Genomic DNA, 288,358 nt, shown 5'->3' with positions numbered 1-288,358 from the left:
TCACTGTTATGCTACTGAGTTCAGTCCAAACCACTGTGATCTTGAATTTGAATTCTGTGGTAGCCTACTCATTGGTTTTCTTTCTTCCAATTTTGTCTTCCTCTAATCCATACTTAACATAGCAGCCAGAGTGAAGTTGTGTACTTCCTCTTGGGGGATTGTGAGTATCAACTAAGAAATTGCCTATTACAGAGTCTGGCTCATTGTAGAGGCTCAAGAGATGCTCATTCTGTTGCTGCAGCCACATCTACTACAACTTATTTGTCCTATAATGACACAGGGCATCACCATGGCGTCCCATCTTCATCACCACCACCACCACCGTCATTTCCTTCCACATCTTTCATGTCTTCTTAGGATCAAATCTAAACTTTCCAAAGTCTGCATGGTCCTTTATTATCTTACCCCTGCTTATTTTTCAGGACTAATTTCTTACCACTTGTCTCCTTGCACCCAACACACCAAACAAATTAAACTTAGTTCTTCGGAAATTCCATGTTTTCTTTCAGCTTCATATCTCTGCACATGCTATTCCTTTTGCATTGAGCATTCTTATTATTCAAGGCCATGTTTACCTTCCCTGGTCCCTAAATCCTGGGTGGAGTGCTGTTCCTTTGTGTTTCCATGAGCACTCTACTTCCCTTGTCATAATGTGTGTCCTGTTGTATTGTGATCGCTACCTTTCCTGTCCATAGTCCCTTTGTCCCTTTTTACCATAAACTTGGTGAGTTCAAGGGCTGTAAGAAATTGTCTGTGTCAGTTCCACAGCTCCACAGTGTCCTTTAGTGGATGCTCAGTGAATGAATGAATGAATGAAAAATCCACAATAGGGTAAAATAAGAATTACTGTTTGTTGTGATGCTGGTATGGTATTACAGGATTCAATATAGAGAAGAATTCAACTGTATTTCTGCAAAGTAAAAAAAAAGGAAAGAAAAAATCTTGATATTAAAAACATCGAACATTGAAATAAAGAGTAATTCTTGCTGACAATCAGTTGACCAGAAAATTCAAATACGATGAACTCTCCACCCCTCACCATCCCATTCCATTCCTGAACGTGTCTACTAATCAGAGTCTGTTGGTTGGTTGGTTTATTTTCTGTAAATGAATATGGTTGGACTGCTGATGGTCACCTCTTCGTCCTCAGAGACTTTATCACTGAATGTGAATCTTTCCTGACTTTTCTTCTGTTTGTATAATGCAGCTTTCTTAGTTTGCACAAGAGGGGTGGCATGGTCAAAGCCCTTAATACAGAATCAGAGGATTTCAGATGGCATGAGACTCTTGAAAATACTGAGAAAAATAATTCTGCAAGACAGATTCATGGAGCTGGAAGGAAAATCTAGTTCTCCTACCCTTGCTTCCCACTGTTGGACACTTCTCTTCCCACATGTTGGCAGAGGTGTAATGGAAAGTGTGTGGACTCTGGAATAAAAAACTGTGGTTCAAATCCTGACTCTCCAGGGAAAATTACTTAATCCATTTGGTTTTCAGTGTCCTCACTGGTGAAAGTGAGACAATAATGTTTATTTCAAAGGGCAATTGAGGATTGACCAAGGTTACGTACTTAGTAGGCCTTGTCCAAGTAGGGCTCTCGGTTGCAAGTAACAGAAACAAATTCTGGATGATTGAAGCAATAGGGAATTTATTAGAAGGACACAGGAGTTTTCAAAATTGATAAGGGACTTGGGGATTTGGTTTGGAATGAGCAAGAACTAAAGGATATCTGGAGAACAAGAAATAGAAAGTTTATTTTTTTACCTAGAATTGACTAGGTTACAGCTACTACTATAATGAATGCTCTATAAGCATTTATTTTTCTCTTGCAAAAGTCTTTCAGGATTCAGAGTCCCAGGAGTATCTGATTTTCTGGGTTTAGGTAGCATGCCTTCATCTTGGCCAAGGAAAGAATGGGTTAGGCAGTGGGAGGCAGGCACCTGGATTTACCAAAGATACACAGAGTGGTGGTGGTGGTGTAATTCCCCATAAGGAAATTAAAGCTCTAGAAAGGGAATGAATGTGGGATAAGCACAACACAAGAAATACTAAAGGCTTGCTGTACCATTTAGGCTATTTGCTTGCTATAGCTTGGTTGTGCTATACCAATTAGGATATTTTCAGTAAAAAGTACCAGAAATCCTGACTCAAATTTATTAAACCATAAAGAGACATTCCAGGTCCCCATAATTGAAAACTACAAAAGTATACCTGCTTCAGGTGAGGCCAGATCCAGTACTTCACTGATTGTCACCAAGAATTGAGTTTCATTAGGTCTTGCTATTCTGACTTGTGTGGGTCACCTCGTCCTCAGGCTGGCTTCCTTTGCTGTCCCAAGGTGGTTTCCATCTCTGTCCAGGATTCCATGTTTTCTAATTCACATCCAGCAGCAAAGACCCACTTTTGCTGGAACCTTTCCAGCCAAGGAAGTTGATGATTGTGATAGACTTGGATCCCATTTCAAGTCATCTATACCAGTGTTATCACTTCTGCTCCAGTATGTGGTCCTCTCTTACATTTTCTATCACCATTTCCACCATCTCTGGGCCGAGACCTTTATGTGTATTTTCATATTTAATCATAACCAATATGTCTTCAGTGAGAGTTTGGTATTACACTGTCACACACCTGCTGCTGTGTTTTATGTGTCTCCATCCTCTGCGGAAATCATCAGCTAGTGGGGACAGCACTTAGTCTTGCTCATCTTGTGTCCCCGGACTTCAGTGTCTTTTTATATCCTGGAACTGTTTTCTCCTCGCTCTCATCAGGAAGCAGGACTGGATGATCTCTAAGGAAAGCATCTAACTTCAGAGGTCCGATGTCAGTTTCAGGACAGGAACTGTCACAGTATCTCTTTGGCATACTGAGAGTCTGTACTGATGGGAGTTATTTTTGTTGATGTTGTAAGACAACAACACTAGTTAGTCTGCCTTTTTCGCTGTTGTTTCAGCAGCACCCGGAACACTGCCTCGCATATGGGAAGTGCTTAATAAATATTCATGGGTTGTTAGCGTGAAGTGCTCATTACTGAGAACCTTCAGTGTTATCCTGTGTTGGCGCTTTACGTGTATTATCTCATTTAATCTTCACAAAAACTCCAGAAGACAGGTGTTATCATACCCACTTTAGCGATCGTGAAACCGGGACTAAGTGAAGCTCAGGAAATGGCCCAAGTTTTCACAGCTAACAACTGGCAGAACCAGGATTTAGACTCACTGTGGACTGACTCCCCAGAGTGCGCTTCTTCTGCAGTGTAGCGCTGTCTAATTTAGCATTTTCACTCCCTTACAATCTCTAAACTAAAATCTAGCTGACGTCCTCTTGGGGTTTCAAATCTGGTGCATGCATTTTTGTCTGAGAGGTGGTAGCAGGGAGACGCTTTGGGAAGGAGGGACTAGGAAGCAGTCATCGTTGTTGTAAAGTCCCATCGTAATGGGAAGAGATTTACTTAAAAAAAAGACGGACCCTAAATGAAGATAATGAAGATTTAATCTAGCTGAACAACTATCAAATCTCCTCAGTGTTGTTATCTTACAAGGAACAACTCAGATTCTCCCAGAAAAAAATGAATTCCACATTTCTTCTGCCTGTAAAAAGGGGCCGAGCATGCGACTGCTGACGTTCCTCAAGAGCATGTTTATGGCTCCGATACCCTCCCATTTCCTTTTTATCTCCTCTCCTGTTATCGGCAAGTCTGATCAGAACCAGAGCGCTTGGGATCTCCTTTTATTTCTTTTCGTTTTATGATCATGTCTTTATCACATGGTTTATGATTCTCCTTGTATCTGCCATGGAAGCTGGCGTAGTTCAGCTGCGAGACCACTCTTGCTAGTCTAACGCCTTTTGAATTCTGTTGCAAGTTCTCTAATGTTTAGTCCACAATGGAATGCTTTTGGAAGAAAAAGAAACTGATTTTTAACGTTTTACTTTTTAAAAATGTGACAACTAGAAATATGTAAATTACACACGTGGCTCACATTGTACTTCTGTTGAACGTCGCTGGTGGGGACCCTGAATCAGCAGCGTCTGTTGGACCCACCACCTGCCACAGGCCACACACTGCTTCTCAAAGGTGCCAGAGCCCCCAGCTTCCCTGCCTCTGCATCTTTGCCCATGCTGTTGCATTTCACCTGCCCCAATGGCCCCTCTTACCGGTGCATTGAAATCCTGTCCCTCTTTAAGGCTTAACTCACATACAATCCCCTTTGGGAATACTTTTTAATTCCTCTCCTCAGACCTTCCACGGCACTGTATGATAGCTCCGGTTTGGAATGTCTGTTTTTGGGCTAACAGAGCCCTGGCGTCCATGCTGACACTGGTGGACGTGGCTAATCTATCATAGCACTCTCCTGTTGAACCTGCTCTTTTTATGAGAATCCTCAGGACAGCACTCCTGACAGCACCCACCGAAGGATCCGAGTAGAGCCGTGGTTTGAAATGTTGAAGTGCACTGATAGGCCGGATGCCCCAGAGGTCTAATATTAACCATATGAAGATTTCCTTTCAAGCCGAATTCTCAGGGAGGGATCTAACATCGCTGCTATCAAGAGAGAATAGCTCTCAAGAGTGAGGGGTCATATATTTGCATAGTATCTTTCTTTTTCTTCCTTCTGATACCCTAAGTAATTGTTTTCCAATAGCTTTGCTATTTTCTCCATTTTCCCTTAGGTGTTTCCACCAGCTTGCTGATAATATAAAATTTAGGCAAACTGATTCCTTCAAAGACGATTGGTTTCTAAAGAGTCTGGCCAAGGACTATTTGGGGATGTTTTAAACAATTGACCACCTCATGATGAGAGGAGACTCATGGGTAGTGCAAACAGGAAACCTCTCTTGTTCCTTTGTGGTGAAGGTCGTCCAGGTGATGGGAAGGGTTAGAGTTGGGAGAAGATGGAGAAGAGAGAGAAGTTTCGTGGGAGTTGTTTTTCACAGTAGGTTTGGACGCTATTTATCTTTCCCTGTGGGCGAGGATGATGAGGTTAACACAATTTCCCAACTTTTTTGCGCTGACCATTCACTGTTACCCTCTGAGACTTTCAGGTGTTCTATCTATTGGGTGTTGGTACAGGTAACAGAAACCTATTTACAACTCTGTTAAAGTTCTTTTTCATGCTAACCCCTTCTACAGTATAGGAAACTCATTAGGGCAAAAACTGTATGTAGGTAATTACAGTGGGGTGTGTGTGTGTGTGTGTATTTTAGTTGAGTGACTGATAAAGGCAAAGATATGCTAGGTACTTTGGCCGAACACCACTGCCAGGACCCTCAGTGCAGATAACAACATGGTATGATTTGATTTCAGGGAATTTGAAATCTGTTGGTGCAGTGAGACAAGCACAAGACAAGTTACAAAATAATTAAAATAAGAGGGTGAGATAACAATAGAATGGAGATACCTGGAAACAGTTGTGTTGCTAAACACATGCAGATACTGAGTGCACTTGTTCATCGGAGAGAAATACCCCAGTGGGGGGATTTTAATACAAGTATGTCCTTCTTCAGGAATCCAGGATGAAGGGACATCTCGTAAGTGAAGCAATGTTGTAGTGATAAATTGGAGCCCTGAGTCAGAATTACTGAATTCCCAGTGTAGTGATGCTTTAAAACCCAGTGAGAGAGCATTGGCTGTAGACTGACAGGGCTGACGGAGAATCATGGGAAGAGAAAGAAGATCGGAGAAGTATTCTTTTGGCAGATGGAGAAGAGGAGAAGCCAGGCTAACTACAGGGATTAGATGCAAGACTGTTCCTCGTTCAACTTTTTGGCTTAGCTTTGGCCTCTCCCCTCGCTTACTTCATAGACAGTCCTGGCCAAGGAGAAGACCTTCCATTCAGGTCAGATCTGTGATGAAGAAAAGCAGAGGTGCTCCTGGAGTGAAATAAGTTCTGTGATGCCAGGGGAGGGAAGGAAGCTGGTCTCTTTGGAGGTATTATGTGCCCTTGTATGAAATGTTCCTTCAGCTGTTGCAGCTGCACTGACAGGGACGGTGACAAGACATGCGTAAGAAACCTCTAATTAATCTATGGAGACACCTATGCAACAGATCAAATTCAAGATAAGATATTTCTTGATATTTCAATACTGCTTAAAATTAGTATAAAATTAGCATCAGAAAATGCCTCTGTAATGGCAAGGAAAGTCCGTAATGCTGGCATGAGCTGGCCTCTCTTGCAAATTTGCCTTGGACTGTTTTTTTTTTTTTTCCCTTTAGTTTAATTCACTTTAATTTTTTTCAGCACTGAGCCTGAGTTGAAACATAACTGAACATGAAAGTTATGAACATTCCCAGTGATAGGTGAGGACATCCAGATACCCAGGTAAAGTTGTTCTAGGTTTCCCAAGTCATGGAGACACCACAAAATTCTGGGTGGGCTCCTGGAGAAAGAATTGCCTCTGAGTTCAGGTTCTTGTTTGCACAAACCGCTTAGCTTCCCTACTCTGCAGATTTGGCCTCCGTAAGACAATGATGGCTTTCATTTATGGAGCATTCATTAAGTGCTAAGCCCAGCATTCTGAACATTTTATGCACATTACCTTGGTCCGTCTCCAAAATAACCCATGAGCTAGGTCCCATCATCATTGCAATTTTAGAGACAAGGAGCTGAGATTTAGCAAGACTGAATATTTGCTCAAGGTGGTGAGGATCAGAGCCAGGTGGTCTGACTCCAAATCCACACTCTCCTCTGCTGTGCTATACTGCTTCTACTAAAGAATTTCTCAGCTCCTTCCCCACGATAAATGTCAATGATTCTGTGGGCACGTATTCCATTAATTAGTGATAGCAGCTACTTTCAGAGCCATGAGTTTTGAGGGAGGGTCTTGTCTAATTTGGTTCTTAACATTTTATACTCTTTTTAAGTTGTTTTAATTGGGTGCAGTGTAAGAAGACACATAGTCCTGCTAATATTAATATTTGTGTGTTTTTCAAAGTTAAAAAACGCAGATTTCTTTTTTTGTGTATATATATTTATTGAAGTATAGTCAGTTTGCAACGTGTCAATTTCAGGTGTAGAGCACAATGCTTCAGTCATACAGGAACATACATATATTCGTTTTCATGTTCTTTTTCACCATAAGTTACTACAAAATATTGAATAGTGTTCCCTGTGCTGTACAGTATGAACTTGTTGTTTATCTATTTTATATATATTAGTTAGTATCTGCAAATCTCGAACTCCCAATTTATCCATTCCCACTCCCTTCCCTCTGTGGTAACCTTTCTATGTTCGAGTCTGTTACTGTTTTGTAAGTTCATTTGTCTTTTAAAAAACAGACAAATTTCTTGCCCACCGAATTTTCCGTTTAATCTTTACTGCAGACTTTTGAGGCAGGAAATGGGCAGGGAAAATGTGAGTACCCTCATTTTCCAGGCACTTAGAGAGTTAAAACATTTAGCTAAGGTTGCTCATCTAGTTAGTGTCGGAGCCAGGACTGGAATTCTGGGTTTTCTAATCTACTACGTTATATTACCTTTGGATTGCCAGAAAAATCCATTTTGTCTTCATTGATCATGTCCTGTAGCACAAGATAAGAGCATGGACAAAGCCCCTGCCATGATTTCTTAGTGAATACTAGAAAAATCCCTCTTCTTCGGCTTCCCAAATGCATGTGGGAGCTTCCATGTATACCTCTAGGACAGAATTCTGTGAAGCTGAACCAGTGTCTGCCAGGTGGGCGGGCCCTGGACAACAGGCGTACAGCCCTTGGAAAGTGGAACAGAGAGGGAGAGCCCTGTCATAATGGGGTTCTGACACTGCTCTGCCCCGGGGAGATGCCCCAGCATGCCACAGGGCTTCTTGTCATAGAGGGGTCCTGACACTGCTCTGCCCCGGCGCGACGCCCCAGAGTGCCCCAGGGCCCCTTGTTGGGGAACACTGGCTGTCTCGCCAGGCAGCTGAGGTACGGCGCGGTCTGGGCACGGTGTGGTCACTTTCCCCTAGTCACAAGGAGAATCAAGGTCCTCAATACCAGAGCGGCTGATATCTGGACAGCAGTTCTGACTAATGGATCTGCTGGCCCTTAGGCAATCTCATTACCATTTTGTGACACCCTTTGTGCTTTCCTCCCATCACGGTGGCTGGAGGCTAACCATGCCTTTCTACCAGGCTGTAGCTCTGGAGTGTTGAAGATGGACACTTGTCCTCCCTGGATCATCTCCAAGTACTCCAGGGCCTGCCGGTGCTCGTCCTGGACCTCTCATCCCTTGGCAAGCAGTCACTTCATCCATCAAAAGCAGCGGGGACAGCAGAGCACCCCGAGGATTTGCTCTGACAGTGTCTGTGTGGGCCTTTGCCAGGCGCACGCTGTGGTTTGGCTGTGTAGGTTAGTGAGGATGATCCAAACCCAAGTCTGCTCATGCCTGAGAGGATGATAATGGATCTCTCCCATATCATATTCATCTCCGCCCCTGCCCGTGTGTCCTGGAAGCTGTGGAGTCAGAGGGTCTGATTTATTCCTGGCAGCACCTAGGAGGGTCCTTATGTAGATGCAGCTGGTGAATCTGACTTGGCCTTGAGCTCTGACAGCCCTGAGCCCCACCGTTATTCTTTTCTATCCTGGACCCAGGAGGCAGCTCTTTGTTGGCTAAATTCAGGCCAGCAACAGGGACCAGGTGACATTTCCCTTTCAGGGTGGAAAAACCTTGTGTTAACTTTGACAAAGTACCTATGTTGCCAAAACGTGAAAATGACCGCTAATTTACTCACACCAACCTTGACGGGAAGGACAGCCTCTCTCATTCAGAAAGTTTCCGTGATGCCAGTGCTTCTGTCCACCTCTCTCCATAAATACAGTCATTACTGGCATCTTATACAATCGTGATGACTACTAACAAGAGTCCCTCATTCTGACGTAATACTTTCCAAAGCACTGTGACATATAATACGGTATTGGGTTCTTAGATTTTTAAACAATTTACAGTTGTTAAATATTTTGTTCTCACCATTGAAGTCCAGAACACTTCCACACATGCAGCATATCAGTGTCTCCGAAGTCCTAAGTTTTCATCACTTTCCTCTTGCCTTTTTCATTTTCCTCTCATCTACAGGGTCTCAACCCTTTGGTTGCCTGTTTATGAATCAGACATTATCTAGAACCCCAAATGATTTAAGCATCCTAACAATTTAAAGGCATTTGAAGCAAGGTAAAAAATGTATGCAGAAAAGTCCCAAACCTTCTAAACCAGTTGAAATGAACTGGGTTGAACCTTAGATTTGGAAGGTATTTCTGTTTCAACAGAGTTGTTGCCCCATGCTTGGTAGAGAAGGAACGGGAGCAATCTAAGGAGCAAGAAAAGGAGCAAGAGAAGACTGTATTTATGGAGGGATGTGAACAGAAGCGCTGGCATCATGGAAACTTTCTGAGAGAGCTCAAATTTCTTAAAGGAATAGGGAAATAACAGGGAAGTAGAATGCCAGAGGCACATCCCACTGCTGCAAGGAAAGATGTGGCGTATGAAGATATTTCTGCTGCCATTGAAATGGTTATTCAAGGCCTAGGCATTAAAAAAACAAGTGAAGGCTAGGCTTTTGAAAAGAAAGATGGCAGAGGCTTGGTTCTCACTGAGCCCTTAGGGGAACCGGCTTCTAGACCATCTATGCCGATGTTCAGGAATCTGTTAAAGGTGATTCTCAAGCAGTAAAATAATGTGGATGTAAGGAGGCAGGTTTTATTGGGTCGATTCCAAAGCCTTTGGCGCAGGACTAAAAGAGTCTGTTGTGAAGGCTAGCTCACTTGACAGGGCTCATTCTTAATTCAGCAGTGATGTAGTTAGGACACAGGTCTCAAAGAATAAATAACCTACTGAATACAATCTGTAATGGAAATCTGGAATGGAAAATCTGGTGATTGGGATTGACTTCTTTGCAATTTCTTAAATTTTGCAAGAAGACATGAATATCTCAAATGTTATTCTCTGAGAGGAGAACACCACGACCTGTGACCTTAGAGTTATAATCAACATCCAGTGATTAACATCTTAATGAGAGTTTCTCATACTTGAGTGTAGGGTCAAACGTAGGAATCTACGTACATGATTGACTGCCTGGCATCTGCTGAGGTTGAAACCAAGAGATCATCTCTGCCTTCCCTCCTTCCCTTAGATCCCCGAGACCCTGCTCTGGTCTTAGTCAGTAGTAGCATGGGGTTAGATTGCTCCAAGTATGGGTCTGGGAATGTCGTTTTACAACTGTGGTAGGGGCTGAGATTGCCTTGTGTTCTGTTTACCGCGGGAATGCAGTTTGGACTCAGGAAAACTTGAGATGGAGGAAATTCAACTTCCAAAGTTGTCATGAAGGTACAGCGTTCCAGTGGAAGACATCTCAGGCCACATTTGCTGAAGGAGTTACAACTATATCAAGACACTTCTGGATGGGATTAAACAGAAGAAAGTTTATGGTTTAAAGCTTTTGGCCCTTGGGAATTCTGTGGACTTTCACTGACAAGAAATGGAGAATTTGAGTTTTGGACTTAAGTTTCTTCCTATGAATTCGATAATGGTCAGAGGTCATATTTTAACCTTTTGTTTTCTGATATTGCAATTTTGGAGTGTCTTTACACTGCCTTTTGATTTCTGCAGGACGCATGGGGAGTTAGCTATTTTGAATAGAGTTAACTGTGTAATTTGGGATGAGAATTTCTATCAGGCTGCAACATAGCCTTGGATTTAATTTAATTAGAATATTAGTCAGCTATTGCTGTAATAATGTGGTATAACAAACTCTTCCAAAACTTAGTGACTTATAACAACAAACATTTATTTTTCTTATCGATAGGCCTGCAGGTCAGCTGGGGTATCTCTGTCTCAGGATGCCAGTTGGCTGGTTTGGCTCCAGGTGGCATTTAGGTCTGTACCATGTGTCTCCATATTATTCTTGAATGAAGCCACTGCCATGTTCTTCTCAAGGTTGATGGCAGGTGCTTAAGAGAAAGTAGAACACCCTCTTTGCCTTGGCTCGGAGCTAGACACTTATTCTATGCACATTCCTTTGGCCAAACCCAGTTTCAGTGGAGTGGAGGAGTATGGTCCGCCCACTCGTGGGCACTGCAAGGTCTTATTCTAAGAGGCTGTGAAGAATTGAGAACAATGGCCTAACTTACCACAGTAACATATTCTTCTTTTGTCGCATGTGTCCTTTCATATTTTATCTGCTCCAAAGTATGGTGAAAAATTACCTGGCTTCCCTCAAAAATCTTCCACGGTTCCCACACACTCAGGCTCATTAACTGTTTGCATTAGGACTTACCCTTAAAATTATTGAATTAGAGTCTTCCTGGAATTCAGGAATTTGTGCTTTTTATGATCTTGATACATGATTTCCATGCACTGTTGATTTTCTTAATTGGTCCACTAAACTCAGCAGCTCTGCCCCCATTGAACAATGGGATTACTCTGCTCAATTTATCACCTACTTGTGAATTATTAACTGGCTGGGAAACATTTTTTCTTTCGTGTTTGGAAATAGCTCAAGCCGCATTAGACCTCTCACAGTTCCCTTGCAGTTTCCTGCCTTGTCCATGTTGCTCCCCATTTCCAGAATCCCTTTCACCTAAATGTTCTTTCCTAAACTCTGCTTCAGCCCAAACCATCTGTATTTTAAGGTTCATTTCAAACCCTGTTTTTTTCAATTCACATTTTCTCATGTTGTGTTCCTGAATTAACTGTCAGGTCACAACTTTTATTAAAGGTAATTAATTGTATGTAGCTCTTCACCTCCAGATTAAAAGCATCCTGATGGCAAGAACATGCCTCATTTATCTCTGTGTCCTTTTGAGCTCCTTGGAGGTCACCTTTTCTTGTTTTCAGAACTTGCCTATAGTCCCCGCTGAGTGCTGTCCCCACCGCCGGCTCCCCATCCATCCTTTCTCCCTTCTGTCCTGCTGATTTGAAGACCCTGTAGGCGGCTTCTGAGTCGTCCTTCTCCTGTTATCACTCTGTCTACACAGACTTCTCACTTGATCTTTGATTTTCACTATTCCAGCTCCAATTTTGCCATTTTTTGTCTCTTCTGGTTCTTCTTTTCACGAAGTATATTATAGCAGGGGATATAGATTTTTCTCTTTGAAGCCTCTGGCTTTAGTCTTCCCTTGAGAGTTTCCTCTGTGTTATTTTGAAAAACATGCCCTGCCGTTCTCTACCCCTTGAAAGAGGGGGAGGCCTTCTCATTCCTGTTCTGATCATTGGTTTTAATCTTATTTGAAAATCTCTTCCTAATCCAACGGGAGAACTTTCTTACTGTGTGTACACTGATGCCAGATTGTCCAGCTCTGGAGCAGTTACTTCATGCTGTTTTTTCAGTGTGATCTGACAGGGGCTTTTCTTTCACTTTACATTTGACTACTTCTTTCTTGCACACAAATCTTAGTGATGCTAAAGAGTGATATTCTTCTTTGGTAAGTACACTCAGGATTGCCGTCTCTGATTCTGGGGTGCTAGCCAAGGATTCCAAATATTTGGCTTTCCAAGATCACTTCTGGATCACTCCTAGCCCTGTCACTTTGCACTTAGGTTTAGTAATAATCTCTTCCCCAAACCACAGTTCTTGTCAGTAGGGAAGGTATTATTCCTTGACTATATCTCATTTTCTTCCCATTTTGCAGAAGAAAACTGGGGGGCAGGCACAGGCTTTCCCAGATTTTATGTAATTGGCCTTTTGAACAAGACAAATGATAATGGAACACAACTACAATTTTATTTTTTTTTTTATGATTTTTTCATCTCGCATAGTCTTTTTGAAAGTTCAGTGGGGGAAACCTCCCCCTGCCCCAGCCTCCTTATGCCCATGCCTTCTATTCCTCTTGGGTGATAGAAAGTTCTCAGATTGCATGTTGAGAGCAAGGCTCGAACACAGGAACAAGAACAGCAGCTCTAAGGTGTTAAGTGATGAAGTCTTTCTGTCCAGTTCTCTCTCTTTCTTCCTTGGGGGCTGGCAGGGCTACAGGGGGCTGGCTGGCTTCTTTTCTGTGTCTTTCTCTTCCACTCCTTTCTCCCAGCCTGCTAGCTAGTTACGGACTCCTCCCGAGTTCAGCGGTGAGAGACAAGGGTGGGAAAGGGGGAAGAAAGCTCTTCCTGAGACTAGTCTGTCTGAGGCTGCTTTCTCACTTATTGGGGTGGTGGCTACTTAAAGCTGTCTTTCTGTCTAGGATGATGGTGAAGTTTATTTCAGAGGTCCTCATCCCAGGCACCTTGTTCCATAGTTTTTTTTTGACTGAGAAGCATACATTTCCTACTCCACTGGTGGGTCATTGTGTAGTCCCCGGAAATCCAGCATTTACATTCCACTTTCTGTGGGGGTCCCACTGCCCTTTTAGGCAGCCCTAGTGGACAGGACCCTCAAGCTGGTGTTTTTCATTAGTGGCCCCATCTGGTAATGCCAGCCATCCAGTCCCCTCCTCGTATCACTGCAGGCTGCTTGGCTTTCTCAGACATGCGTCAGGCGCCAGCCCTCTGCCTCCAGCAGCAGGGAGCACCTTCACACCACTAGCTATTTGTTGGATGGTCAATTCAAGTGTGTGATAAAATTGCCCTCGCTTCGAGGGTTGTCTGGGGAAAGGGCCAAAATAGGATTCCATTAAAAAGGAGGGAGGTGCAAACAAACAAAATCAGGGCTCAGGAAATCCAAGATCCCACTTTTCTGCTTTATGTGTTGTCACTGTGAATGTTTTCTTGCTCCTGCAGGCTGTGGCCGGCTTGTTCTCACTTCTTACCGTTGGGTCTGCAAGCAGCAGGTGCAGCACCCCCTGAAAGTCCTGCCTTTGCCTCCCCCTAGTGGCCAAGCCGGTTTAGTCCCAGGGGGAATCTCCCAGTTAGAACTGAGGTTTGCCTGAAGTCTCGGAGCTACCGTGTGAAATGCGAAAATTGACACAGAAATGTTCAGTGATATGTTCTCTGAGAACAAGTCTAGACTCATGGTTCTGAGATCTTCATACCAGCCTGCTCTCTGAAACTGACCAGATGCCCACGGACACTGGCCTGGGGCTCTGGCTAATAGGACATGTGAACAGATTTATCGAGAACCTGGGAACCATCAAAACCATTTGGCATTTTCTTCCCAGCATAGCAGTGGAGCCCTTTCTTTTTGCTAGGCGGTGGCTCAATGTAAAATTTCATGTTTTTCCATTCAAAGAGCCCATTGTTGCTTCCAGCTGGCTTCCCTCTAGTCCTTTAAGGTCTTTCTAAACTCCTCCCGTTGCTTGGGCACATTCTCTCTTCGCAGGAATTGTGCTGCAGTCATACCCAGTGCACACCTGTGTGCAGCCTTCCCCATCCCGTGTGTGTATGTGTGCTTGCCCAACTTTGATCACAACAGGCAGATGTTACCCAAGGCCCCATCTTTTTGGAGACACTCTTTCCCTTACCATCTAAATGAAATCACCCCATTTCATGTGACTGCGAGAAGTCTGCGTCCTTTCACAACTGTTTTCGGAGATTCTGGGGAGGCACATTCATCTGCCCTTGCTATGTATAGCCTCTTCCTCTGGGCTCTTTCCCTGAGCCCCTCTCTGGGCACTCTGTCCATCCCACAGTGCAGCTTCCAGGCTGCTCTCTTCCCCCCAGGCTGCTGGGACACCTGTGCGTTTTGCACACTGCATAACTCCACGGGTCACTTTTCATGTCAACTGTAGTGTGAATGGTGCCCTCTAGAGGTGAACAACCTGGCACTCCCGCTTCTCCCTGCTGTGCTTTATCCCAAGTATGGGTGGCTCCTGTCCCTTTGGTCCCCAAGGAGCCCCATCACAAAGCTGGTTTGTGCAGTAACAGAACAAGAGATCTTAAAATTGGTTGTCAGGCATCACTTCACACACTGATCATTGTTTTTTTTCTCTTTCGGTGGTGTGTCTGACTGGTCATGTTTTCTGCAGGTCTCCCAGCCTGCCCCTGTGTTATAAGGCCAGTTTCTCTATTAGATCAGAATCTCCCTTTCCTTCAATTTCCTGAAGAAACAGATCAGTTAGCAACTTAACACCCTCCCAGAGATGCTAGCTGTACAAAATATAGCTTTCCTTCCCCTCCCTTCTCATCCCTCTTCCTTTCTCAAATACTTGCCTACCGACTCCTATATGTCAGACATGATTCTAGGTTCAAGAGATTCAGTGTTGAACAATCAGACAATAGCGCTGCCCCCATGCAACCTGCGTTATACTAGTAGGAGAGCAGCCCATAAATACACCCTTGCAGGTAGCTATAGTCCTTGTGAAAGCCGCTGACTAAGGGCCTATAACAATGAGTCTCAACCCCTGCTTCACATTCGCATCTCCTGGGGAGCTTCACAGAGCCCTATGCTTAGTACTGCCCCTCGAGTTTCTGCTCTGACTGTCCTAAAGTGGGGCTTAACTTGATTCTGAAGCTTCCCAGGTGTTTCTGGTGTGCAGCTGGTTTTGAGAACCACAAGATAGAGAAGATGGTGTATGTGCTGTTTTTTACCAGGTAGTTGGGGGAGGGTTTCTGAGGTGACACTTACATAAAGCAAGGAATGGGGCCAAAGGAAGATTTTTGGGATAACAGCGGAGTTCTGATTAATGTTTAGCCCCTGGCTCTCCTAGAGCAGGAGCACTGATTGGTAGGGGTTGCAGGTTTCATGATGTAAATACTCCCTCCATGGCCAGTTTTAAATTACCAACGTTGATAGCGCTGAACAGAGTTGGAGACAGATGCCAACAGATGGTTTGCATGAGCCTGTGAGCGCCGACACTAGCGTATCACTGGCCACACAGCCTAGGGAGAGAACACAGGCCACGCAGAGGCCGCGGCACTGCCGCTGTTTGCTGGGTAGTTCCGCATCGATTGAGCTCAGTCTCTCCCTTTGACCAGGCTTTGAGCGTTTCCTGGACAGAGTTAAAGCATCCACCGAGGTAGTCCTCTCTCCCTGTAAACACTACCAGTGAACAAACAGAAAAGCAAACCAGTCTTTTCCTTAAGATGGCTTCTGTGCCCCCTCCAGACGTTAGATTTCAAAGTGGCACTCCATGGTTTTTCATTTCCTTTTTGGTTCTGTCGCATCGAGCATCCTGCATATCTTATCTTCCACCTGCCAAGTCCAGGCTTGCTGTTTGTCTCTGCTCCCCAGTTCCCGCAAGCTCTTGACGCTTGGAGTAGTGAGTGTGTTAGTTCTCCCTCAATCTGCTCCGTGATGGTGAGAAGGAAAACCAAACTCAGGAGGTCCAGTAGACATACAGCCCTCCTCAAAAAGCATCCTCAGATAAGAAGTAAACAAAAACCCTTTAGATCCTCTGCTGAACCAAGCAGCTCTTCTTTTTGAACCTCTTCTTGAAACAATTTTAAATCAAACCAGCAGACACAACAGCAAATGGAGAGTCATGTACAGGACAGGACATAAGCAGAAGCGTGGGGAATTAGAGTGGTTTTCCAGTTGCAGAAGACCGGCAGATTTTACTGTCAGGAAAATTGTGCTTTTTATCCCCCCTGAAAGCAGACAGACTGTCAACGCAAGTCGTAATTGGCTGTGTGATTTCCATACAGATTAATCCATTATTAGTCTAAGTGAGAATCTTCAGCAAGATGATAGTTATCACCCAATTGCGTTGTTCACATAATCCAAGTGACTTTATAACTTTAATTGTATTGCATGTTCTGGAAATATTGCCCGTGATTACAACCTGTTCCAAATAATGAGGTGGTAATCAGCATTACACATTTCTTTTAAGATACCATCATGACAGGGATTGCTAGATGGATTATCTGGCACTGCAGACTGGACTTTCTTGGCATAAATACCTTTCTCCACAGAAGAGGCAGTGATGTTCAGAGGCATTCTTGGAGCCCAGATTAGTTTGAAGTCACCACTGGAACAGATGATCACAAATTTCTTCTCGTACAGTTTCAGTAGAACAAAAGTCTGGCAGACCTGACTGGGTGCCTGTTTAGAGACCCGAAAGGCCAAAATCAAGGTGTCAGCAGGGCTGCCTGCCTTTCTGGAGGCGCTGGGAGGTGATCCTTGCTCCTTCAGGTGGTTGGCAGAATTCAGCTCCGTTCTGCCAGAGGACCGAGCACCCGTGTGCTTCCTCGTGGGCTGTTGGCTGAGGTCCATTCCCGGCTTTTAGATGCCGCCCTGGTGCCTTGGCGCGTGCTCCTTCCATCTTCAACCCCGAGGTCGGGTGGAATTCATCTCCTCCTTCAGATCTCTCCTGCTTTTTCCTTTGTAGCATCTCTCTGACTTCAGCTGAGGCATGTTCTCCTGTTTTAAGGCTCCATGTGATTAGATTGGGCCCAGCTGCATAATCAGGCGAAGCTCTCTGGTCCCAATTCCTTAACCATAATCACATGTGCTAATCTCCTTTGCCGTATAAGGTAACACAGATGCTGGTTCCAGGGATTCGGGCACGGGCATCCCAGTGTGGGGGGCCATTACTATTATGTGTTCCAGTCAGAACATCACTTCTTCTCAGAAGTGGTAGTGGCCTCATAGTAATTTTTGTCTCTTTGGGTTATTGACTGGCTCCATCGGAAAAAGAAGGACAACAGACTGCTTGGACGTTTAGGGTATATCAAGATGACATGATAGGCAGAGAAAAGAGAATTTCTGTTAAGTAACTGGTTGGTATGTTGGGGAGGGAGTGTCTCACAGTAAGCTGTTGATTTTTAAAATATTGGCTTGTATAGTGATTGAACATTTACTTGTTGAAGGAATGTTTAATTGTATGTTGTCTGCCTCTTGCCAGTGGAATGCAAGTCCATGAAAACAAGGGCACTGCCTGTCTCCTTCACAGTTGTGTCTGTAGAAGCAGGAAGAGGGCCGCACGTGGAGTTGCTCAGTAACTGCTTGATACAAATTTGTTGAATGAAATCCTTCTCTGGCAATACTGTGAGAACACTTGGCCGGGCTGGAGAGGCCCACAGTGGAGCTGATAGATGTGGTGCCTGCCTGCCTGATCTTCTACAGGCATTAAACGCATAGCTTTACAAATGATTAATTATAAATGCGGGTAAAACAGGAAATCTTCAAAGTGGTACACATGTACCTCTTAACCATTCTGTTTTAACTTAATGGGTACAATTGTCCACCACTGTTTGGATGTAGAGTCAAGACATTTTCTTTGAGTAGGATTGACTGAATGAAGTTCTGCATCTTCTTTCTTATATAAACATACCCCGAATGCATCTTCTATGATTTGAGTTTTTGCTTCTCTTAAATGGAGTGAGGACTGCAGATCAGGGGTTGGCAGACCAGCCTGAGCTAAATCTGGCTTGCCATCTGTTTTCATACGGCCCTGAGGTAGGAATGGGTTTTACGTTTTTTAAATGGTTGGGGAAAAAAAACCTAAAAAGAAGAAAATTTTCTAATATGTAAAAATGATGTGAAATGCAAATTTCAGTGTTCATAAATCAACTTTTATTGGTCACACTCAATGTTTAGGTATTGTACCTGCTCCAGGTACTTTAGAAGTAAATTGAGTGCAGAAACCTAGTGGATTCCTCCCCGTTATTTTCTTGGTGGTGTGTGTGTACGGGGAGGGGTGACCGTGGGGGCCAGTAGGCTACTTGGTATATGACATCTTAACTCTCAGTAATTTCTTTGTGACTCCACTTAATCAAATATTTCCAAACATTCAGTTTATTTTTCACAGGAGCATTTCTCTTGTTTAATTATAATGTCATCAATTTACACTGTCCTTAATTAAAATACACAAAAATGCTAGGAGATGCAAATTGCCATAAATTGGTTTGGAGATGTGCACATTTACCAAATTACCATGACGTATACTTCACATATCTTACAGTTTTACATGCCAGTTATACCCCAGTAAAGCTGAAATAAAGAAATAAAACTGAGAATAAAAAGAAATCGGTTTGGAGATGAACACAGCTGACCCCTGGTGAGTGTTCATCTCTAAAGGTGGGTACAGCAGTGAACATTGTCCTGGGGAGGAGCCCCCTAGCCTTCAGTTACAGACATCGTAGGTCACCTGCCCCTACATTTGTGGAGTCATAGGCAGCTCTGTTTAATACAGTAAGCATGTCAAGTGGAGGTCAGTAACGATGGCTTCTGCTGCATATAAAATTTGGTCCAAACTAAACACAGATTTGCACGCTACAATTAGAACCAAACATTTGTAAATATAATGTAGGTATCTTTCACGCAAGGTAACTTGCATCAAAATTTTTGAATTTTTAGCATTATTAATGTGGGGAACTATTTCATGTTACAGAGCCCCAAATATGTATCTCAGAGACTTTGTTGCAAAAATTCTCAGGACTCTGGTCTGACTTTCACAGAACCTCTGTCTTCTGACCAGTATCACAGTGAAATACTTTACTGCCACTCTCTGTAGAATTCAGTCTCAGTGCTCTCCTCAGGGGGAATACTCCCCTTTAAATCTCTTCATTCAGTATAAAGTAGACATAAAGTCTCCTTAAATTAAAAAAAAAGTCTCAGGCATATACTTCTGTGCTCCCTTAAACCAGTATTCTTTTTCCTGACTATTAATTGCAATTTATTAAAATGAAGGTAATCATTGCAAAACGTAACAGAGAATTAAAAAGTAACATCTCAGCCTGACACAGGTGTTAAAAATAGCATTGATGTGGATTTGGTATCACTTTCAGTTTAGAAATTTTGTCTTTGCATAATTTCAATGGGTCCTTTAGCCCTGAAACGTCACCACTTCAATGAGCAACTGGCCCATTTTTATATTATAAGGCCCTGGGTTTCCAGAGGCAGAAGCCGCCTCTATCCATCTTTTCTAATTTGCTTCAGTAGATGCAATATGAAGAAAGCATAGCATTAAGGGGGGATCTTTTCTTTCTTTTTAGTTTCCCTCTCTGGAGCCGAGTTAAAATGGAATACAGTCATTAAAAGGTTATCTAGTGCAACAAGCTCCCTGCCAAAGGCAGAGCAGAAGGTTCTATTCCTCTGTGGGTTGTTTTATGAAGTAGCTCATGGCTGACAATCAGTGAACTAAATCCTTCGACAAGGAGAGATTTACAGGGCCTTGTCTACAGAGACGAAGTGTTTCTACTGACTTGAGCAGAGCTGGGACCAGGGATTAGCAGCCCTGCACATAAATACAGTTTGCAGCTTTGGGATTCCGTAGCTGGGAGCTTTCAATAGCCAGTCTGTGTAAACACACCTATGGAATTGAGTTCTAAACACCGACTGTGCTACATACAGGATTCACATGGCTTCTAGGATCTGTGGATGGGTTAAAAAGGTGTTCTCCAGACACATATTGCAACCATGGGCCTCATTTTCTTGATCTCTTTGGAAGCTACAGAATTTAAACTACAACTCTGTCACTAAGGAAGGGGCTATCCAATTTAAGTTTTCTCTCCAATCTCCTTTCTTCTGGCTCTCAACTGTGTATTTTTTTTTTTTTTTTTTTTTTTTTTTTTGGTGATAGATGTCTCCTGGCGAGTTTGTTAGCTGTTAGGAGTGGTGATAACAGTGAATGCAGTGTGCTCACGGACATTTGCTATGGTCTGACTGGGTCTCCCCCAGAATCCATATGTTGAACTCCTAGTGCCCTGTGTGATGGTCCGGGATACCCAGTCTGTGGTATGTGGGTATACCAGCCCAGGTGGACTAAGACAACATTCAATTACACAGCCTTGTGTTGACATGACTCCTAATGTTAAAAGGTTAATTTTGTTAAGTCTTAATGAAAGATTGATGATCAGAGATTAATTGTAACAGGGACCTAAATGCATGGACTAACACAGCTTGAAAGTGTTTTAAAAGACCACCTAGAACATCTCTGTCACTTTTTAGGTGATGAAACTAAGGCCTCCAGATGCTGGATCTGTGCATGGGCACAGGGATGGTCTAGGCCGGTATGGGGACTAGGACCTGCAGAGTATAATAGATGACACTGCTCATGTGCTACCTGGATTTAATAGTTAGAAACATGTGCTTTGGAGCCAGATTTCCCACCTCTGTAATTTACCAGCTGTACAACCGTGAAGAGTGCATTGAACTTCCTGTGTCTCAGGGTCCTCATCTGCAAATGCAGTAAGGGCGCTGCTTCACGAGGCTGGCTTGTTTACTGAGTTAGTAAATATGCATGAACCACTTAGAGCCATGCCCGGGAAGTTGTGAGCACTCATGAAGTGTTAGCTGGTGCTGTCATTACTACCCCTGTCACTACCACCCTGCTAATACCAGTACCCCTACCCCTGCTACTTCTACTGTGACTTGGCTGACTTCCCCAACCCAATGTGATCCGTGAGCAAATTAAAAAAAAAAAAAAAAAAAACTTAAAGAGAAGAAGCATATTCAGTTAAGCATTTGCACCTGAACAGTACATGTGAGTATGGTGTGTGTGTAAGGAATATGTAGCAGGTCTTTAAATCTATTGTTTGTATATCATTTGTGTAAAACTATGAAAGATCATCCACTTCATCCCTGAACTAAGTAGGAACCAAGTCACATTTCATCACTCTTAAGTTGCTGATTTGCGTGCATCAATAATCCATTTTGAATTTGCATGTGACCTTGTTGGGTGGACTTCATGATATATATTGTTGGGACATGTCTGGGCGATGCCACTTCCTCTTTTTTTCAGTAAGTTGAATGATAAAACAGATGGAATTTTCCTTTTGTCTATGTGTTTTGTAGGTATGAAACATACGCTTACATACTAGTTACTCTCTGAATGTTTTTTCATGGGAAGAGTTGAAACTGGTTGAGTAGATCCATTAAGTTGCTGATTCAGTGTCCCCCTGCCATAGTGAATTCAAAGATGGGATGAAATAAAGAGAAAGCCTGATGGTTTATATCGGTCTCACTTTGTTCTAAAGAACTTCAACTCATGGTCCTGCAAAAAAAATCTAGTAAGACAATGTTTGTAGTAGCTCTGTTAATAATCACAAAACCTGGGAACAACCTAATGATTATTGAGAAAAAAAAATGGAAAAACAAATTGCAGTTTATTTGCAGCAGAATGTTACACAGCAGAAAAATGAATGAACTATAGCAATATGCAGCAATTTAAATGAATGGTGGTATGTCATGATGAGTAAAACCACAAATTCTAGAAGATGATGGATAGTGTGACATTCTTACAATGTTTAAGAACGAAACTAAACAATGTATTATTTAAGAATTATATATATGATGAAACTCTCCCTATGCAAATACACATTTATATATTCATTTCTTGGTAATAAATACATAAATAAATAAAATAAAAGAAGATCATGCATTGCCCAATGACAGTATTTATTGTGATTAATCCAAGTTTATACACCTGAGGTCCAAAGCAAGAAAAAAAAACTTCCAAAACGAATGCTCTCATAGAGCCATTGTTTTGCAGGAAATAAAGACTTCAGCGTGCAGTGTGTACTGAGCAAAAACCACAGAGTGTGATTTGGGGATGGGAAACTTATTTAGAAGTCCTTAAATGTTATGGTTTGTTTGTTTGCTTTATTTGATAACATCTGTCCTCTGTAGCCTTTTTCACTCTGTGATTTCTGGCCAAGACATTGCTATTTGTATCTGAGTCCATGGGGTAAAGCTATGAGATAGCCTTTGTAGGACTTTGTTTAAAAGAGAGAAAACTCAGGCACATTTCCCCTTTCTCTCTAGTCCTGCTGAAGCCCAGAGTGGAAACATGGCAACAGATTCTGAGGGCTCATCTTGCAAATAGACGGAAAAAAGCCAATCTAATCCTTTCTTCCACCACTCGCTCCTCCTTCATCGCTGCTGTGTGCTTTGTTACCCCGGTGCGTAAGGAGGGGATGCGTCCTAGAGCAAGGCTAGGCCGAAGGGAGATGCACAGCTCAGCCTACGAGCCACCTGAGAGCAGCACGGTGTCTGCAGTGTGTCTGGGTTTCTCTTCTCCATCAGTGCCTGGCATTCCTTGACTTTCAAGTCGAATGGCTTTCAAGTAACAGGCAAACGTGCATGTCGTAAAGGGCAAGGGTGGGCTTGTAGGAGACGGCTGGAACTCAGCCTGTTTTCTCTCTTTTTCCCTTCATCTCTTCTGATGACAATAAAGACACGCTTGTGAGATTAGCTTAGAGCCAGGAGCCGTTTCTGATGTTTTGACTTGGAATTTTCTAACCTGCAAAACTTCTTCCTTCAAGTCTGATGTGGAGAAATCTGAATGCATTTCCCCCCCCACCCCTGCAATGTTGAGAGAAAGCTCCCCTCCGGAGGGCACAGGGGAAAATGAAGCCAGTGCTCCTCAGCCTTTCCTGCTGGAGCTCCCTTAGCAGCAAAGCTCAGAGCCCCCGTTCCCCCAGGGGGCTGGCAGCATGGTCCAGAGCGGCCTGCTGCCAGTTCGGTAGGTTTTGAAAGCAAAATGCAAAGTTGAGCTTCCACTCAGTAAGTAATATGTCTGTGTTCATTTTAATAGAAGGAACCTTTTTCTTGCTCAAATTGTCAAGGAAAAACAAAGCTTCTGGAAGATGTTTATCCTATGACTTCTGGAATCTGTGGAACACTTCACAACATATCCCCAGAGGTATTCATGCCTCAGTCTGAAAAGTATAGAGTTAGGCAGTATCAGAAAGTAGCAGTGGTTTTTTTATTTGCTCATTTTTATTTTCTTTTAAATTGAAGTGTAGTCAGTTTACAATGTTGTGTTAATTTCTGGTGTACAGCATAGTGATTCTGTAGGAATATATGTATACCTTTTCATATTCTTTTTCATTATAGGCTATTACAAGGTATTGAATATAGTTCCCTGTGCTGTACACTAGGGCTTTGCTGTTTATTTATTTTGTATATAGAAGTTCGTATCTGCAAATCCCAAACTGCCACTTTATCCCTCCTGACATATTTTTACCTGACATAGTCTTATGTTAAATTGTTTCAATCACAAAGTTAATTTTTAAAATTAAATTGGCTAATTCAATTTAAATTGATGAATTCCTCAATAATTATTTGACTAAGCTTAAGACCAAACCACAACTGTGTAACTATTACTAAGTGACTAATTATTACTTTGTTTTATAGATGAGATATAAAATAGGCAAAATACTGTTATAATCGGCAGAAAATTCTTAGCATGTGATAGTTTTTTCAGAATAGACTTAAATTCAGTATAAATAAATAAAAACACATAAAAGCATTAAGTAATATAGCAATTACAGTAATGGTGTATGCCTAGGATATATATGACTGAATTAATCATCTAAGAGCCTCACTAAAATTGACCTGTCTGCTTTCCTTTTCTCCACATTTTCTTCTCTTTGTCATTAAAATTATCCAAGAAGGTAGCTATACTATTTCTATTTGTATACAGTTCCCAAATTTATATAATCAGTTGTTACTTTCTCTTGAGGCCCATAGTAGCATATTTCACTTAAATAACTTTAAGATGTTTAAGAAGTGTCTTGAACTTAACATGGCAAAAGCAGAACTCTGTTCTCCATTTCAGTAAGTGATACCACAACCTACCCAGTTACCAGAGTCCCAAGTCAGATATTAGTTTCGGATTTTTCCCCTCGCCTGCGCCACATCTTAATCATCAGCAATTCTCTTAGCTTTCTCTGCAGAACGTGGACAGAATTTGTCCACATCTCTCCATCTCCATTGTTATTACTCTACCTAAGATACCCTTTTTTCTCTCCTGGATTATACCCTGTCCTGTACTTTTGCATGCCCATCCCCTCCCATTTCCCCCAGCAGCCAGAGTGAATTTTTAAGAGTGTAAATCAGATCATGTTGCTTGCTTGCTCAGAGCCCTCTGCTGATGTCCATTATGCTTGAATATAATACACTGCCTCCTTTCCTGGCTGCAAGGAAGTTTCATGCCTCCCTCTTTTATCTCTCTCCTTGCCCTTCCCCTCCTCTTCACTGGACTTCAGCCCTCATGGCTTTATCTGTTTTCTGGGAGTCTGGTTTTTGCCCTGGGGACTTTGCACTTACTGTTTGCTTTGCCTAGACTGGAAGCTTCTGAATCTTTCCGTGGCAGGTCCTTTCCATCACTCAGGTCTCAGCTCAAATATCACTTCCTCAGAGACCTTTCCTGTCCAATGTTTGAAACCAGCTCCATCCCCTAAGTCACTCTAAGAGCACTACCCAGTCTTAGTTTTCAGTTGAATTCTCTTCTTAGTATTTATCACCTCTAAAATAATCTCATATTCATTTATTTGCAGACTACAATGTGAGCTTCATCAATGCAACCTTCTCTTTGTTACTCAGTGTCGTATCTCCTGGCTGAGTAAATATTGAGTATTTGTGAATGTCTGGATAACCCTCATTGACCTCATTTGGTCCTCCTAACAACCCTCTGGGTAGACACTGTTATTGCTTCTTTCTAGACTTTGGAGTCTTAACTGTTGTGTCTTTGGGGCCTTTTAGCAGATCCATAATACATGTTTGTTGAAAGAATGCATAAATCTCATTTTACAGGTAAGGAAACCTCACAGTTCATGGAAGCTGTATGACCTTGCCCAACATTACAAAGTATATAAATGGCACAGTTGGGTCTCAAACACATGCCTTTAGTCACTTGGGCCCTAGCTATTGTCCTAACTTGTTGTTTTCTGCATGGAAGTTTCCCTAGTAAGAAACTCTGGAAGAAAAATTTGGATGGTGCAACGTCTAAGGTGGTGCCTACTGCCTTCCACAGGAACCGATGGGAAGGAGTATATTTAGTTAGGTGTTAGGAATTGAATCATTTTTTTCCCCCAGCTTGTAATCAACATACTTTTCATAGAGTTCCTTGATTTCCTGATTGTTTACACGGCTTTAGGGTGAGCTCCATTAACGTCCTAGTGGAAAATGTTGGAAAAGGTTGGATATGTCATTTTGAAACATTTACTGTTGTCTTTGCCTGGTATTCTCTTCCCTGGTTCTCTTTACCCAGCCAAATTCTGATTATCCTTTACTCAGTAGATAGCAAGCTTTGTGAGTGCAAGACCTTGTCTTGGTAGTGATATTTAATAGAGATTATCCAGCCACTCTTTGGCTTAGCATTGTTTGAATTCAAATTCAAACTTTGTTGCTTGCTAGTTTTCTGACCATGGAAAAATCATTAAGCCTCATTTTTCTCATCTGTTAAATGGGTATAATAATAGTATATATTCCCTAGGACTGGTAGAAGAATTAAACAGTGTAGTGCATGATAGGCCCCTAGTCCAGTGTGCCATACATAGTGAGTATTGAAAACAGTTAGCTATTATTTTTCATCTTTGTATTTCTAGTACATAAGCACAGAACCTAGCATTCAGTAGACATCTAAAATGTTGATTAAATTAGGCCAGGGGCCATGTTATCCTTTGGATCTCTGACAGATAGGTTTTCCCTCTCATCAGTTTCCTCAGAGTCAAGGATCCTACCTATCGTGTCCCCTAACATGAGTCATGCATTACCTAACTAAACTCAATTTCTGCCCTAGAGATATTTGACAGAATTTCCAAAAACATGAATTCTTTCAAGTTAAATTATTGTTGACACGAAAAAGTGTTAACAAGAGCCTCTGCCTTCGTCTTAGATTGTGAATTGTCAATTTTTATTTATGGGGTTGTAAGGACATTACTCCCCAAAGCTGGCCTTTTTTCTCAGGCTAAATGACCCAGGATTAGTCTCTCTCTGGAGGATCTACCTCTTAATCCTAGCATGCTCTGTTATCTTGTTGCCCTTGTTAATGGGAACATACAATTTTTCAATATTGCCTTTAAGCTGAGATGCTCAAAGGGGCACATGGATTTTAAGAATCAGGAGGGTATTTGCCATCTGCTGCCTTCTTTTGGGTTTGTTGCTGCTGAAGGGGAAGCCCAGCACGTTTTCTGTTTGCCAATTAGAACGGAAGGGACTGGGGAGTCTTTACAGAGGAATGGAGTTACCATTTCATGGGCATATGCTGTCCACACAGATAGGGGATCTATGTTTTTCAAGCCATCATTTTCAGTATTGTGTTTGAATAAAGCAGAGAAACTGAGATGGTGCTAATCTTGTCAAAACAAAGTATGACTTTTAAAAAATTATTTTATTTATCTTTTTTTTTTTTTTGAGAGGTGGAGGTAATTAGATTTATTTATTTATTATTTTTAGTGGAGGTACTGAGGATTGAACCCAGGACCTTGTACAAGCTAAGCACACACTCTACCACTGAGCTATACCCTCCCTGCAAAGTATGACTTTTCTGTTTAAGATGTTCATCTAGAAAAAACACAAAAACGTATAGAAAACAGATGAATCAACTGTGAGTTCTCTGTAGTAAAAAATCCCTCTGGTTTTCACCTTGTTCTGTGTGTCAGTCATGTCTGGTTGCTATGAGGTGTAGAGTTCTTTTCCTGGATGGTCACAGGCTATGTGGGAAGATAGTTTCTCTTTTCAGCTGGATGATAGAATGTATCATAAAAATGATGTTCGGTAATCAAGTTTTAAAAAACGTGAACAGTGGTGTCAGGTAAACTGGAACACATCCACGCTTGGTCTTCTCAGAAGGTGCTATTCATTCCTAGGTTAAAGGCCACTCTCCGGTCCCCCACAGACCTGTGCTTCCAGAAGTAGAGCGGAGGGATTACTACGACTCAGCTGTGCTTTGTTCCAAACTTGTTTATGCCGTCGTAGTTGTACTGTATTACGTAATTTAAGATCGTGTAAACCAGTAAGATACGGTTTTTTAAAAAAGGAGTTATTGTTTCTGTGAAAAACAAGCTGAGTGGCTTGAAAATCGTTGATAAAGGTGAATTGATGAAAAGAAAATTGCTGTTGAATTACACTTTAAAGATCGCTTTAAAGGATTAGAAAAAAATTAATAAAAATTAAAAAGGATTCCATGCTTTGATTTCTTTGCAAGTGTCTTCAACCTCTTGCTTTACTTTAAAGGAATCAAGTGTGCGTATTAGGTGATGCCTTATGGTTATGTGTTAGTTAAGAAAGAAGACAAAGTAATCTGTGCCTGCGTATATTCTAAAGGGCACCTTGGCCTGAAATAGAAAGATTGGAGAATGAATGGACATTTATACGTTTTAAGTTAAAATTTAATGTCAAAATTACGAATGTATATTTGGGAGAGTTCACGTTACCCTCCCTTTCCAAATAATTGACTATATTCAGGTACCCACTAAGCCAGGTTAAGAGTGCTTTTACTCTGATCACAGTCCTAATGGGATTAAAGGGGGAAACAGGACAAAGAGAGGTGTGTGTTGTTCTTCCCCAGGACTTCAGTTTCTTTTTCTTTAAAATGGAAGCTTTGGGCTGAACAAACCTCTACCTTTTTTTCTAATTCTCATTTTTTATATTTCTTCATTTCATATTGGCAAAATTAAATGTTTAAAACTGTGCCTGTGGGATGGCTCTGTCGTTCCCTGTACTTCTGTCATCTCTCTGTCTTTGAGCATTGTATTGGCCCTAGAATGTTAATTTGATTTCCATCCTGGTCTCTTGTTAAACATGCAAGAGACACCTGTCTGGAGGAGAAATCCAGGTTTCGTTTAGTTTGACTTATACCCATATCAGAGCATGTTACTGACTCCCTTGTTTAAGGTCCTTTGAGAGCTCACCTTAAATATAGGCATCACCCACATTCCTTAGTGTGCATCTAAATTCATCCGTCATCAGGCCTCCACAGAGCACCCCAGCGTGACTCTGTGCACTTCTGTTACTGAACTGGCTTGTTCCCTCCCAATCTAAAGCACTGCTTTATGCCTCTGAGACTTTGCTCACTATTGCTTCTTCTGTCTAGAATGTTCTCCATCTCTCTCTTTTCACCTCTGCCCCCAGCAGGTTAACTCCTTCATGTCCTTAAAGACTTGGTTCTGCTGCATTCTCCTTCAGGGAGCCTTACCTAATTTTCCCAGGTCAAGCAAGGTGCTCCTTCTGTGTTCTCCTTGGAGATCCAACTTTACTTCCAATTTTGTAATACTCCATCACTTACCCCCTTCACTAAACTGTCAGTTCCTGGCAGAAAAGGGTAGAACCTTATTTATGGTTGCTCCAGTACTTGCACAGTTTCCAGCATGGGGAAGCAGTTCAAAACTATTTCATCAAAAGGACTGTTGCAAGCAAAGAAATTTAGAACTGAGTATGACAGGAAACACCCAGACCGCCTAGCTCAGGGCCTTCATTTTACGTATGAAGAAACAAACAAGAGGCCCAGAGCAGTTTACAACTTTGCCAAATGTCTGTTACCAGCACTGGAAGCTACGATTTGCCCTGCTGGGTCTTGGCATTAGCCTCCCTCCCTGGGATCCCCCAAATCAAGAGCACCTGGCTTACAAATTCACAGGAAATTTTATTTATTGAAAAGAGACAAAAGCTGGCATCGTGAGAGTGGGTGTTGAAATGTTACTACCCCAGCTCAGATTTCAAAAATGAACATAGGATAAAGCCTAGTCAGTAAACCTTTTCCTCAGTTATCTTCGTGTAAGCATCCTTCTGCCCACAGTGCACAGTGACCTTCACAGGCCGTTTCTGAGAGACACTTCAGGGCCTCATCCGGTGACCATCTTCTCTCCTTATGGAGGCTTGAATCCTTGTGATATGTACCCAGTTGTCACTTGAGAGCCTTCCTCCGAATCAGTACCCTCCCGACATTGATTACCGGGTAAGCTGAAGGTTACATCAGACTCAAGGATTCTAACTCTAACTATTTGTACTTCTCCTTGGAGATCTAAATTTGCTTCCAATTTTGTAAGACAAGGAAAATTGTAAAACGTTTTCATAGAAGGGAATTCAGGATGTCATCGAGCAGAGAATTAATCATTATAAAGGCACAGCTCAAATGGAAATTAAAGGGGAAGGAGAGTGATGGGCATGGCAAGTCTGAGAAACCCCATCCTTCAGGGTAGATGTCACTTCAGCCTGGCGTCCATTAAAGTTAGAGATGATTTATCATCCGAAACTTGGCCACTTGGGAGAATGAAAAAGAGGACCATTAATAGTGACACAAGCATAAACCAGATGGCCCTAGCAAAATCAGGACATACGATTACCCAGGTAAAGCTTGCCTCCATCCTTCTGTGGTTGCGTTGCTTCAGGAATACTCTCCCCAGCCGAGCCCGGCCCAGCCGAGCCCGGCCCAGCCGTTGGGCTGAGACTGTCCGATGAGCTTCACATTTAGCTTTCACCCTCCTCCCACTCCAGCCTGGTCCTGACGCTCCCCTTCAACCCAGACTCTATACGTCTGTCTTCCTATGTGCCTCACCTTTCCTACTGGAGGGACATTTGCTTCCTTAGATGCCCACTTCTTGGCTGCACACGGCTTGCTTCTTCCACTTGTTACATGCTTTCTGACCCCAGTGATTTTCAAACTATTTTTGGTGTAATTCTAGATTTTAGGTATTTGATAAATGCTTGGTTCGTGTTTCAGTTTTTGAAAATACATCCTAAACTCTTGCTTATTTGGCTGTCACAGGGGGTGGGAAAGGGCCTGTGATTCCCTGGCTTGTTTTCTTTTCTTTTTTTTTTTTTTAACATTTTTTATTGATTTATAATCATTTTACAATGTTGTGTCAAATTCCAGTGTTTGGCACAATTTTTCAGTTACTCATGGACATATACACACTCATTGTCACATTTTTTTCTCTGTGAGTTATCATAACATTTTGTGTATATTTCCCTGTGCTATACAGTGTAGTCTATTCTACAATTTTGAAATCCCAGTCTATCCCTTCCCACCCTCCACCCCCCTGGTAACCACAAGTCTGTATTCTCTGTGAGTCTATTTCTGTCCTTTATTTACACTTTGTTTTTGTTTGTTTGTTTGTTTTTGTTTTTGTTTTTTAGATTCCACATATGAGCGATCTCATATGGTATTTTTCTTTCTCTTTCTGGCTTACTTCACTTAGAATGACATTCTCCAGGAGCATCCATGTTGCTGCAAATAGCATTATGTTGTCGGTTTTTATGGCTGAGTAGTATTCCATTGTATAAACATACCACTTCTTCTTTATCCAGTCACCTGTTGATGGACATTTAGGCTGTTTCCATGTTTTGGCTATTGTAAATAGTGCTGCTATGAACATTGGGGTGCAGGTGTCATCCTGAAGTAGATTTCCTTCTGGATACAAGCCCAGGAGTGGGATTCCTGGGTCATATGGTAAGTCTATTCCCAGTCTTTTGAGGAATCTCCACACTGTTTTCCATAGTGGCTGCACCAAACTGCATTCCCACCAGCAGTGTAGGAGGGTTCCCCTTTCTCCACAGCCTCTCCAGCATTTGTCATTTGTGGATTTTTGAATGACGGCCATTCTGACTGGTGTGAGGTGATACCTCATTGTAGTTTTGATTTGCATTTGTCTGATAATTAGTGATATTGAGCATTTTTTCATGTGCTTTTTGATCGTTTGTATGTCTTCCTTGGAGAATTGCTTGTTTAGGTCTTCTGCCCATTTTTGGATTGGGTTGTTTATTTTTTTCTTATTGAGTCGTATGAGCTGCTTATATATTCTGGAGATCAAGCCTTTGTCGGTTTCACTTGCAAAAATTTTCTCCCATTCCGTAGGTTTTCTTCTTGTTTTACTTCTGGTTTCCTTTGCTGTGCAGAAGCTTGTAAGTTTCATTAGGTCCCATTTGTTTATTCTTGCTTTTATTTCTTCTAGGAGAAAATTTTTGAAATGTATGTCAGATAATGTTTTGCCTATGTTTTCCTCTAGGAGGTTTATTGTATCTTGTCTTATGTTTAAGTCTTTAATCCATTTTGAGTTGATTTTTGTATATGGTGTAAGGGAGTGTTCTAGCTTCATTGTTTTACATGCTGCTGTCCAGTTTTCCCAACACCATTTGCTGAAGAGACTGTCTTTATTCCAATGTATATTCTTGCCTCCTTTGTCAAAGATGAGTTGACCAAAAGTTTGTGGGTTCATTTCTGGGCTCTCTATTCTATTCCATTGGTCTATATGTCTGTTTTGGTACCAATACCATGCTGTCTTGATGACTGTAGCTCTACAGTATTGTCTGAAGTCTGGGAGAGTTATTCCTCCAGCCTCTTTCTTTCTCTTCAGTAATGCTTTGGCAATTCTAGGTCTTTGATGGTTCCATATGAATTTTATTATGATTTTTTCTAGTTCTGTGAAATATGTCCTGGGTAATTGGATAGGGATTGCATTAAATCTGTAGATTGCCTTGGGCATTGTGACCATTTTAACAATATTGATTCTTCCAATCCAAGAGCATGGAATATCTTTCCATTTTTTTAAAGTCTTCTTTAATTTCCTTCATCAATGGTTTATAGTTTTCTGTGTATAATTCTTTCACCTCCTTGGTTAGATTTATTCCCAGATATTTTATTACTTTGGGTGCTATTTTAAAGGGGATTGTTTCTTTACTTTCTTCTTCTGTTGATTTATCGTTAGTGTAAAGAAATGCAACTGATTTTTGAACGTTAATTTTGTAACCTGCTACCTTGCTGAATTCTTCAATCAGCTCTAGTAGCTTTTGTGTGGACCTTTTAGGGTTTTCTATATATAGTAACATGTCATCAGCATATAATGACACTTTTACCTCTTCTCCCTGGCTTGTTTTCATCTTCAATCAGAGCAGCTGTTTGCTTCCTCTTCTGGTAGGGCTCCCCGTTAGGCAGTCGATGAACAGCCACTGCCCTGCTGCCACCCTGTTCCCCGACTCCTGAGTGTCCGGAGGAAAGGAGCCCAGCCCTGGGCCTGTGCTGCGGTTGGATCAGGGTGCGAGGATAGGTGTCCATCGTGTCCTCGGCTGTGCTCAGTGCTTGGGTGAACGTAATTCTGCTTTCACCTGTTTTAAATATTTTGTTTCAAAAGATTTCTTTCCCATTAAATGTGCTTGAAAACCATGACTCTTAAGCTGAATCTCAGCAACTGACTTCCTCTCGGTTCAGGTCCCAGGATTCCATATCCGTGTCCGTGACTGGCAGCTTCTGGAATGGCTTCTAGTGATCCCTGCCTGCTGGTATCCACAATCTTATGTATTCCCTCACCCTTGAGAGTGGACTGGGTCTAGTTACTTGCATTTAACACATAGAACAGTGTGGCAAAGGTGACAGGACGTCACTTCCAAGATTAGGTTATGAAAGACCTTTGCTTTCATCTTGCTAGCACTTTCTTTCCCTCTTGCTGGCTCTCCTGATGAAGTCAGCTCCTGTGCTGTGAGCTACCTATGTGGAGGCCAGCAACTCGAGGAATTGAAGTGCTCAGCTCACTCAAGGGACTGGTTCCTGCCAACAAGAACATAAGTGAGCGTGGAAGTGGACCCTCTCTTCCCCACTGAAGCCTTGAGATGACTGACTGCAGCTGTGTGAGAAACCCAGGGGCAGTGGAGCCACCAAGGCTGTGCCCAGATGCCTACCCTCTAGAAACTATCAGATTAAAATGGGCTTGTTTCAAGCCACTGAGCTTTGGAGTAATTTGTTACACAGCAACAGATAGCTAATACAGTGTCCCATCCACAAGGTCAGCTTCAACCAGGACCTTGCTTCCTTATCTTTCAGCCTGGGTGATGGACCAGTCACCAGGGGTTGCACAGCTTAGCTGAGAAAGATAAGACTAAAACTCAGTCTTCGTCATTCTAAATCTAGGTTTGCTTCTTTCTCCCATCATTTCCAGGCAGAACTCTGATAGTTTCATCAAACCTTCATTCAAGTATTTGAATTAATTCAAAGCTACTGGCTGGGAAAAACAAAACAAAACAAAACAAAACAAACTTTGCCCTTTTTCCTCCAGCAGTGTACTGCCTGAATGTCAGACAAGCTAAGAGTTTTAATTTCCTCAGTGAATTATGGCTAACCTGTCTATGTTTTGGAACTTCTGACACCTTTCAGTCAGCAGCACCAGTCTATTGCATGGAAGGACCTCAGTCTGAATTTGACTGTCACACTCTGCTCGGTACAAGCCCTGCTGAGAAAATCTGGATTCCAATATTAGAGACAGTTGAACCGTTTATTTTACCAGATTCTCTAGGACTTATTAGTTTCAGAGCACATCAGGAGTTAGTCACCTACTGGAATTTATTACTCTGGTTCTCTGTGGAAATGCCATGACAAAATTGCAATTTAGGATGATTCCCTAAACTTTGAAATAAAGAATGATCATGGGTAGAACTATATCTGTAAGCTTTTATAAAATCATTATCGATTACCCCATCAGTTGTTACTGTTCAATGCTCTTTCATTGTGATGAATTCTTTTCAGTTCAAAGTGAGGGAAGTGGTATATTCCCTGGGTGAATTGGGTGCATGTCCTTTTAATGAACAATAAGAAGTGTGTAACATTGCTCTGCCTGCAAGAAGACACAGCCATTTTATGATCAGTTATAGTGGCTATCCTTAGCCTGACTTTCCTGCTATATTCTTTTTGGCTCCAAATTCTGTTACTTGACACTTGTTTAATTAATTTCCTTTTAATCATTTTTGGTGGTTTTATTGTTTTGGTGCCTTCATATTTTAATCTGTGACACTTTTAGAAGTAGGTGGTGAAATGCTCTTTCTTTAGTGTTTGAAATCATATTTTATGAAATTAGAAATGCAATACTTATTTCACTTTTTTCACTTGCGTGGGGAAAGCCTAGTCGCAGAGACTGACACGTTTTCTGCTGGTAACTTTATAATTTAATAGGTAGGTTTTCCTTGTTTGTTTCCATCCATGTTGAGTTAAATGTTGCTGCCGAGGCAGGAGTGTGGGATCCCAGTTCTGCCGAGCAGAACTGCAGTTGGAAATGAGCAAAGTGAGGCTGGGGCAGCACGAGGGAATCAACCTGGCACACAGAGCAGTCCTTTCTGGTGGAAAGCGTGCTGGAGCCCCTCCTGTCCGCTGCCTCCCCCGGCTCTGTGTGCGGTTCTGAGCGCTCTTGCTGCCGCGTGGGGACCAGTGGTGTTTTCACCGCTGTGGTCCTGTGGCCGCCACCGTTCCTGCTCGAGTGCCACCTCATTCCGTTCCTCTCACCCTCTCTGCTTGTCCATGAGCTACCTGGTATCCTTTAGCAGATGCTTTCTGTTCTTTTGAAAAAATTCTTTTAACACATTTTTTCCCCCTGCTTAAACCTATCACAACAGATTTTATTTTGTTTAACTAAGAAACCTGACCAACACAGGTTTATAAACACACTTGCCCTAGGGGCTGGGCAAATAACAAGAATGCCTGATGGGGGTCAGCGTGAGCAGGGAGCAGTGCGGCAGAGGGGAGGAGGAGAGGGCAGCCCCTCCTCGGGGGCCATCTGATTCAGCTTTTCCACCATCCTCTTCACCAAAGCTAATCGTGGCATCTGCTCTCTGAATTTGGCTTGTGAGGCTACCGGTGTGTGACTTTTGACACGCAAATTTAATGGAGTTGAGTTACTTAAATTTTTTTTTGACTGGATTTATGTATTTCTTTGCTTTTTTTTTTTTAAGTTTGCATTTTCTACCTTTATATTTTGCCATCTTAGCAACATGACCTGTGGCTCTGTGGGTGCTCTGGAGTTTCTACAAGATTAGCTTGTACTGATTTTCTGTATGGTGAGGGCAGTCACGATCCCAAGAAAGAGGAAAAGATTCATCTCTGACATTGTTGGCCAACTGCAGCAGCACTTTTCTCTGCAAATCCTTGTCCCACCCCATGTCACAGAGAATGGGCTCCCAGTAAAACCCTGTTATAAGTGGATTTTAATGTCTCCCTTAGTTCCTAACTTGCAACTTCTTTTAAAACAGCCACACACCTGGAAACCTAGCTAACGTTTCCAATCCTAGGAGATGGCAGAAGCGGGATTTCTGTTGCAAGTGATGTGCCTGAAAGTTCCATCCGTAAGAGTGATGAGCCGGGGGTCTGGCAGCCAGTTTTCAGAGTGGCAGGTGTCTGGGATGGTGCTGGGAGAAGCTCCTTCTCTGTTTCATCCTTGTTCTCAAGAGCTGGTTAGCTTTAGTCCTTTAAAGATTTGAAATTCAGCACCTAATAGTCTTCTCTGTGTTCCATCAAGAGAGACACAGTGCTTTAAGCGAGCATTTTATCCGTGGTTTGAAAACTGTATTTGGATTGCATTCTTTGTCGTGATTCATTTGCACATCGCCTCGTTCCTTCTCGTAGGAAAACCACATCTCCCGGCCTCATTAGCTCTAATGGACCTTTTAGCGCTCTCAGGGTTATGTGGTTTCAAAGTATTACAGACTCCTTCGTGTCACTCTAATTTAAACACGGTGTTGTTGTTATTACTGCATCTATTTTATAAACTACGCCTCGGCTTCCCTTTCCACATACTGGGTGAATGAGAAGTGGAAGAGAGCATTCCAATCAACTTGGGAGCTAAAAAGTCTGGGTAATTGCACTTGACAAATGTTGAAACCACAGCTCCCAGACACTTGCCACACTTTCCTTCCTGACAATGGCAATAATGGAAATGTCGTGGTGCTAATGAAGGATTTCTACCGCAGGCCCTTGTATGTGGTCCAAATAGTCATCGTCGGGCATAAACTGTTCCGATTTCTTGGTATTGCTTTACCCTTCAACTCAAGTCAGGCCTCCTTTCTTTTTCAGGATGACAAAGATGTATTTGTTCTAGGCGTAAGTCATGAAATCTTTGAGAAAAGGCAAAAAAAAAAAAAGTGTGGAAATAAAATGAGATGATAACAGCTGTGTGTATAAGAAAGTCATTTTAATCTTAAGTGGTTGATTTTTTTTTTTTTTAGCTCCCACAGACACAGGGGGGACAGATGACCATCTAAGGTATCATTTTTGAACAGGGAGAGTGTTGATTTGGAGCCACAGATTAGCAGAGTTGGGAGAACGATTAGAGCTGATCTTGTCCAGTCCTCTTGATTTGCAGGCAGGGCAGTGTGAAGCCTGGTCCTGGACCTCTGGTGGGGAGGGCTGTGTCTGGAGGCCTTTGTGGCTTAGGAAGTCTGGTGATGGGTGAGGCTGTGTTCCTGCCCTGTATGTTGTTTGGCCTGAGGCTTCCCCAAGACTGTTAGGTGGGGCTAGGTCTTGGTGCTAATGATCCAATCAAGATGTCAGCCTCCAGGAAAGCTCATGTAGATTAACACTCCCAGAATGTCCACCACCAGCTTTTGTATCCCCCGAGTTAGCCGCAGCCATCCCCCACATCCACAGGAGACCCTCCAAATCCAGCAGGCAGGTCTGGCCCAGGTTCCTATGAAATCACTGCCTCTGCCCTTGGACCTGGTGCACATGAGTGTCCGTGTACTCTTCTCAAGCAAATGGAGTCTCCATTTCCCCCAGTCCCGTGAAGCTCCCAGAGCCTTCAAAACCAGATATCCTGGGGTCTCCTTCTCTTTCCAATGCTGGGACCCGAGCTGGGGAGCCTGACATGAGGCTTAGAGCTCTCACTTCTACGGGAGGGCCTCTGTGACTTACCAAATCTTCAGCTTGTGGGTTGCCCACCGGGGGGGTATGGGGCCCAATTATATCACGAGCACGCCCCTCCTACCATCCTGCTGTGGTGCCCTCTTTATATTTCCAGTTGCAGAAGATCTTTTTTACTAGGTTCCAGTCTTTTTATGATGGTTGTTTAGCATTCAGTAGTGGTTTCGTTGTAGTTGCAAGGAGAGGCAAGCTCGTGGTCCTACCGTAACTCTGCCATCTTGACTGGAACTCCAATATCAGCCCAGGGCAGTGTGGCTTAGAAAACAGTGTGACTTGTCTGGGAAGGTTGTGATTTTGAGGGGGAGGAAGTCGACAGAGAAACAGATCCTCCATGAGAACCGAGCACCTGGCTTCTTGGAAGGGAATAACAAAATAAGTGAAACTATGTCCCTTTAGTGAGGGGTCATAATCACCAGTAGCAGAAATGTAGCAGGATAATATTTTTTAAAAAATCTTTTGATTTATTTCTCCCCCCCTTCCTCCCTTCCTCCTTTCTTTTGTTACTCTTATATTTATTCCTTGCAGCTCTTTTCCCAGTAATTTTAGGTCATGGTTTTTCAACTAAAGGTAGTTCCCCCCCAGAGCATACTTGCCAATATCTGAAGACATTTCCTGTTGTCACAGCTGGGGAAATTGCTATTGGTATCTGTTGGGTACAGATCAGAGTTGCTGCAAAGCATAGGATTCCCCGAGCTCCACCCACAATGAAAGATTTTCTGATCCAAAATGTCAATAGACTCGAGATTAAGAAACTCTGTCTACACTGATGCTTATTGGAAAAGAGAAGAGGCCATGGGATACTTGGAAGGAAGGAGGAGATATAATATGGACACTTACAAATGTCTTGTATGTCATAAGACACTGTTCCTTAGACTCACATCCTCTCTGATGGAGCACACATCACTGCATAGGCAATCTAGCTACATTCCTGAACCCACCAGGATCCCAGCAGGAAACATATGCAGCTCTCAATGCTGTATGAGACAGCTTTGATAAAGGACCTGTTTACAAAGCTGTGGGCAGGGCTAACAGAAATGAACTAGAGATGGAGAAGTGTCTTGAAGACAGCAATGGTGATCTGAAGGGGGAAAAGGAAGGTGTGCTTATTGGAACGCAGTCATGTCTCTAGCTGTGGGAAGAACCTTTGGTAGAGGAAGGAGTCGCTGCCAACCTGTGGCCCAGCAGGGAGGAAACCAGGGATTACACACCCGGATCTTGATCTCCTCCTACCTTCCGGTGTCTTGCTGGCAACTCCTTTTAATCAACTTAGTTGGAAACCAGAAGGCAGAAGAGCTTCGTCGATGGAGTCCATAGAGGTCAGCCTCCTGGGGCACAGAGCAGGGTAGAGAGGGGCTCTTCAGGGATAAGTGAAGAACATCCAAAATAGCCATGTTTATGGATTATCTTTGGGTTTGATAACATGGAATTTGGGCACTGCCACACATAATACGTGTGACCTTGAGCAGGTTACTTAACTTTCCTGTAAAGTAGTTTCCTCTTCTGTACTTTAGTAATAATAGCAGTATCTATCTCATGTGGTTATTTTGAAGACTGGGGCAATGGTGCATCTAAAGCACTCATAACATTACTAGGCACAGAGTATGTTCTCGGCAAAGGTTAGTGGTTGATTTTCCTGGTCACTTGTTCTCCCACAGGATAGACAGCAGGGGCTGTGACTTCAGAATTCTGTGAAAAAGCATTTGCTCTCAGTATTTAGGAGTACGCCTTGCTAGGGGAATCCTGAATGTGAGGAGGGGAGTTGGTTAAACTCTACCCTATAGTACCATTGATTTCACACTTAGTTAACTTTGCTTATGTCGTAAATCTGCTTCCATATTTTTTAGAGGATGATTTTGAGAAACTATCTTCCAGGGAAAAAAAAATAGTCACAATTACAGCAAAACTTCTATTATCCAGGAGTAAGTTAAGCAGTTCGTTTTAGGATCTCATAGCTGCTTTAATGTTCAGTGATTGAATTGTGTGGCTTAAAAATTACAGGGCCCTTCATTTAATTCAGAAATAAAAACTGGCCTGTATTGTTGTTTGGTGTAGTGGGTGCTGTGGTGTGCCTCCCAGAACTCTCCTGCCCCTCTTTTAGGATGGAGATACCTATTTCCCCAGCTATTGAAGTGTTGGTAATTGACATCTTTTAATGACTTCCTTTTGGAATTGCCACCTCCTTCATAGCCAATAACTGATCAATATGATATTTAAAGACGTCCAAGTCTTTGTCTCAACTTGAGACAGTTTGAAGGGGTCATCCCAGCTCCTTGGCTCCCTGTGGGATCAGCTGAAGCCTTTGCTGTGGCTGCACACAGTTTGACTTTTCCCCCTGCATCATTTTGCTTCCCCCACATTCTCCAAGGTGTTGATCTCATTGGTATGTTCCAGCAGACTTCCTACATGCAGATCTCTACCCCTTAGTCTGTTTCCAAAGAAATCTTATGGGCAGCATTTGGGGTCAAATGTTACTTTTTTAATAAACCTTTCAACTGACTGTTGGGATGCTCATTAAATATTTATTGAGATGAGCAGTAGCACTTGAAAAGTGACTCAACAGGACCTGGATTTAGGGTGATATAATTTTCACAGAGGTCACTATTTTAATTTCCGGGGTAGATTTAGACAGCCAGATTGGTCATAGACATCCCCTTTCCCCCTGACTGATGCGTGTGTTCCACCAAAGCTACATTCTCCATCAGAGAGGACCACTTTCCCAGATAAAGGACAGCTGTGCTTTAGCTTCACAGTGGTCAGGTTCCCACTGAAGGACTAACATTCTAAAGACCAAGTTGACTTGGAATTTTTATTACAGATCATATAGTCTCAGTAGCCAGTGCGTAGGCAGTACAGCTCTATTTTGTATGCTGCACAGTGAGTCCTGGAGTTTGTGCCAGGTTTTATAGTGTTAATAGTCTGACTTAGTCCACTCAGGTGGTTGTAATAAAAGAGCATAGACTGGATAGCTTATAAACAACAAACATTTACTTCTCCCAGTTCTGGAGGTTGGGAAGTCCAGGATCATGGCATCAGCAGATGTGATGTTCAGTGAGGACTTCCTGAAGATGACACCTTCTCTCTGTTTCATAACATGGTGGAAGGGGGTAGGGAGCTCTGTGGGGTCTCTTTTGTAAGGGCACTAATCCCATTCTTGAAGGCCCCCCTCATAACCTCAGCATCTCACAAAGGTCCCACCTCCCAATACCATCATATTAGGCACTAGAATTTCAACATATGAATCTTAGGGGGACACGACATTCAGGCCATAGCAGGTTTCCACAGAAGAATTGTCATTCTAAAGACCAATTTGATTTGGAATTTTTATTATAGAATTAGATGTTCCAATTAACGAGCACATAGGCAGTAAAGCTCCATTTTGTACCCTGCACAGTGAATCCTTGAGTTGGTGCCAGATTTTTTAGTGTTAATGTGTGCTTAGAGCTCCTTAGGCAGAAATGCCCCCCAGAATGATGCACAAGACAGTAGTGCTGCTGCCTCAGGGCCTGATGTGACTCATTAAGGCTTTTACTCTATTTTAACACTGCTTTAGAAGAGTTATGTTTGGCATATACTGTCGTGGCTAAGAGAAAACACAGCTCTGTTAGCAAATTCTACCTGAAGAAGTATCAGTGCTTTGGTAGCTTGCAGATGTTCGGGGCATTGGGTTGACATTGCCCAGTTAGGGGACATACTTCAGTTTTGTCAGCTGGTCGCAGCAGGTGTAACAGCAGTGGCACTGGCCACACTGCGTGCTTTAGAGTGCAAGCCAGGGGCTCTCCATTTAATGGCGCTAACTTGATTGTATTTATGGCTTTGATGACGATCTGCCAGACTTTGAGGGCAGTCTCCGTTCATGGGCAAGTGACTCAGTAATGCTTTCTCATATGGCTAAAAGCTGGTCGTACTGTGATATTTCCAACATGGCACCTGTGCCCAAATTCCAGCTTCTGCATCAGATTCAATGATCAAGTTGTATCATCCAGTTTTAAAAATTTAAGGCCTACAGCTGCAACTAAATTGGGAGTCAGTGTGGGGTTTACTGTGACAAAGTCTTATTTGCAGTGGTATTTTCCTGGGGGCCCAGACCTCAAAAGGGAACACTTTGATGGACCTCTAACAGTAGAGAGTCATAGAGTCTCACTGGCTTGGCCTAAGAATTAAATGAGTGAAGAAATTGAAAGCACAAACTAAACTATAGAACTTAATGGGTGGTGTTCCAAGCCAGATGCAAATACGCTCACCTAGTGAGTGAAGACTGAACTCTGCCTGAAGTATGACACCTCTATGTGGAAGCAGATATACGACTGTGATTCTAGATTAAGCCATCCAAATAAAAAGGATCAGTGAAATATCTCTAAAACACTTAGGGCATTGTTTCCTTTCCAATTTTTCTTTAAATTGGTATGTTGCCTTTTTTACATTTTGGGGAAAGTTCACACACAGAGACACAAACATTCCCATCTTTTGAGAGGATAGATAAAATATTTGTTTTGAAATGGGTAACTGGATCTAACTGAGGTCAGATTTGAGAGATAGAGGTACAAGAGAGGTTTGTGAAGAGAAAAGAATACAATCAAATTCCAAGTACACAGGACCCAAGCAAACTTGAATCATCCCCATGGCTCTCAGAACAAGAGATGGTTTCATACCCTTGGAGGGTTTGACATGTCAGTTCAAATCTGCACACTGTGACTGATATAGACTATTAGACCCGAGCACAGATGGATGTTTCATCAATGGGAAAGGCGCATTCCCATTTAGAGTGAAAAGACTCATGAGAGTGTAGCAGTTAAAAAATGTTAAACGTTCATCTAGAAACTGAACGTAATACAAATTAAATAAAATAGTTGAAGGAATGCATCATAGGCATACCTAAAATGGAACAGATAGATCTGGTTATTCCACTTAGGAATCCATGGCCATGGCTGACCAAAGGAGACAAGGAAAGGTGTGGTCTGTTACTAGAGCTGATTCCCAGGCAGAATCAGAGCTGGAGGATCTGGACCAGTTTCAAGGGCAAACAGTAGAAGTTTTAGCTGGGAGCAAAGTGCCATGTCCAGAGGGAGCATAATAATAATAGTTTGTAATCTAGGCAAGTAGTGAACCATGGCAGGAAGAGATAGCAGGGGTCCAAGGAAATTTAATGAGGCATTAACAGGAGGGTGGGTCCTAGAGATAGTGAATTAAAGGTTGGGTGTGTGTTAGTTGAAAGGCCATTGCAGTAAGAAAGCTGTTCAGGGCTCATGTTACAAGGCAAGGCTTCACAAAATTCCAGAATATTGGAAAAGACAAATAAATGCAACTCGAAGTTCCAGTTATGGAAGAAGTCTTGGAGAACTACACACAATTTGAAAATTGAGACACTATACCGGACTATGAGGCTGGGATCCAGGTAGAAGACAAACTGTGATGGGTGTGGATATAATCACTTCTAAAATCATCAGGAGTATATTTTTTTACATACTCAAGTAGCCTTTGAGCAAAGTTGCCATAGTTATACTTGCCACTGATTGCAGCAGGCTGTCCTAGCAACCAGCAAATTCCATCAGAATAGCTCATTTAGTGGTCCTTAAGTCACCCACTCGTCAATATGAAGAGAAATAATCTGATTTTTACTTTACCACTTACTCTTTAATCTTTTCCATTGGTCTTTGGGATGCCTGGAGACTGATTTAGTTTGCATCTATTTTCATTGTTCTTGCAAGTAGCAAATCAATTTGCTCCATCAACAGCAGATTCTCTTTCAAAAGTAGTAGATCAATATATTTACTGGGTTTTCAGAACAGATACTGATGATCAATGTGCATTATTTATCACAGAATTGCCTGTTGCGTGTTTTCTTCTTGAAATGTTTTTAAAAGGCAATACTCTAGATATGCATATAGATAATATGCATAGTAATCAGAAAATTAGTAATTTATTAAATATTAAATTTGACTTGAAGAGAACCTCTTTTTCTCATTTATGATACTCTTACTGTTGTAAATGATGATGACTTAAAATAGATCAGTAATAACAGAAATGAAGACACATCTACAACTTCTTTTGTATTATTTTATGATATATGATAATTATCAGCAGAAATATATACATTTATACATGGGGAGATTATTGAAATTAAAAGAGAAGTCATAAACCATTTAAGAAAGGCTAGAGTTAATGATATTGCACATTAAATTTGTGCATGAGCTTCCTGGCTGTCCAGTCAAGAAAGGAAAGTACTGCTCTCTGTGATGGAATCATTCAGGCAGACTTACTGGCCCTGACATTGAGATTGCATAGCGTAGTGGTAAAATTGTGGGCTTTGGACTCAGTAGAAGTAGTTTTGAGTTCTCTCTCTCTCTGTTACTAGTGTGGATCCATGGGTTAATGATTTTAGCTTTCTAAGCAGCAGTGTTTTCATCAGAAAAATGAACACAGCAATACCTATTCTTTAAGATGGCTGAAAAGTTCAACTTAGAAAATGTGTATAAAGTGCGTAAGTAGTCCGTGCCACATAGTAACTGCTTATTAACTTAGTCAGAAGTCCACAACTTTTTTTCCATGTGTGTTCTCTTTAACTGAAGGATTATTTTATTAATTTTAAGTACATAATATGCACTAATTTTTAAACATGTATATATATCAGTGAAATTGCCACTCATATCAAGATATTAAGCATTTATTTTAAATATGAATGCCATGTTACTTATTACATAAAACCTCTTAAATGTTGCAACCTGTGCTGTATGTTTTATAAATATGTTATTGCTTGATCTGTATGATAAAAATGTTGATCCCTATTTCCATCCTTTAACTTAACGGTTTCCATTATCTTTAAAGTCTTTTATGCTTTGTATAATACAAATGTGAGTATCTAGGGGACCATCCAAACCAGAAAATTCTCCTGCAGGTGAGATACTAGTTGAGGGGAATATAGGAAAAGCCAGAGTATTTATTTAAAACAATGATAACTTCATAGACACAAAAAGGGTAATTCTTTTCCTTCCTGAATTTTTGTAAAGGTAAGATGAATCCAAAGTGGGTATTCAGGACTCATGATAACTGTTGCTGGTATGAAAATGAATAAAGGAAACCTCATTTAAATTGTAGTCAGGAGGCTGGAAGGGGGAGCTCTAATGGTGTACGACTCATTGCCATTTGCAGACCCTAGACAGGAAGAGACTTACCTTGCATGTCCAACAGGAAGAAGGTTATTGCTTTGCTAGTCCAGTAAGAGGGAGGGAGATTTTCTCTTTGCCCAGTAACAGCTTAGCCAATGAGAGACTGTCATAACTCAGCCAATGAAAAGCCACTATAGTTTGAACTTCCAGTTTCCTCCAATGGACTGCTTTTTATAAATCTCCCCTTTACTTCCTGTTTTCCTCTACAAAAGAATACTCCTCCCCCTTGTTTGTTTGGACTTGCATCGAGTTTTTGCTATAGCATGCTCGTCCCAGGTTGCAATTCTCTACTCCTTTGAGTAGATTCATTTTGCTGGTAAAATAACTGGCTGTTTTAGTTTTAGTGTCAACAGTAGCTTTGCTTTGTATACTTATTTCAGCACTGTACAGAAATAAAAATATTTGCTCTGTCTGAGCTATTGCCAAGTGTCATATTCTGAGGATAACACTTGGGCTTATTCATTACTAAAGAGGACTAAATTGACAAATGTTTATAGTTGAGTAGTTAAAAAAATTTTAAATATCTGTAAGCTCCAAGTTAGAAGTTGCAGGCATGCGTATTGCTTGAGAAGCTCTAAGACTTCTCCTTGCTGCAGAGGAACTGGAGAGTGAATGGTGTGCTCACTGTACACGTGGCTGTAAGTATTGTGTAGGGTTGTCTGGTGCTAATTCACCATCACCACTACCTCCTGCTACAGTCTCTGCTGCATTGTAGAGAATCCAAGAAGGACACCCCCAGGCTCCTTTCCCTTTATAATTCTGCCAGTAAAATTACAGAGTCTGCAGTGAGTGGTACCTCATGTCAGATCTGGGGGGCAGAGTAAGAGAGGCTAGCATTCTGAGGCAGTTGCAGCCATGATAGGTGGTCCTGTGTAATGTTTAAAGCAGCTTTCCCCACTTTAGTGCCCAAAGTGAGTTTCATCAGTGGTACTTCTCCTTCATTCAGGAAACTCTTCCAGTGATGGGGTAAGCTTCTAAACCCTGTACATACATCCTTTTACAGAGTGAGGGGCCTCGTTTTCCTGTCTGAGCCTTAACTGATTCACACCCACTCACACTCATTTATTGAACACCTACTACATGATTTATTCTAAGCACTTACAAAATTATTTCATGTAAGCCTACTCACGGCTCACGGTCTTACTAGTACTGCCATTTTACAAATGAGGAAGTGGAAACTCAGAGATAATCACAGCCTCATTTAGCCTTCACTAGTATCTTTCCATATTCTCTGCTCTGACACTTCTATTGTTGATCCATATTCCTTTCTAAAATAAATACTTCTATTTGTATTTCAGATCCCATTCCCTTTAGCCTACCCAAGGATATCATTACATCATCAAATGTCTCTTCTTTAGTGGGTAATTCCCATCATTGTTAAAAAAAATACTTTAATTTTTCCATCTTAATCTCATTGCCCTTTCCAGCTATCAGTTTCTTTCCAGTTTCTCAGTTTTCTTGAACTGCTCATGAGCCACCAGGAATGCCTCACCTCTGTACACAGTCCCCGCCATCCCTTCTCCCCACCCCTGGCCCAGGAGCACACTGAATGCTCTGCACGCCTCACCCACGTATCACCCCATGGCCAGTTCCCTGTGTGCATCCCCGTGGTTGGCGAGTGTGAGCTGTTCGGACGACTAGTAAGCATGTACAGAAAGCTGACATGATTCTGTGGGATTGAGAAAAAGCAACTTGAGCATTTCAAGGCATTGCTCTAGGGAAAGCAACCCAGAGGCTCTCACCACCTGGCTTGGCCTTCCCTTAGCTCAGCATACCAAGTATTATGTAGTTGATTTTATCCTTCCCTGTATCTCTGGCTTCTTTTTCTGCCACATGCTTTGCTCCAGTCACCCTGGATCTGTGTTCCCACATGCTGAGCCTTCTGCCTGAAATGCCATCCCTGCTTGTGTTGATGATTCTTGGTCATTCATCAAAACCCAGCTCGGTGTCATTTCCTCCAGCTCCACGATGCCTGACATGGTAGCCCCCGGTCACACATGATGACTGAGTGCTTGGAATGTGGCTTGTGGGATGGAGGAACGGAATTTTTAATTGCACTTAACCTTAAAAACGGAAGCACTAGAAATTTTTTAAAATGTCGATTCCATGTTGATATGATTATTTTAATATTAATATTTAATTTCACTTGTTTCCATTTATCTTTCTTAACCTGACTGTGAGAATACGTAAAATCACTTATGTGGTTATCTGTCTTTATTGGATAGCACTGGGTTTCGTGAGCCCCCTCTTTGTTCTCATCGCGTTCAGTGCCCACACATCACATCACAGGAAGTTATAGTTTATATATCAGCCTCCTCCTGTAGAAAGTCTTAAATGGTGGGTTTGTGACTCATTTTTGTACCCCTGTGTCTAGCCCCGTGCTCTGTACAGAGGAAGTGCTGAGTAAAGCTTGGTAGAAAAAGTATAGGTGGGTTGCCCTTTTCCAGCACTTCCATGGCACACCTCTAATAAAGCAACCCTTCCCCTGAATGGTGGTTGTTGATTGAGTGGTCTGCCTGATGAGACTGGGCTACAGGAGGGCAGTGAGTAGCTTTCTCTGTCCCTGTTGTCTGGGGACATAGAACATGCTCTGTGCAAATCTGGATGATATGGATTTCTGTTGGATGAGTATTGTGGCTAAATGGTTTTCCTTTGCTCTGACTTCAGTCCACCTGGCTGAAATTTAAGCTGACTATGTTTAAGGCTGGCTTCTGGTGATGAACAGCCCTTCAATAGGAACCATCTCCCCACTGATTCTCTCGGGCTAACTTTTGCCCTTTTCACTTTTGCTCCCGCGTGAATTTTGGAGCAGCACGCGGTGCTCTGGGAAGAATCCTGCTGGTGCTCACCAGCCTTGCAGTCTGTCATCTGTATAAAAGCTTCCTTTCCTGCCTCACTTTCCATCTTGGGCTGAGTAGGTGGCGGGGGTCGAGGTCCATGTGGTGATAAGGAGCCTTCTCAGCTCACCTGGTGGGAGCCAGCCACCCGTGCCTTAGTTTTACATGCCTCCTGCCAGGATGTTATACCTTACACCTAACGAGAGTGTCTCGATTTATGAGTCAGCCCAGCACTTAGGAGTGAAGACTTCCCATTCATTCAGCGAACACTTGTCATTTATGTGGCTATGGTCCGTGAATCTGGAGGCACTGGGGACTGAGTAGAGGTCACAAGGTGAATGAGCCCCATCCGTGTCCTAGGTGGGCTGAAGTCTAGTGGAGGAGATAGGTCAGCAAATCAGTGAGGCAGGTGCTGTGACAGAGGGAAGCACAGAGCACCGGGGAAGCCCACAGCGAGGGCATCCAGCCCGGGTCCAACCAACCATCAGAGTCAGCATGACCTGAGTTTGAAATTGGATTCTGTCCTTTATTAGCAATGTAATTTTTTAAAACATTTTTGAACCTCAGTTTTCTTATGCACAAGAACCAGAAGTGTGATTCCCATCTGTAAGATTGTATTGAGCATTTCACGAGGTAATTTGTCCAAAATGTTTACTATAGTGACTGCTTCCAGTGTTCAGTAGTTATTATTCCCTTAGACTGGTCACACCTGTGATCTCTGCCTTCTGAAACGATGCCCCCACCTCCTTTCCCTGCTAGCGGATATTTATACCTGTGGCCTCGGCATTCACAAGAATTGTGCTGGAGGCACAGGAATATTCAGACACCAGCCCCTTTTTGCAGCCACATTGGTTGACTTGCTCTTCCCAACTTGTTTTTTAATTATGTCAAGCATCATTGTTTACCTTACTTCCCTGGCTTGGAATTCTCTTCTCCATCTACTTAAATCCTTTGTACCTCTAAGTTTGCCTTGGGAAGCCTCTCCCTGCCGCCACAGTCCAGAGCAACCTCTCCTCCTGGGAGCTCCTGCGGCCGCATGTCCAGCTGATCCCGCACTTGGCAGCCTCTTTATCACAATCTCCCACTTCCCTCTAATCCTGTGAAAGGGCTTTGCTTTATACATGTTCTCCATTCCTACCATGCTTTGCAAAGAGTAGGTCATTAATACATAGCTGTTGCTTGAGGGAGAATCCTGCACACCTTCTGCCTTGTTTTGCCCTGTGTCAGTTGGGAACAGGTTGGGCTGCAAGTATAACATCACCAACAGTGGATTAGCCCAAAGGACACATGTTTACCAAAGAAGCAGCCTGGAGGGAGGCAGTCCTGGTGTTCCTTCCTTAGCTCCATGATGTCAGTGTGGTGAGTTTGCATCTTGCGATTCTCTTGGCTTATACTTCTCGTGCTTACAAGATTTCTTCTGCAGCCCTAGAAACCTGTTCTGTATGCAGCTGTGTCCAGAGGACAAGGCAGGAGGGTGCCTGCATGTGTGTATCTCTCAAATGCACACACATACATACATATACACACACAGGGCGGGCAGAGAGAAAGAGAATAAAGACTCATTGAGGGTCATTCTCCTTTTCTTTTTCAGAGTGGAGAAAAAGCTATGTCAGAGATCTCTTTATGTCTGTTGGCAAAAATGGGCTCCGTGGAACCTTTAGCTGCAAGAGAGGCTGGAAATACAAGTGCCTGTTCTTTTCAGTTTCTAAAGAGGGTAGAGGCAAGGAGTAAGAGTGCTGGCAGTGGCTGTTGGGGAGCTAAATGACAGTGTCCTTAGCATGGAGTTGACATAAATTAGAACTGCTGACATCATGACACCTTGGGGAAGAGCTAATGGAAAGAGGTACCTGGCAGGAGAAACCAGTGAGCTGCTGGGAGTAGAACCTGCAGCAAACTTCATCCTTTCAGGGGGAGGCTCAGGAGTGTTAAGACTAAGTGAAGGAAGATGCTGCTGAGGTGTCCAGGTTAGGGAATGCAAGATTTGAGGGGAGGGACTGGTTCTGAGAGAACTGTGAAGCCATAGGATTGGTCTGAGTTTGGGAGCTTGGATCGTGTTCAGAATCATTCAAAGCAAGATGTAGGAGCAAGATGTTGGAGTGGGAGGTGTTGGCAGATTGGAGATAGTGGGTGAAATATTCCCTTGACTATTACCTTTGTTTTATTTTCACAAAAACAGATCCTGAGACAGGGATTTGGGTGCAGATAGTTTCTTTGAGAAGTGGTATCAGGAAAACTGGAGAAGAAGTGAGAAGGATGGGGGAAAAGCTAGTAAAGGATGTATTCACTCATGTGGGCAATTGAAGCTCGGCCCCACTGTGGATCCCCTGAGAGACTGAGTTGAACACACCCCAGAATGGTTTTACCAGTGAGGTGAGGAAATTGAATATTTATCCACAAATTTCCATCTTTGATTGGTGGGGGCCAATCCTACAAGCATTATCTCCTTGGTACTTGTGGCCTGTCTTGCCATGTGGGGCTGAGCATGGTTCCATAGCCAGGGAATTCAGTCTGGCAGCGAGTCATAGCATGTCATTGGCAAGTGTGCGAACTGACCACAGGTGGGATCTGGGATGGGCTGAGAGAACATGAGCTGGACACCAACAGCTTCTGCTACAGGTAGCATCCTCTTTGGAGAAGAGTTGACAAACCCATAGGCTCAATGGGAGTTTTTGCTGATCTGAGAGGGAAAAAGAGAGGAGATGCAATAGCCTATCTGTTGGGGACAGAAAAAGCACTGCAGCACCCCCTGAGGTTGGAGGGAGGTACAACCAGCTACTGTCTGTGAGGTTTTGAATGGATGGTGCTCTCTGGAGACACCTGTGGTTGCATCTGGAACAGCTGGGTGAACGTGGAGTGGAACAAGAGTTGCAAAATTCTCTTTGAAGGTTAGGAGAATCCTTAACTTTGTCTTAAGAGTGGTGCAGGACACTTTCATGTTGCTAGCGTGCTCATAGTCTCGTTTAGTGAAACCAGCAAGCCCAGAGTATTGCTTAAGACATGATTTATGAGCCCAAGGTGGGCAAAAATCCACAGTTGGGTCAGCCACCCATGACATGAACTGGTGTGAAAAGATAAGAGGGGCGATCAGACCCTCTACTGAGAATTTAAACTTGAAACTGGGAAAACCTGCTCATTTAAGTTGGTTCTCCCAGGATTGAAGCTGAAGTGGCAGGAGAGGCCCAGTAATCCAGGTATATTCATTTTCCAATAAATGAACACCCTCCATTTTTAGGGTAAGAGTGGGTCTCTGCTGCTTATAACTAAAGTAGCAGAAGAGAAAATGTGTATGTGGATTCATTTTCTATTTGAATAGTTGATGAAGGAGATATTTTGGTTTCTTCACCTCAGTATTCTGACATTTTTTCTTTAGCCGGAAGGATAAAAAGAATCAATTGATTTGGGTTAATGGTATTATAAGGTGAAAAGAATTCACCCCTCCCCTGCACCTAAAGATATTCATGATTTGTTTGTTTCCTCCTTGAACTCTTAGAAACTGCTCCATTTGTCCACCCCCTCCTCTGCTTTTAGTCTCCATGAATCTCAAGACTGTATTTTATGCAAATTCTTTTAGGTTGATATTTCTTGACTTTTTTTAGGGCTGTCTTGTTTTCAAGTATTCTGTCCTGTTGTTTCCATATACTATCAATGTCCCAGAAATGCCAATATTTTGGCATTTAAACTGTATCTCTCAGACAGCCTAATTCCCAGAAGTGGAAAAGTCCTTTGTTAGACCTTGTGTCTTGATTTTTGGTTTGGAAAATAAGGCCTTCATGGTCTTATTCCACTCGTCTTTCAGGTCAGGTCTTAACATTTGCAAGTTGTCTCTAGCTCTCCTTGAGCAAGGACGTCCCACGCAGCCTCCAGTATTGTAGACCATATTATATGGAATAAGACATGTTAAGATTTATTATTTTCATGCTCCCTTGGGATACTTATTTCTGGGGATCAGCACGCCCTATGGAGTCTTCACTGAAGGAGAGTGTGGAACGTGGACATAAGTCCCATGGAGCCAGTTGACCTCCCAACCCCACCCCAGTGAGGACTGGTTGGGAGGCAGAAGCTGGATTTAGGAGTGTTATACCATTCTAAAGACATGAAAACATAATTTTATGTCTTAAAAGCTCTTTGTATTGCTTTCTGTGGTCCTTGGAGACAGAAGAATTATTCTTACTAACTGAATGGGCAGAGAAGAGTACTTCATTATGGCTGCTATGGCCCTATGAAATTCACTGCACCTGTTGAAATATCTTGTATTAGTTGACTCTCTTTCGCACTAGACTCCAAGCTTCATGAAGGCAATGCAGTGCTTATGAGGTTCATGGTCCACCTGCATGTCTTATCTGTGCTGGTTCATAGTGGGTGACCAGTACAGATACAAAATGCGTGCATGAGTATGTTCTTAGCACTCCCAGGAGGGCTCTCTGTGGGTAAAACTGTTGGATGGTACTTAGTAGACCCTTGGATTTTATTGGTCTCTGGTGTTTCTGAAGAGTTGCTGACAGAGGATGGCTGTTGAAACAAAATTTTTCATTAGAATCATCTTGCTGCCATAATGGTTCTCTTTTAAAATTTTCTGTGCCATTAATCTGGATAAATGTTTATTTGTGGACTGAAATTGGCAATCTAAGAGAACAGTAAGTAAATTAACTTATCAATTAGGATCATCACATTTCTACTGTGATTCGAAACAATGGTTTGTTTGGTTCTTTTCTTATCAATTAGTTTTGAATGCTTGTTAACAAATAATAATGTATATGTGGGTTCCACATTTCTTTAATTTTGTGGTTTCTGGGATCTAAGTCTTTAAGATGGGACTGTTAATGACTCCATTTCACTCAGATGGCTCGTAGAATGCTGAAATAATAAATTTGAAACTAATCATCTAGGGAGATTGAGCATTATGATGACTGTAAAAATAATAGCTATTTTGCTGAGAGATAAATATGTATGTGACACCATTATAACCTTTTTACATGTAGTAACAAATTTAGTCCTTGCATAACCATTATTATAGATGAGGAAAAGGAGGCAGAGTGGTTAATTAACTTTCCCATGGTCACATACAGAACTAGTAGGTAAAGAAATAGAGATTCAGATCCTGCAAAAATTTAAGCATATGCTATGAATGAGAAGACTTAATTGTGTTGCATTTCCGGGTAGAGGAACTAGGGATTTGGAGATGGGGAGTTATTATTTCAAAAAAACTTACTTGTTAAAAAAATGCAAGGTTCTACAAGTTGTCTGAACTTCAAGAAGACGGTCTACTTGGTTATAGGATTTTCATGATTTGTTTTCGAAATTAGAGAGAATTAAAAGCTTAGTGGCCTTGGAAGAGAAAAAAGAAAAGAATTTAGACATTCAAGCAAGCATCAAATTCAGTCCAATATAAATGTGGTGAAAACCAGGAAGCAATTGTTTTTACAATCCCTTCATTGCCTTCTCCGCTCTGCGTAGTTACTTCCTCCCTCAGTTCTGTCACTTTTCTAAAGATGCTCGGTTGGAGGTTGGAGTCTAGCTTACATAAGAAGGACAGATGGATTTGTTCACAAGGTCAAAGCTCCTAGTTAGTGCGACCTCAGTATTTGTGTGAGTGTCACATCCCTGCCTGCAATTTCACATTGTGTTTCTGTGCTTTGACTTTTGCTTCTTCCAAACTATGTCTTGGAGCATTAGTTATAAGAGATGTGAATGGGTGTTGGGTTCACAGAAGAGTTGCCTTAGTCAAATAAATTTGGGGAAATTGGGTCTAACTGAAGTAAATTCATTTTGTGACACAGTGCTCAGGGTTCCAAAGTACTTTGTGAAGGTCCATTAGGGATGTTAAAGTAGGTAGAATTTCTCAAACTTACTGATGGCTTCTTTCCCCCTAGAGAAGGTTATTAGACAGAAGCCCACAGGACAAACACGCTTTTGGAGATGTTCTTCCTCCTACATTGTAGAAATAAATCTATTTATGTAGAGAGTCACTGTCTAACCATGTATGTTGTGTAAGGGAGAAGAGAACTCAAGTAGCTCATAAGGCAATGTGGTCCACTGGAAAGAGATGGAAATTTAGAAGTTTTAGAATTTTATTCTATTTCTGCATCGAATTAGCTGTGCAATAATGGATAGAAACATAGACATTCTGTATCTTAGTTTTTCTATTTAAAAATGAAGGATGGAACAGGGCAATGGCGGGGAGGATGAGGAGAAGGGACGGGAAGGGCAGGAAAAGGTACTTGATGATAACAAAGGGAAACAATATCCAAGTCACTAATCGTCATTTTGCCCAATTTGTTCATTCACTTGTTCATTCATTCATTCAGTGATATTTGTGTGTGTGTTTATTGAGTGCTGGGGATGCAAGGATGAATAAAACAAACAAGTGTCCTGCCTTCTTGGACCTCTGACTGTGGGGGTGGGGAAATAGAAAATAAATAAGGAAACAAGCTAATAAACCAGTGACGACAAGGTGTGAAAAATGAAGAGTGAACTGAGTGAAGTGATGGAGGATTTTAGAATTGATTCTGGTTCCACAGGATATGCGGCTGTGTTCTGCAAAGACCCAGAGGGGACCGGGCTCCCCAGTGGCCTCTTTGATCTTTGTCCAGGGTGATGATTGATTTCTCCCCCCACCTCATAAAGCTTCGTGGAGCTTCTCATTGTGCCTTTAAAACAATCCCGCATTTCATTGGTGAGTCATGAAACGAAAATGAGAAACTATGACTATACTATCTTTCTGATACCTTCCTGCCCAGATGTGCCTTGAGATATTTGAAATATTTGCAATTCCAGCAAGTGTCCTAATACTCCATTCCTGTTCTCCTGGAGGTGGAGTAGAGAAAGGCCCCTGTGCTGGGTGCCAAGAAATGTGTGTCTCAGCTCTGCCACTAGCGCCTTGAGCAATCTGAACAATTCACCTCAACCTTTCAAGGCTTTATTTTTTTCTCTTTTGAAAAACAAGGGAATAAGATATATTGTCCCAAATACCTTCTAGTGCCTACAGACCCATTCCGGAGTTCTTCGCCTTATTAGTCCGGTTTTACTCCCGTCTTTGGCATTTGCGACCTGACGCTGATGCTCGTCTGACTCTCCTGAACCGTCGCTGGTGATTGAGCTCATCCCAGAAAGTTTACAAGCTTGAAGGAGAGCAGCAACTCTTGCACAAACAGAAACATTAACAAGTCATCCCCTATGCCAGCCATTTGACACTGCTGAAAGGCTAATTTAATACTGGAAAGTTTAGGTGACTTCAGAATTGGAGGTGCTCATTCACTCACTGCCATGGGTCAGGCAGCTCCAGTTAATGTCCACACTCAACGAACACATGAATCAGAGAAAAGGATGATTTGTCCCAAATACGTGTGTGCTCAAAAAAAAAAAAAAGGGAATAATGAAAAACTAACATAAGACAAATTGAGCTGCAGGAATTTTATAAGTGAAAATTTCTGCCTGGAAAAAGAGTAGGAAATATATCGAGAAGCCTTGAAGATCCCTAGCCACACTTCTCATTTTCCCCTGGTGGGGCTCGCTTTCTTTTCAGGTATCGTTCAGTATCATAAATAAAATTGTCTCTGCTGGAAAGGCTCTGAGGGCCTGGGGAGAGAGGCAGAGCTGCTGGGTATGCCCAGTCAGAATAAAAGGATGAGGCTCTCTCCTAGGATTCCTTTATTTTTAGACACTGGTGTGTGTGTGCGTGTGGGGTGAACTCACATACAAGCTGGTACACTCCCGGCAGGGCATCTGAGGCATCGAGCTCCTGGTTTCCTGGTGAGTTATTATTATTCTTTGTCTTTAGTAGGAAAGGTGTGGTGGACGTGGAGTCGCACCACCTAGATCCCCTTTGAAAGAGGGCCTTATTGCCCCAGCTGTTGGGAGTGGTGTTTTCAGCAACCTTCAGCAGTCAACACTTTGGTGCCTCACTGCAGGGGGGTATCCAAGGTCAGACCCCTCGCTCAAGGTCAGTCTCCCTACCCAGGGCGGCCCACATCCAGTGAATGAATGACACAGGGTATAATGACCTGGCTCTCTCACCTTGGGACAACTCTGAAGGGCACTCTGGCTCCTCCGCACCCGGAGGGTCAGGAATACATCGGAGGGATGGCATTGCAGCCTGACTTCTTCCTCTGCCCAGTCCAGCTTCCATCCTCCCCTTTTTACAGGTGTTGACCCCACGGGCACTCCTTACCAAACATCTGCAAGCTAATCTCCAGCTCGCAGTCCTTTCCTGGGAAACCCGACCTGCGATAGAAGACAGCAGTATAAAATGCCAATCAGATAACGTTACTTTCCTGCTTAAAGTGCCCCAGGGCTAAAGGGACTTTAGTGAGGTTTAAACGTCTTTTATGACCAGGGCCTGTCTCCAGTTCTCAGCTCCTTCTCCCATTGCTGCCACACTTGTACTCTGAACTCCACTCTGTGGTGCCTTGAAGATCCCAAGCATTCTCATGCCCAGGCTTTATACATTTTATACATGGCCCCTCTTGCCTTCCTTGTTTCCTTGACAAACTTCTGTCTTTCTGTCAAGACAGCTGTTACGTTACAACGATGACCTTTCACATTCACTGAGCCCTTCTACTGTGCTAGGGATAGTGCTGAGTCCCTTTTGTGTATTACGCACTTAATCCCCTGGCATTGGTGGAGTAGGTACTGTCATCATTCCCACTTTGCTGATGAGAAAGTAGAAGCAGAGGGTTTAAGAAGCCTTACTCAAAGTCACAAAATTGGCAAATAGTGGAGTCAGGACTCGTGGAGGTAGAGTGTGCCCTTATCCATTATGCTAACGCATCCCGTGCACGCCTTGAGGGAAGGGGCTTTCTTTTAGTGATGCACTAGGGCAGCACCTAGCAGACCATCAGTGAATGTTTGTTGAATGAATGAACAAACATTAAGTCACTCTCCTCCAGTCCTAGTCCCATAACGTTAAGTGAGGGAGGAGGAGCCTCCCGTCCTTACTCGGGGGGTGAGGAGGAGGGGTAGCGGCAGTCAGTACAGTTACCGCTCCCATGTCCATATTGGCAGTGTCCTGTTGGCCTGTTTTGGCTAAGGCTCTGCCAGTGACCTTTTCCTCCCCAGATCCCTTCCCCTCATCTGAGATCAGAACCTGCCCAGAGCCCCCTCCAGAGAGTAGCTTATCAGCATCTCTGCTGAGTCCCCTACTGGGATTCTAGAGCTGGGAGGCCTGGGTATACATTCTGCTTTGCATATTCTGATTCTATTCTTTTGAATCTCAGTTTCTTAATTGTAGGACAGAAGCAATCATAATTGTCAGGCTCTCTAGAGGCTTAACTGATAGTGTAGGCGTCAAAGTTCTAAACACCAACAAGTATTACTTACTGTCAGGATGGTTTGCTTTGTTGTCTTTCAGTTCCTTTCCAGTGTCATCCCAGGCAAAACCCTCTGTCCCACTCACTCTCTGTAGTCCCACTTACATTGTCCCAGTTTCCTTCTCTCACCAGCCATCGAAGTAATTCACCCCCAGGACACAGATTCCCTCTGATGTCAGGTCTATTCTGGACACTCGTTAGCTGGATTCTTACTTCTTCCAGAAATGACAAAATATCAGAATTTGAAAGTACAGACAACATGAAGAAACTGGAGATGTGGAGTGGCTTGCTCAAGGTCACAGAGGAAGCTGAGGGTCTAAAATCCAGGTCCAAGGCCTTTTAGTCCAGACTCTTCCCTGCTCCTTTGTGTCTTATCTTCAGACTTGCTTTGGCCTTTTAAGCATTAGAGGGCTACGGAGGAGCTTACATGCTGCTTCCTCAGGTGTCTTTTCCTGATTCTTACCTAGGCAGGTAGCCCAGGTAGCCTTTTACATGTTCCCGTGACACACTCACTTCCTCTGAACAGCACTCACCCAAGTGCAAGGATCTGTTGGATGACTGTGTTCCCCAAAAGACTTTAAGCTGCATGAGTGCAAAGATTGGGTCTGTCCTGTCCTGTTGACTCTTTATCCCTCGTTCCTAATATAGCTCGTGGCATCTGGAAAGTGGTCAGGAATGTCTCTGAGAATGTGGTAAGTAGCTGACTGACCAACTGAAGAGTATCCCCTGCGTTGAAAGTCTTCTCGCAACTTTTCTAGCCAGACCCACCAGTAAGACCAGGACGGGGGCTGAGTGTTTACGTCCTCAGACCCCAGCAGTTCTCCTCTCCCCTTCTCCTCGGGGCATGAAGGTCCAGTTTGCTCAGGGCCATTCCCAGTTGGGTCCCTGCATTGTTTCCGATGCCTCCCTCCTTGATCTTCATTATCAGAGTCAGTAAGGGAAGGAAAGGGGGTTGGTCATCAGATGGCTTTGCAGCTCCCTTCTGACCATGAGATTCTGTGATTCTCCTCATTCATTCATTCTTCATCCTTCATTCATTGAACAAATATTTATTAAAAATCTTCCACTTTCTGGGCACTACCCTAGGCACTGGGGGTACATTGGTGAACAAAACAGATATAACCCCAACCCCTTGCCTTACTTAGCTTACATTCAAATAGGGGGATGTGGACAATATGTAGTCACATAAATTGGATAGTGGCGTGTGACACGGAAGTGAAGTGTGTGGCAGGGGAGTGGGGGTTCTGGGAGAACTAGGTGTTTTAGTTCTATAGCATTAGGTGTCTGCAAGTCTTAGATGGAGAACCTTGGGTAAGTGACCCAGATTCTGTCTTAGGCACAATCCAGACCAGGGAAAGATAAAAATCCTTCTTATCACACCTTCCCTGCACCTCCTGCGTGACCTTTGCTGTTCCCTTGAAAGGCGTTCACTTCTGCTTGGGCTGCTCCTGCTTTGCGGGGACTGTCTCCAGAGCTGGAGACAACTGGGGATGAGCTACTACTTTCTAGGGAAGACACCCCCACAGGCTGATCTGGTGTCAGGGTGATTTATACTTTTCACTAACAGATAAAAGTTCAGGAGTCCCAGGGAGTTCAGGCACCTTAATGCCATTAGAGCTATAAATACCCTTTAAAGACATAGACTGTTGGTATTGAAATATCAGCCGGATGATCTATGAAGGCTGTGGAAATTTACCACATCCCTTGAGAAGTGACTCTGTTCATCGCCTGTGGAGCCTTCTGAGGCTGTTCCTCCCGTTCAAACTGTGCGTCTTCTCCCAGGATTCTCTGTAGAACCCTTGGTCATCTCGAAGGCAGGACAGCCTCTATGGAAACCATCACTTAGGAGGAGGAGGAGGAGGGAGGACTTTGTCTAAGGTATCTTCATTAATTTCCATTAATTGCTCCTGAATTCATTTTCTCCCATGAAGAAGCCATTACTGTGTTGTCAAGATCCATTTGTCTCAGCCATTTTCCTTCTTGTGTTAATTCTGCATATTATTAGGATCAATTTGTTTTAATAGTTTCAGTGGGTCTTATGACTGAACATTTTCCAGGGGAAACTTACAGAAGTAACCACATGGGCCCATGTAACACAACATGCCACCTCCTGGGCTTTTCGCGTCTGTCATTGTATGTCCTATGCTCCCCTTTGGGGATTCACAAATCTGAGATGATGCAAAACAATCCAAGAATATGCATCCTTTCAGGAGTAGCACTGCTTCGCTTTCATTTTTGAAGCCCCAGTGTCTAGACCTGTGCTCAGGGTTTGAGATGAATCATTTAAAAATAGTATACACTTGTGGAGATGCAGGGGAATCTATGCTCTACCCATCTGGGGCTTAAGCATGCCTGAGAGTCTGGGATCTGGGCTGTGTGGGTGGGGGTGAGGGAGCAGAACACGAGGGCAGCTGATGGAGGTCTATTTGCATAGGGAACATCCAGGGTGAGAACTTATCTTAAGGGGAGAAACACTTGTGTGTGATGAACTTGACTCATTTGTATGATCTTGGTCATTGGTGTGTACGGGGGGGCTGTGATGGTGGGTGGGATGTGGTGCAGTTCCCTCCAATCTATGCCCAGCTCAGTCCCATGGACTTGTAGCTGAGCTGGAGGAAGAGAGAAGAAGGACTGTAAGATGTTTCATTCATACTCTCTCCACTTTAGGTTACGTTCAACTGGGAGGTCCTGGCCATGCTGATTATCCCACCCTCCTATGCCCAGACCACTTCTCAGCTCTGGCTGTTCCAGAGAGTGACTAATGCTGTCAGCTGGGGGACTGTAGTACCTAAGAGGGGGCAGAGGCAGCAGTGGGGTGGTAGTGTGCCCAGAAAAAGCCATGTGCTACTGACTGGATTTGCATGTGTACCTATTAATGGACCCCTGGAAATGCTCATGGGGCTTGGAGGTCTTTGTTAAGAGGCTGAGGTTCTGCATGATCAGACGTCATCAAGGACAAATACAGAGAAATTTATCATTACTGTTAATGTAATGTCACTTGGACCCACAGGCTGTGGAAGTGTGTGTCTGTTCCTCAAATTCAAGGATACTCAGTTGGCACTCCAGATATCCTTGAAAGTTGGGGGCTCTTAGCTTCTCTGGTGCTTATTTGAAATATAGCTGGGGCAGCAGGTCTGGGTGACTTTCCAGTTGGTTTCCTCGAAGGAGAAAAACGATCAGAGCACTGTTAGTCCAAAGGTTTGAACGCACTAAGGGCAAGGTAATTAAGGATGTCCAGGCGAGCACAGAGAAGAAGAATCCAGAGAAGACAAGTGAAAAATAATGGAGGAAGGGAGGGAATGAAGGGTCATAACTCACAGGAAACTGGCTGGTCCTTGCTTAGATGATAGAAGAGCTGAGTTGGTACCTAGAAAGGATGGGATGAGTTGTAGCCAAAGGAAATATCATTTGAACATTTGTCAGCATGTCCAACGTGAGTGATTTATTAAACTGGAGGCACAGAAAGTGAGTCATCTAACAACTTAATTAGGGATAGACATTCTCCTGGTGGTGAGCAGAGATCAGCAGGCCGAGGGTCTGGTTAAGAAAACACCTTTCTAGTCTCTGCTGCTTCTGTTCCTGACCGAGTCAGAACACAGCTGACTTCCGGAAGGTAAAAACTGATACCACTTGTGTCCTGCTGCGCCAGGGCCACCCGAGACGTGAGCAGTTGAAAGACTGAAGGGAAGTGGAGCCTGAAGATGGATGTGCTTTGGCCAGGCTAGGGGACTGGGGAGCAGTGGTCCACGGAGGTCCTCTTTGCTAAGTGCTGGGCTTCACTTCTGCTTGTTAAGAGCAGCTTATACCTCAGGGGAGTTCGGAAGATTTCTCTTGCTCGTTCCTTCCTTCAACTTGAAGGTGTTGGCAGGCAGGAAGGAAATGCAATTTGCCAGAAATCAAAACTGCTTCTGGATGAATGACAGTCCTCTCCTAGGAAAATACCTTTCTGATACTGGACCGCTGGCTTTGAGATTTCCATGCAGTCCAAGCAGACCCTGTGTTAGGTAATAAAAATGAGTGTAAGAGAAACTGTACCATGACGTCTCCTGGTTAAAGACAGCTGTCGTGTGCTCCCTCAGCACTGTCTGGACTCCAGTGAATAGGATACCTCAGTGCCATCCCCCATCCTTTGGGGTTATACCATGGGCGTGGTGCCTACCCACCCTGGATTGCTTGAGACTGAGGGGTTTCCCAGGCTGTGGGAAATTCAGTGCTAAAACCAAGAGAGACCCTGGCAGACGGGCCATTGCTCCCAACAGCCTGGGAGAGCCTTATTAGCTGCCCTGTGCTAAGCGTTTTACCTGATTTACTTCATGCGTCTCCTCTCTCGCATCTGAGACAGACTCAATTTGCATTTGTTTCCATTTTATCAATGAGACTAGCCAGGTAAAAAGAGGTTAGCTAACTTGCCCAACAGAAGGTTCAGGTCAGTTATCCTTGGGTGGTGAGACTTTGAGTGAACTTTACTGTCTTTCTCTGCTGTCTATATTGTCTGATTTGTTAAATGAACATGCATTATGTAATAATAATGAAACCCCAATAAGCCTATTTTCCTTGTGGAAAAGTAAGTAATTTACCAAAGTCATGTGTTTAATGAGCTGTGTCTGGAACCCTGCTCTGATGAATTCCCAAGCCCATGCTCTTTACCAGGCAAGACTGGCTTACAGAAGCAACTCCCTTATCATAAGGTCCTTCTGGCTTTAGGACGTCTCCATCCTCATCCCCACTGACTTCGAACCATCTTACGCTGAATTCTCTGTAATGAAAAATGTTAGAAGGACATCATCTGTGTCTCACCTGGGCTGAGTAGTCTCTTTTACAGGGAGCAAATTTCTTTTCAGCTACAAGATGCCAGATAGGAAAATCTTATTCTTAGCATATTTAATTAGCACCCCCGGGGCAAATGCTGATAAAGTTCTTCTGTTTCTCATGAAAATGAGCGAGTATATGGAAACCCAGTGGAGGGCTTCTAAATTCCTGTTTTATCACCCGGGCTGTCCATCCCCTGCTGTCTGGAGCATCTGTCCAGGTCCAGTTGCTGCCTCAGAGAGAAAGTGCAATGAGGAGGGTTGGCCCATGGGGAGAGGGGTGAGGCGGCTTTGTGCCCAGCTGGGCTGGTGCTCTCAAATTATATCCTTAAACAACTGTCTTCTATACAGTCCAGGTCTGCCTTGAATGTTCCAAATTAATAGGACTCATGTTCATTCTAAAGAAAATCCCTTTGCCATTTCCCCTTATTTGCCTGAGACATTTAAGAGCACTGGAAACTTCCTTGCAATGCCTCCTTCACTGTCTCTCACTCATTCAAGGTTTGGTGGGAGGCACTTGGTATAGTGATTGAGAATCTGGAATCAGGCTGCCTGCGTTTGATTGACAGCTCTGCCCTGCTATGAGCTGTGTGACCTTGAGTAATTCACTTCATTCCTCTAGGTGTGAAAGATCTCATCTATAAAATGGGATAGTAATTGTCCCTACTTCATAGGATTGTAGTGAAGATTTAATAATATACTGTATGTATAATGCCTGCTACAGAGTAAATGCTCAAAACCTCCACCAGCCAGGATTTACCCAGGGCAGGCAGAGGTCAGGGGCAGGTTTGATCCCATGGGCATGGGCTAAGGAAGGAAAGATGACCAGCAGGCTGGGACTTCACAGGCATGATCTGGAACCATTGCCTACAGGCAGAATTTCTTCTCTCCCTAGAAAAAGCCTCAGTCCTGATTTTAAATCCTATCAACTGACATAGCCAGACTCCCTCTGGATACTCTCCCTTACGTAAAGTTAACTGATTAGGGACTTTAATTACACCTGCAAAATCCCTACACAGCAGCACCTGGATTCAGTCTGATTGAATAATTGAGATCTGCAGCCTAGCCAACGTGTCATATTAAAAAGCCATCACCATCTGTTAGCTGTTATTTATCTGTATTAGTTTCCCGTGGCTGTTGCCACAAATTATGACAAACCTAGTGGTTTAAAACAACAGAATTTATTCTCTCCTAGTTCTGAAGACCAGAAATCTGAAACCAGTATTCACTGTGAAGGAATCAAGATGTCAGGAGGACCATGCTCCCTCCGGAGGCTCCAGGGGAGAATCTGTTCCTTGCCTCATTCGGCTGTTGGTGATTGCTGGCGTTCCTTGGTTTGTGGCCACATCAGTCAATTTCTGTCTCTGTGGTCACATTTGCTTTTTCCTCCTCTGTGTGCATTAAATCTCCCTCTGCCTCTCTCTTGTAAGGACATTTTGGTTACATTTAGGGCCCACCTAAATAATACAGAATATATATGTATATATATATTTTCTTCTCTCTCTCTAAAAAAAGAATAGGTTTATGAGGCTGTAAAACACCACAATCTGTCATCTGCGAGCTGGAGACCCAGGAAAGCAGCATTGTAGTCCCAGTCCAAGTCCAAAGGCCTAAGAACTAGGGGGATTGATGGTATGAATCCTGGTCCAAGTCTAAGAGCAGGAGAAGACCAGTATCTCAGCAACTGGATGTTGCCCACCCACGCTGAGGAGGGCGATCTACGTTGAGTCCACTGATTCAAATACTAATCTCACTCAGACACACCCTCACAGGCACACCCAGACATAATGGTTAGCCAATATCTGGGTACCCCATGGCCCAGTCAAGCTGACACGTAAAATCAACCATCACATAGTCTCTGTCTTAAAGGAGTTGACTGGTAACAAGTGGAGAGTCTGTAGGCCCGTGATGAGTTATAATACAAAAAGGAGAGCCCCAGTGCCTCATGATGGATATCTGTAATGTGTTGCAGGATTGTAGAGGAAGGAAGAATTACTGTCAATTGTGAAGACCTTGGAAGGCTTCCTGGAGGAGGGACCACTTGAATGGATAAGATTGTCAGAGCAGTTGATCTCAAACTTGAGCATGCATTAGAAAGAATCACTTGGAAGACTTATTTAAATACAGATTGCTTATGAAAACCTTGAGTTCTATGTATAGTAGATCCTGAGTAGGGCCTGAGAATGTGCGTTTTTTAGTAAGTTCCCAGGTGAACTGGGACTGCTGGACTGGCGACTGTGCTTTGAGAGCCACTGTTCTAGACGTGCAAAGATGATGATGGTGGGAGAGTCTTCTCCCTCCCCCAGATTATTTTAGGTCACAATTCAGATGTCATTTTCTCAGACATTCCTCCTTTAAGATAGAAGAAAATTTGTCATTTATACCCTGCTGTTTTTCTTCATACTAACTTTCATGACCATCACCGGGGTAGTTGTCTAGCTCTTTGGCCAGAATGCAAGTTCAGTGAGGGCAGAAACTCTTTCTCTTTTTTCACAGCATTTAGAACAGTGCCGAGCATGTAGCAGATGCTCAATAAATAAATATTTGCTCAGTGAAAGAATGAGTGATCTCTCAGGTCCTATGGAGTTGAAAGATTTTTACCTCTCTGACTTTGTTCCTGTAGCACTAACCTACTTACTTTATCCTGAGAACAATTATTTAAATAGAATTAAATCAGTCAGGGTGGCTCTCTGAGAGGACTTTTTCACTTCAACAAGATGTTCTGGTTAACACAGCCCATTGCAGAACTGAAGATAAAGTTGGAGGTTCTTTAAGCAGTGGAGAAATGCCCATAAAGTAATTAGAATGGCTTAAATTCATATAATTCTTAATATTTCCATTTTTGAATAAATATTTCATGCACTGCTCTTCTGGGAGGCAGAGAGCCAGGAAATTTCAGCAATAATATGTGTGTAAAATTTGTTTTTTCCCTGCAGTAGCACATTTTGAAAGATATCTCAACAGGTTATGACAAGTAGAACAGGAAAATATTATTTTAATTTCCCTGGGTCAATTATTAGAATTACTGAAAAATATACTTAAATCACACATTTTCAGTGTGATCCACTCTGAGGAGGAGGGTGGATGAGAAAGAACTGGACTGGTTTATCATAATTAAGTGTGTGCCCAAAATGCCAAAACAAATCAAACACGTTGGTACATCTGTCTCGTGGCAACTGGGTACAACCATGAAACATGGGGACAGAGCCTGTCTAAATGCAGCTTGTTGCTTTATCACAGGCAGTAAAGTCTAAAGAAAATTTTAAGCAAAATGCATCTTTCGAACTACATTCCTAAATTTTCCCTTCAGAAACAGATGTCACGTGATAAGCAGTAGTGAAAGCTTTGAACGTGTGAATAACTAGAAACTCATTTTAGTCGTTGGGTCTGATTGCATACAGGGCTCCACCCTAGTTCCTCCCCTTCTAGTCAGTACTAGAGAGGAAGGAACGGGGTCCGGGCAGGGGCAACGTGCTGTAGGTGGAATGGTACAGTGCTTCAGCTGGGACTGTCCCTGTTTCAGCACTGACTGTTTGAATCCTGGAAAACCCCTCTTTTAAGCAAACCCAGATGACAAGTTGGTTCCTCTATTAGGTAATGACACCCTATTACTAGAGGCAAGAAACAAAGATTGAACGGCCAGCTTCCTGCCTTGATAACCAAGCAATCCCTGCGTGGGATGGGTCAGTCTCTAATGGGCTTTAGCGGCCAACTGGCTTTGCAAGTGTCTCATTCTATAAACAAACCAACCCTGATCTAAAGCAAAGTGACTAATTATGTTTATATAAAATAGGATTTACTTGTGTGATTCCGTTTCATTTTAACTTTAAAACAAAGATGGTTGAACTTACGAGTTCTTATCCTCTCACTGGTGACAATCTTTTTTTTTTTTAAATCATTGCTATTTGATCAATAAGTCACTCCCCTGCCAAAGATATATAGTTAATTGGTGTTTATATTTCCAAACCCAGTACCAAGGCTTCTCCTTCTGTTGGTAAAAGGATTATTCTAGTTATGTGTGTGTGTACATGGGGGAGAGAGAGAAAAAAACCCCAATACTATAGTATATTTTTTCAAAATTTTCTTTCAAATTTTATCATTTATTAGCTCTGCTTTTCATTTGAAGCAAAAGCTAAGGACTTTTTGTCCCGGAGGACAATTAAACTGTGCTCATTTGTCTGTTCTCCCTCGGGGTCATGGGTGATGTGTGGGCACAGAGGAGTCAGACTGTGGCCTCGCACCGAGAGCCCCAGGGCAGTAGGAGTGCAAGGTGTTGGGTGAAGTAAGCGGGCGGCAGCACAGGCTGGATGGAGGGTGAGGTTGACTTCTTCCCACCATCCTGGCTAATGGCAAGTAAGCAACTGAATTTTTAGATAAAATCTTGCATCCGCTCTAAGAAGGGTAAAACAGCTCCTTGGACAGTCAGTGCTTGAGACACAGCTAAAATGTCTCTCCTCTTCCCACAACGCTCGTCCCCTAGGGGCTCTTATTTCTGTACCTTTTCTATGGCTCCTATAGATTTGTTGTTGGAGTTTCTCCTCCACTGGATTGAACTCAGGTGTACCTGCAGTGCCTAACACAGCCAGGAACAGGGTAGGACGCCAGGACATATTTTTGCCGAATATTGCAATGAGCATGTATATAAGCATAAAAAGATGAATATAATGTTGATATTAAAACAAGAAGCAACAACTTCTTCTGTCTTTAGCAGATAATAAATAGATCTAATTCACTTTTACCTTATTATTAAATAAATACTTTAGCAGTTACTTTAAAAAGTATCTTACAGACTTTAGCAGGACCGTCAAGAGAACTTTATGCAATGATGGAGGTGTCTGTACTGTTCAATATAGTAGCCATTAGTCACATGTGGCTGTGGAGCACTGGAAGTGGCTAGAGTGATTGAAGAGTGGGGCATTTCACCTTATTTAGTTAAATTTTAATGAATCTAAATTTAAATTTGAATAACCAGATGTGGCTCTTGCCTGCCATATTGGACAGTGAAGCTCTATAGTACTTAGTGAGACGTTCTCCGAGTTCATGTGTAGGTTGAAAGCTTATTTTAAGGAGTCCTTTGATTCAGGAAGTAAATTGTTATCATCAACTTGTGGCCCCTGAAACACAAAACAAAATCCAACTGAAGTTACCAATCAGTCATTTTTATTTCTATGAACTGTTCACTCACTTTTAGAAATTAATCTGTTATGCTTAGTGCCATTAAATATTATCCAGTAGGGAAGCAGTGTTTGTGCTCATTCAAATAGAATTAACCTCTTTCTTTTTCTCTTCGAGACTGGTTAAAAAATGTTTGGCTTCTAAGCTTATGCTGTAGGTAATTGCCAGTGGTTCTGCAGAGAGCAACAACAAGCAGCCAAATTCTGGTACCTGAAGGCTACCCTCCAATAGTACGGAAATCCAAGGTACAATTTAATAAAGTGTAGACCTGGTGTAATCTTTTATTCCATCAGGGTACCATTTCAGCCTGTGAAGCAATAATTTCCCAAATTGTGCCCTAGTGGTCTAAATGTTAATTCAGCTTTCAGAGATTTCTAGTTCAACGCCAAGGAGTAGGTTTTACACTATGAAATCCTGGTCTACAAATTTTATTTCCTTTAAACATCTAGATTAGGCAATCGCAGCTTTCAAAATGAAACTGCAAATTAATAGATGGAGGAGGAGGGAGGGGTTGACCATGAATCGACTGACTGACTTGCATACTCTTTTTTCCCCAGATCCTAGGAGTTCCTTGACTCAGTTTCGAAGCAAAGTTTTGTGATCAGTTTTGGTGTTAACTGTCTTAGGAGGTTAGTTATAGCTAATTCTTTGTTCATTTTAATTTCGCTGGCCTACTTTAATTTTTATTGCCCTGTTTAATATAGTGTATGTGGTTTTATAAGCTGTATCTGATCTAGTAGATGTAAATTTCCTCTCTCCACACTCAGATGTGCAGAGCAAATGCATTTCTTTTCTGACTTTATTGACTAATATCCCATACAAGGCCCACATTTTGGTTGGAATAAAAGGAATTTATTTAGTCTAATCCAAAAAAGAAAAAATTAGTAGCCCCATTAAATAAAGGTAGATTTTGAGGTCCTCATTTTTTTCTTATTTTCACATCTCCTCTATTTCACTCTCCCCAGAAGCTACTTGGGTGATTAGGCTTACGTGGCCTTGAGAGAAGGTAGTGCTTGTGAAGCCGTGGGACCAAGTTATACCTGCCCCTTCCATGGGGTGATAGCTGTGGGGTGGCTGGCAGGGCTGCTCTCAGCCTGGCGAATGTGTCGATATGTGGCAGGTCCCAGCTGCTGGGGAGAATGCTCTTCTCCAGCCTTGATTTCCATGAAAAGTGATTTTTCCAAAGCTGACTTCTGTGGCTCTTTCCCTGCCCCTTCCTCTCCTCCTAGCAGAGATGGAGCGAGAGGTACCTGGTTGGAAGGCAGCAGGTTTCTGTATTGTTTGGAGAGAATCTGTCCAAGGTCTGGAGTGGGGTCCCTGTTCTCCTTCCCAGAAGCAGGGTCTCAGGCAGGTGGGTCTGCTTTGCAGACTCACGCTTCTCTCGTGTGTGCGGTCTCAAGTCTGGACAAGGTCTGGGTCGGGAGTTATCGGGCCCATTTGGCTCTCACAACAGGAGCCGTTTTTTGATGTATCTGTACTACTATGAAAGCCAATATTTATCTTTACTCTTTTGTTGTATTTTATAAACAGTAGCTCCTGGATTGGTAAGTGGAGTTAGAAAGAAGGGTGCCTCTCAAGATAATCCCAGCACACTAATGTCTGTGTCAAGAACATGAAGAAATAAAAAAACTTGAACTTTGTATTTATGGAAAGACTTTTGGGGATTCAGAAAGATGAATTCTTTGACCTTAACTTTAACACTTTAATTCTTTAATCCTTTCCTTTCCTTTCTTTTCCTCCTTATCCCCTTCCCTTACTTGTTCTCCCCTCCCTTCCTCTCCCCTTTTTCCCCTTCCCCTCCTCCTCTTTCTTCTTTTTCAGTTTAAGACCCAGTTTAGACTATTTGCCCAGGCTTTGGGCAGTGGAAGGACTGGACTCTCCCTGTTGCATTTATCAGCCAGCTCTGAGGGGCACTCGGAGGTATCTTTAGCTTCGGGATGGTAGGCATTGACCTTTGTCAGGACTCAGGGTGGGAGCAGTCTGGAAATGTGGTACTTGTCTCCCTTTTTTTTTTTTGCATTCTTTGGTCGGCTTCTCTGACGCTCTCTCCCCACCACCACATGCACATTTTGCTTGTGAATCTTAGAGAATCAGATGGCAGCTTTACAGAGATGAATGAATTTTGTTGATGAACAAAATAAAATGAAGCCCCTACTGTGTTGGCATCAACCTCAGCTTGGGTAGAGAAGCAAACTTCAAAAATTGTCACAGATCCGAAGCCCAACAAAAGAAAAAGATCATTAAAGCAAGTTTGTGAGATGTTTTATTCCTGGGAGTTAGACTGGCATTGAAACAGAGCAGGCAGCCTCAGGAATGCCCAAATTTGTCAATGCCATGAAAGTATATACTCTGTGTGTAATTCTCATCTGTTAAGTGGGGGTGTTGTAATACCTGGTTGACAAAGTTGTTTCTGACATTGAGTGAAATCATATTGTACATAAGAGTCACTTCAGCATGTGTGACTCAAACTTATACCTCCGTAACAATAGATTACCGCGTATTATTGGATTGTGAGTGCAGTGATTGAAACAATGATTGTTAAGTTCACGAATGCCGGGAATCTGATGTATTTATAGGACCCTGCAGCACATTCTTTTGTAAAGCAAGCAATTCTTCTGTAATTTTAATAGGCAATTTCTGACTTTAAAATTTTTGTGGTTTAAAAAGGTTATTGCATTTCAGTTTCCTTAAGAGGAGAAAAAAGGGCACCTGTCTTCCTTTTGCCTTTCCTGGGTGCAATTAGCATGGATGTGCCGTGTTCCATAGGAGTTGGAGGAGGCATAGGTGTTTTTAGAGAAACCCGGCTATTTCACTGAGAGAGAAAACTCAGTTTAGCAAGTCATTGTTTGTTTTGCAATAGATGAAGAAAATGGTACTGAAAAATGAACTGTCAGTTTGAAGCTGGTCCGATGTGTCTTCCCAGCTAGCTCTGCTAAGTGGTCATGAGCAGCATGCAGAAGATAATCATTCTGAGGTACAGTGTATGGTTGCTTTAGAATAGTCATCAACAGTCAGTTTCAGGCCAGTCAAACCCTTAAACTGAAACTGCATCTTGATTTTCTGAGCAGCCATAATTAATTAAAATTAAAATTAAAATTCTGCAACATGACACAATGAGAGAAACGATGAGTTACCCATTTCTCATCTGTTCCCCTGCTACCATTTCATCAAATACCTAGATGAATAATTAGCAATCATTAATTCACCTTACAGAGTATTTACTGAGCACCTATAGGTGCTTGGGACTGTCAAGGTTACAGAAGCTTTCAACAAAGTCTTTACCTCCTGGAGCGTGATTGATAGGAAATGACATTCTCACAAGAACAGTTAAGGAATGACTTAAGAGTTTAAAATTAAATTTTTAAGAAGTTGGTAGAAACAATAATTTTCAGAGTTCCAATTTTCTGTGGGTTTAGGAAATTGAAGGAAACTGGGTTGTGAAGAATGGTCAAGCGAGTAGAGGTTAGGACACAAGGATTCAGCTCAGAGCAGGGGTGAGATGTCAGAGGCAGGGAGCAGACAGAGGGCTGGTCAGCTTGGCTGGTGAAGAGTCTATGGGGCCAGTTCTGATGGGAGGTCAGACTGAGCCAGCAGGTCATAGTCAACTTAGCAAGGTTATGGACACTGAACCAAGGGGTTTGGCTTCCTTCTGTAGGCAGGTGTGAACCACTGGAGAAAGCCAGTAGCCAAGCCGATAGCCGCCATGGTGTGGGGACATGTGTAGGGGCGAGCCTGTGTGAGCAGTGCTGTGCGAGATCTCCACTAATGAACAAGCGGTGGGGTGCCCGGCTGTAGGCGACAGTTCTGGGTTAAGTTTCTGGGAAATGCTCTTGCAGGCCTAGGAGTGGGGATGGTGGAGATTGGCAAAAGAGAGCTGGGAAGGTGGTTTACCCACAAGCCAGGGTCTGCGTAAGGTAAGGAGGAACCTCCCTGAGCGACGACGTTAGTTCTTTGCCAAGGGGCAAACCCCAAAGGCTCAGTTGTGTGACGAGTGCTCTTGTGGTTGAAACCTAACTTGTGTGGCCAGTTTCTCCACTGGCTCTTTTTCCTGAATTGCAATTATTTGAGGTTGCCAACCCCATCCCAAGAGAGAGAAAAGACAGAAAGAGTAAGATGAGACTTGTTCTCAGAACTTCAGAACTTCAGATGCCAGGCCAATGAGCTTAATATACCACTTCTGTAACGTCATTTTTCTGTTAACAGACCAAAAATGACTCCTTAATTCCAACTTTGCTCTTTTTTAAGTCCCTCTAAGGATCATAACCTACTTTGTCTATCTGTCTGTTTGTCGTCATTATCATCTGTCTAACCCCCATCATCTCACTGAGTTCCTGTCATTATAGATTTACAGTCTTTATTTTAGTTAGGCTAGTCTCCATACTAACATCCATGACACCATAACCATTCCTGTTTCCCTGGACCCACTGCTGTTTCCCTAGCCTGGAAAATGCCAAGTTTTTGGCTTGGATTGAAATTCTACTTATTCTCCAAAAATCCATCTCAATCCCCAGCTGCTCCATGAATTTTCCCCTCTCCATTTGAACCTAAAATGATCTCTATATTTTCTGGACCATTAAAGAAATTGAAAAACATGGAGCATAGAATTAGAACAGACCAAACCATTAGACCATTGAAGACTCGAGAACATGCTAAGTTACAGTCTTTGTAATTGTGCTTCTAGTTCTGCTTTAAAAGGATTAGGACTACTAACCTGCAGAGGTCCAACCTCTGTTTAATATATTTCTAGTAGCAGGGAAATGTCAGCCCATTCCCTTTGGTTTCAGAATGTTTTTTCTTGTTTTCCTGTCTTCCTGTTAAACTATACAGAAGCAGGACAGAGAATGTGTATGTCTTTCTGATGCGTCACAAGTTCATGGAGCAGCAACTATCTTTCAGGCATGGTCCTAAGCACTGGAAATTCTGAGATGGAAAAACATAGTCCCTTACTTTAGGATGCTCATGTCCTGTGAAAGTGAGCCTGGCTCATAATAGGTGATCAATAAGCAGTTGTTGAAGAAGAGACAAGAAAAAGGCAATAAAACCAACTAGTATTACTAACTCTTTGGAATATGGTTTCCTGGATTTGATTGCCTGGCTTTGAACCTTGGCTCTGACATGAGCTCTTTACTGAGACACTAAACTGCGTCTCAGTTCCCTCATTATAAAAAGAATAGTAGATTTGAGTGACATCATGTATATAGCACATAGGCTCTCCATAAATGTGATGACAAGGACAGTAATGAACTGGCTTTACTGGATAGTGGCATGTGCAGAATGCTATGGGAACACTGAGGGGAACATTCCACTCAGGCCAGCGCACAGGAGGGTGAGAGGGAATGGTCAGTGAAGATGTATGTGAAGGACAATCTGAGAATTCTGAGCTATGGTGAAATTACAGAAAAATGTATGAGTGAATGAACGAAAACAGATTTGACCTTCACAAACTGGAAGATGGTACCAAGTGCTCTTAAACTCAGAGATGTCATCGATAATGTGACATCATTCTAAGAATTCCAGGGCAAATGCTACCTTTTGAGACAACAGTTGAAACCGTTTATCACACAGGAGCTCTGCATTCATCATTTTTGGTAAGAAAAGTCTGAAAATATCTATAAATGAGGCGGATGAACAATCAAGAGAGGCAGAGGGCGGTGTCTCAGCTGTCCACCAGCACCTGTGCTGCATGGTTTTAAGTTAAAGGAGCCTGGTTGCTTCTGTCTATACTGGTCTCCGAAGACAAGTGCTGGAGGGCCACATGGAGGTGATTCCATATTCTATAATCGCATGTAGGGTTTTGCTATTGATTTTACTTCCAGTTACTTGGGTAGAAGCTATTATTTCTACATATTTCTGGGCAATGTTCAATACTCATTTCTGGAGATCTCATTTGCTGGCTATGAAACAAAGTGTTTTTGAAAAGAGTGAATATTTTTATAGATTTATTTCATAGCTTTTGTTAGCCAAAAATAGACAATTGTTAATTTAGAAAAGGCATAGAGTACCATCTAGACACATACACATGTCCTATTAAAATTGATACTCAAACTCTTTAAAAGGATTTCAGAGCAATGTATATAGTGTGATCCCATTTTTGTAATGTAATATATGCATACATAAATATTTGTGATACATGTGTGTACACATATGACCACAGAAAAAGCTTCAGAAGGGGATGCAAATGTGCTAGCCATTGATCACCCCAAGAACTGTGATTAGGTCGTGGTGTTCCTGGTGTGTCTAGAAACAGCAGGTGCCAGTGTGGCTGGAGCAAAATAAGAAAGAGAGAAAGTAGTAGTGGATGAGGTCAGAGATGACAGCAGGGACAGGATTATGTGGGGCCTCATACAAGTTTTGACTTTTACCTGGAGTGGGACAAAACGTCATTGGAAGGTATTGAGATGACTGTCTGCTGAGTTAAGTCCTGAATGAAGGGGCACAGGGGCAGAGGTGGTGTGACCTGTCAGGGGACTATAGCAGTGATCCTGGCAAGAGATGATGGTGGCTTGGGCCAGGGCGATGTGGAGGAGATGGTGAGAAGTGGTGAATTCTGCATATATTTTGAAGGTTGATCCAATGATTTCTTACTGATGAAGTAGATGTGTGGTTTGAGAGAAAAGAGAGGCATGAAGAATGATCAGTCGCTTCTGGAAGGATGAAACTGGTACAGACCGACAGGAGGAATCCAGGAGCTGGTGCAGGGCTCAGGGAGGGTGTGAGGAACTCATTTAACACTGTACTGAGTTTGAGCCTGTTTCATCTGAGTCTGTTAGACTTTGAGGGGGAAGTGAGGAGAAAGCCACTGGGTATTGCACATGTGAGCTTGGATTTCAGAGTGAAGTTTGGGCTGGAGATCTTACTTAATGTGGGAAAGGTAGCTGTGTCACGAGACCCAGGTAGATGCAAAGCAGCAGAGTGCATGAGTGGAGACCATGAGGCCAGATCGCCCGGCTGGCCTCCTGGCAGATCATCTAACCTTCAGGCTCTCCGTTTCCTTGTCTGTAAAATGGAGATAATAATTATGGTGTGTAATTTACAGAGTAGCTGTGAGAATTAAGTTAGTAAATATATTTTATTACATGGATAAAGGCCTGACAACTAGAGAGTGCTAAAATATTACTTATTATTGTTGTAATTACTTTACTATGAGTTGCCTTTTGTTGGTATAGTTGTTAATGCCTTTGGTATGTCGTTGCATGTGGTCCTCACAAGAAATGGATAAGGGAGGTATTATTTTCTGTATCAGAAATGAGGAAACCAAGGCACTGAGAGCGTAAATCACTTACCCAAGGTGATCCAGGCCTGTTTGATCCCAAGATTGAGTGGTTAATCATTTTTATAAATAGTAAAGTTTAGTCTTGTGTACAGGTCAAGACCTTAGGAGATTAGAGTTGTTAGCTCACATAAATAGCCAAGCTAGAGACCCAGTGAATTTAAGCTCAAAATGATCCTGTGGAAAAAAGCAACAGGATAATTTGAAATGTCAATGTGACATTCTGTTCCACAGTAAATTAATAAGATGTGACTGGAGGCCTTTCTTGTCAGGGCTGGAACAATCAGAAGCCATCCTTTCTCTCCCCTCTAATCTCAGGCTGCAACAATAGGCAATCGGGAGGAACATCCTTCAAATACCAGCCAAGTCTTTTTCATACACAAAGGTGACATATTGGCAGTAGCCAATTTTATTCATTTCTGTTGGAAGAAGTGTTGCTTTAAATACTATTACGTGATGAAATGAGCAGAGTGAAAACAGTTTTCTGTAATTAATTTGATATTGATGGAAAACACTCTCATTATTCGCCACTCTCTTTGTTGCTAAGGTGGTGGTCAGCCAGCTGTTTTGAGTGCCTTTGAGACCTGGACCAAATGCTGTGAGCTTCCAGGTAGCATTTAAGCCATCTGGTAAAATGCACCGAATCACCCTGGCGGTTTCTCCTCCTATTTTGGAATCCTTCCGCTTTGGCCATTTCCTTCGTTACAGAGTTTTGGTTCTCAGTCTTTACTGTAGCTTTGGACACTTTCTCCATTTGATCTCAGCGCTGGATTCCATCTGCACCATCCTGATTACTCTGTCCTGTCTATGATGACCAGCTCCCTGCTTGCTCCTTTCTGGTACTTACCTCGCGACTGGTACTTTAATAATGAAAACTCCATTCCCCCAGTTGGCTGAGGAGGGGAGAGCAGCCCGATGCTGAGGCTGGTTAGACTTTCTTACCGTAACTCACATAACGGCTGCTCAGCTGAGATGACAGATTTCCAAACCTGGGAAGTGCTCCTGTGGTTTTGACAGTGTGGATCCTTCTGTACTCAAGATAAAGGTTCAGTCTTTTCTTAGGAGGTGAGATTGAGAGGGGGCATCTTTCATCCAGTACTTGTGTAGAGTCTGGTCTTCAGAACATGCAAACTTAGGAAAGACCAGATCTCATTGAGACGGTGCATGGAAGATATTCACTGTTCAGGCCAGGCATCTAGACGTCATCTACCTGTATTTCTCTCTTTGCCTTAATACCCACATTCAAGCCACCAGCCGCTTCCGCTGGCTGCTCCGCCTCCAAAATGTATCCACCATCGTCCCACTTTCTCCGCCTCCTCTCCTGCCGCCCAGTCTGAGTCTCCACACTCTTGCACCTGCAGTCCTGTGATTGCCTCATAGGCAGTGTGCCTCGTTCTACTCTTGAGCTCCCACAGGTCATGCCCTACAGAGTGGTTAAATGAACTTGTAACTCATAAACCATATCAGATGCCCCCCCTTGCTTGGAAACCAGTGGCTTCCCACAAGGCTCCATATGGCCTGATCCCAGCCTGTCTCTCTGACCTCACCTAGAAGAACATAGGATTTTGTTGTTATTGAAAGTGACAAGCTTGTTGTAACCTCAGGGCCTTTGTACTTGCTGTTTTCTCTGCCAGTTTCTTTGCTGTGATTTTCCCAGCCTGGCTCCTTTTCATAAAAATCTTAGTTGAAAGTTTCCTTCCTCTGAGAGGCCTGTTTACTCCTCCTGCCCCTCCATATGTCTGTTCATGCAACAAATATTTATGGAGTGTCTGCTCTATTTCAGTGTCCTAGGCACTAAGAATAAAGTAGTGAACTAGACAAAGAGCAGTTCCTGCTGTCATGTGTCTTACAGTCTAGTGTCCCATTCAGCTGTTTAATTTTCTTCATAGCACTTACCTCTCTCTGAATAACTAATTGGTTTGCTTTAGTACTCCTCTCTCTACCACAATCCTAAAAATGCAGGGAAGGATAAATCATTTTTGTTTTTTCAGCATCTCCAAGGTAGTCGGTTTCAGGGAAGCTGAAGTTAGAAAGATCTGAAGACATCAAAGATCAGAGAGGGCACTCCTGTGTTTAGAACATTTTTGAGCATGGACACTCCAACAGATTTCAAGAGTGATACTTTTCAAAGACAGTTCGTAGTTGTTGTTAGTAACAGCAGTGCCCACATCCCATTATCCCTTAGTGGTGTTAAGTTTTGCTTTACTGGCTAGCATCCCTAGACAGTATTTTTCTTGAGTTTTTGGGGTTTTTTTTGGTATATAGAAATTACAAAGTCATCCATATTTTGCTGAAACTGTTTGCAATAATTCAGAATTACCTAGTAATTCCATAATTATGCCTCTAGAGATTTTGATTACTAAGATAATCTGAGACCTAGGAGTCTGCACTTTAAAGAAGCACCTCAGGTTCTGCATTTTGTAGAGTACTTTGTAGGAGCATAGACTGATAGGATAAGCCCTGACTTTGACTCTTCAGGTCCTGGGTACCAGAGAATCTGCAGGTGCAGAATCTCCTGACTTTAGGTGACTCTATGTCCAGGTTTGCCTTGGGTAGTCCTGATACAGACCCATTTTCCTGTCATCATTCATAGTGACAGCTTTCACTGTCAGAAGTGTCACAGTTTGGATGATGTATTATATGGTGACTCTGTTTGGATGGTATCTCAGCCAGGAAACGGTTATGCATAGCTTTCTTCTTGCTGATAAAAGGAGAGTACTATATAAAAGGGATGCATTGGAAATCTACCACTTGGCCCAGGGCTTCTCCTGTGGAAATTCTTGAACTAGATCCAAACTGTAAAATGCAGTCCCGTATATTTCAGGGATTCTTATTCCTTCTTCCTCCTCGTTGCAGTCCTCTGAGACCTACCATGGAAATGCATGTTGTCTAGCCCTGTGCTATCCAATATTGTGGACAATGGCAGCATGTGGCTTTTTAAATTTTTAATTTAAATTAATACTCAAATCAAATAAAAATTGAGTTTTATCTGTCTCACTAGCAACATTTCTAGTATTACTAGCTCTGGGTGGCAGTTGACCATTATTTTGGACCTACGTTGGAGTTATAGAGCGTTTTATCGTTGTAGGAAGTTTCTGTTGAACAGTGCTGGTCTATATTGTGTTTCTGTGGTTTTTACCTACTTGGATTTGTATCTAGCACTTTTCCAAATTAGGATTTGAGGAGAGTCAGAAGGTTAAAAATAATGTTTTTGGAGATTTCTTTGGATATTATCTAACCCAATCTCTGTGTAATTGATGAGTGAACAGGTTCAGAGAGATTAGGTGACTGACCAAGGTCACCTGGCTAGATCTTGGACAAAGCTAGAAGAGGTATTCAGACTGGTTAAGTAATCATAACTAATTGTTTGCTGTAAAACTGTCCATCTGCAAAATGGGAACAATCACAGTAGCCCCTCCTCACAGTGACATTGAGGTAGCCTTCCGCCATATGCAGATCCCAGCTGCTGAGTAAATACCATCTCGTGTCATTAAATGTTGTACATGGACTTTGCCGGGACACTGTGAATGATTTAGTGTAATTCACTGCAGATGTGATAGGGAAGTTGATTCAAAAAAGCTAAATCAAAAAGCCGTCAGTATGATTGGGTCCAAAGATGCATTATACACCATGTTGTGTTATCAAGTTCACAGTAGGGTCCCCTAATGAGATGTTTCCCATTTCAGACAGTGATGCAAAATGGCTAGCAGTTTGGAGGCTTTGAAGAGCCTTAAAGTGATGCTGTTTGCAGCACTTCAGATCTGTTTGACATCTTCAAAGGACGTTCTTGTCTGTCCATCTGACCTAATGTGATTGACTCCTTGGCCATTTTCAAAAGAAAGGGCATCTGGTTCAACCCTGCCTACCTCTGAGGAACATCCTTTCAATTCAGTGGTGGAGTCATTGCTTTGACACATGTGTGTAGTGCATGAAAGAAGGTGTGCAAAGCCCTTATTTGATCTCTGATGTGGTTTTACTTCTTTTTGATGGATGTATGAAGAAGAGGGCTGTAGCAAATGCCTACGGGCAGGAGGAGAATAATGAGTGTGTTCTGGATGGGAACTCCGAGCTCACTTACTATTCATTAAACAAATGCAAATGGGCACTTAGGAGACTTGCTAATAAAATTGAAAGAATCTAGAATATGACAGAACTGTCATGGTATGGCCCAAAGAGCACAGGATTTAGAACCATAAGTCTTTAGTTAAATCCAGTAATGACAAATGTGTAGTGATAGGCAAGTCATTCTTCCTCTCAGTCTTGGTCTTTTATCACCAAGGGGGATAATATTTCTGCTCTTTCTTTTCGTAGGGTTATTGGAAGAATTACATGAGAAATGGATCTGAAAATATGTTAATGGCAATCCCTATGTAGAAAGAAATGACTTTTATTCTTCTTATTACTATTAATAGTTGAATATACGTTTATCATTTATACCTTAAGGGAGAGCCTAGAACCACACTTGTAACCAAGTTCTTGAGGTTGGGACGTATTCTTTTTGAGCTCAGCAAGAAAAATGAGTTCTGATACGTTGAGGACCATGCTGTCTAGGCTGTCTTTGTCTTTTCTCTCCTTTTGGCCCTAAATGTGGCTTAATTTTTGTGCCTTCACTAGAGAAGCAATGAATTCAGACCTTTAAGAAATAAGGCGTTATTTATTTTAAGGCACTCCAACAAGTTTGGTCAGGAAATGAAGGAGCTCTATAGAAGGTCAGATGAGAGCTCAAGTCTTCTTCATGGGAAATGATCAAATTGGAAGCTCACTTTTAATGCCTTTTTGGGTGACTTTTAAAAAAAGTTTCCTTTCCTTTTTTTAAGTTGAAGTATAATTGATTTACAGCACTGTGTTAGTTTCAGGTATACAATGTAGTGATTTAGTATTTTTTGAAGATTATACTCCATTATGGGTTTTTATAAGATAATGGGTATAACCCCCTTTGCTATGCAATCCTGGTTGCTTATCTTTTTTCTATGTAGTAGTTTGTATGTGTTGATCCCATGACCCTAATTTGTCCCTCCCTCCTCCCCTCTCCCCTTTGGTAACAAGTTTGTTTTGAATATCTGTGAGTCTGTTTCTGTTTTGCGTATACATTCGTTTGTATTGTTTTTAGATTCCACATATAAGTGATATCATATAATAGTTGTCTTTCTCTGTCTGGCTTATTCCACTAAGCATAATATTCTCTAGGTCCATCTACGTTACTGCAAATGGCAGTATTTCATTCTTTTTTATGGCTGACAATAATTCCACTATATTATATACCACATCTTCTTAATCCAGTTGTCTGTTGATGGGCCCTTGGGTTGCTTCCATGTCTTGGCTATTGTGAATAGTGCTGCTATAAATATTGGGGTGCATGCATCTTTTCAAATTAGTGGTTTTTTTTTTCTGTGTGTATTCCTAAACATGGAATTGGTGGATCATATAGTAGCTCTATTTTTAGTTTTTAAGGAACCTCCTTTCCATAGTGGCTGCACCAACTTACATCCCCTTGGGTGACTTTTTGATAAATTAACTAGGCTAACCCATGGGTTACTCTCTGGATGTGAGAAGCACATTATTTTTCTAATCTTTTTGAAGGTCCTGCCTGGGCTCTTTCCCTGAGATTTCATAGGGTATCACACAATGTAATGGTCACCAGAATCATTTCTTATCACTGCCTTGGTTGTCTCTTGCACAGGACCCCTGGTCGAGGTGGCTAGGGGGAGCTGAAATCTAAGCTCTTCCCCTATAGCACCAAGTCTCCCCAGAGGGGGCTGCTTTTTCAGTTTCACACAAAAGCATCTTATGGCACAGTGGTACCCCTGGGAGACTGTATCTTCACTGAAGGAGGAAACATTGTCACCCGATTTATACCAGCCATAAATGGGTAAATCGTGAAAGAAAGCTTAGAAAAAGGATGCAAAAGACTTTGGGTTAAATATGGAGGTATGAATACACATGTTTGTATCTACTTTCTCTATCTACTTTAAAATCTGCTTAAAAATTGTATTTCTATGTATATTCATGTGTTATGTACCGACTGTATACCACACAGCCTACTTGCTTACAAGAACCCTGTAAGATAATCCTTACTGTCCCCTTGTGCAGGTGAGGAGACTGAGGCTCAGAGAGATAAAGTAAACAGTCTGTAGACATCAGGATTCTCACCCAGATGGTTTGGCTCCAGAGCCCCCACTCTTGCTACTCTGTTATTCTGCTTTCTTTGTACAGTTTACAAAATGCATTTAAATCTACTTGTTCATTCAATGCTACCCACACCCTATTAGGTGGAGTGGCAGCTCTCAGTATTCTTATTACGTAGACGGATCCTCTGAGTGATGCAGTGACTTGCCCAGGGTCAAACGGCTTATGTGAATATCTGAGTATGTATGCATTTACCCAGATAGGTACTGAAACTGTCAACATAACAAAGCAGGAAATACTGCTGAGAGCTGGCAACATTCTGCCAAGAAGGCACTATTCTGCACGCCCCAGAGACCCCGGTCCAGCCAGCGCTCCTTGTGTAATGGCACATTCGTCCTGTATGTTTTGGTTCCCTCTCTGGAGCGCTGGTACTGCTGTGTCACACAATGGCATTGCATGTGATCTTTTTGCAAAAATTGATGAGTGTTCAAGTGGCAAAAGGCATCCAGTAGGGATATGAAGACCAGTGATTAAGAACATGCTGAGGCCCCTGGAAATGCTGGCTTTAGGAATTCTGGTGACCAGAATGTCAAAATTATAGCACAACTCTTTGCTGAGAGAAGTTACTTCTATCTAGCAGTGTAAATGACCATATTGGAAATGTCAGAAAAAATGAAATTCTTTTTCGGTGGAACTGGGGTGATAAAAAAGACAAGACCTACAGTTAGATTAGAAATGCATTAGTTCTGTTGGGTGAAGTCTGTGACTTTTTGGCACCAGCAAAGTCTCTTATGCCCGTGGGGTAGAGCGTTTGACGGGTCTATGATCTTCCCCCATAAAATGCTTATTGCCTCTTGATTCCTGTTCCATATATCACACAGTTCATAAATCGATTTACAAATCCCATAATATCAAATGTCTGTTCTGATCAGTCCTTCAGTCTTTTTCATATTTATATGATTTCTTTTGACAAAGCTTGGTGAAGTTTTTTCCGGGTGTTGGAGGCTGGAGGAGGGATGGGTTGGGGGAGCTCAGAGAAACTTGTGAAGAAGGACTGAGTGACAGATTTAGTGGCCACCGAGCAAAACAGCGGGGTTATACCCGACAGACCTGGAACGGAATGAAACACCCGCCGTCACTGCTTTGTTCCTGATAACTTTGGAGGAAGAGCTTTGTTCCTGACAACTTTGGAGGAAGAGACTGAGTGCTGTGCCAAAAGTATGTCTGTGGGGATATTTGGATTGCAGGGACCTGTGGACCGTGAGCTTGTGCTCATCAAGGATGAAAAAGAAATCTTTAAAAGCTGTTAGCTTGTGTCAACTCTCAGATTGCCGTGTACTTCACATCACAGTGCACAAAATCATACAAGGCATGTGTTGGAAGTCAGGCCAGAAGAAGTTCTCAGGAACATTTGATGGTGAGCCTTTGGGAGCCAAAGATGTGGAATTCTTTGTGCAGTGCATGAGCTCCATCTTTCATTTATTTATTCAGCCATTTCATGCAAAAATTTGCTGATAATTCTGTAATTAGAGGGAAACTGCATTATTAGTTTGTTAGGACAAATAAATGTCATTTGACGGGGATGCATCAATCTGCAGTATTCAGTACCCCATCTGCTCAGAGTAGCAAGAAATGCAGTCTTTTCCTCTGAGGATGCTCTTCTCGTGATGAGTCCAAGAAGTGGGATGGTAACTGATTCCAGTCCAAGCTCTGTCTTTCTCTCCAAAGGCCTGGTGCTTGGTAAAAAGGCTGCCTCCTGCAGGATCCAGTCCATAGGGATGAGGGGAAGCTGACTTGCGGCGCAGAGAAGACAATCTGTCCTGAGTCATGCTTAGATCCAGCTGCCTCATGCCAACACTGACTCAGTAGCGCAGCAGTTTCTCTAACCAGATTTTTCAATTAGCTCAGTACATTGCCTGAGGGTTAAAAGTACATACGTTGCTAGAATACATGGTTTGGGATTAGCTTTTTGGCAAAGTCAGCAACAATATCTTCCCCCTCACTTATGGTTAGTTTTATCTCAGAGCTTGCTAGAGCTTTCCTGCCAGTAGGCTTTGATCAAAGACACTCTCTATCCTCCCACAAAACATTTAGATATTTCAGTAACTTTGAACCTTGAAGACAGTTCAAAGGGTCTCGACACTGTACTTCCTAGAAGGCCTTTGGCTGTTATGCAAATTTGTATCCCCTCTACTTCAAGCTTTGTATTTCAGTTAGTATGGGGGAAGGGTAAAAGCTCTATCAACAGAGATGGATTTTGCTCTTCCTTCAAAATTAAGGAAAGAAGAATCCTGCTTCACTAGGCATCCACCTATAGCTGTTGTGTGCTGGACTTTCTGTAAGGGTTGGAGGTTGGCAAACTAAACGAAGTCTTATTGGAACACAGCCACACCCATTCATTTACTATTGCTTATGGCTCCTGTCCCCCAGCTTCTGTTCCTACATTTTCTCCATGCTAGAGCAGCTTAGCTCTACACCTTGGCAGGGGTGCTTGGCAGGGGTGCTTACACCTTGACAAGCCAGTGCCACCTGTGCTGGCTCCCAGGCGAAGCTGAGGTCCATGGTGGCAGAAGGTGTCCTATCCTGCAGTCACCTTAGTGTTTTTTCTTGTAGGAACGGCAATAGCTATAGACTTTGGGTGTGGGAGCCTTGGAGAGATAGGAAGAATGGGGGTGGGGTGGGGAGGGGGTTCCCTGCCCTCTGGGCACTTCTGAGATAAGAACGAGGCTGTGGGGATGGAGGAAGCTGTGAGGAATAACTTGCATTTCTGTTCAGTCAGCTCAATCTTTGAAAATCCATGAAATGCTCATCTACCATGGGTACCAGCTATATTCATTTTAATAAAAATGAGAGCTAATGTTTAATGGGACTTCTATGCCAGGCATCATGCATAGTGACTTATTTGAGTACTGTACTAACCCTCTAATCCCCATCTTACAGATGTGGAAACTGAGGTTATTTAAAACAAGTGTAGCATAGTCAGGATTCAAGCATGGAAGCTGAAAGGCTTACGTTTGACCAGAGGATATGCAAGTCACCAAATGGTTTCTGTGACTTAGGTGGTTGTAGAGCCACTGAATACAGAAAACATTTAGACATTGTTATAAGCACCAGCAAAAAATTTGAATGTAATTGCTATTACTTCAGCAGAAGCTAAGAGAGGATTTGGCACCATAAACAACGCGTTGCTGATGGTAAGGGAAGTTCCTAACTTATGAGTGCAATTGAGAAGAGTTAGATTGCGGTTTTTTTGTCAAATTCTGGCTAAGACAGGGACTACAGGACAGCTAGTGACAGCCTCATTCAACAAAGGGTAACGCCAGTAATTTATAATAGTGGGGGAATTACTAATCAGGTCAACAACTTTTGTTACAGTTTAAATCGCTCGGTATGCAGTTCTATAAATACACATAGTTCAGTTTATGTAAAGATAAAGTAGGAGCAGAGGTTTTCATTTTTGATTAATACATTTATTTTTCTACACAGGTTGTTAAATATTTTAAATATAATTTGATGGTATTATAGTTACATAGTGAATAAATCAAATAGGGAGACTAATGGATGTGAAAAATGCATCATGAACTGTGACACGCTCGTAAATTGTAATGGAAAGAATTAATATATTATTTTACACATGCACATATATTTTTAACAAGCAAGGATTAAAATGGTTTGGAAATATGCTGTTGATTTAGCACTGGGGCTGGGAGTCCATACGTCTGTATATAAAAAAAATGGAGTCTCTTGGGCAGCTGAATTGCGTGTAGAGATGGACTGCCATGCACGCGTTATTAGCACAGTGACAATAGCGTGTATTTTGAAGTCATGGGCAGCTTGGATTTATCTACCTTGAGCCTAACCTGTGCAAACTTGGGCACTCTGTGTAACCTTCCTGAGCCCCAGTTTTCATTCTTGTAAATGTGGTTAAAACTTTGATAATCTGGAGAGTTAGGAATACGATGCTCCTCTCAGTTACCTCGATATGTTGATAAATATTATTATTAATTTATTTTCAACATCTTCCATTTCTCCTTTACACCCTCAAGAATTTGTTTCTAGTTCGTTCGTTCGTTTGTTCTTTCTTTTCTTTGTTTCTACTTTTTTTTAAAAATTGAAGTTGTTCCTAATTTAGTTTCAATTATTACCCTAAATGCAAGGAACTTCTATTTCAAATTATAGCTTTTTTTTAAAATTACAAAAGCAATATGTAGTTATAGAGAAAACTTAGAAAGCACAGAGAAACAAAGAAGAACAAAAATAAACATTTATTTCTATCACCCAGAGAGAACCATTATTAATTTTCCTAGTCTTTTTATGCAGAAATGTAATTTAAAAAATTATGCTATGCTCTGTTTTGTAACCTGCCTTCTTCCACCAAATACATAGCGAATATTTTTTCCAGGCCATTCAGTGTTCTATAACATTTACACGGCTGTATACCATGCGAATGTAAAAAAACAGGTACTCTCTGACTCGGAAAACAAATCCTCAGTTTTCTTTTGCTTTTGTTTTCTGGGTGGGTGAGTGGGAGAAGGTCTGAGTTGTTTTTAAGTTATGTTTTGTAAGGTACATTTATTTTCCCCAGTGAGGGTTCAGTAGTTTGAAAGATGTGACTCAGTCCGTACCTGCATGACAATGGCAGGATTTAGTAGGAATACCTCTCAGGGAATTCACTGCCTGCCAAGACCTAGAACCGGAAGATTTACTGATGCTCAAGTTCACTATCAACAGGAGCCACACAAAAGGCACAGAGTTACTGTCTGTCTCTCAGTCATTCTCTGCAGGAATACCTGCCTTCCACTCTGCACCAGCCACCTCTGGTTCCCCAAAATATGCAAACCAGCAAGTGACAAATGCTTTTGAGAAAGGTACAATTGCATTCAAATTGAAAATGGAGGGAGCTGATCAAAGAAGAAAGAAAAGCATTAAAACTTAATCATCCCAGGGCCATAAAGTCAGCTGTAAACCCTTAGCAATAAAAATTAAACGATGAAGAAGTTAATGTTTTAAGCAGAGATTTAAATTTTCCAGGGGAGAACTTGATAGCGGCAGCAGATCGGGGAGCTGGCAAGATTTATGATGGAAGCCCGAGTGTCTCAGCCCACCAGAGGCTGCAGAAAGCATAAAACAGTCATCAAACATAACATCATTTATATTATTTAGTATCATTGTTCAAAACCTTGGCTCTAAAAGGAAATGGCACTTTTGACCAATTGAGAATATTGTTCTATTCAGAACAGATTAAAGTGGCAAAAAATTGGAGGAATGCTAAAAAAAAAAAACCCAAAACCACATCTCTGCTGAGAGAAGCCCAGAGGAAATATTACAGAAATATTTAAGATGAAGGAGTTGTAGGACTCCAAGTAATAACATTTGTCTACTGTCTTTGTAATTTCAGTACCAAAGCCTAAACCTGTACCTGGGATTACACATTTATTGGCAGGTCGTCTCTGGGTGGGCTTACTGGATGGTCAAGTCTTTGGACCCAAAAGGAAAGTTGAACCGAATTTACTACAGGTTCTGAGCAACGTTGGCACATATTTTAGGGTTTTCCTGACAAACCTAAAAATTAGACCTGGGACAGTGTAGGTGTTAAGACTTCTAACATGGTGGTTAAGAGAACTAGCTTTGGCAGCAAAGAGATCCCGTTTGAATCTTCGCTTTGCCACGGTGAAACTGAGACAGGAAGGGGGCAGGGCACAGCCATTCGAGGAATGCTACAGTGAATAACATCAAAACGGTGAAAGATTCAACCCCCAGTAGGCCTTGAGGCTCAAGATGGTGGGAGATTTAACTTCTAGCAGACCTTGAGCTTCATTATACACCCATTGTAACATGAGCATGGTGAATAGCACGCCCACAGGCACCATGGCAGTCCCAAGGCTGGCCACAGAAGGTCAGAGTGGGAAATGGCCAACTTCCTGGGAATCCCAGCCCCTTCCCCTTAGGCTGGTCCTTCCACTTATTAGCATATGAAGCCACCAAGCCCATAAAAACTGGCAACACGGCGCCTCCCTCCCTCCCCCTCCGCCCTCCTTCCCTCCCTCCTGTTCGGAGACAGCCCACACTCTGTCTATGGAGTGTGTACCTACTTTTAATCTGAGCACCCAACCCCCACACCTTGTGGCCTTTCTCTTGCCTTTCAATGTATCTCTCAGAATAAATCTACCTTTACTCAACTGTGGCTCGCTCTTAAATTCTTTCCCGCGCGAAGCCAAGGACCCACACTTGGCGGGGCACATCCCAGGGGCTCAACCGAAGCCTGGGACACAGCCCTTCTCATGGCCCACATCTGTTTACCTGCATCAAAACCTTGGGGAAATCTCTTCTTTTCTACGAAGGAGCCTTGGTTTTCTCAGCTCTAAAATGGGAGTGGAAATAATGTGTTCACTTCACAGAATGGTGGTTATGAGGATTAATTGTGTCGACTGAAATAAATGCACAGCCTGTAAAGAAAATGCACAGAAATGCATTTCTGAGGACTTGAACCCCTTCAAGCCCGGGATGACAGGCTCTCAGATGGCTCTGAGGGACTGCTCCGAAGAGGTAGGGGAGGAGCTAGGATATACAGGAGCTTCACAACTGAGATCAGGTAGTTGGAACATTAAAAGATTACTTGTTAACTAAAGAAAACCAGGAATCTTAAGTTAAGGAATTTAGTGCTTTTCTATGTATGAGAGGAAGCAAATATTTGGGCTCCTTGAATTCATTCCTTTGACAAGCACCTAGCTATCTAGGGCCAGTATCCTGTCCTTTCTTATTCTGAGTCCCCTAAGGGTGCACCATTGTGAGTGGCTGCAGAGGCTGGGCTGCAGGCTTGTCTTCACTGGGGGGTGGCAGCAGCCGCTGATGACTTGATGGCTTCAGCATTCTCTGTTTACTGGTAGGGTATGCAGTATTTTTCATTCACAGTTGTGATATTAGATATTAAGCATTCAGCATAGGTCTGTGTACCTATTAAACGTTCAATATGGGCAGCTTCTTACTCTGCTTTTTTTTTTTTTTTTGCTAGATAATTACACGGAGATCGGATAGATGTGTGGGAAATAGTAGGAAGATAGCCTGGATAGCTTGTCAACCCACAGCCTTGGAACTCCAGGTTAGTGCTTATGGTGGAATTGTGGTCTCTTTCTACAAATCCCCACAGATTTTAGGGCTCTTCTCATGGTCTTCTTGATTGCTTGTTGCCCAGTATACAGGGTTTCTTGGTCTGAGGTATGGTGTTCATGCCTTCTGACTTTTTTTTTAGATTCTGGCCAGTTTTAGGGGGTGAAGTATTCACTGGGATAACCTGACAAGGACCTTCTCCCGGCTCAACTTCCCTGGGTTTACTGGCAAAAATGTATTATTAATGGTTATCAACCCTAGGAGGAAATGTCCCAGCTGTTGAGAGGAATTAACGCTTATTTAGCTATTGTTTTAAGCTCATTAAAGTTTATAGAGCTCTAGATGCTGGTTCTGTGCGGCACCGTCAATCTTCAGTTAAAGGAAGCAGCTGCAATATTGAAATACTGAAAAATACTCAGATTATTAATGTGTCAAATGAGAATAACAAAAATAATCCTATGTGGTTATTATAGCCCTTTTTTCCCCAGCGTTCTTTCAAATGAACTGCATTCAGTAGCTTTTCCTCTACAAAGCTGGCTCTTTGCACAACTGAGGCTTGCGCGCTGACTACCTTCTTCCTTCAAGTCTTTCTGACTTCAGTGTCACTATCATTTATTCATTTTCCCAACTCAGAATCCCCAGCTTCATTCTGCGCTCTTTCCGCAAACAAGCGATCAGCAAATTTGATCAGCTCTAGTCCCTGAAATGTGTCTGTTTCCCGTGATCACTACCAGTGCCTTAGTTCAGGGTGTCAGCATTTCTTGATGCTCTTTAACATCTTGATTTAACATTCTTGATGACTCCCTGTCGTCAGTAATTTACCAGACATGTAGAATCTTCTTTCTAACAGGCACATAAATACGACGGTGCCACTTCTTGTCTTAAAAATCATTCAGTAAGTCCAGCTGAGACCGGATGGAAGGGGGCAGGGCACAGCCATTCAAGGAATAACACAGCAATTAGCATCAAAATGGTGAAAGATTCAACCCCTAGTAGGCCTTGAAGTTCAGGATGATGAGAGATTTAACTTCTAACAGATCTTGAGCTTCATTGTACACTCATTGTAATGTATTAACACGGTGAATAACACGCCCACAGGCACCATGGCAGTCCCAAGGCTAGCCACAGAAGGTCAGAGAGTGGGAAATGGCCAACTTCCTGGGAATCCCAGCCCCTTCCCCTTAGACTGGTCCTTTCACTTATTAGGGTCCTTCCACCAAGCCCATAAAAAAACCAGCAACATGGCACCTTGGGGCCACCCCTCTCTCTCCCTCGTTGGAGACGGCCCACATTCTGTCTGTGGAACGTGTACCTACTTTTAATCTGAGCACCCAATCCCCACACCTCATGGCCTTTCTCTTGCCTTTTAATGTATCTCTCTGAATAAATCTACCTTCACTCATCTGTGGCTCACTCTTGAATTCTTTCCTGCATGAAGCCGAGGACCCACAGGGGCTCAGATGAGACCTGGGACCTGGCCCTTCTCATGCCCCACATCTGTTTTCCTGCATCACAGCTTGGCTCCTCCTGTCTGTTTGGCATGCTGCCCTGTCCCTCCCATCTTTCTCTGAATAGGCCTGTGCTAGAACCATACAGAATTACCTGCAGGCTCTGCTTTTTCATGCCTTCATTCCACTGCCTGAAATATGCCCCTTCTGGTTTATCCTGTATTTTTATTTTTTAATTTTTTTTATTGAAGTGTAGTTGATTTACAATGTTAGTTTCAGGTGTACAGCAAAGTGATGCAGTTATACAGATATATACATATATATATTTTTTCTTTTCAGATTCTTTTCCATTACATGTTATTACAAGAAATTGAACGTAGTTCCCTGTGCTATACAGTAGGTCTTTCTTGTTTATCTATTTTATTTATAGTAATGTGTGTCTGTTCATCCCCAGCCCCTAATTTATCCCTCCCCAGCCTTTCCCCGTTGGTACACTTCTCCCGTATTGAGAACCAAGGGAGACATCTCATATGACGCTTTTCCCAGGACCCACGCAGTGACTTTATCCTTTCCCTTCCACCTTTCCCCTCGTCTTCACCCGGTCATTCTGTGTTGACAAAACACTGAATTTGCTCTGAGATTAGAGCCGTTACGCATTGCACTGTGCTGATTACCGGCTCATTACCCCACTACACCGTTGACTCCTTGCCTGTAGGAATGGTGTCTCTTTATGTCTGTTGCTTGGCACTTAGACTTTGCACGTAGTAGATGCTAAATAATATACAGTTGTAGAATTGGATGTGTGGATGGATAAATGAGTGGGGACCCCTGTTGTTTTCCTCTGGGATCCCGTTTCTCACATATTCTGACCCCATTCTGCTCTGTGCTGTCTGGAATCCTCCACTGCATTCTCAAACCCAAGCCTGCTTTCAAAGGCGGCCACCTCATCATTCATGATGACTTTTTCCTCCCTCATTAAAATCTACCTTTTCTCTGTTCTGATTTTAATAGCTGTTAGGAGCAAAACATTTGAATTTAAACGATTTCATTCTAAATTATGAGTGACTCACCACCCACACGTTCCCTATTTTTGAAAGTAATTTTTGTTTCTACTCTTGGTTTGAAAAAGAAGGCATACATTCTTAGGTGAGATTTCAACAAAGATATTAGGCCAGAGGATGTAGCTTTGCTCTTTCAAATATCTCCCTTACTTTGAGTTCACCTGAGTCCGCCTCCTTTCACAAAAGAAGAGCTTTTCTTGTATCAGATCGAGAAATAACATTATTATAATAACAATAATAACTACCCTTTCACTAGCGCTTGTAAAAGTCCACCATGCTAACTCCTTTATGTGCTTAGTCTCACTTAGTCCTCGCAGGTAGTTACCTTGAAAGATAGGTCTGATTTTTCCCATTTTGTAGTCGAGGAAGCAGAGCATAGAGAAGTCAAGTGACTTGCCCCAGGCCACACAATGAGTAAGTAGAGAAACTGGGATTTGAACCTGTGCTTTCGGATGCCACTCAGACTGTGCCTACACTCAGCCACCATGCCAGGTGAGCAGAGAAACAGTCCAGGGAAGCAGATTCAGAGAGCAAGGGTGGCAACAGGAAGTGCGGACTCAAGGAGGAGATGGGGACAATCTATCAATTCTAGACAGAATAATAATAATGATGACCAATAGTGAGTCCTGTGTCTGGAGCACCAGGTACTGTGTTCAGCACTTTCCATGCTTTATGTGCATTCAATCTTCCAAAAACAAAAAAAGAAAAAAGCTTTAAAACATGAAGAGGAAAAAATTGAACTCAAAAAAAATTAGCAAGTGACTTGCCCAAGTTGTTTAGTTAATATATACAATAAATAAAAGGGGATTTAACCAGCAGTAAACATTCTTACTTTAACAATTTGATTTTAAAAAACCCTGAAGCTCAGGGTAGTGTTTATTTTAATAAGGGCTTTGGTCCATATATGTTTTGTCTCCATTATTAGAGCCATCGCACTTAGAAACCTGCAGTTTCTAATTTAGGTGATGCCGTTTGCATTGCTTTCCCCCCCAATCTTTCAGAAGGGGCTTATATTTCTTTTCAGAAGAGAAATTCTAAGCACTAATTCAATACACTGCCTGTGAGTGAGGTCCTGGGACCTGTTGATGTGCATTGATTCCAGTTCACTAAACAGCCCCTTTATTGGTGTTGATAGACGGCTAGTTCCTCACAGGCTCCATTACTTCTCACTTGTACAAATGTCTTCTCTTTCTTCTCAGGGTTGCGATAGCTTTAAGGAATGAGGTCAGTATTTCAAAGGCATAATTAATTGAGCTTGCCTCCTTCTTCATTAGGAAGCTCATTTTCCCTTGAGCCTCTCTCTTTCTCAGTCTGTCTGCAAAGCCCTTCTTCATTCTCCCTTAATTCCTTTGGTGAGCACTGACTCACTATTTCTTTTCCTTTCCTTCCTTCCTTCCTTCCTTCTTTCCTTCCTTTCTTTCTTCTTTCTTGTTAGTTACAGTGTGTCAATTTCTGGTGCACAGCACAATGTCCCAGTCATGCATATACCTACATATATTTGTTTTCATGTTCTTTTTCATTAAAGATTATTATGAGATACTGAATTTAGTTCCCTGTGTGTTTTACCCCTACAGTTTTTATTCTATCTTCAGTGGCACTTTATTTTTCTTGCAGAGGCTTGGGGGTCACACTCACTGTCGTTCTAGCTGCCTGGCCAGGTGGGAATGCCCCCAGGGTGAGCGGTAGACCAAGCTGTACTTTGGTGGGGCAGCAGTACTTAGGTCAGCACAGGGGAAAAGTGATCAGCTGGCAAGTTCAATACATGACTTTAAAAAAAAATTAAAAATCAAATTGTGCTAAAATACACATACATGAGATTTACCACCTTAACCATTTTTAAGTGTACAGCTCAGTAGTATTAAGTACATTAACATTGTACAATCTCTGGAACTCTTTTCATCTTGCAAAACTAAAACTCCCCATTAAACAGCAAGCCCTCATTCCTTCCTCTCCTTGGTCCCTGGAAACCACTTTCTGTCTCTATGAATTTGACTATTCTAGGTACCTCATGTAAGTGAAGTCATGTAGTATTTGTCTTTTTATGACTGGCTTATTTAACTTATAATGTTCTCAAGTTTCACCCATGTTGCAGCATGTGTTGGAATTTCTTTCCTTTTAAGACCAAATAGTATTCCATTGTATGTATGTACCACATTTTAAAAACTCATGCATCCATTGATGGACGCTTGGATTGCTTCTGTCTTTTGGCTGTTGTGAATAATGCTGCTATGACCATGAGTGTACAAACATCTTTTCAAGATCTTTTAGGTATCTACTCTGAAAGGGAATCATATGATAATTCTATATTTAATTTTTTGAGGAGCCTACATAGTGTTTTCTATAGTGGCTGTACATCCTCACAGATGCTTGCTATTTTCTTCCTTTCTTTCCTCTTTCCTCTTTCTTTCTTTCTCTCTCCCTTTCTCTCTCCCTTTCCCTCTCTCTTTCTCTCTTTCTCTCTTTCTTTCTTTCTTTCTTTCTTTCTTCCTTCCTTCCTTCCTTCCTTCCTTCCTTCCTTCCTTCCTTCCTGTCTCTTTCTGTCTGTCTCTTCCTTCCTTTCTTCCTTTCACCATCATAATGGGTGTGAGTTTGAATAGCTTACTTAAGTAGGTCGGGAGAAATTCAGGTTTAGTCTGTTACAAGGATTGCCTTCCAAGGTGTTCATCTGAAGGAGGAAAGAAGGCAGTTCTTGGCAATAGGTAGGAGAACGGGTCTTGGATCAAATGATTCTGACACAATATTGAAAGAAGAGACTGAGAAAAACCTGTGAAAGTGTCGTTCCCACCCGACCCCTGGTTACAGTTCACAACTGAACCTCGTTGCCCACACCCTGGGACCCCAGCAGAAATCCAAGGAGATGGGTGGGGGCCGCAGCAGGAAGGCTGCCACCAGGTGATTCTCACAGATAGCAGGATTGCTTTCACCTTCAGCTTCAAGTTCAGTATCAAAAAACTGAGTTCAATTAAAATGTTAGTTCAATAGGAACAGAGGTGAGTGTCTCCAGCCAAGGGGAGATTTTCCCCTGGAGTGGAAAGGAGAGTTGCTGGGGTGTTGATTCCATATATGAAAACCAAAATTCAGAATTTCCCGGTTCTCCAGGTCCCCTGATCTAAAAGGTGCAGGAAAAGTAGGGTGATGAAAATCTGTTGAGAAAAAGCATATCCCAATTAGAAAAGAAAGGCCAAGAGGACTGATTGATATGATGGTATAAGAAAGATCACGGAGGGTCCAAGTAAATGGCTGGCCAATTTCTTGCTGAATCTTTCTTAAAACATGACTTGAAGTTACTCCCAATGTTCTAGCTTGTTAAGAAGGATTTGAGCAGAGAAAATAGAATATGGGGACATAATTTTTCCTGTCAAGGATGATTTGTAGAATTTTTGTAAGTCTTTTATCTTCTCCTTTTGGCACAATTAGCCCCCACAAAGAGGCAAAAAACTAATAAATGACTGTTTTTGGCCAGCCACTCATTTTCTAGGTGATTTACAAATGTTCTGTTAATTTGATCTGTGCAACAACTCCACCAGGTGTGTGCTGTTATTCCTATCTTATAGATGAGGAATCAGAGGCTCAGAAACTTTCAGTAAACCTCTCAAAGAGTTCACAGCTAAGTGGTGAGACCAGGATTCGATTCAGGGGTTATCTTATGCCAAAGCCAGGGTCCTTTTTAGCAATCTGCCACTCCTAAACTGTGCAGCTTAGAAGAGGTACTCTAAATGCACTATGGGTAATACTCTCCTCCTCACTATGACCTTGGTCTTCTTCACTCTAGAATACCTGGTTATTGCCTGCAACTCTCCTGTCCTTTCAGCTGTGCCAACATTTTAATAGAATGGTCTTCACCCATGTCATTGGAACAGCCTCTAAATTACTATTTCTTATGTTGATTGTTAAATCCCTCTCCCCCAAATGCTTGCAGAAACGGCCGCATTAAAACCAACCTAAAGAATAATAACTCATCACTCTTATCATACAGTTACCCATCTAAGTCCTCATAACAACCTCCAGGGCCAGGCACTATTATTATCCATGTTTTGTATAAAAGGCAATAGAGGCGTAGAGGTTTGGACAGAGAAATTTGCCCAAGGTTATTCCGCCAGGTGGTGGAGTCAGGAACCAAGGCAGGAATACCCCTCAGTGCCAGATGTTTTGAGCCTCACGTTTCTTTCTCTGCTCAAGAAAGGGCTTCATCCCATTTTTAAATCAAAGGACTGGTTGAGTGGGTTCTTAATCAGTAATCCGTTCAATTGATCCCCAATTTATAGAAGTTAGTTGTCCTCAAACTCCTGCAGGCAGTACCAGGCAGGGAAACCTTGAGTCTAAAGTATACCCATCCAGAGGCTCCTCAAAATACATGAATTACTTCATTCTCCCAGTTAGCAAGGGACAACTCTGGGCGGGGTCAAAATGCTGGTCTTCAGCTTGGACACTCTCCAGCTTTCCTGCATGATAACTCTTGGCTATGGAGAAGATAAAATTGTGGACAAGACTGTGCATGGATTTTATATACTGTAACCGGTGGCAATATTTAGTGGATGCGAGCAGACTCTAGAGTCATATCTGGGTTTGAATCCAGCTTTTCTAGTTCAGCCTCATCTGTCAAATGTCTGTCTCATAAGACTGCTGTGAGGATTGGATGCAAAGTGCTTAGCATGATGTCCGAAGTGAAGAAAGGGCTCAGTGCCCCACAGCTGTCATGAGAACCGCACTTCACCTGGTTTGGGCTGAGACGTGTGATTTTCCTGGAACAGGAGTCCTACACAGCAGGACTAAGTTACATTTAATTCATTGCCGTGAAGTTTGTGTTGCTCAGCCATAAGTGTTTTTAAATCCACAAGGGCTTATCTGAAATATTGTCAATTCTGCCCAAATATGCTGCTTTCCTTTGCATTTTTGTATTCTTCTCTGTCTTAGTCAGAAGAGGCACAGAGTTTTAAGTCTCAGCTTGAAAACAAAACAAAACAGAGCAAAACAAAAAACCCAGGTATAGGGAAAGGAGTGAGAGAAAAAGGCATTTAACTGTAATGCCAAACAAGTGGAAAAGAACAATAAAGAGGTATAATTGATTTTCTTCCCTGCTTTTTTGAACGTTTAAGAAATATCTCTTTATAAAATTTCAAAAACCAAAATCCAGAAATAGGCAAAAGAAACCCCATACCCCAGTCCCACCATCCTAATACCCTTTGGCCAACGACCCCTCTCCAGTCTTTTTCTCTATGCACCCCCTTTTTTGTTGAAATGTAGATAGATGTAAATGGAGGACAGACATCTTTGTACTTTTCTTCTTTTAACATGTTGCTAAATTAAAAATAGATATACTAAAGCCGTGAAAAGACATGGAGTAAACTTACATGAATGTTGCTAAGAGAAGGAAGCCAGTCTGAAGAGGCTTCTGTGTGATATCAATTATGTGATACTCTAGAAAAGGCAAAACTGTGGAGATGGTAAAGTGATCAGTAGCTGCCAGGAGTTTAGGGGCAGAGAGGGAGGGATGAATAGCTGGAACACAGGGGGTTTTTAGGGTAGGGAAATCACTCGGTACCATATTCCAGCAAGCACATGCACTGTACAATATAAAGAGTGAACCCTAAGATAAACTGTGCACTTTATTTAATAATAATGTATCAGTATTGGTTCCTCATTATGACAAATACTCAGCACTAATACAGCTGTTAATGATAAGGAAGCCGGGTGTTGGGGAAACGTGGTATATGGGAATTGTCTGTATCGTCTGCTCAGTATTTCTGCAAACCTAAAACTGTTCTAAAAGCAAAGACTATAAAAAACAGATACATTAGAATTTAAAGTTTTGAACCTCTGCTGTGCCCTTCAAAGTCGTCTCCTCAGATGTGATGTGCGTGTTGTAAAGATACTGTCTTTGCTAAAAACATGTTGTAAGTCCTCGTTGAAACACTTCTACCGAGATTAGGTGGGTGCGCAAGATGGAGATACCATTTAAAAATGACATTTGTCAAAAAAATTACATTTGTATAATCATAGAAAGATTGGAGGGAGTGGGGCATCTCACATGACTCACAAATTGGACTGAAAGGTCTTCTTTATAGAAGCAAGCATTGAGCAAGTGCATTCTGGTAGGAACCTGTGGGTAGCCTCCCAAGAGAGTTCTTTGAAAGAGAACAGTGCTTTGGATCTTGAAGTCTTGCATCAGAGAAAAAAAATGAAAACACCATACTCATGTCTCGATTTTTTTTTTCTTTCACGGGACCATGACCTTGGTGACATTTGATTACCAAGTCACAGTGGACATAGACCTTTGGTCAAATCCTAGTTACCATTTTCCAGCTATAGAATCTTGAGCGAGTCTGAGCCCTAGTTTGTTTCTCATTAAAATGGGGACTGTGATCTTGGAGAGTTTGTGTAGGATGCAAATTCTGTGTCAGGAACAAGCTATTCAATATTGGGTGAATCACGATAAAAAGTGTTACCAATAATACTGTCTTTATTAAAAGAGCATCTACTTTTAGTATTCTCTTCTGAGGCTACTATTAAAAACCTAGAGTTAAACTTATAAAAAGAGCAGTACTTTGCAGCAGAAAATGTGCATGTCTTTGAGGTATTACCTGACATGTTAATGTCTATTACTTTTTACCTATTTTCTTTTTTTGTAACAGTTAGGGTACAGATTTTATGACCTACTTTTAAAAAATTTGAGCTTATATAAGGTTACTTCTATAATAATGTCACTTTCACTTATTAGCATCCTGATATACTTTCTTGAGTGGGAGAGAAACTTGTACGCCTGTGCGTTGAGAATTGCCCGTAACCTGCAGCTTGTCTTACTTAGCAATGCTGAGATCTGTTACCTGGTCCAGCCATGGATGTGTTACGTGAGTGTGATTTGTCAGCTGTTTCATGGTGAAGGAAAAGACTGAGAATTGCTGTCTTGGCTTAGTCCACATGCTGACTTGTCATTCTTATTACCCTTCAAAGGAAGACTCAGCTGCTACTGCAATTCCTGGGGGCAGCTGTTGGAGTCCAATTTGTTTTCCAGAAAGCATAATTTTGCCTTCACATGTATATCTTTGAGCAAATGTTAATACATTGAAGAAGACTGATGAAGTATTCTGCTAATTGCAGAAGCTCTTGGTTGATGTTTTTAGGAATAAATAGAAAAAAAATACCCAAATAAAACTTAGGAGAGGATAGAAATTAATTTTAGTAACAGTATAATGCCAGTTCCAAGCCTGGCTCTCACAACTAACCATCAAGTTAATTTAATTCCTCAAACCCCATTGCTCCAACAAAATGTTGTTTAAATCAATTCATTCTTTCATTAGGCTGCCTAAGAGCACCATGGAGTGATGAGAAATTACCAAGATGGCATTCAATGTTTCAAAAATCTCTCAGTTTCACTTCATTTTCCATCCTGACATGGGACTAATGTTCTGCATTTGCATGTTGAAATAGTACTTTTAATTGTAAAAGTGGTGTTGTTAAATTACCTTCAAATGAGTTTATTTTAAACGGTTCATTAACCGTTTGATTGCATCTCCTCCCCGCTTTGATGTATCACATTGCTCACCAAAAACGCTGGCGCCAAGAGAAAAACCTTTTCTTTCCAGACTCACATCTCACAATCTGGCCGGTTTTGAAGTGAGAGCCGTAAAAGCCTCATGTGATTGCAGAGTGGCCGAGGCGTCATCTCTGGCACCTCAGCTGAGAGGCTCCGGTGAGGGGTGAAGGCAGGTGGCAGTGTTCGGCGATAATGGAAGGTCAAAGCCACAGAGCTTTCAAAAGGCTCGTGTCAACTCAGAAGATGAAAAGCGGCTCCCCCTGGAGAGCTAGTTTGGTTCTGAGATTTAAATACATCTCCCAGATTCTGTGTGTTCACTTTCATTTTAACTTTTCTCCCCCTGACACCACCTTTCCTCTTCATTATTTCTCCTCTCTTGGTGTCTTCCGGAATAGCGGCCCTCAGCCTTTTTATCTTAAGCCTCAGCAATGACTTTGCCAAAGAAAGGTTCTTTTAGAAACAAGCAGCATGGTTTTTCTGAGAATGTCATTTGTATGTTTATGAGGATTCCTTTATCATATTATTCATTTATAGTAGGTGTCAGGGAATACAAAATTGGCAATGTATTGATGGAGTAGATTTGATTGTGATTCCTTAGTTACTGTTGTGAAATCTTAATTGTCCTTCCAGGCCCACTACTTTCTCCAATGGTAGAACCACTCATCAGAAACCACTGAGCAAGAAGGCTTTACCCAGTGAGGCAGACACTGCAGAGGGGAGTGGGGACAGTCAGCTCTGTTATACACTGGCAGCCCTTTGCAGCTTATTGATCGGTGGATGGTGTTGAAAGTATCTCTTACCATCCTTGCTTGTTTAATAAAATCCAGACTCTACTTAATGACCCCGACCATTCTAATCTTGTGTAGAAGCAGCATTTTCATTTCTATTTGGACAGAATTCCAGCTTTCCCCCTCTTAACATCTATTATTGAAAATGCTGTCTATCTTACTAGTGACCTTTAAGGTACCACGTTACTATTGTACATTGACAATTTGTTTTAAAACATTTTGAGCAATGACAATAGCACAGCATGAAATGCATTTGCTGAAGTGCATGTCTAGAATAGAACTCCTGCTTCCTCAAGTTAGCCACCGATTCCTAAACCTTGCCCTTTGATCTCTGGCTAGCACGAACTTTTCCTTGAACTTGCAGCAGTCACAGTGCATCAGCATAGATTTATTCAGTCCCTACTATCTGCAAGACGCTATAACAGCAACAGTGAGGAATACAAAAAAAGTAAAAATAGAGAGGAAATGAAAGCTAATAACCATTTTCCCCATGTTAGTTACTAGTGCTGTGGATGTTCACATACATTAGCTCGTGACAGCCTTGCAGGATAAATATGACCATCCTCATCTTATAGGTAAGGAGGCTGTAGGTTCTAATTTTAGCCCTCAAGGAACTTACAATAGGGTACATGCACATAGTAAGACAGCAATATAAAGCACTACCTAAGAAATATCAAATGAGGATTTCTAACACAACTACCACCATTGTTGAAAAGAGAGGTCATTAATTTGGGATGGGCTAATTCGGAAAATCTTTGATACTGTGGTGGGGTGGAGGTGAGGATTCACTCATTCTATAAGCATTTCTGGAGTGACCACCATGATACTTTTTAAAGAATTCATAGTCTGAGGGTAGGGACTGATATATAAATGGAAGCATTAAGGAGAGAGTGACTATGTGACTTGGTATGGATTTTCAATCAAAGAGGAAATTTAATAAATACGAAGTGTTGAACACAGCACTTTGAGACTCCGTGGCTTATTTGGGCAGGAGATACATTTGTCTTCTCTTCTGGTGGTAGTTTCGTTCACATCATAGAATTCACTAAGACCTGAAAGAGCTTACATTTCTAATGTTTCTCCTACATAAGCTCTTATATTTACTCTGACATTGGATAGAAACAATCTATTTCATTTCCCAGGTTTCAGGGCAGTTGATTTTATAAATTTCAGCTTGGCTAAAAACATAGTGTATTCAGAATTTCAAATTCACTTTTGCATTAATTCTCCTACCTGTTTTTCATGTGGATGTTTCTAGCATTGATAAATAGTAAAGGCTGAAAATTGACTGATATTTGAGTTGACTTAGAATCTGAATTTCCTTGGTTATTGGAAGGTGAAAACTTGGGATATTTAGTTCAAACTAGGATAGGGAAGGGTTCCACTGCTTTATTAGAAGTGGTCTTCTTTCAAAACTGTTCATTGAAATGACACAGTAAATCAACCCCAGGTTCCAGACAATCTAATATTTTGTCTGACCAACGTGTATATTCAGGAAAGTCTTCTCTGTTTCTATGACATCAAAGGTTAGCAACATTCTCTGAGTATTTCCAAGTTCCTTAAAAACTTAATTCCAAAATGGAATTTTGACCATGTCCCTTAGGAACCTATATTTATTCACCTGTGTATACTGGAATGACACCAAAGTACTGAATTATAAGCTAGAAAAATCTAGATATTTGTTCTGAATTTACTTGCCACTTACTTACTCTGGGGCCTCGGGAAATCACAGAAAGTCTCAAGGCCTCAGTTTCTTCATTGGCAGAGTAGGGTAATGTTATCTACTTAGAGCAACTGTGAGGATCAAATTCGTATCTCTTGAAAATTCTGAAGTATTTCTTTAAATCTAAAATATTTTTATTACATATCAGTCTCCACTGACTTGAGTTGTACCTTCATCTATTCTTCCTTTGGGGCCCATCCTCAGATTTAAAAATGTCTCCCTCTCCAATAAAAAGAACCAGAGCTCCTTGGCGAAATGGCTGATTTTAGGACCAGAGAAGGAGATATACAGGATCTGCCTGGAGCATCTTGTGGTGCTAGAAAGTAAAGAAGTGCTCAAAGAAGCAAACAGAAACAATCCCACAATGATGGGAGTATGTGACAGAGACACAGGAACCCACTGGAAGAGCACCAAGGGCCAAAGCTGGAGCAATACGACCCAAGACATAAACATCTTAGTGATGGATTCCAACTCAAAGTAGTAAATGTCCTGAGTCCACAGTAAGATAAATAAAGGATTGAATAAATAAATAAATGGCGAGAGGATAGACAAATCTCCTGTATAGAAGAATTCCAAATAGTTTACATAGGTATTCTGCCATGAAGGAGGTGGAGCATGAGTCTGTATGGGCTGTGTGCATAGTGACGTTCTTCCAAACAGTGCGGTGTGCAAAGAGGGAAAGAATTAGGGTGGAGGACACTGAAAAACACTACCTTGAGCCAGGTAATAGAGAAAAAAGTCATAGGATAATATATCCCCTTAATATGATGTGATGAGAACAGCACTTGACCTCTGTGGTCTTCTTCCCCAGATGTACTAACCCAGTCTGATCATGAGAAGAACGTTAGAAAATTCCCAATTGAGACACTGTCTGTAAAATACCTGACTTGTACTTCTCAAAACTGTCAGCATCAAAAATAAGGAAAGTGAGAAATTATCACAGCAAAGAGAAGCCTAATGACATGACAACTGAATGTAATGTGATTTCCTACATGGGTCCTGGAACAGAAAAGGGAGATTAGGAAAAAGAGGTTGAAGAAATGTTAATAAAATACATACTTTATTTAATAATCATGTTATCAATATTTGTTCATTAATGGTGACAAATCTGCCATACTAATACAAGGTGTTAAAAATATGGGAAACTGGGTATGGGGTATATGGGCACTCTCTTACTAAATTCACTGTGATTTTGTAAATTTGAAACAGTTCTATATTAAAAAAAATTCCAGGACTCTTTGGAAAGTGTTTAACATGTCTTGACAGAGAAACTCCAGCACAATTAAAAGAGCGATTTCTTCCACTTTAAGCAAGTTGGTTTTCTTTCAAGCCTAGTGATTCTTTCTTATCACTGAAATACACATTCTTAAATAGTGAATTATTACTAATAAAATGTTCAATGGAGCATAATTTCAATATAAAATGAAACACTGGTTTTCATCAGGAATCACATCTATTTTAGAAAGGAAGAAGGAAAAAATTAATCATTATAAGATAAATGCCCCTTTTAGTTCAGCAGAACATTACTAACTACTCTTAACTTAGATTTCACATTATAAATAAAATAAATTTTGCCACATTAACAAAAACAATATAAAAATCCTGTGTCCCTGTATTTTATTTTTCTGGTTTTGCTGACCCCACTATCTGAGATATCCAAGATTTTTTAATATTCCTTTCTCTTTAGCCATTATCTTTTGCAGAACAAAGAATTCTAACTTTCTCAGTTCTTACCTCTGTAGAAGCCCTATCATCTCTTTATTCATTGCTCAAATTAAAATCTGCAGTAAAACCAGAGTCTGGTACCTTCAAAGCAATGGGCATAAACTGGATTTCTGGTCCTTTTTCCCTTATGCAGTCTGACTGCTTTGCATGAATCTTCGCTAACTAACAATGATGCAGAGATGCATTTGGAAACCAGGATCCTTTCTGTGCACCAAATCTGCAACTCTGGAGAGGCACCTCACGGAGAAAATTGTTGAGCAGAGTGGTTACGTGGTCTGGATTTCATGAAGACTTCCACAAAATTGTTGCTCTGAAATAAAGTATCCAGCATGAACTGATAAAATAGTCCTAGGAGATTAGGAGTGTCTGAGTCCCAAAAGAGTTCAGTTTGCCATGGAAACTCACCAATTACTTTGATGGTTTGGGAGGGGGAAGAGGGAGGAGAATTTTACATTTTTGTTATCAATGAACTCGCAGAAGAAGCAAGAGTGTTGTAAAATTGAAAGCAGACACACCATTGATGCACTTAGTCATTCAACTAAGATTAGCCAAAGTAAAATGGGTCACAAAGTCCAAGAGAATTTTTTGTCTTGAGTCCCGACTTTGGAAGGGCTCAAACTGGAAATGGCTGGATGTAGGTCTATCTTACAAAAGCGCTGCACCTGCCTAAAGAGGCTATTTTCTTACCTGACATTAACTGTTAACTTCACAAAAGAAAGTGGTGTAGGATTATGCCTTTATCTCAATGACTTGCACATGTTTGGATGGAGATCTTGTGTCTAACTCATCTGGAGAGAAATATTCAAATCCACTTGCACTCAAGCAGATTAATCCTGGGCTGAATTTATGTAGTGACAATGTATTTTAAGCCCAGTCCTCTGCAGGATGGCCTGCATTTTAAACAGAGAGAGAATCAATGACTGCAATTGCCATATAGTTCCCAGGCCACTGGAGAGAAATCATGTGTTGGTCTGAGCCAGGAAAACATTCTGTTGGGTCGTGTTATTGCAGACAAGCCAGATGCAGGCTAACTTTTCATTCTTTCGATGACCCTAACAAGAAAAAAATGTTTTATAGGTGGTTGTTTCTGGGCGACCAGTGATTATTCCTGGTTTGTACAGGCTTTTTACCTAAGCTTAGCTGCTTAGATAAATTCTCCAGAGATTTCCTAAAGATGTTTAGCTTCTGATCTCCTTGCTGGGATTGCTCCTGGTTTGGACTGGTTTTGAGGCTCTTTGGAGATGAAGATTCCACTTCTTTTTGTTACTCTTTTCCACTATTTCCTACCAAATGAGGGGAAGGTTGGTGTCTGCTGGAAGAGGAATCAAGGCCACGTCCAACATGTACCAACCAAGATCAGGGTCTGCTTTCAATCCAGAGTTTGGAACCTGGAAAATAGCTTGTGGGGAGTGGAGTCAGTGTGTTGAGTGGTGACAGAGTCACTGGGAATAGGATCTTAAGAACATGGACACAGAGAGGAAGACATTCTGTGAAATGGGAAACAAACCAGAGTAATAAAAAGCAAGGCTGGGAAAGGGTCTAGCTAAATGCCTGTTGGAGAATGGAAGCGTGGACGGGCAGATGGTTCTGCCAATTAGCAGCAACCAGGGTTAAATCTGCAAGCTCTCGACACTACTGCTTCTAATTCTAATTCTGTGGGCATTAGCTGAAACTTTAGTATCTGCCAGATGTTATCCTAAGTTCTTATATTTAGCCTTCAAAACAACCCTTTGAGTTTGTGCTTTATCATCATCCCCATTTTACAGATAGGAAGGCTGAGGCTCAGAGGATTCAAGTAACCTATCTGAAGTCATACAGCTATAAAGCGGCTGAGCCAGGGTTCAAGGAGGAGAGTGGGAGGGAGGGGAGAAATTACAATCATGAGATTGCAACTTCAAAGGACAAACCTTTGGTTCACATAAGCCCTTTCCTTGGGCATAGCTGCAGAAATCTGTTTGAGGGTGTTTCAGAGCTTTCATCACATAGCATTACAGATACTCCATGTGACTGGCAGAATTTTCGTCCAGTTGAACTCCACCCCTGAGTGTTACTTCTCTGAATGTGTTATGTTACATGGCACAGGGGACTTTGTAGCTGTAATTTAGATTACTGGTCAGCTGACCTGAAAATAACAATTGACCTTGGATTATCCTGGGGAGCCAAATGTAATCACAGGAGACTTTTGAAGCAGAGATCTTTCTCAGGATAACAGTGAAAGGGGGATTCAGAGATGTGAAATATGAGGACCCCATATGCTGCTGTTGCCTTGAATCTGACAGGGGCCCATGTGTCAGGGCTCCTCAGGGCACTGAATTCTCTTCAAAACCTGGATGAGCTTGAAAGTGGAATCTTCCTTGGAGCCTCCAGACAAGAGCCCAGCTGAGTGGACACCTTGTTTTCAGTCTTGTGAGGTCCTGCACTGGCGACCCTGCTGAACCACACTGTGTCCAGACTTCTGGCCTGTAGAACTCTGAGATAATAAGTAGAAATTATTTTAAGCCACTAATTGTGTGGTGGTTTGTTAGTGCAGGCTTAGAAAACTGATACACCCCTCAGAGCCCCAGTGGCTTCCACAATGTGGTCCTTGCCTGTCTCTCCAGGTCCGCCTCACCCCGCCCTCCGCACTGCTACACCCACTGCCTTCCAACAGCACTGATGTCATGTAGTGGTCTCCGAGAGATACGCCCATGTCCTAGCCACCAGGACCCGAGAACGGGATCTTTATTGGAAAAATGGTATTTTCAGGTGTAATTAAGTATCTCAAGGTGAGGCCATACTTGATCAACCATATAGGCCCCCAATCCAATGACAGATGTCCTTCTAAGAGACAGAAGAAGAGAAAGCCGTGTGAAGATGGGAGCAAAGACTGAAGTTACAGTCCCAAGCTAAGGAGCCTCTAGAGACAGGAAACAGGAATAAGCAAGGAAGGATTCTCCCCTCCAGCCTCCCAAGGGGACATAGCCCTGCCAACACCTTGACTTAGGACTTCTGGTTTCCAGAATTGCAAGACAATAAATTTCTGTTGTTTTCAGCCACTAGCATTGTAGCAGTTTGTTATAGCAGTCCTAGGAAACTGACTAACACCCTGACTTGTCAGTTCCTGGGAGTCACAGTCCTTCTTTCTCTCTCAGTATTTTGGTATTTGCTTTTCTCTGCCTGAAGTTCTCTCCTCAGCTCTTTCCATCCATTTGCTTGGCTGATTTCTTCTCATCCTTAAGGTCTCGGCTTAGTTGAAAGCCCCTGAGAAAGGCTCTTCCTGACCACCCTCCTTTGCTACCCTGCTAAGAGCTGCGGCTTCTTTGTTACATGTACTTTTCTGTACTTAGTTGCACAATCATTTGTTCTATGTTTTTTCCTTTCCGCCAGACTGTCTACTTTAGGACCGTCCTCATTTCTGTACTGCTCACCCCAGTGCGGCACCTGTCACAGAACAGGTTGGCTTTAAGTGTCTGTTGAATGAGTAAATGAATGTTCCTTTTGACTCCTTCTCTATTTGGAAATATCAAAGGGATCAATCCCATGTCAAGGTCAATGGAAAAAAAATTTTTAATGTTCCTCTGCCTGGCACCCAACTTTAATGCCATTTCCCCAAGTGCCAACCTTCTGGACAATGATGGGGACCTAAAATGAGAACTGTTGAAGATAAGAGAACGGCTGTGACTCAGAGCTCCTGTTTCTGTCTCTTCAAATGCTTTTCAGACTTGTATCCAAAGAGCGGCAGCGGAGAGGAGGAATGTGATGATTAGCTGATGCTCACATGATTGGTCATTTCAGAGCAGACAGCATCAGCCTCTGCTGTAAACATCAGGGTTTTTTTTCCTTTTTATTTGTTTCCCTCCTTTTGTTTAAGTAAAAGTAATTATGTTTGCATTAGATTAAGCACTGGCTTGTTTTCCTGCAAAACAATGGAGATTTTTTTTCCCCTTTCCACCTTATATTGGCTATGTCATCTTGACAGGAGAGCTGAGGAGTGAGGCCACAGTCATCTTGCAGACTTGGACCTAGGAGATATTTGCAGGAGGAACAGGGGTCAGGTAGGAAGGGAAATTAAAAGAAGAGGCGGAGTTACTTCAGTTATCTTGGACTAGCAAAATCAAAAATAGTGTAAGAATGCTTTTGGTATAGCTTTCCTGGTCACTAGTCACTTAATGCAGCAAAAAATGTAATTGAATTGTTTGTGACCCCAGTCATTCATTTCTACTTATCACGTGTTTTGTGGCCAGTGGGCCTCCAGGGTTTTCCTCAGATGCCCAAGTTCCCTCCCTCCTCACATGTTTCTTGGGTACATTCTTGGACAGGATTTTCTCACTCCCATGAGATTCTCTGCAGTAAGTAGGGGAGCCCGGGGAGCTTCTGCAGGTGGACCTGGGAGAGGTAAAGGCTGGGGAGACGGCAGGGCTCTGAATCTCCTGGTCTCCCTAAGCCTCTGCAGAGTGAACGGGATGACCTTCTGGATCAACAAGGACTCGTTAGCTCTGAAATCAGAATTCTAATGTTGGGGACATTCAAACAGAATCTTCCCTTTCACTGTGGAAGGCACACATGACATTTTCCTCCTGGGGAATCACAGTTTGAGTTACTGTCCTTGGTCAGAGTGATTAGATTTGTGAGTACAGGAAGCTTTCCTTTGGGTCAAGACTTTACTGGAAACTCTCCCCAAATTTCACTGCTACTCTTCTGTGTACCTGGGAGAATGGGTGGGGTCACGTGCAGATGGTAGAAACTCAGAGAAGGTTAGGACAGAGTTCAGGCTCTGCCATGTATTGGTTGTGGGGACCTCAGCACAACATCGTGTCAGGCTGCAGTTCCTTTACTATTCAGTGGGTGAGATGATGTAGGAAGAACGTCACCCCAGTTCCTGGTGTGTAATAATCTTTCAAAAAAGCGCGGCCAGAAACCACCCCCGTCCAAACCGTGTGTTTGGTGGATTATACCAGTAGCTAAGAGAGCACCACTGTTTCCATTTACTTAGGACTTCAAGGATTAATCCTGTGCTTCACCATATAACGTATCATTTTATCCTCAGACTTGTCCTTTAAAGTAGAAGGATTTTTTTTTTCTTTCTTGGTTAACTTAGAGTTTTGTCCCTCAAACTGTCTACCCCAATGAAACCTGCCTTATATAACTACACAGCCCCCTGTTTCCATATTTCCTCACTAACAGGGATTTTAATAAGAAGAGAAAGAACTTAGAATGAATATTTTTGAACACTTGTTCTTGGCAGACAGTCTACTGGTGAGATCTTATTTGATGCTCACGATGCCCCTGTGAGGACGGTTTTACTGAGACCCCCATATGGGACAGATGATCATAGAGGCTGGGACGTTTAAGCCGAGGTGTCTGGCATGAAAGCCCGTGCTCTTTTAATGACACCAGCTCTCTTCCTATGTTTTGAGGGATAAAAAGGTGAATCCAAAGTGGGACAATGGAGAATCTGTGTACCCTTAATGCCTGTGAGCACAAGAAAATTATCTCTTTCCATTCAGGAATAGACACTTCCTGGAATGCACAAAGAACTCACCTCTCTCCCTGAAATGACTAATTCTTACACTTTGCAGGGTGATAAAAAGGGTCCTCCAGAGGGTGACATGGGTGAGGGCTCCTGTGTTGAAGGGCTCGTCTCCACTGGCTGTGGATTCTTCACGGCAAAGCACAGAGCTGTGAGTTCTGGGTATTGTTCCTTGATCCCTGAGAAAAACGTCCAGTTTCTCTTATACAACCTCAGAAGGCCCTTTGTTTAGTAAATTGTTGTGTGTCCCTTAGCCACGTGTTAAGAGTTTGGTATGCAGAGTTTGAGTAATGGGCTGAAATGAGACCATTTCTCTTTGCTGACAGCATCCCATTAAGCACTCAAACCCATACTCAGCCATTGTTCAGGGCACATTCACAGTCCTTCCCAAGGGGTGATTACAAGACATTGAGTTATGAAGGGGATCTGGGCTCCTAAAAGCCACAGCAGATTGACATACTTGACAAGTTCGTTCTAAAATTACCTTTTGTTCAGTAGAGTTCTACATAATTAGGCTTTGTGTCTTTTTTTTTTTTCCTTTTTTCCCTCTCACTGTATAAAACTAAAACTCAGTGTTACTTCATAGCGTCCCACTATTATTCTAATAACTTTTTGGATTACTTAGAAAAACCTCCCACTAATCGCCATGCTGATTCCTCGTTGTTCTCGTGAGTGTGTTTACTCTGAATTTGGCTGGGGCATTGCAGATGAGCACCGTAGCTCCACGGAGGGTGTGTGATACTGCGGGATGGGTGTAGGGGGGTCATACAGAGCCGTATGCAACAGTGCCTCTTGCCAAACAGACATTCCTGTGAGTAAAAACCCTGATGTCACAGGAGAGAGCCTGTAAGCCACATGAGAGGTGGCACTTTGAATGCTTTATTCACTTCCTTATCCCCAGCATGGCACACAGTGTGTAGTCAATACATGGGCATTTAATGAAAGAATATATGGATGGTACAGCAGGCAAATGAGAGACACAGACAGCGTGACGGAAAAGAAAGATCACAGGCTTTAGAGCAGAGGGGAGAATTCTGGCTTCACAATTTACTGTGTGAACTTGGGCTAGTCATTGATTCTGTTTTCTCATATGTGAAAGGGATGGAATAAGCATTTCCTTTTTGGCTTGTGATGCTTTAATAAAATGTTTGAAAAGAGCCCAGAATAAGTAAATGTTTATATATGCATGTATATATGAATATATATAAGTACATATGTATGTGTTTATTTCCTTCCTTGTTCTAAAAAGGATGTGGGGTGACATACAAAAACATCCCAGTTGCTAGGATTACATATAAAAGTGGAGGAGAAAATACTAGTGAAGGGAAATTAAACATAGGGGAAACTTAAATATAATTAAGAGTGAATGTAGTGTGTACATAGCAGAGGATACACATATTTCTGCATTGTCTAGAAAAGAACCACTAGTTTGATTCAGAGCTTTCTAGTAAATAAAGCAAAGACATTAACATAAGATACATAATTCCCATTGTTAGCCAAATAAAAACAAAACACCACTTCAGGGGACTGGTCCTGAGGGAAAAAGAAGAGAGGTTTGTTGTGAGCTAGTTTCAGTGTGCTGTACCAGACCTCAGCACACTGTTTCTCACGGGGCCTGTCAACGTGAGATCCAGAAAAATTGCTTCCTCATTGGAAAGAGAGCATTGAAAACCTGCCATCTAAAACATAGATTTCTGATGGTAATACTTACTTCTAGGATGAATTTAATCTATACTTCGATTTCATTTTAGAAAGGCTATATAAAAAGAAGTCAAAGACAAAAGGAATTACCAAATTGATGGCCAATCAGAAAACCTGATCTACAGAGGTTATAAATAGGGATATTTTGGAGTAGGATTTTTGGAGAAAGACATTTGCTTACTTCATCTCAATTACAATGATTATGATTGAAAGTGATTTTTAATAACTCACTTTTTATTTGCAATTTTTCTCATATATTTTACTTCTACATAAGTTACAAATGCCACAAAATGTCATTTTTTATTGCTTTAAACAGCCAATAATCTTTTATTTAATTATTTATTTATTCACTGAAATTTTCTTTTATTAGACTTTACATACCCATGACAAAAAATAAAATAATAATCACAATATCCATTACACTGCAGAAAGGACAAAAGTAATAGGTTCATATTTTTAGTTACAGGACTTTATTTTTTAACATGGGGAAAAGAAAACACAGGAAAAATTGGGTTCCAATAAGTAAACTCTGCAAAGTTGAGAGATGATTTGTACTAAAAATAACAGCACTGAAGTAACTCAAGTTCTTTCTTCATTCTTACAATCACTGTGCTTGCTGTCAGTGTTTATTTAGAAGCTACTGTTTAAATGCAGGGCGTAAATTATCCCAGAGTTTAGAGAGACATCTGTGTCTGAAACAAACTGAAATGATTCTGAACTATTAGGAACTTGCTCTCAAAAAGACGTGTGGCTGCATCAATGTGTGTCTGAGGTTAACTGGGTAACTGAGTTTATCAAACATAACTCCTGTATGGAATATATTGCTCATTAAAGTATGAGTAACTTAAAAATGGAGTGATTTAAACCCTATGCATATATTGTGTTACAAGAGTCAATAATCTTTAATATTCCCCTGTATTTACCTTTCTGCTGCTATGTATCCTTTCTTGGACTGCTGTGATTTCATCTGTTGTTTTTTTTTTTTAGCTTGAGGAATTTCCTTTAGTTATTTCCTACAGTAAAAGTCTTTTCCAATAAATTCTCTAATATCTGTCTGAGAATATTTTTCTCTTGCCTGTATTAAATAATATTTTCCCCAAGTATAGAAATCTTTGTGTTAGTAGGTTTGTTTTGTTTTGGAGCTTTTTTTTTTTTTTTCCACTTTTAGTACTTAAAAACATTTACAAGTTCTTATGGCAGACAGTTTCTACTGAGAAGTCGGCTGTCATTTTAGTTGTTGCTTCCCAGAGGAAAATGTTTCTTTACGCCCTTCTGGCAGATTTTAAGATTTTTCTCTCCATTCTGTTTTCAGCTGTTAGCCTCTTATGTGCCCAGGTGTGATTCATCCCGCTGCAGATTTGCTGAACTTCTTCATCTCTGAGTTAATCACATGTCTTTATGGTTTTTTTCCTATTAGTTTTTTTATTCTTGTGCTTTAGTGTGGATTATTAATGCTGTCTTTCACTGTGTCTCATCTAGCCTGTGCTAACCCTGTATGTATTAGTTATGATTCTCCAGAGAAAAGAATATATATTCTTTTTCTATATAAAGTTGACCCTTGAACACCATGGAGGTTAGGGGTGCTGACCCTCCCCTAAGTCAAAAATGTGCGTGTTACTTATAGTTGACTCTCTGCATTCGTGGTTCCTCTATCTGCTATTTCTCTGTATCCACGGTTACACACCTCTGCATCCCTGGTTTCAGCTAACTGCAGATGTGTATGCTGTGGTATTTACTATGGAAAAAGTCTGTGTATAAGTGGACCTGCACAGTTCTCTCTCTAGATATATATCAATTGGGGAGCGGAGAGAGACATGAGAGAGAGAGAGGGAGGGAGGGAGAAGGGAGACAGAGAGATATGTATTTATTATAAGAAACTGGCTTACACCATTATGGAGGCTGATAAGTCCCAAGGTCTGCACTTGGCAGACTGGAGACCCAGGAAAGCTGATGGTGTAGGTCCAGTCCCAATGCTCGCAGGCGTGATATCTGCCAGTATTTCAATTTGAGTCCAAAGGCAGGGAAAAGGTGATGTCCTAGTTCAAGCAGTTTCCTCTTACCCACCTGAGTGTTAACCTTTTTGTTCTATCCAGACCTTCAACTGATTAGGTTGCTCACACTAGGGAGGGCATCTGCTTTACTTAGTCTTCTGATTCAAATGTTAATTTCATCCAGAAACACCCTCCCTGACACAACCAGAATAACATTTGACCAAATATCTGGGCACCCATGGCCTGTCAAGTTGACACTATCACATACATCTAATGGGTTTTCAATTTGAGATCCATTTTGCACAATAGAAGGGACAGTGAGGAAGATCCCAACCTACTCATCTTAGAGATGTTTTAAGAGATAAGAATTGTCCCTTATGAAACTGAGGTGCTTATTGAGGACACGCCTCCGGAAAGAAGGCCATCCTTACTCTTCAGAAGTGGCCAATAGAAAACTTCTGGCTACCTGGTTAATAGTAAGTGCTCAATAATTGTTAGTTCCCTTTAAATTTCTTAAAGAACTTGGCATATGCTTGATGTACAATAGGGAGCAAGTGCAAATACTCTTCCTTCCACGTCACTTACTAGACATGTGGCCTTGGGCCAGTTACTTCTCCGTATTTTTAAAAGCTGAAGTACACTGACATAAGAGTAGTACCTAGTGTTGGGTCGTTGTGACAATTAAATGTATTAATATAAGCAAAACGCTTAGACTAGTACCCAGAGCGGAGAAAATGCTCAGTAGATGTTGTGGGTACTGTTGCTGTTACCGCTGTTGTTGTACTCACTCCCGGCCACAGTCGGCGCACTTCCTGGAGGTTGCAGTGGGATAACTAGAACATCAGAGGCGTGGTTCTTTTTTCCTGCTGTTTTCTGCATGTCTGCTACTCCTTACACATACAATGAGGACTTTTCCTTAAATGGCCAAAGTCTCTTCCAGTATGAACAAATTCTGATTTTTTTTAAGCTCAGATGGACTTGGCATGTAGAGTCAACTGTCAAGGATTCAGGGATGGTTGAGGATTATGTAGTGTATCAGGTGTCAGGCATCCTAACAGCATTGGTGACACACCTTATCCATCCCTAGGCCTGACACAAACTCCCATTAAGAGAATATCAGAAAAAGGGGACATGAAAGGAACAATACGTACCAATTGGGACTGGATATATAATCATTTTGGGGGCACAAAAAAAAATGTTTTGTTATGTTATGGAGTAATCAGCACCAGCCTTCACTGAGGGCTTAATCAATGAACCTTTCAATAACTCTTAGAAGTAGGCAATATTATTAACACTGTTTGACAGAGGAGGAAGCCAAAAGGCTCTGACAGCTTGAATTGTACAATGATGTGACCCGACGTGGCAGGGCTGGGACCTGAATCTAGGTCCAGTTAACTCCAAAGCCCAGCTGGTAAATCAGTAGGGTGTGCTACTTCCTGAACTTTGGTTATGGTCGGATCATCCAGTTGTACCTGAAACTATTCAATGACACCTTTTTAAGTTCGAACTTTGTGTGTCCCTTCAGAGGAAACACCTGCTGATTCCATTACCTTTCTCTTATTCTCAGCCAGCTGTTATCTGCTTCTCAGACCTCAGTGAGCCTGAATGCACAGACAGAGCCACATTTAATGGAAAACCTTTCAGTGATCATTCCTCAGCCAATTTCTGCAGGAACAAATGCCAGCCCAATATTAGGTTCATTTTCAGCTTGATTAAATTTTCAACAAATTGTCACTTTACAAGAAGTATTTCATCCGGACATAACTGACTTCTCCATTTTTACCTCATTCCTTCAAATACTGTAGGTGGTGGTTTTGGGTGGGCTAATCAATTACCAGATTATGGTCAACAACAAGAGAAACACTACTTAAATATTACAGACTTGAACATGACGTGGATTGGACTATTTACATATGCTCTAAATGTCATACAATGTAGTTCTGGGTTAAAACATTTTGGGAAGGCTTCAATAATTTTAATCATTAAAAGACTTAATGCTTTTAATTATTAATTACATATTAATAACTTAAACACATAATTTTAATAATTACAGCTTTCTCTTACATGGTGGTTTGGGCTGCCAAAATGATAAATTCCTCTGTTAGAAACTAATTCTTAAACATTTTCCTTATAAGCAAGAAAGGATAATTTGACAATAGAGTCTTTGTGAAAGACTCAGAGATATATTTTATGTTCACTTGCAATTTCTTGAATGCTGTAATCTAGCTCTGTTTATAGAGGATTCATCTTACTGCATTATTGATTCCTTCATGGGGGACACAGTACTTAAGGCAGAGTCACCACTGTTTGGAAAGCTGTGTGGTGTAAATTGAAGAAGCTCTGGATTTCAACTAGACAAATCTAGGTTCTAGATACCATTTAGTCTCTGAACAGGTGGTTAAAGTTGGGTAAGCCACTTCATCTGTAAAAGGATGGAGTGGAATTGAATGATTTTCGGTCCCTTTTAGCTTGAATAGTTCTAATTATAGGCAGGCAACTCTTGTGTCCCATCCGTTTCTAAGAGATGTTCAGATTTTTCATTGATGTATAGGTGCTATTGTGAAAAAATTTTAAGTATCTGAGTCTACCACGTTGGCATTTTTCAGGAGGAAAATAAGTAATCCTCATTTCTGTGCTGAGTTCAAAAGCAGTTAAGAGATGAGCTAATTATAAAATGGGACTCCAGACCTGTGCCTAAAAAAATCTTGCTGGAACTTTCTATAGTTTACACCCCCAACCATCCTGCAGTCCCTAACCTGGGGTATCCCAAATAAGGAAAAGTTTAGGTCTACAGAGCAGGCATAATTGTCCTGGGTGGTTGCTTCATATTAGTCAAGGTTTGAGAATGAAGAAAAGAAAGAAAAGGATCTCTAAAACATGCAAACCTTTAAAAGATTGGTTCTACCTAATAGAGAAATGTGGACCATCGGCAAGCACATACCATGAAAAGTTTTTGGGCAGTGGAGTAATATGCTCAATGTGAAAATTTAAAGTAGATTGAAATGGAGGAGGTCCTAGAGCAGGGAAACCACTGCAGTCATTATTGGAAGGTAATAAGAATTTTTGCTTGGTGGTGTCAGTGTGAACAGAAAGACACTATATGAGATGACAAAAGGAGGACTGATCAGGAGGAAGTGGTACAGGACTGTACATGGAGAGAAGCGTCCGAGGCACTTGAGATTCAAAATAGGTTACTGGAAAGTGATGGTACCGTTAGGAGTCAGGTGGAAGCCATCCAAGTTTACATTGTTGGTGGGCTGTCCAGCTGGAACCATGAAGTGTGCAGGAGTTTTGAGCTGGGGATGTAGATGTTTAAGGTCATTCAGCAGAGAGGATAATTGAAGGCACGTGAGTGTGAGATCATGAAATGAAGAAGAGTGAAGAGAGGAAGGATGAAGACGTGGCCTCAGACATGTCTGCCATGAAGGGGAGAGAGAGAAGAATAGGGACAAATGGAGGAAAATATTTGAGTGTTGGGAAGTTTTAGGAGGAAAGAATTATACAAAGGAAGTGATAAACTGTGCCAAGGGCTGTAGAGAGGTGGTGAGTGAAGAGAAAGCAGGAAGGAAGCCCCGCTGGTGACTTTTGAGAGGACAACATCAATGTTAGAGAAGTTTGGAGGCCACTTTTAAAGGGCAAGAAGGGAGTGGATGATGCATGGGAAGTGGAGTTTATATTTGTCATTTGGCAACTTGGAGTCATAAAAAGAGAGGCCATTATCCTAAAAGGAAAATGCTGCTGAAGAAAAAAAAATAGTTTATGATTGGAGAGAGTTAATTAATTTTGCACTTTTTTTCTGCACTGCATAATTTTCTTTTGCAGAATCACCTGTCTTTTAGCCTCTGTCCATGTGGTGTGGCCGCAGATAATTCCCTCTTCTCTCTTTTCTTCTGGTTCAGGATCTCCATGTGACTCAGACCTAGTTCATAAGGGCATTTGATCTTTCGGCCAAGAGATCTGGTTCTGAGAGAAGCACATGACTCCACCCAGGAGATTAAGAGCTCTCCCGGGACTTTTTCTGCAGCCATTAGGGAAGAGGCGGTTTTCCCTCGGGTATTCATAGTACAAGGACAATGAGAATGTCTGAAAAGGAAAGACCCAGAGGCAATCAGAACACAAAAATCACTTATAGAGGACAGAGAGAGAGAGAGAAGGAGAGGAAGAGATGGGGAGAAGAGGAGAGGGAGAGATTGAGACACAGAAATAGAGGCAGAGAGAGAGGTTGATTGACTATTGAGACTGCATTTTTGGATCCACTTCTAACTCCGAATTTTAACCAGTAGCAGTAAAATAATATGCAAAAGAAAAATCCAGAGTGGAGGATAAAAGACTGAAATTCTGCAAAAGAGGGGCCTGTTGATGAAATGAAGCCTCAGAGGAACCTCTAGGAGGTGAAGGGGAAGGATTTACCTTCAATAAAAGTTGCATCGTTGTTTCCTCTGATGCTCAAGAAAGAGAAAAGGATAATACTGGAGAAACAGAGACATGTGGATGTGGGGAGAAGCAGAGTTGAGGAAATTGGCATTAAATGGTTAACATCACTTTCATACCATAGGAAAATGGTCACCAATAATTTGACACATAATTAATTTGTTACACTGTTTTTTTTCATGAACTGTTACGAGAAGTTGCTTTCTTAGAGATATTGTATTACTGATTGGGTTCTATATTTGAATATAAATGGTATAGGGAGATATGAAAAATATCAGAAGTTATGGAAAACCCTTGATATATGTCTCACACACACACACACACACACACCCCTATAGACCTACATGCACTGCCTTTATTCTTTCTTTGTAAATAATTACAGTGTACTAGCCACAGGGATATAATTTTGAATAAGATGTGGTCTCTGCCATCACAGTAGTGAGAAAATGATGACAGGATTAAGAAGGGGCCAAATATTTCAGGAGTTTGAAGTCCTGTATCTATTTTACCAACTGCAGAAGGTTTTATAAGAACATTATTTATTGATAAGTTGTCAAAACAGAATCAGCTGTGTTTACTTTTATTGAAATTGGAAAGTTGATTGTGTCTAACACGCTTGACAATTTATGTGGGCCAAACTTTGGAGAGGAGTCAGTCTTTTAAAATACTATGCTCAGCTAGACTGCATCTAGTTTTCTTCTGTTTAGTTGAATATCAATAAATATATTTCAGCACATACCATTTCTCTTGCTACCTTCTTTCCACCTGACGGGTGTTCATGAAGCAAAAGCCTGTGTGTGTGTGTATGTGTGTGTGTGTGTGTATTTGACAGGTAAAGGGAATTAAATTATTTGCAATAATTTCTTTATCTTTCTGAAAGGTTTTGGCACAGGGGAACTATTCAGTGTGTGCAGTGAGTTGGAAGGGACAGCAGTCCCTATTGAGGTTACACAAACTAATGCACCAAACTACACACTAGCAGTGGGGACGTAATGGAGAATTCAGGAGGAAAATATTTCATGTCCATTGGCCTGTCATGTTACAGAATCTACTGTTCCCTGTAGAGTTGAAATTTCAACCATGGCTGGTGTGACAGGTTATACAAGCATTGCCCAATATATTCAGTTTAGCCTGCTTATATAAAACCTAACACTGGTCCACTCAGAACTTTGGGGTAGTTCACGCAAGGCTCCAGCTGTCTCTTGATGACCGTTGGATCCCAACCACTGGTTGGCTGTATTGTTTACTTCCTCCCAGGGTGGTTTCTCAAGTCATGGTCACACCCAGGCCTCTACCTCTTACTCGTATTTGCTCACCATTAAATTCACCTTTTCTAGTTTTAGTCGTTGGAGAAAACACAAGTGGCGTGGAGTTACCTTCTCACTCGCTTGCCATTTTATTTCCATTACTGTCTTGAATATAGAAAACAGATAAAAATGGATAAAATATTTTGTAAATCATATCAAATCTCTTTGTAAATGCAGCAACTAATGTCTATATTCATAGGCTAATGCCTTTCCCAAATAGTCACTGGCTTTCGTCTGTCAATAGAAAGCCAGCATTGCTCAATGAAACGAATGCTTGAACTGGGGAAGAGAAACTTGCCTTTATTTCAGCTATTATAGTTGTAATATGTATAGCTTTGACTTTTTTTTGAACTTTCTGAACCTTTTCGTTTTATGAAACAGCATCAATAATGTGAACATGTTCCATATAGATTGCCTTGAGAGTCCAATGATATAAATTATGTCAAAATACTTTGTATATTTGTATAGTACTGTGAAAATGAAAATAATGACCATGGAGATAAGTTCCCATAATGTTGGTTTTGCGCTGGTTTTGTTGTTTTAGATTTTAAAGTTGATATTGCCCAGTATGGAAAAAAATAAGCATCAATATTAACTTAATAATATAGAAAGAAAAATTCTGTTTTGTCTTTCTCACCAAGTACAGCCCATTATTTTGTCCACTGCTGAAATGATTCTTTTAAGACTTACAATCCTTTAATGCATTGTACACATTCTTATTGTAGGTTTGTTATTAAACACGGGAGATCCTAAAATTCAAGTAGATATAGAGTGAGCTATTCAGCAACAGACATTTTTATTAATAGCGCTATTCTTTTCTTTAGTGTTTCAGTTAGAGTTGATATTTATCAATAGGAAAAGATCCTGACTCCATGTTTATCTGATAGTTTTTTAAAAATTTCTCTTTTCCTAGCTAATTTATTTGTACTTCTTTTGCCACACCTTGAGTTGTTTGATCAAGAGTGTTTTATGACCCTTTGATAGTACTTTAGGTTTTACTTTCTGGGATGTAAAATTTATGTGACCTAAGATCGTCAAACATACAGTCTTGAATACAAATTGTGTGAGTATTGAAAAGTAAAGCATGGTTAGAGACTCCTAAAATCTTGCTTTGATATACTAGTGTTTGAAAGAAAATAAGTTCTAAGAAAGCTAACATCAGGTTACTCCTCTAAAGCTGCTCATTATGGGATGTGAGTTGACTTGGCAACAAACTTGTAAGTAATATAGTCTATTTCCGTGGGGTTCCCCTGAGCATCACATGGCCTCAGAAATCTCAGGTTCCTTTGAGTCAGCTAGTCTCCAGTTTTACTCTCTGCTACCCCAGTTCTCTAAAATGAAAATAGATGGGGCTTAATGAAGAATGGAGGGCCATACAACTCATAAACATGCATTAAAATTCCATTTTCAAGAACCCTCACATTTTTATGCTTTTATAAGCATAAGTATGTTTTTATGTACAAATAGGCGAGAAGCTTATATGGTGGGCTTCACTTTAAGAAATCTTACCAAAAAGACTAAATTTCAAGACTCATCACACTAAAACCTGGCACTCTCGTATACTGCTGTCTGCCAGTATTTAATCAAGTTTAACATTCTGATACTCTGTAACCAAACATTTCCATTTCTAGTGATATACCTCACAGAAATGCATACATATGTACACCAAAAATATATATATATATGAATATTCATATTAACATTACCATTAATAGCGCCAGACTAGAAACCTACATGTTCATTGACAGTAGAATGGGTTCATAAATTATGATAATAATAATATGTAATATATAATGATGCATGATAATGGTGAATAATGTCACTATGTGCTACAACTTGATGACTATCACAAATGTAATATTGAGTAAAAGAAGCTAGATACAAAAAGTCACGAATGAGTTCTTTATATTTCAAAAGGAGACAAAAATACTTGACTATGATGATAGAAGCCAGAAAGTAATTACTTTTGGTGCAGAGGGAAGGGTTAGTGTTGGGGAAGGGCCACAGGGAGCTTCTAGGGGCTGGTAATGTTTTATTTCTCACTCTAGGTGGTAATGTTAACACAGGCATGTTAACTTTGTGATAATTCATTGAATTGTACAATTACTATTTGGCGACGTTTCTGTGTGTATATATTATACTTAAGAAAAATGTTAAAATAAAAATGATTTTCAATCAAGAATCAACTAAAGCACCAATCAAATGTGAGTAAAGACCCTTTGCAAAAGTCACACACAGCATTTATTCAAACTTTATTGAGATAATTGACATATAATATTGTATAATTGAAGATGTACGTGTATATATTGTGAAATGATTACCACATATGGTTAGTTAACACCTCCACCACTTCATATAATTACTATTCTTTTTCTGTGTGTGTGGTGAGAACACTTAGGATCTACTCTCTTGGTAACTTTCAAGTATATAATACAGTATTGCTAACTATAGCCCATTAGATCCCTAGAACTTACTTATAGCTGCAAGTTTACACTCTTTGACTAACATCTCCCCATTTTCCCCATCCCATAGCCCCTGGCTACCACCATTCTTTCTCTGCTTCTATCAGAGTAGAAACATAAAAAAGTGCATGTAAGTGAGAGCATACAGCACTTGTATTTCTCTGTCTGACTTATTTCACTTTCATAAAGCCCTCAGGGTTCACCTGTATTTCTGCAAATGGCAGGATCTCCTTCTTTCTCTTGGCTATTGTGAATAATGCTGCAATGAGCATAGAAATGAAGATATCTCTTTGAAATACTGATTTCATTTCCTTTGGGTATGTATCCAGAAATGGGATTGCTGGACCACACCATAGTTCTGTATTTTTTTGAGGCACCTCCATACTGTTTTCCATAGTAACTGTACCTGTTTACATTCTTATCAACACACACAGCATTTTAAAGGAAACCACTTGTTTATACAGTCCTAGAAAAATGAAGATGTAAACCAAGAATCATGCAGATTTAGGATCTAGGAAGAAAGTGGTTTGGGAGAATAATAAAGGGAAGTTCAGCCTTATAATCATGGAGTAAATTTATGAGTCCTATGTAGAGTAAAAAGACAAAAAACTCCAGGAGGGTATTTAAGAGATTTGATATTATCCCAGAGAAATGGAAGAACTTAAGAATTCAATAAAGGCAAGCAATGCAAGAAAATAAGAAAGGCCAAAGAAATATCAAGATAAACAAGAGGCAGCATAAGAAAGAAAATATAACCAGAAAACATTTCTTGGCTCTACCATTAGCAATATTTACACAGTCATCATAATATAAACCCTGTTTATTATTGTCCAAATCCCAAGACTTAAATTTGGTTTCAGAGCAGACTTCAAATATTAGCAACTTTGGAATGTAAAAATAAAATTACAGTGACAGACACTTAGAGGCAGAAGTGTAGTGACAAAAGGTGCTGGCCTTGGTAGATTGGTTAAGATTGAAATGTTGGACTGCATTATTCAAAGCCAGAAAATGTAACCAATAAAAGACTAAGAACAGTCATCTATATCAGGAAGGGAATGGGAAAATGGGCTAAACTGAGCTAAATCTTCATCTACCATAACATAAGTCAAATAATAATGTCAGACATTAATGAATAAAGACATAGCAGAGTGAGAAGATCATTAAGACATGCCAAGGTCTCATGGAGAAGTAAGTGAAAGCAATTAACAGTTAGAAGTGTTTACTTCTGAAAAGTAGGAGTGGGAGGTGGCTAGCAGATAGGGGACTACTTAGTTTCCTTGCAAGCCCTGCTGTGCTGTTTGGCTTTTCAAATGAAATGCATGTATTATCCTGAAGAAAATTAAGTGAATTTCAATGGCTCCTCCATGTCAATGTTTCTGTTTATGAAATTTTATTTACATTTTGTCAAGATTACATCTGTGTAAAAATGTATCAGTTTTTTATTATTGGCACAACTAATTACCATAAACTTAGTGGTTTTAAAAAACCACAACTTTATTATCTTGCAGTTTTGTGCTTTAGAAGTCTGCCACTGATCTCACTGGGCTCAGATCAAGGTGGTAGCCTTCTGGGAGAATCCATTTCTTTGACTTTTCCAGCTTCTTGAGGCTACTCACATTCCTTGGCCCATGGACCCATTAATTTGTCTTGAAAGCAATCAGTATCAAATCTATCTGACCTTTTTTCCATTATGACATTCTCTTTGTCTCTCTCTGTCTCCCTGTCTCTTTGTCTTTCTCTCTTTCATTGACCACAGTGGGAAAATTCTCTGATTTTGAAGGGCTTAACGTAATTAGATTGGATCCACATGGGTAATTCAGGATAATCCCCTATCTCAGGATCAGTTACTTTAATCAGTCTGTAAAATTCTTTTTGCCATGTAAAGTAACATATTCATGGTTTCTGTGAATTAGGATGTGGACATCTTTGGGGCCATTATTCTTCCCATAAAAAATTTAAAACTCAGCTGTACGAAAAGTTATTCTCAACTCTACCATAGTAGTATATCCGGGAAAAAAAATGTGTAAACTTCTAATTATATAATTACAGTCATAAAAATAAAGCTAATCTTATGGTAAAAGTCTTTCCATCATTTCCCCAGGAAAAAGAGGTCTGTATGTGTTTCTCAAGAGCTTTTGCTTTGCACCCATTGAGGATATTTTATCCAGGTGGCTCTCAAGGGAACAGGATGAACACACAACACACATATTTGGTGTGAGGAGGCAGAAACTGGTTAGATCTTACAGGGTGAGACCAAGAGTAGAAACATAGTTTGAGAAAAGGTTTCTACCTGTGGAGTCAATCTGTCCCACAAGCATGCAGCAAATGCTGTGAGCTGCTTTGGGCATTGTACCTACCATGCATCATACGGAGGAGCGTGGAAAGCAGTGGTAAGGATCCTGATGGGACTCAGAGGAACTCTGAGGTTGAGCCACTGTGATTATCCTTGAACCCGCCCAGAGCTGAGTGTCCAGTTGGTCCTAGGACTGGCACCCAGAAGTAACTACAGGCTACAAAGGGTGGACAGCAAAGAGGTTATGTCCTTAGTCCAGGAATGCAGACCTTCTCTTGGTTCTCTGCTATGTGTTCTTCAGATTCTTGAATTATCCCATGGAGTGGGAAAGATAGACACCGTGACATTTAAGCATTAGTTTCTCATCAGTGTGGTAGGGAAGAAACAATAAGCAATATGATATGTAGAAATAAAGAAATTTGATAATTTGTGCACCTTCCTGTCATGCACTAAAATATGTATCCCCTCCATCAGGTTTTTATTGGTTCAACATCAGTGGTTACTCCAGGCTTTGAACACCTTCAGTAGAACTTTCTTGGGAGAAATGCTGCCTTCTCCTAATGAAGCATAGAAACTCCAAGTGAATTGGTGGAAAGCTCAGAAGATGTCTCTTATGACAGGAGCCACTATTTCAAGGTAGGGAAATGGGTTTTGGCTGTAGTTTTGTATTACTGGTCCAGAACATGCTAGATTTGTAACATGGGGCTTTAAAAATATCTGTGACTCTCAAACTTCTCTGTAAAATGAGAATTGCAAATGGTGGAATACAAAATGAATAAGATTCATTACCTTTTCTAAAGTTACTTAAATTTTAGTTGAAGACACAGTAGATAAATAAGTAAAATTGAATAGTATAATATTTAAATATCAATATGAGACACACTATAAAAGGGTGACATATAATCTAGTGAAGTTTACATGCTATAAATGGTCATCACTGTTATCAGTAGCATTAATAATAATGACTCACGGGGAAAAAGAAGATGGTCCCAAAGTGGACTTTTTGAGGATATTGAAGACAATTCCATTTAAACAGTTTGAATTACTATATCTTCCAAACAGTTATCTAAGCCAAGGAAATAATTTAAACCATTGATTCATACACAGTAAAAGCTTAATTAGTCAAACTGTTTAAGCAATGAGGTGCTAATTGGATTATCTGGTCCATGGAGGGTTAAGTTAAATAAGCATTTCTGCTTCAGACCTTGCTGAAATTCCTTTTCAAATGTTCACATTCATTTTCCTGCTCTAAGCAGTAGCACACTGGTGAAAATCGTGGACTCTGATGGCCAAGATGATACAAGACATGGAGTTGCCAAAAGGATAGAACATTAAAATGGACAATTAATAACTCCAGGACACTTTAAGAACACTTTTTGGGGGCTGCTAGTCGTACACCCAAGCTTTGGGGGTTTGTGTGTGTGTGTGTGTGTGTGTGTGTGTGTGTGATTAGCCTTTCTTTGAAAGCAGAGAAGGCAAAATCTTCTAGTACACTGAACACCATGGTTACCTGGATTCCTGTAAATCAGGATTTTCCTCCATCTGTTAGGTGAGATATCTATGGAAAAGGCTTCAGTGGTATTTGACACCAAACTGCCAGCTTGGATTTAGAGATGAAAGTTTAAAAACATGCAGTATGCCAGCTCCCACTTCCAGTGCCAACTGTAGAGATCAGTATCATTTGTTCAGCCCCGAGGGAGCATTTATTAAGAAATCCCTCTGCGTCTGACTCCCGGGGAGAGAATAAAGCTTCACACTTTATGTTTATGTGGCAGTTCTCTCCACCGACAGTAGTGAGCCCTGGCAAAGCCCAAGTGGGCTGTGTTCTGTACACGTGTTGTGTTTGTAACTTGGGAGTATGCATCTGGTTCCTACCCCTCTTTGAACTTATTGATATTGACTGATTTGCTTTGGAGATAAGGAGTCTTTTTGGAAAGTAGTAATTCAAACAGAGTCCACACCTGGAATGCAGACTGACACAGGTGTGACTGGCTGACTACAGGGCACCTGAGGAAGCCAGGTTGCCATGGTGGACTGTAGGGTCAGTGGGAAGGAATCAACTGTGAGTGAAAATAAGCTAAACTCAGCCACAGGGCCTGAGGGCTGGAGGAAGACAGTGGTACTGGGTGAAATACGGTGCCTGTAACACAATTGTTTGCAAACTTTTGGTAAAGTAAGTTGTATATGTTGAATATACAGAAAATAGCAAAGTGCTCCTAATTTTATCCTCATGGTTATTCCCCAGGAGTGATAGTATTTGCTTATTCAACTTTTTTCTGCTTTTACCAAATTTCTTCTTGAGACTTGTGATTTAGAATCTTGAGGATAGATAGAAATTCATGGTTGGCTGGAACTTCAGGAGATTGATGTGGCAAATTGATGGTTGTGTGTAAGAAGGGCAGCTTTTGATATGAAAGAACTGGAGGATATGGTGTATGGAAAGGTGATGCTAAGGGCAAGAGAGGGTCCAGATTTTGTGGGGTTGGGGTCCTCTTTGAGAGAAAGAATATAAAATTACAAAAACAAAACTAGATGTGAAAGTGAATGCACACTTGAAAAGAGAAAATAAATCACGATAAATTGCAAATATTAAAGAGCTGTCAAATGTCATAAATGTCATTAAATACATAATACTTTAACTATTGTACACACATTTGTTATGGACTGAATATTTGTGTCCTTCCAAAATTCATATGTTGAAGCCTTAATGCCTCCAATGTTATGGTATTTGGAGACAGAGCCTTTGGGAGGTAATTAGGGTTAAGTGAGGTCATGAGGGTGGAGTCCTCATAGTGGAATTAGTGCCCTTGTAAGAAAAGGCACCTGAGAGCTCATGCACTCTTCCCAGCTTGTGCACAAAGAATAGATCATGTGAGCACACAGTGAGATGGCAACCACCCACAAACCAAGAAAAAAAGCCATCAGAATGAAACTTATCTTGCCAGCATCTTGATCTTGGAATTCTTAGACTCCAGAATTGTGATAAATGAATTTCTGTTAGGCCACCTAGCCTATGGTGTTTTGTTGGGGCAGTGAGCAGACTATGATTTTTCATGTATATTTTTTTGCTACATACGTTGAGCATGTCTTCATGTGAAAATGTATGATTTTTGTAATACTTTGCCTTAACATGATTGATTGACTTTTGTATTTTATTATTAGTGTTAGTGATGCATTTATATGACTTACCTCACAGGTACTCTCACCATTTATAGTTTTGTGCCCTAAAATGAAAGGAATTCTGATAAATTCTAGTTTCCATGTTTCCCACCAAAAGGGAAAAAAATAGTGTACGGTACTTTTATAATCGCAAATACCACATTATTAAATGTTTCCCTGAAAGGAGAGGATTTCCCTGTTTTGCCTGCTTGTAATTTTATGTTTTTGATGATTTGAAGAATTTTCCACAGACTAGGTTCTGGCTTTCCCATTTCTAACCTGATTTCTCATCCAGTACTTACATAGTTCTGGCGCCAGATTCACTTTTCAATATAACCTCTGCCCCGTACCTTCGTGTTTATGATACTGGGTGTGTTGGCACAGTGGGCAGTGGGAATATTCCTGAAAGCCATTCCAACCCCGGAAAGCTAGTGATAGCTGTAAGCCACATAAATATGTTCCACTCAAAGTCAATATATCTCAGACTTAACTCTTCTTTAGATTCCCCAAATCTAGTTACTCCATGGCCACCCAACATGAGAGCGAGTGTGACAAAAAGAGGTCAGAGTGCAAAAAGACAATGTATTTTCCTAATGGAATTATCCTTTTATGATTATAAAATTTCTCTTTGTCTTCAATAACTTTTTTGTTTTAAAATCTATTTCATCTGATATTAGTGTAGTCACTCCAGCTCAGATACTCTCCAGAGAAAGTGACAATTGTTGGTTTGATATTGCATAAAGTGCAATATCATTTTTACTTACATATCAAAATTTTAATCATGGTGGGAGGAGGCAGAGAGGACAATTTATATTAGAGAAATGAACATTGTATCGTTAGGAATCACTTGATTCTTATTTGAATTTTGGTGAGGGTACGATATTTGGATAGCTGTGTGAGGCATTGGTTGTTGAGATGAAACACAAAAAACTTTCAAAGTTGTACTTTGGAATTTCACTTTTAGTTTTGGGGTGAGGGAAGAGACAGTATAGTTTGGGTTTTTCTTCATCTGGAGCTCAGTTTTGTTGACATCATGAGAACTTGTTTGTAGATGAGAAAACATGTCTAAAGTTTCATCACCATCCAGCAAGTTACCCAAGCTAGACATCTAGGAGTCATTCACATTCTTTTTTCCCCATGTCCCACATCAGTACAGATACGTCTTCAGCTCTGAAGTATTGCCTCATTTATCACTGTTTCCCATATCTACCTTACCCTTCTACAGAAGTTAATAGCCTCTATATCTCCTCTGTATCCTCAGAACAGTTTTTACACCTCTTTTATAGCACTTTTCACATTGTACTGTGATTCTCTTCTTATATATCTGACTCATAAATTATATTAGATGGTGAACTCTGATAATAAGGACTATATATTATTTATCTTTGTGTCTTTTGTGCCTGGTATATGGTACACAGTACGTGCTTAATAGATACTTAGACCTCTTGCAAACTTGAACATGAGCATCCAATATATTTACCCAGCTTGTGCTGGAGAGTTTATTTGGAGAGTAAAAAAGTGAAAAATAGGAGTACTTACCAGATGTTCATTATTATGAATGTCACCTTACAAGTTAGGGGAAAATGGATTATATAATATATTAAATACCTATATATTTAATATTTAATGATTGAAATAATCTATATTCATTAAAATGGTAATTGATGTATATTCCCTTTGGCTTTTGTGTTCTGCTTGATTAAATTATAGATAATTATAGATATTTTACATAGAGCCAGTCTTTTATTTTAAATGGCTCTACACCAAATATAGTTTTAAAAACACCTGCATTCATGCAAACAACAGCATGAGCCCATTAATAACTGCAGTTTTTGAGAAGCTGTTTTGTTGAAATTGGCTTATGTTTAATCCAGCAGAAAAAGGGATCCTGCCAAACTACGATCTTCTCTATCCCCCAGAGTTATGGTATTTGCCAGGTGTCCAGGAATGTTGTTAGGTCAAAACACTTGATTTGTTTAAAAGTCTGAGTTATTTCTACCAAACTTCTGAGATTATTGTTATACTTGAAGTAAATATGTAATCTTAGAATATTGAATTTGAAAGGATCTTCCAGATCAACATGGCCTAATTTCCATCTTTTACAATGAAGAAATTGAAGTCCTAGGAATGGAAGTGACTTTTTAAAAGGGTGAGAACTTATGTTTTTAAGTTCCAGCCCATTGCTCCTTTCCCCATATCACTCAGCTTCTTCCAAAGCATTTGACAAACAGCTTCAACATAGTACTGACTGAAATCCTACCTGCCTATTTTGCAGACACTGATGAACTGATCCCAAAATTCATATGGAAATGCACGGGACCCAAATACCCAAAACAATCTTGTTAGAGAAGAACAAAGAGGACCCATACTTTCTAATCTCAAAGCTTACTACAAAGGTGAGTAATTAAGACAGGATGGTACTAGCAGGAAGACAGATATAAATATCAGTGGAATAGAACTGAGAACCCAGAAATGAACTCTTACATTTATGGTCAGTTGATTTTCAAGATTGCCAAGACAACTCAAAGGGAAAATCATAGTCTTCTTAGTTTAATTTGTTCTGAAGCAGCTGCATATCCACATACTAAAGAATCTGGATTCCTACCTCACACCATATACAAAAATTAACTCAAAATGGATAATAGACTTAAGTTAAAAGCTAAAACTGTGAAACTCTTAGAACATGTAAGTGTAAATCCTCATGACCTTGGGTTAGGCAATGATTTTTCAGATATGAAACCAAAAACACAAGCAACAAAAGAAAAAATAGGTAAAACAGACATCATCAAAATAAAAAACATTGTGTTTCAAAGGTCACCATCAGAAAAGTGAAAAGACAATCTGCAGAATGGGAGAAAATGTTTGAAAATTATATATCTGACATAAGACTTGTATTCAGTATATATAAAGAATCTTACTTGTCAAAAATTAAAAGAAAAATGACCTAATTACAAAATGAACAAAGGATTTGAATAGACATTTCTCCAGAGAATATTTATGAGTGACAAAATAATCCCATGAAAAGATCCTCAACACCATTAATTATTAGGGAAATACAAATCAAAACTGTGTACCCCATAAATTCCACTCATTGATAAATGCTCAAGAGAAATAAAAATCTATATCTACACAAAAGCTTGTATCAAGATGTTCATCATACTATTATTCACAATATCTCAAATGTAGAAACAACCCAAATGTCCATCAACTGATAAATGGATGAGTAAAATATAATATATCCATGCAGGGAATTTTTTTTTGGTGATAAAAGGGAATGAAAAATTGATACATGCTACAGCGTAGACTAGCTTTGAGAGCATTATGCTAAGTGAGAGGAATCAGTCACAAATGACTATACGTTGTATGATTCTATTTATATGAAATGTGCAGGATAGGCAAATTCAAATAGACAAAAAGTAGATTATTAGTTACCAATGACAGGTGAGGGGGATAAGCAAAGTGACTGTGAGTAGATATGAGGTTTCTGTGATGCGATGAAACGGGCTTAAATTAGATACTAGAGATAAGTGTACAATCTGTCAATATGCTAACAACCACTGAAGTTTTTACTTTAAAAGGGTATGTGAATTATAGCTCAATAAAGGTGTTATAAAAGAAACTTCTATCAGGCAAGGACCATTAGTAACTTCATTTCATAGATTAGAAAATTTAGGCAAAAAGTCACATTGACAGTGAATGGTGAGGCCAGGATTTGAGTCCGGGTAATCTGACTCCAGGTCGTTCATCTTAAACTTGGCTTTATTCCTGCTTTACGGACAGTCCTGGGCATTATTACTGCTCTAATAGAGTCATGGTTCTTTGAGCCACTGGAATATGTTTGCTGAGTGATGCGGCATACTTAGTGGTGCAAAATCAGCTGACTTATCTGACAGGGCCTGAATTAGTTGATTCCTCTTGCACTCCTATAGTTAAATCAGCTTAGAAAGAAATATATCATTTAAGTTCACACAAGTAACACCTGTTTAGGTGATATAATCTCTTCCTCAGGCTGACAGATGTGTATGGATACAGCCTAAAAAGTATTTGGTTAGACATTAAAAACACATGCATGATTAAATATACAGAACTAAGTATACAAAGTGACTTTTTGGCGCTTTATAGTTGAAGAATGGAATTTGCTGATCCATGAGTGATTTGGTATCATCTGCTTGTGACTGAATAGAATTGGCCATCTGTTTAAATTTGCACTCTGCACAGATTTGCTAGTTGGAAATACTTACTTGTACCACTTTTACTGTTGTTCTATTTCTTATACTCTTTTTCAGAGAGTCACTTCATCCATCCTTATTGTTTTCTGCTCTTGCAGATGAAGCCTTTCTCATAAGCTGGGGGATGTGGCCCTCTCCACTCTCCAGAGGACAGGCTGGGCCAGGAAGGAAGTAAAACAAGGTGTCTTTAAGTGTTTGTGCACTGACATTCTTGCAAAGGAGTAAAAGCCCTGTCTAGAGCCTTACTCTTATGTAATAAGTTTGGTTATCTGGTTTTCTAGTTCACAAAGAAGTAAGTTAGAAGTTTTAGGGAGACGACTGGACGGGGGACAAACTGATTCAGCACGAAGGGACAAGCTGATAAAATAGAAATTCTGGCAGAGGCTATAAATCCTGCCAGAAATATCATAGTTGCTAAGTGCCCCTATATCCTAGTTCAAGTGCAGGGCCACCCAGCAGGCCTTGCTAGGTGATTGTAAAGTTCATTCAGTAGCCCAGCATCCATGGGCGAGATCTCAGATTTGAAAGGGACAGGACCTCGAGAGAGAGGATATCTTGCGAGAGAGATGTCACTGCCTTGTGCCTTTTCCTACTCAGTGCAAGAGGGGAGAGGCTTTGTCTTGGACTTTTAACTAAATGAGAGCGGCCCTAGGGCTTGCTCTTTGTCACTTGAAGTCCCTTTAATGTCTGCGATGATGCAGATGTTCCTCTGTCATTATGGTAACTGCTAGTAGCCACACGTGTCCACTGAGTACTTGAAATATGGCTAGGGTAAGTGAGGAACTGAATTTTTTATTCCATTTAGTTTTTATTAATCTACATTTAAGTTTAAATAGCCACCTGCGGCTATGGGGGTGCTTTATTGGACAGTGCTGTATTGTTGTACAGTAGTTACTGTATTCGTTGTAACAACAATAGTAGCTAATGCTTACTGGTAGTTCGCTAGGTACCAAATATGGCACCAAGAACTTTCCTTCTGGTATCTTTAAGATCCTCCCAACAGCCACTTGATTTTACCCATGAGAAAACCAAGGCGCAGAGAAGTTAAGTAAGAGAAGATAGAATAGAACTTACAGGATTTGACTCTAGAACCTTTGCTTTTAATCATTGCACTCATTTTTGTAAACATGCCTTTTTAATTTTATCCCCCTCCCCCATTATTCATACATTTTATTAATGAGAAACAAAGCAAAGATCATCTCTGGAGACTTCATTTATACCTCTGTCCTGTATCTTCTTTCAGTTATACAAACTTCTAATCTTTCTCAACTACTTTTGTATATATACATGTGTGTTGTTGTTTTTTTTAAATACAGCACCTCTGAGGCAGAATAATTCCATTTGTCTTATTTTGTAATCATCTTTGTTGAATAGTAAGTGGATTTTTTGAAGATGAAAAGATTTTTATTCTTGAAATATATGTTTGGGAGGTCCCTCAGTGCCCTCATATGTTTGATATTCAGAAACCTGAGAACACATTATCACCTCGATCCTGGAAAAAACCTCATTTGGCCCATAATGAGAGTGAGGCTTAGGGGCTTTTTGATATGGTTTTCTATGCAGAAGGTGCTTTCCTCTGATTCATGAGTGAGCTGTGGAGTTCTATTTGTACTTTTTATTTTCCAAATGGGATAATTATATAAGAAGAAAGATTTGTGTTTAATATTTTCATTCTAGGGGCGTGGGAAGTCTCTGTGACTCTATATAAACAGTATCAGCCAATGGCTGCAGAAAGGAAGATTCACAAGCAGTTTCTAACAAAATATCATAGAACGGCAGCCATTCACTAGCAAAAACGAACGTGTACCACATGCAAGGCTCTGCATGCACATTCTCTCTCTTAAATATCATTAGCCCATTAGCAGGTGAGGAAACTGAGATGCAGAAAAATGAAGTCATTTCTCCAGGGTCATACCGGAAGCATGGAAAGTCCGAATCTGAACCTGGATTAATTTAATTCCAAAACTGTCTCCAGGAGGAGTAGTGTGTTTGAGCAGTAGATTTCCACTTTGGCGGCACACTGGAATCTTCCATAGGGAACTTCAAAAATTCCCAATGCCCAGGCTACACTCCAGACCAGTTAAATCAGAATCTTCTGGGGATAGGACTGAGGCATCATTACATTGGAAAGTTCTCCACGGGATTCCAGCGTGCATCTGAGGAGGTTAGCCATGCTGCACATGCAGCTGATGCTAATATGCTTCCTATCAGCTGGAGTCGCAGTGCCCTTTAACATTCAGTGGTGTATGGATAGAGGGACCTGCTACATTTTTGTAAAGTGTTTGTAGAAATCATTCCAACAGTTGGTATCAGTTTTTCAGATCACAAAACTGAATCTCATTTCTGTTTTGAGCCCCACTCCCGTTCTCTTTGGCATCAGGAAATAATCGAGTCACTTCTAGGGAATCAAGTCATGTCACTCAAGTCAGGATTTCAATTTGGTCAGTTTAAGATTTGAATTCAGTTCTTTCAGTGCTCCTGCTCACCCTCTTCTTTCCCTTCCAGATTCTGGTGGGCTGGCGCAGCCTCCGGGCGTGGGAGAGGAAGCAGGAAGTACCTAGCCCGTGGCCATCCTCTGTCCTCCATCAGCGCTAGCGGGGGTTTAGCTACCTGATCTTTGGGTGTTGGAGTCCAATCCTGTGCCTGGCCCCATCTCTGGGGCTCCATACAATACTTGCTGGTGTTCTGTCTCATCATGACTATAGCATCTCATCAGTCTGGTCTTTCCTCTCATCCCCTTCTGAACTCTGACACATGGGAAATTCCAAAGGTTCTCTTGGGCAGGTGGTGTGCTGGAGTCAGTCTGCATCCAGCTCACAAGGGCTGGTTGTATGAATCTCTTCCCTCTCGTGTTCAGTGACATCACCTTGGTAGCCTGAAATTAGCTTTGAGGAATCTTTACACCATTTGAAAACTCTGTTAGTTCTCTATTCTGTAACAGCCAGATGTAGTGGCATAAAATAACACAGATTTCTTCTTTTCCCTGACCTCTCAATCTCTGTCTTTCTTTCCCCTGAATAATCCTAGATCGTCTCAAGGACCTTGAATTAATCACATGTGTGGGGGTCTTTTGCCATCTAAGGTTACATCCTCACAGATTCTGGAGATTAGGACTTCACCTTTGGAGGGCTACCACACCCTAAAATCAGGGATTTTCTCCTAGAGAGCTAGTTGTTAGATATTTCCCAGCACACACACTCCCTGTGACCCCTTCGGATACTGTCGGGGAAAGACCCTCGTCCTTCTCGTGGTGGACGTGCTGCACTGCCATGCTGATGTTAATGCTCCCATACCTTCTTCTCTGGAGGAGCACTTGTAAGGTTTCTGCCTCTGGAAAGTGGACCACAACTACGATCTGGTCCCCAAGCTTCTCTGGTCATTCTGTCAAACCTGCTTTCATGTCGTTATACATTCATCCTAAAACCATGCTTATCAAATAAACTTCTTATATCTTGGGCCTTAGTTCTTAATAGCCGAAGGCAAGCTTTTAGAATCTAACAAACCTTTTCTCTCTCAAAAAGCCAGTTGCTCACAAATCAAAAACACCTTTCCTTTAAGATTCCATTTATTTCCAAGTTTCAAAGCCCTATTTTGAACCTCAAAGCCAGTAAATGCTGTTTTGCCATCCCTCTAAAGCAATGACAGCCACTGAATAATGAATGGGTAGAGGGTCTGCGGGCAAGTAGAATATAATACAGCATTTTTTATCTTTTGACATAGCCAACAGTGTGGTAGGATGTGTATCAAAACGCCAAGTGGGTGGTACAGATAATACAAGCTGTTTTTTCGAGGTGGAGATGTTGGTGGGGGATGCAGTGGCAAAGGAAATTTCATACTGGTGCTGAAAGGACTGAGCGAGGCCAGGGTGGACGGTTTGGGCCAAGCAGGAAGAAATGAAGATCAGGCAGGGGCAGGAGTGCATGACGGAGCAGGAGTCCTTCCATTGGCCTGATGGGGAGCAGTCCTCGGGAAATGGAATGGCTAAGGCTTTGAATGGCAGGCTGAAGAGTTAGGACCCCATTTCTAGCCTGGGGAAACGGCTCCGTGGATGTGCTGTGGGCTATTGGCCACTGAATGGAGGGGTGTGGCCACAGCTTATCCTTATCCCAAAGCTTACTTGAGCTCTATGGCAGCAGATGGCAACTTGGAGAGCACCCTTGACATGTCACCAGACCTTTGCCCGTATGTCACAGACACTTCCCAGACCAACCCCTTGAAGCATACACGCTACCACCTCCTCCACATCGGAGAAGAAATAGACCTTTGCATATCCTGAGATTCTCTTACGAGCAGTTTCCTTTTGGTGCTCGCTATTTAGGTATTGGCTCAGTTTGGGGAAGGGATGAGAGCGTGTGTATGAGTATGTGTGTGGTGTGTGCATGTGTGAGATGTATGTGTGGTGTGCATGTATACATAAAGTGGGGCATGTGTGTAGTGTGTGTGTGATGTGTGATATGCTTGTGTGATATATATATATATAAAAATACGTGTGGGGGTGTGTGTGTGATGTAGTGTGTTCCTACTGTATGCACGCACAATATGTGGAGTTTGTGGGGTACGTGTATGTGTATACAGAGTGTGTATTATGTGGCATGGGGTGAGTGTGTGGGGTGTGAGATTTGTGAGCTGTGTGCATGATGAGTGCAGTGGGTGTGGTGTGGTGTGTGTGAATGTGGGGTGAGATACTTGTGTGAATGGTGTGGTCAGCATCTGGTATCAGCACGGATGACATGTGGTACATGTGAATGGGGCTTGTGTGTGTGCACGTGCGCACGTGTGTACTTGTGCTGTAGTATTTAAGAGCCCAGCTCTGGAGCCAAACTGCCTAAACTGATGACTAGTTCCACCCCAAGGGCAAATTACTCAACTTCTTTGTGCTTTAGTTTCCTTATCTCTAAAAAGAGAGTAAAAAGAGTGCCTACCCCCAAGTGGTGTGAGTTACTCCCCTTGAGACACTAGGAACAGTGCCTAGCACACAGATGACACTCAACAAATATTAGCTGTTGTTTGCTCCCATCACAAATCCTCAGGTTAAAGGTCTCTCTGCCGTTTCTGCTGGTTGACGGTCCTTTGGAAGCAGCAAGCAATGACAGTTTATTATAGAACTGTTAGATCCAAGCTAACAGTCTGTTTCTTCTCCATGTCCTCACTGATCTCCAGCCTCACTGCTCATCTTTGAATTCACCGTAGATTCTGACAACACACAAAACCCTGAGCCGCTTAGTTTTTCAGAAACCTGTCCGGGCCGATGAAGAATAGGGGCAGCCCTCCACCACTCTCCACTAGGAAGAAAAGAAAACAAATATTTCACAAGGACACTAGGTGGGTGGCTCTGAGATATTAACCATAGCCACCACCACCACAGCTCGTTAATAGTAGCATGCATTTGGTAAAATGCAGTATGTTAACTGTTGATGTAATCTATTATTTTCAGGAGAAAAATGCCTGTGAAAACTAAAATAGCAAAAACTCCTCTCAAATGAGTGGGGATGCCTCTGGCTGATGGATGGTCAAAGATTGACATTCTGTGTGGGCAGCAAGGAGCTAGGGGGGCGAGGAAAACTCCTTTTTTCTTCTTTTTACCAGATCCAGAGTGGTTTCTAGGGCATCGGCAGTGAGAATCCACCTGGAAGGGATTTTATAAATATCAGGACTGTCGGTCCGGACTATCAATTACAGAGTAGGAAATTAATCACAATTTAATTTGAAAAATAAGTTCATCAAATTTTTGTTACTGGACACAGGCACAAGGAAGTGTGTACAAACTATGCGTAATCTCCTGGTTGTCAAACACAGTCAGCCTTTTGCCCTTCTCTACCCCGATCCTGCTTTATTTTGTTAGCTCACATCCCCTCTAGGCTGTAGGGTTGGCAGGGGACAGAAACTTTGCTTCCCTTGCTCATGGCTGGAGCTCCAGTTTCTGAAACAGTCCAGGCACACTGCAGGTGCTCTGTACTTAGGTGTTGAGTAAATGAATAAATTTAAAAAAAGAAAGAAAACCACTTAACTGTCCAGTGAGAGAGTTTGGGAAATATATAATAGGGCACCTCTATACAGTAGAAAACAATGGAGCCATTGAAAGTGGTAAGACAGATTTAAATCCTTATTTACTAACCTAGAAAGACATCCATTATTTAGTGAACATAATCAGGTTGCAAAGCAGTTTTGTGTATGTGTCTTTGTTGTATATGTATGTTTACAATTATGCATATATATCTGTTGTTATATGGATGTAGTTGCTTAAAAAACATGTATAGAACATGTATAGAACATGTATCAGTGATAATTAACAGGTGGGGAGAAGTTTTTATTTCTTACTTTGCCTTTTTGTATTGTCTGAGTAATTTAAATAGAAGCACAAGTTGCTTTAAAAATCAGAGAAGTATAGAGAATTTTCTTTAAAAATAGATTTTTTTTTGAGCTTCCAAAACTGTCAAAGCCTAGGTCCCAGCTCTAATTTGTTCCAGCTGCTGAGGGCAAACAGAAGCTTGGCACTTGAGATTTTGAGAAAGATCCAGATAATTTCTTCTGCCTGATTAGTATGGGGTTGAGCTTTTTGAAGCATCAGAAGGAAAAGAAGAAAAATTCCAGCTTCTGGCATAAAGTAGGCCCTCAGCACACGCCTGCTAAGTGGAATGACTAAATTTGGAAACTTGGACGTGGCTTGTTCTCTGCTGAAGTAGTGCCTGTTGGCTCCAGGTCAAGGGATTTGATCTTTGGTGCTCTGGAGAATCACGGCAGTTCCCCCAAGTTCAAGGTCTTCCTTATCCCATCAAATGTGTGTGTTCAAAGCCCTCGGCTTCTGGGTTGGGTACCCCTGAGTGAGAATGACCTGGTCAGCAAAACTGATTCTTTTGAATGTGGGAACCAGCTAATGTATTTCACGATGGTATTAGACTGAGTTCAGATGACAGATGACACAGTTTTTGAGTGTTGAGCTGGTACTAAAACCATTGCTACCCACTTTGCCTTCCGAGTTTCAATAAGATTTGGAAATTTAAAAATCTAAATAAAGGCCACAGTCATTTCAGGCCTCAAGGCATTAGGGTTTGTAGCTTAACAATGAGGTATTCACATAACCACTGACATGAACTTTGCTCTTTCTGTGTACCGGACACTGGGCTAAGTTCCTTGCTGCGTTAACTTCATTCGGTCCTTCCGGCTGTACCTTCTGAAATGGGGGCCACGATTAGCTCCATTTTAGAGGATGGTGTACTTGTGATTTAGGGAAGGTTTGTCCCTGCTTGATGTCACACATGTGGACATTAAATGACACAGCTGGGACACACAACTTTGCTGCCTACTATTCTGGAGAATGTTCTCAGAAACCACAATTCTAGACTTTCTCTCTTATAATTCTTCCATCACACCATTAAGCAAACCACCTAACTGTGCACTCCTGGTCCCTCCTGGTGGTTGGGTGACCTTATGTGGTGTTTGTCAGGGTGGACTGGTTTGGGATCATTCCAGGAAGGCTGGGAGGATTTGGGGAGGTCTTTGTTAGCAGTAGGGGATATTTTACAGTAAGATTGCATTAGGCCTGCTTTGCTGTGTTTCCAGCATTATTTTGCATCTCAAACTTGTACCTCTTTTTAGACAGTACTGGGAAATAGCCTCATCTGGGGATTGTGGGAAATGCTGGTTTTAATTAGCTAACAAATTAGCAAATATTAGATTCAGTTTAAAGAATGCCTTCTTTGTTGACCTTATGTAAAGGGAACAGGCTCATTTGATTTCACTTAATGATTTCATATTTAAGAAGAAAGTAGGGTGTATAAACATATATCTCATTAGCTAGAATCTTACACAGCTTCTTCATAAAGTCATTATTATTTAGGACGGAAAGAGGTAAGTTGTTTGTATGAGCCTGCCCATATAATGATGCTGAAATAGAACAATTAGTTTTCCAACATAAAATATCAGGGAGTGAACACAGACACTCAAATATAAGAGATTAATCATTTTAGGGTTGAAAAGGGACTTGGAGACAAGTTAATTGCCAGGATCTGAAAGTCAGCAGTCTAATCCAATTAAATATGTAAATGGAGCAGTGGTGTTCATTTTCATTGTCCTTTTGGGTTAATAATTAAATGATGGATTTAGAAATTAATTGCTGGATAGTGGAATGCTTGTCCAGAAAACAGTGTCTCCCTTCACCAGCTGTGCCCAGCACTTGAAAATTCTGTGGCTGTTTTTGACTTGGCCATGGAGGGAGTGAGAAGAAATTTACACCGTGAACAACAAATAGCTTCCTTCCTCTGCCTTCTCTCTGACATGACAGTCAAAATGAGCGAATATTTCTCCTTAAGGACAGTGCTATATTGCCACTTGACTTGTAGTAAGCGTCAGGAGAACAGCACTGAGGAAAATGAACATGTAATCTCAGCAGTACTGCTCCTGTCGTGCAGGCGAATGTCTGGATAAGCTGAGTATCTGCTTTGTGTTGGGAAAATCTTTCCCTGCCTGCATCAGCCTGCAACCACCGCCACCTCCTGCAGCTCCCAGAAAGAACATGGTCTTCACAGTGCACCCAGGACACCTCTTCCATTGTCATCTTGACTTAACTGATCACATTCTTAAGCCTGTTTTTCCTCGATGACTGGAAGATGAGAGCCAGAGGGCTGTGTGATATGTGTGTTCTGCAGGTGTTTTGGCTGTGACTCCCGGTAGCTGTGTGCTGACATGCTGTGGGGTGGGGTCCCCAGAGGCCAGCTGGGCCTGGGGTCCATCATGGGCAGGCAGGGAGAATGGCCTGATAACGTTCTAACCAGCTGCCATCCCTCCCTCTGTTGAGCAGCCTCAGAGCACCTGTTTGTGAATCTGTTAATGTTACTTATTTGAATAACCCTTGAATATGACTAAGTGCCTGATACAGGTCCCTGCACACCCTGGCGGCTCAGAAAGGTCTGTGCCTGAATATGGAACTCAGTGAATAAATGCATGAGGGGAAATAGAAAGTTCTGGACAAAGCAAATTAGCAAGATTTTGTGTTGAAATCAGCAATATCAATTTGGAGACATTCAGATTCAATTCAGATTCAGGTTCAATTAACTAGTTTTTCAACTAATTTTTTCCCTCTTAATTTTTTTCAAAAGTAGAACATGCATGTAGTAATAAAATAAAATGAGAGAAATGAAGGTGTTTCATGGTCACATTTGTGTGGGGTCCTGACCCGTGGGGACATTGTCTTAACCATTTGTCAGTACTGCCTTTATTAAGTGTTATTTATCTGAACATGCTTTGTACATTCAACATGACAAGTGCTGACAGCTCTACACTGGGAGGTATTGTAGAAGAAAGTCTGAAGTATCTGCATTCCTGGCAAGTTGACCATTAACCCCTTGTGTATAACAGGTGTTTAATATGTGTTAATTGAACAGAACAGATAAACACATTGGCCCCAAAGTATTTGGAGCTAGGTAAGTTTTTGCAAGTTAAAAGAGATGTTAAGAGCTGACAACATTCAATGTGAAGTGAACTAATGATGGTGGAATTTCAGGCATGAGTAATGGAGTTATTTGGGGCTGAGCAGAATCCTTTATCATGCTAGTTAAGCAGCTTTTGTGTGTGTGTGCTTATAGTGAAGTTTGCCTCGGGGACTTCTATTAAAGCCTATTGTGTGTATTTCTTCTTTTATAGAAAGGCAGACTTGATAGGGGTAGAGCATGTGGGCTTCTGAGTCAGACACACCTGGGTTTGAAACCCCACTCTACCACTGACTTGCTTGTCACTACTGGACAGCCTTTTAAGCATCTGGACTCCTAGCATTACAAGAACAAAACGGCTACAGTGGACACTAGTGATAATATGACTTACATGGTATGTTGTAGTCATGCAATGACTATTTCTATTTTATTAATTGTTTTCATTTTAGAGAGCCATGTACCCATGCAATAGTTCCTAACATTTGTGGATATCTAAGGGATTCTAATGAAACCAACATGTTTCCGTCTTTTGACATCCCAAGTGTCTTAGTCTACTTGGGCTGCCATAACAAAATACTACAGAGTAGGTGGCGCAAACAGTAGGAATTTGTTTTCTCACTGTTGTGGAAGCTGGAACCCTCAGAGTACAGTACCAACATGGTCTGGTTCTGGTGAGAGCTCTCTTCCTGGCTTACAGATGGGTGCCTTCTCATGTGTTCTCACACTGTAGAGAGAGAGGGTGGGGGGAGGGAGAGAGGGAAAGAGCTCTTTGTTATCTCATAAGGACACTGATACTGTCATGAGGGTCCTACTCTTGTGGCCTCTCTAAAGCTGATTATCTCCCAAAGGCCCCATTTCCAAATGCTGTTACATCTGGGGGTTAGTCTTCAACATGTGAATTTTAGGGGACACAGTTCAATCCATAGTACCCCCCAAGAGGTCGTATGGCAAAACTGATTGATGTGAAAGTGTTTCTTTTTAGGAATTGGGAACAGAGGGTTTGGGGAAGGGCTTTGCAGCTCAGTGGGCTGTAATCTGGTTTGATTGCCACCTCCAAATACATCTGCAGGTTCGTCATTTCAATTTCCTTTCATCAAAGTGAGAAGAAGACAAGAGGCCGATGGCCAGGTGCACAAGTGCAGGGCAGTTCTATGGCTTCCATCAGAGTCAGTGTATTGTTATCCTCTTGTACAATGTCTGACCAGGAGTGTGGAGAGAGGAGAGCTGGAAATAAAATGACAGTATTTAGATGGAGGATGACTCTGTATACTATGTACAGATATGGGGTACATGGTTACAGAGGGAGTAAGTGAAGGCAGAACAAGGAAATTCACACTCCCCTGCCTCTAGCGTGTCTGGGTGCTGTGAAGATTATCTGATTATGGGCCTACAAACTTAATGATCCCAAAAATTATCATTAGGTGACCTAGCTTTGAAATCTAGCCTCTCTCCCTTACCAGCTGCATGACCTTGGACAAGTCACAGACTGTCACTGAGCCTCAGTTTTCTCATTTCTAATAATGTAGTTTAAGGACCCAAGTTCCTTGCACATAGTAGGTACTCATCTGAGGTTTATGACTTTGAAAATTAATTTTGTTTACCTCTTCCTCACGGAAGAGCAAGTGGCAGATAATGTTCAAGACTATATGAGCGGCCAAATTGACATGCTGGCCTTCAATTCTGAAAAGGTAAGATTACATTATAGAAGTAAATAAAAGGTATTTCAGTAACCCAGGACCTCAATCTTATCTGAAACCCTTGAAGCCAGAGGTTTTTTAGGGACTTAGAAATTTTCAGATGTTATAAAGGTAATTCATTATATACATTGCACATACCACCCTCAGTGGGATCTGGAAAAACACCCCATAATCAAATACATTAATGATTCTTCAGTGAGAAATGTGAATATTTATATTAAGTGGAATATGCAGTGACCATAAATCGTCTCACATCAGTTTGGGTCAGGTTCTCCCACAAAAGAAGTTCAGCATAGGTTGGGTTTTGCTGCCAAATGAGTGATGAAAAAAATTTGATTTTTGAAACTTTTTGGAAAAATTTGGGAATTGCAGATGAGGGACTGAGGATCTGTATTATTAAGATAACTTTCAATATTACTTTTATGAAGTTATATTGACTTTTCAGAGTTGAAGTCTTTGCCATGCAAGTTGGTCATAGGTGTTAGTTTATGAAAATACAATTTGAACACTGGCTTCCCAGTGAGAAATGCAAATCCTGGACCATTCAGACACCAGGGCAATCATAGTTTCATGGATTTCTGACTATCAAATGATGACTACCCAGGCAGAAAGCTTTACTGCATACAAAGAGCATACACTGCCATGGCCTGTGATCTTATCATGGATAATTCACTAATATTTGGGTGACAGAAGATCTTACAACATAGCTGGGATCAAGCTCCCAGCATAAAAAAAAAAAACAGTTTGAGAATTAATTACTTAGCTTTCATTTACTCTTTAAGAAATCAAATCCAGGCTATCACAGAGGAGTGCATTTGACCCAGAGTCCTGTGCAAATGAGAAAACATGCTGTTCACCTGCTCTTTTCAAGATAAAAAAATTTGATAAGGGGTCCTGTGCTGTACGGCAGACCAAGCAGTGCCTGTCTGTGATGCTTGCAGAGACTGAGACCCTCTGTTTTTGTCTCTGAGCCCTTTTCTGCATCGCTGTTTTCCCTGGGATGACCTTCATCTGTAGTTAATTAAATTTACCTGCTCATCACAATTACCAGGAAAACAAAAGCCAGATTTTCAATATGTCATCCTAGGAGATTCAGCAGGAGTAGAGCCTTGAAAATTCTTTTGTTTGTTTATTTTTTTTTCTAATGTGCAGCTAAATTTGGCGACTAGAGTTCAAGCTTCAGATTGTATTGCCCTTTCAGGTCACGGTACCAGAAATCCCGTCTGGGAAGAGAAAGCCAAGGTAGACCGTAATTAACTGTAGATTCCCTACAAGCAATACATTTAAAAACTTCTAATGTAATTTTGACAGTTGGACACAAAAGATTTATTGGACTCAAAGGCTCCCTTTTATCCATGCTACAAAATATCCTTCCCAACCATGTGAGTTAGGAGCCCAGTGGGAGGAAGGAGTCTGTGAAGAAGTGGCTGTTGAACTTGGTTCCTGCCCTTTGCTCTGGCCTCACAGAGTTAAGTTCATCCTGAGGTTCTTTAGGGAAGCATGCTTGAGGCGGGCTTTAACACAGCCACACTCCGTGCACCCCCAGGTTGGTGTACAGCAGGGGCCATAGACTTACAGGTTTACAGGTGCTAAATAGGCAACTGAAATGTACGAGTTGCTGGGCCAGATGGGGAATCTACCAAATTCTTCCAAAGTTGGACTAAACAGGTGGAACTAGGTATCCAGTATTCTGAATTTCTTTTCTTCTTCTTTTTTTTTTTTTGGTTTTTTTTTTGTTTGTTTGTTTTTTAAGAGACAATCTGGGTCATTATGTGAAATCGTCCAGTTTCTAAATGGAGACAAACAGTTCAACAGCTCTGTAAATGAGGTATTATTGTTGATCTCCAGTTTGCAGGTAAAGAAATATATTTGGGGAGTGAGATAATTTAAATTATGCAGCAAATGTTCAGCCTCCACTCTCCAGTAAAGACAGTGTAAGTTTCCCTGACCCACTGGTGTTGGTCTTGGCCGTTTGATTTGCTGTGGCCCAGCACGTTAGCGAAAGTGACAGCATGCCAGTTGTGAGCCAAGGCCAAAAGAAGGTCTGGCATGTGGGCACTTCTGCCATTCCCTCAAGAACAGTCTTCTACCAGCCTCCTGGTCCCCAGAAGATAAGAGACACCCGGAGACAATGTGATTCCTACTTGCAGCTTCGCGCTGAGCCCAGTTTCACTTGGTCTGGATCTGCAATGCCTAGGGAACCATCAGAGGCATGAGCAGGGATAAATGACAGTTGTTTACACATTATCATTTTGACAGTAGGTAACTGATGTATAGGGAGTTTACAGCTTTCCTAAGGTTACAAACCAGCCGTTGGTTAAGTGAGGATTTGAACCTGGATCTGCTAAATCTAAACCCCTAATTACCAGCATCCTTCATTTACTGATACCTTAACCAACTGACACTATAATGTTTGATACTAAATTGCTTTGAAACAACTTTTTTAAAAAGGTAGAAATTGCCCTTGGGAGCATTTCATTGTTCTTTCATTTTATTTAACTTCTGATTCTTTGAAACTTGTGATTGCTGTATGGTTATGTACACCATTTTGACTGGTAGAAAATATTTTTGACTTGTGACGGGTTTTGGTCTTCCTTCTTAAAATTACACACACACACACACACACACACACACACACACACACACACACACACACACACACACACACACACACACACACACACACACACACACACACACACACACACACACACACACACACACACACGGTACTTCTTCACTTCCCCCTGATCTAGAGTGAGGATGCAGCGTTCCTCCAGCCTGACACCCCCTTCCCTAACCCCTTCATCTGGCCCAGGACATTTAGGCTCACTTTATCTTCGCCCAAGTGTGTTAGTTTCCTGAGGCTGCCAGAACAAAGCACCACAAACTGAGTGACTTGAAACCACAGAAATGTATTGTCTCACAGCTCTGGAGGCTGAAAGTCAAAATTAAGGTGCTGGCGGGGCTGTAGAGGGAAAAGGCGCCCTTGCTTCTTCCTAGTTTCTGGGGGTTTGCTGGCACTCTGGCGTTCCTCTGCTTGCAGGTGTGTCACCGTAGTCTCTGTCTTTTTTGTCACGTGATGTTCACCCTGTGTGTCTCTGTGTCTTCCTGGAGCCGCCTTCTTAATGGGACACCAGTAAGGGGGCTCACTGGATCCAGGATGACCTCACCTTAACTAATTACATCTGCGAGGATCTTTCCAAATAGGGTAATATTTGTAGGTAGAGGCTTAGAACTTCAACATACATATTTTTGGGGGGATGGGGGACACAATTCAACCTGTAACACCCAGCTGGGACCCAGACTTAAGAGGGAACCTGACAGTCTTGGGCATTCTGTTCACATAGTTCTCAAATGTTCATGCCTACATCCCCTGGGGCCCCCAGGCCCACAGCTCCTCTGGGGCTTTGTCCTCTGGGCTTTGTGTAATTCCAAGAGAGAAACTGTCTTCAGTAGTAGGTACTTTCTCTGGGAGCCCTCAATTCATTTTTCTCTGAACAATATTTTTTTCTGCTCACTGAGTGAACATCTTTGCCCCAGGTGGCCCGGCTTTTTCATTACTTGGAAAATCCCTCAAACTCCAAATCAAAAAGAACCACAAGTTAACCATATTTCTATCTATTTTCCCCACATAAGCACATACACAAAAGCATCGGGGAATGAAACTGAAATGCCATGCTGGGCTGATGTTTGCCCACACTGATCGATTTTTATGCTAGTTGATGCAAGAAGGTAGACTGGGCCCTGGGGACCAGAAACCTGGTCTGCATTCCTGTGTGCTCCTTTCCTTTTCACTTTGCTGCCAAACTTGGTCCTCCTGCCCTAGATTTGGCTGATTCAAGCTCCTGGTCTCATGTGTCTTCCTGTAGGTTTAAAGAAGGGTCCTGGTGAGTCATGGCTTCAGTCATCCCTTGGTACCCGTGGGGTATTGGTTCCAGGACCCCTCCCACAGATACCAAAATAGGAGGATGCTCGAGTCCCATGTATGTAAATGGCGTAGTACAGTAGGGCCTCCGTATCCACTAATTCCACATGCGAGAATCCATCCATGGTTGATTAAGTTCCCGGATATAGATCCCATGAATACAAAGAGCCAACTGTAGTTGGAAAGGGAGTGGTACCATTGGCTCCCTGTTCATATCACATGTAGTTCTGAATACAGCAAAGCCTTTTAAGAGTTAAGACTTGGAGGGGCCAGGCGAGATATACAAAATTTGATAGCACTTTGAACCATTTAAAAACACATTTCTAGGTGTCAGCTCCTGTTCTGTGCCTTCTGTCTTGTCCCCTGGCTTCTGCTGTGCCTCTGCCTCCTCACTTTTTGATACCTCTTTTCTCTTCTCTTTGAGGAACCAGCTTCTACTCCTGGTCCCAGACTGTCTACTTTGTTTAATACTGCGGTTAATCCTTGACCTTGTGTGTCAGTCTCCTTTCGCTGGGCTCCAAAATGACTGTCTCACTCTGACTCTCCAGTTTGGCATGACAGAAAAAAGTGTTGACTCTTAGTGGGAAATAGTAGCTCCCATATATCAGGAACTATTTTTATTTTCAGAAAATGTGCCCATCTCCCTGGAAGGGGCACAACACACTTATCTGGTTACAAATGGTGTGGCACCTATTAGGAGGCTTCTGCAATAATGTCTTGACTCCTTGGCCCTCAAGCTAAGGATTGGGAGTCACAGCTCCAAAGATCTAAGAGTTTCTTCAGATGGCCAGTTATTGTCTGACCTTCCTCTGAATCAGTGTGACAACTGGAAAACAAGAATAAAAGGGTTCATTCATTCATTCATTCAATCATTCATTCACCTATGCATTCATCCTTTAGCCAAACTTTTAACAAGCAGTTTACTGCATGTTATTGCCATGATTGCTGGGTATGTAACTAAGGATATGTTGTAGTCCCTATTCTGAGGGGCTCAGATTCTGGTCAGGGAAAAAGGTGTGTAAAACCTTTACACTCATTTAAAATGTGTATCAGTAAGTAGAGTTGGAGTCAAGTTTTATGGCAGATCAGAAGAGGATGTAACACACAGAGGTGCAAATTTTCTCAGTTCAAATCTTGGCTTCTCTTTCAGCTCTCCTACCTGAGGCAACTTTCCTGACTTCTCTGTGCCTCAGTTTCCTACTATGTAACATACGAACATGGGTGGATTCAGAAGTTATGGGGTCTGAAACACAAGCAGCTTTGGAAATTATCATTAAGAAAAATAACATCAAATTAGGCGTATAAAATGAGGTGCAAAGGTGAACATTTATTTAAAATGAGAAATCATAACTTAACATTTAAAACATTTTTAAAAGCTGATAAATACCATCCATATCATGAAATCCAAAAATTTATGATCTTACTACTATTAATAATATGCATCTGCCTAACAGAGAACTCTAATAGTTTTTTTGCCTACATTTTGGCTGCATATTTTGGTTACTTCTTTGTATGACAGCTATTTTATAATATTTTCTATAGTGAGAATAGAAAAATATCACATCTTTCTTATAGCATGTTTGTCAAATTAAAGAAAATATATTGATACTTTAGAAGTTCTTGTTTAAGTTTCACAATTCACTTCTGCTAATATCAGATGCCTGCATTCCTCTCACTGGTGGTGCTTCTCACCCTATGGCACCTTCTGGGGTAAATCCAACCCTTAGATTCTGCTGGGCTTCTGGAAGGCCATACCCAGCAGCTGGGGAAATTGGACCAGAGGCTGGTCTACTTTGCCACCACTGGTTCCTCCCTGCCTTTGTCTGTTCAGGCTGTTATAACAAGGTACCATTGACTGGGTGGCTTATAAACTGCAGACATTTATCTCTCACAGTTCTGGAGGCTGGCAGTCTGAGATCTGGGTGCCAGCATCGTCGGGTTCTGGCAAGAACTCTCTTCTGAATTGCAGACTTCTGACTCCTCATTTCCACTCGTCTCCTCATGTGGAGGAAAGAAAGCTAGATAGCGCACTAGTCTCATCTTATAGGGCACTAATCCCATTCATAAGGGCTCCACCCCCCATGACTTAAATACCTCCCAAAGGTCTTACCTCGCAATACTATCACATTAGGGGTTAGGATTTCAGCGTATGCATTTTGGGAGACACAGTGACTCAGTTCATGCACTTCCCTAATCCACTGGTCTTGGGATTTGTTGACTTGGCCATGGACCATGGGTCCTAGTAGTTCCCTGCAGAAGCAGAGAAACATTTAGTTTCAAAGGACAAAGGCTATGTCTACGTGAACTCAAAATAAGAGGTTTTTATTTATTTATTTATTTAGCACAAAGTTTTGGAAAAGGAAGCTACCTCTATTTTTTCAACTTTTGCTAGAGATTTTAGTAGCCTGGTGGGATTTTTAAATATCAAGGAACAGAAATGCACTCAGATGAATTAAATTTAAGAGGTGGTTTAATGAAAGGAAACAATGCAGAAACAGTATTAGGGAACTCAGAGAATTTAGGGATGAAGAACAGCTGGGATCCATGGGGACTAACCTGGAAAGCTAGGCTTCTCCTGTCTCTCAAGAGCCTGTTTGTCTCATGGCTGCTTTTGCTTTATGCACCCGTTCATCTCCTGCTTCTCTCAGCAGGCTGGCATTGTCTGCTTTTCTGCTCAGCATATAACGGGATGTGGAAGTGGCCATGAACTTCCACCACAGACTCAGCCTTGATCCTCCACGATTTCTCAGAGCCGTGTATCCACCACTATGAGAGAGTGGATCTGATTGGTTAGCCTAGGTTAGAGATGGTTCTTTATGTGTCAGAGGTCCCTGTCGCAAACAGTCAGCTTGGCTAGAGGGAGCGAGATCTCGTGTTAGGGAACACATCCACTCAGGGGCCCCTTCAGCAGGGGCTGAACATGAACTGAAATTTCCAAAAAGAAACTATGGGTAGGACATATATTATGCATTATACATGAATTTAGAGAAAATGAGTCAAATTCAATAAAAAAGAGGTGTGAACATATACAATGTATATTTGTCTGTGCTTCTCTAGTTGGGGTTTACTGCACTGGGCAGGAGGGAACTCTATAAACAATATGCCATGCTTCCTCTTTCCAGATCATCAGCTTTAAATATGGGTAATTGAGAATATCATTTGAAGAATTAGCATGGGGAACATAAAATCTAGCTGTTTATGACCATAATGTCTCAGGTGTATATATTTTCTCCCTTCTGGATGTTTCAATTGAAATTTTTAAGAAGCACTGAGTGCATGCTTATACTTTTTTCTTTTTTTAAAAGAGATCTGAGATGGAAACGAACTTTGTTTTCAACAATCACATTAGCAAATTTGTGAAATTGATTCAGTTTCTCTTTGAAGACTCTCCTTACTTTTTCAGCATTCATTCATTCATTCAATAAGCTAAATATGTATTGAGTAACTACTATCTGCCAATAATAACAAGACCACCGTAAGGACCTGCCATTATGGAGTTTACAGAGAGGTGAGGGAGACTAAAAAGAATCATGTTAACAAATCAGTGAAGAATGCTTGATGAAGTGAGAAAACTTCTATGAAGAAATCAGGGTTCTGGGCAGAGAATAACAGTGGCGGGAGCAGCATTGGAGAGGATGACCTGGACAGGTCCTGAGCAGGTGACCTGGGAGTCAGACACAAAACAGTGCAGAGGATGTGGCCCTATGAAAACCCAGGGAGGAGATCTTGGGCTTGGGCCTGGGCCTGATGCACGGAATCACTTGGCATATTTAAGAAACTGAAAGATGGATAGTATAATGGAAGATGAATGAGAAAGAGTGGTGGGGTATGAGGATGAAGAGGTAGAGGGGATTTAGAAGCAGTGAGTTTGAGTTTTATTCCAAGTATAATAGGAAGTTATCAAAGGGTAAATGAGAGAATGATTTCATTTAGTTTATATTTTTTAAAGATCACTGTGGTGAAGAGGAGGATCATTTGGGAGGATCATCAGTTGTGCAAAATGATGATGGTGAGAAGAGGTGGACATCTCACAGAAGAGGAAAGTCAGGTTATTTGAGACACAGAATCACTTTCTTGGTGGTGACAGGAATCAATCCAGATGTATGCGTTTCTCCAACAAGAGTCAGTCTGTTTAGGTACAGACATAGGGGTTGTGGAGCATAGGATGCAAGTCTAGAATTTTGCCTGGAAATGTGATGAAAGGAAAGGGACAAAAAGAAGCTGAGGGTCCCTGCAATAGAGTGATCATAATGATAAAGCATGTATTCAAAATTGGATAAGGAGGAAAGTTAAAGTAAGAAGAGGCTGTTTGGTTATGAGAATGTACAGGATCCATAAGATTGAGGAATTGTTCGGTGTGGGTATTTGAGCAAGTGAGCTGAAAAGGATTGGACTGTAGGGCCAATAAGAGGTGTATCTAAAATCAAGATGTGAGAGGTGGTGCAGCTTCTGGAGATGAAAGTAGGATAGGGTAGCTTCAAGGGTGGACAAGGAAGTGAATGAATTGAGAGCTCATGTGTGAAGTTGTCTGTGGAGAAGGTGGGTCTAAGCAGGGAGCTGACATCAGTGACACAGGGATGGGGTCAGATAACTGAGCAAGATTGAGGTAGAAGAGAGTCAGATAAGTGGGCAGGATGCCTAAAAGGGGCAGGGCATCTTGCAGGATGGAGAGAAAGCCAGGCGTAGTGATCTGGAAGCAGCAGCAGGTAATAGGAAGACACAGACAGCCTCTCCCTTTTAACCCCGAGGGGATGAGAGAAAAACTGAGAACTATGCTTGGGAAGCCAGTGTTCATGGGGACAGCTCAGTCAAACGCAGAGATGAAGAGAGCAAACAGAGAAGAACTAGTGGGTCTTTGTTGATCACAGATGGGCTGTCCTGGGTATGGGAGTGAGGAGAAGAGGGTGGGAGGTTGAGTCTAGTGAGGGAAAGTACAGGGCAGAACAGGGGAGGAGGGTCTGCTGACAATGGAGGATCTTCCAGCCTTGTGCCTCTGGGAAGGATTGAGGTAAACAGAGTGCAAGCCTGATGGATCGATCCTGACGTTCTCCTTGGGAAGGTTTGGTGTTGAGCTTGTCTCTGAGATCTCGGACTCCCTTCCCGGTGGTGTGGTGGGTTCCAGGGTGATGCTTGTGGAGCTGTGGTTACAGGCAGGGGCAGGCCACTCAGGACACAGACAAGAGAGGGCAACGAAGACCAGGGAGCTTGTCCCAGAGGCCTGCCAGGCGCTTTCTAATCAGCATTCATCCTCAGGACGGTGCTACTAAGTAGATTATTCTTCCCATTTTACAGAAGCTGTAACTACAGCTCATATGAGTTAAAACACTTGGCCAAGAGGAGGCAGTAAGGATAGACAGAGGATTTTAATCGCAGGACTTTCCAAATCCCCAGCCTGAGTTCTTGCCATTATCATACCCTTAGGGGCCCTGTTGTAGGAACCAGGAGGTTAAAGAACCAGAAGGAGATGTGGGAGCTCCCTCTGAACCTTACTGCCTGGCTGCCAGTCTCATGAGATTTTGAGCTTCTCAGTGGCAGAGACTGTCACCTTTGTGTCCCTAGCTACTCGCACAGTACCTGACACATGGTAGGTGCCAATAATAGTAATGAATGAACAAGTTAATCAATTACTTTCTGTCATTCCTTTTCTTTTTTTCTCCCTCCTCCTTTCCTTCTCTTCCCTTCTTTTTTTTTCTTTTTTAGTCTTTTTTTCCCTTTTTAAGTTTTATTAGGTAGAATTATTATAATTTGACTGCACATATACATTATATTTCATGTAAATACATATATACAATATACTGCACCTATTTTTTTAGTTTACATATATGTACTGATCATTGTTTCTAAGAACAGATTAGAGCTTTAGCTTTTTAAACCTACATAGTTATCAAAGGAATAAAGCCAACCACAAAGTAAGAATCAACAGAATGCAGTAATCCAATCATAAAGGACAGTCAAATGCGCTTACACATATTCAAGAAATCAGTCATGTAAGTTATAATAAGTAGTTCACTTGTGTCTTTTTTCCTTTTTTCCCTTTTCTTCCCTCTTCCCTTCTTTTCTTCTTCAGTAGCAAGTCAGTTAGCTGAAGGGCAGTATTATGGCCCCACAGTCATAATTTCCTAGACTTTGTCTCGAAGTTCCTGATTGAATTGCTTAATCTAGCTGAGATATCCCTTAACAGCACAGTTAAATCTGTGCTTTTACTCTTTGCACTGTGGCATGGAATACTCAGAATTATTAGAACATTTATTACTGAGCCTGAAGAGTGTCATGTGTGTGTATGTTGGGGGGGTGTAAGTGTGCCTAGGTTCATTTGTGTAAGTCATGAATGCATGGTCTATGTTTACTGCTTTACGCTAAGACGCCAGAATGGATGAGTCCAGCATTACTAGATGGTTTTCTTTAAGAATTGTTAATATAAGTATCAGTCAGCCTGTGTGTTTTTGTTTCTCTACTCTAACGCCTGTCCCACGTTCCCATGTGCATTTTCTTTAGGGCAGTATATGGACTACTTTTTCGTGTTTATGTACACATCCTCTTGTACCTTAAGGTGGCAGCAACAATCAAAACAGTATTTAAAGAAAATTAACTGAATGGGTGGGGAAGTGGGAAAAAGAGAAAATGAATTCTTTCTGAAATGTTCTGTAATCCTCTATTTTCTGCTCAGCAGAATTATGTTCATAGCGAGATTATTCATTATTAAGAGCTTATTTCAGCCCGGACTGTGTGTGTCAGTAGATTAGGGCGTGGAGGGAGATCAGTTTCTCACAGTGGGTGGCTGGAAATAATCCTTATCTGATCATTACAATTGGTTGTTCATGTTTTTTTGATCATAATGATTAATTCTGCCAGTGGCTTTTGCATGCCAATTAAATTTTGGTGCCTGATCTATAATATTAGGATTCAGCTGCATGGTACCATTGTCACATTAGCAAGGAAAAATGTGAGTATGTTGATCTCGAAAATTCTCAAGTCTTTGCAGTGACCAATACTTTTTTTTTTTAAGTGTTTAAAAATGCTTAATAGTTTTGAGACTTTTGTAAAATAATATTATTAATAAATAAAATACTAGCAGCTGCTCTTTATTGTCTGCCATGTACCTGACACAGTCTCAAGCTATTTTACCTGTGTTGCCTCTTTTTATTTTAGTTAATAAACTATTTTTTTATAGCAGTTTAAGTTCATAGCAAAATTGAGCAGAAAATACAGAGGGTTCCCACATACCCTCTCTGCTCCCAGACACGAACAACCTCCCCCATTATTGACTTTCCTCAAAGCAGCGGCACGTTGGTTGCAATCCATGAACCTGCATTGACCCATCATTATCACCCAGAGTCCGTCGTTTACGTTAGGATTCGCTCTTGGTGTTGTACATTCTATGGGTTTGAACTAATGTATAATGACATGTGTCTGCCACTGTAGTATCACACAGAATAGTTCCACTGCTGTAAAAACCCTCTGTGCTCTGCCTGTACGCCCTCTTCCCTGACTCCTGGCAACTACTGACCTTTTTACCATCTCCATAGTTCTGCCTTTTTCAGGAATGTTCTAAGTTGGAATCTTACAGTACGTAGCCTTTTAGATTGGCTTAGTAATATGCATTTAAGGTTCCACTGTGTCTTTTCATGGCTTGATAGCTCGTTTCTTCTTAGATCTGAATAATATTGCATTGTTTGATGTATCACAGTTTATCTGTTCACCTACTGAAGTCCATCTTTGTTGCTTCCAAGTTTTGGCAATTATGAATAAAGCTGCTATAAACATCCATGTGTAGTTTTTTTGTGTGGACATAAGCTTTCAATTCCTTGGGTAAATACCTCAGAGTGCAATTACTGGGCTGTGTGGTTAAGATTATGTTTGGTTTTGTAAGGAACCACCAAACTGTCTTCCAAAGTGGCTGTACCCACCGGCATTCATTGCATTCCCACCGGCAGTGAATGGGCATTCCTGTGGCTTCACACCTTTGCCAACATTTGGTGGCATCAGTGTTCTGGATTTTGGCCATTTTAGTAGGCATGTAGTGGCATCTCATGATTTTCATTTGCATTTCCCTAATGACATATGATATGGAGCATCTTTTCATATGCTTATTTCTCATCTGTGTATCTTCTTTGGTGAAATGTCTGTTCAGGCCTTTTGAACACACTTTTTACTCAGCTTATTTGTTTTCTCACTGTGTTTTAGTATTTTGGATAACAGTCCTTTAGCAGCCTGGCTTATCTTCTCATTCTCTTAACATTGTCTTTCACAGAGCAGAAATTTTTAATTTTAGTGAAGTCCAGCTTGTCAACTACTTCTTTCATGTATTATGTCTTTGGTATCATATCTAAAAAGTCATTGCCATACTCAAAGTCATCTATGATTTTTCTTTCGTTATCTTCTTATATGCCTAGGTCTGTGATCCATTTTGAGTTAATTTTTGTCAATATTTAAGATCTGTGTCTAGATTCATTCTTTTGCATGTTGGTGAATCTGTTATGTACTTTAATGTTCCCCACAAACCCATGCAAGAGTTACCACCTTTACCTCCATATTAAAGACAACTAAAGCAAGGCACAGAAGGATAAAATAACTTCTCCAGGTTCACAGAGCTAATAAATAGTGGAGTTGGGGTGGGAACCCAGGTATTTCTTACTCCAAACCCCTCCTCTGCTGCCCTTCAATAAAATAATTTTTTGTGTGAGCTTGTCTAGGAAGTAAGATTCTTGAATTAATATGTCATCACAGTTTAACAAATGAACACAGCCATTTTAAGCCTAGGGGTTATGCTGTGTATTGTTTCTAGCAAATCAAACCTAAAGAGAAATATAAATTTTTGAAAATACATTAGATAATTTTCTCTCATTATCCAATGATACATCAAGTTAGTATCTGAGTATAAAACAACGTGCTAGGTGTTTTGGATGCAACATTGAATAAACTACAATCATACCTCCCATAGGAAATTCAAATATCGTGATAAATGTGTAAACCAAAGACTATGTTACCACAAAGGAGAAAGTGATTTATTTTGCTCCACAGAAGAGAGACCTCTTGCAATAAGATACAGAATCATTCACAACTATTCTTTTAAGAAAAAATAATTTTTCTTCTTTCCATTGCCACTCCACCCTCCTGTAAAACATTAAAGATGGCTTTTTGGAAGTATGACAAAAGTTGGTGAGGTTGAGCAGGAAGTCTTGTTCTGTTGGCCTCCCTCTGCAAAGTATGATCGTGGACAAATTCTCAAGCAGATGAAGCCTGTAAAACCTGGGATGGTAGTGGGGGTACCAGGTGATGGTGGGAGGTGGTGAGGGGGATGGTTGATCTTCACAAAGTTGTGTAAAGTGGGCATTTAGACTCCACGGTGCAGCAGAACCCCAGTCCAGAGAACTGGAACACAGAGTCAGAGCATGCTTTCATTCATTCAATCATGATTTGTTGATTACCAATTCTATACCAGTTCTGCAGTTTGCTTTGAAATTAGGGTCATCTAAATACTTATCTATTAAGGAAATAAGTGTTTCTAGAAACTGTCTAGGTTTGAACCTATAGGACAGAATCATGTGGCCCTTGTCTTAAGTAAAAGACAGGTGTTTCGAGGGATAGGCTGCCTGGTAGATCCCTCCATACTCACGTTAGGGGCAGAGAAGCTTCTTTCATATAGGTAAACTGAAGAGCCCTTGTTAGTGGAGGACCAGTGTGGAGGGTGAGAAGAACTGAGGGCTTATGGTGGAGGTGGAGGTATGTATTTTCCCTGGAATGGGGGAGGAGGCACAGACTCCTCTCTGTTCCCTTACTCATTCATTCGCTTATTGAAATTTTGTATGGCACTTTCTATATGCAAACACTTTATAAATGATAACTCACTTATTGTAATAACAATCTTGTGAGGTAGGAATTATTATTAAACCTATTTCACAGATAAGGAAACTGATCCCCAGAGACATTGAGTAACTTGTTCAAAGTCACACAGCTCACACGTGCTTTTTCCCTGCCCCCAACAACCAAATGAACTCGTACAGTGGTGACCACATTCTAGTTTTATGCATACTGTTGATATTTGAATCAGAATTCCCAGGAAAGGGAAGATCCCATGGACCTCAGCATCTGCTTCCGCTGCCCAAGCTTGGCGTGGACCGATTAGCACCTGTTTTCCTCTGGGGCTTCCAAAAATGCCCTGAGAACACAGACATCTTGTATTGTTAGAGGTCCCAAAGCTGGAGTGGAATAACACCAAATCCAAACTGATAACAGCGTCTGCTGTCTGTCATGTCCCTGAGATGCTTTTCACAGCTAAAATCACACCCTACGCCTTGTCCAGTCCTGGGCTCACTATGCCTGCAGATTTTGCAACAGCTCCCATAGCCCATACAAACATTATCTCATCGTCAGGCTCCAGACTCAGATATGGAAAATGGCCAATAAAGATATTAAAAGGAAATGGCTCGGAGAAAGCACAGCTAATCACTGTCCTGCTGGGTGAGAGCGGGAGGCCAGCAGGGGCCCAGGCCTTTTCTTCTATTTTTAAATCAGAAGTCTGAGCAATAAACCCCACGTCTCCTTCAATCCACAGAGAAGCTTGTGACTGACATGGCCTACAGTGGCCGCTGAGTGAATTGCTCAGGCTGACTGTCCCTTCCTCTGTCTGTTTCTGCCACTTGGGTAGAGATGGTTTAAAAATACACTGTCATTACGGGCACTTCAGCTGCAGGGCTGGAGTGGTTGGCATAACTGTGAGCTTCCTGAATCTCTGGCTGCTTCTTTTCTACTCCTCAGCGCTCATGACCAGTGCTAGTTCTGAATGAAATGTCATGTCTCAGTTGTTGATAACTGTTAGTCATCGCCAGGAGGTAATGGAAATGACCCTATATTTGCATTGGAGACTTTGTGTTTATGCAAAAGTTTGCTGAACTACATATCATTGAGGATGTATATTTCGAAAAGAGCTTTTCTAGCAGGCTTTGTGGCTCTTGTGTTTTGTTTTGAGTAGAGGATGAATGTGCATCTGGAATAAATGTGCTTTAAAGGGTTTTAGTTACATAGTGGCACTTTTTTTTTTTTACACTGGTCATTTATAATTTTTCAACTTGACCTTGTTGTCAGTTGGTATTTGGATTTTCATATATAGTAAAGCCCTCTGTAGCTGAGGGTCTTACTGACACTTGGGTCTTGGCTCCTTACTGGATGGAGATCCCTGGCCACCACTACTGTTCTTTTCTCCTCTTCTAGCGTCACTAGACATCTTAGAGGGCGAGAACCAGGCTCCAGCAGTCTTTTCCATGGCAGGGATCACATCATCATCGACACAACACTTTGGATGAAATGACCAGGCCCCAGAAGACATGGTGCCTTCTGCCACTTCTGCTCTGAGATAAAACACCAAACGTTGAAGTATGAGAATGGGATTTATAGGGACTGCTTGGAGCAGTCAGTTTGCACAATCTGAAAATATGGGGCAAACTATGACAGGAACAAGCTGGCAGATAAATCCTGTGCCCTTCGTGCCCCTTCAGGTAGTTTCCACGCACAGAGGCTCCATGCAGCCTCTCCAGAGATGCCCGGCATGACGGAGCAGCTGGCGGCGCTCTCCTGGGGAAGGCCCGCTTAGCCACGTGCAGCCTTGTGATTGATTTCCTGCATTTCTGCCTCACTTCTCTCCCTCAGACTTGCTGCTTTTGTGAAGGAAAAACTGGGGTGGTCTAACAAGATAACTCACAAATCTAAGTATTGGAATACTGATCTGAGTTCTGCTGGACTAACTTGTAAATCTAGGTTAATTAGTGTTGGTTTGCTGTTCATGTTTTTTTTTGCTAGCCAGCTGGGTTTTCAAAGATACATATCTGGCTTTGGAATGTTGGTTTGCTGCCTCCCCGCCTCCACTTTTGTGATGCTGCTGCTGCTAAAGCTGTTCCATGCCTATTGGCCGAATACCCCAAGCTTGTACTTTACCCTATAAAACCTCATGCGCACGTCTTGGAGGTGCTCAGAGCTTCGGAGCAGAAGCCCCTCTGAGCCCGCCGGCGTAATACATCTGAGTACTCCAACCCTCCGAGTGGTGCTTGTTTCTTGACTGGCCTGTCGTTTCCGTAACATTTCGGGATTTTTCCTCCTGATAAAGTATTAATATATAGCATAGGCTATTGTTTTCTTGTTTTCTAGGGACCCTGTCCCAGACAGCATGGTAAGAAGGACTGTCTTCTCAGATTATCAATTATAGTGGCGGTAAACACTAAAGATTAAAAAAAATAGTAAAGAGAGTAGTTCAGGGGAATAGAGGTATACCAAAAAGCGCATGGGGGAAGGTAGTTCCTTTTGAGAAAAAAATGAGATAGGGTAGATTCATAGGAACAAATCTTTGTCACAATTTTTCTAGGGTAAAAGAGGGGAAGAAGGTGATTCTAGACAATGTAACTAATAATTCTTAATGCAACAGAAAAACACAAAAATCTCATTGACTTAACACAATGTAGATTTTTTTTTCACTCAAAGTTTTGTATAATTTTGGGGGTCCTTCTCCATCGTGTAGGTACATAGTCTGGAATTCTTGGTCCCCAAGATTTCTGGGGCTGGGACAGAGAGGTAGGGCTGGAGCTAAAGGTAAAACAAGAGCAGGAGAGTGAGAGATGGGGAAAAAGGGAGACAAAGACATCAACTCTTATGTGGCTTAGCCCAGAAGTAACACATGTCCCGTCTTTCCATAGTTCATTGACCAGAACTAATCACGTTGCCACAGCCTAACTGCTGGGGAGGCTACGAAGTGTAGGGGAACAAATAGACTTGTGTTGACCACAGACTGACGCTCGACAAGTTTTATCAAGAGAAATTAATGGAGAGAGGAGACCAGAGTGGACAGGGTAAGAGATTCTTACCAGAGTAATAATGCAAGGGAGACCTTCAAGAAATGTCAAAGTGGATAAGAAGAGGTAGAAGTTCAAGACCTGAGGCAAATGTCTGTTTAGAAGCAGAAGACACAAGAGGGAATGGTAAGGCTTCTAGGGGAGGATTAGGTTCATTCTTAGAGCAGAACTGACAGAAAGGATAGGTAGCTGGGAGAAAGCCTCTGACAGATAAAAGGATGAAGCCACAGAGGAAGAAGCTTTGCCCCTTGCCAGTGAGATAGGGCAGGATACCCTGGAGAAGACATCTGGTGAGCTGGCCACAAAAAAGGTGGGACACAGTGCGATATAATACTCCTTAAAATAAGGAATATTGAATAACTACTCATAGATCCACTCACTGTGGTCAGCATAAAATGGTGAACATATGGTGATGTCCAGCCACTCAAGTGGATCTAACCCACATTTCCATGAGAGCTCTCAAGTTTAGCCCTAAAGGGTCATGATTATGGAGATTCATTTATGAGTTTCAGGTGCAGCTGTCCAAGGTGATGTGAGTCAGGTGAGGCTCATTCAGGTGTCCTTCCCATCACAAGAAAGAAGGAGCTGGATCCAGAATTTGAACACAAGGATTTTGACTTTGGAGCTCAGCTTATAACCACTAAATGATGCTTGGAGTAAACAGGATAGATACGTACTGGAACAGTGCTTTGGGCGTGTGCTTTTCAGCTTTGAATTCAAGGAGAAAGCAAATATTCACATCAAAAAAGTTTGGAACATTTCTCCCCCATAGCTACAACATGCAGGATGCTGGTCACAGGTAGAACTTGAAATCTTGCAAACACAGAGCTCGGGGCTAAAGTTAGAATAGTGGTTTCTTATTTTCAAATACGAGAATACTCAAACTTCTCAAACTTCATATATTCTCCTAGCATAATGATACTTTTAGTAACCATCATCTGAGAAAATACGTAACAGAATGGCACCAAATAGCACATGTGTATTATTGATTCAGTCAATGCTGGAACCACATGTAAGTTCTTGGACCTGTGTAATCACTTTGTGCCCTCTTGGAATGGAGTTATGGAGAAATAACGAGCTGCAATATTGCACCAATATTCCCATGAACTAGGAAGTGTAGCATCTAGGATTTTTCTGAGTATATTGGCAGGAAGCAAAACCTATTTGCTGTTGTTGTTTTCTGAAAGTATTCCAAAAAAGATTCAGAAGTATAAATGAAACAAGTAGCATGAGCAAAAACTATGTGCTTAAAAAGAAACAAGATTCCTGACGGAAGAAGAAAGTATACTTGTGCAAATAGGATATGGGCTGTGTGGAAATTGAAGAAACCCCACTGAACATATTGGAGACTTACAGATATTACAACTCATTACCCGTTTCTTAATGAGGCAGGAGCTCGAGACTGATCTCAGAACTGACTACTTATCCTGTATAGTTTCTAAATTTCAACATATTAAACTGAAAAGGATCCCCATTTCAAATTGTGTATACAGCAATTCCCAACTAATGTCTTTGCTGACTCATTCAGTCTGGAGTTCAAGAACTTAAATGTGATTTTTTAAAAGTTTCTTTACCCTTAAAATCTTTATACCACTTTCCAGAAATTCTTTGTCTATGAATTTATCCTTAGAAGATAATCAGAGTTATATGTCACTATACTTATGTTAGGTATATTATAATAACATTTTTTGTAATAAGCAGTATTTGAAAACACCTGAATGTTTATCAATGAAACATTAATTACTAAGCTATAATATCCTTATGATGCAATATTATGCTGGGTGCTTTGCATGGGGTCCATAGAAAAGAGATCCTGAGACCAAGTTCAAGTGCTAATCCTTATTGGAAGGTGTACTTCCAGGGCAGCAAGCATGAAGCAAAGAGGAACGAGGCAAAGAGGGGTAAGAAGCAAACGCGAAGTGACCTAACTGCAGTAGCCATGGTTTGCCCTCAGACTTGAGAAAGAATTTACTTCTTGGCCCCAATCAGTCTCTCATTTGCCCCTGGTCAGAGTTCATTGCTCAGGGAGTTTTCTTTCCCAAACCTCTGGGTTGTGTCCGTGGCTGTTTCTTCAGCCAGTAGGGAAGCCAGGTTCCGTGTACTGGGTGTGCTTTATCCAAGTTTGGAAATGGTGAGAGGAGCCAGAGAGTCTGGGTATGTGGCTGGTTTGTCCCCATAGAGCCATTTACCAAATGCAGTGGCTGAGACTGAGCCAGGGCATTGAATGTCAGGGGACAGTTGGGGCTGAGAGAATTTGGGGGGCACATAAGACGTGAACATTAAAACAGACATAAAAACCAAATGGAAAACAGATGGACACATTCACAATATAATGGTAAAAAAAAAAAAAGCTACCATGTATGCAATTCAGTATTGTTTTTGTAACTCTACACACACATCCATGGAGAGAGAAAGAAGAGAACAGTAAAAAGACAGGTAACAAATCTTCATTATGCAATTACCTTTAGAAGATGGATTCACAACTAAACCTTGGAGATTTTTGTTTTTTTCCATTGGGATCTTCTGTGCTTTTCATGGTTTCTGTGTTGAACATGAATTGCTTTTGGTTATGAAAATAAATCATAGATGTGAGCAGAGATTTAGCTGTAGGTTAGTTAGTTCAGTGTGCAATGTTAGCTGTAATAATAAGAAAATATAATGCTAGTTATACTAACAAAATGAAAATCTGGAGACTCAATAAAGCCTTTTATATTATATCAGTGAGAGCATATCCTGGTATTTTAATACACTGAGGACTGTATAATTGTTTTAAAATACTCAGTGACATGAAGAATGCTTATAATTATCATTTAATGAAAAAAAAAAGCAAGGTACAAAGCAAAATATTTGATGTAATCATATATTTAAAAATATATTTGGCTCTACAAAAAACAGTCTTAGGGAGCCATTTCCAGGTGGGAAAACAAAATCTCATAAACTTGTAAATTATTGTCAAATTACACTAGTTTATGCAATTTCATTCAGAATCTCATTTTTTTTCCAAACTGGAAAACACCATTTTAAAGTTCATATGAAAGAATAAATCTGCAAAATACAGTATGTTAATTCTTTGCATAATTCTGTAAAATCAAAATAATATAATGGTTGGATAAAAACAGAAGAACAGATCATTGGATCAGAGAAGGGAGTCTGGGAATAGATCTAAACAGGATGGGGCCTTAATATATATAACAAGAATACCTTTTGAATTCAGTCCTAAAATGATAGTTGACATAAAAAGTGGTACTGGCATAATTGGCTATTTATTTAATGTTGGAATAATGTTGGATTTCTACTTCAAAGCTTATTTTAAATATCTTCCAGACTGATTAAAGAACCAATTGTAAAAAGCAAAACAATAGAAACATTAAAAACTTCAGGAAAATGTTTATATAAGCTTAGGGTGGGAGAGATGTTTTGAACAAGTTGGGAAACCCAGAACTACTCATAAAAGGACTGACAGATGTGATTACATATTAATAAATTTTTTCTTAATGGAAAATAACATAATAAAAAAGAATTGAGACTATTTACAGGCTGGATAAAATATCTACAATATTTGTAACAGGCAAAGAGTTAATATGTCCAATGTCCAGATAATTCCTACAAATATCTAAGGAAAAAACACAGAAAATAATATAAGCAAATAATTCATGATAAAGAAAATAAAAAATGCCAAGTAAGCATATGAAAAGATGTTTATACATGTTGCAAACCGGAACCAAACAACGAGAAGCCATTTCTAAACAATCTAAATAGGCAGATGAGAAGGCTGGTCGGGCCTGAGACCTGGCATGGGTGTAGGGCAGCAGGTGGTACTGTACATTGGTAGTGGTTGTTCCTGCTGCGGGGAATCTGTCGTTAGGAAAAGTAGTGAGGGTAAGAATAAATCTACAAGGATTTTTAATGCAGCATTGTTTGAAAGGTAAAAAAAACCCAACCCAAACCAAACCAACACTAAACAAGCCTTATGGATAACCAGAAGTGCATTAATAAGAGAATTTAAAGGAGAGATTACAATATAATGCATTCGTACTGTGAAATGTTATGAGGCTATTACAAAGAATGAGTTAGGTTATGTTGCACAGCCCTTGAGAAACAAGAAAATGTATGTTTCAGAAGACTCAGAATAAAATCATACCTCTGTACATTATCTAAGATCTGGAAAAAATCTTTATAAGCTGGTGACTTGAGGATAAGACAGAATGGTCATCCTGATAAAGCGAACAATCTATAGGAAGATAAAAGGTAATAATGTGAGCTGATAAAAGCTGTATTATGTAAGTAAAGATTATAAAAAGAAGAAGTAATAAAATGGCAGAGTTAGAATCCACCCTGAGGCAGGAAAAAGCAGAAATGATACTATGGAAAACTGCATTATTGACTCAGTTGATAAAACCGAGAAGCACTCCCACATGTGGAAATCAATGAAAGAGAATATAATAGCTGTGATAGGTAGAGAATAAAAGTGCTTTAATAATTTGATGTTCCATGTACAGAGAAAAGAACAAATGAATGGGAATATATTTAAAGATATAATAATAAATTTTTTGAATTTAAAGAAAAAAATAACTGTGCTTGTCAATGTAAAATGGCTCACCATCTTCCCAGTCAAAGTTGTGAAAAGAAATTGACCTTTAAATATATATTACTAAAAATATAAATCTATAATTATAAAACTATTGCTATAAGCATCCATCCAGAAAAAAAAAAGTTATCTAGAAAGGAACAAAAGCAGTCTGTGCATTTGGGATAGAGTAAAGAAGCTAAATATAGTATCTCTCTCTCTCTCTATTTACACACACACACACACACACACACAGAGACGTACAGACACACATACACATACATACCCAATGTACATATAGATACCCAATATAGATACATACATACACATAAGTATGATATGTCTTCTCTGTAGAGAAGACATAAGCAAATAATGACAACAAAAAGTAATATTTTAACTGATATGTAATATTATAGTGCCAGACAGCAGAACTGAACTGATGAGAGGGTTCATGAAACCTCTGTGAGGAAAGGATTACTGAGCCGAACTGTGAAGGGAGTGGAAGAACTCACCATGTAAAGGGGCAGCTGGGGTAGCCAGTACAAAGGCCCTAGGCTGAAAGGTTATCATGTGGCCAGGATGGAAAGGAGGTAAAATAATGAGGAAACACAAATAGCCACATTAAGCCTCATTGTGGGCTGTAAGTATAAATAGTCAGGACATTAAAAATTGTTGCAACTGATTTTATGTATACACGTACTTACTATTTGTTAGTAAATTTGAAAGTCTCTATACATTTGATGAATTTCTGGGATAATAAAATTTCTCACACTTGATTCACGAAAGGGTCAAAACTCTGAATAGATCAATAACCCTAAAAGAAAGAGGAGATTTTAAAAACCTCCCAAAAGATGACAATCTCAGACAATTGCATAGGGAAGTTCATTGTCATTATAGGAGAAATATTTAAACCATTCCAGGACACAGACAAATGAGGAAGACATCAACAACGTATGTTATGAAAGAAGCCTAACACTTAAACTAGAACCTAACAGAAATAGCAAAACAAAGGGTAATCTCACTTAGGATGCCGCTGCAGAAATTCTAAAGGAAAGAAGCAGCACAAATTACATCCAGTTATATTTTAAAAGAATACATTTACTAAAAGAATAGTACATGACAATGAAGTAAGTCACTTCTGGGAATACAGGGAAGATTAAATCTCATGGAATTTATTAATATAATTCATTTCAAGTGTGAAAAATAATGCTTCCTTAATCTCTGGGTCACTTTTCCATTTCACCCTCTTCTCATTCTCTTAGCCTTCTAGGGGTTCCAAAAATGTTCCAAATAATGCACACTTGTTCTTTCCACCTCCGAGTTATTGAAGAGTATTCTTAGATCTATTTCTCTTCACTTATTTACCTCATGACGTACTTCCTTCTCTTCTTTTGAGTTCCACAAGTAATATTTCTACGAGGGAAAAAAAGGAGAAGAAAAGGGGAAATGGATATTGGGAGGCAGCAGTTTCTATCACAGTCCTTTGATGTGCCATGTGTGGCCAAAATGAGGACACTCCCCCAAGCACAGTGGTGGCACAGGAGGGTGGGCTGGGGAGTGCCGAGCAGGAGGATGTGTGCAGCAGGAGAGTGAGGGGTTGCTTCCACCACAGCTTTAAAAAGGACGTTGCTGGGAAAGGCATCAGAGACGCAGGAAACACACGCATGGGCACTGCGGCATGAAATAGCACAACCGTTCGGATTTAGAGGTGAATCACTGAAGCCTGCCAAGTGAAGAGGAGTGAAGGGGAGAAGGGTGAAGGGTTGTGGGGAAAGCACGTGGGAAATGTGAATCCTTAAGTAGGTTGAGATGTAGGAATGAGCAGAGAAGAAGCTATTCATGATGCAACGGTGGGGACCCAGGATAACTGGGGAGGATTTGGGTGGTGTTCGCATCCTGGGAATTAAGGATGCCTCTTTTGCTGCAAGAAATTTGTGCTAGACTGAGGTCAGTTACAGAGAAATTGAGGACATGCCCATCAGAGGTACTTTATTTTCTTTTTAAACCTCATAAAATACTGGCCACCTTTTAGACTTTAAAAAGTAGTGGAATCTTGCGGTGGTTCCGGGTTGTGGGCTGTGAATATTGCCTGTCATGTCTGGTGAAGACATTGCCAGAAAACAGCATTTATGTTTGTTCCAATAGGTCACGTTTTCCTTTTCCTGTGATTGTACTTTAATGAGAAAATTAGTTCGCTTGTGTACTCGCTGTTTGATGGATCGTTATGCAAATGTGCCTGTTATTTAAAATACCAAATATATCAGATGCATAAAAAAGTGATAAGTAGCAGATATTCATTTTGGAGGCCATTAAGCGGTGCAGTCCGCAGTCTCTCTTTTAAAGGTAGAAAACACCATGAATAATGCCAGTTCTGCCTCTTCTTCCCAGTACGTTTCTAGCTTCTCTCCCCTGAGGAGGAGGAGAAGGTTCATTTCTTCTTCTTTTTTTTTTTTTTTCTTTTTCATGAGGGCAACAGTGCTAGTGCAATACTAGCTTAGATAACCTAGGCGTTGGAAGCGGGCAATTAAATTATCCCTGAATAAGCCTCCTAACACCCATCAACCCTGGCTAGACAGGAAATCAAACAGTTTAATGCCTGAGGGGTAAACACGAGGATTTGTATCCAGCTAACAGCACTTTAGTTCCATTCATACTTCATCCAGAAAGACTCCTTAGCAGCCCCCATCTCCTCCCTCCGCCCCTTATCTCCTGGCTCTAGTTTTACAAGCATCAGCAAGAGATAAGCTGTGTATAAAGGCCTAAAACCACATGTAACAAGGTTGTACTTACTCGTGCCCTGTGAATTGAGAAGGATTAGTGAGTAAGAACATACCGCGTACGTAACAGGAATTTTTGTAAAAAGGAGCTAATATTCTACTAACTCATTTTTTAGGAACCATTGTGTAATTCATGTGGCTTTTGCATATTGTTCATTGAATTACAGAGTCAAGAATACCTGTACATCAGATACACACTGACACCAAGGAGAGGGTATAAAAAAATGAATCTTTCAGTTTTTGTCCCAATACCAGCAGTTATATTTGAATTATAAAAGACAGAGAAAATTAATTTGCAAAAAAGATGAAAATGAATGTGGTTGGAATTATCAAACCAGCAGAGATTCCGGTTTGTCGACAAACTGGGCAGGGATGTCAAGCGTACGGAGGACAAATCATCTGCTGTTTCTTGGAGATGGCAATACTTTGCAGTGAGCAAATAGCTGTGGTCTTCAGCATTGACTGAGGGAGTTGTTTTACTGTGGAAATGAATTATTTAGGCTGAGGAGGATTCTTGTACGTGAGTCAGATCTGCGGTGGCGTGGACTTCATCAGCCTGGCTCAGATGCTTGTCTTTTAGGGGGATTTCAGGAAAAGGCTTTTGGCCAGGGATACGCTGCTGCTTTTTACTTGTCACTGGGCACATGATCCCATAATAGTAGTGGGAGAAGGTATCTACCTACAGGTGTGATTTCTGGAAGGGAAGCTTAGGAATTCCCCTCGTCCATTGAGAAATAAAGTAATGAATTTCCCTCCCATCAGATTGTTGAAGCTGAAGTTCCATCAATGGCCGTATGCCTTGGTTTGGGGCGTTGCTTATGAGTTCAAAGGGGATCTTCGAAAGAAGCTATCAGTCTTTGAAACATTGTGCAAATGTTCATTGAATTATATCCCCAAATTAGGTGTTAGTTAGGAAGAAAGAATAGAAGGAATATGGAGGAACTGAGTTGGCTGGGGCAAAGGAGACCTTATAGAAAAGGAAGATGGGTAAGACAACCACAATAATGACTTCCACTTATTATTTACCAAGCGCTGTTCTGATTGCTTTATACATATTATTTCATTTAATCCTCACCAATTCCTGACTATAAGCAATTTTTATAACCATATGATAGATGAGGCAATAGAGGCTCATGTAAATTAAGTAACAGGCCCAAATTCAGTCAACAAAGTGATGGAATTAAAATCTGGTCTGGGGTTGACCACTCTCGGACATAAGCAGTGAGTCACTATGCTGTCCAGCAACTTCGACAAGGTCCATCTCTGTTGGGATCTGCCATGCTTTTCTTGACTCTCTTCTATCTTGTGTCATCAAAATCTCTGCCCAGATCAAGGACCAGGAACAAGAACATCTTTAGTTCTACTCACAATTCTATCACTAGCTGAGTGTGTGACCTTGAGTAAGTCACCCCAATTCTTTTGTCCTATTTTTTCAAGTGTAAAACCAGAGTGGGATGGGATCAATTGTTCTCAGTTATTTTTGAGAGTCATAGATCTTCCAATAATGACCCTCTCTTCTCAGGTAAATGAGCTTTCACAAAAAATTTTTTCTGTAGTTTCACATTCCTAGGGACTTCCTGAAATTTGGGTGGGGCTAAGAAAGCATCTCTGTGCTAGGTAGTCTTTCTGTCATTCTTTGATGAGGACTGCTGGTTTAGACTTTTTACCTTCTTAGGTGCTCCTCTTAAGGATAAGAGATAATGGCAGTCTGGGGCTAAGCAAAATGTCAAAGAGTAAGGAAAATGTGAATCTAATGTAAAAATGAAACTAAATGTGTACATTTCTGTAAGATAGTATTTTATGAACTATTTTTTACATCAAGAATAGCATTACTTCTTTACTACTGAGGGGTGCTATTTATGGATAAAGTATATCATCATTTAATGCTCCATTTCCTCCAATTTCTCTATTCTTTTGTAACAATGGTGATTAATAATAATGATGATGTGATAAAGCCTACCACACTGAACATTTACATCTAAGCATTGTGCTAAATGTTTTGCATGCATTATCTTGTCTAATCCTTGCGGTGATTCTATGAGATAGGTACTGTTGTTACTGTTTTAAAAATGAGAATAGAGGCTCAAAGAAGTTGGAAATGTATAGATGTATTTTAAATATATATATATAGCTTCAGTTTCTATTGAAGTTCGGCTTCTCTAATTAATTATAGCTCTAAATAAGCACATCATTGAACTAAAATTCATTGTTGTCAAGTGAAAAAGATATTATATATAATTTGGGATTATGTTTGGCTCTAGCTAGTAGTAAACTCAACTTGAAGTGAATTAACCAAATAGGTACGTTATGAGCCTAGTGTTCCAGAAGATACCCCCAGAAACTTCATGAGAATGCCCACCCCCCGAAAATCAGTAAATTTGCTATCTTTAAGGGGAAAAATTGCCTGAAAACTTGAATCAAGGGTTTCCTCTACACTCAAGGTTTTGCTTTTGAAAGCTTATCAGTTGAGGCTAAGTTCTTCCAGACATACTTTCCTGAGATAATATTTCTTCTCCGTCACCCTCTGACTTTGCCACTGTCTTGCTGGTGCTTTTTAGGAATCTCTTCTGGGTCAGCTACTGAGAGAACTCACCTAAGATACTTTATTTCAGACTTGAGTTACTTTTTCAGATGCAATCGTAATAATCATGTCAGCACAGAAAACACATGAAAGCAGAGCTGTGGTTGAAAGGGGATGATGGGTGGATGTGGAGCTGCTTGGAGAGTAGAGCCCATCCGCTCAGCCTTCCTCCGCCTCTTCCTCCATCCCCCAGTATCTCAGTGGAACACAGAGCTTTTTCGGAGAAGCTTGAAAACCTTTAGGATAAATATTTTCTCTTCCTTTAAAAAATTCTCTCATTCTCTCACTGATATCTTCCACCATATATTGCATTCTAATTTACCAGGCATTCAGCACATATAATAGCAGCACATTTATTTACCCTTTCTGTAAATCTGGTATTTCCAAGAATCCCTCTCTAAGGTGACCCACACAATTTCCCAAATGCGGTTATAACTTGTTACTATTCCATACGCTGTTCATTTCATAACTAGTTCAATTGCACGCTAATGAGAATCAACTCAGTTAACCTTGATTCCTTGAATTAAGAGATTGTATAAATCCTAGCTGAAGTCAATGCTGACTGAACTTTTTTTTTTTCCTGGAGTGTGACTTTTCATATAATAAACTTATTTAATGGACACACATAACAGTAACTTATCTTGGAGTGTGACAGGCAAATTTTCTGGGGAAAAAAAATCAATTTCCTTCTTTCAATATTTCTTTTAACAAGGTTGAAAATCATATATCTTAACACAGAATGTTCCCAGGCTCTGTGATTAACATGCAAAGCTGTTTCTTAACAGCTCTCTCTCACTTTTAAAATGACATTGAGAGCTTAGAGGTGCTTGTTCTTAATTTTTAAACCTACTGATTTCTTTGTGTCTGACACAAAGCAGAACATCTTGGCCGTAATTACTGTATAGCAGTTATTTTTCACAAAGTCGTAATCTCCCTAAAATTAGCTGGACTGCCTCAATTATGTAAATTGAATCCTGAGACTTTAATGAGTGTATCTGCAGGAGCACAGTAGACTTCTATAGGGAAATAACACGGGAACGACACCTCCAAACCATTCTGGCTTCACCAAATGAGACCAGGAAGAAGTGATTCACTGTTGGTGGTCATAGTCTCTGTGGAGGGTTGGTTGGTTGGTTGGTTGATTGGTCCTCTCCCTGCATTATGCAATAAAGAAACTCTACTCAAAGCATCTCAGACTAGAATCCTGGTTGGAAGGAAGCTCTAAGAGTTAAAGGCTCCCGATGACCTTGACACTGTTTTGGCAAGGCTAGGCTGCACCTTCACCTTCTGTTTTCTCTTCACACAATGTCCTCTCTTTCCCCACAGTATGCCTTGTTCTGCTTATCTGTTGCCCTGTTACAGACTACTCTAAATTTTAGTGGTTCCAACAATAATTTGTTATTATCTCTCTCGGTTCTGTGGGTTGAGTAGACGAAGCTGGGCAATTCCTTCTTATTATCTCTCATGGGATTACAGTCAGAGGACAGCTGGGGCTGGAACCTTCTGCAGGCTGACTGGGCTGGACATCCAAGACGGCTTCTTCATTCACATATTGGGTACCTCAGGGCCCCTCTGCACGACCTATCTCCAGAAGTCTAGCCTGGGCTTCCTTCATGGTGCCTCAGGACTCTACTCTTGGAAAAAAGGGGAGGCTGCCAATTCTTTCAAAGAATAGTTCTAGAACTGGCTGAAGATCACTTCTAGCATACTCAGTTGCTTATGGTACTTGCAGGCCAGTCCACGTTCAAGGAAAGAGATGTGGACCTTATGTCTTTATGGAGGAGAAGGTCAAAAATTTTGAAGCCATCTTTAATCTGCCATACCTTTCACTGAGTTTGGTCTCATCAGTTTTGCTTCCTTCTTTCCTCCCTCCCTCTCTCCCTTCCTTCCCTCCCTCCTTCCTTCCTCTCCCTTGCTTATTTTCTTCTCTTCTTTGCTGGAGGACAAATTCGTTAAGTTGGCTTACTTTGCTACTTACCATTTTATGTATTCCTCTCAGAGAAATTTTTCAGTTCAACCCCCTCCAACCACCCCCCTTTCCCAATTGTACCCATTTTTCATTAATAGGAGTCTCCTCCATTCTACAAACTAGTATTTCATCTCCCTGCCTCCCTACCTCCCTATGGTCTACTTCGCTACACGCCAGTACAGTGACTTTTCTCCTTTCTTTTAGGCATGTTTATATGTTTCAAAAAGGTGTGTTTTTTACTCTAGCACCCATGATATCTGGATTATACTATATCAACTAAAGAGATGAACGTCAATTCAGTAATACTGATAATAGCACCTTCAGTTAACGTTCATTGAGCACTTACATGTGTTAGAGTTAGATGTAGCAGTTGACATGTATTATCTCATTCAAATCTTTAAAATCACCTTGTGAGGAAGATGTTATTATCCCCCTTTTACCAATTAGAAAAGTGAGGCATGGAAAAGTCAAGAATTAGCATCTTTAAGTATATTAGACAGTGACAAATTATTTTTGTGATGATTATACCAATTTGTATTTGCACCAGGTATGTGGGAAGACACCCATTGCTCCACATTCTTCACAGCATTGGTATTGTTAGACTGTTCAATTTTTGCCAATCTAGACAGTATGGAATTCCTTTTCTTTTTTTTTTAGTTTTAATATATATTTTCTCAGTTGCTAATGACCTTACACATTTTTTCATACAATTTATTTGTCATGCTTGTTTTCTCATCTAGAATATGCCTGTTTATGTCTTTTCCCTGTTTTCCCATTAATTTTTTTTCTCATTGATTTATTGGAGTTCTTTAGATATGCATGAAACTAATCTTGTATTAAACTATATATGGCAGTTTTTATATATGTGGCAAATATTTTCTTTTAAAGTGTGGCTTGTCTTTTCACTCCCTTTCTGGTGTTGTCTGGTGAATGGAAGTTCTTTGTGTGTGTGTATGTATATTTCAGCTGAGGATAATGCAGGTTTGTTTCTTTATTTTTGATCTTTACATCTTTTTTTTCCTCCATTTTCCCTAATTGTCTTGGTGAGTCTCTTCATTACAAGGGTACATAGAAGATGTAATCGTAGATATCCTTGTCTTACAAAAATAGAGACTGCTTTATTACATTTTACCATTAAATATATGGCTTTTGTAGAACTTGTTTCTAGGTCCTTAAGAGTTTTTCTCTTTTTATGAATGAATAGATTTTTAATTTTTCTGTAGTAATTTTTCAACAAGTACATTTAGAGGGTTACATGAATCTTTTCCTCAACTGCTTATTGTGGTAAAGCATTTGAAAATATTCCCAGAGTTGTATCAACCTTACATTTCTAGAATACAGTCATATTGGTCATAATGTTTTGTCTTTTTCTTAAATTGTGCTGTATAGCTTGCTGATATTTTAAGACTTTTGCATCTACATTTATGAATGAGATTGACTTAAATTTTTAATATCTCCTTATGTATTATTGGTTTTAATGTAAGATTATATACACTTTATAAAATAATTCAGGCATTGTTACTTCTCTCTTCCTTTTCTGGAAGTTTGTATAAAATTAGAATCATCTTTGAATGTTTTGTAGAACTGTTTTATACAAAGCTCTAGACCTGGTGTTACCTTTGAGGAAAGATTTTTAAAAAATTATTATGTTTCTTTCATCTTTATAGGACTACTCAAATATTTTATTTCTTCTTGGCTCAATTTTAGTATGTTATATTGTTTTCTAGGAATTTGCCACTTTTATATGCTTTCAAAGTCTTTACATAAAGGTATTTATAATATTATTTTATTTATCTCTTAAATCTGCTGCATGTGCGATTAGATCCCCTGTTAATTTTCACTATTGCTTAGTTTTTTTAATTTTCTCTTTTAATCTGAATTGCTCTTGCCAGTTTGTGTTTCTTCTATACTGTATAATATTTTTCTACTTAAATGTCTCATTTTATCACTAGTTTTCTCCATTCTTCAAGTTTTTCTTTTTTTTAACTTTTGATATGAATATTTAACTTATGATTGTTTAGCTTTTCCTCTTTTCTAATTGATTGTTCAAAGATACACATTTTCCTTTAAGTTTGCCACATTATTTGCTTCTTAGAATTTATAATACAAGTTATTTTTGTTATCATTCGGTTCTATATATTGTTTCTTTACTAATTTTTTAAAAAATCTATGAGCTACTTGTAGGTGCATTTTTTTTAAATACAAATGTTTAATTCTTCAACATTTTTAAGGCCTTTTTTAATAAAATAAGACAAATATTCAAAAAATTACACAAACATATATGTAGCTTATAAAATACTGTAAGGCAAACACACTTGAAATCACCGTCCAGATTGATGAAGGGTACTTTGTCAGTCACCCGAGAAGTCCCTCCCTGTGTCCTGTCTCGATCATAAATAAGCTTTTATCCTTCCAAAATATTCTGAAAATCCATTATCATAAATTTTAAAATAGTTATTCCCTTTTACTTCTTTATAGTTTAACCAACCCAATTTTCATTTTAGACCTTAATCCTGCCCATTCAGTTATTTTTATTTACAATCTTTTAAGTTTCTTAATACAAAGCTCCCTCTTCCTTCCTCTTCTCTTTTCCGCATTTTATCTGTTTCAGAGCATGGCTCATTTATCACAGTCAAGATTTTGCTAATACATACTCTGTTGCAATATGCTAATTGCACATTCATGTTTCTCTCTTTTCTGTATTTCCTGCAGATAGGCAGTGGGATAAAGCTGTGACCAAGTAAATATTATTCTTTCTGTATTTGTGGCTGTATTCCATTGTATCATATTTTTTTGAAGTGAGGTTATTTATTAGATCTCTTTATTTTCTATGTTGCTAATTCTGCTTTTTAAATGAAATAAACAGTAAAATGTTACAATGTTTTTCTTTATCTTGGTTCTTAGTTGGTATAACTGGAAGTTAATGAATTTTCAAGTTCTTTTATATAAAAAATTGCATCCATAATAAAAGTGAGAAGAGGGCTGTGACCTTTGAGTCCTAACAGTTTTAGGTAGTAAAGAACTTGTGAAATGTCTCCCAGATGTCTTCAGATCTCCCAAACAGATCTCGTGATTTCCCCATGGAAAAATATTTCCCTTCTGCTATTAAAAAGCTGACATTGAACAGAATCTTTCTCTGATGACTACAGAAACTTCACATGGCCAAGTTTTGTGTTCTGGCACTTTACAAAGTTAAAGAATAAGCACCCACATTTTTTTCTTTCCCGTTATCACAAGAAATCTTTGAGTTAATGACCTCACTTTGAATCTCTCACAAACCTATTAACAGAAGACCCAATAGATATTGAACTACTTATAACCTTTGTAAACTGCACATATGCACCTCTAATTTTATGGCCAATGGCAGTGAATGTTTTTGACAACAATATAGACAAACAGTAGTAGTAATATCCACCTATCATACACTGGGAGGGCATGACATATTCCTTCTAATTCTGTTTCTGTCTAGTGAAAATTTTTGATAATACTTCTGGAGTTAATTGAAGTCATAAGAAAGCAGGAGTTCAGAGAAACTTGATGCCTTGGTTCAGTCTCTTCAGTTTAGGCAATTGAAATGGCATCTTCAGGTTCAGAGTGTCATTTTTTTTCTTACCTAATGGATTTTGGAAAGAATAGTAAATGAATGGAAAAATACTAAGCAGATGAGAAACAACTTTTAAATCATTCTGGTTACAGTTCTGCTCAGGAATAACTTCGACATTGGAAATCAGTCAATAAATAGTTTATAATGACAGAAAATCAGTTTTATATTGATGTCTGATGAGACCCTTTAATCCTTAGTTGCTGGATTCTTTTTTGAATTAGCCATTATCCATAAAGCTAAAGACAATAGGGATTTAGAAATAGACTTTATATTTTTGGTCTATTTTTAAACTTTTCAGAAAAACTAGCAAGCTAGAGTATGATTTCTGTTTTCTTACATATTTCATGTTTCACCCTTTATATAGTTTTACCTTTCAGGACGCTGGACCCCTAGAGGAAGCTCAATCAATAGCTTATAGTCTGTATCATAGATTAACAGTGGGTGCCAATTTTTTTTTTAACTTCTTCTGTTGAAAGATGGCAATTCTCCTCTTGAATCTGAGTTCTCCTTAGAGATTTACTTGATCATAGAATATTGTAGGGGAATATTCTGGGACTTCTCAGGCTGGTTGATAAGAAGTCTTGCAGCTTCCATCTGGGCCTCTTGGAACACTTGCTTTTGAAACTCAGCCATCATGCTGTGAGGAAGCCCAACCATCCGCAGGGAGTGGGCCCTGGCCAACAGCCCCAGATGAACTCCCAGCGGACATCCCCACCAACACAGCCATGTGAGTGAGCCATCTTGGAAACTTGTCCCTCAGGCCAGTTGGGCTGCTGATGCTTCATGGGATGGTGATGAGCCCACCCGGCCAGACTCAGCCCAAATGGTAAATTTATGAGCCAAAACCATGATTGTTTTTATTTTAAGCCACCAAATTCTGGAGTGATTTGTTAGACAGCAATAGATTACAAAGTAGCATGTATCTCCTGGACTGATTTCTCAATCAACAGAAAAATAAGACAAAGGAGTCAGGAGAATGGAAAACCACACTATTTTCTGACTTTCGTTAATGGTTAGATTGAAGGATTTGTCTTAGTTTGAGCCAAAGTTAGTTTGCTGAGCCTTGGTCTGCATTCCCTGAAATTGCCCATGTGAAACAAAGTTGAATTTTTAGGACACAAGTGACTGTCTTCCACCAGCCCAGGTGAAGAAGGGAGGAGAAAGTCCTCAAGCCATTTATTAGATCAGATTCACTTATTAGAGAAACCCAGACCAATGACTATCATCACCAATCAAGTGATTCACTCCACACTTGTACAAAGAAATAAGAGTGTTCTGTGAGTATAGTAGTATTTAGGGACAACTCCTTCTCATGAAAACCAGACAACTGTGTTAAATGGTATTCTCTTTTCCCACTCAGTAGGAATTAGGAGTAGCTATTCAGGCAGAATTTGTTCTGAATCCTGACTTGGCAACTTGATAGGAACCTGTCCTTGGGCAAGTGACTTAACCTCTCCGAGCCTCAGTTTTCTCATCTGTAAAATGGGTCTAGTAACATCATTTTTAACTTATTGGGTCTAATACATAGAAAGGACTCAAAAGAGTATTACTATTGTTTCTATTGTAAGAAGCTAGTAAGGATATTTGTGCTTAAAATACTAGGCAGGTGGAATCCTAAAAGGAAAATTAAAAGAAAAATACCACCAGGCTAGCTAAATGGTTATTATTATTTACTTACATTCCTGACAGCATACTTTTCAGTATGAGAGACTGTGATCGCAATGTAGTCAAGGCTGCCCCACTGGAATTATGAGTATGGTGGGGAAATGGGGTATTTGTAGAGGGGTGCCTCTCTATACAGAAAGATAGCTGACTAAATATATGCTAACTGCAGTACCCCCAGACCACCAGATTTGTCAGGAACATTCAGGCAGCCTAATAGATTATCCAAGAACAGATCAGCAATTAAGGAAACATGTTGTGTAAGGCTTATTAAGATACAACTCTGTGTGTGTGTGTGTGTGTGTGTGTTGTGACTGAGGGTTCCACATTCTTTATTTCTCCACATTTTATGCAGATTGAAGTTTGATGACACATTTAAAGATCCAATCTGAGTTCATCTCCATGACGCTCACTGATCTACATCCAGCCCAAATAATATATCTTTCTTTGCTTTGTACCAGTAGCAACAAACTTACCCTTAACTGTGGACATCTAAGTGCCTCATTTGTTTTGGTTTTATCACTCAGAGTAAGGCCCTCAGAGGTGTCAGATGCATTCACTATAGCCTTGACCTTAATCCAGCACAAGACCTGATCCTTAATATTTTCTTGAATTAATTTTAGACTATTTCTTAATATCCCATTTGTAGCCAAATATGTTATCAAAATCGAAATTTGTATTTTTCTGTCTGCTTTAGCCAGAAGGATGGTGGTTCCCCACTGGCTTTGAGGATATTAAATTTTTTCCAAATTTTGTCACTTATTAGGGGTTAGAATTTTGTGTTTCTAAGCTTAAAAGAAAGTATCACAGAACTGTAAGAGGAGACAAGAGTGTTCCGACTCTGAGTTTGTAAGTGATTGGCTGCCCGGGCCCATTAGAATCTATGCATGAAGATCTTTAGCAGCCTGCAAGATGCTGGAGCCAGTGGACAAGGGAGAGGGTTCTTGTGGGCAGACAGTGCCATGGAGCAGACCAGAGGACCATGGCAGACTGCACATTAGACATGATTACTCTCCAAGGTTTGCCACAACTTTGCTGCGACCACACAAACACTTTAGAAATAAAAGCCACTAATCATCCAGCCGATCAGGCATCCCAGCAGCAGAGGAGATTAAGCATCCCATTTACAGTCCTGGACTTTTGTAAGCACTGGGGTCCCCCTGGATATCTAATTAAGAAGTATTGAATAACAAATTGGTTTAGACTTGCTGCTGTCACTCTTGCATGGACAAGAAACGGAAGTTACCATGGGAATTGGGGGGGAAAAGAAGTGTGATCACATGTCCCTCCTGTGCATCATAAGTAGGCTATTATTTCTAGAGAAATTGACCCATAAAATATTGTGACCAAAGTTATGTGACAGTGCGGGGTTAGAATAAAAATCCAGAAATGATAACCTGGCCCCCATCACTGTGCTGTCAGTAACATCTGTGGCAGGGATGAAGAATTAGCAAATGAATGACACTTTTGTTTACACCTCAAACAAATGCATATATTTTCAACATATTGGAATGTGTATTATACCAGGACATTAATAGCATTAAAAATGAAATATAATGTAGGTTTCACAGGTATTGTGAATTCTGCAAGACTTACCTTTCACAGCAGAGAGCCCTCTCATGAGCCCGCCCTTTATTTACTCAAGGGCATTTACTGCTTTCTTACAGTGGATGAGACATGGTACTAGGTCCTTTCTTGTAGGCATGAGTGACTGAGATCTAACATATGACTCAGGATACTACAATTTAGTCTTCAAAGTTGAAGTTAATTCAGGAACTCGCTATAAGTTTATCTTATTGTACACGTAACTGCCATCATTTTTTATCTTAAAGGGTTACGAAAATAAACAGAATCATTATGAAGGGCTAATTGCTGTGTCTCATGTTTCACCTTTCTAATATCACCCTCGGTTTTGATATTTCGAAAGAGTCAAATTATTTCCAGGCAATACATCCTTCAAAACTCCCCAAGGATTCCAAGGGGTCTTAAATATACACTTCTGCATATCCTTCTCATGTCAACAGCAGCTTCTGCATTCAGAAAGAGTCAACTCCACAATGCAGTGGAGAGCACAGTTGTCCTATGCATGTATTCAGAGCGATGGCCACCGCCAACATGGAATGTGTGTGGAGCGCTTACAGTGTGCCCGGCCCTATTCTGTGCGCTTCCCTCAACTGTATTCACTTCGTTCTCACAAAGCCCTGTGAAGCCGGTGCAGCCGTTACTCAGTTTCCAGCATGGGGAGGTGAAGTAACTTGCCTAGATTACGTACCTTGGAAGAGGCTGAATCAGTTCAAACCTAGACACTCTGGGACCTGCATGTGAGTTCTTAACCAGGGCACTCTGTGCTGTGTGGCATGGTGCCTGCTGTGATGGCTGGTACTGCTACTTTTTTTCCTGCCTACTTGTTAACTGATGGTCTGCTAATGATGGTCCACAGTCCATACTGCCTCTGTTCTCGTTTGGCTCGCCCATCTCTGAGTTGCTCAAGGCTCACACTGCTGCCAACATCCTCTTTAACCATAGGGAAACCCTTTTTTCCCTCCTGGATCCAGCTTTTACACTAGTGTCCCCCAGCAGAGCTATTTGGTCCCCAGAGATTCAGTAGCGTCACTGATGTATTGCATCACAGAGTAGGGAGAGATGGGGGTGGGTAGCAGGAAGGGTTGCACAAGAGGAGTTGACAAGCACAGTCCTAATTTGTGCCTGGATGCCCAGCCCTTCACCTTAACATGCAAGCCTTGTTGCTGAATCTGGTTAATTAATTCAAGCAGACTTCTTTTTTTTTTTTTTTTTTCTTTTATTTATTTTATTTTATATTATTTTTTTAACATTTTTTATTGATTTATAATCATTTTACAATGTTGTGTCAAATTCCAGTGTTCAACACAATTTTTCAGGTATTCATGGACATATACACACTCATTGTCACATTTTTTTCTCTGTGAGTTATCATAACATTTTGTGTATATTTCCTTGTGCTATACAGTGTAGTCTATTCTACAATTTTGAAATCCCAGTCTATCCCTTCCCACCCTCCACCCCCCTGGTAACCACAAGTCTGTATTCTCTGTCTGTGAGTCTATTTCTGTCCTTTATTTATACTTTGTTTTTGTTTGTTTGTTTGTTTTTGTTTTTGTTTTTTGGATTCCACATATGAGTGATCTCATATGGTATTTTTCTTTCTCTTTCTGGCTTACTTCACTTAGAATGACATTCTCCAGGAGCATCCATGTTGCTGCAAATGGCATTATGTTGTCGGTTTTTATGGCTGAGTAGTATTCCATTGTATAAATATACCACCTCTTCTTTATCCAGTCACCTGTTGATGGACATTTAGGCTGTTTCCATGTTTTGGCTATTGTAAATAGTGCTGCTATGAACATTGGGGTGCAGGTGTCATCCTGAAGTAGATTTCCTTCTGGATACAAGCCCAGGAGTGGGATTCCTGGGTCATATGGTAAGTCTATTCCTAGTCTTTTGAGGAATATCCACACTGTTTTCCATAGTGGCTGCACCAAACTGCATTCCCACCAGCAGTGTAGGAGGGTTCCCCTTCCTCCACAGCCTCTCCAGCATTTGTCATTTGTGGATTTTTGAATGACGGCCATTCTGACTGGTGTGAGGTGATACCTCATTGTAGTTTTGATTTGCATTTCTCTGATAATTAGTGATATTGAGCATTTTTTCATGTGCTTTTTGATCGTTTGTATGTCTTCCTTGGAGAATTGCTTGTTTAGGTCTTCTGCCCATTTTTGGATTGGGTTGTTTATTCTTTTCTTATTGAGTCGTATGAGCTGCTTATATATTCTGGAGATCAAGCCTTTGTCGGTTTCACTTGAAAAAATTTTCTCCCATTCCGTAGGTTTTCTTCTTGTTTTACTTCTGGTTTCCTTTGCTGTGCAGAAGCTTGTAAGTTTCATTAGGTCCCATTTGTTTATTCTTGCTTTTATTTCTTCTAGGAGAAAATTTTTGAGATGTATGTCAGATAATGTTTTGCCTATGTTTTCCTCTAGGAGGTTTATTGTATCTTGTCTTATGTTTAAGTCTTTAATCCATTTTGAGTTGATTTTTGTATATGGTGTAAGGGAGTGTTCTAGCTTCATTGTTTTACATGCTGCTGTCCAGTTTTCCCAACACCATTTGCTGAAGAGACTGTCTTTATTCCAATGTATATTCTTGCCTCCTTTGTCAAAGATGAGTTGACCAAAAGTTTGTGGGTTCATTTCTGGGCTCTCTATTCTGTTCCATTGGTCTATATGTCTGTTTTGGTACCAATACCATGCTGTCTTGATGACTGTAGCTCTATAGTATTGTCTGAAGTCTAGGAGAGTTATTCCTCCAGCCTCTTTCTTTCTCTTCAGTAATGCTTTGGCAATTCTAGGTCTTTGATGGTTCCATATGAATTTTATTATGATTTTTTCTAGTTCTGTGAAATATGTCCTGGGTAATTGGATAGGGATTGCATTAAATCTGTAGATTGCCTTGGGCAGTGTGACCATTTTAACAATATTGATTCTTCCAATCCAAGAGCATGGAATATCTTTCCATTTTTTTAAAGTCTTCTTTAATTTCCTTCATCAATGGTTTATAGTTTTCTGTGTATAATTCTTTCACCTCCTTGGTTAGATTTATTCCCAGATATTTTATTACTTTGGGTGCTATTTTAAAGGGGATTGTTTCTTTACTTTCTTCTTCTGTTGATTTATCGTTAGTGTAAAGAAATGCAACTGATTTTTGAACGTTAATTTTGTAACCTGCTACCTTGCTGAATTCTTCAATCAGCTCTAGTAGCTTTTGTGTGGACCTTTTAGGGTTTTCTATATATAGTAACATGTCATCAGCATATAATGACACTTTTACCTCTTCTTTTCCAATTTGGATCCCTTTTATTTCTTTCTCTTGCCTGACTGCTGTGGCTAGGACTTCCAGGACTATGTTGAATAGGAGTGGTGATAGTGGGCATCCTTGTCTTGTCCCAGATTTTAGTGGGAAGCTTTTGAGTTTTTCACCATTGAGTACTATGCTGGCTGTAGGTTTGTCATATATAGCTTTTATTATGTTGAGATATGTTCCCTCTATACCCACTTTGGCAAGAATTTTTATCATAAATGGGTGTTGAATTTTATCAAATGCTTTTTCTGCATCGATTGAGATGATCATGTGGTTTTTGTCCTTTCTCTTGTTGATGTGATGTATTACACTGATTGATTTGCGTATGTTGAACCAGCCTTGTGTCCCTGGGACGAACCCCACTTGGTCATGATGTATAATCTTTTTTATGTGTTGTTGGATTCTATTTGCTGAAATTTTGGTGAGGATTTTGGCGTCTATGTTCATCAGTGATATTGGCCGATAATTCTCTTTTTTTGTAGTGTCTTTGCCTGGTTTTGGTATCAGGGTGATGGTGGCTTCATAGAATGAGTTTGGGAGTATTCCCTCCTTTTCAGTTGTCTGGAAGAGTTTGAGAAGGACTGGTATGAGTTCTTCTTTGTATGTTTGGTAGAATTCCCCGGTGAAGCCGTCCGGTCCTGGACTTTTATTTGTAGGGAGGTTTTTAATTGCTATTTCTATTTCCTTTCTAGTGATCGGATTGTTCAAGTGTTCAGATTCTTCTTGATTCAGTCTTGGTGGACAGTATGTTTCCAGAAACTTGTCCATCTCCTCTAGGTTATCCAGTTTGGTTCCATATAGTTTTTCATAATATTCTCGTATGATATTCTGTATTTCTATTTTGTTTGTTGTAATTTCTCCATTTTCCTTTCTTATTTTGCTAATTTGTGCTCTCTCTTTTTTCTTCTTTGTGAGTTTGGCCAGAGGTTTGTCGATTTTATTTACTTTTTCAAAAAACCAGCTTTTGGTTTGGTTGATTTTTTCTATGGTCTTGTTAATCTCTATTGTATTTAATTCCTCTCTGATCTTTATTATTTCCTTCCTTCTGCTGCTTTTTGTTCTTCTTTTTCTAATTCATTCAGGTGGTGGGTTAAATTGTTTATTTGAGATTGTTCTTCTTTTTTGAGGAAGGCCTGTATCGCTATAAACTTCCCTCTTATCACTGCCTTTGCTGTGTCCCATAGGTTTTGAGTGGTTGTGCTTTCATTATCATTTGTCTCACGGTATTTTTTAATTTCAGCTTTGATTTCCTCATTGATCCATTGTTTTTTCAATAACATATTGTTTAATCTCCATGCTTTCCTTTTTTTCTCCTTTGTTTCTCTGTTGTTGATTTCCGGTTTCATGGCATTGTGGTGAGTAAAGATGCTTGAGATAATTTCTATCTTCTTAAAATTGTTGAGGTTTCTTTTGTGCCCAAGTACATGATCGATCCTGGAAAATGTTCCATGTGCACTTGAAAAGAATGTATATCCTATTTTTGGGGGGTGTAATGCTCTGAAAATATCCACCAAATCTAGTTTTTCTATTGTAGTATTTAATTTCTCTGTTGCCTTGTTTATTTTCTGTCTGGAAGATCTGTCTAGTGATGTTAATGCAGTGTTAAAATCTCCAACTATGATTGTATTCCCATCAATATCCCCCTTTTTCTCTGTTAGTAATTCTTGTATGTACTTAGGTGCTCCTATATTGGGTGCATATATATTAACGAGTGTAATATCCTCATCTTGTATCACTCCTTTAATCATTATAAAATGTCCTTCTTTATCTTTCTTTATGGCCTTTGTTTTAAAGTCTATTTTGTCTGAAATCAGTACTGCAACACCTGCTTTTTTGGCTTTTCCATTTGCATGGAATATCCTTTTCCATCCTTTCACTCTCAATCTATATGTGTCCTTCTCCCTAAAGTGGGTCTCTTGTATGCAGCATATTGAAGGTTCTTGCTTTATTATCCAGTCTGCCACTTTGTGTCTTTTGACTGGAGCATTTAATCCATTAACATTTACAGTAATTAATGATAGATGTGTGTTTATTGCCATTTTGAACTTATCTTTGCAGTTGAATTGGTATATCCTCTTTGTTCCTTTCTTCTTCCTTTTGTGGTTTGGTAATTGTCCTTTGTATTATCATGGATTTTATTTAATTTTTGTGACTCCTTTGTAAATTTTTGGCTTGTGGTTACCCTTTTTTGTAAATCTATCAACCCATTACTATAACTGTTTTTATTAAACTGATAGTAACATGATCTCAAACCCATCCTACTGTTAAAAAAATTTAAAAAAGAAAGAAAAAAATATTCTATATTTCCCTGCCTCCCTCTCCCACTCTCAGTGATTTGTATGTCTTCTTTTATAATTTCATGTTTACTTTATTTGTAATTCATGAGTTATCACCTTTCCAGTTGTGTGTTTCTCATTTCTGTAGCATCCTGCTGCTTTTCTATTTAGAATAGCCCTTTCAGTATTTCTCTTTTAGCATGGGTTTAGTGTTGCTAAACTCCTGCAGCCTTTTTTTTTTTTTTTTGTCTGTGAAACTCTTTATTTCTCCTTCTATCCTCAAGGATAGCCTTGCTGGATAAAGGATCCTAGGCTGCATCTTTTTTTCATTCAGGGCTTTGAATATATCTTGCCACTCCCTTCTGGCCTGTAGTGTTTGTGTAGAGAAATCAGCTGAGAGCCTTATGGGGGTTCCCTTGTAACTTACTCTTTGCTTTTCTCTTGCTGCCTTTAGAATCATTTCTTTATCCTTGACTCTGGCCATCTTGATTATGATATGTCTTGGTGTGTGTCTATTTGGGTTCTTCCTGTTTGGGACCCTCTGAGCTTCCTGTACTTGGATATCTGATTCCTTCTTTAAGTTTGGGAAGTTTTCAGTCATGATTTCTTCAAAAACCTTTTCAATCCCCTTTGATCTTTCTTCTCCTTCTGGGACCCCTATTATGCGAAGATTGGGACGCTTTATATTATCCCATAGGTCCCTTATGCTATTTTCATTATTTTTTACTTGCTTCTCTTGTAGTTCTTCTGAATGGGTGCTTTCTATTGCCCTGTCTTCTAGATCACTAATTCGTTCCTCTGCATTATCTAGTCGGCTTTGCACAGCTATTAGATCATTCCTCATCTCTGTCAATGAGTTTACCCATTCTACTTGGCTCTTCTTTATAGCTTCAATTTCATTTTTGACATATTTTATATCTCTAAACACTATCTCTTTTAATTCCTTCAGCAATTCGATCACTCCTTTTTTGAAATCTTGATCTAGTAGGCTATCGATGTCTATTTCGTTGATCTTTCTTTCAGGGGATTTCTCTTGTTCTTTTAATTGGGAAAGGTTTTTCTGCTTCTTCATCTTGCTCATACCTCTTTGGCACTGTGGTTTATGGAGTATCAGTTGTTTATTTTGGTCCTTAAGGATTTTATCTATCTGATGCCTATTTAGGAATAGAACTTAGGAAAAAAAGAAAAAAAAATAAGAGAGAGAGAGAGAAAGAATTTTAAAAGAAGGGAGAAAGAGGGTTTGAAAACAGTGCATAATGAATAATAGAAGAGTGAGTTGAAGCAGAGTATTAATCAGGTTGAGACATCCTTTTGAAACCTTTACAAAAAAAGGGGGGGGGAGATGAATAGATGTATTTGAAACCTGTGTCTAATCAATAGCAGGACATCAAAACCCAAGAGAAATAGAAATGAATTAAGAAGTAAAGATTAAGAGAGTAATAGAAAATAGAACAGGTAAAAACAGATTTAAAAAAAAAGGGGGGGGGGGTTTGTCGGTGTTCTCCTGGAGTCTGTGTGCTTTTAATGTGAAGTCTTTCTGTCTTCGTCCTGTTTTGGAAGCTCAGCTTGCTGTTTTCAGAGGCCCTAACGTTGGCGTCCTCTTCTGTGCTGCTCCCAGCACCTGTCGGCAAGCACATCGCGCCTCCTCCTAACACTGGGTCAGGTGCAGCTCTCTACTGTGGGCGGGTGGGTCGCTGCCCCTCCGGATGCCGCAGTCAGATGTTGCAGACTGGCTGGGTAGGAGGGCGGGTCGTGCCCCCTCCCAGCACTTGGGTCAGGGGCTGTGTTCCTGCCCGAAAGGCGGGGGGCCGCTCTCGCTCTACCTGCGCCGCCGCCGGTAGCTCCGCTGCTCTGCGCGGCTGCACACCCCTGGTCGGCGGTCCGCCGTGGTCGGCGCTCCGCGGGTGGGCTCGGGGAAGACCGAGGGACAGCCCTGTCCCTGCTCCGAGCCAAAACCCAGCTCCTTGTTTGTCTTTGTGGAGCAAGTTCTCTGAGGGACCAGGATGGAAGGATCCTATCTGCCCCGGGCTGCAGGCCAGTCTCAGTCTGGCCTTTGAGGCTGCTAAGCCCTTCGGTGCGGATGCAGGTTTCGCCCCCGCCCCCGCCTGAGTGCTCAGCGCGGAGGATATGGTGGCTGTGCCAGAGCCCCGCCTCTCTTCCCCCAAAAACTTTCCGCGGGTTTTCAGAGATGGGGGTGTGCACCCTTCCCCCGAGAGCACATCAACCTTGCTGTTTTATGGAGGGCCCAGGTTGTTCTGCCCTGTGCACCCACAGCCACGGCGCGCAGCCCCTTGCGTTCCCCCGGGGCTGCCTCCGTGCAGCCACTTCCGTCCTCCGCCCGGCTAGTGCAGCCTGGCCCTGCCTGCGGCTGCCGGCCCGCGTCTCAGGCTGGGTGTCGGGGGGACGCTCTGTGCCCGTTTAACTTAGTTCTGTTAGTCAAGGGCTGCTCTGTACAGACCCGAGCCTCGGAGGCTCCCCCTCCGTCCCGCTGGCCTCTCAGTTGGAGAGGGGAGACCCAGCGAGCGAGCGCCAGTCCTCCTTTGCCGCTCCCTCCCTGCGGGACCCGTCCCGCGCTGCTTTGCCTTTTGTTCTTTCTTTTTTCCTTTTCTCCTACCAGATTTTTGGCGTCTTTATCTTTTGAAGAGGGCGATGTTCTGTCGGAGTTCCACAGGTGCTCTGGTTGGCTGAGTGGGTCTGTAGATGTGGGTCTTGGTGTATTTGTGGGAGAGGGTGACCTGCGAGCGTCCTTCTACTCTGCCGTCTTCTCCGTCCTCCTCAAGCAGACTTCTTAATTACTTGTACTGACTTTGTCTCAGGAGATCACACCTTAGTCTATTCCCCGGTTGTAGATGTATTTTAAGGTGTTTTCCCCTGCCATGGGGGTATGGGGCCCCCTTTAAATCAGAGACAGAGCTAGACCTTGAAGTGTTTGTAGGTATCTTGTGATACAGAAGACCTTTGGGGAAGGATTGTACAACTTCATATAATTGCCTGTTCAAGGCCTGCCATAAAATAAATTATACACGGTTGCTAAGGAAACCAATGACCAAATAATAAAAAGCACATTTGTGAAATGGCAATGTGTGTGCCTTTTTATGAAGACATTAAATATTAATATCTAGGAGCAAGTCTGATAAGTATCATAATTTTAAAATCATTATGAACATAAATGATGTTTCAAAATGTACAAAAACTGCAGAAGGATATGAAAACGTCTGATTGCTCTGGTGGCTAAGTCACAGGAACCACTAGTACCGTGGTTTTTTTGCCTACATTTGTCATGGAAGAAAAGCTCAGTCTCCCTTGCTGAAGATGGGTTACTGAAGGTTACTGAAGATGGGAAGAAAATATCTCTTCCACTGAAGTTCAACATACCCTGAATTTTATCATGGTCCTGTTGAGGTGACAGCATGTACCAACGCCTCACATATCATCTTCTTGCTAGAGGATGGTTGGAGGCCCTCACATGGCTTGGCAGAAGAGAAAATAAGATCATAGACAGATAGAGGCCGACTTTGGAAGAAGATTCTTTTGAGTCCTGATTAGAAAGGACAATGAAGAGGGAGTTTTAAGTTTGGGTTCTAGCTTCAGTTCTGCCACCAACCATCTGGGTTACTTTGGGCAGTGAGATCTCTGGATCTCATCTCATCAGAAAAGTAAGACATTTGGTGATCTCTGAGGAACCATTCTGATTTCACATTCTTTTATTCTAAGAATCTTTTCTTTTACTTGGCTCCACGTCACCCATATTTATTCCGTTATGATATTAAACAAGAACAGGAAGGTGTCATATTGTTTGCCAAACTCTCTCCTCAGGATATCCTTCACTTCAGAATTTACTTTTCCTTTTCCTTCAGGAATAAGAACATGACCTGAAACAAATGTGCCTTTCCTTGAATGAAAATATTTATCAGCTAAAGGAGACTGCACAAACTTAAGAGAAAAGCAAACTTCGATGTAAAGTAAGCTATTTCCTTGGCTAGCTGCTTTTTGCATCTCCTTCGTTGGTTACTTTTTTATTATTTGAATTTCAAGAGATTGTTTTCTCATAGCCTGACTTCTCCTTTGAAGAATTCTGCAGTTAAACCGTAACTAATAATAATAATAAAAAAGAGTAAAATGAAAATAAACCAAACAAAATTAGCTTGCTGCTTTCCTTCTCATTTTTTATGAGAAGGCTGAGCTGAGGCAATGTTTCTGAGTGATGCTCGAGCAAGGATGGTCCATTTGAAGCAGTTAAAGCCATAAGGAGATTGGAGGATTTATCCATGTTGAAACCCAAATATCAGTCAGTTAGTTGGGTTCTTGGGTTGTCTCTTGTTTAAGTGTGGCTCTTTATGAATATGAACAATAAGTTAAAATGATTAGTGCAATGTGAAAAATCTAGCGCAATGGTTGGCACACCCAGAGGATGAGAGAGGGACAGGAAACTGGAAACCTCATGTGACGTTTGCTACTTCTTCGTGTAGTCCTCGAGGAATTTTGGCTTTCTTGAGTCCCTGCTAAATGTGCTATTTTAGTGCCACTATGACCCGAAATAAGTCCCCATTAGGAAAAGTTCCCTTTTGTCTCATAACACTCTCTCTAGAACCAGTTGATTACACCAGAATGCATGAAGAGTCCATAGGAAACACTTTCAGATTCATTCCTGCAAACTTGAAATCTTTCCTCCTTGAAGCTGCGATCATCTTCATACTCTTCACTCTTTCCTTTGGGTCCTCTGACAAGTCAGCTGAAAGATAAATACAGCTCGCTAGGTACTTGTATATACCAGGAACATGATAAACATGTAAGGAAAGGAAAAGTTCAAGTTTCTGATCCAGGACTACCAGTTTCTGGTCTGACAGGCACGTAAGGAGCTTGGGAGCCAAGATCAGCAAAGCAGCCTGCTTGGCCCACAGCTGACCTCAGATGCATGAGGAATCTCAGGAAGAACAGAGGAGTTGCCCAATCAAACCAAGCCAAGGTGTCAGTTTGAAGAATGTGAGCTAAATAAATAATGGTTTTTTTAAGCAGGTTAAGTTTTGGTGTGGTTTGTTATGCAGCACTGCTATGATAGTAACTAACTGCTACAGCCTTGGTCTTTTAATAATTGTGTCTTTGCAGAACTAATCTCAAAATCTAGGTTTCTTCTTCTTTTAATTGGAATTAACATTAAGACCAATTTTACAGGGTTATTGTGAGATTATGTGACAGGATATGTGTAAATGATACAAGGAAGGAGCTCAGTATAAACTAGTTGCTATGATTTTCTTTTCCATAATGAATGAACTGTTGTCAGCAAGGCTTCCATGAGAGACCTTTGGCTCCTCCTGATTGATGCTTTGGATCTTAGCTGCCTTTTGTGGAACACATATGGCCCAAACTTTTGCCTGACCAGAACACAGTGTAGGAAACAGTCAGGAACTCTGCTCTGTTATTTTCCAAATTGTGGACTTGGGTAACTTAACTTCTCTGGGCCTCGGTTTCTTCACTTGTAAAAAGAGGCTAGTGATAATGTCTGCTTCCTTCAGTTGTTATGAACATTATTGAATGGTGCATATCTAACGTGCTTGAAGCTGTGCTTGACACTTTTAGAAAGCACTCAGAGTATGTGGTAAATCTTATATATTATTGTTATTGTCATCATCATCATTATTATTGAGATTTTAGCACCTCGTAGAGATTAGTTGAATCCCAGGCTTGTACCATGTGACGTTCTGCACGAGTTTCTGCATTAAGCAGAGAAACATCCGGCCATGGCTCAATAGTCTATAGGTCACTGGCCATTCAGTCGAGTTCAGCCATCTGGCAGGAAGCTGGCAGATGCTCTGAGTCTTTACACCCTGTCATAGTAAGCAACTGGTCCAGAAATAACACACCATAAAGATTCTGAAGGGAGCCAGGAAATGAGAAAGGGGAACAACCCACTGCACTGAGCAAATGGCATTGGCTGATGTGGATATGGATTTGGGTTTAGCCTCTGAGTAAAGAACTGAAAGCCAAATAAATACACTTGCTAAAGGGACTAGGCTGGTTTGGAGGGAGCTGGACCGAGAGTCCAGCTAAGCCAAAGAGTTTGAATCTTTAAGATGGACTGTAACATTGCCCGAAAAATTCACTGATGTAGCTTTAAAAGGATGCAGTTTATGCTTAGTGGCATGATATATAAGGGATTTTGCATGGTGTTAAGAATGATGGGATTTTGAGTCTGACGGAACCAGGATTGATTTCTCTCATTCTCATTTATTGGCTGTGTGACCCTGGAAAAGCTTCTCCATCTCTCTGAGGTTCAGTTTCCTCAGTTGTAAAATTAAGATAACAATTCCTCTCTCACAGAACTAATGAAGAGTTGAATCACATAATTGTGTAAAAAGCTTAACAGTGTCTGGCGTCTAATACGCACCTAATAAATGGCCTGTGTCACTGTTATTGTTGTCATTAATTCAGCACCAAATGCTTGAAAAATAAAGCACAAATTTCTGACAAAATTTTGTGTTGCCAGAATCTCTTGCTTGGGTTAACATTTTCTGTTGTCTCATGTGCCCTGGTTTGGCCTTTCAGTTCTCTGCATGCCACAGAACTTTCAGCATCTGCCTCTCTGAGATCCAGCTGTGACATCACACAACTCATTAATTACCTCCTGGGCTGATTGTGACATTGTTCCTCTGCATCAGTTTTATACTGTGAACTAGGGTAAGCCAGACGTAGGCTCTTAAATTAGGGACAGAATTTAGGGTTACTTTATATTTGGGGATTTCTCAGATCATTTTCTCTGCTACTTTTTCAACTTGATCTTGAATGTTTGGGAAAAAAAATACAGGCGTACCTCGGAGACATTGCAGGTTCAGTTCCAGACCACTGCAATGAAGCCGATCTTGCTGTGAAGTGAATCGCATGAATTTTGGGGTTTCCTAGTGCATATAAAAGTTATGTTTACACTGTACTATATTTCTGTCTAAGAAAAGCAGTGTACGTACCTTAATTTTAAAATAGTTTATTGCATAATAGTTCACGATTCACGTTGGCTATGCCAAGGATTTAGAGGAAACTTACTTGAAGTGGTTCATTTCACAAAGATTAAAAAAAAAAATTCTCCCTGAAAAAAGAAAGTTTATTGCTAAAATGTGCTAACTATCATCTGAGCCTTTAGTGAGTTGCAGTCTTTTTGTTGGTGGGGGGCCTTGCCTTAGCGTTGATGTCTGCTGATTGATCAGGATGGTGGTTACTGAAGGTTGGCTTGTGAGAATTTCTTGAAATGAAACAGCAGTGAAGTTTGCTGGAATGACATTTTATTGACTCTTCCTTTCACAAAAGATTTCTCTGTAGCATGCGATACTGTTTGATAGCATTTTACCCACAGTAGTAACTTTAAAAAAAAATTTTAGTCAGTCCTCTCACACCCTGTTGCTGTTTTATCAACTAAGTTTATGTCATACTCTAAATATTTTGTGGTCATTTCAACAGTCTTCACAGCATCTTCACCAGGAGTAGATTCCATCTCAAGAAATCACTTTCTTTGCTCATCCGTAAGAGGCAGCGCCTCATCTGTTCAAGTTCTATCATGAGGTTGCAGCCATTTGGTCACATCTCCAGGCTCCACTTCTGATTCTAGTTCTCTTGCTGTTTCCACCACACTTGTAGTTACTTCCTCCACGGAAGTCTTGAGCCTCTAAAAGTCATCCATGAGGATTGGACTCAATTCTTCAGAACTCCTGTTAATATTAATATTTGGACCTCTTTCCATGAATCATGAATGTTCTTAATGGCATCTTAATGGTGAATCCTTCCAGGAGGTTTTCCATGGACTTTGTCCAGACCCATCAGAGGAAGCCCTGTCTATGGCAGCTGTAGCCTTACAGAATGTATTTCTCATGTAATAAAACTTGAAGGTCAAAATGACTCTTTGAGCCATGGGCTGCAGAATGGATGTATGTGTTCACTGGTGTAGCACTTTTAATTTTTTTCAAGAAGCATTCACAACTTGGCTAATGGTTTGGTGCAAGAGGCTAGCTTTCAGCCTGTCTTAGTTTTTGTCATGCCTTCCTCAGTAAGCTTAATCATCTCTAGCTTTTGGTTTAAAGTGAGAGATGTGAGACTCTTCCTTTCACTTGAACACTTAGAGGCCATTGTAGGGTTATTAATTGGCCTAATTTCAATATCGTGTCTTTGGGAATATAGCAGCCCTGAGGGAGGGAGAGAGATGGGGGAACTGCTGATCAGTAGAGCAGTCAGAACACATACAACATTTAGCAATTTAAGTTCACTGTCTTATATGGATGTCGTTTCCGATGCCCCCAAACAATTACAATAGTAACATCAAAGATCACTGATCACAGATCATTGTAACAAACAAATGATAATGAAAAAGTTTGAAATATTGTGAGAATTACCAAAATGTGACACAGAAACCAAAGTGAGCAAATGCTGCTGGAAAACCGGCTTCCTCGATGCAGGGTTGCCACAAACAATTTAGTTTGTGAAAAATACAGCATCTGTGAAGCACAGTTAAGCGAAGTGCAGTAAAACAAGGTCTGCCTGTAGGATAAGGGGCTTCTCGGGGTGATAATACAAAGAAATGCAGTTATTCTGTGCCACTGATTTGATTTCCCTCCCTCCTTCTCTACCACTCTGCCACATTTATCTCTTAAAACCAGATTATCAGAGTTTGGGTGAATTAAGCTATGTTTTCAGGTCCAATCCCATTAGCTCCAATTTTCTTCTCTTAGTTGTAGGTGCCAGGCAGTCTCTTAGGAATTGTTGATAGATCAAGAAGGAGCCCTTTTTTTCATTATTGAAGTATAGTTGATTTACGATGTTGTGTTAGTTTCTAGTGTACAGCAAAGTGATTCAGTTACATATATGTACATATATATGTATACTTTTTCATATTCTTTTCCATTATGGTTTATTACAAGCTATTGAATATATTTCCCTGTGCTATACAGTAGGGCCTTATCGTTTATATCTTTTTATATACAGTAGTTTGTATCTACTAATCCTAAACTCCTAATTTATCCCTCTCCCACTCCCTTTCCCTTAGGTAACCATAAATTTGTTTTCTATGTCTGTGAGTCTGTTTCTGTTTTGTACATAAGTCCATTGTATCATATTTTAGATTTCACACATAAGTGATATCATATGGTATTTGTCTTTCTCTGTCTGACTTTTTAGTATGATTATCCCTAGGTCCATCCATGTTGCTGCAGATAACATTCCATTCTCTTTTATGGCTGAGTAGTATTCCAATGTATATATATACACACACATATCATATCTTCTTTATCCAGTCATCTGTGGAAGGACACTTAGGTTGCTTCCATGTCTTGGCTATTATTAATAGTGCTGCTATGAACATTGAGGTGCAAGTATCTTTTCAAATTAGACTGAGAAAGAAAGAGTCCTTTTTTAAAACCAAGAAAGCAAAGTATCATTGAAATTCATTGTGGGTCAACAGTGTCACCTTTCTATATAAAGACAGGATTCCTGCAACCAGGTCCACCTGTCATCATTCTAAGAGCGACAGCAAATTTTGCTCAGTATCAAAGATGATCACTTTAAGGTTTTGGAACTGTAAATCACAAACTCAGAAATAATGTTGATACTCATACACATAAAAATAGATGGTCTAGGTATAAAGTATCATTTTCTTTCCACTTCAAGTACAACTTTCCTTCCCTGATTGTCTAATAGTAGTACCTCTGCAGAGTGATGTGGAGATTTATGCATTTTTACACTGTGTTTCTCTCTGGTGTATTTCTTTTGCAGTCTTCTGGGAAATTTGGAAGTTATGAAACTTGGTTCCTTATGGCGTTCATAGACAAATGCAGTGAGAGCTAATGATGTGCCACTGCATCATATCAAAATGCATCATTTCTTTGCTTCTGAGGGTTGTTTCTTATAGGCTATGCAAATTCCAAGATAGATCATCATAGCAAAGTGATATCAAAAGCATAACTGAAAGAATTTCGACAAAATAAATGAAGGCGGTCACTAGCCTACTGTCTCTCAGGCGTGCCCTCGAAGTTTCCTCCTCAGCCCCAGTTGTGTTGGCCGACGTGGACTGGACACAGCCATATACTTGCTGATGAGTGACATAGCCTCTTTGAATTTCTGTTTCTTTAGCTATAAAAATGGGGATATCAGTAGTGTGCTTTCAGAGGGTAGTTCTGAAGACAAAACAAGATACCATGTCAAGTAATGAATATACAGATCATATTCACTTAATAAATGATAGCTATTATTACTACTATTAATTTATCTTATGGTCGATTGATACATAATTGTAAGATCGTCTTTGGTTAGGGACGTAATGTATAGTATAACAGCAGATTGGGATTACATGGTTTATCTGGAGATTGAGATGATATTTACCAGTGGGATTTGTGAGGGAAACTTTAACCAAAAAAAGAAAAATCATTTTAGAAGGGAATGCTTGATTGTTCACATATTTCTGAATAATTCATATGGACTGTTCCATTGTAAACATATTGTAAAACTCTGCTTGTAAAAACTGCATTTATCTTCTGGCAAGCACAATTTTAATTCTCAGAGCTTAACTTGGCAGTAATGACCAAGTTGGTAACACTAATATAATTGGAGAGAGCCTTTTCTTCAAGATAATTTTAGCTATTTTGCTTGAAAAGGAAACTGGTACCTAAACTGTTCTAGTCACAACATTGTCCTGTGTTGGTTCATAGTATCCACTCATGTAATAACACTCACATCATTGCACAACTATTTTTTCCTGAAAAGCAGACTAGGTCTTTGGGAAATAAAATCTAGTCTCTACCCTCAAGGAATTTATAGTCATACAGGTGGACAGAGGTACAAATAAATATTGCCATGTACCAGGAGCTACGCTACAATCGAGTTCCTGTCCAGATACAAGTAGGAAGAGGGGGAAGAGCCTTTGACTTAGACACAACTAAGAGTTATGTCATAGGAGCATAAAATTATATATTTTGACCCAGAAAGAATTTTGGAAAATATCAAATCCAATTAGAGCAGGCAACATTTAAAACTATGGCTAAAACCTCAAACTCACCAGGAAAATTGTGAGAATGGGGGAGGGGGAGGGTATAGCTCAGTGGTAGAGTGCATGCTTAGCATGCATGAGGTCCTGGGTTCGATCCCCTGTACCTCCATTAAAAATAAACACACAAACAAACAAATAAACAAACTTGATTACCTCCTACCCCTCACCCCCTAAAAAAATTCTATGAGAAGAGTGACATCTTTACTGTGCCTTTTTTCTCTTCCTAATTCATCATGATAAAGGATTTCTCCCTCTCCAGAAGGAAGAAGACTACAGCTACCACCAGGGCCCCGGAGAGCTGCCAGGACTCAGAGTGGGCAGAATTCATTGATGATATCCTAGGAGAGACGGGGAGCACCAGTGGCCCCGAAAGGCACTCGGGCTCCTTTAAAATAAGCCGCCCTGTGAACGGTGACTCACATGAGCCACCCTTCCCCTTTTTTCTGTGAATTGTTGTTGGTTTAGTACTTTTTTCTCATTGATTTGTGGTCTCTGGTTCACATTTCTGGTTCATCTCCTAGACGTCAGATTTATGTCTCCTTTCTGTTGTGTCTTGAGGGTTCCTTGTGGGATCACCATCATCACAATGAAAAATCGAGGGCCTGCCCATGCCCATCTCAAAGCCTCACACATTCCATCCAGAATAGATTTTATCACCAGTTTCTAGGAGAAAAGTATTAAGTGACTTGCTTGAAGTCTCCCAGCAAGTAAGTGGCAGGGCAGACATTTGAACCCAGATGTATCTGACTCTGTGATTTATGGGTTTTTCCTCCCTCCTGCAGTGTTACTTCCACATAAGTGACCCCGGGGACCACCTCAGCCTGCCCCAGACTGCTGTATCTGATACTAATTAATTGCAGTCTCTTGGTGACTCACTATGTTCCCAAGTCTGTTTGTGCCTGGAATTCAGACAAAAATGCGCCGTATGCTCTGGTGAGAACTGCAGAGAGTCCGGCATACAAGGAAGGCCCTAAATAAATGTGAAGGCAACTGAGACAAAATCAGAATTCTTCTCTGACTTCTGGCCTAACTTAAGATATAATAACTGTGTCAACCCGTTAGTTGGAAATAAAACAGTCTGCTTCCCATAGGCCTCACTGAGCAAAGGCTCACTTCTTCTGGGGGCTCTCCCCGTTGAGTGCTGGGCAAGGCCGTTTCTGGTTCATTTGCCAAATAGAAAGGCAGCCTCGGGAAGGATATTTCCTGCTTCAGCCTCCTCCGCTCCTGCAGCCACAATATTTGTTGTAACCCCTGATCCCTGCATGTGCATAGAGAACAGGTCATGTGATTAGCAGGGCGTGCTGGAGGCGACAATACAAGATCGCTGGGCTTGAGTCAGCTTAGTTTATGTCTGGGCTGAACATGTAAACTGTCTCCCTCTGTCAGATCTGGTGATTTCATTCCGAGTGTAGTGCTGAATGGTGTGTGCCATGCATCAAGCAAATGAATAAATAAATCCAAACAGTAATTGAATTTCTGCATTAATGATAAGCATTCCTCATAAAGAAAAGAATATTCAGCAGGGACCAACAAGTAGTCCAGGATGAGGCAGCATTCTAGCACGATTTGTACTACCCAGGGGCAGCTTGGTGGCAGTGCAGTGGAGAGAAACTGGAGCACAGAAAACTCCCCCAGCTTGTCCGTTCCACGGAGAAGCAAAGACTGAAGAGAGCAGATGTTCTCCGACTGAGATTCTTGTCCCACCTTTTCCATGTCATTTTTCACTCGCCTGGAGTCCCTTGCCTGGGAGACAGCAGAGTGCCGTGATTATGAAGATAGGTTCTGGAGACATGGGGACCTGGGTTTGCCCAGCGCATCCTTTTCTAGTGGTATTGCTTTAGGCAGGCTAGTTCCTCATCGTTCAGATTGTGGTAATAATCTCATTCGGGCTGTCTTGAGGACTAAATTGGTTTGTGTTTGCTGTGTACTCCTGGCCAACACCCTCCGGTGTAAAGTCACGGATGGGTTATGTTTAGGGTGTACATAGCTGACGCAGCCCCCCAGACTGAGATGTCTACGTTCCTTCCTATATTATACATGGAGAGTACAGTAAAAGAGCTTGCCAGTTTAGCCTTTCCCTCAGATATTTGTAAATAAGAACTGACACTCGGGTGCCTCCATAGGGACCCACATCATGATAGAAGGTGTGCATCGGTGCCTAACACACAGTGTGACTGATGTTCACAGTAGTGTTCCACAGTTCATGTCTCTATGAAACTTGGTGTTTGTAACTATTTTGTGTTCAGTGAGGTACTGTTCCTGTCTTCGCTATGCTCCGTTGATGTGGAAGAGGTGTTGCCACAGCATATTCAGCAGCAAGTGGGCAGGTAAGGGCCCTTTGCCCAGGCAGTGGAATGCACGGGCCTGCACACTGCAGTGAAGCGAATCTTTGTCGGATGATGGGACCCTCAGGCTTCCTGCTGTCCGGTACTACCAGTGGGGAGCAGGCAACAGCTGCTTCCGACGCTTCTGGTAATTATGATGGTGGATGATTCAAATCCAAGTAGGATCCAGGAGCCGAAGGGAACAATCTGGGCTAAGTCAGCATGTGCCTAATGAAATTGTTTAGCTTGGGCTGCGGCCTCAACTACCACAAGCTGTGATCTACTACGTTCTGACAAAGCAGTCCTGGGAGATCATGCTGCCTGGGAAGGGAAATGATCAGTAAAATCCACTCATTGCATCCGGCCTTCCAAATTTGTACTAGGACCCAAGTGACTTGTAGGTTAGGTAGGGAAATAACTTGCTTTCTACGGCCAGAGGAGTTTCTGTCTGTAAGTGGAAGAGCATCGCTTCTCTAAGGAGCCCTTCCCGAATCAGACACTTCCTCCAAGGCTGCTGGGCTGCCTCTTTAACGATTTCCTGTCTCTCTATATTGCTTCTGGCAGCCACCCACGGAAAATGAATCAGGTATATTCTCACATGGGTTTCAATTAGACGCTCAATTTATAAATATGCTGTGGTGAGGTTGTCAGTGATGGGAATCTCACACAGTATTAAGCAGTTGGATTCTGGGTCTCAAAGTCTGTTTCTATATCTCTTGCTATCGGAAATCCTGCCCCTTCTTTTCAACCAGAAATGGTTTGAGGCAATTGATCCTTGGACACCAAATGATGGCACAGATGGTTATAAGGTCACCTTTATTTACCCTCTACCTATGCTTTACTAGTGGCGGAAGCTTGCAGGAATGTGGTACAGAGGCATTTTCGATTTTGTGAACTTACACATGTTAGAACGAGAGGTGACTGCAGTCACTGTGACTGCTAAGTCTAGCCTGGCCACCTCCATCAAAGATCCTTAGAGTGCGGGTCTGTTCTAGTACATTTTGTGTGTCCATTGTCTTTATCATTCTGACCCACGCTGTGTAGCCCTCCCATGCAGATGTCTCATCATTATGGAAACGAGCTTAGATCCTTGATGAAGATAAGCACTGGAACCAACACTGATTGACTAATAGCCTGACTTTGTGCCTGGATTTTTTTTTTTTTAATTGCTACATGAATTGTGTTGGCTAGAGTGGAGAGGATGGTAGTGAGGATGACTGGCTTCCCTGCTGATTTAATAGAATTGATAGTTTTAAAACACCAAACAATTTTAAAAAACAAGCAAACAAATAAACTGGACTAATTTCTCTTTCAAAGTAAATTGTCTGCTTGTTGGACTGAATTTGATTAAATCATCTGGTGGTTCTGGCATCATGTCGACAGCACACCATAATCTTATGTGTCAAGCTAATGAACATTGAAATGAATCGATGAAACAGCTGTTTCCAATGAAGTAAACACCAACGTGTTATGTAAATGAAAATTCCTATACAACACCAGGTGATCTTTTTTCTCCTCGTCCTCAGCAGGGACTGAGGAGTAAGATTATAGGAAGTCATCTGTAGCTGAGTCTCTCTGGAACGTTTCAGTGGAACCACATAGTAGGTTGGTTAACTACAACCAATTGAATACTGCAGTAAGCTCATAGCAGCATGTTTGTCTCCTGTGGGAGGGGAAAGGATAAGAAAGAAATGAGCTGGCCCAGGCCTACCCTTGGCATTTTGGGACTCAGGACAGGAGTGCAAATGGAGATCTAAAGGGCATAGGTCTTAAAGAAGCAATTCTCCAGTGAAGACATACAAATGGCCAATAGGCACATGAGAAAATGCTCAATATCATTAATTATCAGAGAAATGCAAATCAAAACTGCAATGAGGTATCAGCTCATACTAGTCAGAATGGCCCTCATTAAAAAGTCCACAAGTGATAAATGCTGGAGAGGTTGTGGAGAAAAGGGAACCCTTCTACACTGCTGGTGGGAATGTAGTTTGGTACAGCCATTATGGAAAACAGTATGGAGATTCCTCAAAAAACTAAAAATAGCCTTACCGTATGATCCAGCAATCCCACTCCTGGGCATACATCTGGAGGGAACTCTAGTTCAAAAAGATATGTGCACCTCAGTGTTCATAACAGCACTATATACAATAGCCAAGACATGGAAACAACCTAAATGTCCATTGACAGAGGATTGGATAAAGAAGTTGTGGTTCATTGTATTTATGTAATGGAATACTGCTCAGCCATAAAAAAGAATAAAATAATGCTATTTGCAGCAACATGGATGGACCTGGAAAGCATCATCTAAGTGAAGTAAGAGAAAGAGAAAGAAAACACTATAAGATATCACTCATATATGGAATCTAAAAAAAAGACACTAATAAACATATTTACAAAACAGAAATAGACTCACAGACATAGAGAACAAACTTATGGTTACCAGGGGATAAAGAGGGTGGGAAGGGATAAACTGGGAGTGAGTTCAAGAATTGCAGATACTAACTAGTACACAAAAATAAATAAACAGTAAATTTGTACTGTATAGCCAGGGAACTATATTCAATATCTTGTAGTAACCTATAATGAAAAAGAATATGAAAAGGAATATATGTATGTATATGTATGACTGAACCATTGTGCTGTGCACAAGAAATTGACACAATATTGTAAACTGACTATGTTTCAATTAAAAAATGGAAAAAAAAGACATAGGTCTTAAGAAGTTATAAATCAGACTCAAAAAAAAAAAAGGTTTACGTAAAATATACTCTATCGTTGTCTCTTGACAAATACAACTTTATATTATCCTAGAAGGCCAGGTTGAAGTTTAAAACTCTTGGGTTTATGGTAATCCTGCGCTGATGGTGTAAGTGCCCCCAGCCCCTAGCCCATTACTTGGTATTTACACCTCCAGCTCCTTTCTATCCAAGGCAGATACCCCAGCTTGCATATCCAAGCTCCATTTACACCCTATAAACTGCTTCCCCAGGCAAACATCTTTGGGTATGCACATTGTTGGCATGGCTGGTCCTGGGGAGGTTGAATCCAGGGTTCAAGGTCATTTGGACATGGAATTCTAAAGTCCTGGAGAACTAAAACATGGTCTAGAAGAGAGGACATGGGCTTTTGGTAGTCAGATCCGCTTGGCGTGTGGAGTGAGACCTGGCTGGAAAAGGGTCATACTTGTGTCTAAGAATAGTAGTGAATTTGTCTCAATCATAAAGATGCTCAATTTATATCTCTGCTTTAACGTTTCTTTCCCTTGTATTAGTGTATGCTGAGTCTGTCCATATTCTGTTGGTCAAGCAGCTCTTAGCCACCTGGAACTTAATTCAGCACCCCTTGATTCTCACAACTACAGACTATGGCACTCCTCATATCCTCCTAACACAGGACAGACTGTACTTTAAAGCCAGAGGCTTAGACCCTTGCTCTCTCATTTACAAGCTGTGTAACATCAGGCTATTTAGTTAACCTCTCAGAATCTTACAATGGGCGTACTAACCCATAGGTCATAAGGAGAAAGTGAGAAAAGATACAACATAGTGAATACCATGTCATAGACCTGCAATAATAGTTAAAAGGAATGTTAGTTGTTATTGTTTTGTAATTATAGTTACTGGTCAAGGATGAGTATTAAGGAGTGAGACTGCCTGAACTGAATCCTTGTTTTTCTGTGACACTTACTTTATAACCAAAGGCACATTATTCAATCTATATGTGCCTGTGTTACTTCATTCATAAATTGGAGATAATAATCAATTTTAATCATAAGATTGTTGTGTTAGAGTTCTCCAGAGGAACAAAATTAAGAGGATGTATACATACACACACACACACATACATATATGTATATATATATTAATATATATAAGAGGAGGTTTATTATTCCAATTGACTCACATGGTTGTGGAGGCCAAGAAGTCCCGTGATCTGAGATCTACCATTTGCAGGTGGAGAACCAGGAAAGCCAAAGGTGTAATTCAGTCCAAGTCCAAAGGCCTAAAAATTGGGGAGCTCGTGGTGTAAGTCTTGATCTAAGGCTAAAAGCCCATGAGCAGGTGTGCCAGGGTCCAAAAGCAGAGGGAAACTGATGTCTCAGCTCAGGCAGAGAGGGGACTTTTTCTCTTCCTCCGTCTTTCTGCGCTGTGTAGATTGCCTGATGCCCAAGTGGGTGAAAGTGCTCTTCTCTACCCTGTCTGTGATTCAAGTGCGGATCCCTTCTGGAGGCACTTCCACAGACACACCTAGAAATAATGTTTTACCAGCCATCTGGGAATCCCTCAGCCCATCAAGCTGACACATAATTAGCCTTCACAGTTCCTGTTAAGATTAAATGATACAATACACGAAAAGTGGTTAGACATATGCATGCAGTACATGCTCAGTATTAGTCATCATGCCATGCCCTCTCAGGCTTTGAGGAGGACCTTCAGCGTTGGGTCTGGTGGGAGGAATGTGGCTGTGGGATGAGCAGCAGTCTTGTAGGTTGAGTTAGAACAGTTCAAGCGTCTTTTCTACTCAAGCCTTTTTTTTTTTTTTTTTTTAAATCAAATCTTGCTAAGTCAGAAGTTTTTTCTCCTATGCCTGTGAAGAGGCTGAGCAGAGTTTGGGGAATAGACACAAAAGCTAGTGAGCCTTTTATGAAGCTGAAGCCGTTCTATAGCAGCTACGGCATCTATTCTAACAAACTTGTCACTCCACTTCATTCAAACTTCCATTCACTTTTATCTGAGGAGGAGTTTGTTTTTCCCTTAGGCATTCTGCAGCATTTTTACAAGGATACAGAAGCAGGAGTGTGTGAATTCCCCTTCTTGACCTATACCTGAAATTTTAAATTATGCTAAATGCATAGGTTTGTTCTTATAAGAGAAGATACAGATTAGTTTGTACAACCCACCACTCTGACTCAGGAAGTCCTTGGGAGTAAGAGCAGGGTGTTCCGCTTGGCTGGAGGAGATTGATCTGAATCCACTGAAGAGAGCTCAGCCATGTAGCCAGCTGAAGTGGAAAGCATCCAATAAGCACAGCCTTCTTATCTGAAAGTGTAATCCAGGAACCTAACCAAATAACAATGAACTAATTTGGAACACAGTGGTAGGTTTTTTTTCTTGACTTTTTTTTTTTTTAAAGTTCCAAATGTTTCTTCTACATCTTGAGTCAATGGAAGGACACGTGCGTTAAGTGAATGAGCAGACCATAGCAAATATTTAAAGAATGGTGATATAATTATGGTACTTATTTTTTAAAAGCATAAGATATTCTACCTCCTAGTTTGCGTATAGAATATGGAATTCTATACCTCTAAAAATAAGAACTATCTGGTAATATTAAGGTAGAGAGGCTGAATCCTAGGAGGAGGGCATGGCTTGTTGAAAATCATGCAACTTACGGATGATTGAAAGGGAATGAAAATTAAGGTGCCGTGACTTTAGTTTCAATTTAATATTTTTAATGTTCAAAACCCACTTTGCAAGGCATTACATTTAATGTAAGCATTCTCAGTGTAAGAAGCATCCTGGAAATGAATAAGCCATTATTAAATGAACCAATGGGGTTAATACTTTTGGCAGTGACTTCCACAGGTATCTTGTGGCTTAGGAATGGGAATTAGTGGTCAGACTACAAAGGAGGCCTGTAGGCTTTATCTGTACTTTCCATGGAGGGGCCATTTTTGGCTTGAGGAAAGCCAACCTAAACTAGAAACAGCCTGAGGAACTAATATAGGTCTGATCAATGGAGCTCTCCATTGTCTTTTTAATTTAAAAAATTATGTAATAATCGAGGCATTAAAAAAGCCCCACAGTAATGGGGCTGCTCAACCATTCAAAAGCCCTCTGGGGCTTAACATTAATTTAAAAAATACTGGTATGCAGGCAGCCTTCTAATTACCAGTTTAAAATGGCTTATTTTTAGGCTGTTCAGAAAAGCCCTTTAAACTGTGCTCATGATTCAAAATCACACACAGCCTAGAGGTGACCCTACAGTTGTTTCTTTCTGACTTCTTTTTGCTGGAGAAATGCTGAGAAATGTTGAGAAACATCTCATCTCATGGAAATACCCTTTGGATTAGGGTAGTTTTCAAAAAAAACCAGAATTCATTCTCTGGGTAAATGGCAGGGTGTTGTGAAAGATATTTCTCCATTGGAAGGTGTGTGAACATACCTGACTGAATGTTCTGAATTAGTACATGGCAGTATTAACAGCATAATGAGATATTAAAATACACTCTAACCTAGATATGGCGCACATTGATGACCCAAAGCAGTCGCCATGGAGTGGTCAGCGAGCAGTTTTGTTCTTTCTGTACTTCCAGTACAAATTCTGAGGCAGCCAAAAAAAAAAAAAAAAGTGTAAAATAGTCTTCACTATTTTGGATAGCATGAAAAGAAGGCAGATGGGTTTTAATCATAGATTCTAAAAAGGATTAGGCATTTTGGATGATCGGTACGAAAATAAATGGTACAATTTAAATTATGGCCATAAATGTCTTCGAATTCTTAAAGGGAACAGCTGATCAAATTTGTACCTAATTAGTTAATGATATTCTGTGTGGCCACCATTTCTGAGTCTGGATTACACAACCATATGTAATCATGGCAAGAAATCATAATTATGGAGACCTTAGAAATGACACCTCTCACCACCTACTCGTTGCCTAGAATCTTTTTACAGATTCTCGTACCGATGTTACCAGGCTTCTGTCAGACTCCTCCAGGGAAGGCAAGCTTGTAACACCAGGCTCACTGTTCCACTTCTGCTCAGACATTGGTTTTTGAACTTTTTTATGAAATTGGCCTGAGTACGAGTTCTCTATAGCATCTCCCATCCCATATGAAAACACATAAGAGTGGAGCCACTTTGCTAAGAGGGTAACTAGAGTCTTCTAATTTAATACCTGCTCTGGAAATCCCTTTGGAAACCAGCACTCTAGATTGCAGAGCAATGGCTTTCCATGCAGATGATACTTCTCTCCTGAGGACTTTTGGAAAAGTCCAAACACATTTTTGAATTTCTCAGCGGGATGCCAGAGGCATCTAATGGGGAGAGGTCAGGGATGATGCTAAACATCTTATAATGCAGAGGACAACCGTCTACAACATGAAATTATCCAGCCTGTCATATCAGTAGTGCCAAGGCTGAAAACCCTGCTGTAGAGTAATGCAAGATAAGTCTAAGCCCTCTTCTGCATGAGACACATTTTGATATGTGAAGACAGTTATATGTAATGTCTTAGCCTTTTCTTGTTCAGACTACACATTTGTAATTAGTTTAAATGTGGTAATTAGTTTGCAGTTACACTTGTAATTAGCTTAAGTGTTGTTCTCAGGGTGCAGTCCCCAGAGTCCCTCCTTGGTACTCCTTTTAATTTCTCAAAGTCTTGTTCATAATTACTAGCTCAAAATTGCAAAGTTTTGCATAGGTGTTCTTACTGAGTTCAGCATAAGACCAAGTACATAGAGGTGCTCAGAAAATACTTATTAAATAAAAGGATACATGGATCAGGGATACAGTAAATCAAAGAAAAGAAGAAGAGTGGGAAAATGTAGAGCTTTGAAGTTTCCTAATGAGGTAATTTTGTTTATGAAAATTATAAAGGAGAAAAAAACTCTGTAAGCATTCCTTCAAATCATGACAGCCTTCAAGGAATGCTTGCAATACCGTAAAGCTCCAGTTGGGGGAGCGCAGTCACTAATTCAAAGACGGGAGGAAATGGATTTTAGCTTCAACTACAAAATTTCCCTAAAATTTCTTGAAGGAAAAGAAAATATTTTCTCATTTTGATTTGTTTATATGCATGATACATTGAGGGTGTATAATAACGCCACTTTGATCTTACAGTCTAAGAAAAACATAAAGCCCAGAATGAGAACCGTGTATGGCACAGCCTTAGGAAATGTATGGTTTCCTTTCCAGGCTGTTCCAATGGGAAACTGAAACCAATCCACCTTAATGGTGGCAGACACCATTTAATTAGAATGCACCTATTTAAAAGCAGTTTTTTTTTAAATTGAAGTATAGTTGATTTACAATGTATTAATTTCTGCTTTATAGCATAGTGATTCAATTCTGCATGTATATATATTGATTTTCATATTTTTTTCATTGTAGGTTATTGCAAGATATTGACTATAGTTCCCTGTCATGGTTCTGTTTCCTTTGAGTACTAGGACAAGTAAAGTTAGATTTTGGAAAAGAGCAGAGGGAGATGGTAGGAGGGAGGAGGGAAAAAGTGTCCTCTTAATTTTTCTGGATCGGTTTTCTGAATTCTGTCCTGTCACACAGGGGGTAAAGTCACAACCTGCCATATGTCAGAGAGGACGTATGCAAGACGAGAGCCGTCCCACGACTCAGCCATTCCTCCTAAATCTCTCTGAAGTCCCTGGTCAGGCCAGAAAATACAGCTCCTTCAGGTTCTCAGGATCATTTCCTGACTTAAAGGGCAAGGTCTATTTATTGTTATTTTTATTTTTGTTATTGAATGAAAGATTCTTTAAATTCTATCATGCTTTACAATTTTCAAAAGTCTCACACACATGATTTCATATAATCCCATAATAACCCTTTTTCTCCCTCCCCCTAAATCCCCCTCCCCCCTCCCCAATGGTAGCCGCTCTTTGGTTCTCTGTATCTGTGAGTCTGCAAGATCTAGTTCATATTCAGATCCATTCTGAGCCAAGTGAGGGGCAGAGTAAGAGATCACAGGCACATCACAGCCATACCTTTCTAAGGCCCACCCCCAGGTACGCAGTGGCCTGCTTCAGTTCTCCCCGACAAGCTTCCTGCGCAGTGAGGGACCTGCCCTGAAGCTTCCTCTCCAGTCCTTGGCCCCTCAGGCCACTCGTCTGTGATGCTTGTTCATCCCTTTCCTGTGTGACCTCGGTGTGTCCTGAGCCACTTGCCTATCGCTGTTTCTGTTAATGACAGAGATAGTTTTATGTTGGCCATTAGATGTGGCCACCTGTCCTGTTCCTGATCAAAAGTGGCAGGTCGGCATTATGATTGGGTGCTCACTGCCCCAAGTGAGAAGTTTGCACATGAATTTATTCAGCTTCCATACGTTTTCATTCCCCAGAGACAGACGGGACAAACCGAGCAATTTTTCTGAAGAAAGCATGACTTAGTAGGCAGAATGTGAAATTCTAATCAGAGATTCCAGACCTTGCTCTCCAGCTTAGTATTCTGCAGACTCATATTGTGAGCTCTAGATGCTATATTTTAAAAAATAAAGTAATAAATACAGCTACATATTTGTGAAGAAAAAATAACACACACAAAGTGACTTTATAAATTGTAGAATGGCATATGCATATTTATATGTCATGAGGCAAGTTGGTTATGTTCAAGATATATCAGTTCAATCCTAGTATGCCACTATTAGAAATGAAAGTTATTAAATCATTCTGAATAATTTCCAGGGAAATAGCCTCCAGGTTAATTAGAGACAGATAGGGTAATGGAGTGACCTCATATGGAACCATAATAAAAAGCAAATGGGAATTGGAGTTAAAGGAAGATTACTTATGGGAAACAAAGGAAGTGTCACCCCAGAAGGGAACAGAGATGGAGACTGTTTTGCAAAAGAAAAATCTCACCAACTAAACTCAAAAGAACCTGGTACTAGATTTTATCTTTATGTAGCAAATTAGGCTTGACATGATATGCAGAGACTGCTGCTGGACTATTTACATAGCTGAGAGTAGAGCAAGATGCAGAGAAACAAAGCGGAGTTTCCAGAATCCAGGTAACAAGGGGCAGGGAGGAGTGAGTGGATTCTCGGATTTGTCTTGCTTTTTCCAGGAGATGTTAAGCAAATTGATAGACCTCTCCAAGCTTCCATTTCATTCTTTGTAACGTTGGTGCATGAGATGATCTCTGATAATCTGACCAGTTTTGACAGAAATCCTCTTAACCTCAGAGACCTTTATGTTATTTAAAATTTCCCCATCTTGGTCCTTGGTATTATTTGAATTTTTTTTTTTTACTTACATTTAAAAGAAAAAAAGAAATTTTACTGCTCTTATATTACAACTTTATATAAAATGTGATAGAGTTGTAGATCTTCAGGAATTATAGGTTTCTAGACTTGGTGATGTCTGTATTCAAATAATAGTGTGGTGTGGGGTGGCTTCACCCTGTCCTGGTTCGGAACAAGGAAGAATCTCAAACTGGTTCTGGTCAGTCCCAACCGAGCACAGGTGCTGGGTGCTTTCTTTACACTGCTTCTTCTGTGCTACAGACCTAGGACAGCGTGGACCATGGCAGAGGGCATTACAAATAGAGGGTATTTGGCAGGCTGAGCAGAACCTTGCATCATAGTTGGAGGAGGTCATTTAGAGCATGTGACCTCCTGTTGACCACTGAGCTGGACCCAGATGATGGAGGCTCCTTATCCCTTCCTCTGTCCTTGGAATGTATGCTCTGCCCACTGTTCCCACACTAGAGAAGCCGTTTCAAGGAAGCAACCTTAAGAGTCACGTGTTGTTGAGACCATGTGGACTGTGTATGTGGCTGAACCCTGTTAAGGCCTCTATATAAACTTTTAAAATTCTTTCAGGCCAGTGCAGAGATCAGTTTGTCTTGTGGCTGCCCAAAGCAAGCCTCATATGTAAGTTCCCCTACCTGTTAAATCTGCCACCTTCCAGTCTCAAGTGGTCTGTCTCTTTCTGAGGTCTCTCCTTGTCTTCTGTGGACGGGGACCAGTTTTAAATTTCACCTGGGGGGACTCCCGAGGTTTCAGACCAATGGCGGCTGACCACCACGTCTGCTGCTGGTGTGCACCCACCGTTCAGGGAGCTGTGGATGAGATGCTCTTACTGTTCTGCTAAGAGAAGGAACACTAACGTTACAGGGCAGACTAACCCAGGCTAAGCGGGCGCTCACTGCCGTGACAAAGAGTGGATCATGAGCGCTGCCTTGGTCGTCTCAAGGCTCACACTTCTCCTCTCCATGGAATCCGTCCTCTCGCTTCCCTGGCCGTCCTCCCAGTGCCTGCTCTTTCCCTAGCCTCCTGGACAGAGCAATCTTCATTTTCCCATTGGGTGGAGTCCTTTTAGCTTTTTGTCTCTGTTTCTTCTGATCTGCTCCTTGTGAATAAATTTTACTCTCTGCTTCTTTAGGGCTTTCCTTTTGGACAGAAAATCCCTTTCCAACTTCTTCTTTTTTTTTTTTTTTTAACCTCTTTAACATTTCAGTTCTCACTTAAATGCTTTGGCTTTCAAGAGTATTGTCTTTGAAACAGGCTTCAAGTGACTGTGTTGGAAGTCAGATACTGAAGACTGACACTTTTTCTGTCTATGCTTTTCCCTTCTAACAATCCGAATTCTTCCCGAGGCGATGGATGTCTCTGCTGAATTGCAGGTTGTACGAAAAAAAAAGAACAGCACACTGGCAGATTTAAATCATTATTTCACAGCGTAACTACAAGGCAATTCACACAGACATACAACTCCCTGATTCTGACAGGTAATTTTTAAGGTCCTACTGTGTGTCAAGCATGTGAAAGAATCTTCAGTTTATGAGACTCAGGAAATATAAAATAATAATAGAGTCTAAGAACCTTAAGAGGGATTGCTATTTTTCACTTGCTCAAAACAATAGTGATAACTGATAAGTACTTGCACATCACTGGTGATGGAAGAGTAATTCTGGAATGCTGACCCCCAAACAAATGAGCGAATGTGTCATATTTAAGTCACCTGGGGTTACCTCTTATTTAGATGAACCTTGTAGTAAATCTTAGTAACATACACAGTCAGCCACCAACTTGTTTTATAAATTAATTTTAATTTTTGTCCATACATTAGCTTTGCTTAAGGCAAATATATTTGTATGTCTGGAGCTATATCCCTCTCTCTCTCTGTCTCTCTCTCTCTCTCTATATATATATATGTATATATATATATATATGTATGTATATATAACATATAAATATGTACAGGATATATTAAATATTTTATCATAGTTTTCCCTTAGAAAGTTAGAGTTGTGTTACAATTTTTCTTTGTGGGAACAGAGGTTAAGCTCATGTATTTATTTAAAAAGTAATTTCATCACTGTATTATTACTTTGGCTTACAGTGATTGGCAAAACATTTCACTAAAGGTATACATTAGTAATATAGTCTTTGAAATTTTATTAAAAATAAGTTTATCTAAATTTATTTTTAGCTTTGCTTGGAAGTCTCACTACCTCCATGAATGCCAGATTTTTATATGGTTGGATCCTGGATGTGGACGTGGCCTCAGAATACAGTCTCAGTTCCTTCCCAGATAATTTAATTATTTAAGAGATTCACGAGTTTCTTAAGTACCCTTCAAGGGACAGATGTGTATTTTTGCATATTGGAGTAAGAAGTACACAGAGATGCGACTAGTAAAATATTCCAATTCATCATTTTCAAACTAAGTCATTATCATGAATGCAGTGATACTCAATGTTAAAAATTAACATAAAAGTGTAGATGTACAAAAGGAAACATTTATTATTTAAGAACTGTTGGTTAAGTATAAATGCTGTACATGGGCTGTGACACACAGATGGGAGATGGTGATGAATGAATGGGTGCACCTTGTTCTCATTTGAAATAAGTATTTGTTGAATGTATACTAGAAAGTATAATCAACTAAAAGAATTTTTTTGCGACATTATCTGCTTTGCCTTGACTTCCCAGTCCAGTTTCTTCTAGCCACCAAATTATCAAGTGGCTACTTCCCACAGCATATTGCTTTGTTGAGACTTCAAGTGTGAGTGAGCTGAACCAGAGTCTGTGAGTAAGAACTTAGTGAGCTAGTATTAGTGTCCATTCTATGTTATGCCCATTGAGAAAAGATGAGGTTTAGTCTACACCTAGTTGGAAGTTTTTAAATGATTTTTTTATATTTATTTTTTAAATGGATCTAATTGACTTACTAACATTGTATTAGTTTTAGGTGTACAACAAAGTGATTTGATACATGTGCATGTTCAAAAGCAGTTATCACAATAAGTTTAGTTAACATCCACCACCACGCATAGTTATAATTTTTATAATGTTGAGAACTTTGAAGATCTACTCTTATCAACATTTAGATAGACACTACAGCGCTGTTAACTGTAGTCACCATACTGGACGTTACGTCCCTAGGATGTATTTATCTTATATCTGGAAGTCTGTACCTTTTAACCACCTTTACCTATTTCACGACCCCCTACCCCTGCTCTGGTAAAGACCAATCTGTTGTTCTCTATAACCTTTGAGTTTGGTTTTTTTTTTTTAGACTCAACATATACATCAGATCATACAGTATTTGTCTTTCTTTGTCTAACTTATTTCACTTAGCATAATAGGTCTATCCATGTTGCTGCAGGTGGCAGGATTTCCTTAATTTTTATGCTGAATAATATCTCATCATGTATATATATGTATATATGTATGTGATATATTATGTATGTGATATATATATATAAAAGTAAGTGTGTGTGTGTGTGTGTATATATATATATATGTATATATTTATATTTATATCAATCACATTTTCTTTATCCATTTGTTCATGAGTGGACACTTAGATTGTTTCCATGTCTTGGCTATTGTAAGTAATGGTGCAGTAAACATGGAGGTGCAGACATGTTTTCAAGAAAGTGATTTTGCTTCCTTCAGATGAATACCCAAAAGTGGAGCTACTGGATCATATGGTAGTTCTATTTTTAATTTTCGGAAGGACTGCCACACTATTTTGCAGTGTCGCTGCACCAGTTTACATTCTCACCAACAGTGGGCAAGGGTTCCCTTCTGTCCACATCCTTATCAACACGAATCTCTTATACTTTTTGATCATAGCCATTCTAACAGGTGTGAGGTGATATGGTTTTGATTTGTGTTTCCCTGATGATTAGTGATGTTGAGCACATTTTCATGTACCTGTTGACCATTTGTATGTCTTCTTTGGAAAAATGTTTATTCAGTTCCTTTACTCATTTTTTTTAAATTGAATCACTTGATTTTTCTTATTGAGTTCTGTGACTTCTTTACATGTACTTTGGATATTAATCCCTTAGATACATGATTAGATAATATTTTCTCCCATTCCATTCTGTTTTCCTATAGCCTTTTCACTTTGTTGATGGTTTCTTTTGCTGTACAGAAACTTTTCAGAGATAGATGTAGTTCCACTTGTTGATTTTTTTCTTTTGTTGCCTTTGTTGGTGTCAAATTCAAAAAATCATTGCCAAGACCAATGTCAACCTCATTTACTGAAGACACTATTCTTTCCCCAGTGTATATTCTTGGCTCCTTTGTCATAAATTAAGTGATCATATACGCATGGATTTATTTCTGGGCTGTCTATTCTGTTCCATTGATGTATGTGTCTGTTTTTTTTTTTAATGCCAATACCTTGCTGTTTTGGTTACTATAGCTTTGTGATATAATTTGAAATCAAGACATGTGATGCCTCCAGCTTTGTTTTTCTTTCTCAGGATGGCTTTGGCTGTTGATGTTTGTCTTTTGTGGTTCCATACAAATTTTAGGATCTTTTTTTCCCCCTAATTCTATGGAAAATGCCCTTGGAAAATTATTTCGTGTCATCTGAAAATAAAGACAGTAGAATTAAAAAACAAAAAAGATACATTTTCTCCTGCCTTCTTGTAGGTAGTAATAAAAAATAATGCACTGTGCCTGCCTTTGAGAACTTAAGGGTTTAGTAGGGAAGAAATGTGCTGCTTGAGAATCATAATAATTTAAATATCTTATTGCATTTTTGCTTAGTTATTTGTTTATTGCTTTTTCCAATACACTCTGACTTATTTTCAGAAGTGAAAATAATGCTACTAATGAAGATATCTGCTATTTCAGGGAGTGGTTGCTATGTCAATCATCTGTTGCCTCAATAATGGTGTGTTTTGCATGATCACTCCCAAACCATTTATTTTGCTCACAAGTTTGGAGGTTGGCAATTTAGTCTGGGATTGACTTGGTAGTTCTTTGAGTCTAGGCTGAGTTTACTTGCCCATCTGGCATCAACTGGCTATTGGCTGATCTAGGATAGTCTTGGAGGGGATTACTGGAACTATTCATGACTAGAGCAAGCTAGCTCAAGCATGTGTTCATGGCAATCACAGAGAAGCAACAGAACAAGCCAAAACACAAGCATTTGTCTGAGCCTCTGTTTGATTCACATTTGCTTGTTGACATGGCTGAGCCAGAGTCAAGGGCTGGGGCAGAATATCTCACCCAAAGTAGGAGAGCACTGCAAAGTTATGTGGCAAAGTGTGTGAATACAAGTATGAGTGAAAAATGGGGGCTATTAATCTATATCTTTGCACACTTGGGTGGAATAAAATATAGAAAAATATGGAAAATTATTGACAGCCTTACTATTTTGGTTCCCAAGTGTTCAGTTTTTAGAGGTTTATGATTTGACTGCGAATGGTTTGATTGGCCTGGGATAATTTTTTTTTAAGTTAGTTATGGACTGTTTATGCTCATTAATTTTCCTTTGCTCTGAAGATTGTGACATTTGTTTTGAATTATAAACCAGTCTTGATTAGGTAAGGGAGTAAGCACATGATAATCAGTTTAAGTACTGCATCCCATAAATATATTTGGTTCATGTATTTTACTAGGGGCATTGGCAGCTTATGTTTAATTATTTATAATAAGACTTCAAAATATTCTAATAGGTGTCTGGCCATATATTTGATAAAGAACAGCATCTTTCCTTGGTTTTAAATCAAAGACTTCCTGTGATATTACTGGTTATATGGGAACATTATGAGAACTACTAATTTACTTTCTGAATTTTAGGGGAGAGTTGATACTTAAAAACGCATTCTAAAATTTCTTTATGTTACTAGAAAAATGAGAGTTAGTTACAAGTCTTATAGAATCTTGGTCCTACTATTCTTTTAAAGGTACCTATAAGAACATAAGAATTGTTATACTTAATCAACACATTTTGTAAAAAATATATATATATAAACATGTAGAAAAAATAGTCAAAGTAGGTGAACCAAAATATTAATGGTACTTATCTTTGGAAGGTAGGATCAGGAATAATTTTTATTTCCTTTTAGTGACATTTTTCAAACTTTCTAAAAGTAAAATTTGATTACATTGTTTAATCAGATTTAAAAATTGATTAAAATTCCATTTCAGGTGTTATGTGTTGTTGACTTCAAAGTTTTGAACTATTGCTGAATTATTCATTCTACATCAACATATATTTATTTAGCTGATAAATATGCTTCCTATAAAATTACCCACATTCCTACTGGCCCCTGTATCTGTGTCAAATACATACATTATGCCCTAGAAAAACTGAATTACTTGTTTTTCTCTAAGCTTCCCTTTCTTCCTTGTCTCTCTAGGGCTTTACTCAGGCTAACTTCTTTTTATCCTTCGGGTCTTAGCATAAATATTGCTCACTAATGTAAACCTTTTCTGATTCCCTAGACACACCGCCTTCCCTGGCACTCATCAAAGCTATAATTAAGTAATTGTTTATGTAACTAAATAATTATTCATGCTAGCTGGTCTTCCCTCTAGATTGTAAGCTACATAATGGCAGGACCATGGTTAGTCTTGTTCACTACTGTACCTCTCTGCAACTAGCACAGTGCCTGAAACATAAAAGTGCTAAAGAAATGCCTTTTGAACAAATGGATCAATGGTGGAAAGATGGATAAAAAGATGGTTGGCTGGACAGAAGGATGGATGGAATTTATTCTTTCTAGAAAACTAGCCAGATACCCTCAGTCTTGAGTGCTCTGTCCTCTGTCTTCCCAGGAAGACTTGGATGCTCCCTTACATAGGTGTGGATTGCCTCTTGAATCACTTGTTCAGCAATTATTTGTTGAATACTTACTAGGTGGCAGGCATTGTATTATAGCTGTAGATTCAATGGTAAAGAAGATGTGTAAGTTTTGAGCTCTTATGGGGCTTTTATTCTGATAGAGATGATAAAAAAGTAAGAAAGTAAACAAGTCAATAAAATAATTTCAGATAGTAATGAACACTAGAAAGAATATTAAATGGACACAAGAGTGCAAATATCTCTTCAAGATCCCAGTTTCAGTTCTTTTGTATAAATACCTAGTAGTGGGATTGCTGGATTATACAGTAGTTCTATTTTCCATCTTTTGAAGATTCTCTGGACTGTTTTCCATAGTGGCTGTTTAGTGCAGCATTATTCATAATAGTCAGGAGATGGAGATTCCCTAATTCTCACTGACAAATGAATTGATAAAGAGAATGTGGTCTATACATACAATGGAATACTATTCAGCTTTAAAGAAGAAGGACATCCTATCATGTGCTCCAACATGAACCTTGAGGGTATTATACTAAGTGGAATAAGCCAGTCACAGAAAGACAAGTACTACATGATTTCACTTACATGAGCTAACTAACTTAGTCAAACTCAAAGAAGCAGAGAGTACAATATTGGTTGCCAAGGTGTGAGGGTAGGGAGAAATGGGGAGTTGTTGAATAGATACATAGTTTCAGTTATGCCAGATTAAAAAAAAAGTTCTGGAGAGCTACCATACAATAATGTGCATTAGTAACTATACAGTACTCCATGCTTAAAAATTTGTTAGCAGGGTCGATTTCATGTTATGTATTTCTTACTACATTAAAAAACTTGAGTGGGGTAATGTGAGAGTGACTGGGGTGAGGGTGGTGTGTCTCCTTTAGAATGGTGGTCAGGAAAAACCTCTTTGAGGAGAAGACAATGAGTTGACACGGGAATGCCAGGAAGAAAGCAGGAACATGTCAGGATGTTGCAGACCAGAGCTGTCCTACAGAAACATAGTGTGAGCCACATAAGTAACTTTTGTCATAGCCACATTTAAAAAAGAAACATAAATTAATTTTAATAATGTATTTTCTAGAACCCAATATTTCTAAAATATTATTTCATCACATAACTATACTAACAAATTATTGGTGACCCATTTTATGCTATTGTTATTATTTATTATTATTATTATTATTATTATTATTATTATTATTATTATTAATTATTTTTGGTACAAAGTCTTCAAAATCTGGGGCTTATTTCACACGTACAGCACATTTCAGTTTGAGCGACCACATCTCAACTACTCAGTAGCCCTCTGTGGCTAGGGGTACCCTCCTGGGTAGTGCCAGTGTGGACAGAGAAAACAGCAGGGGCAGAGGGCCGGTATTAGGGACAGCTTTGGAGAGTTGAGAAAAAGAAAACAGTCCAGAGTGGCTGGAGAAAATGGAAGGGTTGAGGGGGATGAGTTGGGGAGAGAGGGGCAGCTTTTCATACCTTCCTTGCAGCACTCATCAATCACATTGAGTTCTTTGCGTTGCATAGGACTCTACCAGGTTGTAGCGCCCCCTTGAGGACAGGATTCTTTCTTTTGATCCCCGCAGCTCAAGATATAAAGTAGGTGACACATAGGTATTTAATGAATAAATGAAGAAATGAATAAATACAGGAGAAATGGCTTGTTTAACAACAAAACTTTTTTTTTCCAATTTGTGTTTATCCTCTTAAAAGCCTTTGAACCTTAGACTCCGGTGCATGCATAGGTTTCTTTCAGCCTATCTGTTCATACCAGGTTTTGCAGACTCGTTCTGAATGTATCATCCTTGTTAAAGAAATAATTGCCAGTTTGGAGCAAACATTTATTGAACAGCCTTAAATAATTACCCTGTGAGGTGTGTTTCCGAATTATTGTCCATATTGTGTGCAATGTTTTATGAAATAATTGGTAGCTTGTACAATGCCTCATTGAAATAACTGCCTGTTTAGTGCAGTATTTTTACCCAGCAATTGTTTATGCTTTGCAGGGTTTTCAGTTGCCCTGAATCTTCTTTTGTATAATATTTCGTTAAAGATTTTCTGTTCTGCATAATGGGAAGATGGGCTGCTGGTGCTTTTAATTACTAGGTATAGCTGTAGAGCTTAGTGAGTAATGGGGGAAAAATTGTATTCTTAAGCACACAAGTTGCCCTCACTCATGGCTCCTGTTGAAGATGGGCGAATGCAGGCTTGAGGCTATTAATACTGTTTTGTGCTGTTCATTAAATGTCCATTTCTGGTATCTGTGTTATCAGACTAAAAATATCAAAGCAGAGACTCTTTCCTTTTTACTGTGCTGTAGATCAAATTCTCTGGAAGCAGAGAGCTTGGGGTGCAAGATGTTTATCTGAGATCGGTATCTATGGAAGAAAGGAAGAGAGAACAGGTCTGGGTGGAATAAAGTGCCTCAGCCAGCCTGGCAGAGAGCTCTGGGGTGAGCGTTGCTTGTCAGAGGTGTCCCCCGTCAAGCTGAAATGGGGGCCCTTTATACCCCTACCTTGCACAGTTGCCAGATGCAGGCTGCTCCAGGAAAGGCATGACCTTGGGCCCGGAAGCCGGAGCCCAGGCAGACCTTGAAGAAGGTGACAGCTGGAGCCTGTGGTCCTCACAGCTGGTTAGCACGTCCTTCCTTGAAGGGCAGTCTGGGTGGTGCAGCTCACCATTTGCCACATGCTATTAAACCCAACGTTGAAGTTCCAGTACCAACTTTTCACTGTTATTAAAACAAAATTTTATCCTGTTTTTAGTTTTATATTTAATTTATTTAGCCTAATGAGTTAACACCTAGTTTTATTTTATGTTTGTACACATTTACACAATGTTGTAACTAACATAATAGAGGTCAAGGCTGGCGAGAGTCAATGACAATTTCTTTTAAAAATGTTCTTTACACTATAAGCAATACTGATTGTTTTGCCTGCCAAAGTAATACATGTGCCTTGTGAAAAAGTTACAGAACTAGATAAGTTGAAATATGAAAAGTTCCCGTAGCACTCCTAAGTAAGGCAAGTCTCCCCAAAAGAATGTGCTTTGTTACCAAAGAAATTAAGTTGAATAGGATGCTGGGGAACCAAGAAATACATATGTTCACTCTATTAGTCAAAGTAGCTATGCAGGTTTTTAAATAGACATTTGATACATCTGAGACTCCTAGCATGTAGAGGTGGCTTCTTTATCTCCAGGAAAAATTCTTTAAACAGGAAAGCATACAGAAATGATGATAGATAGGTTAGATAGATAAATAGATAGATAGACAGACAGACAGATGGATCAATGGATGTCACATCCATAGAGAAGTTCCTTCAGAGTATGAGATCTTTTACTCTATGGTAAACTTTAACAGGACAGCACTTGCATCAAAATAAATGGATGGATGGATGGATAGATAGATAGATGATCGACGGATAAAAATTATTAGACAGTTACTCCATTTCAGGCACTGTTCTAGTGCCTCATGTGTATGAACACATTTAACCCCCTCAACAGTCCTATGAAATGGTTGTTATTATAATCCTCTCTTTACAGTTTATGAAACTGAGGCACATAGATTGATGTTAAGGTATTTGCCTAAAGAAATACAGCAAATAAGTATGCAGAGCTGAGTTTCAAACCCAGGAAATTTTCTCCGGAAAACTGCCTCCTAGATGTCCTGTGTTCTAAGTGTGCAGGCAGTCTGGCTGATTAGAGATTAATAAGGAACAGTTTATTTTCATCATTACCTAGGACATGTCCCTGATGCCCTTGAGCTACCTGTAAGGGAATTGCTAAGTGACATACTATCCCGTAACTGTACTGTTTTATTAGGCCAACCCTTCTAAGAGTCAGTGGTACTTGGTTGCTTCTGTTAGCTGAAGTTGAGTGTTTATTGGGTTCTGATTGCTGGAAGCTAAAACTTTTCTTTGACAGTATAAAAGAGATAGCGTAATATCCACTCCACAACCAGCTGGTTATTTCTCAGCGCCTAAAATTTTCTTGCAAATCAGTAAAGGTTTTGTAAGATGCCTCCAGTGCTAGATTATTTATCATTTACATTTTCAAGCCTCTTAACCCCTCTGAGGATTGGTGCCTTCTTTTTAAAAGTGGGGTTAAAAATTTATGCCCTACTTGCCTAGCTGGGTTGTTGGATCATGGATTTAAAGCTCTCTGTAAACTGCAAACCATTTTAACTAAAGAATCTAAAAAATATTTTATTAACAGTAAATACGCTGTGGTCTTATTTTTGCTTCCTTTACTTGTATATTGTTAGTAATTTCATTTATTAATTCAGCCTGCCAGTAATTTCGTTTTTACACACCTAATGAGTACTATGTCCACAAGGGACATGCAGTGGAAATCAAGCCATGCCCTCGTTCTCAGGTGCATAAACCCTGCAAATACAATACAGTGTGACAAGTGCTATGATGAGTTAAATTAGAGTTTCTTATTTATTTATTAATTTTTTATTGAAGTATAGTCAGTTGCAGTGTGTAAATTTCTTCTGTATGGCATAATGTTTCAGTCATACATATACATGCATATATTCCTTTTCATATTCTTTTTCATTATAGGTTACTGCAAGATATTGAATATAGTGCCCTGTGCTATACAGAAGAAATTTGCTTTTTAACTATTTTATAAATAGTAGTTAATATTTGCAAATCTCAAATTCCCAATTTATCCCTTCTCACCCCCTTTTCCCCCTGTAATCATGTTTGTTTACTATGTCTATGAGTCTGTTTCTGTTTTGTAGAAAAGTTCATTAGTTCTTCTTTCTTTCTTTTTTTTTCTTTAGATCCCACATATGAGTGATATCATATGGTATTTTTCTTTTTCTTTCTGGCTTAGTTCACTTAGAATGATGATTTACAGATCAATCCATGTTGCTGCAAATGGCATTATTTTATTATTTTTTATGCCTGAGTAGTATCCTTTTGAATTAGAGTTCCCTCTGGATATATGCCCAGGAGTGGAATTCCTGGATCATAGGGAAAGTCTATTTTTAGTTTTTTGAGGAATCTCCATAATTTTTTCCATAATGGCTGCACCAAACTACATTCCCACCAACAGTGTAGGAGGGTTTCCTTTTATCCACAACCTCTCCAGCATTTATCATTTGTGGACTTTTGAATGATGGCCATTCTAACTGGTGTGAGCTGATACCTCATTGTAGTTTTGATTTGCATTTCTCTGATAATTAGTGATATTGAGCATTTTTGTCATGTGCCTATTGGCCATTTGTATGTCTTCATTGAAGATTTGCTTGTTTAGGTCTTCTGCCCATTTTTGGATTGAGTTATTTGTTTTTTTTTGTTATTAAGTTGTATGAGCTGTTTATTCTGGAAATTAAGCCTTTGTCAGTTGCATCATTTGCAAATATTTTCTCCCATCCTGTAGGTTGTCATTCTGTTTTACTTATGGTTTCCTTTGCTATGCAAAAGCTTATGAATTTAATTAGGCCCCATTTGTTTATTTTTGCTTTTATTTCTATTGCCTGAGTAGACTGCCCTAGGAGAACGTTGCTAAGATTTATGTCAGAGAATGTTTCTTAATAGCGGCCCTACCGACATTAGGGACAGACAGTTCTTTGCTGTGGGAGCTCTCCTGCACACTGTGAGATGTGTAGCGGTATCCCTGGCTTCTACCCACTAGATGCCAGTAGCAGCCTTCCCCCAGGTTGTGACAACCAGAAACACCTGTAGGCATTGCCAAACGTCCTCTGGGTTTAAGAACAAAATTGCACCCAGTTGAGAGTCATTGGGTTAAATGAAGGGCGCCTTGACTTCCAGCAAGCAGTGATGTCTAAGCTGAGATCTCCCCGAGAAGCAGGAGTTAGCCTGTCGAAGAGGGTGGGTAAATGGGAGAGTGTATACATGAATCCCAGAGGCAATATCCTAAAAGTCAAAACATTAGGAATTATCTTGTTTTTCCTTTGCATTTGACAGCTGGTGAATCTGAATGGTCATAAAACTTTCTGCATTCAAAAACTTACCTAGTCTTTTTGTGCTAAATAGATTTGAACTTGATGTGGATCAAATATCTTTTCTACTTGGTATATTCACAAAAGATGAGTTTAAAGAATTGAGGAGAATAAAAGAGGTGAGAGAATTACTATGATTTCCCCAAAATTAAAACAATTGGAATTTCCTCACATGCTACAATAAATGAAGCTTCTATATAAAATGCCTGCTTATTATGATGACAGAAGTTGTAAAAAAAATGTTAAAGCTTAAGAATTCTTATGAAACTTCTCCTTCTATTCTGAAAGTAGGGCAGAATTCTCCAGAATGAGGGAGCCTAGACACTTAAGACTATTCATCTTATAATTATGTATGTTTCTTTCATGAACTGACAGCTTTGATAGAGACTTCTGGAATGATATAATGTCACAAACCGATCTGAAGTTGTACTTAGAAGCACAGAATGTTAAAGCTTGCGGGGAAGCGGGAGATCATATTGTCTAAATCCCAAAAGGTCAGATGTTTGTGTTAGTTCAAATAACTACACAGTGGTAGTGTTTAGACTTCGTTTTTGACTTCCAGTCCATTTCTGCCATACACCTTGGTGTCTTTTCCATTTTCCAGGAACCCATGTTTCACTCTGTCTAGTGAGAAGTGTTTGTTTTGCATGGGGCTAGTCAAACCCTGGACAGAGTGTTTAGGGGCTGTTTCTGGTTTCATCAAAATCCAGTGTGATTGCTGTTGTTTAAAGTTGATGTTTGTTGATTCTTTAATATATATATATATTTTAAGTTGCTTATCTTATATCTTATAAATCTTATTTACTTATTTACCTTGTATAATATCATATTTATTTATCCTGAGATGGCAAGGTTTCTGGGTTGGTAATAGACACGAGTCAGAAATTTAAGAAGCTTAATTCTCTTTTTCCTTAAATCCATTTTCTGATCAGTTCCTCTTTATTTTTTTCCCCTGGTTTTGGGGAAATCAGGCCTTGGATATAAATGTCACATTTATTTTGCTTCCCTTTACCTCGCTTTTTCTGGTTTTGAACATGAAGTTAAATGAAGTAGTAAATTCTTCAAATCTTAGACTCATGGGTTAAAGATGCTTTAGGGGATTTCCTCCCAGTAATTTCTCCTGAGACACATTAACATAAGGGGATAAAGAATTCATATCTTCCTGTGTTAATTTATTTCAAGTTTTATAAAGCTTTGCCTTTTAGAAAGTACTTGCTACTTATCGTACTGAAACCTGCTCCCTGGATCTTCGACTTTGTGGTTTTAGGTCTGCCCCTTGGACAATAAACAGAACAGTTCTAATCCCCTTCTGTATAGTGACAATGGATAGTGAAGTTATAGAAGCTTAATCATGAACATTGTAAGGAAAGCAGGAACACTTCTGAATTTTCCCACACCTTCATTTCATTGCTAGGGATTTCATAATGTAATGAGGATAATATTTTGAAAATACTGAAGTAGTTTTCTTTCCTCATTCTTCCTGCCCAGTTTTCACCGTGAATGGGTTATTCCTGTGGCCACAACCTGATCAATGAATGCATAGTAATCAGAGGCTCCTGCCTCTCAGGGATGAATGTCTGGGTTATTCCACTAGTCAAACAACCTAGACCAGCATACGCATTAGCCAAAAATGGAAAGAATCTTTTGAAATGGATGTAGAAGAGGGAGATATGGGGTATCAATTAAGGCTTCAGAACTGAATGCAGCAGGAGAAACTGTAGTTCATGTCACTAACTCTCCTATTATCAGTCTTTCTCTTGAAACTATGACCAGCTACCATCTTGAAGAAACTGTAAGAAGATGATAAGGTGTGAGCCCATTTGAGCTTAGCAAGAGGTGGGTTGTAGTTGTTTCCATTGGTTCTCTGTCCAGATCTTTCAGATTTTTTTCTCCTTTTTGCATACACCTCCCTAAGCATGACTGAGTTTTTGTCTCCATTGACTCGTGTCTACAGTATTTCTTTGAAGTACTGTCACTGAGCAGTAGAAGGTGCTTATCACAGTGGTGGGAGCAGAGTTATTCAGTAAATTTTAACTACCATGACTACCTTTTTCCTTCCCAAATAGCTTTTGAAGACTTGCCACAAAGAAAATAATTTGAATGGACTACATGTTTCCATATTTTCTTTCATGGGAAAAACAAAAGGTATCTTTATAGGTTAGTGTCTCTTCTGTAGAAGGGGCTGGACCCGCACAGAACATCGAGATAGGAGTCAGAGACCTGAACGCTGTCTTGCTCCCACATACTGTAGGCCACGTATTCTGTACTTGTAAAACAAGGGCCAGCCTAAAACAGATTCAGGGTCCCAGCTGAAATATCACCTCCTCAAAAACCTCTGTCTAAGTTTCCCACCCCCCATGAAGTTATTCCCTAGCTCTTCAGACTTTATTTCCTTAATTGCACTTCTCCAGCCTGTATCTTGTTTGCATCTGTCCCCTCAGTCAGCGTGTAATCTTGATGACAGCATGGATCACGTCTGTCCTTTTGATCTCCTTCATCTCCATTGCCTCGTACAGTGCCTGGGCCATGGTAGTTATTCAGTACATATTTATAAAAAGGGTAAATGAAAAGTGAGATTTAAATTTGAAATTGTTCTGGTTATCAATTGATGAATTAAAAAAACCACCGCAAATTTTGTGGGGGAAACCAGCCATTTTGTTATGCCCACAGACGCTATGGGTCAGAAATTTAAATAGGGTGTGTTGATGACTGATGGTCTTTCTTCCATGAAGTCTTGGGATCCGGTTGGCATGACTCAAAGACTGGGAGTGACTCAAAGGCTGGGATCTGGAATCATCCACAGACATCATTACTCTCATGTCTGGCAGGTGGAATGGGCTGTTGGTTGGGGCCTAAGAGACAGTTGCAAAAGTTTGTTTAGTTTCAAGTGGAGGGGCTACAGACCCTGCTGCTAGATGTTGAGTGTCAAGGTCACATTGTAAGAAGAGACTGTGGGATGGGAGATGTTATTAGAGCATTTTTGGTAAATACAATCCTCCACAGATGCAAATGTACCTTGATTCAGTTGTTTCAGGTCCTAATCTCTTATGAGAGTTTAAGAGACAAATGTCTGAGTTAGAGAGAGTCCTTATTTCTGCCCCATCATCTTGTGAACCTCAGACCTATACACATAGTTTAGGAAAAGTCTTATTTGAAGGAGAAAACTTAACTGCCCAATGTAAACATCCCAGAATGGATGGCTCTGGGTACCTACATTCCTAAGTGGTATAAGATTGTATTAAAAGAAAATCAAATTTCTATTTAAGTATTAGTGAATGTTACCCTCTGGGGGAATGGTTGCATTTCCTTCTGAAAGAAAGCCGTAGAGCACTCCCATCCACTTTTAGCTGTGCTGTTTATGGAAGCCACACTGGGTGGACACTGATGTTTCCTTGGGGAGTTGCACGACCCATCCTGTTCCCCTCCTTCGTTTCTCTTAACATACCTGAAACTTACCTAATCCAACTCAACCCTCACAGTTTGGATTTGGCTCTAAATGATACGGGTTTAGTGGTTGTTTGTAGCTGTAAGTTCACAGTTTTGTTGTCCCCTCACTTCCCTCCAAATCAGAAAGACTCTGTCAGCTTCCATCTCTTTATTTTCTGTATATATAATTATGGAGAATGATATTTATTCTTCACAATATCATCCCCCAATATATCAATAAAATCTTGACTCATCAACCAAAATAAAAAGGTTATTTTCTTTTCTCTAGAAATTAGAAAATAATATTCATTCAATAAATGAGTTATTGAGTGTTTTATATTCTAATGAAGTTTACAGTACTTTTCAAAATGATTGAAAGGAAAGGAGACTTTGATTACCCTGAGTGAAACAGTAATCAGAAGATGTTATTACTCAAAATCCTCCATTCTCTCAGTCCTTACATTAATGTTTTACTGAAATAACCCATTCATTAATAGGTAGCCATCAAGTGATACATAAATCATGTTTCCAAGGCTCTGCACATTATAAGGTGGACTTGTAGTCATTTGAGAAAATACTTGCTTTTCCAGTGATGAAGATGGATTTTTCCTGTTCTGATCCATCCATGATCCTTTGTGATTAGCTTCTTTTGGGGGGCAAATATTTAACTTTCTCTTTCTCTTACTTGCCTTTGAGAGTTTCACTAACCCTGAGGGAAAGGAAAAACATCTTGTGTTGCCAAACTTTGAAAGGTCAGAGATGTACAGGCTATTGGAGGGAGAGTATAAAAGCCATTAGCAGCCTGATATCTCATTTGGTGGCTAACAATCCGAGAGGAATACCAAATGGCCTCCCTCTACATTAATCCCCTAGAAGTAAAGGATCTTAACGAGAATGGAATAATGTTATCAATTTCTTCCTTTCTCTTTAAACTCCAAAGGCTGTAATCTAGCAGCCTCCTTGGTTTTTACGCCAGCCAGTATGAAAAAGATATAGCATGAAGAAAGGAACAAAGTAGTAAAATTAAACCAAAATAGAGTATGGGGTGGCTTATGTATGTGTGTATAAACACACACACACACACACACATAGACATATAGATACACACACAATCATATATAGAGATGTATATATACACCTATATGTATTACTTTCAGTTTACAAAAGCTCAATATATAAAACCTTACTTTAACTTACCTTCCCATTGTGTGTCACTAGTGTCCCACAGGAAGCCCAGAGGTAGAATGCCAGCATTTCCACCCACAGAATACCTGTTGCATTTCACTTCTCTACGTTTTCTCTTATTCTTTCTCTTCAACCCGAGTTCTCTTCCCAGTTCTCTCCCTATATATAAACGCCTATACACTTTTCAAGACCTAGTTCAAGTCTTACATCCTTTATGACAGTCACACAGAGCCACCGTCCCTTCATCGAAAACCTTCCCCATCTTGCTGGTCATACTGCTTACTTGATATTTAGTATATAGCACAAGTATAACACATTTAAGATGATATCTTTGTATGTCTCATTGTCAACAGATATTCATTTATTCACTCATTTGTCCATGCATTATTTGAAGAAACGTTCCTAGGGTACATAGTCCATATCAGGTACCATGCCAGATGCTGGAGATGCAAGAATGAATGACGTCCTAGTTGTAATAGACTAGGGCATGGGAATAAGCACAATCAGATGTAAATGCTGTGACAGAAGTGTAAACAGGACACACTGGGTATGCAAAGGAGGACCTAATCAATACTACCTGGGAAAAAGAAAGACCTAAAAGGCGAGCCTCCAGGGAGACACAAGAAGGTGTTTATTGGGTGGTAGAGAATGGAGAGAAGTCAGGAGGAAGGGGAGTGATAACAGGGAGAGGAATTCCAGGAAGAGGGTTTAAACGTAAGAAAGGCTAAGGTGCATCATGGGTTCATGGAAGGACAAGCAGTTCTGAGTGAAGAAATCTGTGGATTGTGAAGTGGGACAGAAGTCAGGTGAACTGAGAGTAGGGTTGGACTGCGGGGTAAGCCATGGAAGGCTTTGTTCAATATGGAGAAGCTTGGACGTAATCTGTGGGCAATAGGAGGCTGTTGCGGTTTTCTACATTGAATCTGTGTTTTCTAAGATCACTCTGGCAGCAGTGTGGAGCGTGGGTGGTAGAGACATGACTGGAGGCAGAAAAAACAGTTCGGGGAATCTTTTAATTGTCCAGTGAAAGAAAGCTAGAATATGAACTAATGGAGATGGAGATAGAAGAACAGATACAATAAATTAGGAGAAAATAAAATCTTTAGGACTTCTGACTTCTTGGGGGCAGATGTTGCATCTTCTACACAGCACAAAGGTATACTGTTAACACTTGCTAAGTAGAACTGAACTTTATACTGGTGTAAGGAAAGTCTTTAAGGGGGTTGAATAATTTATGATGTCCCCTAGTAAAGGCAGATTTTGTTCTACACCTGAGATTATATGCTTTATAAATTTTTGCCCAGGGAAGCAAAGAAAGTAGAGAATTTTCATGTGGGCACCGTTTTTCAGGAGTCAAAGTTTACACTGTTTAATTTTCATAATTTATTTCAGATTTTGAATTGATGTACAGCAGGGTTATTTTATGTTGACTATGTTGGCATGAGGTTGGTATTTGATCCAAAAGAATCCTAAACCAATAGATTTGTGCTAATTGTACCTGGAAATCATAGGCCAATAACATTTTGATTCTTCCTGGACCAGGTGACTAAGTAATTGAATGAGAATGAAACTCCCAGATTAATGGAAAGATTGATCTCTGCTTCGGGGAAAAATTCCTTGATACTGGGAGAATTAAAAAAAGGCCTGAAGCCATTATGACTTCCTCTCATTCTCCCCATATTAAAGGTGATCCTTACAGTGATTTTTTTTGGTACTAACTAGTTTTTCTGGTACTAACTAACTATCAAAGTATACCTTGATATTTCTTTTGGAAGAGCAAATACCTTTGAGATGAGAGTATGAAAAAATCCATTGTGTATATGAGTTTGAAATTCATGATAGAAAATATTTCCAGTGTCTTCTACCAAGTACTAATGGATCGACTGGCCTTCTCTTCCATTTGGGAAATGGTCTGGCCACGGAACTTAAAACCTCAATCACTGATAGAGAATGTGATAGATTTCATAAGTGGCACCATCCCTGTAGTGTCTTTTGCAATGTGACGTAACAGATCCTCTCATCAAAAGGTAGAATCTAGTCGTCCACTCCCAAAATAGGTCTAGCTTATTTGGTCAATAGACTGCAGGTGAAATGATGGCGTTTCAGATCTGAGTCTAGGTCTCAAGAGGCCTGTTGAGCTTCTGTTCTCTTTTGGATCCCTGGCTCCACATGAAATCAAGCCCGGGCTACCCTTTTAATGATTAGAGTCCATCTGGAGGAGGGACATATGGGGTAAAGCCATTCTGGATTAGCCAGGCCCCAGGTGACATGCCAACTAACCACAGACTCATGGGAATTCCAGACAAATGTGTTCCACAGCAACACAACCATCCAGCTAACTCAGAGACTTGTGAGCATTACAAGTGTTTATGATTATTGACTGAGCTTTTGTGGTTGTGTTGCATGGCATTATGATGGTGAGAGATAGCTGGTACACCTAGAAGGTACATGCAGGGCAGAGATGAGATCAAACCACTTATAGATCAAGGGCCAAGACTCGTATCAAAGTCCACTAGATAAGTAGAAATAGTTAGTCCGTCCCAAAGATAGTGGTGTCTGGTCCACTGACTGAGTTGAAGAAATTCAGATCAAACCAATAAAATAAGTTGCCTATTTCCCCGTAGAAAAGTTATTCTGACAGAGTCGGAAACCACAGTGAAGGAGACTAGTAGCCAAGACAGCTGATTTGGACATCAGTTAGAATTTCAGTTTTGCCATTTCCAGGCAGTTACAACTGCAGCTAACATTTATCAAGAGTTTTCTATGTGCCAAGATAATCTTATTTAATTCAATGCCCACAAAATTCCTTTTCAGTAAAGACCATTATTGCCTTCTCTTTACTAAATGAAGGACAAAGGTTTAGAGAGGTTAAGAACTGTCAAATCGTGTATCATATCATATCTCATATCATATCATGTCATATTGCAAAGAGTTTTTGGTCATCTTTTTCTTTGCAGAACGAGCCCCTTTCCATCCTGACCTATAATCTGGCAGACTGGTCATGGTTGATCCTTTCTCTTCCCTGTGCATTCTGTAGGAAGGCCTGGCATTGAGATATGGACTCTCTGTTAAAAGGGAGATTAGCGACCAACTCTGATGTTGGGAATTGCCAGGAATTAAAAGGAAGTGTTCAGGGAAAATTAACACATGATGAAATGAGAAGCCTGTTATGCTGAAAGCAAGTTTTCTTCTGCATGCGTACTTTGGAACATATTCCTACAGGTTCTTTACCTCTACTGAAGGTATCTTGTGATTGAAAAAATTAGTACATTCTTTTTGGAAACATTCAATTCCACAATACTGGGAGTCAGAGAAATTCATAGTTTAATCAGGCAGGGTGGGCATACATCTCTAGAATATTAGAGTGGGAGGGGCATTACTGGTCATTGGATGTGCACATATGGGGACACCATAGGTGATCACTCACCCACTGCTTGAATACTACGGTGACTGAAAACTCAGCACCTCCTCAGGAAGGCTACTGTCTTGTGGAGAACTCTAATTTAGAGTCAAAATCTTCCTTTCTGTAACTTTTACTCACGGAATTCTAGCTTTCTGGCTTGGGAAATACACCAGACTCGTCTCTGCGTTCTATTTTTCTGGCTGTTATAATGTGTCCCCTTGGGTAATTTAATTCCTCTCCTGTTTGTCTGAAAACTGCTTGCCCATTTGGTCCCCGTGAAGAGTGGTAGCCATTTATTAAGAGACATGATCCATTGGTCATAATCAGTAAGACCAGGGCTGGGGTGCCTGCTGCTAGGTGGGCTATCAGAGTCACTTTGGAATTCGGACTTTGTCTAGTGTTACACTATAGCCTCAATCTCATTAGACATTTAAAAAATTCTTTGTCAGCATTGAAGTGTTGGGAGTTTTACATAACACAAGCTTCCAGAATTGTAGCTGCTCTCGAAACATGAGAAGATCTTAAAACACTGGGCAAGCATTTCCACACCCTAGTAACTGGGTGTAGCTGACTAAGTGCTGGCCCCTCTGCCTGGGTCGTACCCTCCCCGGTTTTTCACGCTACCCAGTTTTCTGTAGATCTCCCAGATTGTAACTGCTTTACTCATTAATGTCACCTGCTTGAGCATTTTGAGAATCCAAGTTTGCATCAGCTTCCTGCTTTGAGTGCATTTCTGTACTTGCAACCAAGAGAGCCTTAAGCAAACTTTGTATAATTCAGTGGTGATAACTCTGGCTGATACTAGCAATCATCTGGCCAAATTTCAAAAATAGATCTTGGACCAGCCTCCATGATTATGAAATGAAAATGTCTGTATTTTCATTCTCATCTGGAATCTCTGGGTTCTTTTATGGCTGGAATATTGTCATCTTAAAAAAAAAAAAAAAGAAAAAGAAAAACAAACAAACAAAACAACCAACCAGACCTCTCCAGGTAATAGCCATGATCAATAACCATGGATATAATTGAAGATAGAAAACATGGAACTTATAACCCATTTTCTTCTGATGCACAAAATACATGCACGTCGGCCAGCCTTCTCCAAGCCAAGCATCTCTGGCTGATACCTGGAAGTGTGTTTTAAGATGCTTTCAGGTAAGAGCTGCTGAAGGCTGGGTGCCGCTCACTTGGACTGGATTTTGCTCACTTTGTCTGTAAGCTGAGCACTTGGAAAACAGAAAGATGGGGATGACAAGTGAGGAGATGCAAGTAGCCGGCAATCCTAAGATGCATTCTTCTGGAATTCACCTGAGGAAACGTGATAGTGAGAAATCATAGGACGTTGTCAGGGATCAGCCAGCATCATGTGGCTTAACTCAACCTAACTGAGAATTAGGCCCAGACTTAAAGCCACATTCTTGCTGCGCTGCCTCTTACCGACTTCTGGGTTGTAGTTTCAGAGACAGTAATTACAGTCTTCTCACAAAGCCAGGTCTAAGTACTCTCCTAATCCTACGAATTGACCGTGCCAGTTTCAGCAGTAAATCATCTCTGGTCCTAATGTCTTGCTCTCAAGAATTCATGGTCTGAGAAACTTCTGCTCATCTTATGAGACCTTCTGTTTCTTTAAATAGTGCTTTTTTTCTTGGCATTCATGCTGCTGCCTTAGCCCCTACTTTTCCTGGACCCACCAAGTTGCCTGGCTGTAAAATTTATTCCGCATTTCATTTTATTTGAACCCCATCCTCAGCTCTATCTGAGATTTTAATATGATTCAGGTGTAAGTGGTATCATCATGATAATATGTAACACTTATTAAATGCTTACTGTATGCCAAGCTTTGCTCCCGTTTAATCCTTACAAAGAGTCTGCAGTGGCGGTATAATTAGAGGTGAAGTAGCTGCATCACAGAGAGGCTGTCAGGCCTCCAGCCTTTCTATGATTTTCTACTACCTTTAGGTTGATGTTCCATATTCTTAACCTGGCCTCTCAGATCTTACATGTGACCTATTCATTCTCCGCTAGTCCCTCACTTATCGTTCTAGCTTCTCATGAAGGGCATTAGGATTATTTTTTTTCTCTTTGCCTTTTAGGTCCTCTCATAGTTTCCCTCTGCCAGGAACTCCTAATTCATTCCTCATCCTCCTCTCCAGCTTGGCTAAATATCACTCACCATTAAAATCTCAAATTAAAATTACCTTCCTCAGCGAGGAAACCCTGGTCCCCATGTTAGTGTTTTTTCAAGTATGTTTTTCAGATCATCTGTACTGGTGTCACTTGGAGATGTGTATTAAATTTAGCTTTCAGGGCTTCTCTCCAGACCTATTTAGTAAGAAGTTAGGGGCCAGGCAAACATCCCTGATGGCTGTTGTGAACTATGAAGTTGGAGAATCACTTCCATAGACTAAGTTAATTTCCTTGGTTATTTGTTGCTATGTACCATATCCCTCCCCTTTCAAGGTAACTGTCACATTCTGTGTATGGTTATTACTTACATGCTCCATTAGATTATAACTCCATGAGGTTAAGGGATATTTGTCTGCGTTGTTCATTTCTGTATATCCAGCATCTAGTCCATCATTTGGTCTGTAATTTTGTTCATTAAATAGAAGTTTTTTTCTCCTTTCTATAAATTTCAGGTAGCAGCTAAATACCATTTTTTTGTATACATAGTAAAGCCTTAGAACTCAAGGTTAAGTAGTTGAGTAACATATGGTCTTTGGATTCAAAGAAGTCACAGTCTCATAGGGGAAATAGCAAAAAAATATAATACTTGATTTCCTTGTAATATTCTAAGAGTAAATAGCTCTTTCTCTCCATCTCTCTCTCCCTCCCTCCCTCTCTCTCCCTCTGCTACTTCCCATTATAGTTAGCAAATATAATGATGAAGGTAATGGTTCCATATGTAGGAGAGAGGAGACCCAGTCCAGGCTAGAAGGGGCAATCTGAGAAGGCTTCCTAGAGGAAGTGACACACACATTTAGTCTTTAAAAAGTAGATACTTGAAGAGGTATAAGGAGGGTATTTTAAGCAGAGGAACATGAGACAGCATAGTGGACATTTTGGTACCTGGAAGTAGTTGGGTGCTGCTCAGTGTAGGGCCTCAGGGACTACAAGTACAAGATCATGAAAGTCTAAGGACTTTGAGTTTTATTGTGACAGCCAGTGGGACATTGTGAATAGCTCTGCATAAAAGCTTGCAATTAAGGGCATGTTTCTATTTTACATCTCTGTTATTATGAAATAAATTTTTGGTTCTGAGTGATTAAGTTGAGATAATAAGTAAATCATTTATTTGTGTATGCATACATTTATTCATTCATTCAACACATTTATTGAACACACACTGTACAGTAGGCACATACCCATATTTTATAGAACACTCACAATGTTCCTATTAATTAGGTGGCATTTTTTTCCATTTTGATATTGGGGCTCAGTGAGGTTTAATTACTTGCTTAAGACAACAGAAACATTAGTTACAAATGGATATTCTAATCCTGGCCTTCTTGCAAATTTTGTTCTACTTTTGCTCAGTTCAGCAATACTTACAATTCACTTATTTGGTCATTGAATATTTATTGACACCTTGTGCACCAGGCAACATTCTAGGGGTTCAGAGGAGAGTCTTGGATGAAAATGAAAAAAATTCTGCTCTTTTGACATTGAGATTCCAGTGGCTATCTAGAAGCTCCTACTAGAGAACTGGTTCCTGTTGACCCAGCCATCCCCTCTCACTCTAGGGCTGAAGGAGTCTGGATGGTAGTAAGTGGTAATAGAGAGGTCCATTCTCTCTCCTGTATCCAACGTGTTTCCCAAGAACAGTCATGAAAGGTAAATGCTAGACTGGGCAGAAAGGGATTGGATAGAAGCATTGAGGCTTCACTTTGATATGAAGAGAATAGAGAGGAGAAGATTGTGTAATGGTAATAAAACCTGTTAACTTCTAAGTATTTATTTTTAAAGCAAGATCCATTGATATTTGGTAGAAGAATCTCCAAAGGGCCCAAAGAAACACACATCTTTGCTGAAGCATTGCTAGTACATCACTAATCATTTCAGGAAGAGTTCAGCCTGATTATTTGTAAGAATAACTAATATCCTGTTTGCAGCTTGTCCATAGTGAATTTTTAACCCGATTTCTGCTTCCTCTCTATGAAAGGGGTACCTCTCCAACCTCAGTTTACTCTTCTGTGTAATCTGCATAATGCATCCAGTGTTCCAACCTCCTTGGCTTGTTGTCAGGATCAATCAAGATAATGTATATAAATGTTTTAGTAGTTGTTTGGTGCTTGAAGACAGGTGAGGGGTAGAAAGGAAGGATTAGTGATTGTTTCCCTTAGATTAAATATGTATAGGGGAAAACTGACCCACTGTCTCAGACAGGACCGAAACCAGGTTGGATCTCTAACCTTTACAGTACGAGTTTCTGGGTCTTCTCCCCAGATTGTTTCAACTAAGTTGTTTAAAGTGACTCAGCTACTAACACCTAACAGTCTCTGACTCTGTCTTCTATTTAGAATTTCTAACTTCAGGGGAGCCAGAGTCTGATTAACTTGAAACTGAATGTCACCCTGGTTCAATCCAGTGTGGCCAGAGAATCACAGGGTGATGGAGTTCAGCATGGCTGTTGAAAGCTAACATCTTTGCATAGAGGGAATCGTTTGAAACCAGATACAATCCCAAGGATATTCACTGCAGTAGAGAGCAGGAAACAGAGGTTATGGCAGAGCCTTCAGGAAGGGGGCAAAGACCACGTCTTCCATCAGCAATCATTCCTGACTACGGGAGAGCCTTTGGTTTGCCAACTGAGAGTCTTAACATGCACTCTACAGAATTAACGGTCAGCACGTAGGTGCAGTTTTAATCAAACTTCTCTCTATAAAATGCTTGCCAGGGGTGAGATAAAAAGAGGAAGTGCAAAAGTCACCTGCTCAGCACAACAGATTATCTCAAATATGCTGCGAAGAAAAACTAGGAGAGGGGAGTTAATGAATTGTCACAGTATAAAAATCATGATGGTTTTAAAATACAGATTTTGTTTATTTTTGAGATTGCAGTTTCCTGGAGGTCTTTAAGAATAACTTAGAAGTTTATATGAAAATATCCTGCTGTCTAGAAGGGAAGTGCACTCCTGGGGCAGTATAGCAGTTACCAGTGCAGGACTAGGTTCAAGTTCTGTCTCTTTCATGTGTTAAACGTGTGACCTTTGCCAAGTGTCCTTCCACTGCAAGATTCATAGTGTCAGCTGTGAAATGAGATTGTTAATATTGTGTAGTGGGGCCCTGAGGATGGAATGAAATGACATAATTAGAGTGCTTAGCATGATGCCAAGATGAAGTAAAGGCTTAATAAATGGCAGCCACTATTGTTGTCATTATTATTACCATCATTATTATTTTCCAATTCTGCGATTTTTAAGGTACAGAATGCCAAATCCTGTAACAGAAATCAAAATTTGTTATAATAGCTGAATGGACTATAATCACCAATTAAAATAAATGAGCTACATTTCTATGTATAAACATAGGTTAAATCTTAAAAACGTAACACTGAGTGGAAAAGCATGTTTCAAAAGATACATTCAGAATGATGTAATTTATGTCAAGTTTTAAGCACAAAAATTTGTAAGATAATTTTTATGAACACATTTTGCATCAGACGTTGCTATTTGCCTACCCAACGTTTTATTTTCTCCTTCGTGGTGACTAAGCTATTCGATTTTGCTCAACGGGGTGATGTGGCCACTTCTTCACTTTTTTCACAATTGCAAACAGATCTGTAATTATCTTTTCTGTATGTTTTTCCTTCTGAAAATGTGTGAATGTTTCTTTAGGGTAAATTTCTGGAAGTAAAATTCTGGAAGTAAAAAACACTAAATTCCTCCTCAAGTTTACTGGCTATTTCCAAATTGTGTTCTAAAATTGTACTCCCATTAGAGATGGATGAGTTCTTGCTTTCCATCATCTTTGTCAACATTGGTGTTAACAGACATTAATTTTTGCCAATGTAATGGGTGTGAATTGGTATCACCATGGGTCTTTTTTAATATTTGGTGGTTTCTTTAAAAATATTAAACAAATCAAGTTACAGGCTTTAAAGATCTATTATCCTTGATATATCTAATAATAACATCTACTTAGACATTTACAGCATGTTTCTAGTATTTTGTAATAAGATTTAGTATCTTTGCTTACTAGTTTGGCACTATAATGATTTTTAATCTTTGATTTTTTTAAGACTAGTTTTTTAGCGTGGTTTCAGGCTCACAGTAAAATTGGGAGAAAGGCAGCTATTTCTCATATAGCCCCTTCCCTCACACATTCATGGCCTCCCCTGTTATCAACATCCCCAACCAGAGTGACACATTCACTACATTAATGAACCTAAATTGACACATCATTATCACCTAAATTCCATACTTTACATTAGGGCTCACTCTTGGTGTAGTCCATTCTATGGGTTTGAGCAAATGTATAATGACACTGACCCATCATTATAGTATCATACAGAGTATTTTCACTGCCCTAAAAACCTTCTTTGATTTGCCTATTCATCCCTCCTTCCAACTCAATGCTTGGAAACCACTGATTTTTGTGCTTTCTCCATAATTTATCCTTTCCTGTGTGGCACCTGCTGGCAGTCCCAGCTACTTGGGAGCTTGAGTCCGGGAGTCCTGGGCTGTAATGCACTATGCGGATTGGGTATACACACTAAGTTCTGATCAGTATATGACCTCCCGGACTTGGGGGCCACCAGCTTGCCTACAAAAGGATTAACTGGCCCAGACTGGAAATAACAGCAGGTCAAACCTGGCTTGCTAATCACCATGTGCTTTTTTTTTTTTTTTTTTTAATTTGAGTTTTCCTGTTTATTAGTCAGATGGAGTACCGTTTTAAACTTTGGCAATTTTAGCTTTCCTTTATATTAATTTACCCAATCATACCCTTTACCCATCATTCTATTATTTTAATTTTATATAGAATTTTAAAAATTTAGTATATTCCAGAGACTATTTGCTTATGATTATTAGCATTGTAAACATCTCCCCATCTGCTTTGGTTTTATGTTGATTTTATATAGATACTTTTGAATTCTAAAGTAGTACATTTGTTGTTTTCTTAAGAATTGTAATTTTGTGTATATTTATTAAAGAGATCCTTTGCTCTAGATCTAAATTTTCTTCTAAAAGTCGCATTTCAAATTTACGTTCTTAACTAATGTGGAATTTACTTTTGTGTATGGCAAAAGGTAGGGAACATGATGTTATTTTTGTACCTTTGAGTAATCACCCATTCCCACGCCATCTATTATGTGTTTCCTCTCTGTTCCACTGCTCTGTTTGCCTGGCCCCGGCCCAGCAGCACACTGACCTTTAATACTGTGGCTCCATAATGACTCCTGGTAGCTGAGAAGGCAAGCTACCCACAAGTCTTCTTTAGGGGTGTGTTCACATTATGTGATCTTCTTTAGGAGTATTTCGTCTGTCATTGATCATTTACTTTTCCATGAGAATTTTAGAAACCCTTTGTCATTTCCATAAGGAATTATGCAGGTATTTTGATTTTATCTCCTTTTAATTCATAGGTTAATTTGTCAAGAATCAATAGATCTTTATGATTTTGCCTTTTTCAGTCTCTCTCTACTTGGCATATCTCTTGAGTTTTTATGTCTTTTAATAAAGCTTATACATTTATTTTTGCTAAGGTCTTAGCAGATCTTTTGTTAGATGCTAGGTACTTTATAGTTTTCATTGTTGAAATGAATGACATTTTAAAGTTACACATTTGTAATTGTTGATGTGTAGGAATGCTGTTGGTTTTTGTGCACTGAATTTATATTCAGCAATCTTACTGACTTCTTTTACATTTTACATACTTCGTGTATTTGGATTTTCTTTGTAGACAATTGTGGCCTGGGATAAATGTCAGTATTGCTTCTTCCTTTCCAAACATATCTTTTCTTTGCTTTTTCTTGTGATACTATATTGGTCAATACATCAGGTACAGTGCTAACACAGTAGACATTTTTTATGGCTCCTGATGCAGAAGTGAAGAATTCTCAAGATGCTATCCATTCCTTGCTAGAATGCTTTGCTGTCCATGTGGGCTACACGTGCTACTGTTCCCTCTTGGAGGATCCCATTGCCTGGGGTGAAGGCAGGGGCACATTAAACACCAAGACTCTCTGTTTCTCTGAACCCCTCCTTAGAGCATCAGGAGAGAACATCTTTATTTCCCAGCCCAGCATTCCTGACTTCAGGATTTCTTCTCTAGCAGTTATGCTAAAGAAGACCACACAAATCAGATGGATAGACACCGACATGACCTATCACTAAATACCCACTCTGCAAAAGCTGGTGGACGAGCAGCCCCTGGGAGCCCTTCAGTAATCACAAGCTCATGTCATACACAGTTACCCTTCTTCAAGTCATTCATTGCTTTCAGCACAGACTGTGATGCTGTCATTGGGACAGCCTAGTCATAATTTCATCCCTGGAGGCTCGAGGTGAAGTTAGCTCCACGTGGGTTAAAAAGGTGGGGGATGTGGCTTCCCAAAGGAAACCCAAGGAGCTGTTCCTGAACAAGGGTAAATAGGCAGGTTTGAGCGGTCCCCTCCAGATGCTGTGGTCTCAGCTTCTCACGCCCCTTTCCTGACACACTCTTGTGACAAGGCTGCCCTATTGCGCCTGTCAGGAAACTTCAGAGAATATTCATCCTCTGCCTTCTCATCTGACCTGGCTCCAATTTGGCATTGCTGGCAATAGAAAATGACATTTTAGACCTCTATTGTCTTACGTATTCTAGGACTGTAATACCACTAACATAAACTCCCACTTTTACTGGATTTTGTCTGACTTTTATGCACATCATTTTTCATAGATGCTATCCAATATTTGACTTTTATTCCACATTCCCTCCTCACTTTTTAAAACCTAGCAACAATGGAATGAAACTTTCAGGGTCTACTTTGTACCTACTCTGAATCCATCCCTGACTCAAGGTTTGCCTTAGGTCATTTGATATAAAAACACTCTCTGCTAAAGTCCCTAATTTCTTTGTTTATGCCACCAATTGCATTGTGTCTTTATCAGTTCCAGGGGATCATATCATAAACCTCTGACTAATTGGAAGCCAACTAACCAGAGCTTTTAATTACTGAGTTCTACTTTAGAAAATAACAAGAAAATAAACTGATATAAGAAGTTCGGTTTACAATAGGTATCTGTAGGAATATCTTAGATAAAACGGAAAAAGGCCGATAGTCTATGGTTTATATATCCAAAATTATCACAAAAGGAAGTATCACAAAAAGTAAAGGTGGTATGATATGCCTCTATCCAAAAATAGTTAGCCTTGCGTTATTATCATTAGAATTATTGTATTCTTCTACTAAGGCTGGAAAATGAGCTAATTTAAAAAAAATTTGCAGTGTTTAATGTAAAAAAATAAAATTCAGCACCTTAGTCAGTGAGTCCTACACTTAGCCATGAAATTCAATTAAATAGTAGCAGTGTCCCGTGCATGCCAGTTTATAGAAGTTTTACTGTATTCTGAAAATTTTACTTGCAATACAATGTGTGAAATTAAACCAAGAGTGATGTTGCGTTGTGTTCAGGCACTGAAATTTAAGTAGGGGGCTCAGCTGTCTCAGTGAGCACTTTATTCTCACAGAGATTTTTATAGCCTTATAAGTTCAGAATTATTATTATTTTGGAGGAAAATCCAGTATTAATATTTCTAAAAGCTTATCTTCAGTCTGTTTCAGTGCTAATGTATCGAACTCCTTTACCGTTTAAACCGCTGTCAGAATGCTTGTTTTGATTGTTCACTCATTTAAATCTTAATCCTTGGGATTTGATCTGTGCCTCTGATCACAGGAAGGATTTTTATTTTATTAGCCAAGAAAAAAAAAATCAAGATTAAAACAGTGCTTTGGGTGAGTCTGTACAAAATCCCCACCAGTGAATTTAAATCTTTGAAGGCATTTTGTTCTTCCGAGGGGGCACTTCTCAAAGGTAGGATAGTTTTGAGTCTGCCTTTAAGTAGCATTTATTAATCAAAATGTATCAAATAAAATATAATGGCCCCAAAACCATAACTCTATGTTCTTTAGGCAAATCTGTACTTTGAGTTTAACCAAAAGGAACATTTAATAAGCATCTTTCTATACGTAAAGGGTTTTCTTCCCTCCAATGTACAGTTGGCTCTTTTTTCTTTTTAATTCTCATATTTCTCATTACCATATTAAATTAAACTGTGCCACAAGGCTTGAAGTCTTCAGCACCATCAGAGCGATCTTGCCATGAAGCTAGATTCTTGTTTCCTGCTACTGAGCCTGACTTTTACAAAGGAATCAGAGTTTGCCCACTAAGACCCTCTGGAGCCTGTTTTTCTGCATCCCCACTTGCAGCCGCCCGTAGGAACTTCCAATAGCGAAGTTGTTTGCAGAGATGAAGACCAAGGGGTCGAAGGGGCAGTCGTACTACTTAGGTCACCTTAACCTGTTTAACAGAAACAGATGAAATGCAAACTTAAAATTTCTTCTTTGCCAAAGACTACATTCATTCTGGCATGAGAAGAAAGGGTCAATTTAGATTTTGGAGTTGTTATTTCATGTATATTTTGAATCAGGGGACTGTTTTGAACTGCCAAGGCTTCTTCTATATAAAATTAATGTTTTTTTATCCCCATGTGTATAAAACATAGTTTATCTGGAAGAAATTTAATAGTTAAATAATTCTGCTTTGTCATATCTTCAACATACATCAGTGAGAAGACGTGTTGAGAGAAATAGAAGCATTTTATTCTTCATGGCTCTTTAAAGGGCTGCAGAACCCTTGGATAAATTCTTCATGTCTAGAATCCATATGTAGATAGGTGTTAGATTATAAATATAATCCCTTGAAAATAACCAAGTCTGAGTGCTGTCAGTATTTCCCATGTCAGCAAAATGACAGATTCATGAATCCTATGTTAGATTCCCCCTACCGTCTCTTTCTATATATAGACAGACAGACAAATGGATAGATAGGAAGGTAGGTAGGTAGGTAGATAAATAGAGATATATAATACTGCAAACTAGGTACTTATGTTAAAATCTATTTTAGCATAGATAAATATAATGTTAAAAATCTATTCAGAATTTGCATTTCTTGCTGAACCTCCCTGTAACATCTACAACACATTTTAAAAGTCCCAGCATCCTAGTTCTCAGGGTTTCCAGTCGATGCTTTTCTGCTCCTGATGTTTGTATGGGTAGCTTCCATTAGAGGGTTTTGATAAGAGTAACCTGGGCTCAGTTCACTGTATGTTACATAAAATTTTCTCTGGGTAATTTCAATGAAATAGAAAACATTGATATGACTCCGACGTGCTTGTTTCAAGAAGTGGGGAAGCTGACCTGTAAAATTAGTGTATGTGCCGCTGCAGTGGTGGAACGACAGGTCTGTTTCCATCTCTGAAATGTGCAGACGATAGCCAACGCCTGTAACTCATGGAATTTGTTATTGAGGAACAGTGCAGTTGTGCCCAGGTGCCCTAAGTTATAATCAGTAATGCTTTAAACCACGGGATGAGGAGCAGTAGCATCAGTCATATTTGGATTCACATGGATGGAAGCTGGAGAACTGGAAGAACTGTCAGTTACGGCAGGAGAGAATAAAGGCAGGCGTGCTGCCTGTTACATTTCAGAGCATGTGTGGCCCAGGTATTACTGAGTGACAGTGCACATTAACAAGCCACCCCTACTCACCCTGGGCACTTCTTTGTCTCTTTTGACTTCCTCACTTTTGTCATGTCTCCAAGTGTTTGTTTGGCATTTATTTCACCCAAATGAGAATAATCAGGATAAAGATGTTTCTGATCATTGTTTTAAACTGTACGACCCTTAACCTAAGTGGTTCACACTCTTTTGAGCTTTAAAACAGAATAGTCTGGCTTTATAATGTTTCCCCTTTTATGAGGGACCTTGGAAGATACAAAGTTAGGGATACAGTTCTAGCATCAAAATACTTAAAAGAATATTGATAAAAATAAAGAGACACAAAAATACCTTGAACCCAGGTAAGATCTTAAACGTGCTGTAACACAGGTAAGGAAAATTGCTATGGAAGTTCAGAAAATAACTTTTTTTCAGCTAGGAAAATCAATGAAAGCTTTTGCGTGGATGAGGTATTACTTAGTCTGAATCTTGAAGGTTGAGTTGTATCTGAACAATTGACGATAACAGGGTGGCTGTAATGATACTCCGATTAGAGAGAACAGTCTGAGCAAGTTATAAAAGCTGGACAACACAGGGTGTGCTTTGAAAAACAGTATCATCTGAGTGTAACACAGAGCAAGACTGTAAGTAATCTATAGTTATTGTATACACTGAATATCATGGTGTGGTGAAGAGATCACTAAGTCTGGAGTCATGAGGAATTGTTCGAAGTGTGTTTTTTCCCCTTATTAGTTGGAGTCAAGAAGGATAATTTTGGTGAGCTTAATTTTTTCCAGAAAGACATTAAAATGGATATTTATAATTACCCTAGGCATTTTTAGTTAAAATATTCTACGATTGGAAAATTACAGCAACAATTAATGGGGTACTAGTGACCTAAGAATAACGTAGAGAAGAGGTATTTGGAAAATTATGAAGGTAGAATAAATATATGATCCCTGCTGGGTTTTGCAGAAAGTGTTGAAAGAAATAGCAGAAGTGACTGTAGCTTAGAAATTGGCAGATTAGTGAGTGGTCCTGTATTAATAGCAACAGAATGAATGGTAGGAGGAAAACTGAATGAGAATTAGTAGATTTTTTTTTCAGAGTAGAGACCGTCTTCATCTTTTTATCTTTAGATCCTTGTAGTGCCTGAACCCATGCTGTGCTCTCATTATGTATTCTATTCTATCGTGTCTAGTCTCAAAGAATATTCTTTTATAGGTTTGCACAATTCAATGCATAGTTAGAGTAAGCACTTTCCTATTTCACTTTAATAACATTTATATGTGTGACTACAAGAGTAATGTAGACTCACTGACAAACTTAAAACATACAGAGGAATTCTAAGAAGAAAATAAAAAACACAATTTCACAAGCCAGAAATACCAGCTGCTAAAATTTTAGTGCATAACTTTACCATTGTTTTTCATCAGTTCATATGCTTTCTTCAAAGACCTCTGGCAAGGCCATTACCTAGAAATATGTGTTGGGAGGGAGGATGCTCTTTAAGTCAAGCCTAAGTGGTGTCAACACTGTTTTCATTAAAGGATAAATGCTGACAATATTCTTCTTCTAGGATTTTAGCTTTAGAAGGATTTCTTTAGTTCAGGTACAAGGGAAAGTCAGAAAGCTCTGTTTTGCAAGATGTTATTGGACATCTGCTGTTTTATCCATGTTTCTTTTGTTGCCATTCTTATACATAAGATGTGATAATAGGCCAATGACACTGCCTCCATTAACTAGAGTTGGTTCCAAGACCACAGGATAATACCAGCAGGGCTCACAGGATAATACCCAACACCTAAGTGAACTAGACAGATTGAATTTCCAAGTTGCTTTCTCAGTGTTTGCTGTCTGTTCTATGGGAAGATAATTCAAAGCCAAAGTAGCAAGTAATGGAACCAGTGCTGTTGCCAGTGAATGAACAGTGCCGTCCACATCCCATCCAGTACATGTGTGGTGATTGCACTGTGCCCACACTTCAGATCTGAAGTCCTAGTGTTGCAGTGAATCATTGATTTATTTGGTGGGAGATTGTCACAGCAGCTTAAAATAATGTAGGCTTTAAGAGTGCAGTTTCTAGGTGTTGGTGGAAGAGTACAAACTTAAGATGAGTAAGTTCTGGGGATTCAGTGTACAGCAAAGGGTTTAAAGTTAATAATACCATATTATACACTTGAAAGTTGCCAAGAAAGTAGATCTTAAATGTTCTCACACAAAAAGGAAATGGCAATTATGTGATGTGGTGCAGGTGTTAGCCAAAGCTATGGAGGTAATCATTTTGCAATGTATGCATATATCAAATTAACATTTTCTACACCTTAAGCTTACACAAGGTTATATGTCAATTATATCTCAATAAAGCTGGAAAAAAATTTTTTCCACATAGTTTCTAGGGTAACTGCCCAAGTTGGAATCCCTGCGCTAATTGTAGAATTTTGTGCAGGCTACCCTCTGTATTTTCTTGGCTTCAGTTGTAAAATTAGTATAATAATAGTACCTTTTTCATAGAACTGTGTGAGGATAAACTCAGAAAGTGCATGCAAAAGGCCTAACCACATCAGATGCATATACTTTTTGAACAAGTTTTAGCAACTGTTTTAATTATTCAGAATGCCATGTCTGTGGAAAGTATGTAACTACATGACGAACATCACAGTCCACCCAAATCAATAATCAGTGCAACTGAGACGGGAAGCCTCAAAAATCTTATTCTTTCTCCTCTCCATAGTTGGCTAATTGTACTCTTTAAGGTAGATGTGGAAAGGACTTAAAACCAGGGTCCTTGAGGAAGGGCTGATGAAACTGGAATTACTTTACCTGATAAAGAGGAAGTTGAACATCTTCTGAAGCATGGGTTGGAATCCTGCCTCTGCTGTTTCTGAGGTGTAACATTGACAAAACACTTGGTCTGATCTCAGCTGCCTCACCTTCTGTGCCTTAGACGCCTAAGGTAGGATAGATATGTAAAAGAGCTTGGTTAACCCTGAAACTGCTATACAAAAATACAGAGGAGCCATTGTACGTTATTACTAAAGGCTATTTGCCTAAATGAACACAATCATGGAATATTTCAATCAGAGGGATGTGGAGGTTCATCAGTCCAGCCATCTTTCCAAAGCTTGAATCCACTCTGCAGCTCTGCTTCCCTTCCCTACGTGGTCATTTTTCTATTAATTGAATTGGTTCAACAAATGTAACTTTTAACACCCGCCATGTTCTAGGCAATGTGCTAGTCATTAGGAACATAAAGACAAAATTATATTCATTTATTAGTACTTTGCCTTACTTTTTCAGGAAGGAATTAAAGTGACTCAAAACCAAATGAAACATATAATTATTTGCCTTGACTTTAATATGTCTTTGATAAGGCTTTCATTAAATCTAGAGATAACCTCTTCCATCTTTGAACTTTTGTGATTATGAAGATGTTCTTCTTCACCTCTGCTTGTAACTTCTAATTATTGGTACTGTTGTTACTCTTGGGGCCAGGCTAAGTGTGTTGAAGCTTTTTCACATCTCAATCTTTCAGTCCTTTAATGCTTGAAGATAGCTCTTCTGCTGCTTGAATTTCTCCTCTAGACTAAACTATCTCTGTTCCTTCAATATTTTCATAAAATGAAGTCAGGTCTTTTTACAATCCTGGTGGCTATTTTTTAAACTGATGATTTTGCCTTCTTAGAGCATCTCAGTTCCATTGAGCCATCAACTCTGCTCCTGAGTAACATGCCATATATCCAGCTCACTCCTTCTCTAAACGTTTTACAGTTTATTTTCTTCTAGTTCCATCTATTTCTGCAGAGCCTTCTCCATCCTGACTTTAAAATGTGGTAAGTTTACAACTTTCTTATAAAATTCCCTTAACTTCTGCTCTCCAGTTAAGTTGCCACTGTTGATCAAGAATTTAGTCTGGACTACAGTTTCCCTAGTAACTATGTTCTCGAATAGAAATTGTCTGTAAGGAACGTCAGGAAATTAACAGATACTTGGATTTTTCATCAGCAATGAAGAGAAAAATATAAATATGCTAAAAATGGATTGTTGGTGGTAGGGCATATTTTGGATATATAACATTGAGGATAATTTAAGAGAGACTAGTGTTATGGTTTCCAATACAGTGACTCTAAATGCCTCCATCAGCCAACAAACACAAAGCCAGGAGAATATGAGAGAATGCAGTGAGTGGTTTACATGTATTTTCTTCATAGAAGATGTGAAAATTACTGAATGGCTCTGTGGATTCCAGATGATTTAGATCCTACCCTCCCTGGAAGCTTCATTTATTTGTGATAGATTTCTGAGTGTTCTCAGTATTTCAAACAGTAGCTACATGGAACAAGAATGCAAAATAAATTTTTCTTTTATTAATCACTGTCTCAATTACAAGAAATTTCAGTTGAATAAAATAAAGTTGTTTTTTTTTTTAAATTTAAGTGAAGGGCTTGGTTTTAGTTCCAACATGTCAGGAACTAAAAGCCATTGCTCTTGTCCTTCCTACAAGGAAAAGCTGGACAAACTGAAAGTCAGTAACTTCTGTGGACCCGTTAGAGGACTGAGATTGCAGAGCATTCCATCACCCCAAAACCTAAAGAAAGACATGAATCCAGAGAGCCATAACTGAGATCTGAGATCTGATTCCCTAGAGCAGAGGCTGCCAAGCCTAAACTGATAGGAACATACAAGTGATAATTTTAAGGAACTGCTGAAGGCTGAGTGTGGACTCACGTGACAAGGAGAAAGTCCTGGGGCCTCAGTCCTGGAAGGGGGGCACACCTTCACGGACTTTCCTTCAAGGAACCCCACCAGGATCTCATGGTGAATCTGAGAACGATCCCTTCATGGCTGTGGAATGGGAAGGGGAAGATGAACCGTTCTGAAATCATCCTGGAGCATTTTACACAACAAAGACCTAGTCCTCAAGGGAAACACGTGACCGCAAACATTCTCCCTTTAGGATAAGAGTGTTGCTCCTCCTCCATCCTGCTAAGCCTTCTCATCTCACCTGAGAGTGTTGGGGGGAGCTGTGTTGTTTCAATTTTTCAAGTATTCTAAAACATTTCAACCTTAGAATATAAAACAAAACTTAACATATATAAAAATTACAATTGAAATTGATTTTTGTTCTGTATTATGATCAGTTTAAGGAACAAGAAAGAGAGAAGTATACAAGATGTTATGAAGAGATATATGTTCAGGAAAAAAAAAAACACATAGGGTAGAACAAGAGACGGTGACAAAGAGAATCAAGGAGAAGATCTGACATTTGAGTAATAATTCCAGCATTTCTATTAACGTCATTTGGAGCAGGTTCAATTCTTTGTCTTATTTTTTTTATCTGTAGAATAGTTAAAATAATACCTACCTCATGGTGGTATTAGGAAAATTAAATGCCTAATGTTTTTAAGGTGCCAATCATGGTGCGAGGCACCTAGAAAGTTTTGAACAAGTGGTAGCTATTACTGTTACACAGTCATATACAAAGACAAATAAAGTCATTCGGAAAGAAAACGAAACCTTCACTGCCTGACATCTTCAGTTTTGTAGCTGCTTTGAATTTTGTGTCAAAACTCTTTTAAACTCAAGTTACCCTTCTTTCAACCCCAGGCATAAATTAGATGATCAGCTCTTAACAGTTACCCTGAAAGTGAGGATAAGAGTAAGCAGGTCTCATTTCCAGGAGATCAGAACAACCTTTTCCATGTTTAACTCATGCATATAACTGGCAGTCTAGTATAAAACCCGAACTGTATGATCTGTATGCTTTCCATCCAGTAATTCACGTTTTTATTTGTATTAGCTAATTTGATCAATTATTTTTGGCTGTGTTAAGAGAAATTGTATATTCAGTTTTTACTACATATTTCTGTAGGAAAGTTAAGTTAAACAAAAGTACCACAATACAATATTGAATTTGCACTTCAAATTGAACTTCCCGTTGCAGAATTAATAGGATAGAACCCAAGGGTAACAAAGAAGAAAAAAGAAATACTACAGCTCACTCCTTCTGGTCCAGACCTACAGATGCAACAGCCTCGGGCACTGAGGGATGTCAGCAGTATTTCTGCAGAAACTTCAGTTAACAGCTACCCCAAGAGTCTGAATCTGTTATGAATATGAGCCTTGTGTCAAAAAGTAAAGGTCACAAGTTGCTTCCTCCTCCTGGCATAGAAAGACCTGGTGGAGGGGAGATAAGGTTTGGGGAAGCATGTTTTCTTAACATGGAAAGCAACCTGTTCCTTTGCAATTATCAGGTATTTTTGGATGGCAGATGGAAATTTACTAAAAGAAATGTGGAAATTTTTATTGAAAACAGCCTCTGTAGTTTTAAACTAAAACTTCTTTTTTGGGGGGGAGAAGGGGCACCTTCTTCCTCGGTTCATTTGGCATCAAATTAAATCCATATTTTCATGCTGTGAGACTGGGATAGTGCCATCAACTAAATTAGCTGGAAAATTTGGCAACTCCCTAGTTCAGCCCATCAGAGTCGAGAAGGTTGCCTATCTCTATTGAATAGCTTGAGTGGAGCCCTTTAAAAATTCTTTTTTAGAAAATGGAAATAATCCAAACCATCCGCCACAGCCCAGTGGATGACATTCTGTTTTACTCAGTTGTTGAAATACGATGTATCCATTTAAAGCAATATTAAACTTTCACATTCATGCTCATTATAATAAGTCTAAGGATCAGATACAGAAGTGTATATATGTACGAATTTACATAAAACATCTTTTAAACAAACATTCAAAAATTTGCATGAAAAAAATTGGAAGGATATACACCAAAATGCTGACCTTTCTTGATAACGGGGATATGGGTTTTTCATCCTTTCCTCTACTCGTTTGAATTTTGCAAACTTTCTGTTATGTACCTGCAACATTTCTAAAAGAAAAAAAAAGTTCCTTCTTAAAAATGTTGATTTAACAAATGTTAATTGAATGTGCATGGGTGCCAGCCAGGCCCTGTGCTAGGTACAGGGAGGACTGGAATGCAGATCGTGCCCTGGAGGGGCTCACAGCCTGAAAAGAAGGCAGTAAAACAAATAATAAAGACACTGAATGGATGGAATGCGTTCATGAAACATACGCGGTTACAGAGACAGTCCAGAGAAAAGGGTGATCTGCTGGGAGAGAGGGAAAGATCAAGAAAGCTGTTTTTCTTACTCTCTTATTAATTTAATAACTGAGCAACACGTAGTATGTGCCAGGTCTTGTTTTGCAATAATGTCCATCAAATGAGAGGGAATGAGGCCCTGTGTCAAGTGCTCCCGATCCATGTGGAGGCCCCTGGGGATTGACTCCCCAGGTTCAGGGCCGTGATGAGATGAAAGCTGAAATCAATGGTGCGTTAAGAGTGAATGGGAGAGTAATAGCTGGGAGGGCGAGTGTAGACATTCCCCTTCAAATAGCAAAGAGATATTTCCCCTTCAGCGCCTCCTGAAGTGTTGCTGAGAAATCATGCAGTATCTTGTGAGGTACAGAAAAAACTTAAAAACAGGAGAAATTACCGTATGTTTAAATATGACTGGGAATATTCCAGTAGACTGAAAACTTGATGATAAAGGAGAGACCGGGAGAATTGCCAGATGTCCTGGAGTGAGTGAGTGAGTGGGAGCTTGTACATAAGTGGAGGCATCAACTTGCAATAAGAGCATGGATGGTTCATCTGCGGGTTGGGTGGGAGGAGAGACTGTGAGAGTTCAGATATTCGTAGGTGCTTCGATGGAGTGGCAGGAGTATGTGAAATTGGTGTTCTGATGGATTCCATTTTTTTTCAGCCAAGTGGGAAGCAAGGTTATCAGCTGAGAATGATGCTGGGAGAGGAGGTGTTGAGGATTTGAGGAGACAGGAGAATGCATTAAATCAGAGAGTGAGAGAGTGACTGGATTAGGGAAAATAGCGTACAGTGGTCCCTGGGTATCTGCGGGGTATCGGTTCCAGGACTCCCATGGATGCGGAAATCCAAGGATGCTCAAGCTCAAGTCCCTTGTGTGTTTCCACATGCCTACATACATCCTTCCGTATACTTTAAATCATCTCTAGATTATTTATAATACCTCATATGATATAAATATTATGCAAATACAATGTAAATTCTAGATAAATAGTTACCAGTGCCCAGCAGCAAAGTCAAGCTTTGTTTTTTGGAACTTTCTGGAATTTTAAACACATGTATCTTTGGTCTGCAGTTAGTTGGGTCCAAAGATGCAGAACCTGCAGAAACGCAGGACCAGCTGTAATTCCCGGGCAGCATCAGATGCCCTGCTGAGGTTCACTGTCATTAAGTTCGAGAGAGACCGGTCTGTGTGGCGGAGTGCTTCACCAGACTCACTTCTATAGCCTCATTCAGCTACATGGGCGTTGTTGGGGAGTAGGCGGGGATTAACAAGGTTGTTGCTTTGCCAAGAATTTATGCTGAAATGAGAAGGGCAGAGGAGTGCACGCAGATGGGTGAGGAGAATGATTAGTCATCAGATGGAAACTGGACAAGGACGCCAACTTGCCAGTTCAGGCTACTTCACAGGCTCCTGGGGAAGGGTGACAGGGACCTTCATGTATCCCTGTGTGTATGTGTGTGCTATGGTGCAAATGTCCTTGTGTGCAAATGAGCAAGATAAAAAGTGACAGATTTCTTATTCTGTGGTTACTAACATTATTAATCATTTGGCTAGTCTCCTCTTCCAAGGTCTGGTCTTTGGAGACTGTGATGGCCTTGCTGGTGCTTCAGCTGTGTCCCTCTCTGTCATTTCAGGTAGGGAGGAAGCAGACCCAGGTCTCCTTTAGGAAACGTGGATACTTATCGCTCAGCTGGCTCAGCTGATGGCTGTAATCTGGTCAAAGTAGAATGTAAATAACCCTTTCAGCTCAATAGAGGTTTTCGGGGCCTATCTCAGGTGTGTTTACTGTTCTTAATTGTATTGAACAGGCAGTTTCATTTCGCAAGTTTACTTTAAAATAAAAAAATAATATACAATTCTTATTGGAGAGAATGGACATCTCACATTCTCTCTGAATTACTTCAAGGTCTTTCATACTTTAAATTATTTGAGCTTGAATTAACAGCTGATTCTAAAGAAGAAAAAACAAACACAGGGACAGTGTGAACACACACACACACACACACCACACACACACAGAGAATTCCTATTGCAGAGTTGTTAGGTTTTTAAATAAAAGAGAAAATTATGTCGAGGCATTCTACAACATATTTGCTAATTGATGTTTGACGTAGTAGTACCCACAAATTTCTGTAATTGTTGTAGGATGGATAATGGAATCATTAAAAGTAATAGTTTCGATGAATAATTATTACAACAAACAATTTCAAGTGAATGTTATTTTTCTATTACAAATACATATAGGCCATTTAGCATTTTAGAGGATATCAAGTATAAATTACGTTGGCTTTTCCTGGCCCCCATGCTTCCGTTGGAATCCAAAAGGAGTCCCCAGGTTCCATGTATTCATGATGGAGATTTTCCCTCCCTCTACTTGACCACTGGCAGAAGCAGCCTCTCAGATCTCACATTTCCCCATCTTAACCTACTGCCAGTGCCCTAGCATTCATAGCCTTGATGAGACCACCTATCATGAGTCTGTTAGAACTAATCTCATCTCATCTGTAACATTAGCTCTTACAAGATCACCCAACAGCATTTACATTTTTAAATTCAATCTCCAAACATCATTTCTCCTTTCATCTGAACAATCTGCAGTTTTTGATGCAGTTAAGCATTTATTCCTTCTTAGAAAACTTTCTTCACTCAGATTCCAGGATCCTACATTTTCCTTCCCTTGCTTCAACTGATTTTCCTTTCTTAGTTCTTCTTTACTCATTCATCATTCATGTCTCAAACTTGTGAGCAATAAATTGCCCCAGGGCTCACTCCCTCAATGATCTTATCCAGTCTCATGGTTTTAAATAGCTGGTGAGTCTCAAATGTATTTCTTCAGCTCCTTCAAATCAAGACATACATATCCAACTACTTGCTTGATAGATTCAGGTTGGCTTCCAATAGGCATCTCAAACTTAGCATGTCTAGAAACAAATCTCTGAAATTTTTTTTCTATTCAATTCCTCCCTCAATTTTGCTAGTTCCCTATTATTCAATCAAATATAAATACTAATCTAGTGTTGCTGTGAAGGTACTTTGTAGATGTGATTAAGGTTCATAACTAATTAAAGTTAAGTAAGGGAGGTTGTTCTAGATAAATTGAGTGGGCCTGATCCGATCAGTCGGACAACCTTAAAAGTAAAAATGAGCCTTCCTTGATAAAGAAATTCTATCTGTGGATAGCAGTCCCCTCCTGACAGATCCAGCCAGACCTCCTTGGTAGTCTGCCCTTTAGACTTCAGGCTTGCCCCTATAATCCTTGAAGCCAATTCCTTGCAAACAATCTCAATATAGATCTCCTGCTGGTTCTGCTTCTCTGGTTGAACCATGACAGAAACAGATTTTGGTACTAGAGTTATTTTAGAGGAAGAAAATCTTAGAGGCGAGTTTTCTGAAGGTGTTCATGTAATCTGATTAGATCTAAAGACACTAATGATTCTATTTCCAGTGATAAAGAGAGTTTGGTAATCCATGGCAGATGTGGGAATAGAGATGTGCAGAACATTGATACTTGGATACTCCTAACCAAATACCCGTAGAAGGTGATGTTCTGGGTAGCCATACATTTGCTGCCTTAGAACTTTTTAGTCCAATTAAGGAGATTAGTGGGATAGGCTAGGTGCTCCACATTTGCCCTAGGGAGGCTAGCCTTGCTATGACTGAGCAACCTGCGATGGTCCCCCCTTAAGTGTTTGCCTTACAGAGCACTGCTGGTTCTCTCAGGCTGAGACTTGCCGTGTCTCTTTGCTTCTAGATCTGTAACTAGACCCAGGGCTCAGCAAGCCTGAAAGGGGGAAGTACAAGATGTGACCCATGAAGGTGTTCACTGTTCACCAAAATTACATGATTTTTCCAGTCTATATAGACAGAAACCTGGGGGATATATGTGGAAATGGATCTGAACAGTACGGGGCTATGGTGGAAGGAATATAAAGTTGTGTCAGGCAAACATTTTTGATATGGGCCCGTTAAACCGAGATTATGGATTCGATGCTTTAGCGCTGCCAAGGATGTCTAGTATGAACGACCTGGGCTTTTCCTGGCCCCAGTGTCTCCTTTTGGCAGTATAATAGGGTCTTTCCTCAAGGGGACCCAGTCTCCCCTTCCTTCAAGGGGTTGTAGGTTGTAAACTAGTTCAAGTCTGGGAATTAATTAAGGAGCCATGGCCCTTCATTTTGGGAATTCAAGTTAGTCTTCAGTTCAGTAGACCCAGGGCACTTCTGCTTACACAGATCAAGTGAGAATTGAGTAGACTGCCTGTTGTATATTTCTTTTCTTGGAACATCATCATAACTAGCCAACATCATGGGTCTCTGTGAGTCAGACTATTCTGATTAGTGCTTTGATCCTGTCTCCGTTACAGTAGCCGTGCCCCCCCTTACCATTGGATATTCTGTGTCTCAGCCTCCTCCCTGCCACTCCAGGATTCCATTATCCCCTTTGAGGTTGGGGGTCTTAGTTCTGCGGTATCAGCTCCCACTGTAGGTCCTTTCGGGAAGGCTGGGAGAAAGGCTAGGAGAAAGATTAACTGCCTTGATAGAGTGCCGAGGAAAGTATCCAAAGGCTTATTATTATTATTCAAAGGGAGACTGAAATATTAGAATGGATTTATCGTGTAAGACCTGCTCACCTATCAAGTTGGCTTGCAACCTGAGCTGCTTATCATGCACTGGGTGTTGGCCGACTCACCACGCTCTGCAGCTGAGCATGCATAGCCATGCTGCGTTAGCAGATGGAGACGATACATGTGAAATAGGGTTCCAGCAGGCCCTGAAGGCACAGTTAAGTTGGGTGGGTTAGCAGCTTAGATGCCCATCACTCCTACCCCTGCTACGTTGCCCTCTCTCTCCCGGCCTACACCTTTGGCCCCAGCAGGAATTCCCCATGACCAACTGAATGAGGAAGAGAAAATTCGGGCTTGGTTAATGGATGGTTCTACATCACAAACAGGCGCCCCTGAAAGCGGACAGCTGCAGGACTGCAGCCCGTTCCTGGGACATGCCTGAAGCCCGCGGCGAAGAGAAATCCTCCCGCTGGGCTTAACTTCAAGCAGTTCACCGGGATGTTTATTTTTCCTGGAAGGAGAAATAGCTGAAGGTAGACTCTATACCAGTTCATGAGCTGTGGCCACTGGTTCGGCTGGATGGTCAGGGACTCGGAAACAGTATGATTGGAAAATTGGTGACAAGGGAGTCTGACGAAGAGGTATGTGACTAGGCAGCCCTGACTGGGAACAGTTGTAAAGATCGTTGAAATATTTGTGTCCTGTGTGAATGTTCACCAGTAAGTGACCTCAGTAAAGGATAATGCTATACAGCAAATGGGTAGGATGACGTGTATGGATACTAGTCTCTTTCTTGACTCCTCTCATTGTCCAGTGAGCTCATGAACAAAGTGGCCCTGGTGGCAGGGATAGGGTTATGCATGGACTCAGCAACTTCCACCTGCTAAATTAAGTGGCTGCAGCCATTGCTGAGTACCTAATTTTCCAGCAGCAGATACCAACCCTACGTCCCCAGTATGGCGCCATTCTGGGGGTAGATCAGCCAGCTAACTGGTGGCAGACTGATTACACTGGGCTGCTTCCAGTATGGAAGGGGCAGTGCTTTGTTTTTACTGAAGGGACACTTACTCTGGACATGAATCCGTTTCCCCTGCACACTTCTGACAAACATATGGAAATTCATTATATACATTCAGAGTAGAACACACTTCTTTCCCAAAGCATGCAATATTTATGTTCAGTAAGTCATCTGAAGGAATTGTCAGAGATTTGGAAGATAGCAGAAGGTTTATATCAGAATGAAAGTATTCAGGGAGGATTTATAAAGAAATGTGGTTTGAACTGTCTTTAACATCAGTTAGTCCCATTTGGAAAGACGGAGAAAAGGAATTTGATTATTTCACACCAGTCTCATAGCATAAATGAAAGCTGGAGTGGAGATTTCATTTGAGGGGTGCGGAACAGACCTTGTGGCCCAGCTAGAGGATACCTGGAATGTTCTTCAGCATTTAGATTTTATCCTGTAAGAAAGAGGAAGTTACTGATAGCTTAGAAGCTGGAACTGACTGGATCAACATCAAATTTTACAGCATATTGCTTACAGGGTAGATTGGAGAAGAAATCATTTTCAAATACAGAAACCAGGTGCTCTGTTAATATACTAGTTCAGATGTGAGGGAATGAACCCTGATACAGTAGTAAGAATACCGGACCGAATTAAAGGATGTATTTAACAATGATTTCAAAGAACGAACTGAAAGGACTTTTAAATATATTGCATAGTATGCATGTTTCGTGGTGTGTGTGTGTGTGTGTGTGTGTGTGTGTGTGTGTAGTTTGTAGAGTTGAAAAGATAAAAGAGAAAGCAAAGATAACACTATTATTTTTTATGTTGCATAACTGAGAGATGACAGTATTTCCAGTAACACGAACAGAGGGAGAGAAAAAGTTACATCTCATTTCAAATTAATACCTAACACTCAACTATGAAAGTGAACTGTGTGTCAGGCACTGTTCTAAGCATATATTATGTAGTGTCTTATTTAATTTGTACATAAATCTGATTGTAGGAGCCACTCTTCTTTACTAATTTATAGATGAAAGGATGAAAAAAAAAAAAGAAAAAAACCTGAGGCACAAAGAGGCCAAGAAACACATATTTGAGGTCAATGGAAGCATTTGAGAGGAAATAGTTTAAGTATTGGATGAATTTTTGGAAGGAAGAGAAATGAAGAAGATAGACATATCCAAGCTGTGTTTCAAGTTATTTGTATAGATTTCTGAAGTTGGCATGCTGGGTTGAGGCCCTGGGTGTGAAAAGAAGGTCACTGAGCTCATTTCTTTTTAAGTACTGGGGTCCAGACCAAGATAGAGAAAGTGGCATGTCTCTAGCCAACTTCAAGTGATGTTCTTAATTATAATATTATTGATCTTCTGTATGAAAGCCTTGGGGCAGAAGCAAAATTAAAATTAACCACCTCAAACATTAAAATAATGAGCAAAAACATGTGAAAACTCGCAGTAGTAACTCCTAGAAATCACCTTCTCCTGGCCTAATGCACTACATACTCACAGGTTAAAAAAAGGGGGCCTTTACACATAGGTCTAATTGTTCATACATTTCAAAACTACAGTTACTTTATATGTGTACCATAAAAATATTTGTAAGTAACGCTTAGTTAAGAGACTCAAATTATTGACCTTTCTGTGAGTGGACGATTTGGAATGTCAAAGAGATGTGATGTTCCCCCAAGTGCGTTCTATGAAACCTAATTTAGTAAGTGTGCCATATACCTCCTAGCAGTGCTGTGGTCAGACAGGTAGGGAAGTGGTGGCTACACAAACTTATGTTACTTTCTTTACTGCAGCATGGAAAACTATTAATGTACTAGTGTAAAATGTGAATCAGTAAATCAGAGATAGAGTATGCAATATTTCCAAAGCTGATTTCTCCACCAAGATCTTTTGGTGAGTGTCATCCTAATGAACTTGTGTTAAACAAACAATGTTTTGGGAAACACTGATACAAATTTCCTATAATGTAGGAAGTATATTATAATTAATCACATATGTAATTATGTATCTTATATATATATTATATGATATATATGTATATTATAAGATTATATATTACATATTACATATATTTCTTATAATATACATTAGTATGTTGTATAGTATTCACTCTTCAATATATAATATATAATCCTCTCTTCTAACATATAATAATAAGAGATTGTTTATGTGTATAATTGACATTATGTTATGAGTATAAATTATAGAATATACAGAAAATCATAAAGAAGATAGTAAAACATCTCTAATCTTCCCATCAACAGATGATTACAATTTTCATTTTACATATTTCCTTTTTTGTTGAGATTATACTGTGTATTCATACTTTTGTTCCATTCTTTTTTCACTAAACATTAGCATAACTTTCTTATTCAATCAAAATAGATCTTGAATATATGGATAAATTTTGACTTATTCTGGTCTCTGGAGGTTTGCCAACAGGTACAATGAAGAGGAGACTGGGTGTATTATTAGGAGACCCAAGTTCAATTTCAATCTTTGCTGCTAATTAGCTGCATAACCATGACTTAGTCACTTAACATATTTGGGTCAGAGTTTTTTCTCATTTGTTCCCTGAGGTAATTGCACCAGATGATTGCTCAGGTCACAACCAGCTGCTAGATACTATCATCCTATGATTTCCTCATATTACACCAGACCACAGGAGTGTCTGAATTACCTGGCATTAGAAAGTTATTAGCTTTTTGTGAACTCTTTGCATAGTACTGTGGCTTTATCTCATGATAACTCATAAGCAACTACCTACCAATATTAATTAGAAGAAAGGCACTATTGCCTATGAACTCTTGTCATTTCCACCACAAACTGAAAAATGCAGGAAATTTTACATTAACTGAAGAATATCAGTTTATGCATTCAGCTTTAAAAGATCTTAATTCTAAGAATTAAAAGTAGGTGTCTTATTAATAAAATAGTCTTCTCTTTGCTCTCATAGTGTAATGGATAATTGATTACATATGCACATTTTCCCTGAAAAGATGCATGAGATGTAGATGTATTTGAAATGATTTAGAGCATGCTGTTTTCTGCCAAATGTTGGCCATATTGCTAAATCTTTGACTGATCCTATTTGGCAAACCAGGGACTGGTTTTTAGGAAAAGTAAAACCCTGCCATCTTTGTCCAGGCCCTCCTTCCCCTGAGGCCCTTACCCCCACCCTGAAAAAAAGACTTGGTTTTATTTGTGATTAGAGGCCATGTCAACCAGAAATTTTATTTTATTTTTTGTAGTTAGTTGGATGCCTTAAATCATTATTTCTCTTTCAGTGACCAAAAAAAAAAAAAAGTTGCTTTCTTTCAGGATGCTTTTTTATATGCTTATATAATCTTCCTGCTGTTCAAACTGGATCAGTAGACCATTTCATTAATTAGAATAACTGTCTTGTGGGACTAATCATTATTAGTTTCTTTATTTTGCAGTATCTCCCAGATTATCCCCTGTGAGTCTATACATAAAATAAGATGTTGGTTGACGGGCAGATGGGAACCTGGGGAGTCCTTCCTTCTCTGACTTTAGGACCCTGCCTCACCCCCATCTTGGGGGGCTCTCATTGTACAAAGGTTGGCAGCTTGGGTTAGAGAGTGTGGAAAGTTACATAGATTTAAGTACAATTTCTGTGACCTTGACTTTTGGTCAGACCTTGACTTTTAAGTGTTTTCAGTTTATTCAACAATTTCTGTTGAACATTCCTGAAAGGCAAAGGTGCAAGGTTAAGAGAGAGGAGTTCCGAGGTCAGTATGGTCTGCTGCGAACAGTTGATGTGCAGCAGTTGAGCTGCTCTTTATGAAGAGAGAGGGGACTCCACCCATACTCTTGTCAAGCAGCACTTCCCATTTAAATGAGTGTTTCTTTGCTTCCTGGCCATGTTCATGGTACGTCATGTCCTCCTTATGCAGCTTTTTCAGAATGTCAGTAAGGGACCAAGCAAGGGAGGAGGTTTAAAAAGGAGTGGTTTTAAAACAATCCTCTCCTGTACCATTTATTCAAAGAATTATGTTTCTACTATAAATAAATCACTATCCTTTGGATTACATTACATCATATTACCTAAAGTGATTATTACCTTAAAGTGATAACCTAAAACAAATACAATAGATAAATCATTATTCCATATAAAAGCTTGTACAAAGCAAAAGAAAATGCTAATGTCCACATAGAAAAAATAAGTTTAAATTGCATGGGCAGATAGTTTATAGAGAATGAAACCCACACGACCAGTGTACACATAAAAATGTTTAGTGTTAACATCATTCAAATAAATTCAATTTGAAACAAAAAAAATGCCATTTTCATTAATCAACAATTATCAGTGAGAATTAAAAGTAGGTTTCTTATTAACAAAGATAATCATTGATAAACAAGGTTGGTGAAGTGGACCTCCAGCTGATGGGAGTACAGATGACTATGGATTTTCTGGACTTGGCAATATGTGTTAATAATTGTCTTAAAAACTTCATACTGTTTGACCCTGTAGTTTTGATTCTAGGAATTTTAAATTTAAAAAGCAGAGGGAAAGCTTATAAATAAATGCATTCATATTTATAGTTGAAAACTATTGAAACCTTCAGCGCCCAACTTTAGGGATATGATTAAATAAATTACTTCCATCATTTAAAGTTTTATACTCATTAAAGATTCATGTTTTAAAGAACACTTAAATGTGTATAAAAATGTTCATGATATACTGCTAAATAAGAAATACCAAACTGTGTAGTCAGTACCTTCTCAAATATATACATATGTGTGTATATATATTTACATACATATGTATATATATTCTCCCCCTACACACACATGCTTTCTAGGGTGGGTAAGAATGGGTTTAGGTGGGAAGTGGAGCAGATAGAAAATAACCAGCACATTAACTTATAAACTCCAACATTCTAGACACTAGGCTTCTGTCAGTACAGCCTTAGGACTTAAGTTTCATGAGGGTAGGCACCAGGACCAGTAACATAATTAGTGGGACCCAGTGCAAGGCTCCTGGATCAGTAATTGTTGAGCACTTCAGAAGGGGAGCAGCAGGGCACTTCATCAAATATAGGGCCTTTCTGGGCTTTCAAATGCCAGCCCTGTGTAACCGCCTGGTTGCACATCCTAGAAGCTGTCCCTGTCCCCCATGACCACAGTATGTCCCCATTTCTAGTATAATGCAAGGAACTCTTAAAGTTGATGCATAATTGGCATACTGTTCATAAAACCTGTGTCTTTTTTTCACTAAGAACCGCTGTTAAAGTGTTTTCTACCTAACCTATGTGGTTGATTATTTAGACCTAAATGTATATTTCCACACATATCTCTAATAAATGCAATTGTGTTAGCTAGCATCCACCACCAACCTATCAAATTCCTTTTAGCATTTAATTTTGTCATCTAAGACTTCCTTTTATCATTGTCCCAATGTACTATTACAGGTAATACAGTCAGAAAGAAACTGCAGAAACTGTCATAAACTATTGTGTATAAAGCTTCAATTTGTCACTAAAACACATCAAAAAACCTCTTCTTAATATTTTAGGCAGCTGGAGGCATTTATTCTCAGTCATTTTTCTGAATGTCTGAGAGTAAGGGATCTGCATGAAGATCATTGGCCTGGTTTGTTTCTAGATATTTAAAGCTCTGAAATACATGTACATGTAGGTATGGTAGAAACACATTCCGGATGGGTTCATTAAGGTTTGGGGTCATTATGTCTGAAAATTGTACATATACCTTCAATTATGTTCTTGTTTTGATTTGATTTGACATGATATGATTTGGTACAACAAACCAGGGATGTTTCAATAGTATCAAATCATCAAGTAGATGATTTCAGGGGTGAAGTTGTCTCAATTGTATCAATTCACTTGTATCAATTCAGTGGCATCAGTTCAGGGATGGCATTTTATCAGTTGTATCAGATCATTAGGTAGATGATTTTGGGGTGGAGTTTAGAATTAAAGAGGTAGTATTTTATTTCCTCTGAGAGGGCCATAGAAGCTGTTCTGTGTGGTGCAGGTCATCCCAGAGCTATCTTGTGCTTCCTGCATCCGTGTGCTACCTGCATCCGTGTGCTACCTGCATCCGTGTGCTATCTGCATGTGTGCCTTCATGTTCTCTTAAACTGGGATCAAGAGAGAGATCCTTTTGGAGATCTTCCTTTCGGAGATGAGGAAACTGTGACCTGGTGAGGCAACTTGAATTTCATGTAAATTTAATATATCACAAAATGTTATTTGTCGTTTGATTTTTTTCAACTCCAGAAAATTTCAAATCATTCTCAGCTAGCAAGCCATACAAAACCAGATAGTGTGTTGGGTGTGGTCCTTGGGCTCTAGTTTGCTGACCTCTGTCATGAAGCATTCTTAAAAATAACTAATTGAATTAAAGAATGAATCATAAATGAATGGCTAAGTGAAAAAGTGAATGAATTGAATGTAATTAATGTTATATAACCTGGATAGTAAATGGATCATTATTCAAAAATTAAACTTTAATCATATCAGACCTGGTTAATTTTACTTAATTAATATCCTAATTCTAAAACTGTTAAAGGTGCAGATAGTATTTCAAGTAAAGCTCATTTTTGTATTATAAAAATACTGCCTAATTAATATAGAAAATTAGGAACATTTGGAAGAGTAGAAAGATTAAAACACTAGCCCTATTCAGAGATAAGACATTAATTTTGCAACATGTTTTATTTTATTCTTCATGTATATGTACACATATGATAATTTTATATAATTGTGATCATACTATGCCTGTAATATATCTAATTTATTTTTTAATATAACATAAACAGTTTACATGTTATTTATAAGGTTTTCTCAAACATCATTATAAATGATGGCCTTTATTTTAATTAACATTCTATTATGTAATGAATTCTTTAGGCCGATTTGTTTCCCTTATTTATATTAAGCATGTAATTATTTTAAAAAATTAAAATTTAGCTCGATGTTCCAGCTTGTTGATCAGAGCACAGGTTTATGTCAAAATCTCTATGGTTCTAAACTGCTTTAGAACCTCATTCCCTTGAATAGTGCTTTCCTATTTCCTTCTTTTTTTCCCCTTTCTGTCCTAGTCTTCTGTTCTGCCCTCCTTCTGGGCTAATTTACTCCCACATGTATGGGATCTAAGAAGCATTAGTCTCTGCTCTGACTGCTCAATACTGCACTGATGTACTGGCCTGAGTGGCCCATACCTTTGGAGTGGGCCCTATTCCAACATTATTTCTCTCTACTTTTTGCCTCCAGTCCACTTAAAACTTTGTTCCATTGATAGTTTGATTTAAGCTGGTTGATAAGAGAAAACCATTTGATGGAACAAGCATTTTTGTGTGTTCCAAGATGCCCCAAGGAAACAGGGCTCCCAGCACTGTCATGGTTCTTCCCTAAGCAACTGGCACCCAAACTGCAAGGTTGCAAGGCTTAGCAGCCTCTCCAGGATCGTGATGTGTCCGGCTGTGCTTGCCTAAGCGTGATTCTCAATGCAGTGCTGAGAAAATGGGAGATCATTTGCTTCCTGCAGCTACAAAATAGCTGTTAGTTCCAGTTTGCAGCAAGTGATGTCTTCCTAAGCCCTTTGTTGTACGGTGACACCCAGCGTGGGGCTCTGCTTTGCTTGAGAGTTCTTTTCCCCAAGGGTAGGACTAGCCGCTCTTACTAGAAATCTGTCTGTGCAAAATGTCCTCTGATGTGTCCTTTGCCCTGCCCAGCCCAGCATGTTCCAGTCAAGGCAGACGGATGTTTACCCTGACTGCTTGGCCCTTTTGGGCCCATGTTCCCTCCCCCTTCTGGGCTGGGACAGAGAGCTCAGACTGCCTAAGCCCTTCTCAGCAGAGACAGACTTACCAGGCAAACTACACATTTTGTCTACAGGGATTGCAACTGCCAGGGTGAGGCTTAGAGTTCCTCTTTCTGGAAGCCACCGATGTCTATATCCTCACCAATTTTTTTTCCCCCTAGTCCAGAAAATCATCTTTTTGAATGAGTGGAGCGAAGAGGGTAGTCACTGCTTTTGTTACTATTATTTCTCCCAAATCATCTGTCTCTGCCTCCAGTCCTCTTTCCCCTAAGGACGCTGACTTTGGAAACCAACTATAGAGTGGCAGCTCTTTTCTCTACTTTCCGCCTCCCTCCCCAAGGCACTGCACAGAGGAAAAAGCAGCGGCTTTAACTGGAGCAGTGCAGGGCGGGGAGAAGAAAACCAACTGTCTGGAGAAAAAGATGCGGTTCATGTTGCTGAAATATTATCTTCTACGTTTGTTATTACCCTCCTACTCCTGACTTTGTTTCCCTAACTTACTACCAGTATCCTTAACCTATTAAATGTAAATTAACACCTTCCAGCATCTGTGGAGCACATGATAAATTGTGCTACTTTAGAGCATTATGCTTTTCAGAGCACTCATATTTATAATCTCAGTTCAGGCTTTTGTTTTTTTTTTTTTTTTCCCTATAATGGAAACCTCAGAGGTATTATCTGTTTCCTTAATTTCTTCCAGGTGATGTGGAGAAGGTAAACAGCAAAAGGGTCAGGAACAGCAAAAATGGGAGATTTTTCCTTTTTTTTTTGAAGTCATGCTTTTAATTTTTAAATTTTTTTTTGTGGGGGTGGTAATTTGGTTGGTTGGTTGGTTGGTTGGTTGGTTGGTTGGTTGTTTATTTATTTATTTATTTATTTATTTATTTATTTATTTATTTATTTATTTACTTTAACGGAGGTGCTGGGGATTGAAGCCAGGACCTCGTGCATGCTAAGCACACACTCTGCCACTGAGTTATACCCTTCCCCCTCAGAAGGTTTATTAATCATCACAGCTCAGGATGCTCTGATGCAACGGCTGCTAATTAATCCTATGCTCATTGATTAAGCATTACCGTGTACCAGGTGCCATGCTAGACACATACCCATTTATACCAGAGATTTCATTGTAGTTAGTAAATCTTGAAAATGATGGATCCTATTTTCACAAGCCAATATTTTATTTTTCTCTGAGGATTTCTTGATACCACTTCTCATTTTCCCTCGTGGATCATGAGCATTTTAGGACACACTATCCAGTATAACTTTCTGGTGGTGGAAGTGTTCTATGTCTGTGCTGTCCACTATATTAGCCACTAGTTACATATGGCTGCTAAGCACTTCAAAAGTATCTAGGGCCGCTTAGGGGCTGAATTTTTGGCTTTATTTCATTTTAATTGAATTCAATTTAAATTTTCCCTAGCTTTATTGAAATATGATTGACAAATAAAAGTTGTATATATTTAAAGTGTACCTGTTGTTTTGATACATTGTGAAGTGATTACAACATTCAAGCTAATTAACATATCACCTCCCATAGCTATCATTTGTATGTGTGTGTAGGAATACTTAAGATCTACTCTCTCAGCCAATTTCAAGTTATTGTACAGTATTACTAATACAGACACCATGCTGACCATTAGACTTCCGGAACTTTTTCATCCTGCATAACTGAAACTTAAATGCTTTATCAACATCTCTCCATCTCATTCCCCAGCCCTATGGCACCCAGTATCTACTCTCTGCTTCTGTGAATTCTACTCTTTGAAGATTCCACATGTAAGTGAAATCGTGCAGTATTTGTCTTTCTGTGACTGGCTCATTTCTCTTAGCGTAATGTCCTCCACATTCATGTTGTTGCAAATTTACAGGTGAAAAGATTGCCTTCTTTTTTTTTTTTAAAGACTGAATAATATTCCTTTGCATATGTATATACATATAATATATATAGAGAGATTTATATCTATATCACATTTTCTTTAGCTATTGATATTGATACCACATTTTCTTTATCCATTTATCCATAGACCAACATTTATGTTATGTCCACATCCTGGTTATTGTGAATAATGCTGCCACGAATATGGGAGTTCCGATATCTCCTCAAGGTATTGATTTCATTTCCTTTTGTTGTATACCCAGAAGTGGGATTGCTGGATCATAGAGTAGTTATATCTTCAATTTCTTAAGGAAAAAAATCATACTGTTTTTCATAATGGCAGTACCAGTTTACGTCTCCACTGGCAGTATACAAGGGTTCTGTTTTCTCCATATCCTCACTGACACTTGTTGTCTGTTTGAGAATAGCCATACTAGCGGGTGTGAGACAATAGCTCATGGTGGTTTTGATTTTCATTTCCCTGATGACTTCTGATGTCAAGTACCTTTCATGTATCTCGTGGCCATTTTCAAGTCTTTGGAAAAGTGTCTGTTCAGGACCTCTGTCTGCTTGTTTAAGTTGAATTTTTTTCTTAGTGAGTTCTATGAGTTCTTTATATATTTTGCATATAACTCCTTATCAGATGTATGATTTACAAATATTTTCTTTAATTCCATAGATTGCCTTTTCATTTTGTTGGTGGTGGTTTTCCTTGCTATACAGAGATTTTTAGTTTGATGTGGTCTCACTTGTTTATTTTTGCTTTTACTGCCTTTGCTTTTGGGGTCATACCCAGAAAATCATTGTCAACACTAACATCAAGGGCCTTGACTCCTGTATTTTCTTCTAGGAGTTTTATGGTTTCAGGTCTTACTATCAAATCATTAATCCATTTTTAGCTGATTTTTCTGTATTGTCTACTTCAGTTCTTTTGCATGTGCCTGTCCAGCTTTCCCAACACCATTTATTGAAGAGACTATGCTTTCCCCATTGTATATTCTTAGCTACTTTGATGTAAATTAATTGACCATATACACATGGGTTTATTTCTCCTCCATTGAATTATGTGTCTATTTTTAATCCAATACGGTACTGTGCTGATTACTGTAGATTTATAATATAGTTTGAAATCAAAAAGTACAATGCCTCTAGCTGTGTTCTTCTTTCCCAAGATTGCTCTGACTATTTGAGATCTTTTGTGGCTCCATATTAAATTTAGGATTGTTTGTACTATTTATGAGAAAAATGACATTAGATATTTCAATATTGATTTTGTACCCTTCAAGTTTACTGTATTCATTTATTAGTTCTAACAGTTTTTTGGTGGAGTCTATAGGGTTCTCTATGTGTAATATAATGTCATCTGCAATAGAGATAGTTTTTCTGTTTCCTTTCTGATTTGGATGCTTTTTATTTATTTTTTTCCTATTGCCCTGGCTATGACTTCCACTACTATGTTGAATAAAAGCAGTGAGAGTGGCATCCTGCCTTCTTCCTGATCTTAGAGGAAAAGTTTTCAACGTCTCATCATTGAGTATTATGTTGGCTATGGGCTTGTTTTATATATCATTTATAATGCCGAGGTACATTCCCTCTATACCCAGACTCTTGAGAGTTTTTATCATGAATGGATGTAAGTTTTGTGAGCTGATTTTTCTGCATTTATTTAGATGATCATATGATTTTTACCCTTTATTTTGTTAGTATGTTATATCACATTGATTGATTTGAGGATGCTGAGCCATCTTTGCATCCCTGGAATGAATCTCACTTGATCATGGCATGTGATCCTTTTAATGTGTGAATTCAATTTGCTAATATTTTGTTGAGGATTTTCACGTCTATGTTCATCAGAGACATTTGCCTGTAATTTTCTTTTCTTGTGTTGTCCTTGTCTGGTTTTAGTATCAGGATAATGCTGGCCTTGTAAAATGTGTTTGGAAGTATTCCCTCCTCTTCTATTTTTGGAAGAGTTTGAGAAATATTGGTATTAATTCTTCTTTGAATGTTTGGTAGAATACACCAGTGAATCCATCTAGTCTTAGCTTTTGTTAATTGGGAGACTGTTTGAGTACTGATTCAACCTCCTTACTAGTAATTGGTCTGTTCAGAATTTCTATTTCTTCATGACTAAGTCTCAGTGGGTTGTATGCTTCTAGGTGAAGTATCTCTTAGTTCACTATGGCCTAGTGGGTCTCATGGGTGCAAGCCTTTTTGACTTTCAAAGCTCAATGTTTTGGGCACCCATCTCTCAGATATAGTAGTCTTAAAAGTCAAGGCTCAATATGTGGGGTCCAAACCCTTCACTCCTCAGGGATAAGCTGGGTGTTGTGAGTTCTCCCTCCTGGTTGTGTGACACTGTGCTGGGGTGAAACTTATGGCAAGACTGTGTCTCAGCCTCTCCTACCTGTTTCAGTATGTTTTTTTTCCTCATTTGCTTGATGTGTATGAGTTGCTCAGCTAGTTTTTGGTTTCTTTCAGAGGGAATTGTTCTGCACGAATTGGTAGATTTGATATGTCTGTGTTGGGGGGTAGTTCAAGAGTTTCCTATGTTGCCATCTTGAACTGGTACCCCCTGATTTTTATATGTGGTGTGAGATTAGGGTCCAATTGAACTCTTCTGTTTATGGATATCTGGTTTTCTCACAGTTTATTAAAGTGATTATCCTTTCCCTATTGTGTGTTCTTGGTATCATTGTTGAAAATCAGTTGAACCTATATGCATGTATTTATTTCTAGACTCTATATTCTATTTAATTGGTCTATATGCATGTTTTTTATGCTAGTATCATACCATTTTGATTACTATAGCTCTGTGGTATATATTAAAATCTAGCAATATATTGCCTCTGGTTTTGTTCTTCTTTCTCAAGATTGCATTGGCTGTTAGGTGTCTCAGGCAGTTCTATATGGATTTTTGGATTGTTTTTCTATTTCTATGAAACATTTCACTGGGATTTTGATAGGGATTTCAGTGAATCTATAGACAGGTTTCTTTCTAACATCAGGAACAAGACAATTATGTCACTTCTATTCAACATAATACTGGAAATCTCAGCTGGAACAATTATGCAAGAAAAATAAATAAAAGGAATTCAAACCAAAAATGAAGAAGTAGAATTGTCTCTGCATATGAATATATATATATATATATATATATATATATATATATATATCCCTAAAGACTCCAAGACTCCATCAAAAAACAGTTAGAACTAATAAATTCAGTATAGTTGAAGGAAACAAAATCAACATACTCAAATCAGTAGCATTTCTATATGCTACCTACAAATGATCTGAAACAGGAATTAAGAGATCTCATTTATAATAGTGTCAATAACAATAAAATACAAATAAGTTTAACCAAGGAGGTGAAGAACCTGTACATGGAAACTATAAAATATTTATAAAGATATTGAAGAAGACACAAATAAATGGCAAGATATCCTATGTTCATAGATTGAAAGAATTAATATTGTTAAAATGTCCATCCTACCAAAAGGGATACATTTGAATTTAAATTTAAATAATCACATGTGGTTAGTGGATACCATATTGGACACACAATTTAATATCTTCTTCTGAGACTTACCAAAGTAACTGGTCAACTCATCTTTTATCAAATTTGTGGTGCTTTCACAACTTCTTGGATTTGAGAAGTGGAAATTAACACAGCATAATTTAAACAAAAGCCTCCCCCTCCCCCCAAAAAAGAGTGCTACAAAGAAACAGTGGGATAATTACATTAAAAAGAGGGAGTGCTTGGGCTTGTAAAATGGTGAAAGGTCAGAATAGTTCCAGAAAGCTAGAGAGTAGTTCCCTCAGTGGCATCTTATAACTGCAGCAGTCTGCCTGGGATGAATACTACTAGTTTCCTTTTTTTCTTGCTTATTTGCTTGAGGCTTAGAGTTGCAGAACAGCATGCTTCATTGGCTAAGTGAATGTGCTTTTTGTTTGAGATGAGGAGAAAAATCTGGCTTTTCTTACTTCTGCGAGGAAAACAAGGCACCTGTATGAGGCACCTGTATTTCCCATTCTACTTACTCTGCACACAATGGAGTAGAGACAGTTTCTCATAGGGAAATTGTGATGTTACTAGGAAGACAAACAAATGTTTGGTACTTCTCAGACCAACAAAAGTCTCTAGATCTTGAGGGTAAGATAGTTTCATCAAGATGAATCAGAGTGTCTAACTGAGGAAGTCATTCAGTATTTCCCTGCCTTTGAACATTCTGGGAAATTACTGAATTATACTAAGTTAATAAATATCACTGCTCCTGATTCCAAGATCATTGACCTCATTTTTGAGTTGAGGGAATTTTAGTTCTTATGCTTAGAATCCACTGGAAAATTATTAGTTAATTATGGAGAGGTTATAGGTTGTTACTCCATAAATAAATAGATATAACAGAAGTTCAGAAATTGCTCTTAATGAATTCTAGAAGAATATAGAGTCTGTTCCAGACTGGATCACAATTTTCACTTGATTTGGTTTAAATATGTGAGTCACATATTGTGCTGTGTTTATAACATGCATTTGCAATGGGAGTGTTATTGTTCCTTATGGGACAAAAATTGTTCTTGGGAGAGGGGAGGGAAAATTACTATTTTTTGTATAAAGCACAAATACAGATTCAGTATTTATGCAGTATATCTGTAGTGTTAACATTTCAGAAGAGAGGAAGCATTCATGGAATCAGAAGTAGAAAAATGTTCCATAAGAGGATGATAATGAAAAAAAAGATTGAGAAACACTATTTTAGATCTTGGAATTGAGATGTGCACCAAATTTTAAATGGAAAATAATGCATCCAAAAGTGAAAGGCCTTCCTACTTGTTATTTTGTTCTCTAAGGATTGTCTATGTTCTTGATGTTTCCACAAAAGCAATTTGTGACCCTTAAAACATTTATGTGAATTAGTCTTCTCTGGCATTTTCTTTGCAGCTGGAGATGTCAAGCAGGTAAAGAATCTTCTCTCTAGACGTGTACCTCAGAATTTAATGGAATTATATGACTTTGGGACTCAAGGATTCCCTAAATATCTTCCAGTGGGTTTCCCTCTTTCTCCTAGGAGACCTAACCTTCAAGGTCAAGAAATTCAAGGAGTACAAAGACTACTGCTAAAAACTTCCCAAATGAAATGCAACTCACCAAAGTTGAGGAGACTTACAGCCCCATCATCTAGCAGTCTGACCTCCTAAGACTCTGGATTTTACTCTCTACCATGTGGGGTTTGCCTTCCATGTTATAGTTATGCCCTCGTTTAAGTCTGCTGTTATTGATAAAGAAACTTCCTCAGAAAGTACTTTCACCTCCCTCCCTCCACTGCCCCAAGAATGCTTCATCTTGAATAAAGCTTCATCCACTTGTGTTTGTGAACTGAGATCAATCGACAATAGATTTTGTAGACATCTAGAGACTCCAAAAGAGCATCACTGTGTGCCAGAGTCCCGGGGGTAAATGGAAACCTGAGAGCTGAGTGCAGGTAGAGCTACTTATCTGGGAATACATGACATGGAGATTTTAAAAGCAGATATAGCTATTCTTGCTCTCTTTCTGGCTCCCTTCCTTTTCTATCTACTGAAGGTAGCAAGAATCTGATAGGAGATTCTTTCAGATGTTTCTTCTAAGCCTAGAATCTGGGAGAACATTTGAGACGGGGGCAGATCAGGGCAAAGGAGCTGTTGTGAGGGAAGTTTCCCAGAAAGCCCAAAATTAGTAATAGTTGGCTAAGGAGAGAATCTATTTTTGGCTAAGAGAAGTCTGAATAGTGATGAGTATAATAATAGTAATAGTGAGACGAGTTAAAAAAAAAACCAGTTAATGTGTATTGAAGATTTATTATGTGCTTTTCATGTATTATTTCTTTAGTCCTCCTCATAGCATTATTCCTCTGAATTTATAAATAAAGAGGCCAAAACTCAGAAGGGTTAAATAACTGGCTTTTTATAGTCAGATGGACAGAAAGTGATGGAACTGAGCTGTGAAGTCAAGCCAGTTAGATAGCAGTAGCTGCACTGTTTGTAGGTACAGGAAGTGAGAACCAGAGCAGTCCTTTGGATAGTGTGTGTCAGCTATGCTGTATAACAACTGTCCCCAAGCTCATGGTATTTGTTAGCTATTGCAGCAATAATGCTGTGTAACAGCTACCCCCAAACTCATGGTTTATAACCCTTAACATTTATTTTTCTTGCTAATTAGTCTATAGTGCAGCACCTATGCTCTACTTGGCCCCAAGCTTCAGTCAGTTTCAGGCATGTTCCACGTGTTTCATTCTGGGTCTCATGTTGAAAGGTCAGAAGCTCTCTGGGGCCTACTTTTCTCATGGTAATCAGAGGAATGTAAGCAATAAGCAGATATGCATGGTGTCTCTTATGGCCTTGACCCAAAACTAGGACACTGTCATGTCCTCACACTTTATACCCACAAGAGCAAGTCCTAGAGCCAAGCCTAATCATGGGGAGTGGGGATGGTGCTTCCTCTAGTGGGACAAACTGCAGAGCAAAAGGCAAAAGATGGATATATAATTCTCAAGGAGGAATGGGGAAGGCATGAAGAATTGAGAGCAACAATCTTATTTACCACAGGTAGGCTTTTCAATTACAGACCGCATGAGGGCTGAGCCCTATTCTTTACCTCTTCAATACCCAGGGGTAAATGACAGTGAAAATTCAGGCCATTCACATTTTTATGCTACTCTATTAACCACGGTGTATCTTTGTAGACACAAGCGTAGTATAATCATCAGGCTTTCCTTGCAACACCTGATTAACTACAGATGTTTGCACTTTCACAATGATATTCTTGTTAAGCATGCAAAGCCTCATAATTCAGCCTACCATAGTGTCCGGCTACTTTCCTCTTCTCAGAGTAACAATCATTTTTCACATGTGTTTTCTTCAAAAATGTTTATAGCCACACATCCTCTGTGTGCCCCATACACATCCCTTGTACTTCCACAGTCACGGGGAGTATTCAGCCTTCTCATTCTTTCCTAAATTAATGAAGCCTATTTCCTATGTCTCCTTCCTCTCTTCTTGTTTGTCATTACTGGCTTCATTATTTATTTTTTTGGTTGGTTTGTTTGTTTTTTGGCTTCCTTGTTGATTTTCTTTTTTTCTCTGTGCTTCTGACCAGTCTTCTAATGTTCTTTGCCACTAGTCATCAGTAAAGGCTGCAGTGATCCAATTTTTAAATAAAATTTTAAGAGTGTGGAATTAGAAACCCTCAGAACAAACACAAGAGATGAAATGAGGCTCCAAATTAAAAAAGAAACACCACATCTGTGACATCAGAGTCTGAAAACATGGTAGAAACCCTGCCACTTCTTTCCTTCTTAATTGTAAGCAATCCTCGGGGTGTTTTTGGATTTCAGTTCTTTCTCTGTAAAACGTGAATAAAGGGCATACATTGACATGGTAGAAGGATATATGTAAAAATGCTTATATTTGTTCCTGTTGTTAAAAACTGGAAATAAAATTTCATAAATAAGGAAAGAGTTAAATAAAAATGCTATGCCCACATAATGCAGCCAAAGAAAATTCAACACAGAATGTCATGGAAAGACAGATACAAAGTAATTAAGTGAAACAAAAATCTGGTTTATTTATTAATCTCATTTTTTTCTTTATATTTTTTCCTTTTTTTTTCTTTTTCTTTTGTTTCTTTTTAAAAATGTCATTGTTTATTCATTCAAATTGAATGTAGCTCTTAGGCACTAAAGCCACAGTAGTGAAAAAACAATTCTGTTCTTATATCTTACATCCTCCTGAAGGAAACAAACAAACTAAGTTAAAATAAAACTACAATATATTAGATAGTGAAACATGATAAAGGGAAATAAAATTAAGTGTGGAATGTGATGCATAGCAGACACGGAGATGTGGGCTATGGTAGCCAGAGAAGGCTTCCTTGTGAGAGTGACTTGTGAACGCAGAGGTGTTCCGGGAGGAGGGAGGAAGGGCAGAGGCTCTCAGGTGGGCTTGTGCCTTGTGTGCCTGGGGAACATAAATGAGGCTTTGAGACTAGGGTGGAGCGAGGAGAGATCAGGAGATAAGGGGGCAGAAATAATGGGGAGGGAGTCATGTCACATAGGGTCTTGTGGCTCGGGAGTCGGACTCTTTGGCTTTTACTTTAAGTGAGATGTGAAGTCATGTGGGAATTTTGAGCAAATTGGGCGGCAGGCTCTGCTTTATGTTATAATAGAATCTCTTGTATTGCTATACTGAAAACTGACTGGAGGCAGGAAGCTGGACCGCATTTGAGAAGATATTGCAATAATTCAGTTAAGATACAGGGGTGGCTTACATTATTGGGGTGGCATGGGGATGTTTTCTGGGCATATATTGAAGGTAGAATCAATATGATTTGATGATAGATCAGTGTGGGTGTGAGAAGAGGCAAGGCTGACTTTAAAAATGTTTGATCTAAGCACAGAAGAGAGAGCCCCACTGTATGAACATGAGAATTCCTGCAGGAAGCAGCTGCTGAGAAGTATAGCATAGTGTTATTTTTAAATAATGTACACTTACGTACACACACATATGACGAAAATACATAGCAAAATGATATATATCACCTTGATTGAAGTAATTATCTCCAGTGGGTGTAATTATGGAGTGGTGAGGATAGATCTTCATTATTTTATTCCGTATCCTTCCATTTTGATAGAATTGTTTAGAACACACTTACATTTATCCATTAAGTTGCAATCGATAAAAGAACACCCCACTTATTTCTGGAGTTCTTGGATAAATCCATTTCAAACAGGATCTGCAAAGCCTTCAGAGTTACATGAATGTAGATTGCAGGCATTTCTGTGATTCATAAAATACATTATGGACATAACTTTCAGCCCACTTCTTGGTTATAGAAACTGGACAAAATTCAGACTAATAAAATATTTGTGCTAGTTACTTACTGTATTTGGAAACATGCTGTCTTCCTGATTCATTCCAAAATATTACTGAGAATTGAAGGACAAACCAAAAGCCAAGGTTTAATTTACTAGTGAGCTACCCGCATTGGGCTTGACAATGTTGAAGGCTCAATCAATCCTCTACAGGTCAGTGAGTCTCACCCTGAGAACATTTCGGTAGCAAATATCTGGCTTCTGTCTTCTCTGTGGTCACAGAGTGAGCAGAGCTTCCTGGCAACGCTCAATGCATCCTGTGCAACTGGAATTGATGGACTCAGGTTCTTGCCACTGACTTGCTCTGTGACCCTAGACAAGTCATCTGAACCCACTTGCTCTTTCTTCATTGGGAAAGAAAATGAGTAAACGAGTATCAGTTTCCTGCATGGCTCATGGATAACTTATGGGAGTGTCAGAGGTACATTAATCCCTTAATTAATGGATTAATTGGAAAGGGGCCCTTTGATACATACATTTGAAAATATCAAACTTGAAAATCAGAGCTTTCGCTTTTACAGCATGACAGCAACTATACAATTGCATAATTCTCTTTGTCCTTGCAAGGGGTAAATAAAGTTTACTTTTGACATCAAAGTAATGCTTGGGGTAGGGCGTGAAACCAAAATTTAGAAGGCACCAAAAGTATAAAATAATGATGTAAAGAGGAGTGTCATTCATTACTTTCACAGTTCAAGGATTTTTCAACTTCTTAAGATCAGTTTCCTCTTCCCAAATGCCATGGCTTTTCTACAATTACTCTACAAGGTGTATAGGTGCCACATCATTTTCTTCGGATGACAGGTGTGAAGGGGAAATCAGAACAAAAACTGGTACAAACATACCTCACTCCAGCTGGGTTATCAACAAGTGAGGTGCTGAAAGCCAATGGGGAGATTTCTATAACAGGGCTCTAGACTCATGCGATTAGAAGTTTGCCCTTGAGGAAAGGTGGAAGGAGGGGCTTGGTAAGCAATGACTGAGCACAGAGAGATAAGAGGTTCTAAAATAACGTTGCTGACAGTGATCTGTCACTAGGTCTTTGTCAGTGCGTCTTCTGCCTCTTGGGTCCGTCCCTGGTAAACTCTGTTACTTACTCACCAAACCTCTCTGTGACTGGAGAAAACTGCTCCACATCTCTCCATGTATCAGGAGTGCTCGGTCGCTCTTCTTAAACTCTGCTTCTCTTGGTCTTTCACAGAAGACCTCATTTGGTTTGATAAGTGGAGGAGAGGGAGTATGGGGCTCTGTATAGGGCTGGTGACAGTGGAAGGCGAAGAGGAAATTTAAGATGTTTGCCATAATACTCTGTTTTCCCTCACTTTGATATTCTTCAAGAGATGTAGCAAATATCTGAATCGATGGACACTTTGGAAAGCTGCTTGGTATTTTATAGTGGACACTCTGCTGCTGGCCCAGACCCCTATTCCAGACTAAAAGACTTTTTTTCCCAGTTGCTAGAGGGGTGTTGATGGGTAGATCCTCGGCCCTCAATTCTTTCAACTAGGAGTTGCAATTAGATGAAGAGAGACTTTTCACCCAAGGTCACTCCTTCCTGCGAGAAGCCTGAATCTAATGTAGTCCATGGGAGTGTACAATGGCTGAGCCCCACTGCTCGCGTTACAGTAACACTGAAGCATGGTCATAGCTTCAGGGATCTCCATGCAGTTGACTCTTTCCCTTTATTTTGCTCAGTGTTGCATCCTTCTTGTCTTCCATGGGTTTTGAGTTTGCGAGTACTCCCCCAGTCATCTTCCTGAATGTAAATCTCTGTTGTAGAATATGTTTTATGGAGAAACTGATGTGCAACATCCACTAAAGTGGGAGAGAAGTATATTTAGGTTTCAGCAATTCTAATACTAATTATATTCCTTAGAGTAACTTGTATATGTTTTCCTTGGGATCATGTATGAGAATGTGCATAGCAGTGTGATTTGAAGAGCCCCATACTGGAAACATCTAAATGAATCTAAATACCGATCAGCAGTAGAATGTATGAATAAATCAAGATAAAGTCAGACAATCACATGCATATATAAATAATAAAAATGAAAATGAATGAACTATAGTTTTATCTACCATACCATGGATGAATCATGTGTAAATCTGTGTATCTGTATCTGTATCTGAAGGAAAAAAGCAACACACTGAAGAACATATACAGTAAGGTAGATAGATGCATGTATATATAAATGTGTGTATATATATATAATGTATACATATGCAGTTCACCACAGGCAAAAATTAAACTGCTATCTTAAAGATATATATTGAAGGCTTTATTGAAAAATAACTGATTAGCATAAATGTCAGGACAGTGGTTATTTTTAGAGGAGAGGGTTTATAATCAATTTAGAACACACAGGGAGCTTCTGGAGAGTGAATATTTCTGTTTCTGTACTGACGTGGTATTAACATAGATGTTTGCTTTTTGACTGCCTTTGACTGTTGGACCATACTTTTAAAATATAGCTCTATGTAAGGAAGGACTGTGAGACCCAGATTTAACTGGGTTGTACACCCTTAAGAGATTTTCTGGAACCCATCTATTCTGGTATGTGTGTCCCGAGGAAAATCAGTGGATCTTGAGAATTACCCAAGCATAAACCACCCTGGAACTAACTTTTCTTTCATCATAGACTGTCTGTTAAAGAAATAAAGGCTCGAGTCTTTGGTTCATGCAGTCAAATTTAAGTGGAAATGTTTTGTTCGAAACATTGGTTTCTGATTAGCTTTTAACTAACTATTTTTTTAATGTACATAACAAGTTATGCCTAGGTGACCCTGCCCTCTAGTGTGTGGCTGTCCTTGATGTCTCCAGGAGGTCCAGCTTCTGAATGTGGCTCTTCCTGATCAGAGTTGGGACTGTGCTCTTTTGGCTCATAGTGGGGAGACAGAGGCAGCTCAAGGCTACAGAACACACAGCTGGTCTGTGCTTCTTTGGTTGTACCTGCTGAGACCCACTGACTGAAGTCTTGTTCCTCCCCGTTGTATGAAAAAAGACCTTGCAGTTGATTGAAAAATTTCAGTTCCATGACCTCCTTCCTGTACCATCAGTGATCATTCACACTTTACCTAGAATCATGAGAGATCATGTCTTTTAACTGCTCTCTTTTCATTCATTCATTCATTTATTCATTCATTCTTTCTTTTATTCATTTAACACATATTTATCAAGTGCCTCAGGCACTGTTCTTAGAACTAGGTGCACATGGATGAGAGGAAACATACAGACAAAAATTCCTGCTTGATGGAGCCTATACTGTAGTCACGGGCTCTTCACTTTATCACCCCTGCATTTGAGCTTACCTTCTCTGTCTATATGAAAAATCTCTCTTACATAGAAACAAAGAATAAAGAGGAAAAAACAAAAACTAGAAACAAAAACCTATTTCTGGTTCCCCACCTCAACTTAGATAATTACTTCCTAATTGGATAAATAAATTGCTCCCTCTGTCTTCTGTGGTATTTCTAACTTCAATTATAAAGTTTCTGGCAGTAAGAAACATGATCAGGCCCCATGAAAGGTCATAATTAACAAGATGGTTAAATCAGAGTATCTGGATATTAAACAACCTGTTTTGAGCCTTCTTCCATTTTAAAATCACAGTTAATTTCAAAATGTTTTTCAACTTCTTTATGCCTTAGAAGTTTAGAGTCTCCAATGTCCAGCACAAAGGATTGCTCTGACAAATAAAGGAAATCGTAGTTTTAAAATGTCCTGGTGCCCGGAGCACACATTGTTCATAGCCTCACAGGCATCCATTTCCGGTGTTCCCACGCCTAACAAAGCTCCCATAGATTTCCCAACCACTCTGTTTTAGTAGATTTGACACCATTTCCAGGGTTAGAATTTGACCCTGGTTAGTTTAAGCTACTCAGAGCATCCCATTTTTCTAGATAAAGGTATTGATTTAAAAATGACACTTAACTCAGTTTTGGACAATGAGACTCAGGGGGCACCTTCCATGGGGTTCAAGAATGATTTCTTACTCATCTGCGTGAACTCCCCAAAGAGAGAGACTTTACCTCTGCTGGGTGTGAATGACGAAGCATTGTCACTGCCGGCAGCCATCCTGCCAGGAAGCCTGTGTCCCGAGGAACAAAGGGAGAGAAAGGCTACAGTTCAGTCTTTGGAGATATTATTGAATTATGGGACCAAACATCTCTGAACATGTATTTATGTGAACTAATACATTCTCTTTATTGTTTAGGCCTGTTGATTTCCGTTTTTTTGTTATATCCAATAATAAAACAATTCTGAGTTCCTAAATACATAATTGCTCATTAAATGTAACAATTAATTTTTCAGTCATATGGCAAAATGTTTTGAATTTAACTGAGAAAATTTTCAAAATATCAATGGATTTTTAAAATATGATAGCATATGGCCTGTAAAATTTCATTAACTATTTTAATTTCTCTTCTGGAATGGAATATAAAAAGGGAAGACCGGGAAGGAAATACATGAATTTACATTCTTTAATTTACCATACAAATTAAAAATGTACATATCTAAGTTTAATCTCAGTAATACTCAACTCCCTTGCCTACACATCTCCCTGCAGTCTTTTATTTCACTACCACTCGCTCTTTGTTGCCCCAGAAAACGCCTCTAAATCCCTGAAACTGTCAGGTTTCACAAGCGTGTAATTTTACTTTAGCTAAATTCTAAACACCAGTAAGAGGTGAATTTGACATGGAAACGGTAAAAGAGTCTTATCTACAGTGACACAACTGCTACCACCCCAATATCTATTAAGTAGCACAGGATTATAGTGCAACAGCTCTGAAATTGCTTGTGACACCTGCATGAATACCAAACAGATTCGTTATGTTCCGACTTATTACAAAAAGTACTTTCTGAATTTTAAATGATTAAGACTCTTGCAAATTAATAGCTACCGAGTAAGTTTACTTTCTGAAAGCACCTGTATTATTTAAAGATCACAGTTCAGCTAAATGTAGGCAACGATGCAAATAATATGGCCACTTCATAGAAAGTGTCATTTAGAGCAATAGTCCTAATTTTGAAAGCTTTCAGATGGCATTATTTTAAGAAAAGTACACCCCCACTTTAAGTGCTACATGTCATTCTCCCCGTCTCCCTGGAGATGAAGAAAAAAAATAAAGAAGGAAGAAAGTGAAAAATGCCCATATTATGCAGAATTTGCCTTTTTGAAATCCCATTCCCCATTGCACTAGCTGGGATTTTATAGAGATATAAATCACAAAGAAATAAGAAGCCAGTAATGAGATAGAAGTATATTTGAAATATGGATGCAAATTTTTACCACCTGCTGAGCAAAACTAGTCTGCAGAGACTGTCCTGGAAACCACGATGCCATTAGCATCTTGTAAGCTCTAAATATGCAGCAGAAGAAAAGAGGAATTATGTCTGTGAAATGCCAAAGGCCGCTCTGATTTATCTCTCAGCAGAATGTTTCAGCCACATCTACATAAATATTTTAACAGGAATTTAATTTTCATTTTAGTCACACAATAAATCTTTTTATTACACACCATCATTTTGTCCTAAATGAGTTTTCATGCAATTTGTGTTCATTCTCTTTTGTGTGTTTGATAAATACAATTTTAATATACAAAGGAACAATGGTTTTATTTACACAGGAGTCTTGCCATAGGCTGTTTAATTTTAGCCATGAATTCTATTTATTTTAATATGATTTCTGCTACCAATTGGCTTATATATAAGTTCAGCATCTGTTCTTAGGCCTTCAGGGCATTAGGAAAAAAAGGGCAGTGAGAGGATGTGGAGTTCAAGTGATGCTACACGTGGATGTTCTGCCTGGATATGGGTTTAGATACATTGTAAAGGTACACACACCACTGTGTTCTCCATCTCATTGTCAGTAGGTTTCATCAAGTGGAAGGTGACAACTGTGGGCAGTGTGGGTCTGATGGAATATCACCTTATTTAAGTCTCATGTGTCACATTGATTTCTTGACTGTGGTGACATTGTAAACACTGAAAGTGCTGGTCGATCCTTTTGAACGCCCCCAGAAGGACAATAGAAGGTGTTGCTTTTCATACACTTGCTGAAGAAATGCACAGCACTAAGCAGATCCTGTGGATGAACCAATCCCTCAAACCAGTTCAACCATTGTGGTCAAGGTATTAAACGTGCCACTTGCGAATGGGTCAGCCAGATGGCGTTTTGGACAGCCGTAACTGTCATGTCCGCCTGTATCGTCGCCCTTCCAGTTTCGTCTGAAAATATTTTATGCTGTAACTTTTTACTTTAAATTGAGAGTTTAATTTTGAAGGTAAGGGCTCCTAAAGAAGCATAATCCTATTATTAAAGCCCTAAATCTTTGTGTCTCTATCAAAGCTTGTTGAAGTTGAAATTGAGTGTGGATGAGTAGGATGAAAAATAGATCCATGTTTTTTTGGAACAAGTGCTGTATTAAGGGTTTAAGACATAGACTTTTTTTTTTTCCCAGCATTCCTATTTCCATAAGAAGGAGAGATACATTTTTTTTTTCTGATTAGCCTTTGTTTAAAATAGAAATGGCAGAGTGCAGGGCAACCACAGCCAGAGATCTAGTTTTTGAGGGCATGTCTTTATTCCTAAGAAAAATGATGAAAAATTAAAATTTTTTTTTCATTAAAGTCCCCATGTAATGTTTTTCCAAACATTGGCTCTTTCACTTTTTTGTTTGTTTTAGTAGTTTATTGCATGGTCTGAGATTCAACAAATATCTTTGTTCTCATCTATATAATAAACATGAGTGTCTCCCTGAAAAAACATAGTGACAACAGAGCCATGAAACTGTGCCTAGGAGGAGGGTACAGCTCAGTGGTAGAGCATGTGCTTAGCATGCATGAGGTCCTGGGTTCAATCCCCCAGTACCTCCATTTAAAACAAACAAACAAATTACCTCCCCCCAAAAAAACAAACAAAAGAAAGTATTTAAAATAAAAAAAACTGTGCCTAATGTTTAATAAATGGACATTGGATGAAGAAAATTGATTAACTCAGACTTAGTGGTACACTTATTCCGTACAAATGGCCCCGTGTGACTTTTTCCACTTCTTCGTATCACTCTATTGTTTGAATTTTCTGCAAAAAAGGTCTATTTTTGTATGAGGGAAAAAATTTTTTTTCATTTGTACACCATTGATTAATAAACTCAGTGGTGTTTATACTGTTAATTCCCTGTATTAGCTCTGAATGTTTTCATCTCTCTCTTTTTGCACACGAATCCTAGCTATGCATTGAGGACCATTTTAAACACTGCCTTTGATTGCTCATTCATTCATTGCCTACTATGAATTAAGCAGTGTGGCTACTGCTCTAAAGAAGGGATCTTCCCTCTCTTCAACTTCCTGAAACATCTCTTTTTTAAATCTCTTATGCTACACTTTAAGTTCTTGGAGACCATAATCTCTTACTTGATTTATCTTTGTATCTCTACTTCCAAGACAGTGTCTTGCACATATTAAGTACTTGAAATTGGTTTTTGAAAGAGTGAGTAAATTACCTTGCACTCCTCATGGGGAGGTGGTCTGCTAAGCACAAATGATCTTAGTCCCAATCTCTTTTCTTGCTTTGTTCAAATTAATAAAATAAAGATAAAGGTGGTTTGATTGCACCCAGGTTTTAGTCATTAAGTGTACAGTGTGATGTACTGACTAACAGCTATGGTTTCGAGTCCTGAATCCACCATGTATTAGCGCTGTGACGTTTTGCCTCAGTTTCCCTGCTGTTAAATTGCAGATGGTGATAGCTTATAAGTACCCCATAATGAAGATGGGGTAAGGTGTGCAAAAAGCCTGAGCCTCGTGCCTGGTACATGCTGAATTCTCAGAAATCCTTAGCACTGTAATTATTTTTATTAGTTGCTATTGTTGCCATTATTAGTATTATTATCAGAGATTTTGACTTGCATTCAAGCTCTCTTGCCAGCTCCCATGAAGACGCAAGATGATCTGTTTTTGGAAGTTACAATGTCACAAGCTTCCCTGACCATGCAGGCAATACAAATACAACTACCTTTGTACATCTCAGTTATTTTAAGGTACCTGGCATCCTGGTGACAACCCAGTTTGTCAGGTTTAATATTCACTGCAGTGTTGGGCTGCCACGTGATTCTGCAGTGAAAATAAGGTGAACAGCTTTCTTCGTGATCACTTTCCCCATGACATTCTTTGATACTCGAAAATAATAATAGAAAATATTTCATCTTTCACTTTTGTTAAATCTGAGGAAACTGCCTTTTCTCTTCTGATTATTAAATCTCCTGTTTGTTATTCCTTTTCCAGAGAGTTGAAAGGATGTGGCTTTCTAACAAGGAGAAAACTGAACTGGGCTCCAAACAGATACTCCTGAAGAAAGGTAACTGGGAAAGGTAATAATCGTGTTGAGAGTTTCTTAAATGACAAGTATGATAGAAAAGTGAAAGCAAGTTTTGGCCACAACCTCTACCCTCAGCTCTCTGACGCAGGTAAGTGAGCTTGCAAGCAAACATTTCGCACTTCCTGCCCTTAATTTAAGGGAAGGTTAGTGTGCGTGGTTTTCATACATTCCCTCTTTGGCTTGTGGTGTGAGGTCAGGTAAAGCCAGAGGAGGAAGACAGGTGTGACACAGCAGTATTGACTGTTAAGACCTCAGTTTACAGAGAGAGGGTTTGAGTTTGTAGCTTTTGGCTTCGATTCTTTACTTCACTTTTGAAATGGAAAGGTAGACCTTTGGTTCGTTGTTGGTGTTTGAATGGATTGGACTTTATGAAATCTGTTTTGCTCCACTATGAACTTCAATTTACCTGTGTCCCAGGGCCAGGATCAGAAAAATGGGTCTCATCATTTAGAACACAGTTTCTCAACCTTGGCACTATAGACATTTGGGGTCAGATAATCATTTGATCTGGGGGGACTGACCTATGCGTTGTAGGGTCTTTAGCATCATCCCTGGTCTCTATCCAACCAGATGCCAGTAGTACCTCCTCAGAGGTGTGACAGCCGACGATGTCTCCAAACACTGTCAGGTGTCCCCTGGGTAGGAGGTAAGCATAATCATATTCCAAACCCCGGGCTTGGAGCTTTATGTTCAGTCCTTACAGTAACACTGACAAGTAGGCATCACTGCTTTCAGTTTTACAGAAAAAGAAATGGACATCCAGAGAGCATCAGTGATTGCCCAATGGTTACACAGATGGTAAATGATCAAGTTTTCTTCTTACTATGTTGTCCACCCTGATCCTTCTTTTGACTTAGAGACAGAATTTCCAAATCTTACATTCACAGTTGTAAAAACGGGCAAATTATGGGAGGAAAAGGGACATGTAAATTTCAGATAGTTCCAGTTTAGAATATAGAAAGAAAAAAAGATATGTAATGGCCATTATGAAGTCTAAAATGAGAAGGAATATGATGGCTCCAAGATATTATCACTAATTGATACTTAGCTTATTTGGGGCACTATGTTTGATAATCAACCCTCTCAAGATACCAGATTTCTTTTACTAAGTGGTTCTGGCATCGCACAGATTGAAAAGACCCAGGAGCGGGACTATAGCCAGTATTTCATAATAACTTAAAATGGAATATAATCTATAAAAATACTGAATCACTCAGCTGTACACCTGAAGCTAATAGAATATTATAAATCAACTATACTTCAATTAAAAAAAACCTTAACAGATCTATATCAAATAAAATATTGGTCAAATTTTTAAAAAAAAGACCTAGGAGAAGGGAAAACCAAATACAATGTGGAATCTTGGTTGGGTCCTGGAGCAGAAAAAGACGTTAGTGGAAAGCTGATGGTATCTGTAGCTTATTTCATGGTATTGTTCCAATACTAACTTCTTAGTTTTGTTAATTGTGTGATGGTTATACAAGATGTTAAAATTAGGGGAAGCTGGGTGAAAGATATATGAGAACTCTGAACTATTTTTGCAACTTTACTATACATATAATATTTTAAAAATTTTTTAAATGTTTAAAATATGTAAAATAAAATATATTAGTGATGAAAACAAATTTGTATCAAGAAGCAGATCTGGGTTCCTACTGTTTTATACTAGCATTATTACCTTGAGCAAACAGTTAAAGTCTATAAGTTTTAGGTAGTTCAAGTACGAAAACAGGTGATAATAATATCTAACAATTCAGAGGCATGGTGCTTGACCAGATAACCTTGTAAGGTTACTCTGATAATTGCCTACATGCCTGCCTGCCTGCCTGCCTGCCTGCCTGCCTGCCTATCTGTCATCTATCTGTCATCTGTCTGCCTCTGTGTATCCATCTAAAACACATGCACATACACTCACAGAACCTTCTGTTAACAGTCAAATAAAACCTTAACTTTGGTTTTTTTACTAGAGTGTAAAATGGGTATTTAAGAGCAGTGAGAATGAGTTTCACTGGCCAAAAGGATTTAGTGTTACATTATTCAGCCATCACACTAATGCGGGTTTCTTAGGCAGATGAAAGATTATAGGAGATTGTGCTCATAATGAGGATGAGACTACGTACCTAATGTTCTAGAACTGCCATTAGGAAATGCAAGTGTATCACTGCTCAATTCTGCTGAGATGCTTTCCCTTGTAACTTCCCTTGTAAGAAACTTAGAGTAAAATGAACTTTATTTGAAAAGTTGAGGATTCCTTCCTCAGCACAGCATTTATCCCAAGATACCCTGGCATCTACACCCAAAGTTCACACGAGAGGTGTTGGCGTTTAGTCAACACTTGCTATGGTGTCAGTGCAATACTGGATGCATTGCATAGAGCAATGCATTTAATGACTGAAGGAGGTTTTAACAATAAAAAGGCAGGTTTTAGGGATCTGTGTGGAAGTGGATGTTGGTTTTAAATAATAGTGTATGTACCTAACAACAGGGCACAAAAACGCATAGGCAAAAACTGGTAGAATGTCAAGGAGAAACAGACAAATCAACAACTATAGTTGAACATGTCACACCACTTTTTTTTGTAATTAATAGATGCAGCAAGCAGAAAATCAGTAGGGATATAGTTGGATGAACAGCAGCATCGAGATCCTCTAACAGAGTTCTTTGGGGGTGCTCTCACTAAGAGCTTAGCAAGTATTGCATGTCACCATATTACAAAAACATTTAATAGTTGTGTGTTCTGTTTTGGATTGTGGCCAGTGTCCTTATTTTAATTTGATTGACTGCAAGGAGGTAGCCCAGATACAGATGGAAAATAAGCAGGGCTTCTTTTGCAACAGCAGAGGAGTAGATTTCCATGCAAACTGGCAGTTGGTGATGTCAAGTGCAGTTGTAGTCTTGATAGTGTAGGCAGTGAGGATTTTTACATTCCATAAAAATATTACTTTTGGCTGTGGCTTCTGAGATTCTGAGCAGTTTCATATCGGTGAGGTGAGCTATTTCCCCACTCTGTCCTACAAGGTAAATATAAGAAATGATGCCTGTATTGGAATAGTTACATTTTATCCCTTAATATACCATTGGAGTTCCTGAGTTTATGTAATGGTTATCTTCCTTGGCCCGAGCACTACTTTTTCCCTGTTATCTTTGAAAAGATTTAATTTTTTCTTACGGTCTTGTGCTTCTTCCATCTTTCCATAAATTTCTTCATGCCATGACTCTAATGTTGTTCCTTTAGTTGAAGTCGGAATCGATACTTTACTTTCTATTAAAGAATCAGAGAAAAAATAGGATCAAACTGACTTACTTAGTATTACTTTAGGAGAAGAGCATTTCCAAAGAGCTTGTACTTTATGTTTTTAAACCAAACTGAATCTGTAATCCTCTTCCTCCACCCTAAACCAATGTCCAAGTCATTTTCTCTTTGAAATGTAAGTTGAGAATGCTGAGCCTTTTATGAATCTTTACAGGAGCCCTCTGCCTATCCCATCTCTGTTCCTGGCTTTCAGTACTCCTATTTAGAGTTTCAGTCTTCTGAATTAAACCAAAGTCACACGTGCAGCTGCCAAGACCCCCACTCCCATAGTAATGTGATCAAGGTATTATGCTGTTTCCCCCCAGTAGTCGGCTGGATGAGAGAGGCTTCTTAGAGAACACATTAAACGAGTGGGTTTTAAAATAATGGAGGACGATCCAAAACTAGGGCAGGAGTCTCCAAAAGGAAGTAGCCACAAGGAACAGAGAGGATCTCAACATCATTGATACCTCATTGAGATGCACAGCGAAATGACATTTTAACAGCTTCCTGATGTGGTGGTTATGGTAGAAACCAGGTCTGAGCCACACCCCTGTGGATAAGGATTGCCAGAGAGAAGGAGATATTTCTGATGTCAGTCGTCTTGGGTAGAGGCAGATCCTAGAACAGAAAAGTCTCAAACAGGAGAGAGAAGTATTTCAAAAGCAGTCCTTTCTTGGATTTGGACTCTAAGGATGTATGATATGACCAAGAATGAGCTCTGGTGATAAGGGAAAGAGAGTCTCTGCCAAATGAAGTTTCCTGGGAGTTGGACCCCATGAGAGTGGGCTGGGCTGAGTGGGCTCCTGGGAGAAGCACCATTTGTTGTCAGATCAGTTAGGAATTCTTGCCTTTCTGGAGTTGTCTCTGTGAGCCCAAATCATTAGTAAAGTTTGGTTTAAATGCAGAAGCTCAGCCAACTATGACATTGAGATTTAGGGAGAGGGTCAGTTAACACACAGAAACATGAACACCAGACATAATAATTTGTCCCATAGAGTAGGGTCTATAAAACATAGCAGCCCCTTGCTATCTGAAGATTTTCTCTTAACTGCCATCCTTGGAGGACAGGGATTTGATTCTGTCCAAGGTAGCTACAGGTTTTTGCAAGGAGAATTAGAAACTCTTAGTACTAAAAGTGAAATAGATTAAATAGCAGTTTGTACCATCTGAGTTCCTTCTCAATACACCCTAAGAGGACTCTTTTTTTTTCTCCGTGATGAATTAGGACTCAACTTCATCAGCTCCTCTCAATTATCCATATTTCACTGTCTCTTCTAGTTCTTTAATTTCTTGTTAGGATAGGTGATGCATTAGGTTCTTGGACCATAGACAGAGGTTAGTCTAATTAGGGTAATTAAAGTTGTTCTTTCATTCTGAAGTTGTATTCAGGAACTTAATCTGGTATCTCGTCTCTGCTCTTTTCTTCTCTGTTTGTATTGGAAAATCCTAAACCAAAAATAAAATAAAGACGCATTCATATTTCACTACTTTTTTCTTATTATTTTCTTTGTCTTTTGATATCCAAAGGCAACTGAGAGAGACCAATCTTAGTACCATTAATAATTACATACAATTTGATGTTTTGCAGTGGTGTGCTGAAACTGACTGGCCCATAAGGGCTGGCTGAAAAAAATTCAGGAATTTCATGAGCTGGGTGTTAAACTATTAATAACTTGAAATTGGCCATGGGAGGAGTATTTATATCAGCTTGGAAACTGGAAATTGCTATAAATCAGAGGTGGTCCTCCTCCTCCTCCGTTTTTCTAGAGAGCTGGACTACCAACACATCACCAGATTTGGCTGTTGATCTCATAAGTATGAGTTAAAAATGGTTTTATTACATTTTTAAGTGGATTGATTTTCCAGATTGCTAGAGGAAAATCTCAGCTTTTTAATGTAAGGAGTATAAGGAAAAGATGTTTGTTTTTAATTTTTCCATGTTTTTTGAAATGGATCTGAGAGTAAAGGGGTTACTTAAAAACAATAAAAAAGGAGCAAGAGTTGGGCCTAGTAAGGCTTAAACTCTGAAAAAAATTATTTTTTTTGTCCCTAAAAATTACTGCCTGAATGGTGGTTAGTATATGAACAGATGTCCCATTCAGGTGCGGAAGTTTAAAACTAGCCCCAGGGAATTAGCCTTACAGGACTAGTTAACTGCATCCTCCCTCCCTGAAGGTAACAGGCCAGGGGTTCTCTGGCATTGGCTCTGTTAGTGTCCCGCGTTTCAGAAAGAGAGTAAATTAACTGAGTTCTTTTGTATTAACAAACTATCTCGTTTAACAATCTCTGGGGCTTATGAGATTACACACACACATATTTTACATTTCTCTTCTCAAGTCTTCATTTTGAGCTAAGGGAATAGAAGATCAGGTGGAGGGAGGTGAGGTGGGCTGGAAGAGAAAGAGCTGGCCGCGTGACTTGGGTTGGTGAAGGAAGTGTTTCGGATTTGCAGTTCTCACCTGTTACCAGCAGTGGACTCTGTACTTGTTCCCCGTTGCTGCTGTCACCACAAACGTGGTAGCATAAAATGACAAACATTTATTCTCTTAATCTGGAGGTCAGACGTTGAAGACAGTTATAAATGCCATCTGATTTCACTCTCCTTACAACCCTGTTGGGTAGCTGTTGGAGGTCTGAGGGGCCAGTAAACCATACCCTTTTCCCCAGAAGTACTGAACCTGTTGATACCTACGCAGTTACCAGATTGAAGGGTGTCAAAATATAGTTTTTATTGTCAGCAGAGCTGAATCAGGCCTCATGACATTGATCTGTGGTCAAATGAGTTTCCTAATACTTTCATTAAATAATTAGACTTACCAAGGCAGGCATGGAGAGAGCAGCTTAAGTACTTACATCCAGGGGGCAGGCACTCACCATGTGGGGGAGAAGGAGGAGATTGCTGAGACTGTAAAGGGTCTTGGATCAAGTTGGTCCCAAGCTCAGGAATCAGTGAGTCAGTCCTCTTTGATGAGGAGAGTAAGGTGTGGAGAAGGAGGCTGGAAGTGTTATATTAATAGTTTCCTTATGGAAGTGTAAACAAGAAGACTGGAAAAATTAGTTCTCTCTAATGTAGGTATTATTATCTCTGTTCCACATTGTGGATCTTTGGGATAACTCTGGAATATTTAACACTTTAAATGTTAATCCAAAAATACTAGAAATGGTATCATGAGCCTTGAAATGATTTTTTTCTTCCTTCCTCCCACCCTTTTTTCCTTCAGCTGTTGTATTCAAATTGTAAAATTGTTCATATTATAAAATATGAAGTATTTTATAAACATCAGTTAGATCAGATTGATTGATGGTGCTGTTCATTCAACTATATCCGCGCTGATTTTCTGCTTGCTGCATCTATTAATTACAAAAAAAAAAGTAGTGTGACATGTTCAACTATAGTTGTTGATTTGTCTATTTCTCCTTGACATTCTACCAGTTTTTGCCTCATGTGTTTTTGTGCTCTGTTGTTAGGTGCATACACATTAAAGACTAAGTCTTCCGGGAGAATTGACAACTTTATTATTATGTAAGTGCCCCTCTTTAACCCTGAAAACTTTCCTTGTCTGAAGTCTACTTTGAAATTAATTTAGCTACTCAAACTTTCTATTGATTAGTTTTAGCAAGGCACACCTTTCTCCATTCCTTTACTTCTTTTTTTCAAATGTGTCTTTTTTTAAAAATTGAAGTGAAATTCACATAACATACACTAACCATTTTAATGGGAACAATTCAGTGGCATTTAGTACATCCACAATATTGTGCAACCACCACCATCCACCATCTAATTCTTAAGTGTTTTCATCACCACAAAGGAAACCACCCCATCTGTTAAGCAGTTACTCCATCATTATCCCTACTTCCCTATCCCCTGCCAACCACCAATCTGTTTTTTATATTTACAGATTTACCTGCTCAGGATAAATGGAATTATAAAATCTATAACTTTTGTCTCCAGCTTCTTTTACATTGCATGTTTTTTTAAAAATTCTTCCTCATTTTAGCACATATCATTTCTTCATTCCTTTCTATGACTAAATGATATTCTACTTTATACACATATATATCACAGTTTATTCATGAACATTTGGGTTGTTTCTACCTTTTGACTGTGGTTAATAGTGCTGCCATGAACATGCATGTACATGTATTTGTTTGAGTACCTGATTTCAACTCTTTGAGGTGTATACTTAGGAGTGTTTTATAAACTGAATGTTTATGTCCTCCCAGAATTCATACTGAGATCCAGTCTCCCATGTGTTGGTATTTGGAGGTGGGGCCTTTGGGAGGTGATTAGATCACAAGGGCAGAGCCCTAATGGATAGGATTACTACCCTTAGAAAAGAGGCCCCTGAGAGCTCTCTTGTTTCTTCAACCATTTGGGAACACAGCAAAAAGACAACCATCTATAAACACCCTGATCTTGGACTTCCCAGCCTCCAGAACTGTGTAAAATGAGTTCTATTATTTATAAGTCACACAATCTGTGGCATTCTTTATAGCTACCCTCAGGGACCAAGACAGAGAGGAATTCGTGGATCATATTGTGATGCTGTGTTTAACTTTTTGAGGAACTGTCAACCCTTCCCTTTACTTTTAACCTATCTATGACTGTATATTTAAAGACAGCATATAGTTGAGTCTTTTTTTTTAACCTATTCTGACAATCCCTGTCTTTTAATAGGTATATTTAGACCATTTATATTTAAAATTATTATTGTTATATCTGGATTAATATCTACCATGTTTGTGATTGTTTTCTATGTTTTGCACTTGTTCTTTGTTTCTTTTGTCCTCACTTCACCCTCTTCTTCTTTTGGTTTGTACAATCTTCCCTTCTTTCTCTGCCATCTCTAGTTTGGATTGAGCATTTTATAGGATTCCATTTTCTCTCCCCTCTTACCATATAAATTATACTTTATTAAAAAATTGCTTTAATGATTGCAGCAGAGTTTGCAACATACATTCACAACTAATCTAAGTTCACTTTCAATAACACTACACTGTTTCTAGTGTAGTGCAAGTAGCATGGAACACATTATTTATATATATTTTTTCTCATAATCCAGGTACATATCCCAAAGAATTGAAAACAGTTGTTCAAATAAATACATGTACATGTGTTCACAGCAGCATTGTTCACAATAGCCAAAAGATAGAAACAACTCAAGTGTTCAATAGTTAATGAATAGACAAATTGTGGTATATACATACAGTGGAATATTATTGAGCCATCAAAATAAATGAGATACAGATACATGCCATTTTTAAACTTATATATATTCTATAATCCCCCAGTGCCTTATTATTATTTATTCAGTGAAACAATTACCTAGTAGATCAGTTCTTTCGCTTCTATTATTCTAACTGGCAATGTTACTGCATTTTAAATGTTTTCGTTTTTCTTTGATGTTCTATTTCATTCTTTTTTCTCTTTGTGTTTCAGTTCGAGAAGCTTCTATTGATGTATCTTCAAGCTTACTGATTCTTTGGCCATGTGTCTACTGATGACTAGACACATCAAGAATATTCTTCATCTATCTTTCAGTCTTTTTGATTTTGAGCATTTCTTTTGTGTCTGTCTTGGAGTTTCCACCTCTTTGCATTTATTAACATCTATTTTGCATGTTGTCCACTTTTTCCATTAGATCTCTTAATGTATGAATCATTGTGATTTAAAATTCCCTATTTGATGATTCCAAATTCTGTGTCATATCTGAGACTGTTTCCAGTGCATACTTTGTTTCCTCAGGCTGTGTTTTTCCTTGTCTTTTACCATGCTTTGTGATTTTTTGTTGAAAGCTGGACATGATGTAGTGGGTAATAGGAGTTCTGGTAAATAGGCCTTTTGTTGAGGGGGGGTTATATTAATCTGGATGTAAGTGGGGCTGTGTTTAATGTCTGATGCTGTAGTTGCCTGACTAGCTCAGTCTGTAGAGCATGAGATTCTTAATGTTTGATGCTGTAAGTGCCAAACACTTCTATTTCCTCTAGTGTCATTATTTTCTTTCATTTATTGTCTTTGGGTTTCCCTAAGAACCCCTTCATAAGTAAAGTCTGTGTATTGTAGCTCAGTTAGCTGTGTTCTGCTATTATTATACTGAAGATCTGTTGGCATTGTGGTAAGGTGTGCAGGAGGGAAAGAATTATGCAAAATTACGATTAAACCTCAGTTTTTTAATGAGCATGTATCCCTAGGCTGTGAACTTCATAAATGTGTCTTAACTTTTTCCCCCTGTAAGTGAGACAGGAAGGCTAGAGGAGACTGGGATTGAATAACTGCCCTTTCCCCAGATTACAGAAAGATTTTGTAAAGTCTCTTACCTTGGAGAGCAGGCCTTTATTATAGTGAGTGCTCTGAATATGTATAAAAATGGATACTTTTCTCTTTCTCATGCCATAAACACAAGAGAATTTTTCTTCAAACTTTACTGTGAGAAACTGTGGGATCCCCAGAGATAAGACCTCTGAACATATGGGAATCTGTAATACTAGCCCCTAAGAGTTCTCATTCTCAAAGTAGACCATGCTCAATTTCAGGCAATTTGTCAAAATTACCATCTAAGTGTTCTGTCAGTATATAGCTTTGGTGTAGAATTTATGAACACTTAATGTTTATAGAACACTGCGATTTTCTGTATTTGTCTGTCTCTCCAGATATTGGGGTTTCTGTTTTCTCTATGACCTTAAGTCTCTGATGAGTCCAAGAGAAGTTGTTAAATTTCAGCCTGTTCAGTTATTTCTTGTCTTAAGGATGGGAGTGATGACTTCTAAGTTCTTTACATGTTAGAGCTAAAACCCCTTGTAATTTTTATTTCAACAATAACTTCTATATGCATATTTAGATTATTAATAATTCTTCACTATCGAAAGACATTGATAATCCTATTATATTTCTCTGTTTCTTCATTTGCTAATTCTCTATGATAAAAAAATTCTATCTTTTCTTGCTTGCTCAAACCTTTAACATTTCATGTCTGATCCTTAGTCTCAGCTAATGACCTTTGCTTCTAGTTCTATTGGAAGAGACCTTTCACAAGCTTTCATCACCACTTTGGACCAACTGCCTGCACTGGGACATATTTTGTTCTTCGCATCATAGATGAAGTTCCCATCCTTTCTTCAATGGCTAACCTATCCTCTTTTCTGCCAGTGCTTTTACCTTCTTGTTTAGTCAAGGACATTGCACAGGAAATTCCTGCCTCCTCTCTCCTACAAATTACTTTTCACTATCTTTAGGATAATTTTCATCAGCACAGAGGCAGCTGACCTTTTTTCCACTTGTTGATAAAACAAGACGCTCCTCCAAACAAGACTTCTACCCGTTCCTGCTCCTGCCCTCGCTCTTGCTGTCTTTTAGGACAAACTCCTTGAAAACGTTCCCTACTCCTTTTCCTCCCATTCTTTCTAAAATACACTCAAATCTGACTTTTGCTTCCACCATTTCACTGAAGGAGCTGTTGTCCCTGCACAAGTGATGGGGTGAATTATTAGCTTATGGTTCTTTCTTCTTTCCAAGTCCATTTTCATGGCTCAGTTCACCCAGTTGATGTTGATCTTGGCTAGGGGGCTTACTGTGGTCAATGGAATGTGAAAGAAGAGAGTGTATCAGTTTTGAGCCAAGGCAAGTTTCCACTGGATCTTTGGAGCTTCTTACCTGCGTCATGAGGAAGGCACACCCGTGGTAGCTGTAGCTTCTTGTATATGGCTTATGAGAATGAGTCTTTCAGTTGCTTGTTCTTCTCCGTATCTTCTAGCAGTAGCTCCATACCCACTCTCCCCAAAGTGGAGCATCCTCTACCTACTCACACATGAAAGACTGAGATTTAACCATACCCACTGTCTAGTCGCAGTGATTTGAATTCTGTGATAGTTCACTTGGTATCTGTAGATAACAATAGACTTGTCTCTATAATATAACCATATAATTTACATATGCTAGATTTACGTAGACCTTATTTGGAATCACAGTTTAGATATGAGGTGAAGATATGTAAAGCTAATGTTTACCTTTAGTTTTAAAAGTGTCTTTTTCTACATAAGAAAGAAAAATGGCCTTTTTGATTACATATATTTGTTTTCATATTGGTTTGATATAAATTGAAATTATTTGGTTCATCTGACATATTTCCTGTGATTTTTAAGTAACAAATTAACCAGAAACTATTCCTCATTAAACAATCTATGTGAGAGTAAGAGAGACACTGAGTTTTTCTTGGGTAGAATAATGAACTCTGGTCAGAATTTTGGGTAACAAGTGGTCAAGTCCTAATTCTTTTATTGATGAGTAACGTGACTTTACGGTGATCAGCTAAACACTTTGCCTTGACTTCCTTAAATATGAAATAAGTAATTTAGCCTGAGATGCAGTTACACTCTTGAAATTTTATCAATAGGAAAAATACTTTGCATTTTAGTAGAGATGGGCAAGATGAACTGCCCAGAATGCAAAGGATATTAGGAACTTTATAGAGTGAGAAAAACTGACACTTCACAGAGAGAGGAAAGAAATGGCGATAGTTACTGTACAAAGAGTCCATTGAAACAAGAACATATGGAGGATAATGTGTGCCATGTTCCAATCAGTGCCAGATTTTTGTGGTTTGTTGGATGCTTTTGCACAGACTTTGGAAGGAAAAAGAATACAGCTGTGAAAACTCCCCTCTTCACCTTGGCTGAGGAACTCTCCAAGAGAGCAGATGGTTCTGAGCTTCAAGCCATGAATCATTGTCAGGGGATCTCCTCAAGCTGCCACAAGCAAGAAGCGTCGACAAACCTCAGTGGGCAATATTTTTGTCACTATTGGTGTCAGTCACATCCCTGCCCTTGCTGCTGGGATCAGGCTTATTATTCATAAAGCTGCAACTCAGAAACAAAATAGCAGGTGTCAGCAAATTATTTCCATTTAATGTCTAATGGATGCTTCAAGACCTTAGCATTCCTCTCTTTAACGTTCATCAATGAAGAAAGTAAGAGAGAAGCTATTTTTTTCTCCTTATTTTTGTGTGGTTTCAAAGAAGAC

The 288,358-nt window shown here is 40.0% G+C and overlaps 2 long non-coding RNA genes across 2 annotated transcripts; one reads left to right on the top strand and one right to left on the bottom strand.

Moving 5' to 3' along the window:
* Positions 1-121,415: 121,415 nt before the first annotated feature.
* On the top strand, positions 121,416-258,920 carry LOC135322583 (uncharacterized). The gene is made up of 3 exons (XR_010383238.1): positions 121,416-121,573; positions 126,372-126,492; positions 258,903-258,920. It is a non-coding gene; the product is annotated as an uncharacterized LOC135322583 (long non-coding RNA).
* Positions 234,748-241,341, bottom strand: LOC135322582 (uncharacterized). Its single transcript, XR_010383237.1, has 3 exons — positions 241,103-241,341; positions 239,198-239,325; positions 234,748-235,175 (listed from the first exon to the last, which is right to left on the bottom strand). It is a non-coding gene; the product is annotated as an uncharacterized LOC135322582 (long non-coding RNA).
* Positions 258,921-288,358: the final 29,438 nt, after the last annotated feature.

This window comes from Camelus dromedarius, chromosome 12, assembly GCF_036321535.1.
Source record: "Camelus dromedarius isolate mCamDro1 chromosome 12, mCamDro1.pat, whole genome shotgun sequence".
In the NCBI taxonomy this organism is placed as follows: domain Eukaryota; kingdom Metazoa; phylum Chordata; class Mammalia; order Artiodactyla; family Camelidae; genus Camelus; species Camelus dromedarius.
This window is presented reverse-complemented; position numbering and strand designations above follow the sequence as displayed.